This window comes from Argiope bruennichi, chromosome 9, assembly GCF_947563725.1.
Source record: "Argiope bruennichi chromosome 9, qqArgBrue1.1, whole genome shotgun sequence".
Lineage (NCBI taxonomy): Eukaryota > Metazoa > Arthropoda > Arachnida > Araneae > Araneidae > Argiope > Argiope bruennichi.
Genome location: NC_079159.1, coordinates 73,327,982 through 73,590,544, shown reverse-complemented (window position 1 = coordinate 73,590,544; position 262,563 = coordinate 73,327,982). Strand labels below are relative to the sequence as shown.

The window sequence follows — 262,563 nt, the reverse complement described above, 5'->3', positions numbered from 1 at the left end:
GAAAATACTAATGGATAATAGTAAAATAGTGGCGGTATGTATGTGTGTTGGCGCTGTGCAAGATCGGTTGCTTGCAACCATCTAATTTTGGACATATATACCTTAGAAAGTAAAAATGTGAAACTCGGAGCGATTTTTTTTTTAAATTTTAGAATGAATTAATGAAAAATGCTGGCCGAATTTTATTGTGTGACGTAATTATTCCCATATATGTTATCATACAAAAATAAATTTGCACCATTTAAAAATTTTAAAAAAATTAGCGATACTAATTTAACAGTTGTACATTTTCCCTAAATTTTGCCAGTTTTTTTTTTTTTTTTTACCTAACTTGCAAGCACAGATTACATTGTTGTTGCTCTGAAAGTGAAACCGTTTTTATTGTTTCATCAACTATCTAATCTATTCTAAAAAAGTATTTTGTATAATATTTGTGTAGTTTAAGGGACGGATAAAAGGTCTGTGTGTATGCGTGTGTGTGTTTTAGTGCTGTACAAGCCAGATCGTTTACTTATAATTACTTAATTTGGCACATATATATACCTTAGAGAGTAGGAATGTGCAGCTCTATGTTTTAAAAAATTAATATGAATTTTAAATAATAAAAATGTATGCAGAATTTTAGTCATTTGCTATAATAATTCTTGTAAATATTATTTCACAAAAATAAATCTACATCGTTCCAAATTTTAAAAAAATGATACCAGTTTAATAGTTATGCAAATCTTTCCTGAATTTTCCCAATTTTTAAAAATATTTTTTTGTCTACTTTCCAAATACATATTGCATTGTTGGCATGGAATTGAAGTCATTTTTATTGTTTCGTTAATTATCTGGTCACATGATTTTCTTCTGTTGTTGAAAGCTGAAAAAGGAAGAATTTTGTTTAATATTGGTGTAGTTTAGGGACCGATAAAAAAATTGAAGTTGCAATACCACAAAATTTAGAAGATAGATGAACCGGATATTAACATTTTAAGTAGTGCTAAGATGCCATTAAAAAAGTTTATGGACAAATTAAGCAAAACAAAATGTGATATAAACAAAGAAAAGCGTATTAAATAATATAATATCTGATAACTTCAGGGAATTAGGAAGTTATGTCTATACGGTTTAAATAAAATAAAATATAACAGTATTCCCAGCCAACTAGGAGTATTCCCAAGCGATTCCCAACGATCCTGGAAAACAGATTTTATTGTGCAACCTTTGCAGTCCCACAATGATTCACAAAAGGTTTCTTTTAATCTATTTTTAGCAAAATTACTCAAGTGATTAATGATGAGTTTGTTATTATCTCCAAACAGCATGAATTTATCTTATCTTTAGATAGTCACATTTTGCTTTTGCTGCTAAGCATTTCTTCTTAATTAGATTGCTCGTTACTGTTAGTTCATGTAATGACCTTGATCTCTCTACATTACATAATATCACACATATTTCTGCAATATCATGTATATTGTGTAAATAGCTACAGTCTACTAAAATTGAAAGTAAGATGCATGTCAGGCAGTGTCTGACCGTTTTTGAGTTAAGTGATTATTTTAGTAATGAACCTAATATTAAACACCCAGAAATTGTCTTGAAGTATCTCAATGAGTAATGTTGTCTACGAAAAAAAATTAGTTAAAATTTTATAAGGAACACTTGCCGTGATATGAAGGCAATCCAACTTCACAACACTGATTTCTATCATCAATATTGTCGGTGCTTAGTCCTATATGCTCAGTAATTTGGGCAAAAAATAATAGCATAGATTCTGAGAAAAATATTTACGAATCATTAGCCAATAGGCATACGCATCAGTATTTTGCAGAATTTATTCGCTATAGATATTTTCAATGAATGAATCCAAAACTAATTAAATATTTTAAGGGATGGCTTTTCTTTTAATGCACATTCACTTTTCAGAACTCAGAAAAACTATTTTGTTCCTTATGCTTTCATAGAAAAGTGTGCTAAAGTTATATTTGACATAGCTTTTACAAAAGCATGTTTCATTTTCTAGATAAGCAGTAGTTCAGTTACCGTTTTTTAGGAAGAAGAGATTTTTTTTATAGAAGAAAAGGCTGATGAATTCAATGAATTCAAGATTTAAAAGATTTATCTTTGTCATAAATCAGCACTTCTCAACTCCTTCCCTTGTATCCATATTAACCCCTTTATTTTTGACTACCCCAGATCTCTACAGAACTTGATAGCCTGGTTGGTAGGTAATTGTTCTCGCATCACTTGGGTATTGAGTTCGAAGCTCGCCGTCTGAAGATTCTCCGTGTATAAGGTGGCTGGTGCATGTAAAAATCTGCTGTGATCACGAAGTCCTGCAAGTTGAGACACCACCACTGGGGTTATTGGTTTAGAGGTGATTGTTCTCTGAATCATGTCTAAATTACAATCTATGAATGAAATGTTTGAATGACGTCCGCCCCCAGTAAAGGGTTGTGACCTATGAGTAGTTAAGTCGTAAGCACGTGACAGGAATTGATATAAACCTCGGCTTAAAATCGTTGATTTTATCAACGGGCTTGTCTATGACAAGTCCCATAAGAAACAAAAAGAACTACACTTTATTGTCAAATCATCTGTCCATGTATATCTTTACTAAAAAAGGCATTGATTAACTTGAAATTTAGGCTACTAATATTAATGAAACTTGAAGAAATTCTTTTACATTTTATTCCATTTATTATAATGATATTATTTCCACATCTTAAGAGATGAAAAAGCACTGAAATAATTCAAATAATTTACATATGATAAAATTTAACATTCTTTGTGATAATTAACAATTCAAATCGAAAATAACTACAATTTGAATGTTTAGTTTGTTTCTGAATTTTATAAAACTAAGTTCAAATAAAAACATACAGAAATTCATGCCTAGGTTTACTATTGTTGTTGTTACTAATATTCGCATTAATAAATTCTTTTAAAAGCTGGAATTTTATATTTTATTGCTTTAACGCTGACCTGATGGTATTTTTCTTCTATCGATATCGCGTAGACTTTATTTTTTCCATACAAACTTGAATCATTTCTATATATTGTGTTATTTTATTACCTTATGATTTCACATTTACATAACTTACCATCATCATTTCCCACCATTAACAACATTGCTTTCTTATGATAGCGTTATATAATGGAATTTCGGTGTGATTTATGCAACGAAAATCACCTTAACGACAAAATGTAAGTACGGAAAAATGTAACTAACGGACAACAATTAAGTGCGGGAAAATGTAAAAATCGAAGTCAACAATACTGTGTACAACTTGGAATATTGAAATAGGAGAATGCCTGAGCCATTGCTAGCTATACTGATGATTCAGATGAATCATTCAAAATTTCTGTAACTTTTCGGGATCGTATCGTAATTACAGGAGTTTAGGCCGGTTTAACTACCAATCATGGCAAACAAAAAAAGGTGATTGATTGTTTTCGAACCAATCAAGAGATTCTTAAAATAATAGATCGGATATTTTACGACTTTACTGGCAATAAATTGGACACAGCCTTGATAATTATATCTAAGCATTGTAAATGCTTTAAGCTAATAAATCGGTTTTGGCTGCAGTTGTAGGATTGTCATCATTAAATTTACGATATTCGCAAATATAAGTTTAATTCATATTTTAGTTTTATGAACTCTGCTAATACAAGAAAATGTGTATTAATTGGCATTCTGCAGAATAGATCGTCAGACCTAGATATTTGCAACCAAATTTGGCACAGATTTTTTCGCCACAAAGCGATTTTTTTTAATTATAATTAATTAAAATCGAAGTGAGATTTTACATCTTTCCGTATAAGTCTGTCAAATATTATTTTTCCAAAACTGATATATTACATCTTTCTAAAATTTAAAGATTACCTTTCTAATGGCATCAATTTATTTATCATGAAAATTTTTTCTGAATTTCAATAATTTCTAAAAAATTAATTTTAGGAAATTTGTCAACAACGGATTAAAATTTAAATCGTTTTCTTTAGGTTTTTCCCTCAAACATTTAATCACGTAATGTTCTTTCACTGGTGGAAGCGCAGAAAATGAAACTCTGTTTGATTCTTTGTTGTTTATACAAGAAATAAGGAAAAGAAATCACAATACTGGGGAAGTTAGAGATAGATTAACCGGAAGATAATACATCCTCTGACAACAAGACAAATTAGCAGAAGATAGGTAATTTTAAAGAGCATCATGATGTCATAACGCTTGACTCTGTTAGAATGATTCATATCTACAGTGAAAGGAGTCTGTACACTGCTAACAAAATAATACGGCTTTGATGTCTGTCAGAATTTGATGCTTAAAATTATTTTCTTGAAGGAATCATGAACATCAATTGTGCATAAGAAATTTGTTTGGAAGATAAAGACAATCAACAGTCCAGCAAACTATCTGGCCTACGGAGACAACAGGTCTATAATGCAATCAATACATAACATTATAACATTAAACGTGCGATTCTTGTACTTATAAATTTTATTATTTCGTGTTTCTCGGAAACGGTTCTAACAGTTTGGATCAAATTTTATATTTAGATAAGGTTTTGCTGTTTAAGTTTATCTATATAGGTGTCTTGCCTGAAGAAATACGATTTTTCACTCACACATACAAAAAAATTTTTTTAACTAAGTGTTAAAACCTTTGTCTATCTGCCCTCAATCTTACAATGTTATATAATGCCATCTCGTAATTTTTTGTGATATAGTTCAGCAACGTATTGCAAATCCCTCCGTGTTTTTGCGCATGCGTTAGGATGGGTTTAATTCTTCAAAATAGGGGTGAAAGGAAAGATACAAGGAGGAGATGTTTACATTTACTAGTATGTAATACAGAAAATCCAAGGTCAAAGGGAATACCGGACATGCACTCATCGTTCCGCCTCTCACCCCTTAATGAGATGGAGTCGCCGAAATGTGGTCGTCTCAGAATCCGTTGACGAACTATACTTGCATTGTCGCCTTAGGATGATAACCTACTGCTACTTCAAAATTACATGAGATGGCGCTGATGAATGTGAGACGAGGTAAGAATGAAAATTATTCATATGCAATCAGTACGAGATTGGTATCTAAATATTTTCTTCAAAAAAACACGATTTACAAAAAAAGAAAAAATAATTGCCCAGATATTTGAAATATATAAGAGCAAGAAATAAGGAAGTAAACTTTTCAGAGGAAATAAATTTTATATTCATCTGATCATCAACAAGAATCATTAGTTGGATATAATTTAAAATAAACTCAAAGGCTCATGATAAATAAATTCAAATACTAGAAATCTCTGCACAAATCAATAAATGATTGACATGTAAAGCAATCAAAGATTCGCTTTGAATAATCTCCAAATCAATATGAAATGACTTATTTCATCAATTTATTCTTGCAAATAACGAATGAAAATGGGATTCACGCGTTATGTTCTTATAAGATAATGAGCGAAGATGCAAATAAACGGCGTAAACAGTCACGTTTTAGGCGGATAAATAGAAATCGTGACGAAGTAATAAAAAAAAAAGATAAGATTAATGATATTCTTTTCGTCACTTCTCGACAGGAATAGAAAGTTCAAGGTGAAGATAAGTATTGGTTACAGTATGATAATGCAGTTTCCATCATGAAATGACGACTCAGTCTAATCATTCAGGATTCGCAGTTTCATTCAATGCTTTGCATTTAAAAAAAAAAGGCGGGAAAAAATGCTTCAAGGTTATTCTTGGGTAATCTTGGTTTGCTTTTACTCATGCTACGATGGAAATTGTGCTATATAGCAAATTAGTTCATTTTTTTTAAAAAAATAAAATTTATCTATTAAAATAATTTTCAATTATAAAACGAAAGTTAATAGCATTGGGATTATTCTTGTGTAATCTGAATTTGTTTATATTCAATATCACGATGGGTGAATACTTTTGAAATTAAAATTATTTATCAAAATTTCTTTCAAATGAATGAAATAAAAGCTTTAGAGTTATTTTTGCTTAATTTGAGCTTATTTATATACAACGTTAATATAAGAAGTATGCTGCAATAAAGATAAATTGCTCAATACTTTTTGAACTAAAAAAATTCCTGCATTAAAATGAATTCCGAATAAACGAAAATAGTAGAAACAAAATGAATATTCGATGCATTTTTGGCTAAATTTGTTTTATTTCATTAGATGTTGATATAAAATTTGCGCTTTAAAAAAGGGAGAATTAATACATTTTTTTAAATGACAAAATGTCGCTTCTCTTGGAAGTTGTGATTTTGAGGTGATTTACCTACATTCTGTTGACGGGACGTAACTCCTGTATTAATGGTTGGATAGTCGATGGTATCTCAGTTTCCATGTTGTTGTTGTAATGACTACTTTTCAGATGATAACGGTTGTTTAGGTCGGATGGAATGAGTTCTTGTGATATAATAAGCTTCAAAACCAATGAGATTAATTACAAAGATATGGTTTCGTACCACTAAAACAAATTTAATTGGAAATATATAAAATCATACATGAATTAAATTAAAATTATATCCTGATAATCTTTTAAAAATCAACCATATTTTCCATGAATTATTTACATCAGTATAGATAAATACCCAGCGCCGTCTGTAACGCTGGTTGGAATTAAAATATGTTCTCCGCAATTCGAAATTCCTTTTGTTCCTGTGTTCAACATTTTAAACAGGTTTGTATTTGTTTATTTATTTGTTTGGGCTGAGAGCAGATAAAAATTAGTTTCGTGATTGTAAACTTCGCATTTCATATAAATTTATGTAATGCTGGATTATAACAAGAACCAATGAGCTGAGGTCTGAAATTTTTCTTTTGGTGATTCATTATATTCTTACCTGATGAGGCAATTAAAAAATATTTCTACCTTTTATATCAGCAACTCCATATTTAACAACGCTTATTTTTCTGTTAGATCACTATTTGTTTTGATTCGTATATTACGAACAGTGTTGATTTGAATGTGCATTAACTTTAAATTACTTTACTTTTAAACTTACTATATATTTACATATGTATTATGCTGTAAACTATAACTTTTTTAGTTCTGAAACATTCTGCCAATGTGCATAAGATTTTCTATTACACCTTTCATTAGTTAATGTACGACTATAAGATCTAAGATTTTGTTAACAAGAAAACAACCATCAGGTACATCTTCTGGTTATTATATAAATTTCTAGTCAAAAACTGCAGTAAAATTTCCTTCCAAATTTATCAAAACCCCTTAAAGAAATTTTTTAATGCGGCCTCGAACCAGTAATGGCCTTACTTAATGAATAGGTAACTTTGTTGAAAGTAAGACAATAAATGAGAGCTGAAAATAAAGAATGGTCATAAATAGAAGCACTAAAAATGTTTTTTTTTTCATTTTATATATTTTGCATTCTTTAGAATTACCATTTTCTTTTCTCCTTTTTTTTGCATAGAATAAATTAGTTAAAGAAAACAATTTATCTTTTAGATCTAGAACACAATCGTAATGGAAGTAAATCTCTTAACGTAATGGGAGCAGATAAGAATCTCCCTGAATAATTAGGATTACTTTTTTTAAAAAAAAAATTCTGTTAGTTATCAGCAGATTTTATTCAGGGTTCACCTGAATGATTGGCAAGGGTATTATCATCATTTATATTTTACGCAATCCTGATATTTAACACCGAGAATTTTATTTTATTTTCTATAATTTGTATCATATTAAAAGTATTGAGATACTGCTCTCTATAATGATGTAGCATCGTCGCTATGATGTGTATTTATTACTAGTTGCATTTGGTGCCCATCTGGTTCGCGGTCATTACTGATTGCATTTAATTTCAATAAAAAAATGTAAATCATTTTTATATAATCTAATATCCATCATTTTCTGAAATCTTCAGCCTTTAAAGCCGTGTTATTTTAATTGTCTTACATATGTTGGGTTAAATGCGTATACGAACATTTCACACACACACACACACACACATATATATATATATATATATATATATATATATATATATATATATATATATATATATATATATATATATATATATATATATATATATATATATATATATATATATATATATATATATATATATATATATATATATATATATATATATATATCATTTGTCTAATATCAATACTTGTTATTGTATAATTGAAACAAAATATTTGTTCATGCAGTCATTGCAATAAAAAGTTGTTGATTTTAGTAGATTCCGCAAATTTTTTTATCGAATTATAAATCTAGAAATTATAAGTTCAATATTTTAATTTTGAAATGCGAAATGAGGTTATGGAAATCCATTTAACTCTAAAAATTCTAATTTTAAAATCTAAGGGGAAAGAGATTAACATTGAATGGATTATATCTTTAATAATAATTTGTCTGCGCGTATCGGCACTCTATAAGTCAGATCGTTTGATCTGCAGGAAATAAATTTGGCACATGTATTTCTTGGAAGAAGGAAATGCACCCTTTAGAACGATTTTTTTTAATTTTAATTAAATAAAAATTAAGTGAAGAATTTTGTTGATTGAAGTGTTGGTGATTTTTCAAGATAACTTCCGAAAATATTACAGTAAAATAGTTATTTTTATAGAGTCTTAAAATTTAAATTATTATCTTTTCAATGATTTTGCCAAACTATTGATAAATTTTTGCCATAATTTCCTAACAATATATTTTACTGCTAAAATTAAAATCAAATAGTTTGCACTGCTGCTATTACTTACCATGCGGTTTTTTTTTTCATTATTGTGATCAAGATTTGAAGATTCGGTTTGTTTTTCCATGTTGAACAGATTTCATTATATGACATGTTTTTAATAAATTTTTGGTATTGTGTAGTTATTAAAATGAAGCTTTAAGTTCAAAATTAAGTGATAGTGAAGAATTTTGAATTTATTTAAAGTCTAAAGTATGTTTAAACTACAATTTTTAAACACTGCTACTCCTTCCTGCGATATATTACGTTAAATAAAGATGCAGACAAAACAAAACTGTAGAAATGCAAAGCATTATGAAAAGAATAGTGCAAACCTTTTGAAATAATGCGAGTTATATATCTATAAAAATTCTAAATTTGAAAATATTTTACTGAAGAAACAATTGAAATTTTTGGTAACCATTAATCCTGGCTAGCCAAATTGTCGCCAAGGCGGCTAATGCTCGAATAAAGGAATCTATTTGTTATCTGCTAATAAGTACTTAATCTCCTCCACTTTAAAGAGACCGACTTTGGATTCTTTCATTGGCCATTTCAATAGGCATAATCTTTCACTAATTGATTCCAAGAACGGAAACAAGAATCTATGAAAAGAAAACGTGACAACCTTCTCCGTCCATCAAGATGTGAAGACAAAGCACAATCACGATTGTGTTTTTGATTTATATTTATTGAAAGCGTTTAATAACCACCGAAAACCGCCTCTTTAGTTTTAAGTCTGACGACTTTGTTGCAAAACACGATCTTCATCTTCTCTCGAAGTAGATTCGTGATTCACGATGTTTCAGATTGATAGGAGTTTTAAAAAAGTAGTACAGAATAAATGAATCTGCAAAAAATTCAGAACGTGGACTACATTGTTGTCAGTTTTTTTTTTTTTTTTTTTTTTTTTTTCTATTTCAGGTATGTCGTGGACCTTTATAGGATATACAGACAAGAGACACTCAAAATGCACTTGAATCGGTATTCAGCCATTTATCATTTATTTTTTTAATGTTTTTTTTTTTTAACTTTTTGCTTCTGTCGGTCATTTCTCTCTCGAGTTGACTGAATTGTAAAAGTAATCTCTCTCTGTTGACACCGCTGATAAAAAGCAAACGTTCGCTGCATTTGTGAGTGAAAGAGAATGTGTGGCCGAAATTTTAACCAAGTACTGAATAACAACGTCTTGTTTATTATAATAAGTGTAGGAAAACACACTGGATGCATGATATATCTTTTGCGAGTAGAGAAAATGTATGGCTATGTCATTTAGTTCAAGAGGTACAATGTTTTTTTTCAAAATGTATGTTCAGAATGACCTTATTTATATTAACAGAAGTGAACGACTTATTGGATATTCACTACTTTTGGACAATGAGACAAACTCGGACACCAAATGATTTTATTATAATAATAACATTAGATATATTTAATGTATCCAAAAATTATTTATTGGCAAAAATTTATTAATTAAGCTATTATAATGACACATTTGAAAGTTTGATAAATTTGAAATATCATAGCTGCCAAATGCTTTTATCGTAAAAATATATACCTAAAGGGTTGCTAAAATTGAAATTGTATCTGTCGACAAATTATTTTTACATAATTGTAAAAACAGATATGCCGATAAATTTGAAACTACCCCTGTTGGAAAAATTATTGCATTTTTGAGGGAAGGTTATTTTTGCTTATTTGTTTTCTATTAAGAAAAATTATTGGAAAGTAATTACGCAATTTTGTAATATTAAAATCTTTATCATACCTATATAAATGCTTTTTAATCTCTAAATATTGAAATTCTTTCGCCCACCAAAATTCTTACGATTTTCAAAGAAATATATATATATATATATATATATATATATATATATATATATATATATATATATATATATATATATATATATATATATTATTTTGGTTGAATCAGAGAGCAGGTTTGAAGGGAACATAGACGAGACGTTGTATTTTTAATTTCATTTTATTCTATTCCGAGTGGCAGGCATGATTTTTTACAAGAAGGCGCGGCGCGTCACAAAAGCAGAAGAAAGAAGGGAGGCAAAAGGGGTCGAAACAAAGGATTACTAGTCTTATATAAGATAGGATTTCCGGCCACGTGCAGATAAAAAATACATATTTTGACCTCTGATGAGGGCAAAAGTATCACTTTCAATTGATACGTAGCGCATTATTTTTACAAAGGGATTAATTCAACCGAAAGTGGAATTGGATCACGAAATAAGAGAATATTTTAGAATGAAGTTACAATGGGCTAAATTAAGATAAAGTTTTGGAAATTAATTTGGATTAAATCAAGAGTTTAAAATATCATTACATATATATGCACAAGATAACCAATTTTTCAAAATAGGATTTTTAAAGATGTTATTGTTATGAAAATTATTAAATTTGTTTGAAAAACATTTGAATCCAACATTAGTTGAAAACAATTTTCCATTAAATAGTCGTAATGTGTCTGTCAAGTATAAATTTTAGACTATGATTGATCATCTTTTTTGATACCTTTTTGCTTTAATCACTCTGCTGACAATAAGTATGAATGTGTGAATTTGTTTGTCTGTGGTTGTGTTTTTTCTCTACTGGCCAGACCGTTAGAAAAGAGTTTTTACATTTACAATACATATAGTTTGGAAAGTGAAATAAATGTTCACTTCTGATCGATTTTTTTATTTTAATTAATTGAAATTAAGAGAAATTTTATGGGTGTTTTTTTTAACATAATTTTCAACGTTATTAGAGTTAAAACCTTTTTTATATTTTAATATTTCAAAAAATTATACTTCCAATGATATAACATTTTTACTTTACAATATTTCCATTTTTAATTATTTAAAAAAAATGTTTTAAGCATTTTTATAACATTATATTTTATTCCTTAAGTGAAGCTCAAATAATTTTTCATTATTGATCATTTCATTACTACTATGTTACCCTGGCTTTTTTTTTTATTGTTGAAGATAAAGATTCAATATAAGGTATGCTTTTTAGCAAATTTATTGAAACATTGTTATATTTATAATTATGGTTTAGTTTTAGAATGAAATAATGCTGCAAAATTTTTAAGTTGCACCCATTTTAAAACACTGCTCCTCTTAACTGCAATATCTCTGCCCGAAAATGTGTAAACGTCTTGACAAAAAACTTCGGGAACTACGCTGCATAATCAGCAGAATGATGTAAATTTTTAAAAATATTATATGTCTGTCAAAATTCTAAATGTAGAAATATTTCGTTGGGGAAGCCCTTAAGACCAAGTTACATAAAATATTTAAATTAAATTTTAAATATTTTAGGCCGAAATTCTTATTTTCACATTTTCTCGCATGAGCTCTTTGTGATCCGTAGTATAGCGAAGAAAACCTAATATGCATTTAGGGTACAGATCAATACACTATAAACTCTTAACAGATTTGGTTCAAAGTTTGTTTTATTTAAATGCATAAAGAATGTATCAAATTTTCTCGATCTAGAGTTTTGTGTTTCGAAGTTACACTATTCACTTGTACTTGGTGACACAGACAGACAAATTTTTTCTGAATGGTTATCGTTTCAAATTTCTGTCTAGATCTGAAAATTTAGTATAAAGACTGCATACCAAATTTCATCTGTTTAGCCCAATGATTTTTTATGTTATCGTCTTCATAGATCGGCAGATATAATTCCAAAAATGGGTTTTTCGAATTCAGGGTTGTCAGAAACGTGGAGCTTTGTCAAAATAATGCATTCGAATTATCGACCTCGGATTATGAAGTTCGAAGAAACGAGTTCGTACGTGAAAATAGAAACTGGTATGTAATTATTCTTTTGCGGATTTTACGTAATCTTTATGTCTTAAGATTATTTTCTTACATAACGTTTTTATCTTTTTTCCTTTTTATATGCACGTTTTTTGCATACTTAAGCATAAAAAACTCGACCACAAATGCGTGAGAATGTTAATTATCTTTTATTTCACTTCTGCTTGCTCGTTTATATGTTGAACACGAATAATTGCTGATAACAGCATAATTCATTATAGTTATTTTTTTTAATTTCTTGCTTACAATTATAGGATGAAATTACGTTTTATCTTAACTTATCCTTATGATAGGGCAGAAATAGCTACTTGTTTTAAAATTTCAAAGAAAAAGGAAGCATTTTCTAAAAGGAGTGAATAAAGGAACCAATTAAAAAAAAAGAATAATTTGATTTGCATTAATATTTTTGTGCATTGAACTTTTTCTGAAAGGCATTATTACTTTTTTTTTTTTACTTTCTCGTGCACGATGTTGGAAAAATTATCGTAACCGTCAAAAAAGTTTGATTTTGACGAATATCCACGTTTTAGACCCTCCTTAGTTCGAAAAATGCATGTTTGGGAAATATCCTTCTGTCTATCTCTGACAAAGATAACTCAAACCGCGTTGAGCTAGACGGATGAAATTTAGTATGCAGCCTTCAAACCAAATTTGTAGTGCAAAATCCTTTCAGAAGATGTGTTTGTCCGTCTGGCTGTCCGAATATAAATTAGCACGATAAGTACAAAACGAAGAGAGCTAGATAAATAAAATTCGATATACAGAATTAACATCTTTTGTATAGACGCTTACCACATTTTGAGCAAATTCGAAAGAGGGAATGACTATCTGTCGGTTTGTAATTCAAAAAACATGTAAAGGTGTTAACTCGAAAATGCAGTGACTTAAATAGATCAAATTTGGTACATGATTTGGTGATTTTAAGTGTACTTTTATGTCAAATTTTTATTTCAAACGCTTGCGAAGAGCCTGTCTGCAACCCATATTCAATTTTTGGGGTGTTTTTAACTGCATGACACTTATTACTCGCCAAAACACTCTCCTGAGGATAGTACGATATATTTGAGAAGACCACCCCTGTTGGTTTTTAAATTCTAATCGCATTGTTATGATTTAAAAACATCCAATTTTTGTCGTTTAAAGATGAACAGAAACTAATTTTGAGAGAGAATTATTGAAATAAGATATTGGGAAGATCGGAACAAGACTGTGATGATAATAGATGATCAGTTTTAATAAATTCGCTTTTTTTAAGTAAATTGTTTTTCTTTGCATGTCTTTTTAGAATAGCTTTTCCTTATATTGTTGGTTAAATTTTTATCTTAATGTAATTAATATTTATTGATAATGCAAAAATATCATTTCGCCCCGGTATTGGCATATGATGGTTTTAACCTGGATAACTCTAACAAACAAGTAATATATATATAAAAAAATTTTAAGTCAATTCCTACTAAGGTCAAGATTTTTTTTTTTTTATTTTAGTTACTTTTTATTAAATAATTACAATTAATATAAATATATATATACATGTGAAAGAATTACAATATTAAGTGGCAAAGTTTTTAAATTGAATTCCTACTTATTTTATTATATTATTTATATATATCTTATATTATTTATAATCAGGTGCCGCGTCAGTAGTCTCAGGGCTTGGTGACAAACTTGAGGACCATTTGGCGACTTTAGAACTATTTGACTATTTGGCGACTAAATAGAAATTACTGCACAAATTTAATTAATTAATTTATATTTGGAAAAACATTAACATCGTCATCATAAAATATTTAACCATAGGGAATTCATTATAAGAAAGTAATTGCACATGTAAAACTAGAGTCTAATTAACATTTTTTTTAAAATTGAAATATGCGCCATTGATACCAAAATTAAATTAGGGTGAATCATTTAACGAGTATTACATGAGGAATTGACTACATTGAAATTTAAAGATAAGACAAAAGAATTACTCAATTTAATTAATGGTTTCATGATAAAATCGTTAATTAAATGGCGCCAATAATTAATAGTTTTATGATAAAAAAAATTACGCCAGTTAATTAATGGAACCTATGGACTTGCAACGAGCATGTCAAATGTTTATATTTAACATTGAAACATATTTAATATATAATTTTAATTCTATAATTTATTTACATAATTATTAATTTTAATTATATAATTTATCCATATATAATTTTGAAAATTTACTATTAAAATTAATTTATTTAAAAACTTTATTCGTTAAATTGGATTTTTTTTTGTTGTAAAAATAATTTTCTTCTTTTATTTCAATATTTAATCAGTAAATAAGCTAATAATAATCAATGATTAAATTATTCAAAAGTTAAATAAATGGAAGTGTATTACTACAAATATGAATCCATAAGCAGTATTAAATCATATTTGTACTGGAAGGATTTTCGAAGGTCGAATGGGGTTAAGACTAGAAAACTTACTGAATTGCCAAAAAATATATTTCGCTAAAAAAAACGCAACATATGAATGCGTTAAAAAAAAAAAAAAAAAAAAACCCTTACAGGTCAAGAAACTTTTATTATTCGCGCTACGCAGAATACTAAAGAAACTAAAAGAACAGGATCTTTTTTTTTATCGTGAAGTGTATGGAAATTATAGTGTTTTCGCTAATGTGAAAAGTATTCATTTATTTAGGACTGACAATTTGTCTCCATATATCTCAAATAAACAATGAAGATATCATCATTCCATAGATGCGTATCGTGCATTCTTCTTTTAAAAAAAACACTTGGACAAGATAAAAGTTTTTTTACATTATGTTACACAAAAGGAAATAAATATTTATGTTATTTTGTACTTATCTTCGAGCACAAATTTGAATTAAAAAATGGATTTTTGGCTGCTTCTATTCGTAGTGAATTAAAAACCAAAAAAGTTTGCAAATTAGCGCCATTTAATAAACAAATCGCGATGAACTGCTGTCACGACCTATTTTTTGTTATGTAAAGTAATAAAATATTATTTATAAAATAATAATTTTTTTTAATTTAAAGTGAAACAATAAAAAGTAAATTAGAAATAATGCAATGAAAATAATCTTAAAATTAATTTTTTTTAAAAGTCGTTTGGAAAAGATATAGGAGATAAAATTTATTTTTCAATGTCATGTACTGCTCTATCCAAAGTAGTTTTTATATCTCGTTCAAACCGGTTTGTTTTTTTAATTGAAGTGCATAACAAATCAATAGAACAAATATAAACAAGACATTAACTACAAAAAAATTCTTTTTTAAAGCAACAAAAAATAAGCTGAAGTGTTTCAACTTCGATAATCTGATATATGTTCACAATATAATGCGCTTTGTTTTTTAATTTTCTAGACTGTTCTGGTGTTACTCGGTTAACTTAGAATGGGTGATAATTGAGTACGTTTAGAATGAAATCGGCTGTGAAATAAAACCTTCAAAAAATTGCTTTTTTAAAATTTAACTTGATAAAATTAAAGATATTTAATTGATATATATATATATATATATATAATGTGAATAGGATTGAAAAAAGGCAAAAAAGTCCATAAGTTAATTTGAAACCTAGAGAAGTGGTTTTTCCACTCTAATATAAAATTGTTAGCTATCCTCGAATAAAATGGAAGCTATTAGGCAAGGTAATGAGCACCATTATGAGTGCTCAGTTTCTTATTATCACACGTGGAAGTTTTGAACCTCGTAGCACTATAAAGAAAATCAACGGAATTAAAAAAAATCAAAAGTGGTGGTTCTGAAATTTTTTTGTATATTCCCTAATAAAGGTGATATTTTCCCTTTAGAAGTCCTGCAAACGCAAATTGGATATGATTCAAAATATTATAAAGAAAATCGAGTAGACAGTTTTGACAGGTGTGTTTTTATACTAAATGGGACCAAACTTTGGCACAGAATCACAGTGTTAGTAATTTCGCATTTAAATACGATTATTTATGATTCATATACCAAATTTCACTTATCTTCATTGAATTTTTGAATTATCTTATGCTTGCGAATTGCAAACCGAAAAACGATCAGCTCACTGGCAGATGTGTGTGTGAGAGAGAGAGAGTTAGTGCGCGTGGGTGTGCGTGTGCATATGTGTGCATTTGAGGTGCTAAATATGTATGTCAAATTTTATGAATATGCCTCTTTACGTTTTGTAGCGTATTATGTGCAGCGTATTTTGTACGTATTATATTCACTTGCACTCTGACAAGCAGAAAGACAAATTACTTTTGAATGGATTTCTTTTAAAATTTGAAGCAACTCTACAAATTTGCTATCGTTTTGTACTTTTACATGCATGTAAATGTAATAATTCACAAACGGAATAGCTTAAATCAATGAAATTCGATGCGGATTTTTGTGACTCCAGTTGTAGTTCCCCGCCAAATTTTGGCTTCATTTGGCCGACAAAAGAGCGTTCAAAACGCACATTCAAGCGATCCATTCAGTAAAAATGTTTGATTCACGCCAAAAACTTATATTTCGCAACTATTGTTCAACAACCCTGAAAGACATTTGCAGCCTTATCCAAGGTCCATAATTTTATGCGTTGCGTTGGAGGAGGGGGGGGGGGATAAAATCTCGATTGGAGAAAGTTTCGGTAAGACTACTCCAGCTGGTTCAATGTTCCCTTATCTATAGATTATATCAACTTTTTGAAGAATTTAGTTCAAAATTAGAAATAAATTTCCAGTATTATTATAATAGAATAGGCAGTGATCAAATTGAAGCATTCATTCTTTTTTTTATATTATCATATTCAAATACACATTTATTGTTTTCAGAGCAGCTTAAAGCTCTTATCATAGCTCTTGTGCCATAAAAAACCCAACAAATTCTCATGAGTATTTGAAGATTGTATAAAATGTAGCTTTATTATCATCTTGATTAATAAAATCTATTTTATAAAACTGATGAATAATATTTGCGAATTGTAGTATTCATCTAAAATATAAATTGATACTGTTGCATTGAAAAGAAGTAGTCGACTCTCTATAACCGAATGGTCACCACACTGGTCTCGTAATCAAGATATCGTGAGTGCGAATCCTGCTGGCGACAATAAGATTCAACATTTGTGTAAATATTTATTTAATTCTTTGATTTATGTTCTCCTTTATTTCGTGTTCAAGAAGATTCTGGTCTTTTCTTTAGTTTACCAGATAAGTGCTCTGAACTTTTCTTACTGTCTCCAGAAAAGTATTCTAGAACTTTCCCTGCTGGTGTAAAAACCGAAAATCTCTCAGTCACGGGGTTCTGAGTTCAGAGTTGTGCAGAGCTTGTATTTGTACTTCGCTCTTTGAGTTGAGTTAAATTAATTTAGCTTTACTTCCTGTGTGTCATTGAGTTCCACGCTAAAGATTCTACGTAACAATACTAATAAATGCAATTACTATTCATTTAAAATTTTATGAATTGTTATTTCAGGATAGAAAACAAGCGTTCCGGGTTTAGTTTGAACATTCTGGCACGTTCTACGAAAAATTATCTGCTTCTTCCTCTCTAAAAATATTTTTAAAAAGACAATTTAACTCTTCCTTTTTAATTTTAAATATGAATATCCGCCTTTAATTTGCATAAAATGAAACTGTTTAGGACTTGTTTTTACTTGCCTTTGAGATTTTTCCTAAAGAAAACAGTTAGGCATGTTTCATAATGAAGCTTTTTACTGGACTTACAAACAACCGTTTTTTGTAAATGCTGGTTTAATTTTTAAAAAGAAATTATATGAAACTAAAACACATTATCATGTTAAGATCCAATCATAAAATTATTGTTTAAGGCAATGGCCGCCTAATCTAGAAAAGAAAGAGGAAAAAAAAAGATATAATTTATGTAATAGTTACTTTAAGATTCGAAGCATATGTTCAATGACTTTTCTCCTGTTTATTTCATAGTGCCTCCTGCAAGAGAAGTGTAAGCAAATAATTTCTTATCAGTTATTTTCTCTTGGGGTAAAATGACCCTGAAGATATTTCTCAGTAGTATAGAGGAGAAAAGAGCGGTGCCCCAATTAAAAATAAAAATTTCTAGGTCATCTGGGTCCATGCCTGTTTTCTAAATTGACTATAAACCAGCTTTCTTCTCCTTTGTTGAGGGGAAAAGATTCATCCATTCATATCACACCTCTCCGAATTGTGTCGCAACGGAAGGCTATTAAAGATAATGTGAGGTTTTGGTTCATGTTCAGAAAATGTTTTATCGCTAGATACTTCATATATTCAGGATATTCTTTGGTAGTTGCTGTCTGAAAAAAAAGATAGCACCTTAACAGAGAAAAGTTTAATATTTCTGTGTCATGAAAAAAGTTTTCTTTGTGAAATTTCACTCTTCAATTATATTGGACTTGCAGAAATTTTACAAACTGAGGAGGGCAGCAAAATTTACCTCTACATTTTTACCTACACTTGTATCTTTTCTGTTTTCCAAAGCTGCATCGCATTTATTTTGCCCACCAAAGTCCCATTATTTTACTGCACGGTTGTGAAAGCACTTTGAAGAAAAAATAGATTATGAACTCCTTGCAAGCTCATTTGGAGGAAATAAAGCTCCATCTTCTGGTTGCTTTTAACCAGTTATATTCAAAAGTTTATTGAACGATGTGCAATTTAGCCACGAATTATTTACTGAGTTTGGCGTGGCTTATGTAGTTTAGTTTAGTTATGTTGACCCCCGTTTAGAAGGAATAGTAGGACTGTTTTGAGACGTTTCTTGTAATTGAACGATGTGAATAATGAGCAATTTAGCAACGAATTATCTGCTGAGTTTGACATGGCTTCTGTAGTTTAGTTTTAGTTTAGTTAAATTATATTAACGTTCCGTTTAGAAGTAATATTTTGTCTATTTTTGGAGGGATCTCTCATTCTGAGTCGGTGAGAAGAAGATGCCTCGAAAATCGATACATCTCTTATGGCTTCTGCAATTTTTCTGGTATTTCTCCAAGTGGAGATCAACATTTTCGACAATTTTTTGCGAAAATATTGTAAAGAAGAATGTTTTCAGGAATCAGAATTCTACTTCAGGTATTATCTTCCTGTCTCTAGTTTATTTTCAAGAACAGAAGATAGCATATTTCTGCTTTATAATAAGTTTCTCCACATGGAAATGGATGAACCAGATTGTATTAAAACCATCATTTCATTTATCATTTCTCCATAATCATAAATAATTGGGATTCTTTTAATCATTTTATACTTCATGCATTGAAATATAACATCTTTATAATCACATTAGCTAGTATAAGATTTTATGCAGTTTTAACGTGATTACTAAGCGAACAATGTCTTCACTCGTTACCAAACGAGCGTTTGTGACAGAGGAGCCCACATTTCAATACCCAATTTCGAATGATATTGCACACGACGAAACCACTAGATATTTATTTTGGCACAGTTCGTATTTTAAACAACAATATTCTGAGAGATTTGAAAGAACATTTTGTATATTTCGTGAGTGAGAAAATAAAAGTTAACATTTTATATTTCTAATTTTTATGATAGTTGCAAAATTTCGTGGATGGAATAGGTTTCATAAAAATGATGGCGCAGGATCGGTGATCTAAAGATTATTGCTGGTAATATAAGTTTAATAACCACCCATCTTATAAACTTTCAAAAGCAACGAAAACTTGATAGATTGAGTAATTCTGTATAGCGCGACTTCTCGAAAACACCATTCCTTGAAATTATTAATGAAATACAGGTGGCAACCATGTAGCATATAAAACTATTGTTGATTATTACAAGACAAAAGAAAAAATCTTGAGAAAATGGATTCTTCAAACAATTCTGGTTCTTAGTCAAGCCTGGAGCCTTAATATGTCTAGCCATCTTGGAAAAGATAAAACCTCCTTCCATCGTAATTGGGTTTTGCACCTGAGAAAGCTGAATATAGTTTGAGGATTCTCAGAACTGAACGAATTTACCACGAATTTTGTGGTTTACTCCTGCGGCATTTCATTTACTGCTCTGATTACTAACTAACTAAACCAATTAAGTATCTTCCTCACGGGCGTCAAAAAAATAACTAGTTTTTACGTATTGAAATGTTATACACTTTCCTAAGAGATACACCAGATGTATTAATGAACTATTTGAATCTATAGTAAACACTAGTCGCCGGTTAACTGGAGATGTTATATTTCATTTTAGTTAAATCTTTTAGAAAAAATTTCATGTATTTAAAATTTATATTCAAATAGATTTTTTTTCCATTCAGTACCTCTAACCCATTTCAATTAAGTATCTGATCTAATCCATATATTGCATCTCAAAATCAAGGAGGGGAGGGAGTTTGAGTTTGAGTTTGATGCAGTTTACTGGCGCTAAAACCATTTCTGATTATGCAGCGCCAATCATAAGGTAAATGCATACATATGGTTCATTAAAAAGGGACATGGTCACATTTTAAAAGGTTTTTCTTCTCTAGAACAGAGGTTTTGAATAAATTGTTGTAAAGATTTGAAGCATTAAAAGAGAATGAACAATACTCATATAAAATAGAAGAAGCCTATCATTTTCAAAAAGGTAAAAAGATGAGGATGAGGCTCTTTGTAAAGGATGTCTTTTAAAACAAGGTGAGGCGAATGAAAACATTGAGCTCGTTGAGAGTTAAAACGTGGGCACTCTATAAGAATGTGTCGGACTGTCAAAAGGCATTGGCATATTGTACATCGAGGGGCGGGCTCCCCCAACAACAAATGTTTATGTGTAAGTCTCGTATGGCCCAACGAGGGGAGGGAACACCTCAGATTTGACGATGAGAAGTTTCCGAAATAGTGGTTGATTCTTATCACCTTTGTTGATATAGAAATGATGTGGGATCAGCTATATCTTACCGATGACAGTACATGCTTCCTACGGAAAGGACTATGCTGCAGCCGATAATGATCTTTAGGATTCAACCATGTTTCCCCTTTTGATGTCATGGCATTTCAAACATTAAAAATCTCTGTGTGATTTGAGTGAATTGGAGTAATCGTTTTTAATTGTCATATCTCAGCTTAATTTATATTTATAAAAGTCTCTGAAAATAGAAACTGTTATAAAAAGATAAAGAATAATTTTCTTATTTCGTGTTCTTTTATGATTTTGTTAGGTTTTTAATTCACTGAAAATATTCGAAATGATGCATTAATCATATTAACATTTTGCAACACAAAAAAAAAATCATTTTGATTTTTGAAAAAAAATAAATATTACAAACCATTAAAAAAAGAATTATTATTATAAAAAACGCATTTAAAAGATTTGTCGATACTTAATAATTTATAAATAACTAATAAGTTCGTCCGAGCATTATATGAAATTATCGTATTCTTAAATTAAGATTAAAAATTATAATTCGATGGAAAAATGACTTGACCCATTATGTCATAAACTTCCATACATAATCTTAACGAATCTCATTTGATAAATAGCTACGAATCACATCATTAAAAGTCGAAAAAAATGGAACTGTCTGGAGATTGATTATACTATAAAAACATTTATCTCCTTTTTTTTTTTAATCTTATTTCCCATTTCTTTCATCTCGGTTAGTTATTTCCTCCTATATTTAATGATCCATTTTTTTTTTTATTTCAAAAACTGTTCAAGTTTCTGTTTAGATTGTCGTTTTGATTCTTTTATCTGGAGTAAACTTGACTGACACTTAAAATTCTAACTACAACTATTCTGCTTGAATAGATAGTGATAAATCAATGTCTTCTCTTCGAATTATACTAAGCGAGGTTAAATGAGAGCAACAATATTTCTTTCACTTCCAATTTTAGTTGAAAAGTCTTGAAGATTGCTTTTCCCTTTTTATTTACGCAAATTTTTACATTTTTGCTGCATAACAATCATATCTAAATTAATATCCGGAATATTTTTCCTTAAGTTCATATTTGGTACCAAAATATTTTCTTTTTAGAGAACAGGAAATAATGTCTTCACACGATAAATTTGTATACTGCCATAATATAAACTTTTTTGTTTAATTTTGTAACAATTCAGATAATTTCATTTGGATTTTACCAATCATATCTAAATTAGTATTTGAATTTTTTTAAATACATATTTGGTATCAAAATATTTCTTTTTAGAACCGGAGATAAAGCCATTCCTTGACTAATATTGCCATAATATAGCGCTTTTATTTTCTTCTTCTTTTTTAACTTCGCAACTTGTTTGAATTTAAGCTATCATAATCTAAATTAATATCTGCAATCTTTTTAATACATATTTGGTATCAAAATATTATCTTTTAGAGAACGGGTGGATGCCTCTCATCGTCTAATTCATATACTGCCATAATATAGCGCTTTTTTGTTTAACTTTGTAAGAATTCAGAGAATTTTGTTTGAATTTTGGTTCAAGATTTCAAACAATTCTACAGTTTTAAACTTAAAATTACATAATAAATTTCATCATATAACTCTTTATGTTTCTAAATTAATGCAATCACGTATGCGAAGATAGACAATTTAAATTATTTGTCAAATTTATCCAAAAATTTGACATTATATTTCATAATCTGGAGTAAAAGTTTTCTTCTGAAATTCACCCTTTGAGGTATAAAATTTGATATATGGTTTTAAAATCAAATGTGTAGATTTTACTGAATTTTGAACGAAATTCAATGAAAAAAATCCTTCTGTCCGGCTGTTCGAATACAGGTGAAGACGTTAACTAGAAAACTTAAAAATCAATATATGTAAAATTTAGTGCGCAGGTTAAGCATTTAAAATATAAATCCACATCTATTTGGGAATCAAATCTATCGAGAGGCCGACTTTCTCTTACTTTATAAACATGTCTGTACTGTATAAACATGTACATGTAAACATGATAACTCAATCACTCAATGACTTAAATAAATGGAGCTTGAGCCGGCATCCTAGCATAGGGGTAGCGCGTGTTCTTCGGGAACTGGGCGCCCCTGGTTCGAGTACTGGTTCGGGCATGGTTCTTCTTCATCTGTGTTCTATCTGTGAGGTGTTGAATGTGCCCACTTGTGAAAATGATATACTCTTGGCCTTAGATGGCGGTACTGAAACAAGAGACGCTCTCCCGGCTTAAAATCGCTGAATTAGTTAGAGGGCTTGTCTATGATAAGTGCCATAAGAAACAACAATGAAATTTGATATGTGATTTTGTGACTACAGTCGTAGTTGTATTCCAAATTTCGTTTTCAATCGGAGGAAAAAAACACATTTGCTTTTCAAAATACTTATTCGTTTTTCTGGTACTTGTGTATTAATCTCATGCCAGCTATTAACTGTCAAATATCTCATGTTAATTTCAGTAAAATAATAGACTCTTGCAAAATGTCTATATCTCGTAACTATTTTACGCCTGTACCATGCAATTAATACATAAGTAAAAATTTCTTTACTGATTAGGCAGCACAAAATGATCACGTGTGGGACGTGTCAGTTTACATGAGGGTAAGAAGTGCGAGGAAGACACATCCCTTTATTAGGAAGTACTAGAATAAAATTTCAAGGTTCTCATTCTCGCAGACATTTATTGGAATTTAGCTTAAAAGTTTCGAAACACCCCTTGTGTTTCCTTTAGTCAGGTTTCTTAATTTATTAGAGTGACTGTGCTAATGGTTGGAAGATAATAATGTCTTATTTCTTAGGTTTAAGTGTGGCAACAAGTGATATGAAGAATATGTTGTGTTTCTCAGACAGAGATTTACGGAGATACCAGAGATATGAATTGGATGAGAGAGAGAAAAAGTTAACGTGTCATACGTGTTATGTAAAAATTATATAATTCGAGACGTTATGCAATTGTGATAAGCTGTTATTTTTAAATTTTATGGACACTTCTGAAAAAAAAATCTTGTGGTTGTGGAAACTATTTGGGGAAAAATAAAGGAATTATTGGAAAGGAAAGTATTTGAAATTTCAATAATGAATAATGCCCCTGAAGTTTATAGACCTGTTTAATATATTCAGGTTGTAGCAATATATATATATATATAGCTAATAATAACCTTCCTGCTTAACTATCCATTCCATTTCAAAGGATCCAGACTAGCATAATACAGGAGACATATTAAGAAAAGGATTTCAATCTATGACTGCCTAAGAATGAATTTTATCTCTCCTGTAGGAAGTTTAAATTATGATTGCGGATTTTGTGCTTTCTGTACTTAACTAATACTGCAATTATTTGTAATTGTATACCTTAAATATGCACAAAAATAATTTGAAATGGTTACTACATTTTCAGGCAGAGTATAAATTTATATATTATTATCACATCCATTATTCCTGAAGATAGATAGAAAGGTTTAATGTGCTCATGCGTCCACAATCATTCCGATGCGTTCATTTGCTGAGTCTTCTGTGTTTAAATCAAGTTCATATACATTCATATTAATCAGCCCAGTTTATATTTTTAATTGGCCTTAAATTTATTATTTTATATTTATAATTTTGAATTGAAAAAGGGGTGCGCTCCCAAAATTGGTGCGTGATTTTTAATTGTTTTGTAAGATCTTTGAATATTCCAATATGTTCCCGATTTCTTTTATATTTTGTCCCAATATATAAAGAGTATTTATAGACAATAAGGATTCAGATATCTATCTGTACAAAGAAAGACATGGTTACTGTAAACGAGAAAGTAATTTATTCTCTAAAAAAATTTTTATTCTCAAAAATATGCGCGCAGATTATCAACTATTCTGTACTAACATGGTATATAAAATGTCTTGTGAAATTATCATCTCCCCCCACAAAAAAAAAGCAGGTAGGCACGAAAAGGAGCAGAAAAACCCACACTTACGCAACACAAAAAATGCTTAATTTTTGTTTGGGGGGACAGGGGGGGGGGTGATCCAGACAAGTTCAAAAACCTGATTTAGTTGACGAAATGAAATACCAGAAGCAGTTGATTTCATTTGTATAAGTAATGCATATATCATAAGCATTTAATATAAGTAATGTATATATCAAATTGTATATGTAATAAATGATGTATTGTACATGAAAAAGTGATGTTTTTCATATTTCCTACATTTTAATATATTATAATAATTTCTATTATTTAAGATCCTTTTTTTGCACATTAAAAAATTTCTAAATTGCAAAAAGTTATCAAATTATCAAAAGTAGATACTTATAAAGTTAAATTATCAAAAGTAGATACTTATAAAGTTAAATTATCAAAAGTAGATACTTATAAAGTTAGATTATCAAAAGTAGATACTTATAAATTTTAAAGAAATACTTTAAGTCAACTTTACCCATTCTATAAACAACTGTTGAAGTATTTGATAGAAGAAAGTCATATAAAAGATTGCATAATGTCAGTGTTTTCCAATATGAGTTCATTTGGAATCGTAATGCTTTATATGATAACTCTCTGTCTTAAATATCAATTTTTGCATTTTGCTGTTTACCTTCTCTTCTTCCTTTATTTGGTTTGCTACTTCTGTATAATTCATAACTTCAATCTGTCCCTGGAATTCAAGGCAAAGTAATAATAATACCGAAATAAAATTTTATATAGTAGAGCTTGAATAATCAGAAGCTGACAATAAAAACAATGGGATGATAATAAAATTTCAAATTATACACAAAGTTGAATTAAGAAAAATTGGATCTAAAAATGAGTATAGCAAGGGAAAAAAAAGAATTAAATTAAAATTAATGGCAGCAATATGATATATAACAATCGCTGATCATCGATAGATCATACTAAATAAATAAAAATTAAATATTTATTACAAATAAAATAATGACAATTATAATTTAAACTATTTCATAATTTTTATAAAATAGTTTCACAAATAAGGAATTTAAAAAAAAAAACATTACGTAACGCTTTCAATGGAACAATTAAACATTAATGAACATTAAAATTCACAAGTGATGTATTCGTTTTTTTTTTTTTTTTTTTTTTTTTAAAGAAAGTGAGAATTCTTTATTGTTTTTTTTTTATTAAATATGTACAACATTCAAATTTTCGAAAGAAAAGTCTTCACTTTTAATAAGCGAAATCAATACTTAAAGTCGTGTTGTTGTTGTTTTGTGTGTGTGTTTTCTTTATTTAAAATCAATAAAATAAATTCGAACAATAGATAATTTTTTAATATTATGTTACCAGGAAATTCAAAAGACCACAAAAAAATTATTAACGTTAAAATCCGCGGCATATAAATTTTAAATCGAAAACGAAAACATATAGTTTTCTTATCTTTTCAGATTGTGGTATTATTTCATTCCTCTCATGAAACCAACCCTCAGTCGAGATAAGCCAGAATCTAAAATAATTCTTTCCCCAGGTGAGGCTCGAACTCACAACCCCGGCATCACTCACGAGTACTATCGTATAAGTACCGTGCGCTAACCAATTGCGCCACTGGGGAACCGCTTGTTTCTGTTTCCCAGTTACTTCTGTAATGTGAAACTTTGTGGGAGAACTAGTCAAAGTTTTCGCCACGGGCAAAATTTTCTTGCTCAATAAATATCACAGGACAGGATCGATTACGTTTTATTTCTCACTCCACTTCTTTTTCTTCTTCTTCTTTTTTTTTCTTTTGTTATTGAATTAATGACATAAATTCTGTATATCAATATAAAAAAACTTAGCTCTGTTTTTCACTTTCTTTAAATAAATAAATAATATATCTGGAAAACAAAACTTCACTCGTAGTTTCCCCCCCCCCAAAATTGTAAATGAAGTCATATCCTAAACTCCTCCTTTAAAACTATAAGAGAAATCGAATTGAATTGCAAATGCGGTGATAGCCGGAAGCCACAATATAAGCTTTTACTGGCTATGTATAGCCACATGTCAATATTTAGTTACAAAATGTGTGTGCGTGCGCGTGTGTGTAAAATTGCATTTTTTCAGGAAAGACACCTATACAGATAAACTTAAAAAGCAAAACCTTTTCTAAATATAAAATTTGATTCAAATCGTTAGAGCCGTTACCACATGAAATAAATTCATATATATAGGAATTGCTCTTTGTAAGTTATAAGATTAATAATAATACCATGAATAACATTACATCATTTTGAGAAAATTCTCACTTAGAGATTTTTCATCTTGTGAATATCATAAACAGCAACATTTTAATTTTCATAATATTTAAAAATATTAAAGACATTTCTTACAGCACAATAAAAAAAATTTCTCGATTTCGGATCAATAGTGACCTGAAATTCTAAAAAATACGAACTAAACGGAATCCTTAATTTTGAGATATATCATAAAATCCATTTGTGGAGGAAGGTAAAGTGCGTAGCTCTCTAAACATCAGATAAAGGTCAGGTCAATATCTCTCGAAAATAGATTCAAGATTTATTCCATATGAAACATAAAATGAAGTAGTATTTGTGACATTTCCATCAAAAATGAAGTTCGATGGAAGCAGGCTATCATCGGTACCCGGATTTAGGGTTTTAGATCTAGGTTCATGAGCTTTAGTATGAAACAAAAATTGTCGAAATCAGATCAGTAATTATACTGGGGGATTTAGTGAAACAGAATTTTTAAGATTTCTCTCAGAAATGAGAATTAAAGAGCCTAGGAAATAGCTGATAAAATTTCTAGAGGCTATAACTTTTCATGTAACTTAAAATTGACGAAATTGGATCGAAGAACAGGGAATGGAGAATTGGTTCCTCAGTTCTGTCAATAATTTTAAATATACAGACTATAATGATAACATACCCTCAAAATACTTATTTAATATCTTTGCAATATGCACATGTATAAGCATTGTTGTAAATATATTTTAAAATATTTTAAAAATTTATTAAAATTTGGTAAAAAATAAATTGCATGGAAAATAAAATTTATATAATTCAGAAGCTAATGTTACAAACTTTCAACTATTTTCAATTTTCAAAACATTTTTGTGTAATGATATTATTTGAAACGATAGTCAAAAAATTTTACATTTCGTTTAATTTTTAATTAGAAATCTGTTTCAAACTTTGAATTCCTTTATTAGTCAACCTACACGATTCAAAACTAATCTGTAGCTCTTGATATATTTCATCTTTAATCTCTCGTATCACACTTAACATATAGTATACTATAGTTGATATACTTTAAATGTTGTATTAATAACGTTTCATCATATCTGAAATTGAATTAATTTATTTCTTCAATTTTGCATTTCATCTACAGAAAGCAGATAAATATCTAAATTAAATATTAAATAATGAAAAAGAAAGACAAAAAATTTAGTGACAGTTTTATTACACTAAATAAACATAACATTCTATTACTTAAGTTTCCTTTAATCTGTTATTCTGTTTATTAATACACATTTTGCTTGCTTTGATGGCAACTAAGATAAATTCAACAATTTTCTATGTTCTAAAATATAGTTTCTTGAATGTCAGCTCGAAGCTATATTTTAGAATTACTTTGTTACACAATCCTTGTCACACACCAAAATCGAAATATAGGCTTCCTGTTTAGGTAAAAAAAATTGAGGAAAGCAACCTGCCATTACATCAACATCATCAAAAACAAAACGTGACATGTCAGCGTGGCTGCAGGGCAATACCACCTGCAATTTTCTCTTTATTCCTAAGAAGCGATCTCCATCTTTCAACTTAATTGTATTTAAATAGAACTAGTAGAATAAGTAACGGAATGAAAATTAAAAGGCTGTCACAGATTTAAACAAATACTTATTTTACTGAGGATAATAGTTCGATAAGCTGTTAGTATTTGTTGTATATAATCTGGATTAATTCTTCAGCTCAAACGATAAAATATTTCAGGAAATGATTTGTTTTTATTTGTATGAGTTGTAGAGAATGTTGTGGAATTAGAAATGTAAAATGGGAATAATTGAGGATTTGTCTAACATAATGTTGATAAAAAATAAATTAAGTAATGCCGATTATTTGTAACGGTGTTTTCTAATTAGTAGGTAAAAATCCATTGTTGATTAAAACTAGTTTAAATAAATAGAATTTGAAGGAAATGAGGTTTCCGCTAATATTTATTAACATATATATGAAAATAAGGTCATAAATTTTCGTAGAAGTTAAAAAAATAAAATTAAAAACTTTAATCGATTTCTGAGGTATTGAGTTAAACTGTTTAATTTGAAATTTTTACCTCTGAAATTTTTTATGTATTTATAAACCATTGAATATTTTTTTAAGGATCCCCTGTCGTTTTTTAAAAGATTTGAATTCTGTTATAAATTCTTTATAAACATCAAATTTTTTTTACCGTATTACACTCAAAAAGAGAAGATATTTTCCAACAAAAAGATAATTTTCCCCCAAATTTACTAGGGAATTTTTATTTATTTTCTAACCGCCTTTGGAAACCAGCTTGTTTTTCTAAAATGTTGGTTCTTCTGGTTAATAGAATATTAATATGGGTTGCATTTACTTAAAGCTGGACAACTTCGCGGTCAACAAGTTGCCGAGACAATTGGTTGTACTCAGTTTCAATTAAAACGCAATCCATGATTCCCTCAAATTGTCAGATATTAAACCATGTAAATTTAAGTCTTATAAATGTTTTGAATATTGGAGTCATGAATTTTCATGTTGTAGATTAGTCTCATGATTTCACAGAGCTATTGAAAACGCAATTGTTCAGTCAATTTTCATTTTTATAATAATTATTTAATTAATTAAAATTCTATCTAACATTTCAAAATATCGCTATGAAGTGCACATTCCCACTCTCCAAAGTATATTTGTGAATGTGGTAATTGTCGATAAACGATCGCCAACACAAATATACAGAAACACAGATGCACACATCTTCATCTTTATCATTAGTAGAGATTTCACCTCGCTATTTCACAAGAACAAGAATATATGAATTTAAGCTAATCAATCTATGACAATAAGTGAAAATTAAATAATATATCCTAATCGAACAAAAATATATTATTAATAATCTGTGTGGTTTAAATACGATGATTGATTATGCTATTTATTAGCTTTTATTTAACTTTCCGTTGAGCTTGTAACGAAAAAATTTTACAATCTTTTTTTTATACTTATTTCGTAGCGTATTAGAATTCTGAAACTTTGTAGTTGTGTATAATCTGGGTAACAATGGATTATTATTATGTTTATAATCTTAATTCAATTAATCGATTAACATAATTAAATTTAAATCCTCACAAGGTGGGGATTACCAAGCAGATAATCTAGGAAAAAGCATTTTTAACATCTTTACTAATAATAAAAATGCATGTGTATTTGTGCATGCACGTGTGTTTGTGTGTATGTCAGATCTCTAAAGCCAGAAAGTTACTAGAGCTATCAAATTTAGTGCATACAAACTTCGGAGGTTGGGAATGCACATCTCTAACAGGTATTTTCGAAATGTTAATTAAAACTTTAATTAATTAAAAATAAAGTCAAATTTTAGATATTTTATGCAATATTTTTCGAAAATATTATGGTACAAAAAAGATTGTTAAAAACCAGAGATTTTCTAGATTTATCGAAGTTAGTACGCACTCTCTGGAGGGTGAGAATGCACATATTTATTATAATCTTTTCTAATTATCTTATCAATGATACCAATATTCTTGCTGAAATTCTTTTTCAATTTTAAATTAATTTTTAAGAAATATTTTAAGCACATTTTGAATCAATATATTTTATGACTGAAGTGAAACTCAAATCACTTTCAATGTTGCTACAAATATTTCTTCCTAGCTTTTTTCCATTGCTTAGGATCAAGATATGAATATTTTGCTTATTTTTTCATGCTGGGTAAGTTTCAGTACCAAGCATGCTTTTAATAGATTTTTTAAAAAATTTTTTTGTTGTTTCAGAGTCAAATGATGGCGAAAAAATTCTTAAAATGTGCAACTACTCTAAACTTATGAAAATACAGATATAAAATAAGGAAATCGCATATAATAATGTATGAAATTAGATAGTGTAAGGTTTCTAAATTATTGGGAATTATTTCTATGAAAATATGAAGTTTAAAAATGTTTTTAAAATGCTAACCATTTCGATAAATAGCTAAATACCATGGTACAAAAACTGTTTAATTGTAATTTTTAGGTACTTTTAATTCCATCTAAGCAATTTCGTTAATATTCGTCATAAATTGAACAAAAACGAGCAGCTTTTAATAAATTAAACATGAAAAAAGCTGAAAGCAAAATAATATTTTCGGATTTTTAATACTCAAATAACAGTTTTCTAATTTGTTTTATATAACTATCTTAATTAAATATCCATTGTTCATACAATTTATTGTCGAAATTTGCTTTAATTCCATAGTTAATGACGGATTGCCAAACGTTTATACATCTTTACTTATTCGTTAAACCTGAATTTAAAACAAGGGGGAAACCGAGTGAAATCGTTACAAAGTGTTAAAACTTGAAAAGAACAAGTTCATATTCAAATTTCAAACTTCATTATCCAGTTTATATATTCTCTGCATTCGTTCCTGTAAACACCCTAACAATTATCCATCAGTGAAAGTATTCTAATAAAACAAAGGGACAAGCGAAGAAAAGAAGGAATGACAATATATTACACAATTTCCTCTTACAAAGTTTTAAAATCCTCCTCCTTTTATTTTTACCCACCTAATCTCTCACTTGCTATCAGAGGAGAATTTTAATTCCATCTTTGCTTTTTTTTTCTTCCCAACTTCCGAGATCTTGTGAATCTGATGTAACTCAGGCAGGAAGTCTTTCTTTTAAAGTAATTTCTTAAGACACAATTTGCTTTTATCCGAGTAAGTCATGGGATGGTTGATTTAACCTATTTCCGCTGTTTTGCCATTTGTACGTCTTTTATTGTCATTACTTGGTACACGCCCAATATCTGTTTAGTTTCTTGGTAGCAGTACAGTTCAAAGTAATTACTTCCAGTGTCTGAGTTACGGATTGTGTGTAATTGTTGCTCAAGCAAGACATTTTTGTCTAATTCGAAATACTTTTCTTTTTCAGCTTTATAATCGGATTCTCCATGACCTATTAGTATTAAATCAAAACCATTCTTCTCATTATATCGCTTTCAAAGTCAGACATTAATTGAATAATGTAACAACTGATCTCTTCTCTGTACTAATATATTTACTCCTTGGGAAACACCACTTGCCTCATATATCAAACAATTTTTATGGAAATTTTGACCATTGACTTGCTAACAGGTTAACAGGTGAATATTTAGGCGGCTATAGGAATAAGATGTAATCAGTTAACATTTTTATATCTTTTCATAGGTGTGCATAATAATTCAGGAGAATACACCTGCTTTTCTCATTAGATTCGCAGATTATTTTTGCTGAAGTAACAGATATCGGCTTCAATTTCAGTGAATGTGTCTAGTTTAAAACATCATTTTAAAATCAAAGAAATAAGAAATATTATTGAGAATACAGAACTAGTTAACATCTGTGTCTAACATTTAATAACACCATTTTATGGCATTGATGAGTGTATAAGATGTGAAGCTACACAGGAGACACTATTTGTCCTAGAGCTACGAAACTTGGTACAAATAGATTTTGGAGGATGAGAATGTGCACTTCGGAGTGATTATTTTGAATCAGAATTTTAATTAATCTGAAAATATGAAGTTGGGGCTTATTTTTCCATAATGAATAAATTCCTATCTAAAGCATCCTTTTAATATACTTCTTAAAATTTTTGCACTTGCAAATAAGATTTAATTTCAACAATAATACATTTTTTAAAGAGAATCCATTTTTTTCTCTGCTCTTTAATATAATATAATTAGATGAAATAAAAACTTACTTTTATTTTTATCCCTCGAAAATTTCTTTCTTACTTTAACGAGCTGAATCTGTTGTCGAATTTTCATTTAACTTTCTTTTGAGTTTTTAAACTAATTATATAAACAATATTATGTAGCGCGTCTGAAACATCAACGATTCTGCATTCACTTCTAGTATTTTAAATAAAACTGCTTAGCTTCATCAATAATATTTAGTTAAGTTTAAACAATTCCGTTCATATTTTAGGTGAGTTGACAGAAAATTGGCAACATGCTTTGGAAAATAAATGAATAAAAGAATGAAATATAAGAATATGAATGCTACCACCAAAGACAGGTAGCATTTTGCAAACCAGTATTTAAAAATTGATATAAATAATTTGAAATGGCAGTGAAAACCATTAAGAAAATCTTAATTTAATTCTATGTTTGAATTTGCTAAATAAAAATTGCAAATCTTGTAGCAAAGTTTGAGTTGCGGCACTATATTTAAAAAAAAAAAACTTGTTTATAAGGATGCTCAAACACGTGCGGAAAACTTTGACACCTATCTTCATCCTTCGGCGAAAACAAACCCTTTCTTAAATAAAAAGAAGAAAATACGGGACAAAGATCTATGTTAAGGAAATATTTGTTTACATCTTCACTTGCATTCATTAAAAGGACATTCGAATTAATAATGCTAAACAATAATATGAGAAATGATGAAGGAAGTGTGGTGTTACCAATTGAATATCAAGTATCATTATCAAATTACTTTATCCATTCAATCATCATTTCGAGATTGAAAGACAAGTTCACTAAGACATCTTCATGATAATCGGATGTTTATCTACATGTTCAAATTAACCAATTAATTTCTCATTAAACCTTTCTTGAAGGATTTAGCGGCAAAAAAAATTGACAATAATAAACAAGAAATGATTGATAATTGTCATAGTACTTGAAATTGTCTGTTACAAGAAATATAGCTGCGCAATGGGCTAAAGATAGAAACTTTTCACAATCGATGGCATTTAAGTATGGTTGTTAAGTGTAATGATGGAATTATAAAATTTATAAGTGTAATAATGGAATTGTTTATAAAATTTATAAGTATAATGATGGAATTGTTTATAAAATTTATAAATGTAATGATGGAATGATGGGAGGGTAATGTTGGAATGTTAAGTGTAATGATGGAATTATTTTTAAAATTTATAAGTGTAATGATGGAATTATCGGAGCGTAATGATGCAATGTTAGGTTTAATGATGGAATTATTTATAATTGTGGTCTCTTATTCTTTCCTAACACCAGTTGCTTTTCCTGAGAAAATATTAAATATATTTTAGATCTTTTTACCTGAAATATGAAAATAAAGATTAAATAACATGTAGAGGAGAAGATATGATAGCAAATCCTTATCAAATAAAGAAAATTTACGTTGAATATATGCGGAAGAACAGCGAGATGGTGATAAGTTTTTAAAAAATATTGTTCATAAATTATATAACTATTTACTACAAAAAATGCCTTGAATAAAGAGTTCATTCTCATAATAATAACATTTTTGCTATATTTAATGACTATCTTGATAAAATATTCCCAATATTACCTGAAGTGCAGTCTCTTTTACAAGAAAAAAAATTTCAACGCTTTTTTTTTCCAGAATAGTAAATGAAATAGTAATGCAAAAAACCAAAATATTTTTTTCTATTACATGTAATTATTTTATATCTTTCTTTATCTATCAGTTAGAAATCACAATAATAAAAGCGACCATAAAATGTAGACTATAAACGACCAAAAACAAAAACGAATATTTTATCAAAATAAAATTATTTTGAGCAACTTTAAAAATAAATACAAATTCAATCTGATGTAAAAAAATAAGGAGATGATTGATACTGACGGAATTTTAGCAAACTTCTTAATGTCGGGTTCCATTTTCCTTGACAGCAGTTGTAAATTGCAACGTTTGATAATGTGTTGTCTACGGCTTTTATTACACTAAATAAGTTTTTAAAAAGAATCCATGTTAATCCAAACGCAATAAAGGAAAAGCAATAAAAAATTTTGTACTTTAGCCTGCTATCCAGGGAAGAGAATGAATATATGATTTTTGAAACTGGACCTCTTAATATCCATTTTTACTTCCTCGTATTAGTAGTATAGAGAAAGTATAGTAATCTTCAAAAAATTCGAACTCAATGTTTTGACGCATTTCCATGTTTTAGACATCCCTGTTCGAAAAACGCATTCTTAGAAAATGCCCAACCGTTTCTCTGTCAAACCTGTTTGTCTGTGTCAAAGATAACTCAAAAAGCTGAGCTATATGGATGAAATTTGATATACGTTCTTTATACCAAATTTGCAGACTTCTATCATATTTTGAGTAAAATTCGTTCAAAGGAAGTCTGTCTGTCTGGTTTTTTTGAATATAAATTTACACAATAATTGAAAAACAAAAACATCTAGACAGATAAAATTCAATATACAGATTTAACATCCATAGTGAAGTCACCTGTCAAATTTTTAGCCAAATCTAAACACAGGTTGACTGTCTATCGGTCTGTACTTTCAGAAACATGTAAACGTGATCATTCAGAAACTCAGTGACTTAAATTTATAAAATATATATATCCGCAATCTCATACAATAACTCATTTATTTTCTCAAACAGTTTGTTTTTAGAGCAAAGTTATTGAGTCCTTTTCTATTTGAGTTCTATTTTTAACTCAAAAATATCCTTTCATATTATTTTCTTTCCAAAAATATTCATGTTGGATTAGTTTCGTGACTTTGAAGACACAAATGCCCAGGAATATAAATTAAGGAAATTTTCTGATTTAGTTCACTTATTCAGTAAATTTGAAAAGTAAAATTGACTTGTAAAGTAAAATAACTTCCTTGAACCTTTCAGAATTATGAAATTGAAAATTTAATTATAAAAAGTATTACTAAAACTGCCCAACTTTAAATTTCTTTATATTATATGGAAAATTTCTTGCAGAATTCATATTTACAAGCTAATAATTAATCAATCATGAATTAATGGATTTCTTTAATCAAATATTTTAAAAGACATCAATACTTGAGCATATTAATCAAATATTTGAGTCATTCCAAAATTATGCAACACTTTATCAATAATAGTGAAAACAATTTTCCAAGAGTTGTTTGGTTTAGTTTTTTTTCTGCAAGCGTAAATAATCAATTAGCTGGTAAAGTGTATTAATGTTGAAAATTTTATCAAAGGTATCCGTTTCCGAAACTCTCGGATCATTGAAAATTCTTTATATTGCATTATTGGGTGCTGCAGATCTATTCTGTTTCTTGTATTTCTTTGGTGTACGAAACTGATTGAATATCAAATGTAAAATAATATATTTCTGCTATCAAATAGTTTTAAAAAGTTGATGAATCATTCTAAAACTTTGCAATGTTTTATCGATAACAACAAAAATAACTTTTGAACCTACGTTGATTCAGTTTTTATATAATTCATTAATAAGAAACTCAAGTTTTATTACAAGAAGGTGAAGATACTGTTCGTTCACTTTCCAGTGAAAACAGCGCTATAATCTACACAGATGGTTCGTCTGATATTGACTGTAACAGAGGTGGTGCTGGTATCTCCATCATTTACCCCTCAGGATATAACGTCAAACTCAAAATACCCACTGGCCAAATTGCTTCGAACTTCACAAGCGAATTAATCGCTATTAAAGAGACTCTTACCCATTTTCGCTCTCATTCTCTAAACGACTCAATAAAAGAAATTGTCATTTTCTCAGTCTCAAAATCAGCACTCGAAACCATACATAACGGTAAAACAACAATAACGCAAGAAATTAATACCCTTCTCCATTTACTAAATATACCTTGCACTCTCCAGAGGATCCCAGCTGATGTTGGAATTGAGGGGAACGAATGTGCAAATGCCCTTGCAAAGGGAGCACGAGACGAAGACCAACCTCGAGTAGTCACCTGTGCAAATGCGAATGCTGCCGCCAGGCGAAGGATCTACAACCAGCATTTTAGCAAGGCAACAATCCTCGATCTGAACTTCCCAAGAAACCTTTCCTCTACAATAGCTAGGCTACGTACTGGACATTTCAAAGGCATGAAGATCTCACGAACCAATATAAAATCCGATCCCATCTGCAAGTACTGTCATCCCCCGATCCCATCTGCAACTAACTCCAGATCATGTTTTTGATTGCCAGGCCATTATCGGTTCCCCCTTTCAACTTGGAGCACCCGCAATCGAAATCCTCCATAGCCATCGGGCTCCAGAACTTCCGGATCTTGTTGCCAAGGCTTTTGGAGGATTCTAATCTTTTGCACTAGCACTGTATGCATAGACACGACAACAACAACAACAACATAAGAATTATAGAATAGTAATACAGAATTCATATAATTCGTTAATTTTATATAATTAATTCATTAATAATATATAGTTCATATAATTCATTAATTTGATATAATTAATGCATTAATAATAAAAAATTCATATAATTCATAATGTCCTTAATAGTATTGAAAATTGTCATCTAAACCAAAAATAAATTAACACTGAAATTTTTTTTCAATATAGCCTTTGCTGAATCTTTCTAATCCAATCCTTGAAAATTATTTATATTTAATTATTGTGTTGTTGATATTTCTTGATTTTCTTTAGTGTACTCACTGATTGATTAATTAATGCAATAGAAATTTTTTAATTCTAATGCTTCAATAAATATATATCAACAATTTTAAAGGTTGAAATAGTTTTACCAATAATGGTAAAAATAATTTTTCTGTCCTTTTATCCACATAAACTAAAAACAATATTAAAACTCTCTCATTCCATGAAACCTACATTTTCTACTTAAGTTCAAAAATCAGACCATTAAACCCACAGATATACAGAAATTGAAAAAAAAGGGCAAAAATAAAATAAAACTTACTTCCGTATTGCAAAATTCGGATCGAATTGCCATGATCATTTTTCTAGCTACTAAGATCTTATCATTATCAACTTATCCAATTAAATACACTGGGCTACAAGGGTCTTGGTATAGGGTCTCGTTTGATTTTCCTGCACTTGCGAAATTTCTGATGACCCAGAAAGACCAACCCTTTGCCCCTATTAATTGATCTCAAACACTTCCTCATCTGTTACGATTATCGCAGAAAAAAGTATAAACCTAAAGCAAAGAAATCAAAATGTTTCCTCACATATAGAAATAAAAAAAAATGTATCATATTTCCTAGAAGTTGTCAGTTATAGATAGATATTTTCAAAAGAAATGATAATTAAGTGTCATTTTCCTGTATTTTGTTGTCTTCATATCTTAGATTACGGTACATTTCAATAAACATAATATATCAGGTCTGTGAATATCCTGGAATACTCTAAATGCATCGTTGATAAATGTCAAATAGTGTTGAATGAAGAATATCATTTATTGATTTTAAAGTGTTTTTTCAGATTTTAAATATCCCATTTAACTAAGATTATGTTTTTTAAATATATAATAATTTTTGAACTGTTAATAGAAATATCTTTTCTTGCTTGATTTCTTACCAATAGCATCGCTCTTATACATGCGAAGGGTATTAAAAAAATTAACACAAGGTTTGAATTTGTCACCATTTGTGCAATAAAGTTTTAGTAACACATTTGACAACTGATAGTTTAGTGTTAATAAAAATGACATTAAATTGAAAAAGCAAACAGAGCAAATTACGATAGCATAATTTCCGTATCCAGTTGAAACAAATATGCGGTAAACATCAAGATTTCAAAGTGTTTTTTTGTTTTTTGTACTTTTACATTACTTCAAAGTAAGCGTAATATAAATGATTATAATGACAGATCCGTAATAATTAGTCACATGTGCTCATTATTTCAGACGCAATTCGTTCAATTATTACTACCCACACACTGCTGCCATTTCAAAGGTATCCAATTTGTCAAATTTTGGGTGGTACAAAGTCAACGATCAGCGTGTGGTTTTATTCATTTTCTTCCAGACTGTGTCAAAGGTCTAATAAGGTTCGGACATATGAGATCATGGAATAGTAATTCAGATTACGACCTCCTTGAATTGCTGGAATCGAATTGCAGATTTTCATGTTACGCCTTTACACATCAAATTATGTTGTAGGTGATAAATTATGCTTATGTTATATTTGTTTAGAAAGCAATGGAAAAATGAAATACTTTTTTTAAATTCAAAGAGGAAACTAAGTTTGATGACCTCAAGGCAGAAATGCATACAGTATAAGTGATAATATTATGCCCTGGATAATTGATTAAAAACTGTTTGAAATTTTGGTATACTGTCTAGAAAGTATTTGAAAAATGGGCACATTACATTAATATAACAAACATCCTCAAAATAAATATAAGAAGTAATGTTACTAATATAATTTTTGTACAGTTACTTCTAAGTGCCATGCGTTGGTGTCTTCATATAAAATATTAAAAAATGAGATTTGGATAAAGGAAAAAGATCAAAGGTTTTCAAGGTATAGCAGCGAACTTTCCAAGAGAACACAAGGGAAAGGAAACTGAAATCGAACATTAATATAACAAACATCCTCAAAATAAATATAATAAGTAATGTTACTAATATAATTTCTGTACTGTTACTTCTAAGTGCCATGCGTTGGTGTCTTCATATAAAATATTAAAAAATGAGATTTGGATAAAGGAAAAAGATCAAAGGTTTTCAAGGTATAGCAGCGAACTTTCCAAGAGAACACAAGGGAAAGGAAACTGAAATCGAACATTAATATAACAAACATCCTCAAAATAAATATAATAAGTAATGTTACTAATATAATTTTTGTACAGTTACTTCTAAGTGCCATGCGTTGGTGTCTTCATATAAAATATTAAAAAATGAGATTTGGATAAAGGAAAAAGATCAAAGGTTTTCAAGGTATAGCAGCGAACTTTCCAAGAGAACACAAGGGAAAGGAAACTGAAATCGAACATTAATATAACAAACATCCTCAAAATAAATATAATAAGTAATGTTACTAATATAATTTTTGTACAGTTACTTCTAAGTGCCATGCGTTGGTGTCTTCATATAAAATATTAAAAAATGAGATTTGGATAAAGGAAAAAGATCAAAGGTTTTCAAGGTATAGCAGCGAACTTTCCAAGAGAACACAAGGGAAAGGAAACTGAAATCGAACATTAATATAACAAACATCCTCAAAATAAATATAATAAGTAATGTTACTAATATAATTTCTGTACTGTTACTTCTAAGTGCCATGCGTTGGTGTCTTCATATAAAATATTAAAAAATGAGATTTGGATAAAGGAAAAAGATCAAAGGTTTTCAAGGTATAGCAACGAACTTTCCAAGAGAACACAAGGGAAAGGAAACTGAAATCGAACATTAATATAACAAACATCCTCAAAATAAATATAATAAGTAATGTTACTAATATAATTTTTGTACAGTTACTTCTAAGTGCCATGCGTTGGTGTCTTCATATAAAATATTAAAAAATGAGATTTGGATAAAGGAAAAAGATCAAAGGTTTTCAAGGTATAGCAGCGAACTTTCCAAGAGAACACAAGGGAAAGGAAACTGAAATCGAACATTAATATAACAAATATCCTCAAAATAAATATAATAAGTAATGTTACTAATATAATTTCTGTACTGTTACTTCTAAGTGCCATGCGTTGGTGTCTTCATATAAAATATTAAAAAATGAGATTTGGATAAAGGAAAAAGATCAAAGGTTTTCAAGGTATAGCAACGAACTTTCCAAGAGAACACAAGGGAAAGGATACTGAAATCGAACATTAATATAACAAACATCCTCAAAATAAATATAATAAGTAATGTTACTAATATAATTTTTGTACAGTTACTTCTAAGTGCCATGCGTTGGCGTCTTCATATAAAACATTAAAAAATGAGATTTGGATAAAGGAAAACGATCAAAGGTTTTCAAGGTATAGCAACGAACTTTCCAAGAGAACACAAGGGAAAGGAAATTGAAATCGAACATTAATATAACAAACATCCTCAAAATAAATATAATAAGTAATGTAACTAATATAATTTTTGTACAGTTACTTCTAAGTGCCATGTTTTGGCGTCTTCATATAAAACATTAAAAAATGAGATTTGGATAAAGGAAAACGATCAAAGGTTTTCAAGGTATAGCAACGAACTTTCCAAGAGAACACAAGGAAAAGGAAACTGAAATCGAGATGAGCAAACTTTCACGTTTCTATCAGCACATTTCTATCAGTTCGGGAAAATATGTTGATTTCATGAGATAATTTTGGAAAATATTGCAATGCAAAATTATATATCATCATAAAAATTCATAAAGCTGTCTTTTCAAAGATTTATTAATTTTGAATTGCTGAAACCGAGATGTGTAAACTTTTAAGTCTCTATCAGTAAGTTTCTGTGACAAGATTTCGATAATTATTCACAAGCCTTTTTATACTTCCCATGTTTATTTTAGAATTTTTAAAGACGCTTTTCTGAAACCTTTATATTTTAGAAGTTAGCTGCCTTCAGAGCCCTAAATTGTGATCGTACTACATCCACAACCATTGCTAGATTGAGGGCTAAACACTTCAGGGAAATGAAAATATCTTCCGATGGCCATCGAAGCTACAGAAGTTGTCCTCACTGTATTTGATACTGAACTCTCCCCCGACCATATCGTTGACTGCCCAGCCATTTTGGCGAAGTTCTTCGATCCATCTCGATTCACCGCATCAACTCCTCTACTCTACTGAGGTTATTGATGCGGCCAAAGCCGTTTTAGACACTTTTGGGCAGATCTAATCCTATTGCACTACTGGACAAGACAACAACAACAGCTGCCTTCAAAGGCCAACTGTTCATCAACAATATTTATATCATTATTTTAATAATATGGTCAACACTGATGAATTTTATCCTGTGATATCAAATGAAAAAACTGTTTAAAATTATATTTTATCAATGAGCATAAAGTATTCTTGTGTCAGCTATTCAAGCAAACTATTCAATTCTTGAATCTAGTTATTGTGTCAAGATTTTATTCCGAGATATTCTTCAAAAAAGGAGGATAAAAGAAGACAAGGATCATTGATGGTATATTTACATGCCATAGGATTTCAAATAAAAAAAATTATATAAAATTGATATTTCTCTTAGATTATGTACAATGAAGTCGTGTTTTTTAAATTTCTCTCAAACATGAAAAACGGTGAAGGACGTGTGATTGTTGATGTCGTATCTAGGAGTCATGAGCTTTCATAAGATTTGGTCAATGAACGTAAAGTATTCGTATGTGTTAGCTATGCAAGTAAAGAAATCATTCCAGATGTTGAAGCTGGATGTTATGTCAAAATTATTTTCTTCGATATCCTTCGAAGAAGGAGGATAGAAAAGGACAGGGATCATTGATGGCATACATAAATGTCATAAGCTTTTATAAATTTATATTTCACTTAGATTGTGTACAATGGAGTCGTGTTTTTTGAAATTTATCTTAAGAATAAAGGGTGAGGAAAAGCATTCGATCATTGATGGCGTATATAAGGTCATGAGTTTTTAAACGAAATAAAATAGTGCTTTGGGCTGAAAGGGAGAAAATTTTTTTGGATTTGCCATTTATTTTATAAATATCAATGCTACAATCTAAAAAAAAACGAATTGTTAAAACACTATGCTTATCATAGAACCTTAAACTGACTACTCTAATCCACCGGAGGGTATACAGAAAAATCTGAATGACCGGGCCGCTACAACAGTAACACTGGCGGGAACTGTAGTTGAGTTCTAAGGACCACCACCGGCCACGGTACAACTCTTAACTTGAGAAGTACGCCCCGTCACAGATGAGAGGAGCCAGACCCCACCACCACCTTTTTGTGTACTCACCAAAATGGTGAGAACCAACCACCATGCTGGAAGTTTCTAATCCTCAATTACGAGATGCCGCCCCCCCCCCCCACGTAGGAATGTGCTTACCGGAGAAATCAAATAAACGATATTCATTGCTGAAAATGGTAAATTAAATGGGAAATCTAACAATCATTACTCCGATTAAAGAAATCGTTTCTGCAACTATCCCCTTAGAACTTGATGAACAACTTTTCACTAACCCAAATTTTCAAGAAATATTTACTTTTAAAGTACTCCCACTGGAACTGAGGACATGCTGATAAATAGATAGGTCAAAGTAATTATTCTTAAAAAGATTATCTTTCCATTTGATGATCCGGAAGGATTTGATTGATTGTTTCGAGTTGGTTATTATTATTATCTGTTGTACACTGATATTGGATGGGACTGCTTTGTGAAAGCCTGTATTGACCATAGCGAGGCTTCGGCTGGAACGAAATAAGATTCTGCATATGTATTGTCGATATTGCTTATGAATTAATTAAAATTAACATTTAGAAAAATTAATATAATATTTTTCTCTGTTTACTTTTATTATAATAATAACGTCAAATAAAGATAATTTGTTTTCTTGTTAGTTTTCAAGCTTCTTGTTTCTTTTAGATAGTTTATGTGTGGGTTGTCTACGGGTCACACTCTTTGACCTAAAGGTACTAAAGTTGGCTTATATATACATTAGGTGATAAGATTGTGCATTTCTCATCGATTTTCAAGGATGCCAGCTTCTTTGCTACATAAGTTCTCATTTTTTTTAAAATTAATTTTCAAAAAATTTTAAAAATATTTTATTATGAAAGTATTTCATTTTCAAAGCGAAATTTAAATGGTTTGCATTGGTTATACTATTATTGCATCCTGGCTTCTTTCTATTCTTGATGATCAAGATATACATATTCGGCTTATTTTTCCATGTTGTGTAAGTGTCAGTATAAGGCATGTTTAAAAATAAAAAAAATTGTATATTTTTGTTCTTGCAATTAAGTTTTGATTTCAGATTTAAATATTGCCAAAACAATTTCAAAGCTTAATCAACACTGTGTTTTCAAACACTCATTCCTATGATACATTGTAGATATCGATATCAATTCGGAGATAAAGATATAGGCAAAAAACAGGATATGCTTAGAACAATGAGCGCGTTATGCTTTAAAAATTTTTTTCATTTGTTTGAAACTAAAATTTGTCTCAGCATTACAATTTTAATTTTAAAATACATACCAAATTTCATTTATCTACAATACTGCGTTTTTTATTTATCACGCTTACATGCATGTAAATTGGCAGAACAACAGGTGGTGAGCCACTGATAGGTTTAGTTCAAAATTTTGTATGGATCTACAATGATATAGATCTATGGATATAATGTACCGAATTTCATTCATCTAGATTTTTATGTTTTGTAATTATCGTACTCTCTTTTACTTGAACAGACAGATGGAGATTGGGTTTTGTTCAAAAACTGATGGTAATTTCAAATTTAAGTTCAAATTTGGATTGAAAACAACATATCTCATTTCATCTACCTAACTCAATTTATTTTTGAGCTATCGTATTCACAGACAGGCAGACAAAATACCAAAATTGGATTTTTAGGATCAAATACCAAAATGTATCAGGGAGATTTGAAATGTGAAGATTCATTAAAATGTCAAATTCTAATTTATGGATTATTTTTTTGATTTTTTCGAATATAAATTCCATTAAATCAAACGTCAGATTATTCAAGCCAATGATTTTTAAATCACAGTTTTTTATAACACTATATTAATTTAAATTACCCTAGTAATGATATTAGTTCTAGATATTATAATTTTTCTGTTTTGTATATATTTTCAAGTTTTTGAACAGAAGCATTAAAAATTCCTCATGAGATATTGACCAAATTGACATCAGATGCCAGCTAATTCAAACAACTGGAATTCTGTTGTTCGCAATTGTAATCATTTTCAACTAAAGAAATGGAAAACTTTCAGAATTAAAAAGTCGCATTGTTTCAAATGTAATTAAATTCTAATGTCAAGTATCTCTTACCAATGATTCTTAAATTACAGCGCATTAAAACACAATTTTAACGGTCTTGCGTATTGATACCTATTCAAGTTGCCATGATTTTTGTTTGTATACGTAATTTTCAGATATCGAAATGACACAAGCAAATTCCTGATGTAATTTTCATCATATTGACATTCCCAGTGACAGATTTCCGATCAGACAGTTTTGGCAGTTTTCTACGGCCTCTAGACAAGAGGATGCCACAGCCAGGTACATTAAAAAATCTAGTTTAAAAGCAAATTAACTCATTTAAAAATACGTTGTCTTAATTGTAAAATATTCGAATGTCATTGACATTTCGTCAAGTGTAAATAGACAGTCTAGTTTATTTAGTTATTACAGAACCAGCGTCTGTTTATAAAATATTGCGTACAAATATGGTTGCCATGCAGGCATATGTCGTAACAAACAAATAAATAATAAGATATGCCTTTTCATAAAATTGATAAAATAAAAAGTGGCCTAAAGTTAATCATTATCATGTTGATTAAGTTAAAAATGTCGTATTTTAAAACTAAATTGACGAATTTATTAAAAGAGGATCTTATAATAAGTACTTTCAGCAAACACATGTCGTAATAAACAAATAAATAATAAAATACACATTTGCATAAAATTAATAAATTAAAAAGTGACTTAAAATAAACCATTATCATATTGATTAAGCTAAGCAGGCCTTACTGATTGATTTTGATGCCTAACTTGATGAATTTATTAAAAGAGGACCTAATAATAAACACTTTCTAGGCACTCAAAATGGCTAAATCCGTCACCGATTCGATGCCAGCGAACTCGAAACATTGACAGTTCGTTGTCTTCTAACCATTACATTTCAAACTTGTGAAACAGAATTATTCGGAACTAAGAACATTCGAAGACATCCGAGTTTCTGATCTTGTCTTCAGCAAAAAATTTAAAGTGCTTTTCACGCAGATGCATAAAAAAAAATCTACCGTTCCGTGAGAAACATTTTATCTTGTTTTTTGAAGTATGCCGTCACCAATAGAACTTCTTGATGTTGTTGATGGCTAACGCATAAAAAAAACATTCGAATGAGTCGCACGTGGTTCCAAAACTTTTCTCGAATGATTAATTTTTTCTTAGCACGATACCGACTTTCTTCCATACACACCTTTTGTCAATGACGTTATCATTCATAAGAGCGAAAAAGAAGAAGAGCAAGCGCGATTATAATCGTGATATTTTTTTATATATGATTTTCATGAGTGCCCAACAGGTTTTTGATCTTTGACCAGGTGTTTTAAGAAGTGATGAGAATTAAATACTCAAAAAACCAGGTGAGGTTTAATTGTGGTTTGATTCACTGCTTTCGTCTCGTGAGTTATTTTAAGAGCAACATTTATTGATGCAATTGTTTCGTTCCCTAACAAGGTCGAGTCAAGCGTAATCAAAAACGTTGCTGAAGGGAGCAAAACACTTTACAAATTATTGCCATGTCAAAGAAGACTTTGTAAAACTGCACACGTCGGCGTATGACTGTAGATACTGCGTTATATTCAGGCGTTACTCTCGATTAAGAGAAAAGTAAATACCAATTTGTGATAAAAATTAGATTTTATAATTGCTAAGAAGAAATGTAAACTTTTTCGATTAAATATGTCTCTCTCTATATATAAAGCACTAAAGTAAGTATAGGATGAAAAAGAAGTTAATTTCTCTTTTGCCGGAGAAAAGGATCGTTTTCATTACAAAACAAAACTATTCGTTTTAAAGTAACCTTTTTCGAGGAAAAGTATGATATATTGAAATAGAGTTCACAAAATATCTAGCAATTCATGGAGAAATCTGTCTCTGTAAATAAAGTTTTGTCCAAGGATTGGTTGATTTCACTTGGGCTAAAAATCAAATTGTCATGTAGGTACTTTAGCGTGGAACTCAATGACACAGGAAGTAAAGCTAAATTAATTTAACTCAACTCAAGGAGCGAAGTATACATATAAGCTCTGCACAACTCTGAACTCAGAACACAGTGACTGAGAGATCTTCAGCTTTTATACCAGCAGGAAAAGTTCCAGAATACTTTTCTGGAGACAGTAACAAAAGTCCAGAGCACTTATCTGGTAAACTAAAGAAAGGTCCAGAATCTTCTGTAACACGAAATAAAGGAGAACATAAATCAAAAAATTAAATAAATATTTACATAATTGTTGAATCTTATTGCCACAAGCGTGATTTGAACTCACGATCTCCTGATTACGAGACCTGCATGACGACCATTCGGCTATGAAGAATTGACTGCTTCTTTTCAATGCGACAATATTGACGTTTCTAGCAACGTCTACATCTTGACTATCAATATTGCAAACAAGCTTTCACTAATAATTCATATGTGAGCTATAAAATATACAAACCTTAATCAGCTACACTAATCTGCCCGAAAGCACACGAAAAAAATCTGAATGACCGGATCGCCATGACAGCAACACTAGTAGGAACTGTGGTTGAATCCTAAGGTCCATCACCGGTCAAGGTACAATCCTTCCCGGGGGAGTACGTCCTGTCATTGATAGGAGATAGCCAACCCCCACCATTTCTGTTTCACCAGGCTGGCGAAAACCAACCACCACACCGAAAGCTTCATATTCTCATTTCTGAGGTGCCCTCGTGGAGTCTAAAATATACAACATATTACTAAAGGATTGGCAAGTAGGTTGGAGCAAATATGATTCATAATCTGGAACGATTGGATGGAGTTTCGTTCTCTAAGTGGAAAAAATAATTTTTAACATACAAAGTACATTTCTAATGTTCTTTTAATCATGAACTGGATTATTTCCCTATTATCTCATGATTACAAAAATCCAAAGTGTCTGCTTTGCATTTACAGGCCGATGATGTAGTTAATCGTTTTGTTTTTAGAAACTTCCAAGCAAAAAAATTTCGCCTTAAAGAATTTACAAGTAACCACCGTACTCATTTGGTTAAAAGAATGAATGTCGGTTCAAATTAGAAAAAAAATTAATTTTATGTGGACAAAATTGAGGAACTCTGAGAGTGAAACCAATTCTGTTATGACAAAATTTGAAATGGTATTTTATTTCTAATCAATTTTAAAATAAAATTTTTACTTGAATAAGTGAGGCTGATTTTTTTTACTGAATTTAATTTCATATGGATTTCATTCTGAATGCTGAATTTTATTTTTGTATTTTAGACATTCTAACTTCTCTCTTGCACCAACAGTGCTGGTGATTTTGTATTTGGGCCAAAGGCCTTCTGAACATTTTATTATTATTATTATTATTTTCGAGCTTGATAGTCTTCATATTTTGTTCGCTTATAAATATTGGCTTTCTTACTTTAAGGTTTTAAGCTAAAACTTTATTCTTATAAAAGATTATGAAATTATTTTATTCATAGGTGCCCTCTATCATTAAATCATAGCAATAGAATGTGATATTTAGTTTTTCTTTACTTTTAAAAAATGGAAGAAGATTGTACTGCCACAATGAAATCTATTGTTGAATACTATGTAAAATGTATTCCAAAAAAATTACCAAAATTTAGAAAAAAATTGTAGGGTAAATAACTCTATATTATTAAAAAGAAAATTTTCAAATTTTTAATAATGTAAAAATCTTTTTTGAAAGATAAAATATTTTCGATAGCTATCACAGTTAAAAAGTAAAAATCTTATTTAATATTTGATTTATTAAAATTCCAAAAATATAGTTCTGAGATTCCCATTCCCAGTTTCCAAAGCATATATGTACTTACTTTGGTCAGGTCAGATGGTTTGATCTATTGAACACTAAATACAATGACAGTTACAACTATGCAAAATAGGTAGTTGCCTAGAATCCTAGTTTGAGAAGGGGTCTATAAAAAAATTAATTTTCTTAGTTGCCGAATAAGCAAATTTCTAAAAAACATAAATTCTATTCATTAAAAAATATAATAAGATTAACATTACATTAAATATAATTGGTCGGTTTTGCTCAGATTATTATTATATTATTTATAAATATCTACATCATTGATATTTTGAGCAAATGTGACAGCCGTAGTCTAACGTCATAATAATCAAATAAAAACCATTTTAATTAGTGCATTAACTTTGCGAAATAATAATTTTTTCAAAATTAAAGTAATAAAAAATTAGTCCAAATCATTATTATGTTTATTAAGTTAAATATATGTTGAAATAAACAAAATTGACTAATTTATTAAAAATATAACTTCTTGATGTACACTGCCTAGGTTTGCAAATTCTCCAATACCACGATTGCATTAGCACAGATAGACATTTTACATTATTATTAGTAGTAGAAATAATACGTAATTTAACTTTAAAAATAATGCGAATACAATAAATTAGAATAAAATTTATATGTTTATAGAATAAGACAAAAGCATTTTAAAGAATTTTCTATATTGCATTTAATTTTATCTTATTAAGAACTATCGAAAAGAGGAAATTGCAGACTTCGTTTTAAAAAAAAATGAACATATAGCCAAAGTAATCTTCCATAGCAATTACTTTTTGCAAAAAAGTGTTTCTTTCTTTTATCCTGCATCCGGGTTATTTCAATTTCATTTCAGTTTAAAGAGAAAGAATCATCAATAAAATTCAGTCTTAAAGCCCTCATCTTTTCAGCATTTATTCATTCATTTGCTCACTTCATCAACATAAGTGAAACTGAATACGAAGACAGCTTTCTAAGATGAAAGTTTAACATCGGGATAATGGTTTCCACCCTAATTTTCTTTATTTCCTTCTTCGGGGTTTGTTACAGTATAAATCAGAAAATAATTTAACGCATGTCAGTATTAAAATTGGTTCTTTAAGCGAAATATCTTTGAAATGAATGATTGATTTTGAGAGAACTATTCGCAGCTGCATCTGGAGGTGGACTTCCTTTAAACTATTAAATAAGATTTCAATTAATTAAAACAAGTTCGTAATTTGACATTTAACCAATAAATCTATTTTTGTTTTTAACAGCCTATTTCATTTAAATAAAAATAGAAAAATATGGCATTTTTAACTGTTTTTACTATATATAATAGATTTAAAGACATAATTTGCATTGATTGTTATTAATTTAAAAAAAGGAAGAAGATAGAGCAATGAAATTTCATTTTTATTATATAAAATACTTAAAATCCCCCCAAAAAAGTTGTGAGAAAGATATTTTTTATTCTTTTGAATTTTTATATAAGTATGACATTTAATTAAAAAATATCTCTTAACTATCAGTAGACTTTATTAAAAAACTGATTATCGCATATTTTAGAATATTTTGCCTCTTAAGCAAATATCTTGAATGATCTTATATCTTGAAATGATGTCCTGAAAGAAAGATTCCTAAAATTCTTTTATATATCATTCTATAGCATATTTCATTCTATGTTGAAGTTAAGACCAGTAGAATGAATGTATTCTTCATACAAGACAATTAAGTGCATATATTTTTTTGTTGCAGTTAGAAAGAGTTTGTTGGACAACAACATTTAAATGTAAATTGTGATTTTCTATTTGAGAAATGGTAGCCCACATAAACACATTTATTTTTATTTAACATATTAAAAATATATTTATTTTTTATTTAAACCTTCTTATAGAGGTTGTGTTTTAAAATTTAATCTCCCCATTATTCATTCTTAAAAAATCTTTTAAATTATTTCAAGAAATCGATTTAAAATCTTCAGTTAAGTTTGGCTGTGTTTCTATTTAGCATGAATAAGAAAGTTATTACAAAAATTAAAACTCCATTTAAGTGTCGTAAGTTTTTACGATAATTAAATAAAAAGCAATAATTGTTAATGCAGTCAGTTTTTCTTTTTAACAGAAATAATTTTCCTAAAAAAATACAACAATTTCAATGTAAAAAAAATATTATAAATAATATTTTTTTTAAAAAAAATAGACAGAAATATGATTTTAATTTATTTATTTGCTAATAAAATTTATTTGTATAATTTACTAATTTATTTGTTTGTGAATTTTTTTAAATTATTTGTAATTTTATTTGTAAAGTTTATTCTTTAAAAAAAACACTTATTTATTCTCCTGCTTATCTTTTTCTACTTCCTTCACATCAGCACTAATACTAGTCATCTCAAAATCTGCATGCATTAAAAATTTATTTTAATATGAGCTATTTTCTAGGATGACAAAAAATACAAACTATATCTAATCCTTTCTCATTCATCTTTACAATGAATGTCTGCCTTCTGACCTCCTCACACCCCGTAAATCCAAAAAAATTTCCTCGAATGTCTCTTTAAGTAGTTCAGAAATCAGCAACGAAATTCTGAACCACTTCTTAAAAATATATTTAAAAAAGAAACAGCAGTAATCACGTAAAGACACGTCATCCTTTTCCAACTGACTGTTAAAAAGTGGACAATTGTCACTGAAAGTTCTCCACAAGCCATCAATCACTCTCTTCCAAAAAGGGAAAACACCCTCATTTGCATTTCTTTTGCAACCTTTTCCACTTTTTTTTCTCTTTCCCCAACTGGCATCGATCGTCTTAACATCCACCTCTTCGGAAGACACGATTTACTACCGGCTTGTCTAGAAGAAGAAGACAACACCGCAAGAAAGTGGCAGAGGGGAAAAAAATGCTCAAAGAACAAACTAATGCCGTCTTCTCTTTTTAATTCCTTTTGGTGGCACACCTGTTTGGTGTGATGCATGATCGTGGTCTTCCGACTTTCAAAAAGGGGGAGAGGGAGGCTCTAGCCCCGAGGGGCCCTGCCCAAGGATCTAGATCTCTTCTCATCTCTCTGAGAATGTAGGTGTTCCATTTTTTTATTGTACTTCTTGCACATTCAGTAAGCCACCCCTTTCGGCTATCACTTACGCTAAGACTTCCTCTTGAGATTTTTCTGCCCTGACCTATATGCGGGTGTGTTTGGTATATAAGACGGTTCACATCATGGCAGAATCATCCAGTTGGACTCATCCAGTCTTAGCTCTACCATCGTCTCTTCTTACGTTTCTCTCTCCTTGTTTCTCAAACAACAATGGGATTACTTAAAGTAAGTAGTGAATATCTTGTATAAAGATGAAACGATTGAAAGTGATTTGAAAGTAGTAACAGCAGCGAAAAGAAAGGAGCTTTCTTTGTCCTTGGTTGTTTTTTGCGAATCTAATAGATGCTCATTTATCTTGAGGAGATGGATTTAAGAATTATTTTCTCTATTCCTTTCAGTCAGTCAATTTGAAGATGCCTTTAATCCTAGAGTTAGGAGCAATTGTTAATGAAAATTATTATCAACTACTGCAATTGTGGTGGTTATATTGGCATGACCAATGCCGTATAACAAACTGTGTTATATATAGAATTTAAGATTGACAACGTTAACCTTAAGTAATTTTTTCTTTAAACTGCTACGTTATTCTGAACATGCTGGAAATATAAAATTTGAAAATAGTCTAAATTTATACTATCAAATTAGCTAGGCCCTATATCTGATGTATTACGTAAGCAGTTAAATTTTTTTTTTCATTGTAAACTGCTGAATTCTAACATGAAAAAGGCTAAAAGCTTATAGTTTTGCAAATTAAATTTCTTCCACATCTAAATTAAGTCTTAAATTGATAACAGTAGTATTTTGAAAATTAAAACGAAATTTGCTAGAAATTTTACTAAAACAGTTGATGAAAATTTAAATAAATGATACACAAATTAAAACCTGAGAGGAGACAAGTTTTTAAATACACAATAAATGAATAACAATGATTTTCCTTAAATGATGAGAAAATAATTGTAATAAGTTTATAAACATTTATGAATTATAGAAAGTATATTAAATAGCAAATTTGTTTTTTTATGATGGAGCATTTTCTGTAGGAATTCTTTATTAATATATATATAATTTCTCATTGCCTTTTCGGTAATCGATATCGGTAAGACATTTTATACTTGTTTTTCTCACAATTACAGAGCATATTTCATTTTTGCTATCCAAATTTTATAATTTTGTTGACATCCTCTGTACCTCTACAAGTATCAATCTTCAATTTAGTTGGGAAAAATGTTTCGTAAATTCTTCATCAATTATTCCAATTTTGTATCTTAGAAATTTGCATTGAAAATAATGAAATCACCCTAAATTTTCAGGGTAATTTCAAAATCCATAACCATAACCAAAAATCAATTTTGTCTCTAAAAATTTTATAATGCCATTTTATATTCAGAATGCTCAATTTTGAAGAGAAGTATTTTTTTGCTATTAAAACTCTTACAGAATTTAGTACTATAAATGTGGGTAAATTCTTTTGAGAAAAGCCAAAGCGACAAAATACAGCTTCTATGTACAAAAAGAAAGAGGTCTGAATATTAATTGCGTTAATAGAAGAAAACTTTTCTTTTAGAGGTAATATTTTTTGTAGATTTTTCTCAGTAAAAGTGGTTCACATTCTTTCTACAAACAAAGATGAAGTTTCACATGAGTGTTTTGGTAAGAAAATTAGAGAAACACTCGATTGGTATATCCATTTCAAATGGCAATAATTTCAAAAGTGTTAAAACCTACATCAAGAACTTCATCGTCAATGAAATCTTTAGAGCAGACAAACAGACAAGCTATTAAACCAGTATTAGTGGCATTTTCAGCAAAATTTTCCGCATATTCTATGAGAATATACGAAACCATAATAGCATTTACATAATGAATGAGAATATACGAAATATTCTATGAGAATATACGAAACCATAATAGCGTTTACATAATGAATGAGAATATACGAAATATTCTATGAGAATATACGAAACCATAATAGCATTTACATAACGAATGAGAATATACGAAACCATAATAGTATTTACATAATGAATACGAAATATTCTATGAGAATATACGAAACCATAATAGCATTCCCATAATGAAGCTCATTTTCATTAAATAAGGGTTTTTTCGCTTATTCTAATCTCACTACTTAACAAAAACAGGTAGCTTTCTACATGGCTTTCTGCCTTACATCTTGCCTTGCTACGTATGGACCAGATGCACATTACCGCAAGGACAAAGAAAGACATGAAAAGGTCATCCTCGATTCACCTAAGATCCATCTGGATAATCCACGAATTCATTTGGACTCAGCAAAGATTCTCGTCAACAAACCCAAGGTGATCGAGGAAGGTCATGGAAACTACGAAGAAGAAGGCTTGTACATCGAGAAGGGTCACTCTGTCCATTCCGGCCATGGAGCACCCATCCTGATCAACGGAGGTTATGGTGGATATGGCGGATATGGTGGAACTAAAGTCTTAAACCTTGGGGGTAAGACAAAGTCTTCTTGATACTTATGAATCCCATGGTCTCTTGTCAATCTTGTTAAATTCTATTACTACCCATTACTAACTATTCGTTAATAGATATAGAATATTGCTTATTAACAGATGTATTCATTAATAAATAAAGAATGCTGTATATTAAGAAATGTATTCAATAAGATATATAGAATAGGTTATACATAAGCAAGAAAAGTAATTAGCATAAATAGGTATTTATCCAACTTACCTTACGAATTGTATCAATCTGTTTTACTAAATGTTTAGGATTTCACTCTACAAGTTAAACTAATCTGTGTGCTCTCTAATCATCCTGTGTACCGTTTTGTTCCTTATAAAGTATTTTTACATTTGGTCGTTGAGTAAAAGTTTTATTCATAAAGGAAAAACAAGAATAGGTTACCCAATATGAAGAACAAGAGTTTTATTTAAATATAATTAATTAAAGTTTCGTTTGGAAGCAATATGTGTGAAATGAGAAACCACAAATCTGATCTTTTAACCTTTAATAACTTTAAAAGAAATTAAAGCATTTTCTCCGCACTATCTCCAATAAAATCTCTATTTCAAAAAAGAAAATTTCATTTTAAAAATTTTAAGTTGTTTCCTTTATGTAAACTAAAAGTTAAAATATAATTGAAATTATTTTAATTCCTATATGATTATCGTATTTCTCAAGGACTATTTTTAAGATAATTGAGATAAATTCATATATACTCCACTTATCTGAATCCCAATTATCTTCACTTCTTTAACTTAATAAGGGATAGAATTTCATCAAAAAGAATAATTCTAATTTTAACAATAAGCAGATTTTAATGCCTAAACTACTGTTTTCAGCTCATTTAAAATTTTAGAAATTTTTAATAGGCATTACATTTTGAATTCCTGTAGTAATAGTAATTTCCGTGTATATATGAGAATAAGTACAGTCTATATTTTCCAAATTCTTCTACTTTTTTTCTAACCATCACTTATCTGTCTTATCTTAATATAAATGCAATCCAGTAAATGCTAGCCATCATCCAGAATACGAACTCATCAAATAATATCAGAACTCATGTACCGAAAAGCAGCTCAAATTGCCACCAAAAATAGCACTTGTAGCAATTTTCCTGAGCACGAACGCGATCTGGAAAAGAAGATAAAAGAACTTTATCTTAGAAAAAAGCTGTTTTATTTAGTACAATCATTAAGATGCAAGGAAGATAAAATCGGAAAACATTTTTAAAAAGTAAAGTAAAATATTTAACATCAAATGGAACTTATTCCATCGCTTATTATGTTTGAAATAAACACTGGATAAAGTGGTCAAGGCTTTCAAATGATCAATCGTAATTAAAAAAACAAAAACAGTTAAAGGCTTTAAAAAAATACTTATTTTTTTTAATAATTAAAAAATGTCTAAAGCACTCTGATAAAATATAAAAAATATATTTATTAGTAATCTATAAAGTATGATCTTCCTTTTATGAAATGCAATCAAAGAATCACAATTTGAAAATTAAATGTGATAAATCTAATGCAGATTTTATTTATTGTAAACACGTTTTTGCAGATAAATCAGAAAATGTAATAAAATTTAATAGTTAAAAGAGATATTTTGATACTATTAAGGATTTTAAATTTTAAAAAATTCCAAATGTTTGCTTTTAAATAAGAATTTTATCCATTACTCTGTCTTCAAATAACATCAATTGATCTTGCGAATGATCTTTCACTTTTAAAATTTGAATATAACCAAAACGAATAATTTATGCAAAAACCTCAAGTTTTTTCACGTTTGCTTTAGCTACTAAAATGCTAATTGCATCGTCGAAAATTCGAGACGATTTTTTTTCAAATGATTTTGATTCGCCATTCTTCAGAAATTGGGTTGCTGCCCTTCGAACGATCTGAAGTCAGATTTTGAACTTGACCTTTGAGCAGCAAAAAATTGTTGCAGGGCTTACCCACGCACTTTTCTTCAAATGTTTCTAGGTCACAAACATCCGTTAAAAAAAATTATATCACGTAATGTTCTATAAATGAGTCAACTAAAAAAAACTTTACTTTGTTTCATAATACCTTTTGTCGGCTCTGAGTTTGATTATACATTCAAAGCACGAAGCCGCAGAATCAGAGATTGTGTTCTTAATGAGTTTGTGAGGAGAGCTGTTCAAACTTGAAATTTTCGAGATGCAACTTCTTTTTTTTTCCTCTCCCTCTCTCTTTCTCTCCTTTCTTCTAAAGTTCTAAATAAGTTACTTGAATCTACTTTCAGTGAAACAGTTTTTATTCGTTTTCCTTGAATATCATTAAAATGAGATATTTGTCGCGTAGGATAAGGACCTTATTGGATGCTATATCTTGTTCTAATTTAAGCTATGAAAAATTGCAAAAAAAAAAAAAAAATGTTTCAGTTTTTGGCATCATTTTGAAAATAGTATAGTCATCATCATACTAATAGTAGTTAAGTTTATCAAAGAATACAGACTATTTTTAACTATGTTTTGTTCTTACGTCTTATAATATATTTAAAAGATCAAAATAGGATATTTTATTGTTATCAAATTCAAACTATTGTTTCACTGTAAATCCTTATTTATGCCATAGCCTTAAGAACAAAATTAGATTGGTTTTATATTAACAATTTGCGTCATAAATACTTCGGCCATTGACTTATAAAAGGTATACATATATAAGAATCGAAAATAAATAGTAATAGATTTTAAAAATTGTTAAGTGTAATATTAAGATGTGCAATAAATAATTAAAATTTAAAGAAATAAAAAATGTGTTTCTAATAATAAATTGAAATGATGCATCATTTAGAGTTTCCAGTGCTTGGAGGTCAAATGGTAGGATTTAATAATATAATCGGAAATTTGGAGATTGATACTCTTTGTAATTTTGGAATATTGCATAAGAGACTATTGCAGAAAATAAAATATTTCTTATATAAATATTACTCAACATGGCACTAGTAAATATATGAAACTGCATTATTGTAATTCAGCAATTAAAAAATATATCATTTAAGATGTTGTATTCAATGAATTAATTGATTATTCTTATTATTGTTAATTGCGGTTGATATTAATATTGCCCTCTAAGAAGTCACACGAATTGGACTTTCAAATATTTTTTTTTTTTTACGAACATAACAACATTATAAAGAAATATCTCTGGTTATTATAATTACTATTCAAAATTATTACTTTAACCTTAACGCACACAACTTCATTTTCAGAAGATAAATTTTCCTATTCTATGCATAAAAGAATAAATAATGATTGCAAATTTAAAATCTCAGAAAGTTTGTTCCTAACTTCACAAAGATTCTCTATTCAAATAGAATTTATTGTAATTCTAAAAAATTCTTATGGACGACTTAAAGTATTATGTGTAATAAATTTATTCACAGAATTCATGCTGAATAATATAACAAAGTTTAGTGGTTCATGTAATTATTCTTAAATGGACTATTCGAAATCTCACTAAGAACCAGAAAGCAAGGATTCTGAAGAATAAAGTAAACATAATATCTCTTACCATGTGTATCATCAATTTGCAAATGTCCAGATTTTTCTAACATACCTCCAACAATTAATGATTCTAATTAAGTAATTAAATTTTTCGTGTTTCTATAATTAAACGTATTGCAATAAATTCCAACAATTAATTTTCTCTTCTCTCAACAGGACCTCTTCTTGTCGCTTCCTCTCCCATTTATCATCATGATGGCCCCATCCTTGTCCGTCGTCCAGTCATAGTTGCCAAGGAACTCGCTCCAACCCAAGATCACTTGGAAAAAATCCATTACGATCGCCTCACTCTTGGAAAGGGATACATCTCTGGAGGACACGGCATCGGCCTCGGTTATGGTCACGGTCCCATCCTCTCTGGCATTTCTCTGGGCGGCAAGGGTGGATATGGAGAGAAGGCCGTCGTCTACGGTAAGGGTGCCCCAGTCCACAGTTTAGGAAGCGGCCTTATCAGCTTCCAGGCTTACCAAACGCCTTACCTTATTGGTCAACCAAAAGCCATTTTGACCGCTGGACATGGACACATTGGTGGAGGACACGGCTATATTAGCGGAGGACATGGACTCATCAATGGAGGACATGGACTCATCAATGGAGGACATGGACTCATCAGTGGAGGACATGGTCTCATCAGTGGAGGACATGGCCACATCAGTGGAGGACATGGCCACATCAGTGGAGGACATGGCCACATTGGTGGAGGACATGGTCATATCGAAGAAATTCATGGAGGTGGTGGATACAAGAAATACTAAACTTATTTCAGGTGAGACTAATTTCTTATGTTAAATTGTAAATCAAATATAAATCAAATCGTACTGATGTTCCTAACTATCAGTAATATTTCTAGATTGATTCTGGCGTCTACACTCATTTATTTATTACTTTTCTTTTACTTATCATTCCAGCCTATTAATTACTTAAAAATTTTAATATAATAATGTTCATTCATTTCTTAGTAAAAGATAATTTTATAAAATAATTTTCTCAATGTTTTGAGCAAGAAATGCCAAGTTGAACCAAAAAGTAGGCTAATGATTTCATTCGACAATTTGAAAGATTTGTTTTTATTACCGGAAATTTTAAAAATAATTTAATAAATTTTGATAATAATTTTTTAATGAACATATCTCTAATGAGAAATAAGTCAATAAGAAGTCTGAAAGAGAAATACACTATTTCAAGATAGTAGGAGAGTAAAATAGCAAAAAAATTAAAGTTTTTATTTAGAATCATTCAAATCAAGAATAATACTTCTTATTGCATACTTCTCATGTTCTCTCATTCACTAAAATATTGATGTAAGTCATCAGTGTCTAAACTTAATAATCTTTACGAAACATTTACAATGCTTCTTATCATACGTTATAGTTAACAACGTGAATATAAAGTTACGATGTATATTTTCATGCAAATAATTTTTCAAAAAAATATTTCACTCTTTGCTTCTACTAAGAATAAAATAGAAAATCATGAAATATTATCAACAACCCCTCTTTAATGAAACTATAAATCGCATCGATAAAAAATTGAAACTTTATTATCAACTTCATCATGATTATCAATCATGCATTAGAACATGTATTTCTTTATCTCATAGTGGCTTACGTTTAATCTAAACGTATCTGAAATCAAAATGCATTAGACATTTGATATAAAGTACAATGTTATAAAAAAGGCTATTTAATTAATAGATAGAGAGCAACTCTTTTGTTATTTATCTTGATAACCACATTATATTCATATATTATAATTAATTTATATAAAAAAATCTTTCAGCCATGTCTACTCAATTTTGTTCATGAATAAAAGTTTCTATATATCTACTTTTAATAAAAGATAAAATGCATTTTTATTTAGTAAAACTGTTCATTCTTTTTTCAGATTACGATTATTTTTCTGAAGACCGAAAATTAATCAGTTGAGTCAACAATTCTTCCAATGAGCTTATTGTATATATTCATATACGACTCTAATATTTCACAGAAATGTAAATAGCTTGTTTTATACGGGCATTAGAAAAACGAAATAAATTTATTCTTCGCAAAATTTTGTCTTTGTCTTTTTCTGTCTTTTTTTTTCAAATGGAATAATACTTGTGATTAATATATACATGATCAAAGAACTCAGTTCCTTTTATTTCATTGTCAGATGACAAAGGCAGCATTAATGTAGCACTTAGAAAATGAAAATATTTTCCAGATAGAAGGTTTATTAATAAATAATCCGAATACAAAGAATAATGGAAATAGTAGAAAACGATGTATTAAAAAAGAATGAAAGGACATCCGCACTTCAATCCGAAATATATATATATATATATATATATACAGTCAATTTACAGAAAGAAAATACTAACAAAAATTATCATATTGTTTTAAAAATTCAATTTTATGAAGTATGCTAAAGCATAATTAATAATAAGCTGAAAAATCCAATATTTATTTTTGCTCTGTACCATCAGAATCATTCAAATATTCGTATTGGATATTCGCAATCTCGGTATCTTGCTGCACAAGGTTGTGAGTATATCTCTGAAAAACGAAATATCTCTGTCAAATTACATTAAAAATTAAATTTTAAAAATAATATTCTAATTAAAAGAAATAATATAGAGAAGAAAATTTATATCACTGATTAAATTTTAAATCATTGTAAGAGTATTTTCGCAAGTTCTTTAAAGCGATAATATGCTCGAATTGATTCATTGACCCTTTGATTATATTCTTAATAATTAAAAATTCTTATCAATATTTTCAAACTTCTTTATTATCGAGCATCCAAGAAATATCTACGTACCATATTTCATAGCTCTAGATCCAACGGCTTACTCTGTAAAGCATTTCTAACTATTTTTACATCACATATATACCAAAACGGAATTTACGAATAACGTACCATTCTACATTATTGTGTATTATCATGTAGGAATTAAAACTTATCATTATCATATAAATTGTGAAACTAGTTATTTTCTTTTATTCAAATGAACTTTTAATTTAGAGAAGTAGGATTCTACATTATATTTTATATTACTTTACAAATGATAACTTGCAAAGACAATTTTAATCCAATACTTCATTATGAGTTTTAATTTGTAATGAATATTTAAGATAATGAAATAGACTATTACCCATTTCTATCCAAACTGAGTGCCCACATCGATATTTAGGCCTAAATGTCCATTTAGTTTATTGCTTTCAATTTCAAGGGATTTTTTTAAAATTAGTTAGTGTAAATTTCAGGTTTGCATAAAACAATTTCAATTTAGAAAACTTTTCGTATTTATATACCTAATGATTTAGGAAATCAATAACAGATCTCCAACTATTGGGGAAAATTAATAAAACAGGAGAGGTTAAAAAATTATTTGTAAACTTTAATTAATTATATTTCAAAAGTGTTACAACTAAAAAATAAATAATACCTTATAATAAAAACTGAAATATAAATTTTTTTCGAATGGTTACACGTGTTCTAAATGTACCATGCTAAATGTTCACAAATGTGCAGAAGTCTTTCCGCGCATTCCAACGTTTTGGTACAGATGCCGAAAATCTTCGAAATTTCATGAAGGTTTGAATTAAACAAGTAACATATATAAAAAAGTTAAGTCAATTACTTATTCCGAAAGAATTGAGCTCGCATTCTTCACCTTCACGTGAAAAATACTGAAAACCTTGCATTTTACCGATTGAGCTACTGCCTGTTGATTTCATTTTTTATTCAAACCGCTAAAACTCTATTTAAAGTATTAAAAACTAATTAATGAATTAATATTTGAAAAAATTGTATTAACATCAAGCGTCATCCACTACAAGTTTTTATAAAAAATGTATTTGAACTTGAGTGGATGAATAAAAAGTATTTTATTAACTATTGAAAATTTGAACAAAATATATAAATATATATAGGGAGAGTGAGAACAAATAGTAGGAATTGAAAAATAAATTTATTTCAGCCATAAGAAATGATGAAAGTTAATCGTTTGACGTAAGGAAACTGATTTTTGTTATTTATAAAGTCCTCATTATGTATTTTTATTTTTAATAAAAATGATACCTGGTTCTTTTTTCTTTTGTTTACATTATGGCAATTCTAAATAATCGATTTACTTCTTGAGACTACTATTTTCTTCTTCTTCTTCTTTCCCTTTTATGTTGCCTAATAAGAATGTTCAATAAATAAAAATAATAGTATTTTTTGGACTTTATTTATTTATGATTTCTGTTTTCTTCTTATATTCTAAATTATAAGGAGGAAAATTTAGTTTTATTGAAAATATTTCTCGTTTGATTCACTACTCAGAAGAGATGTAAAGACTAAAGAAGAGAAGCTCATAAGTTATTTTTGTTAACTAAAAATTAAAAAGATTAAGAAGACTATCGTAAAAAACAAAGCTATAATTTCAGAGTCAGATATTGCAGCTTTACAAAAACTTTTAACCTAACACAATGTTTAATTGTACTATTGTCAAATCGATACACTCTAGAAATTTTAAAGACAAAAACATTTCATTCATTTTCAAAGGATCCTGATGTTATCAAAATTTGGATTTTCAAATGCTGAAGGAAAAGTACATTTAATTTTGCAAATTCCCCAATTTTTTTCTCTGCGTTATTCTTCTCATAAATTAAAAGTTATATTATTTATTACTCCGGCAAAAAAAATGAAACAAAAGGTTATACCAGCATTAAATTAATCGCCAGACGATAGATAATGTATCATCAACTGAAAAGAACAAACGACTGGTGTCTCATAAAGTTCAGAAACACGTTTTTTAAAATTCGGAATAAATTATAGATTTAGAAGAAAAAAAATTCAGAATAAAAGTGCAATATTTTCTGTTGAGTCTGAGTCTGGTTTACAAAAACAAGAAACGCAAATTGTTTCATTCAAGAAAGAAGTTGAATGTTTAAAATTATCAGATGCTTCAATGAAAATATATATAAAAAAATATCAGATGATCAATTCAAAAGAAAGTTTCAAAACGTATCAGCAGAATTATAAGAAAATTGTTTCTAAGAATCTAATAAAATGCTTATTGATGAGGTAAAATGGTGTATAAAATGGACAAAAGTTGATATATGTAAAGCCATTACTTTAAAAACCTGTTTCCAAAAGATGATACAAATTTTTAATACATACTTTCGTATTTCCTGTATCAAGTGTTTAACTTTGAATGAATGCATAAAAAAATTCACCACCTGATATATAATTTAATCTTTCAAGTATAGTGATTTATTTCTTGGGCCACTTCAATGTATTTAATATTTTGAGGTTCAGTTTTTAAACTACTAAATGAAGAAAAAATTTTTAAGCTTTAAGTGTGTGCTTTTTTTATTAAGGGGCTTACAAATTAATAAAAGTATTAATTTTAAAATTAATTATTACTTCGATATAAATAATTTAGGAAATGAACCACCATTCTTGAAATTTTAATGAAAACCCATGCTTCTAATTTTTTTTCATATCAACAAATCTATATACTTTGTTTTGATGAAATGAATTGTGATAGCAGAATTTTGTCCTATCGGAGAATTCGCATTTTTGGCCTTCATTCGAATGGTCAAATTATAAAATTTATAAATAAAATCTAATTGAGAACGCAAATGTTCATTCGACTTATATGATTAAGTGTGATATTCCAAATAAATAAAATTTAAAAAAAAACGATAGTTAAAAGAAAGAAGAAATGAAATGCATTATATTGTAAAACTTCTAAATTATTGAATTTTTCTCTAATTAAAGGTATATAAGGTTTTAAAGTTATTCCTTTACATTATTTTATATTTTGTTCAACAATGAAGTAAACATCTTTGAACCAACCATTTATATACAATGTGAATACTAGTCATCACATTTAGTCTGAAGTTTGGTAATTATATAAATATATGAGTGAAAATATAATATATATGCATGTATAATTCAATTGAGAATTGTGAGGTGAAAACAAATATGCAAAGTTAAACTGCTTTAGCTCATGTTTACTCAAAATTATGAATTAGTTTTAAGAAGGCTTTCAAAATAGTTGATTTTGTTTTTAGTTAGGTGAAATACTCTTATCTAAATGAATTTTAATTTTATTAATCACAAGTAAAATCATTCTCATTCATTCTGTTTTTTAATAATCGCCCAATTATTAAAGCATTACAGGGATAATTTTTACTCTTAAAAGTGAGAGTCTATAGGCATAATTATTTCTTCTTTTTTTACATAGATAACGCATCCGAGAGATAAATCATAGAGTTTTATTATATTTTTCTATTAAATAGACCAAATTTCTGTTATTTCATCATGAGTGACTCTTTAACAACATTTCCGCAACAACAAAAATTGATGTAAATAAAAAGTGAGTTTTTTTTTCTTTTTTTATTGTTAAAAGAACTTTCATACGATTCATTTATTTTGTAATATAACATTGGAATGAAGTAGCATGCTTCAAATATGAAATCATCAATGCATTTGCTTTGATTTGCTAACCTTTGTACCCTGCAAGAAACCTTATAATAATGTTCTTTCTTTTGTATAATACGTGTGCGTGTGATAATTTAACTCTCCCTAAACAAGTAGGAGTATATTTTAGTCACGGTATCTTTCTTGCAAAATATGACTTTCAAGAGTTGGCGAATGTGATACTGCATTTGTGTAATTTCAGACGAGTCAATTGTGATATGGATATAGCCTTGAAAAGAAGTTTTCCATTCTGTCCACGTTTTCATTTGACAAATTTTTAATAAGTGACTGAAGATATGGCAGTATTGTAAAGCAGTTGAAGGAAAATGTGCCGAATTCAATGCAATAAGTTATATTACTGCCCGATTTTCTTCAATACTTACCACCCTGTTTCTACCTTTTCTCCCCCTCCCATCAAATACACTCATATGTCTGAGGTCGAAAATGAACCACCAACTTACCAGAGCTTGTCCATAGTAAGCGTTACAGGATTCAAACGTAATCGACGTTGTAAAATATTTTTAACAGGTAATTGTCGAACATACAGTTTAATGTTCACTCAATGAATATTTATCTGTACGAGCGAAACACTCTTTAATTGTATCCAACATATCCTTTGAAACAATTCCGAGCTTATATCTTTAATTCTAACAATTAGAGTTAATAAAATGATGAAAACAACATTTAATTAAATAAAAAAACAGTTCTTTTATCTTTAAACTGTTATATTTTTATTAAATCGTTAAGTACAGAGGATAGGGTTATGTATGGAATAACACATAGAACAAATGACCTCCATGGCTTTGCAGGAGCATACGCACTCTTTTGTCGAAATTTTCTATGACCATTTTGCATAAATGTGGCTGAATTTCGTTGATGCAGCGATGAATTTTCTCTTTCAATGAACGCGTATTTGAGAACTTGTTGGCATAGATCTTTGACTACAAAACAACCTTATAAAAAGAAATTCAATGGTGTTAAATAACACGATCTAGGAAGCCAATTCTCAATTTTTCAAACTGTGGTCGCCAAACATTCATTATTTGTGAAATATTGTTCTACAATGAAAACACGTTGCTCTATCGTGTAACGCTCCATTTTTACTAACTCTAAACTATCAGCTGTCAAATCAGTTTTTTTAATAGGGTTGCCAACACTTTACTGCGCGAATGGTGGCACATTCAAATCTTGCGTTAATTCTTAGATACCCTTTACATATAAGATATCAACCTTTCTCAATGATTTTCTTCATTTCTGATTCAGAAAAGAAATTGCTTTGTGCAGTTTTCTGTTTAAAAAAAATTAACATTCGGCCATTGGAACTTACTTACTGTCATCATTTTAAGTGTATTTATTTTGAGATAACTACGATCCGAAGCGGAATCGGTTTGACATAAATTCAGTAAAGCTAGTGAAAAAAATTCCGAAATTCATATTTGACAAAGGTTATTTGTTAGTTGTTTATCAGGAGAGGACCGTATATACTTAATAGGTGAAGAAATGAATGAATCAAATGCAGATCATCAAAAGAAATGAATATCAATCCCTTCGATAAAGGTGCCTAAATATACAAAAAAATAATTGTTAATGGCCAGGAAATGACTCTTATCACTTTATTTATTTATATACCTTTCAATCAAATAACTGGAAATAAAAAAAGCGAATAGCTCGCAGATAAATTTAAAATAGAATAGAAATACATCACAGTCTGCAATATTTTTTCAGCTATCGAAATGACCGCAATCTGTCTTCCTTGGTATACGCCTTTATAGTGTCATTATAACGAACAAAAGCAAATACGTTTTTTTCTACACTTTCTTTTTGAGTAATTAGGAAATGTCAAACATTAAAATTGAAGAATAAACGAGGAAAATGGAAGTGTGAAATTCCTTTGCGGTCAAAATAGTCACTCCCTTTTCTTTTCTTTTTTTTTTCAATATATCGTGAAAATAAGTAACGTATCTAGCTAAAATCAGCGAACAGTTAATCATTATAACAATTTAACTATGTATTCTGGTCGATTCCAAAAAAATCCACATAAGCTGTTATATGTAATATCATTTTTAATTAAATTTAATAATGTTTATATGTTGAATTGCCTGTAAATTGCCCGGTGAAAAAAGTCATTCATAATGCTTTACAGGGTATAATATTGGATATCAGTCTATCATTCGGATAAGTTTAGAAAGGTTTTTAAATTTTAATTACATTACACTCTAGAGTATCCGGCCTAATATGGAGATAGGACAGGCCGTATAACAAAAAAGTCGGATAGGCCGGCATGAACTCATTTCTTTGCCCACCAATACCAGAAGGCAAAATTTTTATATCAAAACTCATAGTTATATTAATGTACTTTCTCACTTCTTATTGAATACTAGGCCCTCCATTTTTTTCAAGCCATTTAGAATGTGAGAAAGGCCCAGTAAATCATAGAAGAGTTGCCAGTAATGAGTTGAGTTAAAATAGAGGACTCTGTACTGGTAGTTTATATATGCTTATATACTGCCCTGCACGTTTCAAGAATTTATTAGAGAAAAGTAAGCTAAGAGAAATAAACCGATCACATTTTAGCATAAATTCTGCAATCTTCACGGTGGTACACCTACTAAAACATTAAACATACTCCACGAATAATTTACGAATACTTTACATACTGTGTAGTTATAATCTGAAACAGCAGCAATAATTAAGGTCCGTTACATATTTACGAAACAACGAGCAACTTTCAATTTGCACTCGATGCGTAGGAGGATCGTAAAAGACGTCCGCTTTTTGGCAATGCTGCAATGCAACGCCTTGCCTTCCTCAATTAATTACGATAAAAGAAAACTTGGCCGGATAGTTCCGAACCGGATACTAGATAGTGTACTGCAGATCTGTATTTAAAAATGAACAAAATCAATTTTATTTTATTTTTATGCAATAATAAATTTTTGATAATAATTTTTATAAATATTGAAAAAGATTTAATAACTTTAAAAAATTGTCTTAAGCATATTTCACAATATTTTAATGGAGATTTTTATGTTTTTTAAATATATATTTTTATTTTTATTAATGTTTTCATTACTAGGTTTATACATAAGAGCTTTGCAAACATATTAAATACAGAATTTTTGCTTGTATATTAATGCTGCTATTAAATTAAGAATAAATTTTTTAAAAAATATTGATAACCGAATCAAGTCAGAACACAAATATATCATAGTGTCTCAAGCTAGGTATTCATATCTTTTTTAAAAATTATTTTACATCCTTCCTTCTTGTCTTTCTCTTTCCAATTAATTTTTGTATTAAAAATAAAAAATAATAATAATCTCTTCCTGTTTTTACTTTATGTAAATAAATAAAGCATACATTAAATATATAATGCCTTGGTAGTCTGATACTTCGCTTCGATGCCCGATTCCACGAAATATTCTCAATTTGTATGGACCTGATGCTTACTAAAGATGATTTCGATGAGATATCATCTTAGCATCTTTTTTTCGATAAAGATGATTTTACTAAAGATGACAAATGACTTCCTGTTAATGGGTGTTAAAGTTTGAAAAGGAATGTGCAGACTCAGATGTCTTCCAATATTCAAATTTACGAAACCATCTTAAAACAGCCTTTCCATCTCTTCGAAACGTAGAAATAATATAACTGAACTAAAAAGAACCATTATGGTATTACATTTTTTCATTGTTTTAATTACTGTATTCATACTAAAACAAATGTTGGCAATATTAAATACATTTTTACGTGAATGATATCACTGCTATATAATTAACAAGAAAGTTTAAAAATAAAATAAGGATAGAAAAATTAAAACATTATGACATTTTACTTTTTCGGTCTTGTAGTTAAAAGCTGCCTTTTTTTTTTTTTTTTTCATGTATTCAATTTCAATCTAAGAAAAATTTCTGGAAGAATAATAATGGTTTTATTGACATCTTAATTAAATGAGAATGCTGCTATCCTCAGAGAAAAATGATATTCAAAATTATAAAATTTTAACTTTACGTTAAATAAGCAAAATTCTTAGTCGATCATGTCGCCATCTATTGTCGAAATGCTACACTTTTAATTTTTATTGTTGAATGTTATAAACTATTATAATATTAAGTAGTATTTTTTATTTTTATTTTTAGCCATATTAAACTATATATAAAATAACGAATTTATGTTATGGGAAATTTGTACCATTTCCCAGACATCTTTAAAATAAAAATTATTTCAGATTTCATTCAATTTTTAATCAAATAATGAATACTGAAATAAACATCAATGAAATCACGATGAAAATAATAATGTCTTTTTCCTAATAATTATTTCTAATTAAAATTTCTCATCTGAAATTTTGAATGAACTTTTAATGGTGTTTTTTTCACCCACGGATTCGGATTTAGTCTTCTGGATTTTAAAGGAGAAAGATAATTTAAACTATTTAATTAATTTAAAAAAAACTTTTATAGAATTCAGTGTTCAAATCTAATTTAATTATAAATTCTAGTATTCTTTGTTTATGAGTAGACTTATTCAGCGCTTTATTTTTCGAATGATTATGAATTTTATTAGTTGAAACGAAGTAGAATTTAAAGTAAACCATATTCGTCTATTATTTTTGAAACAAAGCATATACAAAATATTTTAATTACATTTCAAATGGCATAAATATTTTTAAAAAAACTATGAAGCAATCTAAAATTTTGCTTTTTTTTAATTATATACAAAGCATGATATAATTATGAAAAAAATTTAATAAATTTTATAAAAAGTAGAATAATGATATAGCAAAAAGGTAAATTTAATACAGATGAAGCTTCATATTTTTTTTAGATGCTTCATCTCTTTCGTGCCCGATTGGTTACCTTCAGCCCAATTATCACCTTGATGATCTTCAGGTTAGTTGGTTGCACGGGGTCGAATTATAAAGAAATCTACTACTAAGACAACTAAATCTTAAATTTGTATTAACAGAAAAAGTTTCTATGATGTCTTCACAATTTACTCACTGTTACCCTACTGTGCTATGGCATTACACCAATGTATACAAATACTCATCAGGGAAAAATAAAGGACCATAAGAGAATGATTGCGACTTTTATAAAATAAAAAATAGGTGATTTTTTTTTCATAATATTTACGTTAAGTGTTGTTAAATTAAATTATATCTCCGTTCCTTGAAAAGTAGCTTTCCTTCGGAAAATATTTTTCTGTTTACAGATTTGCCGGCTCAGCTTTTGTTATAAGATCACAAACCCGAGTCTCCATTCATAATAACTTACACAGCTCTATGACTTCTGAGGTGGATTTTGCCATTTTGTACTTATAGGCGATTTGCAGATAATTTATGAGGCCTTAATAAGATTGTCGATTTAGCTTCACATTTCGGCACATTTTCAACCAGATATTAATTTAATTTTTAATTAATATTTTTATTTCATTAACTTTGTAAATATGTATTTGTTTATATTTACCTATTATGATTCTTCTGTAAACTAATTTTGAAGCAAATGCTCGGATGTGTATTATATATATATATATATATATATATATATATATATATATATATATATACACAGTATATATATATATATATATATATATATATAGGCCTCTACTAATCGGATTATATATCAAATCAAATATCTCTCACGGGCCCTAGGGGAAAGCCCGGTTGAGATTAATGCGTAGAGATGGCTCATATTAAGAGAATCACGCACTAATTTAACATAAACAAATTTAATGAACTGGACGAACGGCTAGGCCGCTTTACATCGATGGACGCTTGTACAGTACCGAACACAGTTCTTAGAGCGGGAATCAGATAGCTTCTTATTGGCTGTTGAGAGACGACGCGAGCGCCGTTACAATGACAGTCCGTACCGCGAACGCCGCTAGGATGACGCTCCATACCGTTAACGCCGCCAGGGGGACGCTCCATACACTACATATATATATATATATATATATATATATATATATATATATATATATATATATATATATAAAAAAGTATTAGAATCAAGTTAATAGGAAAAACAAAAACCAAATAAAAATTAAACCAAAAAAATTATTAAAAATATTAAAAAAGAATCCGGCCTGAAGACTTTTTCAAGGGTCACCCTCAGGCAGGGATTCAAATAAAGGGATTTTTTCTGTGAGGACATACAGACATTAAGTCTAATAATGATTCCTCGTGACCCGAAAATCCCCCGAAATTATGCTCAAGAGATATACCATTTTAACAGAAAGGAAATACAAAATAACAAATTAGAAAAAAACCACAATGTAAAAATACAATAAAAACAATAACAATAAAAACAAAAACAGCATTACAATTAAAATTAAAATTAAAAACGAAAAGGCCAAGATATACCATCCAACAGTGAACGAAACTTTAAACAATCGATTGTGATTTCCTGTTTTTGAAAGTTAACGGTAAATTATGTAAACAGAGGTAGGCACCCAGCGCCATCTATTGAGTGATCCAATATGCAAGTAAATTTCTATTTTTATTTAAGCCAAAAGATTAATCCCAAACCATACCTTGTTTAATTAAAAAATTGACATTACAGTAATTTCTAGGAAAATCATTTTTAATTAAATTTTTAAGGAGGATATTTGATGCTTCAATATAAGAATTTTTATTATTGCAAACCCTTTTGATCCTGTTAACTTGTGAGAAAATAAGATTTTTGAAAATTTTAGAGTTTAGATTGGAATGGTAGTTACATAGTTTTGTTATTTTAAAGTTGAAATCATCCCTTTTATCGTATATACCAACTATTGTTTTATCATTAGCAATTTCGATTTTTAAATCTAGAAAGGTAGCCTCAAGTTGATTTATATTTGTATCTTTTAGAATTAAATCTTTTGGATAGCAATTAGTAATAATATTAGTATTGTCGAAGTTAATCAAAAGTAGGTCATCAATATATCTCCACCCGTTTATTAAATTATATTTAATTATTTTTTTCTCATAGTAATGCAGGAAAATATTAGCTAAAGCACTTGAGAAAGCTGTCCCCATTGGAATGCCCTTGACTTGTTTATAAAAATTAATACCATTAAACACTTATATATATATATATATATATATATATATATATATATATATATATATATATATATATATATATATATATATATATATATATATATATATATATATATATATATATATATATATATATATACTATAACTACACTATTTCACTAATGAAATACATTAATACATTCATACTATACACCTAGCGAAGATAAAATGTTAATAACATTTTATCAACAGTTTCAACATTTTATCGTTCATTTAATTTGCATTTTTTACAAACTTATTTATTTAGAAACTAAAAAATAAAATCTTTTTAATCAATTTGTTGCTCCTTCCTTTCATTTTATTGACCCTAGGCAGCTCCCTAGTTCATCTAGATGGAAATCCGCCATTGCTGTTCTTTGCTATCGTTATATTTATATAACTTTGTGGATTTCTTAATTTATATATATATATATATATATATATATGTGTGTGTGTGTGTGTGTGTGTGTGTGTAATGGTTATTTCGGATCCTGCCAGCTAAATAATATGTAACATATTTTGATGAAGCAGTGAAGAGACTATGTAGTTTTAATTTCGTTTTATTCTCTCTTTAATATCTATTTCGTGAAAGCATAATATTTAGAAGAAGACGCAGTGTGGCACAAAAGCAGAAGTAAGAAAAGAAGGTAAAAGGGACGAAACAAATGATCACTAGTCTTATATAACATAGGAATTCCGGCCACGTGCAGATGAAATACATATTTTGACCTCTGATAAGGGCAAAAGTATCACTTTCATTTGATACGTAGTACTGATGACCCATTATTTTTACAAAGGGATTAATTAAACCGAAAGTGGAATTGAATCACGAAATAAGAGAATATTTTAGAATGAAGTTACGATGAGCTAAATTAAGATAAAGTTTTGGAAGTTAATTTGGATTAAATTAAGACTTTAAAATATCATTACATAAATATATATAAGAATTCGCTGGATCGCTCTTTTGCGGGAATCAGCACAAATGATCATATTTAGTTTAATAATTACATCCATCAGTTGTATAAATTATACAGCTATTAATCGTGCTGCTCATAGTCGTATATTCGTATATATTCTATTAAAACCGAGTCACTTTAATTGCTTAAAGACAAGCATAAAATTTGCCATCGAAAAGATCTTGGGGGCATTATTCCTTTGGTTTTTATCTTAAATATTCTAAGTTTTCTTTTTTACAAAAAATTGCCTGAATTTACAGAAAAGAGTCAAATGCAAAAAATGAAAAGAACAATTAACTTTTCCAAAAAAAAAAAAAAAAAAAACTTATTTATATCTTTTCATACTTAGCAACCATTATGCAGTAGCATATATGAGGATATTTATTTTCATTCATTTTATTTATTTATTTTCAATTGCGTTCTAAAATTTCAACGATATTTTGTGTCATTTTTATCTGTGTAAGGTTGTTTATTTTTCAGCACACACCAGTTCAAACTGAAAATTTAGCTTTAAGCACAATGATAAGATTTTGTTGCTGGCTTATATTATTTATAATCGAAATATGATAATTTCTTAGTAATATTATTTTAGAAAAATTATTACAGATTTTTTTTATTTATTTATTTTCTTTGTTTCTTTTCTTTTTTTATGTTTCAGATAATAACGTAGTACAATGGAATAACTAGGGATTGCAATACCGGTATACCGGGATACCGAATACCGGTATTTTGAACCATTTGTGCAATTTTGTAATACCGGTATTCACAAGTTTAAATACCGGTTTTTCGGTATTTACTAGAAATTTTTAAAATTGTCTCCATTATATGTTCAGGGATCGCCAACATAGCAAAATAGTAGACGTTTTTGTGTTTATGTCTCCCTAACAGGCGAAATTAATTAGCTAATTAATGGCTTAATTAATTGCTTAAATCTAAATTCGCGAAACATGGATTTTCCCTGAAAGAAAATATTGTATCCATAACGACTGATGGAGCAACAATTATGAAAAAAGTTGGAAAGTTGATTGGTGCAAATCAGCAATTGTGCTATGCACATGGAATTCAATTAGGAGTAATAGATGTATTATACCAAAAAAAATAAAGAACAGAAGAATCCAAATACTGTGGATATAAAAACTTCGGATTCCAACTTTGAAAAGAGTAAGAGTGATATTGACAATGAAGATAATGACAATGTAATTGTTGAAGAAAATATTACTAATGAGGATAAAATATTAACCTATCAAGAATTGCTTCCTATAATTTATAATATTCGAAAAATTGTTAAGATATTCAAACGTTCCCCTATAAAAAGGATATATTACTTAAATATATACTAACTGAAAATAAAACAGAATATATGTTAATATTAGATTCTAAAACACGTTGGAACAGTTTACTCCTAATGATGGAACGATTTTTGAAACTGAGAAATCCAATCCAAAAAGCAATAATCGACATAAACCTGTAAATTAATTTTTCAGATAGTAAATTCGACTTAATATCCAGAACTGTATCGGCTCTATTTCCAATAAAACTGACTATTGAGGAATTATGTCGGAGAGATTCTAATTTATTAACAGCTAATGCAACAATAAATTTCATGGTGCAGTCACTGAAAGAACAGCACACATCACTATCTGAAGAATTATATATTACATTGAAAAACCGCACAGAAGAAAGGCATACCGAAATAGAAAATGTCTTATGGTATCTACATAATTATAGTGATTTTAAAAATGAAAATGAAAAAGAAGAAAAGAAAATAACCAATTCAAATCTGATTAAGTTTAGAGTAAATTTTCTTGAAATTTTTTACCCACAAACCTATTTACATTCAGAAGTATTCAGTTCAATTATCGAAGATTATGATGTCACTACTGTCGATAGTGAAAAGGAATTGTCTCTTGTACAAAAATTAGAATTAGCGATAAATAAAAAAATTCAAAAAACCAAAATACAATACAGAAATCAGCTATATCCAAAACCATCCGACGAGAAATCGATTTATTTGAAGATGAGGGATTTAGAGGTAAATACTTGGAAAAAGTATATCGCGCATTGCTAACAGTACCACCAACTAGCGTAGATGCCGAAAGAGCGTTTTTGACAGCTTGAAATTTTTACACAAAATTATTTTTCAGGCTTAATGACAGTACAATTGATTGCATTATGTTTTTTAAGATCACATTTCAAAAATTTGTAATAGTACCACAGAATGAATAGTGATATTTACACTTTTTTTTGTGATTTAAATAAATAAGAAGTTTCTTTACTTTTTTGTGATTATATACTGTTATAATTTATAAGTTACAAATTATTTTTTGTGATATTTACCCTCTCTAACAAAACTGGCAAATAAAACAAAGAAACAACTGTGTTTTCTTTCTTTTTATAAAATTTCTAATACCGGTATTAAAACCGGTATTCCGGTATTAAGATTTAAAAAATACCGAATACCGGTATTGAAATTTTGGTCCGGTATTGCAATCCCTAGGAATAACCAATAAGGAAATATCTAAATCAAATTTAAAAAAAAACTCTTCAGTTTTCGTGCTGCCATCTTGTGGTAAGATTGTCAGTTAAGCTGGAATCATGATTTTGACTCTTGTGCTAAAAATAGCCCTTTTGTTAGCATAATTCGGGAAAGCAAAAATTACACAAGAACAATTTTTATTTGTTAAAATACTTTCATGTAAGTTGTAATAGTATTTTTCATCAAAAAATTAGTACTAAATAGTTACTTGTCCTTTACAAGTTGCAACATAAAAAGAACGATTGTAAAAAAAAATGTCAAATATAAGACTTGTATTTAATTTTTTTTTTTTTTTATTGTTTCAACCAATTTGTACTTAAAAATAAACCTATCTTAGTGTCACTAGAGGATTCTGATCCTTTTCTTGCTGTTTAGATTGATTCATATGGGAATCAATGCAACTTATAGGGTTCAAAAACTGTCTTCTGAATTGAAGTAGGTAGATCTTATACTCTTGGGGCAATTAATCTTTAACTAGCTCCAGGTTAATTGATGGCATAGCAGTCAGAAAAAAAAAGTTTTTTTTTTCTTTCCCAAATTTATGATGGATCACACAATGAAATCATTATAAATTTGTTTTAAACGAATTTTCGTTTTATAAGTAAATCATTGCATTAGTTAATGTTCTAAACTACTGATCAAATGCATGAATAACTCTGGTCACATATATAGCATTTGTTAATGGGCAGTATTGCAGATTTCTCTTCACATTATTTGTCGCTGGCTATCGTTTAAAAATATTTTGTCACATTTTTCATATACAGTGTATCCCAAAAAGTCGTTTATAACCTTTAATATTAGGCTTATAAAAAAATGACATTTTTGCAATACAGTCTCGAAGGAAGAAGAGTGGGATGCCCCACTAAATAAAATGCACAACATTGGCTCAATGGGATCTAAATTTACAATAGCAGAACAACCCAGTTACATGGATAAACCTTGCACGTCGCACACAAGATGACAGTTATGGTAATGGCAAGTGGGACGCAATATCAACATCAATATTTTGGTACACTTAAACTGCATGTAGTCGTGTGTACGTTGTGTGATACAAGTTTCGTAATTTTTATTCACAAACGGGTTATTCTTTTATTGTAAACTTGAAAAAAACGTTAAATCTGTAATCTGTTAAATAATAATTATTTAGGAAAACCTTTTGTTTTACTTAATGCATTGACAAAGAGATTCCTTCAATAGTGACCTCCCTTTTGGATTCCGATTATACGCGATGATGCAAAAAACAATTTATTTTGATTTAACATAAACTTGAAAAGGGTCTTTCGGAGGAACAACCTACATATTACCCTAAATTATTTCTTTATCATTTTCATAAATTTCAAACATTGGTAAATGAGATTGAGAAACCAAGTAAAAAAAATCTAGCTTCCTTTTCCCATTTTATTCCAAGTTAGTGAAAGTTATGGAATTAGAATTTTCTTCTATTTTGCAGCACCATTATATTCCTATTTACATTCAGAAGTATTCAGTTCAATTATCGAAGATTATGATGTCACTACTGTCGATAGTGAAAAGGAATTGTCTCTTGTACAAAAATTAGAATTAGCGATAAATAAAAAAATTCAAAAAACCAAAATACAATACAGAAATCAGCTATATCCAAAACCATCCGACGAGAAATCGATTTATTTGAAGATGAGGGATTTAGAGGTAAATACTTGGAAAAAGTATATCGCGCATTGCTAACAGTACCACCAACTAGCGTAGATGCCGAAAGAGCGTTTTTGACAGCTTGAAATTTTTACACAAAATTATTTTTCAGGCTTAATGACAGTACAATTGATTGCATTATGTTTTTTAAGATCACATTTCAAAAATTTGTAATAGTACCACAGAATGAATAGTGATATTTACACTTTTTTTTGTGATTTAAATAAATAAGAAGTTTCTTTACTTTTTTGTGATTATATACTGTTATAATTTATAAGTTACAAATTATTTTTTGTGATATTTACCCTCTCTAACAAAACTGGCAAATAAAACAAAGAAACAACTGTGTTTTCTTTCTTTTTATAAAATTTCTAATACCGGTATTAAAACCGGTATTCCGGTATTAAGATTTAAAAAATACCGAATACCGGTATTGAAATTTTGGTCCGGTATTGCAATCCCTAGGAATAACCAATAAGGAAATATCTAAATCAAATTAAAAAAAAAAACTCTTCAGTTTTCGTGCTGCCATCTTGTGGTAAGATTGTCAGTTAAGCTGGAATCATGATTTTGACTCTTGTGCTAAAAATAGCCCTTTTGTTAGCATAATTCGGGAAAGCAAAAATTACACAAGAACAATTTTTATTTGTTAAAATACTTTCATGTAAGTTGTAATAGTATTTTTCATCAAAAAATTAGTACTAAATAGTTACTTGTCCTTTACAAGTTGCAACATAAAAAGAACGATTGTAAAAAAAAATGTCAAATATAAGACTTGTATTTAATTTTTTTTTTTTTTTTATTGTTTCAACCAATTTGTACTTAAAAATAAACCTATCTTAGTGTCACTAGAGGATTCTGATCCTTTTCTTGCTGTTTAGATTGATTCATATGGGAATCAATGCAACTTATAGGGTTCAAAAACTGTCTTCTGAATTGAAGTAGGTAGATCTTATACTCTTGGGGCAATTAATCTTTAACTAGCTCCAGGTTAATTGATGGCATAGCAGTCAGAAAAAAAAAAGTTTTTTTTTTCTTTCCCAAATTTATGATGGATCACACAATGAAATCATTATAAATTTGTTTTAAACGAATTTTCGTTTTATAAGTAAATCATTGCATTAGTTAATGTTCTAAACTACTGATCAAATGCATGAATAACTCTGGTCACATATATAGCATTTGTTAATGGGCAGTATTGCAGATTTCTCTTCACATTATTTGTCGCTGGCTATCGTTTAAAAATATTTTGTCACATTTTTCATATACAGTGTATCCCAAAAAGTCGTTTATAACCTTTAATATTAGGCTTATAAAAAAATGACATTTTTGCAATACAGTCTCGAAGGAAGAAGAGTGGGATGCCCCACTAAATAAAATGCACAACATTGGCTCAATGGGATCTAAATTTACAATAGCAGAACAACCCAGTTACATGGATAAACCTTGCACGTCGCACACAAGATGACAGTTATGGTAATGGCAAGTGGGACGCAATATCAACATCAATATTTTGGTACACTTAAACTGCATGTAGTCGTGTGTACGTTGTGTGATACAAGTTTCGTAATTTTTATTCACAAACGGGTTATTCTTTTATTGTAAACTTGAAAAAAACGTTAAATCTGTAATCTGTTAAATAATAATTATTTAGGAAAACCTTTTGTTTTACTTAATGCATTGACAAAGAGATTCCTTCAATAGTGACCTCCCTTTTGGATTCCGATTATACGCGATGATGCAAAAAACAATTTATTTTGATTTAACATAAACTTGAAAAGGGTCTTTCGGAGGAACAACCTACATATTACCCTAAATTATTTCTTTATCATTTTCATAAATTTCAAACATTGGTAAATGAGATTGAGAAACCAAGTAAAAAAAATCTAGCTTCCTTTTCCCATTTTATTCCAAGTTAGTGAAAGTTATGGAATTAGAATTTTCTTCTATTTTGCAGCACCATTATAAAAAGTATGAATATGCGATTACGAGAAACTTTTTACTTGTCCAAATAACAGATTTGTTGTGTTATATTTAAAATAATATTATCTTTCTCTATATAAAATCATGTCGTTGAAAGTGAATTTTTGCCTTTAAATTAATGGTAAATCTTGGCATTTTGATGTTGTAAGCATTACATACTTTGTGGCCTTTCTTTACGTAAACTGGTATGTTTAATCTACTACGTATTTAACATAGTTTTACAATTTAATTTAGTTTAATTCTTTTTTAGTAACTTTATAAAAAGTTACTCATTTTAATTATTTATTTTTTATGATTCATGCCAACGCGACATCCACATTAGTATACCATAAAATTTAAGCTAGCACTGAGTATTTAAAATTTTATAATAATTAAGGGAACGTATAACGTATGATTCTAAAACATACCAAACCTTACCAATTATGTTTGATAGAGCATTAATATTATCCTATATTCCGTAATTCATAGAATCTGCATTTTGTTCACAATTCATTTGGCAACTAGATTAATAACATTTATTTAATCGCCTATAACTCCCCTAGGCCCTGAGACTATGGGAAGTTTAAATAGTCTTTCTAATTTTAAATCTGCAGCTGTTTTAACTTGAATAAAATTTTAAGTCTTTTTCATGATATAGTTTGTAGCTATTGAAACAGCTTTGAAGCGAGTTGATCTAACTTCGGAAAGACTAATAAAAAAGAAAGATCTCTCAAATAGTTTCTGAAACTCTAGATAAGTCAATCAAATGAGAAAATTTATTAACTTTCATTGTGAACAAGTGCAGATCTTCAAACTAGTAATTACAAAAACATGACTCCAGCCAATTTTCATAGATGGCGTTAGTAGTATCACTTGCCTACAAAGAAATCGGAAAAACTTATATTTGAAAGATCATTAAAATTTCAAGTGTGACTTCTGGTTAGATAATATGTAATGCGTGTATGTATGTGTGTATGTGCATGCGTGCGTGTGTGCTTGTGTGTGTAAAATTAGTTTGAAAACACTTTCAATAAGAAAAACTAGTTATTTAAAAAGATAATTATAAATTAAATGTGTAAAAATAGTATATAAACTTAGATTATCAACAATAATAACAAATATATTGTTAAAATATGTAATGTAAAAAAAAATACATTTCCAGCAGAAACTCATATAAGAATCTTTACTTGATGAGAATTGTCTCCAAGGTGTGTTTGCATACAGTGTCTTTTAAAAGTAGGAAATTTGACTCTCCAAAATTATCTATTTAGAAATAAAATAGTGGACTAGTAAATTGAAGAAATATCAATAATAAAATATCAATATAATTCTGATTTTTCACAAAATGCTTTGATATGGAAATAATATACAAGAAATTAAAAACACACTAATACTAAATAAACATTAATGCTGAAATAAATTATATGAAAATGTAAAATGTTTGTGTAATTTGAACAGAAAAACCTTTGTCCCACTAGGTAGCTAACTGGCATTTTCAGTGGATTATATTTCAATGGCTTAAAATTTAGATATGAGGAATGTGATACTTGTTCTTTTTTTACTTCCATTCAAGAATATTCATTATCAAAGAAGAGGAGAGAATATCCGGATAAAAATAGAAAGAGATACAAATTAATCGGAATGAAGACCCTGGTATTCATGCTTCAATAAGTTTGTTATGTTTTAATACGTGTTATTACGGCATCTATCGCAATAACTTCATCATGAAGAAATAAAAAAGACGAACTCTTACGAATAGCTACAACGGACCAAACTAAATGAGATTTTATTGAAAATTTTTTTTTCATTGTTATTATTATTTACAGCTTTAGTTTAATTTTTCTAGGAAATATATTTTAAATTTTATAATTATTTATATTAAATTTTTATAATTATTTACGACTTAATTTTAATCATTATAATTAATGACTTAATTTTAATTTCTGGAAGGTGATCAGTTCTTAATTTTGACACATAGATAATATCAGTAGGTTTGGTTATTTCATAAGTAACATCTGAAGGTTTAGTTACTATTGCATAAGGACCTGAAAGATATGGTAGCAGCGAGATATATATATAGATATAAATAAAAATGTATTATCCTAAGATGTTTAAAAATTAAAATTGAATTAATTCTTTTCCCCTGTTTTGATAAGATATATTTCAACAAAATCTATCGACGTTGCGTTAACATTGAAATAATCGCGGAAGACGGGGAATATTAATAAGATTGATTTAATCATGCCAATCAAATTTGATGAGCTACATCCTATCAAGAAAATCACATAGAATCATATTATTTTTATCATATTTTTTTAATTATAATTAAGCAATAATTATTGAACATTTTGAGTGGTTAGCTATACTTCAAAGTGGCGAAATTAGTTGGCGACGGAAATTGGCGGTGATCCTGCAATTGAGTAACTTTCGTCTATGTACAAAAAAGCTTTACACCATTGTTTCGTTCATTACGATTGTTCCTAGATTGATTCTTTAACATTTTCATTTGTATTAAGCAACCGTTTTCCACAATTTCTATTTATAAAAATAGTGCCCGTTTTATTTATTTATTTTTGTATTATACAAAAAAAAAAAAAAAAAAAAAAAAAAAACGAGCGTTTTTTCAAATTTTTAGCCAGAACAAGCATGTAAACAATCTTAACATGTGAACTGTTGCCAAATGCCGATTAACAAATTCTTAATGATTTTGCATCCACCTAAGTGCTTTATATTTATAGATATTGTGTGGGAGTGCCTTTTCTACAAATTTACAATTTTTGTCCGATCTTATTGAAATTCGGCACATGTGCTGCTCAAGACAAACGAAAGATCACTGACAACTTTTTAAGATTAAAAATTAAGAAAATTTTGGATATATCCCTCTGTATATTTCACGAAATATTATCTCACAATAATAATAATAATAAAAAGACTTTTTTATCTTACCAAAAAAAACCTAATATCAAAAAATTACTTTTTAAATGATATCAGCTTCATTTCAACACAATTTGTTCTCTAAGTTTAATATTTTTTTTAAAAAATTTGATTTGATACACATTTTATAACAATATTTTTTTAGATGAAAATCGAGCCAATTCCAGTAGGCTCCAAATCATTCAATCGTGAACAATTACGTGTGAATCGTAAGGTTAAAAAAAATTGCTTCTTAAAAAAAAAAAAAAAACTACAAACTAGGATTTTCACTTCGACCTTAATTTGCATTTGTTCTAAAGTGATGTATTAAAATAATTTTTTTTTAGTTTTATCAGATAACAAGATGAAATTTTAAATAAATGCTTTCTGTATTAAAAGTTATCAATCAGAAAAACTAATTTTCCGTACATAAGCTGGCCGTCAAGGGTGGTTATCACATAAAAAATATTTAAATGTCATCATAAATGTTAAAATTTATTCTTACTATTTTATTTCTGAATCTTTTCATGACAAAAATGCATGCCATTAGTATTATATAAGATCATTTATAACTTTTTATGATTTTTTTTACCAAAGGTATTACTTTATTTGTCCAATATTACTTGTCCGAAAGGTATTACTTATTAAAGGTACTTTTTACCAAAGGTACCAAAGCAATTACTGAAAGTTTTGTTCAATTATCCAATAGCCTCAAGCGTTGAAATCAGCTTACCTTTAATTTAATGAACACCATATCATGTGCTTTTGTGGTTTCTAATTTTGTGTTTACATTTGCCAAAGAGAAGCATTAATAAAAATTTCTGAAATCGATAGATATGTGGAATAGCGTGGCTTGACAATAGCGGATATTTCGAAACGTGACAGGAATCGGCATGGAAATAAATTTGAAAACATTTAATTAATGGTAGGGTCCTAACGCATGTAATTCTGACTTGACAAACAGTAAATTTCTGTTCTTTTAAGTTTTATACAAATTTATTAATTATTATTTTATTATTTATTACCATTTTATTATTTTATTATTACTATAAATTTTACTAAATAAATACTTACTAAAAATATATCGAATTACAAACTATTTAGGAGTTACAATTTTGATTATATAGCTAAGTTATAATTATTATTCGCAATTATTTTTTTTTTTGTTTTCTTTCTACATTTTCCCTTTGGATCTATTTATTTTTGAAAACTTATTTTCACCTGAAATACTTTCGTACCACATTTTATTCACTAGATGGCGCAGTAAGGCTGTTTCTGAAATCTATACTTCGCATGGCGAATGTTTGCAACGTTACGATCTATTTTATTGCTCTTTCGATTCGTTTTAAAAAGTTGTTTACCTCTCCTAAAATATTTTAAAATCTCTTGTTTTTGAGTTTATACGACACAAGAGACTGTTTATTGCTCTAAGCAAGGTATGGTTGATATCTCACTGCTTGCCTGAAATCGGTTTTGTTAAGTAAACGCACGATTTTCAACTTGTTGAAATAACTTTATCGTTTGCTTAATCTCAAAAATATAAAAGCGCAAATAGAATTATTACCTATTCCCCTTGTTCAGACAGTGCAAAACCTATCCGTATAGTTATTTTTCGAACATAAAATAAAATAGCGGTTGTTTTCACTTTTATCTATTTTAAACTAGATTGTTTTCATTGCATTGTGTTATTTTAATTTTTAAAAAATAGTTATCAATGTGCACTACTTTTTATTCCTACCAATATTATATATATCATAAAAACAACTTTTTAGTAATAACCAACTCTAATATCACAAATAAAGAGTACATTATTTTTTGCAGACGTGAAGGAATATATAAATATATACAACTACAATTTATGTATAATTATTAACTAATGTAAAATGACAAAAAATAATTTTAAAAAATATCATATTTTCTTAAATCATTTTGAAAGTTCCTAAAAATTTATTGACTTATTAACTGTTATCAATGGAGATTTAGAGCTTTTTCGGCCACAGTCAGAATACAATATGATGAATTTAGTTTTACATTTTTTATTTAATCAACATACTAATGATTTATTATATAAATATATATATTTTTTTCATTTTAGTAACTTTGTAACAATGTTATTCATTATGGCTCAAGGTGCGGCACCCACTTTTGTGCATAATTTTATCTAAGCAGAAACGGTGTGTTTATATATATTTTAATAACAAAGGATATCCATTGAAACAAAACTGAACATGACCATTTATAGAGACTATTATCCTTGCATTTTATAATTCATAGAATTTGTATTCCTAAAAAAAAAAAAAAAAAAAAAAAAAAAACCCTTATTTGACAGTAAAGCTAATAATGTTTTTTAATCAAACAGTTTGCCGCCCTTCACAGCCCATCGTCCTAAACAGCTTTCTAGGTGTCTGTCTACTTACTGCCATTTCAAATTCAGTTATGTTTTATGCCTCTGAAAAAGATCTTTGTTCATATATATATATATATATATATATATATATATATATATATATAGCAGAAGTTTTATTTACGCTATATATATTCAAATTCATTGCTATACAAATTCTAGAATGTCATGTTTTTCAGAAGAGATTCGATATATAGAAATTTCAATATATGAAAATTCCAACATGCAGAAAAACACATTAAACCTTTTTTTTCATTTGTTTTACTAAATATAACTATACATAATTAATATTTTTAGGGCTAAAGAAGATCTTCAGAACTATCAAAATTATTGATAGTTGTGTATCAAACTTATTTATAACATATTTATCGTTTATCAATCAGAGCTTTCATACATAAAGATTTCGGTTTAGGAAGTTATTTAGAGGGTTTCGGTTAACTTTTTAATTTGTCCACTATAAAAATATTAAATTTTAGGGTTTTTTATTCAATTCATTTTAAATCAAAATACAAATTTCATTAAAAATTAAAAAAGAGAATAATTAAACAGAAGTTGCGAATGGAATGCAATTATTCATTGAAAAAATGTGAACGATTTTGATCTTCAATGGTTCTCTATTGCTGTAAAAATTGTGAAAGCATTTTTTTGTTTTTTTGTTTTTTCGTATTTATATTTCTTCTTTTAACAAAATCTGGGGCTTCTTTTTTGATTCTAACAAGGAAAATAATGGAATAAATTTTTTATGTGAAAAAATAGAATAGTGTATTGAAATTTTATTCGATATGAAGGAACTGTTTCATTGTTGAAAATTCAAAATGTCAACAAAAAAAAATCAATCAATACATGGAATTTTCGATGTTTAGTTTTGAATTACGATTTATGTGAAAAATGGACATTTCATTCTTGACTCATTGTGTTAACCAAAAATAAAGATCAAAAGTGTCTTCTCAATTTTTCAGCTGCCATAAAATCGCTAAAATAATTGAAAAATCGGCTATCTAAAATCCTGGCGAACTGTCACATGTATAGAATAATTGTCACATAGTTAATAATAATATACAAACCCTCAGATGGCAGAAAAATGAAATTATATCCCGGTTTTCATACATAAAACCAGAATATACTGTACAAATTCAAAGCAATATGTTTAAATTTATTGAAATGCTACGGGTTATATTTGGCCTGAAAATAAGCTGTATTTCCGAAAACTTATTTAAAGCTGTTGACCTGGTCAATAAATATGTAATGTATTTTTCTTGGACTAAAGCACTGGATGCTGGATGACAGAAAATAGTTACAAGACTCATGCATTTGACGAATTTTTAAGGAAAATAAATTTTAAAAATAAAATCAAGCAGTAATCGTTTGAAATATTCTGACAAAAAATGTTAAACACATTCGTATTTAAATTTGAAACGAAATTTTTTTGGGGGATAGGTAAGTTTAATATAAAATGTCCTCTTACTGGAAAGTCAATTCATACATCATTATTCTGACTTTCCTACATTGAGAAATATCATACCAAAAGCTACAAAAATATTTAAAAAATATTACAAAATAAGAGTGAACGATTCCACAGCATATTTATCTAAGTTTCAAAATCCAACAAATAATGCTGATCGATATAATCACGAAAACTTCCAGAACAAAATCCAGAAACGGAGACATTGCCAATAACCCGAGTTTCCCCATCGGTTCGGTGGTGTGGTGTGATGTGGAGAGAGGGGTGCCAGCTCAGGTGTCATCCTAGTCATCTGACCGTGGTTCAAAATGACGAGGTCCGTCCCAAAATAGCTCTAGTGTTGCTTCAAACGGGACGTTAATATAACCAAACCAAACGAAACCAAATCCCCATCGGTTCGGTCAGACTTGCTTAATATTTATTATCAAGTGAAACAATAGAATAAAGTGCAAAAAGTTCAAGTTTTTAAAAAAAGTATCTTTTAGTTATTACTAGCCGCCTTTGGCGACCAGCCAGTTCGCCAATCTTAATGTTCGTTAAAATTTTAATAATTAAATATTTTATGCAATTCCAACTTTAATAGATTCTTCAGCAAAATATTTTAAAACTTCAAATTTTGATAGTCATATAATTCACTCATAATATTATAAAGGCCTTCAGTCATAACGTGATATATATCTCTCTAATTTTCTGTTACCCCTCTTAGAATTTATGCTTTAAATTAAAGTGTAAATTATTAATCTGCAATTAATATAATAATATTTTTTACTAAAACAAAGCATTATTTTTAATAATATGATTACTGATAATAGAGTCACTCAGCGTTTAACCTTTATGGGCACTAAAGAATATCTTTCATAATTTATGTAATATCTCAAAAATATGTCAACAAAATTTTCTCAGATTCATCATGAACAGATCGAGTAATGAACAATGTTTCATTTTAAATGCATTAAACACTAAGAAAATAAAATGAATCGTTTAAAATAATCGGTCTAAAACAGGTTTAAAAAAACTACTTAAAAAACGATGTACTTAAAACTATAAGCATATACAAAAAAATATATAACTAACATAAATACAATTTAATTACAAAAGCATGCAACTAACCTAAAAATAATTTAAATCATTGAAAACAGGCTAAAAAAAACTACTTAAAAAACGATGTACTTAAAACTATAAGCATATACAAAAAATATATAACTAACATAAATACAATTTACTTACAAAAGCATGCAACTAACCTAAAAATAATTTAAATCATCCGTTGAAAGTGGTTGTCATGACAACAATCAGAACAATGCGCATGCGTGAATTTTCTTCGCCAGTTAGGTAACTTAAAAGCCTTAATTTTTCTACGCCAGTTGGGGTAACGCTATGCAGATTATACATTTTTAATTTCCTTTATTCTGTGTTATTTTAATTCAAAAGCACTTCAGAACGAATCTGAAACATGGATTAATTAACAATGTTTAATTTTAAATGCATCAAACATTAAGAAAATAAACAGAATCGTTTAAAATAATCCGCCGAAAAATATTAACCCTAGCCTCATTACTGTTGGGAGAAAAAAGAAACTGAAGCCTTACTCATTTGGCGGTGGGGAAAATGGAAGATTTTTTTTGGCGGAAAAGTTGGCGGTGGGGAAAATGGAATATTTTTTTGGCGGAAAAGTTAGTTTTTAATTAATAATTAAAATTCTAATTAAAATTTCAAAAAAGGGGACCCCAGGTGCACATTCCCGACCTCTAAGCTATACGTATACCAAATTTGATAGCTGTATGTCAAATGACCTGGCCTGTAGAGCGCCAACACACACACACATATTGAGCTTTATTATAAGTATAGATTACTCTTGCTATTCATTCTTTGTTAGCAAACAATATTGTAATTTTGGGGGGGGGGGGTTTCGTTGTGTTACTGCAATTTATAAAAATAATGAAAAAATGTTTTATACCTAAATAATCTTAAACTATGCATACACATCGGAACTTGTAATTTATCAACAAAATGGTGCGTGAAGCTTATAATAATGATTAGAAACTTGAAATTATATGCAGATGTAATTTTACGTATTTTTGCCTGCTTATCAAAAAATGAGCAACTGGAAGTTATAAACTGAATTTGATAAAATAAATTTTATTATTCTGAAGAAAGTTGTTATTAAGGCTATAAAAACAAACAAAGAAAATTTTTTTGAAATTAAAAAATGATAAAAAATAGCTCATTTTTGCCATTTTTACTATACGCGAAAGCGGAAGTTAGTTGTAAATTTTATTGATTATTTTCCTTCAGTATCTTTCGTACCATTTCGCAATTTTTTCATGGCATAATGAAATGGGAAAAGTTTTCTTTTAATCGATAACTAAACCAATTTTTCTTTACTCTATTTCAGAATTCAAATTAGTTTTAGCGACATTTTTAATCTTATAACAAGGCTATAAATGTATTCTTTTTTAATAAGTCAATCTTGGTTTTAATTTTTGTTCAACGCTCTATAGTTAATCTGAATCTTGCCTTATAAGATATGGCAACAACAACAACATCAGAAATAATTTAGCTTTTGAAATTTAACAACAAAATCACTCATGATATTTAAACTTCTTTTGTACTTTAAATATTCTTATTTAGGGATGTTGAAAGTAGCTTGCAGAATGCTACATATTTTAATTCAAACATTTATTAATATTTTTATTTTTATAATTCCTTACAAATAATTTATCTGGAAATCAATGAATATATTGGCAATTTTTTAATATAATTATTTCTGACTGAGTATAGTAAAAAAATCGTCTGCCATGCTAAAGATATTTTAACTTTAACTTTTTCTTACAGAATTCTTACGTTTACGTTTGTATTCTTGTTCATGGTGAAATATAATGTTAATTCTTAATTGCAGATATGATAATAATTGGTTATGAATTTAATGAAATTTTGTAATAAGAATCACTGTAATCTGAAGTAATTGATAGTATATTTTGGAACTGAAACACTTACTTTTGAAGTCAAATTATACTTTTAGAATTTTAAAAAAAAACTGAAAATAGGAAAACGAAAAATTAAAGAAGAAATATTCCAAGATAAAATCTGATTTAAGATTTATGGAATGTTTAATCATCATATCAAGGTAAGAAAATTTGAATTTCGAATTATTTACTTTTGGATTTAATTATTGTGAGAACTTCGATATTCAAAATTTTGTTAGATTTTTGAATTGTTTTTTTTTAAAAATATCTCTAGGTTTTATTTTATATGAATAACATCATTTTATAAACTTTATTTGAAAACTTGAAATGATATTTGATTTTAATTACTTCAAACTAAGATATTTTGAAATAATTTTTGATGATCTTTGTGTAGTTTGATTTGTTGTTATGTGAATATTTCGAAGATTTATCTAATTTGAATATAAAAAGTTCCATTTTATTTGAATATTTTTAAAAAAATTTATAAAACGGGTCAATTTTTAAAATCCAAAACGTTAAAAAAGTGTTTAAAAATTCTTTTATTAAATATAGAATAAAATAGAAACAGAATATGATGATAAATTAGTTTCGTAAATTATTACCATTTTTCAAAAATACTGATGTTCTAATAGCGAAATTCAAAAGCACATTAATGATAAAAAAAAAGAAATCCAATCTGTTGTCAAATATTGTCAAAAATTAGTAGAATAAATTATCTTTTTATTTGTAATTCTACATTCTCAGCAAAGATAGATTTTTTTTTTCCAAAATAGAAAAGACTGCCAGGTAATGTTATCAAACATTTCGTCATACGAATCCATGAAAATCAAGAAATAATGGACAAAATTTGGAAATTCAGCCTTTTAGTTAAACAAGTCTCGTGATGTGAATAATTCTTCAAACACTTTTAAACTGCCCAAACTTTCTGCAGAAAAATGTTTTGTTGATTTATATTTTCTACAATTCTGTATAAATCTTTTACAAAGATAAATAAGTTTTCATATTTAATGTCTTAGTTAGGATATGCTGCTAGAAATATGATTATAGATAGATAGAGAAAATTTTAAATTTTTGAAAAAGATATTTATTAATCAATAGAATAGTATATAAACTCGTATAACAAAATTATTGAGTTTTTTTTCCTGTGGAATGATTTTAATAAAATTTATGATATTAAAAATATTAATGATGCAGTTGAAGTAAGCATCAAAAGCTTAAAATCATTGAGTGCCTACTGGAATGTGTGGTCATTTTCATTTTCTAACTTAGTTAAATTAATATATACAAGTTTCTGATTTTAAATTTTAATAAAAAAAAACACGTGTAAATAAAGACAGGGAAAATTTCGAGTTATAGATTTCTGATTATTTTTGTTGTTGTGTTGTGACTTATGTCACTTTAAAAGCTCGCTGACAGTTATTTGTCAGCGATTTAAACCGAGTGAGCGTCTCTTGTTTTTTCAGCAGCGCCAACTAGGGCCAAGAGTAGGAGTTAGCTGCTTCATGATTCACATTCGTTTGCACCATAGAGCTGGCACAACCCCTTTTTACAAAGGGGCGCATTCACACAGCTCACAGATAGAGCACAGAAGAAGCACTAGGACTCGAACCCGAGACAGGGCAAACGCACTATCCTTATGCCAGGACGCCGGCTTAGAGTCTATTAGAAGAATATAGAAAATAGAATGTGGTGAACTATCAATTTTCGAACTAAATGCTTCTTCATAATTACTTCGTAGTTCGAAAGGAGAAAGGAAAGAGCAGGTGATTATCAAAATAATTTTTCGAAATCGAGATATTTCCGATCGAAACAATCAATCGAATCAACAGTGATCAAATTTAAAATAGCACATTTGATATATTTTAGTGATGAAGTCGATGAGAATGATCACAGACTATTTTCAACTTGCTGTTGAAAGAAGAGGTTAATATTATTTCAGGGTCCAAATGAGATGAATTAAATGTGATTAAATTTCTCTTTCTGTTTGTGTGAATCTGCATTTTCAACTGATAAATATAATTGTTGTTGTTTCTAATGGCACGTCATAAACAAGCCCACTGACTTTAGAAGTCAGTGATTTTAAGTCAAGGGTGCGTCTCTTGTTTTTTCAATAGCGCCTTCTAGGGCCAAGAGTAGGACATGAATGAATGTAATTAAAAAAACACATCGTTCCCGTCTCACAGACGACTACTTAGATCCAATGCAATATTAGCAGTTAGTAATTATATACCGAGATATTCAAGATGGCAGACAGTATGCAGACTAAGTACTCTACTAACTCTAACTACGAGATCTAACTTTAGATGAAAATGCTTTACTTTTTAATGTATCGTGAATTGTTTGATATTAAATGCATCATTTGATGTTATATTTATGACTATTATTATTACATTTGTAGTTATGTAGGTAAACACACATTCCGTATTTATTATTAAGTTATAATAAATATTGCAGACCATTTCTTTTTAGTTCACCACACCTACGCCGCTGGGTGAATCGTAACACTTTGGAAAAATTAGAAGTAGTTCTTACCCTAGAAAAATCTGCCTACCCCTGAGGAAGGGAATAATTTCGAACCAGTTCGAATTTTATTAGATAACGGCAACTTGAGAATATCCATGACGAAATTTGAAAAAATAATCAGAAAAAAACCCCACCTGTATTCTATTTATACTTTCGACTGTAAGAGATAAAAGAGGCATATTCTAAGAATAAAATTGAGGAAGCAGGAACGAATTTTCCCTATACAGTAGAATAGAAAAATTTAAAAACCGGACCAGATTTCGTACGTCTCGATCCATCTCTGTACCTAATATCAGTTAATCAAGCAATAAATTAAAAAAGTTCCCATCTAGTTGATTTCGCTTATTATGAAATTAAATAAAAATATATCATTATTGATTGGCGTAGTTTATTATTACGGAATTGTAAATGGCATATTAAAAAGGTTAAACGGTAAGTTTGTAGACACTGAAACAATATTAGGTTGGTGTTTGCAAGAATATATTTACTTAAGAAATGATTTATTCAGTTCGAAGATTGCTGTTAATGAAAGAAACATTCCAAACAAATGAGACAGTTTCAGAGAGTGGGAAACCTATGAAATAGAACCAGAATGAACTAAAATAGAACCAGAATATACTGAAATAGAACCAGATGTCCAAAGAAAACCTTCTCTTGATCAAGTAAACATGGAAGAATTCCAATGAGCTATTATATTTCATGACTAGAGATATGAAGTGAAATTATCTTAGAAGTCAAACAGGAAGCCTTCATTGTCTAACATTTCATATATTACAAATAAAAAGTTTTTTAATTTGAAATCAAACATTAAATTCTCCAAGGCTATAAAGTAGTTATGAATGAATACCATTTCAAGCACGTTAACGAACAAATAGCGGAAACTGACAAGACTTAAAAAAGCATGTTTTATCAGCCTCATAGAGCAGTGACAGACGTGATGATAAAGCTATAATTCAGTTGAGGACAATCCTTGATGCAATATTTTGTGCAGAAGGACAATTATCATTAAATGAACTATTTATATACTAAACTGAATTTAATTGATGATTTTTTTTTTATTTGTTCGATTAGATTTAAGACATTTCTTAAGCCCTCGCTTTAAATTTTTGCATTCATTTTTAAAAAACAAGGTTAAGGAAGACGATAGACATAATCAGGGTTTTTTTCCCCGGAAAAAAAAGAACCAGGTCTCGCTGAAACTTTCTCGCATGCTCTCAGATAAAGGTCTTGTCCCGTTTTCCCATCACCCCGCATAAAGTTATGAGAATTGGCTAATGCTGCTAATGTCTTGTCTAATGTTATAGATCAACAGTTACAAAATATAAATATTTGATAAGAATCTATTATTTTTACTGAATCTGCGGTGAAAATATGTATTTTGGACGCCTTTTTTTCCCCCGACCATTTGAAACCAATATTGAATATATGTAGTTTAATCGCAAGACCGTATGTCAAATTTTATAGATTTAAGTCATTGCTTTCAAAAGTTATTGCGCTTACATACCTGCAAAAGTATGCAGTACAGAATAAAAGTATTGCACTTTAGAAAAGTTTCAAAACAAATTAAGAAATTGATTGTCATTAGAGATGTGAATATGGATATCATAAAATAGAAAACTAATTCAAGAACTAATTAGACTGATTTAGAGAAGCAGGATTAGAAAGAGGAAAGTTCAAAATTTTCGCTGAATTATAGCTCAGTATTCCTTTCGAATAAAATTCTAGCAATTAATTACGATTGATTTAGCTAGTAATTACAATAGGAACATTTTCCACTTTGATAATAAGAATTCAGAATATTATTTTTTTTTAAAATTTAAAGATATTTTTTAAATTAATGGTCGTATTTTCGATTTTACAGAGTTCTTTATATCCTTTCTTAACAAAAAAGCAATTATTTTTTAAAGTATTTACCCTAATAATAATAGTTTGACGAAATAGTTTGTTAACAGTTTGACGAAACTTTAAAAAAATTGCTTCTCATAAATGTACCTCATTATTAGTAATTTCGCATTATATCCAAAGAAATGGATCATGGTTAATTACATTGTCTTTCTTACATTGGTTACTTACATTGTCTTACTTACATGGTTAATTACATTGTCTTATAGTTCATTACTGAGCGTAATGAACTGTAACATATATTCGAGCTCTAAGTTTTATTAAGAAAAATTCTCAAAATTTTCTCAGATTTTTTTTTTTTTTTTTTTTGAAAATGTTATTATAAAGTTTTCAACAACCTCTTGCTTATATCAACGAAAACGTATATGTGCTATATATTTCAAAATTTGCATTCAAGATATGGCAAAATATTATAAAGAATTCAAAATAAAATATATCAATCCATAAAAATTTTAGATGGACAATTGGTTTATATTGGCAAATGACAGAAGTACAGTATCTTGATTTGCATCAACAGGTATTTAAAAGTGAAAACGAATTAAAATTGCACAACAGTTTTAAAATTTGCTTGTCATGAATGGGTATGGGTATCCTGAAGTTTTAAAACCCTTGGATGATATGGAAAATAGATGAAAAAAAATGAAATGCAACTGTTCCATTTAAATTTTTATGTAACAATGCAATTTAGTTCTTGAATTGTGTTGTATATATTAGTTGCGACATCTTTTCATAAAAAATAATCTTTCGTAATAATCAAATGTTGATAGACTTCACACGGAAAGGACAAAATATAACAACTCTTTGTGACATCATAGAACTTTGGAGAGTCCTTGTAGATGAAGCGTGATTATGCACTGACTGTGTCGTAAAATCTTATTAATATATTTTTCCTCAATAACACGCCACCCATTATCTTTCCTTTTCTAAGATAACTTTAAAGTTTCATCCCAATTATAAATAACTCTTGGCTTGATTAGATATAGTATTTTTTTCCGAGAAATGCTCCACAACACATTGTATATTATTATTAAGTTGCAGTTATTGTCACAACGTGCAATTTTCATCTGATCTACTGTCGGCGATTTTGAAATATTTATGCTAATCATCGCTTATTTCAGAAAATGACAAATGAATTTTTAAAATTTCATGAAAAACACGGAGTATTTTTTCCTGATTTATTTTTTAGCTTTCGGTAACATCACCATGGGTGGTATCGCCATTATTATGGTTCTCTCATAATGAAGGCCCTGAGTGTGAATTGTTAGCTATTTCGTCTCTTCTGTGAATGTGTAAGAAACTTCATAGTCATTATGTAGGTATTTAGGTCTGTATTTTTATTTCTATGTCCCAACATATTTCTACATAGGAAGGAAATAAGAGAAAGCAAAGTGTATCACATCCGAGGACAAGGACATATTGTAAGATATTTAAATGAAGGAGAGGGGGGGGGTATCGATAGTCCTGATGTCAATCTGTCAATTTACTACATTCCTGATGTCAAAACGTTTTTGCATGCATCGAATCTAGGTGATGTAAACACTCATTTCGGATTAGACAGGGCAGTATTCAAATTTCAAACGCATGTCCCAAAATTGCTCCCTTATATTAATCAATTGTTAAGGAATTTTTTTAACTTCACTTATAAGTAAATTAAGAAAACTTGATTTTACTAGAGATTTCAATTTTTAAAAATTGGAAGAAAGTGTTTAAAATTTTCCAACTTTTGTTATAGGCATGAAGTGAAAAAATGACCCCGATTTGATTAAGCAGACCTTATTTTTGACTCTATGTCTGAAATAAAATCAGATCCTGGATTTGAACTAGGGATTGCAATACCGGACCAAAAGTTCAATACCGGTATTCGGTATTTTTTAAATCTTAATACCGGGATACCGGTTTTAATACCGGTATTAGAAATTTTAGAAAAAGAAAGAAAACACAGGTGTTTCTTTGTTTTATTTGCCAGTTTTGTTAGAGAGTGTAAATATCACAAAAGATAATTTGTAACCTATAAATTATAACAGCATATAATCACAAAAAAGTAAAGAAACATCTTATTTATTTAAATCACAAAAAAAGTGTTAATATCACTATTCGGTCTGTGATACTATTACAAATTTTTGAAATGTAATCTTAAAAAACATAATGCATCAATTGTACTGTCATTAAGCCTGAAAAGTAATTTTGTGTAAAAATTACCAGCTGTCGAAAACGCTCTTTCGGCATCTACACTAGTTGGTGGTACTGTCAGCAATGCGCGATATACTTTTTCTAAGTATTTACCTCTAAATCCCTCATCTTCAAATAAATCGATTTTTCGTCGGATGGTTTTGGATATAGCTGATTTCTGTATTGTATTTTTGTTCGTTGATATTTTTTTATTTATCGCTAATTCTAATTTTTGTTCAAGAGACAATTCCTTTTTACTATCGATAGTAGTGACATCATAATCTTCGATAATTGAACCGAATTCTTCTGAATGCGGGTAGGTTTATGGGTAAAAAATTTTAAGAAAATTTACTCTAAACTTAATCAGATTTGAATTGGTTATTTTCTTTTCTTCTTTTTCATTTTCATTTTTTAAAATCATTATAATTATGTAAATACCATAAGACATTTTTTTATTTCGGTATGCCTTTCTTCAGTGCGGTTTTTCAATGCATTATATAATTCTTCAGTTAGTGATGTGTGCTGTTCTTTCAGTGACTGCAACATGAAATTTAATTTATTGTTGCATTAGCTGTTAATAAATTAGAATCTCTCCGACATAATGCCTCAATAGTCAGTTTTATTGGAAGTAGAGCTGATATAGCTCTGGATATTATGTCGAATTCACTATCTGAAAAATTAATTTACAGGTTTAAGTCGATTATTGCTTTTTGGATTGGATTTATCAGTTTCAAAAATCGTTCCATCATTAGGAGTAAACTGTTCCAATGTGTTTTAGAATCTAATATTAACATATATTCTGTTTTATTTTCAGTTAGTATATATTTTAGTAATATATCCTTTTTATTGGGGAACGTTTAAATATCTCAACAATTTTTCAAACTTTATAAATTATAGGAAGCAATTCTTGATAGGTTAATATTTCATCCTCATTAGCAATATCTTCTTCAACAATTACATTGTCATTATCTTCAATGTCAATATCACTGTCACTCTTACTCTTTTCAAAGTTGAAATCCGAAGTTTCTATATCCACAATATTTGGATTCTTCCGTTCTTTATTTTTTTGGCATAATACATCTATTACTCCTAATTGAATTCCATGTGCATAGCACTGCTGATTTGCACCAATCAACTTACCAACTTTTTTCATAACTGTTGCTCCATCAGTCGTAATGGATACAATATTTTCTTTCAGGGATAATCCATGTGTCGCTAATTTAAATTTAAGCAATTAATTAAGCCATTAATTAGCTAATTAATTTCGCCCTTAGGGAGACATAAAAACAAAAATGTATATTATTTTGCTATGTTCGCGATACCGGAACATATAGTGGAGATAATTTTAAAAATTTCTGGTAAATACCGAAAAACCGGTATTTAAACTTGTGAATACCGGTATTACAAAATTGTACAAATGGCTCAAAATACCGGTATTCGGTATCCCGGTATACCGGTATTGCAATCCCTAATTTGAACAAAACGCTTCGCATTGACTCGTATTAAGTTCACAATACAGAAATATTAATTTGATTTGAATTTTTTTAACAGGCAGTTTCTAAAGAATTTATTTTCCTATCTTTTTCATACTAATGATATGGTCATTCTAGTATTGTGACTGTGAATCATCCTGCAGAAAAAAACGTAAAAACACAAATAAAATTATTATTTACACTTTTTATAGCCTGTTTTTTTTATTTTGAAATAATTTTTATATTACCACCTATTTTATTTGTTACTTATTTCCGTTTTTAAAATTGTTATTTTGCCACTGTCTCTTACAATTCTTTTCTTATCAGCTTTCAGAGTGGATAATACTGGGTGAGGAAAAAGGATAGGGTATGGTCATAAGTTTTACGTTCCCTACCTTAGACATTTTCCCTTGTCTAACCACTCTGTAAGATTGAATAAACCAAAAATAAAAATTAAAAAAATGATTCGGAATTCTTCTACGAAACACAATAATGCAATAATGTTTTAGGCTTGATTCGTTTATTTATTTTTACTTTTAAAAATCTTTTTTAAACATATAACGGCGGTAACGTCTATAAAAAATATACATATCTTAAAATAATATTTTCGCAACACTCATAAATACAAACCCAGCAAAAAAGCAATGAAAAATATGCATGCTATAAAATATACATAAAAATATTTTTGAAAACTAAATTAAATTAGAGAAAAAAATTTATGAGTCCTGAATTCATGCAATTGAAAAATTTATTTTTTAATTTTAAATTAGTCTAAAAGTATTATTTGTGCATTTTTAAGGCTCTGAAATTGTTAAGGAGAAAACTTTAAAATTTTGATTAATTCCCCCCCCCCAAGAAAAATCTTTTATTAAAATAATAAAAACTTATTCTTAAAGTAAAATTGCTATCAGGAAATTGCTATGCGTCAATTTTGGTGATTTGAAATATAATTGCATATTCTGTATTGGGCTTCGAAAGTTTTTCTCATAATGTGCGCCCTATTTTACAGATAGTATGGCTGTATGCAAACATTGTTCTATTAAAATGAAGCAAAATTTTTTTTGTTCAGAATTCTTCTTTAATAATTTTTATTCTTTCTTTTTTCTAATGACTACTTCAATGTAAAGTTCGTTTTCTTAAATATGATGATATTTTTTTTTATTTTTATATGATAAAGAAGAGGATAAAAAATAAAATCAGTATCTGTTTCCGATAATGAATTTTGCATATTTTTATACATCTCTACTAAGTGTTAAATCCTAATACCAATTTTCACCCATCAAGTGCATTGAATTTGAATTATCAGAATCATGCGCACACAAATGCCCAGAGCAACTGTAGACAACCGAAGACAGATATGATACAAAATGTATTACATTTTAACTATGTATGTTTTAAAAAGAATTAAATTGTTAAAAGAAGAAATATTGCTTTACTGTAGACAGATACGATACCATAGAAGAAATATTAACGTAGACTGAAGTGATACAAAACTTATTCCATTTTAGCTATGTATGTTTTAAAAATATTTAAATTGTTGAAGGAAGAAATATTGCATTCTAATATTCGCGAATATTATAAAATACAAATTATATTTTTTTAATTATTTATTAAACGAATAATGTAATAAAGTCTTCCAAAATTAGCGCATATAACCAATAATGTAGACTACTTTGATTGTTTTCTTTGTTTTAACTATATGCGAAAATTCTACTTTTTCAGGAATTGTGATACATCCCATTAGTGAATACATGAACTGAGCAGATTTAACTGAATAATGCATTCCATCAAAGTGGGAATCCCGCTTCTCCACTGTAATTTTTATTTTTAGTCAGGCTTTATAATAACAGAAATAACTACTATTAAATACTTAACAAAATATAATATATGCCAGAAGTTTTGGAAATATAAATAAATTACTATATTGTATTTTTTTCAGTTGAGAAATAATCAGCTTACACGTATATAATTTGTTTTCTTTTGTATCCGAGGATTTCTATATTAAGCGTAGTTTAAAAAAATTATATTACACTGTTTGTGTTTTGTATTATATAATTCAACTAGCATGTTAGTATCTAAAAAATATTTTCGTTCGCCATATTAATTTTTTTATATACATATGTGTTCGGTTCTTTTGGTTAAAGAAAACACATTAAGGCTTGGTAACTAGTCAACATTTTTCAACCTTCCATATTAAGATTAGTATTGAAAATTAGCTTCGGAAAGCACAAACCATTAGCTTTAATTTTTCTTACAGAATTCAAAAACTTCCAGCGCCATTTGCATAATTAAAATTTATAGCTTCTTAGAAAAAGTTTTTAAAAAAAGTGAAGATCCCTAAAACAACGAAAAAAATCAAGATTCTTACTTTGAAATAAACTGCAATAAGAAAAAATCTCGAAGAAGGATATAAATTTGACTTTACACAATTAGAAGTTTTGATGTGTAAATCATAAATACTTTCTCCATATTGGAAACTTCCTTTGTCGATGTTATGAAAATTAATGGCTTAATTTTTCCCGCCAGTGTGTTACATTTTCTTTTCTTTTTTTCTTTTTTTTTTACTTCCCTACCCTACCATTTTTTCATATTTATTTTTTCTCGTATCATTCTACATTAAGAAGCGTGACTATGAAAAGTTCCAATAGGAACCACGAAAAAATCTTAATTCTATTATTTTCAATCAAATAGGCGCGGCTATGAAGATAGGAAAAATAATAATAAAAAAAAAGAACGTATTATTTATTAAAAAGCTGGAAGTCCGAAAAACTTGCGCTCGGTTATGTGAATCGTAAGTAAAAAAAAAAAAGAAAAGAAAAACTGAGGGGAGAGGGGAAATATGACATAGAGGTAAGGATAAGGCGCCGTATTAGAAATTAAGATTAAAAAAATGGCTAAAAGTAAGAACATAAAAAAGTTCTTTGCTCCATAAAAAACAATCTTGCGGTTGTCTTCCGAGTATTAATTTTGAATGATTTTACGTGTTAAATTGAGGGAGAAACGTTTTTTCTCCCTCTACTTTATTTTTTTATTAAATTTTTTTTCTTCTTTTTTTGCTTTCTACTTTGCCTCATTTTTTACGATTAGTCTGATTCTTAATTTAGTAAAGGAAAAGCTCTTTTATATAGATGTATAAAAAATCGTCTGCGATCCGAAAATAAAATAAAAAATAACAGAACAGAATTAGAAAAAATCGTTTGTGCCGGTTGGTGCCATTAGCAATAGCATTTGAAAGCCATATCACCTCAAACGGTTTTTTTCATGTACTTAACAAGTTTTGACGCCATTTTTTTTTCATTCGTTATTTTTTCCCCCTTTTTTCCAGTGCGGATTCATCAATTAGAGCTTTGGATGGAGTCATCAATTATTTAAAAGCACCCGCGAATGGGTATTGGGGTGTAAAATATAGATGGGTTATAAGTGCATAATTAACGATGGATTGGTTGGCAACGACAATTGAATCTGGAAGTTGTGAGATGAACTCCTAGAGGGCGCTTTTTCTTATTTGGTGCAGTTTTTTTTTTTTTTTTTTCGGTTCTTTTTCTTTTTAGAAGTCAATAATAAATCTTGCTCCGTCTGATTAAGCATGTGGAGTAAATTGTTCATCATCGGGGCTCAATGACTCTATCTGGGGAATTATAAAGATGGGGAGAAAATAACATTAAAACGCCATCTCTGGATATAAAAAGAAATTAAAAAGAAGTTAGAAATGCATAAAAGCGCGGAATATTTTCGTGAAGGTATTAAGCCAGAAGCTTTTTCGCCAAATTTCTCTTCGTGCTTTTTATTATTGATGATATGAGATGTTTTCTTTTTTCTCCCCCTTTTTTCTTTTTTCTTATTTTATGCATGAAGTGTGGTCAACGAAAGGCATTTTAATTCTGTTTTATTGCCATTCCATTTCCTTTTAAAAACTGCATTTGTTAATTCATAAAGTATGTGAAGTTTAGGTGCTTTTAAAAGCAACTTATAATTAAATCATTATTACTTTGCTTCATATTTTCATTAATAATAAATTAATCGAATTTTTTAAAAATGGAGTTTTAAAAGAATTCAAATTTTATTTAGTTGGATGAGAAGTAAAAATAAAAAATTAATGGGTGGAAGTGGATGAATGGAAAGATGGAAATACCCAATTTAAATAGCTTAAAAAGGACAAGAAAATACTGCTCATTTTGCCTCAAAGCTTGTGCTTCATTTACGTATTATTTCGTTAACAGAGTGAAATTGTTTCTTTAAATCCTGTTAGCATCTGTACGATGTAATACATATTATATAAAAAATACATGGAATTTTTCCATTCATTCAGTGAAATCTACATAGTACATCACTCTGCCTTTATTCCTATTCTTTTGAACTCTGAAAAATTTTAATGTGATTAATTTTCGATATTACGTCATCTGCTCTGAAATTTTAGCGCATTGATATGTTTCTCTTCAGAATATTATTTTTTAAATAAATTTAACTAAAAGGATTTTAATTAGAAACCAAACTCAAGTGCAAAATAATAAAAACTAACAATTCGAAAACAGGCTAAAAAATTTTTTACCATTTTTTAAAGCTTTAAAAAAAACCGTCTTGAAAACAGTGACGGATTTCCAACTAGCTTCGGATAGCTGTGTAAAGTTTCTAAACTGTGTAAAGTTTCTAGAAGGGATCACATTCAGATCTATTTTGAAAATTTAATTATTAAATCCATCTTATGCGTTTTATGTATTACATTAGTCAATATTTTCTTCATGTTTGCATATCATACTTTTGTGATTTCATACAATATAATTTGAAATTATTAAAATAGGTTACAATGAAATCTGTTCTTTCGTCTTTAGTTATCTCTTTAGAACATGTAACACTGATGTTCTATGTAGCTTACAATATACTTATTTTATAATGGAAGATGGGGTCAAATACAAAGAACAGGCGATCTATTACTAAAATTAATTTTGTTAATCTTACAGTATCTTTTCTGAGCATGCGCGACGTTAGTCGTCCAAAGTTTCTCAACTGTCTAATTGATGGATTCCCAACAAAAGCCGGTTTAATTACTCTAAAATTTATTAACGACAGAGAAGGAGAGTTGGGTGGCAGTTAATTTGTGCAAGGTGAAGTTGTTCCAGAATATCGTTTATTTCATTAACACTCAAAACTTCATTATTAGCTCATGCTATAACCCTCAAACTTGTGGTTTTAAAAAATAAAAATGATTTAAATCTGATTCTGATACTAAAAATGAAGAATAATCATCAACATCAAAATAATATGACATAATAATAAAATCAGGAAATCTTTGAAAAAAATCTATTCTTTGCATTATTATAATAAGAAAAAAAAATCTGTTTCCATTATGAATTCAGATCAATTCAGGATTACCTGATGAATGCAAAGTTTCCCGAAGGTATACAAAATTAGATGAGAAATGATTAGAGATTTTTTCATATTTCACATTTTATCTAGAAAATTCAAGAGTTTGGAAGCATTCTGAAAATAAACTATCGAAAGGTCTTATTCAAGATGAATACAATATTTTTTATTAACATTATTTTTTAACGACTGCAAAATATTAAGGAAATTACTGAAATAATTTTTTTCACTACCCTCTCGTATACAAAGTAAAAAACATTGTCGTCTCCTTGTTTTAACACTTTCTGAATCAAAGAAAATCATTTTTGGAATTATATCTGTCTTTCTGAGTTCACCTTTTGTGTGTTCATTCAAAAACAGAAGATGAAATTTAATGTGTGATATCTACAACATTTTTTTTAAATCTGCATCAAGTTTGGGATCATATCTTGTAAGAAAAACATTGCTTATCTTCCGTTGCAGGTGAAATTGGTTTCTTAAAATTGCACGCAAAATTTGCATAAATTTTCATAAAATTTCAGATTTTACCAAATTATAAATTTGTATCAAATTTAAACCTAATTATATTCCAAAAATATTATATAAAAAGACATTTTCGATATCTTTTTCACTTAACGATGGAGCTTTGTACAAGAGGCACCAAATGTGGGAGTCGAGAGAAGAATGTTCCCTAATTTTTTTGTAATACCGCTTTCTTCTTGAGGAAATACCATTCACAAGATTTGCTTAATGACTTTCATTAATCGATTCCTCTATTGATGGCTCAAATGCATCGTTTGAATTTAATTTTGGATTCTATTGCACTCATAAGAGGGAAAGCTCTTGACTTCACAAAGCAGCATAACGTTATGTTAGATGTAACATAACATATACTTCGTTTGTCATGTGAATGTGGTATCACTTGTATTAGAATCAGAACTGATAGACTGATAAAAACTTGACATTAAAAGATGCTTATAGTGCACAAGTTGTATGATATTCCATTGAAAAATTTTACTGAAAGAGGTTTTGAACTGAAACAAGTTAATCTGAACAGTTCCCTTTGCAACAATATCGGCCTTGGCTGAATCTTTTCTAGAAATGCAATTGAACTTTTTATGAAACACATATCCTTAGATTCGCATAAACGGTTAACTGTGAATCTGCTCCAACGCATAGTAATTAAAGTGACGAAAGACCGATTCTGAGAAAAAGGTTAGGTTTTCTGTCTGCCATTTTATGAGCCCAATTACGAAACTGTCATACAATGCGGACAAAAGTACTGTCATTAACCAGGGCTTCAATTTGCCTATTCAGAGCCCAGCACGGAGGATTCTTCTACTAGGAAATCGAATGACAAATTTGACCAGACCTCTTATTAGCGCGCGCTCGAAAACTGCTGTTGCCAACTTGCCCGATCAAACTCTTTTAACAAGCGCAGGCGATCATTAGACGAGTAATAATTCAGACGCTAATTGTAGCTTATAAATCACGCGTTCACAGTTCTCCCTTTTACGTGTTGATTCTGGCAACGGAAACGAAAATAATAATAATAATAAACGAATAAAAAACAAAATGGCGCGCAATAGATCGAACAATAGTTGGTGGAAAAAGAGAGAGAGAGAGAGAACAGAAAACTCGTATTTTAGCTTGTGGTGTTGTAATGAGAATGAGATAACAATCAAAAACATGGCGACCGAGGCCAAGTGATGAGGAGGAAGAAGGAAAAATAAATAAAATAACCCATCCAGGAAGTGTTGAAGCAGAAGAATATTCAGCGAATTAGTTCCAAAATGTCTGTCAAGGGCTGAACAGAGATCCAATGTCTAGATTGCAATACAGTAAAGGAATACTAAGAATGAAATCTTTCTTTTTGGCTTTCAAACGTCAGTATGAGATCTTTGAAATAAGATAAATTGAATAATTAATCTTATTTAAACATGTTTGACACACCCGGAAATAAACTGTTACTCTCGCATAGCCAGAAAATCGAAAGAAACACTTGTATAAATACGTTTATTATTATTTCTGTAATTGATCGATTATTTGAACAGTGACAGCAAATGTATGAAATTGAAGCTTCACATTCACAAGTATCATACTGTTAAGGCAAAATTTGGTTTTTCATATGTTAATTTCCTTATTTGTTGAGATTTAAGTTTTGAAATGTGATGAGTTATAATTTGGACTCAATCAACGTACCATCTGACTTTTGAAGAATATAGGAAATGAAATTTATAAAAGGTAAACCAATAAATAAGAAAACCCATCAGAAAAATCGATTAAACTTTTTTGATAAAATCTTTTATGGTCTTTTGGAAGATTTGACATCTATTTTCTATTAAAAAACTGTTTTAATGAAAAGTTTCACCTGCATTTTTTTATACAAAATCATGATCGGATTATTAATTAGGCGAAATAGGTAATTGCCTAGAGGCTCCATAACTTTAACAGGCCCCGAGTCCTCAAGAGTTTTGACGATATTTTATTAATTCTGTGCTCTTATGAAACAATACAGGTCATGCAAGAGAGCTTATTTAAATTAAAATCAAATATTGTTTCAATTAATTATGGTACATTATTCTTATATTAATTACCAGCTGTAAGTTTTATATTATGTTATTTTATAATTTTAAAAAAGTGGATAATTATAATTAAAAAATATCCGTTTCTAAATTAAATATTAATAAGATTGAATTTTTTTAAAAAAAGTTGACGTTTTTTTTTTTTTTAAATTGCTTTTAAACCTACCTTAGTTGTGCATTTTTTTATACACTATACTGATTAAAAAATGATCTGTGCTTTGCTATTTCAATCTATCAAAATTTTTTAAGTAAAACTACTTATATAAAGATTAAATTAAAATTGATTAAAAATATCAGGTTTTAAAATTTTGATGAGGAAAAGGTCCATGAGATTCGCATTGTTCAAGGGCCTCTAGAAGATTTAGTATGACCTTGTATAATATGCATGCATTTTTGAGGTTTAGTTCAAATTATTTATAAGGAATAATTTTTGACTTATTAACGCCGTTAACTTTTCGGAATTTGTTATCATAAGTATCCTGGTAACGAAGAAGCATCTAATTTGTTATATTTGTTGTAATTTTAGCCATCAAACAAGGATTGTATATCGCATAATTTGAGGGCAGGAAAAGGTTTTACCGTTACAGTAAATATCAGACAACTTGCATGTCGGTGTGTTTAAAAGTTTAAAAACTCCTGTATTAGAGAATTAGGTTACGTTTAAAATGTTTTATAATTATTTGAAATTAAATTTTTTTTTCACGCGCAAGTGAACAAAAGTAACTTTCATCCAAATCACGTTAAAAACGTTTTACAATTATTTGACATTAATTTTTAAATTAAATCTTTTCAAACGCAAGTCAGGGAAACGAGCTTTCATTAAGTTTTTCTGAAATTGAAAATATTCTTATTTAAATTTGTTATTGTTTGTTGCATTTTGCAATAGTTTATATAGAAACTATGTTAAAATTAATAAAAAAAAGGGTTAAAATTGTGGAAGAAAAAAGTGCATCTCGAATCTTGCATTATCAAAGGTCCCACTACAGAGCCTAAAAATAGGTTTTGTAATGTTTGATAATCGATGGCCTTTGTAATGTTTGAGCGTTGTGATCCAAACTGCTTTTGCATGTTTGAATGCATTATCTACATCAATGAGTTGAGAGTGTATGAATGAGTGCAGATATAATTATTAACTCCCAGTTAGATATATTCATTACTTAGTTATCCAAAAAGCTTCTAAAATGTAAAGGAATTCATTGTGGCTATATAGTAGAGTTTACATTTGAATGATCACTGTAGAATTTTCCAGGTTCATTTAAAATCACTTTAAAGGATTCCCGGTCTTCTTTAGTTGATTGATTGGTTGGTTAGTTAGGGTTTTCAGGCGCAAGAACCATGCTTGATCATGCTGCGCCAAGCAAATGGTAAAGCCATAGAACAAACTAAAAAACAACACATGATAAAATATAAAAGAAAAAGTTACTTCTTTAATTGAAGATTCCTAAATGTAGGTAGGATTCGTAACATTTTCACAACAAACCATCATGTCTATCGGTAGATAAGTACGTATTTAAATATGCAATACCTGCGAATTAAAAAGCTGAAACCAAAAAATTATTATTAAATTATTATGCCTCACTTTGTTATCCTAATTATTATTTTGTTAAAAAAAATTATGTTCCCATTTACCAATATTTGAATATTTACTAGCCTGATACAGAACAAATCGTTTATAATTATTAGTAAAATTGTATATTATTATTATTATGCTATAATTAACTATTTAGTATTACATTTATTTATTAGATAATTAAATTTAAACTTATTTAATCTCGTTTTAATTAAAAAGATAATTTACAAAATATATGTAAATTTGCTAGAATGAGCCTAAGTGTCTTTTGCTAATTATGCGCGATTATTGCTATTATTTACTAATTATTTTGCTAATTATTCTAATGCGCTTGAGAATAATTGGTATTTTAATTATCATTTATTTAAATGTTATGCAATAAAATTCTTTATTTAAAATGAACGTTGTTTAATTTTACGAATTTCTGACCATAGTCCTATTAAGCACAAAAACTTAATGGGTACAATGGGTACAAATATTTTTCTTACAAGATTAACTTGAGTGGCCAATTAAAGTATGGTGACTCAAGTATAATTTGATTAAAGTATGAAAAAATTTCACAATACTTTAATTGCCAACGAAACATAATAAGGTCAATTCTTATTATTTATTTCAGATTTAGGTTTCTAAATGTATATCTATTTTAAATTTTGATTTGTGCTTTCTAAGTCTTGATAAAATTTTTTATAACTAATAGTCTATTTATATTGGAACTCCGCAAATTTCATCATTTTCAATTAGATATTTTTTCTGGTTTTTAAAAATTTTCTTTAAATGTAATTATAAAACACCGTCTATAACACGAATTTAAATTAACTCATTTGAGTTGTTTTTATTAATTAAAGAATCCATCAATTATATTCAGATTCGCCATTTTCTTATTTTAAATAACAATGGTTTCAATCGAATACACACACACACACACACACATACATATATATATATATATATATATATATATATATATATATATATATATATATATATATATATATATATATATATATATATATATATATATATATATTCATTTTGAACATGCTAACTATGAATTGCATTGTTTATTAAGAATTTTACTAGTAGATTTACATTATTCAATTTTATGCTGTTTATTTAATATAATAACTTACTTATTAGTTATAATTGTTTTATTTAAATTATTTTCGTATAATTATTATTACTTTAAATATTAAGGTTTTTTATTGCTTTCTGATTTAATAGATATTTATATGAACTGTTAAGTAATAAATTAAGTTACCATTAATTATTACCATTTTTAGGTTAAAAAAAATTGTTTTTTCCTGCTCTTTTTTGCTTATGTTCAGATCAAGTTTTTTTCCCCCCCCAATTAAAATTTTTGTATAAATTGACTTTTCTTTACGGTTTCCCCATTATTGAATTAGTCAAGTTACGATGTGATTTCATTACTTTGCTTCAAAATCAGACAAAGCAAGGAATTTTTGATACCTTAATACTGAAATTCTAAAATGATTTCTTATCGTGGAAACATTTTCGAATTCTTAAATTTTATGCTGAAATAACTTTTGTTAAATCCTTTCATTTTTCTTTATAGCTACTTATAATTTACTGCAGATTTTAAATTTTGAAATTTCTAATAATTTAAGGTTAGAAAGTCTGTGATGTGTCACAATTTTTGGAAAACATTGCAAAATGCTCATAATTCGATTTTTTTAAAAAGCAATTAGAAAGTAGAAAATGCCGAAAACAAAGCTGAAGTAAATAATAAATATAAAAAATTCTGCGGATGCAGAATACATCTGTTATCAATAAAATTAATCACGTTATTTTTTTATTTTTTTTTTTCCTACCGACAAAAATACAAAAGATAGAATTTCCGCCGAATTCCATCTGTAAGTGCAGATTCGAATGAAATAAATCTGGCTGAAGACCGCACGAGTCGATGGGTACCGCCCTCTGGCGACGTCTCTTGCAATCGCTAACGAACGTTTTTAACAAATAACTTACCTCTTAATGTTGTGTTTCTACGACGGAACAGACATTAGGACCTGTATTCGCCAATCTAAATGGGCACTTAGGCTGCAAGGTCAATGACAATATTATGTTAACTGGAAAAAACTAAGAAATACGACACTCTTTCACGAACACCTAATCCTGTTGATTATGGTCTCTTTTTTTTTTCGGCGTTTTTTTCGACAAATTGGTAAAAATATTTTCAAGTCACGTGTGTTTGAGAGTTGTAACAGGATGTAACTTGAATTGCTGAATACATAAAAAAGGAATAATAAAGATTACCCTTCTTAATTGCATGATATTTGTGGATGGTTTCGTGGAATTCTTATTTTAAGAGAATTTAGCAATTTCATACTTTTTGGCAACATTTGGTCCGGTGGCGCGTGTTGCTTTAAAATGAAATTTAATCTCACAAATCAAGATGAATAATTTTCTAAAAACTAAAAGAAACTACTTTAAAAAGAATCAAAATATGCAATACGTATATTTTTATTTTATTTTACATAATGTTTGTTCAGCCTTCTTCCATTTAATGTCCGAATTCAAAATATGTTGCTCTGTGAAGTAAGCAGGCCGCGATGTTTCTCTTTTTGTTTTAAGCTGCAACGCATGAAATTAAATATTTCTATGTATCAACTGCTTAATTTTTTTATATACAATTTTAATACATAGCAGCATTGCTATAGTATTAAAATTGAAATATTGAGATCTTTAGTTTCAAATAATGTTATTTCTGAACTAATTATTAGTTCTATGGTGCAAAATTTTGTTAATTGTTAAGGGGTGCTTTTTTTTTTTACTTTTTTGTATATAAAACACTACAGGATTTTGAAGAATCTTTGCTATTTAGCTGTTCTTGAACCCCCACCCCCACCCCTGAAAAAAAGATACGGTTTTGGAATATTGTGTGTCTATCTGTGAATGTGATTATTTTAAAATTTTGAGCTATCAAATCAAGTGAAAATTGAAAACTATTATTCCATACCAAAATTATAGATCTTCATCAAATTTTGGATAAAATCCTCTACTGGAAAGTTTATCTTCCCATCCGCCTGAATGAAAGAGAACAAGTTAATTCAAGAATAATGAACATTTTGAATACAATTTGAACAATGATTTATTACCAGAATTATTATAGAACATCGTTAGAAAACGTACATGTGATTCGTATTCGTATTCAGATTGTTTATCGTAAATGTATGAACGCGAGCAGTAAGTCAGAAATGCAACACAGTTTAAAATATAGAGATTTCCACTAAAAATGCAAATCCACATGAAATGTTGAAACCAATTATTAAAATGTTAACTAAATTGTGATTAAAGAATCATATTCACTTCTTTTTACATATTACGAAGTTAAACACAAAAGACGCTGTGCCATATAAATATATGATAAAACGAATTGAGAACATTTCCATTGGTAGTTTTCTGTTAGCACAGTACCAGAGCTTACGTGCCTAGGTTTGATGCCAATAGTTGGCGAAATTGGTGCCCAGTATTTTAGTTTAACGACAACTCAATAGTTCTTTGTTCCAACGGTAACACGCCAATATTTGGCTTCTATGTATATTTATGTTCCTCTAGTGTCGTCAATATTTGATGACTATTAGTGCCGTACAAATGAGAAAAATGCCTATGATTCTTAGAATTTTTATCATCATTTCATAGAATAACATTGATCATAAAAAGGAAAGAAACTTTCAAACTAATTTCGAATTAAATGATGCAACAGATTGGAGCTAGTTAAATGCAACATAACAATTTTTTTTTTAAAAAATCAACGCCATTTTCGTCAAGAGTGGATTTCCGAATAGATAGTTTCCTATATGCACTGACTAGAAAGAAATCGCAATAATGCTGTTTTAAAATATTAGTATCATAATTTATTAGCTTAGCTGCTAAATAAACAAATTTCTAACAAGCACCAATTCTATGAAATATTAAATATTAGGACATTATATTAGGAATTATTAAATAAGCTAACGTTTAATTAATTATTTATTTTCAATGCATTGAGTTATTAATTATTCAATTAATCGGTTAGATTATATTTTATTTGAATGGTCCTGAAAAGTAATAATTCTTGATGATATATTTGTTTGTAGTTTATCATTTCTTTATAACCTGGCCTAGCTGATATAATTCAATATTCAGTGCTTTTATATATAAAGAAATCTTTAACTTTGGATATTGTTTCAAAAATATTATTATTATTTTTCATGATATATGTATTAAATTCTAAATAAATAAAAGTATATATGTACTTTTAAAAAACTACCGAAATGAAATATTAAAAAAATCATTAATATGTGAATTAACTTAAAAATTTGTTAAAACATAAAATTAAATTGATCAGTTATTGGTGCCAAAAATATGAAATTTTTTTAAAGTGATTTACTACTCGATTGACTAAATAAATAGTATTATAAAAAATTGCGTTAGCTCCAATTTATTTCTTGCCATTATTCCTTCGAGATATTTAACCTATGATTATGGAATCCTATATTTTCATCGGTATTAGCATCAATTATGATTGGCCCATAATTAGCTAATCGCAGAACTTTAATTACCAAAATGCAACATATTATGGATACAGCGATGGTACAAAATTAAGTCACATGGAGTAGTTAGCATGTATTTGTACTATGTTCCATCAGTTAGGGTAAAACAAGCAAGTGAAAGGGTGAAAACGCTAAGAGATTTGGTTTTGAATTGATGAATATTATTGGTAATTTATGTATTCCTATCGATAAAAAAGTATTAGAAATCTAAAATTATTCCGTTATCCTAAAAAGCTAAAAGCTTTTTTTAGATTTCGAAATACAAATCGAAAATATTTTGGTTCTTTGTAATAAATTTTAAATTATCTTTTTTATTAATTTTCTTGGATTGCAACACATATAATGGAAGCTTTTACAAGACATTTGATAAGAAACTAATTTTACCGCTATGTTATCAGCAATTCAGTCTTCTACTTTCGTAGCAGACCGGCATATTTATGGATTATTTAACACAATTATAATATTATAACAATTAACCCCTTGATCTTAGAAATTTATTTAATCTATAAAATTTACGACACACCCTATTAGGGACATTTATTGTTACTTCAATCTGTATCAGAACATTAACGGCATTTACAGTGTCTAGGTTATTTTTGTACTTTGATTTAATTGTTATTTCTATTTCATTATGGATTTAAATATCATTCCTTCTCAATATCAAATAAATAAATTTGAAATATCAGTCTTGTAATTTGAACGGTCCATTTAGTTGTTATGATTATATTTGCATTCCTTGTGCAACGCGAATAGTTTTCGCCATATAGCTTTCGTGTAAGCAACATGAAGGATATTGCGTAACAGTAACCTAGTAATTTTGAATAGTTGTTATATGATGGTACGAGAGAGACCTATTATTGTAAGCGAAAATTTGATATATTATCAGACACATAACCGACACTTCCTTAAGAGTTTGAGACAGCTTACTTGAATATATTTATATTATATATAATACTAGCTGATTTTCACGCCATTGCCCGGAAATATAATCCTTATCAATCTTATGTTTTTAACGTGAAGAGCAATGTTTGCATAAACTATTATTAAACACAAAATGTTTTAATTAAAATGAAACAGTCAATAGAATCAATAAATTTTTATAAACCACCGATAATTCATCGTTTATATAAATAATGAAGAATAAAAAAAATATTTAATTAATGTTTTGAAGCAATTAATTAAATAGTTATTTTTTCATTAATAAATGACATGAAAATAAACCAGATCAATAGTAAATCCTAATATATTGTAAATTTTGAATCTCCTGCTTTTAAACTTTTCTCTTAGTATTCTTAGGCTGTCTACAGTTAGGCTTCAATAGGCTGTCTACAGTTACCAAATCTGGCACATATGTATCTTAGTGGGGGAGAATGTGCGCCTGAAAGCGTGCTTTTGAAGTTTTAATTATAATTTTTCAGCGATAATCTCCGAAAACACTATAGCACAAATATAAATTTTACATTGTCATAATTTTTTAAATTTTTTTTAATTATATAAATTTAATAAGTATTCAAATTTTTTTCAGGATTTTGGCATTGTTTTTGGAAATATCTTTTCTTCATTTCCAACAATAAACTGCATTGTTGATCTGAAATTCGAATCGTTTGCATTGCTTCTTCAAATACTTAATCTCATGATTTTCATCTATTGTTGAAAGGTAAAAATGAAGGATTATGTTTTATATTTTTGTAATTTGCTACTTTTTTAATATATTAAAAAATGTGAAGTTATTGCACAGTGAAATTTAGAAAAAAGAACAAATGAACTGCACATTTGTGTTTTTAATAGCAAGATTAGTCTCCATTAGAAAAGTCTACATGTACAATGAAAAAAACATATGTAAGACAATAAAATAACGAATTTTAATGCCCGACTATTTAACGGAATCATGAAAACGAAATTATGTTCTAAATGATTTAAAGGAAATTGTACATAACTATATTTCCAGCAATGCAACTAGTAAGGAATAAGAAAGTGAAGTCACAGTATCGCTAAAGTTAGAAGATAGAGGAACTTACAATTTCATCTTTATTATTAATAGAAATAGTGAAAGATTTCGTAATATTAAATTTATGCGAAATAATTTTCTTCTAAAATTCTTTTAGTTTCTGGGATCTTCTATTTAATCGTCAATGTTGACAATGGATCGCCAAATTTGTCGACATTGATTGATCATCTATTCAGCATTCATCTTTAAAACTGTCTTCCTTACAAGGAACTTACTGCACAAGAAAACAATATTACAAATTCATGACAATATAATTAAGGTTTTTTAGTACTATCCAGATATCAGATGAATGACTGTTTAAATGACTGTTCATTTGAGTATTATGAAATAGAAAGCAATTTTTTAATAGAAAATATGCATATCAAAATAAAAATAATAAAACCGTGGAACATTGAAAGAAGTACTATAAGAATCTAAACAATAGTAATTATCATTAAATAGGTAGTTCAAAAATATTCATTAAAAATTAACTATTTTATAAATGTGATTAAAATTCTAATGTACTTAAAACATTTCTAATCATGCACAGCTCTTACGCGTTCATGATTTTATTTAGTTCACCACATCCTTATTTCAAAATAACTAGTTTCTTTTCCACACTAATAAAAGCAAATTTTTATGCTCTTCTATATTTTTATCATTTTCTGCATTTCTGTTCCTCCTATATTTATTAACATTTACTAATTCTATAAATGCCTAAGTATTTCTTATTGTTAAGTTTGACGATAAATTTGTATTTTCATAGCTTTAACTCTATGCACTCAAATCGTAGAAAATGTACGTTTTTAAACAAATCTTCAAATTATATACATTAAGCAAAAAATAATGAAAATCTCATTTAATTCGATGAGAGAAAACAGGGAGAGAGAGGTTACAAAATTGCTGCCTGGTGTGCAATGAATATTAATACCAATAGCCAAAATATGCAATCCTATCAGTAAAAAATAGCAATAAAAATTCATTTTCCAGCTAAAAGGATTTTTTTTTAAACAAGCTTAAATCTTTTTCTTAAGTTACGAAATGCAGATCAAAAACATTCTAGACTTTTCAAAACGGTTTTTCCCCGCTGTTTTTCTAATGCCTTTAATTTTGAACACATGCTGTGGAATCTCGCTAATTGTGAAATTATACAAGTATTTTGATAAGAATTGGATTTCGCCACAATGTTATCAGCCATTCACATTTTTTCCAGTTATTTCTCTGACATAATTTTTTAATGAAGCATTTACTTATTATTATTACATTAAAACCATTATAAAGATAATTTTATATAGATATCATTTTTAATACGTGACTGTCTTCGTCACAGTATTCGTTTTAAAATGTATGCTGTAAAATTTTGATCCAATTTATGTGTGTGTGTGTGTTTTGCTATAAGAAAAATATTTTTCGGTTAACATGAAGTAATAAATATTGAAAATTTTAAAATTGGATGTCAAAATGATACGCCTCTGGCTCTATCTACAAATTATAGAAAAAATTGTGTGTATTTATCTATTGATTCTCTACAGATTACAGCGTTAAACTTGGAGTGCAAAACTTATCATAAATAGACAAAAGAGAGTTGGTATGTGTACTTCAGATCGATTCTTTTGAATTTTCACTTAATTCAAAGTCGAACGAGAATTTTATATTTTACATCGATATCTTCAAAATTGTTACTGCAAAAAAAAAAAAAAATTACATCCTTTTAAAATTTAGATATTTTCTTTTTAATAAACTCAATTTAGTCGCGCCTGTTTTTCCAGAATGTTGATAAGTTTTAAAGATTATTTGCATAGTTGCATTGAAATGTAAACAATTTTCATGGCTTCCTCCAGTACTTAATTGTGCGTTTGTTCTTTTGTTTAAAGCTAAGAAAAAAATTCTGGAGTGGCTCGAAGAATAATAAAACAAAGTTACATACCTGCGATTATTTGTATATTTACTTTTTTCAGTGAGGCTGTAATGCCATGGAACTCGATTCCATTTGAAAAATTCATATGCACTATGAATACAATAGGAGTAAGCTATTAAAGTAGTGAGACTTTAATATATATCACAATTTGATGTTTAAAAATATTTTGTTGTGAGAATCGTGAATTACAAATTAAGCATAAGATTTAATTGAAATTGTACAACCAACGTTTTCAGTGAATACAAAAATATTCTTGGTGAACTATCTTGTCCCTTAAGACAGCCAAGAGAAAAAAAAGATTAAGCCGAGAGAAAGGAATAAGATCTTAAATTCAAGAATATGATGCTTTCTATATTTCTTCTGATTTATCAGAAATGTTTGCAAATTTCCCACGATTATCTCATTCAAAAGTTTCAACAAATTAAATATTTCTGCAACATTTTCAATGACGGTTCAGTTTCCTGCTATTATCAGCAAGAAATTTAAAATAATCGTTTAATCTTTGTGTTGAAACATTTCTATTTTAAATGCTAAATCCTTTCTGCCGAAATTCTTTTTTTATACATTGCATCGCATTCTTACAAAAAGACTCGTTCAAAAAACTTCTGAATGTTCTTTCTTGACTGTCTCGGAAATTTTCGAATAATGATATTAATTATTATAAGTTTTGAAAAAAGATTCTGCTAATATGAATTGATATCCAACTAAAAATATTATTTGTCAAACTTTCTTCAATTTTTAATACGAAAAATAATAATGCTAGCGTTATACCTATTATAACTTGTTCAAAAAAGATTTAAGATTATCATTGTACAAATAAAATCAGTATCACTCTCAATGAATTGCTTGAATAAATATATTACAATATTTTTTATTGGGAATGCTGTGAATAAAGTCTATTAAAAGTTTTAAAAATGTTTATCTTTCCATTGATGCATTCCGTTCAAAATTTAATTCAAATGAGGAATTTCCGTATAAGCAGCACCAAACGCTTCATTTTGTCTGCGCATTGAAACTGAGATAGTAGCATATACATAAACATAACTTCAAAAATAATTTTATCGAACTCGAAGAGGTCTAATACGATTAAATTCATCCAAATCTTGAAAGCTTAAATACTATTAAAAAAAGGAAATGCATTTTTCCGAATCTTTTATTTAGAAACCATTGACATGATATTCTTTAAGAAATTGAAGTAAATGTATAAATCCAAAAATGCTTATTTTAATAGATGAATTTCTTCTCTTCCTAAAAACATCTGATGACAAAAAAAAGCATATTTTTTTCCCTAAACAATTTATTTACGAGCCATGCAAATGATACACTTAATGAATTCATAACTTGATGCTCTCATACAAAAGAATATGACAGACATAATCTTCGTGACACGACAGTCTTTTCACAATATAATAGTCGGTTTGGCATCGTCAAAACATGTCTGGATTAAACAGACAAGTCAGAGAGTTTGTTAATCCAAAAATAACAAACAATATCTAATTAAGAAGCTCTCTATGTCCGAGGCTCACAAACGGAAGCAACAAAAACGAAGCAAACCGGAAACACTACACAATGCTAATTATTCGGGATTTAACGGGAGTCGCAAGATCAGACTCATCTTTTGAAGGATGCATTGTATTACCTCGCGATTGCGTCATTTTTATGGCAGGGGATTGTCAGAACTTCCGGATATTTCAGTCACTGAGTTAATTTCATTGGGCAATTAATACAAATTCGAGTAATAGCCAACGTGGCTCCTCTTATTAAAGGCTGGTTTTGAGTTGCTGCTATTTTCTTTCCCACGATTATTTGCTATGTTATGGTTTGGTGTTAAGAAATGTAGCGTTCTCTCAAAACTGAGACGTGTATGTAATAATTTTTTGAAACTTTTTTTATCAATTTTGCTTTTCTAAAAATGGAATTCTGTAATCTATTGATAGGCACTTCTTTGTACGTTAGAGGACTGAAATTTTGTACTCTCTCATACCCTCGATTGCTACACATTATTTTTGTTATTTTCGTAATTCAATTATCAATTAATGATTAAATTTTGATTAGTCTGGTATTTAGTCACCTGGTATTTAGTTTTTGAAACAATAAGCTTCAAGATCAAGTTATAGAAAATTAAATAAAGAAGGATTATCTTATTTAGTACACGAACAAAAATATAATTTTAGTTTATAATTTTTAAAATCTTTTTAACTTGAATTTATTCCGAAAAGAGTCGCATGGTATCTTATTTTCATACGTGGCAATTTGTATTGATTTAATTAGGCATAAAAAATCTAAAATGGTATACATTTATATAATTAAGTACAAAAAAAGTTACTTTGCAATAAATTATTTTCATCGCATATTGCATTGGACGAATTAAGTATATTTAGCTGATTCGCAGTATATTCAAGAAAAAAATTTATTTTTAAAAAATGTATCAGTTCGAATAAGTTCTAATTTCTTAGAGAAATACGGAAAAGGATGAAATAATTTTAAATCACGATATTTAAAAAATTCTATAACTTCTTTACTGTTTATGCCTTATTTAAAATTCTCATTTAAAACCTCTTCCGCAGATTCATTAAGCAAACCCTGCGTTAAATTTTTTTTGTAGTTAAGTTCGCATTCTGAAAGATATTAAATTTAAGGAACAACAGATATCTCGATTTTAGAACTTAAAACCCTTTGTTCAAATGTCAGAGTTTCAATTTACTTACAGAGTTTCAATTTTTGATTTCACTTGAATTTAAGAGATATTTAAAAAGTTTCCAGGTATGCCAAATGGTAAATAACTGTAGATGTATATTTATCTTAAAAAATTATTTGCATATTATCTGAAACAAATTTTGAAAGATCCAAAAGATGTGAATAAAGTTTTTATACGTCTTAGCTTCTCTCTTTTCAACAACTGAAAAATTCATTTTACTAAGAGAATACTGATTTGAAATATTTCATTCAGAAGTTCTGAGCAGATGTTTGAAATTGAATTTTTCTTTCTCTTATTTAATAAATTTATTTATTTATTTGCACATTTGAAATTTTTAAAATTTTGAACAAAAATTTTAATTTTATTAAAAATTTTAAAAATTTGGATAAAAATTTTGTTACCTGATAATTCCGAAATAAATAATCTAAATTAATGAAGTTTAGTTTTCGAAAATAACTTTTGATATATAAAGTTTGAATATAAGTTTTATAATATTTGAAAATAAGTTTTGAAATTTGACGAGGAAAATTAGCACTTCTCTTCGAAATTTTGAAATCGTTTTATTTCGATGTATAGATGATTATGAAATTTTCACTTCTGAAATCTTTAACAGTACCTTAATTGCTTTCAAATGATTAGTAGGAACTATGCCACAATAAAAATAGATGAATTCATTTTTATTTCCTCGACTGTACATTCAAAATAATGGACAAAATGTTTTTGGTAAAAATCTGTTAGATGGAATTGCTAAATATTTTTGCAAACGCATAATTGCTGTAATCTCTGTCCTAATTATTTTAAAGCTTCCTCTTATTTCAGGAAATTACATTCAAACTTGATATCATAAAATATAAAGTTTGAGTATCCGAAAAAACCAATTGTTTTACACATTTTGAGCCAAAAATAATCATTCAGTAAGTGACAAGTTCAGACATTCAAATTATTTTCCCAAATCATGAGTCACGAAATTCGAAATAAGTGGTGAAAAGTTTTCCTGAATTAATTAAACAATTAAAATTAGATAAATGGATTAAAAGTTTCAAAGCAGATGCGAGGATATTCATCAATATTATATGCAAAAATATATTTGAAGTTTCGAAAATTTCTCATCTTTACGCCTTATAAACAATGTGTTTGGATCAATATTTGTTAATAATTAGTTGTATTATTAATTGTTGATTTTTAAAAGAAATAATCTTTATTAAATTCCATATTTAAAGAAATGCCAAATGTAAAATTCAGTTTTGTTCATTTTATGAAAATAAAGGATATATCAACCTAAAATTTTGATTCTACAGTTGAAATAATAAAATCCATGTGTAAAAAAATTTAATATAGAAAATATATTTAATATAGAAAAATTTAATATATTTAATAAGAACAAATGTTAGTGTTAATGAGTTTAAATGTGACCAGTTAAAATGTTAAATATATGGCAATTTGTAATTGTAAGAAATAATAAAAATACTAGCAAAAAAGAAATAAAAATTTCGAGTCGTATATAACAAATTATATTCAATGAGGCAGCATATTTAACTGAATAAAAACTAACACACATATTTTATTTTTATAATTATTTTTATTTATAATTACTTACTATAGTAATAAATATAATAAATTATAATTTTTCACAAGAATTTCTCAATAAATTTCTGCCTTGGCATATTTTGAAGGTACTATTAAATAATAAAGATTTTGCATTTACAAAATGTATTATTTCAGGTGAATACATATCAATATACAAAATTGTTGTTCATTATTTATTGACAGCATCATTCTATTTATTTCTCCAGAACGAGACAGACGATTCATTTTCGTCGGAGTCTAAATCATGTCTTCTAATTTAGAAAGTCACCTACAGAAAAAAAAGAAAATAATTATTGTTTTTCAAATAAAAATAGCATCATAAAAATATTATAAAAACCAGTGAAAGCAAACAAAACTTGGAACGTAGTAGTCATATTAAAAATCAAACAAAAATTTCATCCAAGTTGTATTTTCTGTTAGCTGACAATGAATCAATCTAATAAGAAAATTGTGAATAGTTAAGTTGGCAACGCAATGAATCGTTTTCTCTGTAAAGATCGCTATTTAACTCTATAAGGGTACAGTTGACTTAAGATCATTTTTTATTTACTAAGAAAAATAACTCAACTGTTGGTTTTAAACAAGATGTTGATATAATTAAACTAAACTAAATTACTAACTGCGACCTTTAATCAAAACTACTGTTCATATGTGTGAAATTTATATTCAGAAGTTTTTAATACAAATTTGCAATACCGCTTAATAAAATTTGAAATTTTAAAATTTACATTTAATTCTGCTTTGACAAAAAGAAAGTTTTAGTGTAAATTTTTCGAGAATCGTCGAGTTTACAAGAAAAGTCAGAGTTGACTTTTTTAATCACGGGACGCTAAAGAAACCACTTATTTGTTTTAACTAAATGCAGCTAGTAGACCAATATAACTCTGACTTTTACTATGATAATGACATTTTTCAGTTATTTTTAGTCCATTTTCCAATAGGCTTTATAAAAATGAAGAATTTACAAAATTATGCTTCTCAAATAAATTTTTAAAATTCCTTAAAATGATTCTCAAATTTAGCAGTATGTTTTCTTTTACTTTCCTCCTTTTTATTTTAAAATAAAAACTGAAGAAAATATTTTGTTTTAGTTCAAAATTCCTTCGATAGTTTTTATAATTTTTATTTTCTGTATTAAAAGCATTTTTATTCAGTAATATTTTTTTTACAAGTTAAAATGGTACTGGCAATTTTTTCAGAAACGAGCTTTAAATAATCTAGTTTCGATTGTCATTGTTACAGTAGAAGTGAATAAATATATATTTCACCTCAGGCTGAAATCCTTGGGAATAGTGTTCATATTTCAGTTAAATAAAAGAACTCTCAATCCATGTAAAATTTTATTTTCAGATTCGAATTCAAATTATACCCCGCATTATCAATTGAAATTATTTTGATAAACTAAAATTAATAATAATAATAGCTAATAAAATTGTTTCAATAGCTTAAATTTGTCTATCTTTTAAAAACAGCATTAAATACAACTTTTCGTGTAGAAAAAAAAATTCAGAATTTAACTTTAACTTTCGAGAAGATAAGAATTTTGTGATTTTGAAACTGCTATAATGGTGAATGCATTGACCTAACAGAAAAAACTCGATCTTTGAAATAGAGGAATATAAGTTTGAACTAAGATCAAATTGAAATTTCTTCTTGCATTTGGATCCTGGAGCTCATTTAATTTGCCAGCATAGCCTTAAGTTTTCATTTGTTGTGGCTTGGTTGTTTGGAACAGAGCATACTAGCTCATGAGTCACCCTGATCATCTGGTTACGTTTTGTATTTTGATAATATTCTTATCATAATCCCCCGTCCCACGGTGGGGGGACACCTCGCAATTGGGGATTAGGAGCTTCCGTTATGGTGGTTGGTTATCGCCACCCTTATGGCTGCACGAAAAGGTGGGGGCTGGCTCCTGCCATTGATGACAGGATTTTCTTCCGTTGGGAAGGATTGCACCGTAGCCGGTGATGGCCCTTAGGACTCAACCACAGTTCCAGGCAGTGTTGCTGTTGTGTCGGTCCGATCATTCATGTTTTTTCGTGTGCCTTCGGGTGGGTCGGAATAGTCAGTTTGTAATTATCATCATCCCCATACTTATTTTTTATTGTCTGAAATAAAGCATGCGATGTCTTACAAATACGTATTATACAACTAATAGTATGTGTCAAAGTTTTATAACTTAGATTGTTAATTTGAGATGCAAATTCTTATTGGTAATTGAAAATTATAAATTTAATTAAGTAATATTGTAATATTTTAACTTTTGCTGTTACAGCATTTTTCGTAGAAACATTACTCTTCATGATTTTTCAATCACTCCTAACAGTAACGGCTGCATATCATCTTCATTTGATAGACTGAACATTATTCCATACACCCTGTGCCCATAACTATCTTCTCATCTAACAAATGACCATCAGATGCTAAGTGAATAGTTAATAAATTTACCGACCTGTCGATTACATGGAGCTTTCTTTAAGAATATTTTGATTTGATAATTATCCGAAATTATAGCATGGATGCATGCTTTGTGCCTTGTATTAAAAGTTTATTTAAGAAAAAAAGGATAGAACATTTTTGCTTTTCAATCGCAACTTGATCAAATTATAAAAAACAGATAATTATTTACATAATTAAGACGAAGAGGTAGTATCAAGTTTCCCCAACATCAATAAATGAGTTTGTGTGCACGTATTTGTGTATGTGGATGCACAGTATTTAGAATTCAGATCTATAGGTTGAAAAATAAATTTTCAAACGTTAATTGGGATGCGCAGAGCCATTTGCAATCCCATCAGTCCATTTAATCTGCCTGAACAACTGAGGGAAACAATTTAAATGTTTCTTCTCACCAATCCTATAAATTCGTTTGAGCTATGTGACTTAAAAATATGCTATTGGTTATGTAATTATTATTTTAAGATTTTTTTTTAAATACTCTGAGAAAAAAGGTTTAGACTTTAAATGAGAAACTGATTGTATTTAATTTTTTTTAATTAAAATTTCATGAGGGTTTTTTTTTCTTTTTTAAAATAAAGCTATAATTGTTATAATATTCTTTTTTCAAAACTTATAAAGTTATCATTTCTATCCTTAGCTATCTTCGTAAATATATGTGAATTCTATACACAGACTTTTCTTTTCTGTTCTATAATTTATTCTCTGAAAGTTAATATAATGTAAATTATTCACATATGAAGCATTATACCGAAAAAAGTATTGGTAAAATGATTCTCTTTCTGATTTATGTTTTGATTTCATGTCTTCATGCTGATTTTGGTTTGCTATTTTATTAATTTATTTTTTAAAAAATATTTTGTAGCACTGAAAAAGTAAAATAAAGATATTTTCCCCTTTCCTTCTTTTGATGAGTTTGATATGAGCTTTTATTCTATCAATTTTTTTTTTTTTTGAAATGTCAACTTTTAATGCTTGTAAAATAATTAATAATTAAATACAGATGAAAAAAAAGTTAAATTCATTGCGGAATTCAACTGGGATATGAATTAGTAAACTTCTATAATACTTTTAATATAGAGCAATTTGAAAAAAATATTTTGCAATTTTAAATAAAATAAAAATGCTGGTTTTTTTTTTTTTTTTATCTATCTTGATATCAAAAAATGAAACTAGATTCGTCTTGGTGTTTTAAAAATCGACTTTCAAAATTTTACAATTGTATAAACACTAGAATTTCCCTTAAAAAGATTTTTTTTCCAATAGATTTCCTCTAAAATTTATTCACGAATATTATGAAACATAAAAAAAGGTTTTAGTGAAAATTAAATGATGATCTACAGAATATTTTATTTTTTATAAATTAAAAACTATTGTTCTATTCATAAAAACGAATGTTTTTATCTGTAAGGTTGTTATATTCATTAAATCACTGCATAGATACTTAAACCATTTCATTTATTTACCACCGAGTTCGCAATTGCAATGTCAAATTCTATTTTATATCACTAAATATTATTAATAACTTACAGAAAGAAAGCAACTTTTAGTGGCTTTTAAGAATTAGGATTTTGTGGATTTTAATATTTCATGTAAATGTATTAGGGTGCCCCAAAAGTTTCTTTATCATCGCGCTATGAATGGCCTTATATGGCTCTGCTTGGCAAGCATGCCAAGCATGAGCTCTTTTACAGTACGTTTGTACACCCCCCAAAAAAAGTTCTTTTGTCCATTTGATAGCATTGAAAAGGCGTAATTTTCTACGAGCACCTTCCTCAAGGTGAAACAATAAAATCCACGAAATACTGTCATCAATTGGATCGATTAAAAGCTGCCATAGCAAAAAAAAAAAAGGTCACAATCAATGAACCTACGAGCTGTTGTTTTTCATCATGACAACGCGAGACCACATATTGCATTAGTCGTAAGAGAGAAGCTCTTACAGTTTCAGATGTTTTACCGCATCCTGCATACTTTCCATATCTTGCACCATCTGATTATTACTTCATTCTGTCCTTAAAAAATTCTCTTCGCAATAAGCGTTTTAAATCCATCAGCGAAATAAATGCGCATCTCGAGGATTATTTCTTGTCCAAAACACAACAATTTTGGAAAGATGGCATTATGAGGCTTCCTGAGAGATGAAAGAAGGTAATAGAGCAAAAGGGTTCTTATATCATAAAATAAATAATATCTTAAACAGTAATTACTGTATATTCATTTCATATTAGAAATATTAAAGAAACTTATGGGACTCCCTAATATGAAAAAGTATTATTTCAATAAAATATATTTTTACCCCTAGCAACATTAGGTGCAACAGAAGTTTTAAATTATTCTAAACTTCAAAGTTTTTAATTCTCTACCATCCAATTCAAATGAACTAATAATCCAGAAAGTGTCTGCTTTGAAATCATTCATTTAACCTCAAACAAAAATTTAAAAACGTATCCGTTAAAAAAAATATTAAAAACCTCTCAGACTTAAAATTCAAAAACCCCTTTTTTCCCATCTTGTTCTTTTACTTCTTTTTAATTTCTTAACAGAAGCAAGGAAGAGGGGGGTGGGGGGCTCCATGCTTCTTCTCGGAAGTAAGCATTATAAATCTGTCGGATTCTTCTGATCTCCCCTCTCCTGCTTCCGGTCTCAGAGAGGAAATTACTTTTCATTGACAACTGTTGATGAAGTGTTCAAATTTTTCATGTCGGTTTGGTACGTGGTCTCCAGCCTGTATTCGTTTCTTATCTCTGTCGGCAGATGGCGTGCTTTGGAACAAAACCTCTAATGCCTTTTCACTACATCTTCTTAATTGGTTGTTCTGTTAATGGATTTCTCCAGCAATGGACGCGATGTGAATTTAAATGGCGTCATTTCATTTGTTAAAACTCAGAAGAGAGGGGGAGAAAAAACGCACTTGAATTAAAAGTAAAACATTTCACAAAACACGTTCTTTTTTCCTTCTTCTTCTTTTTTTTTTGGGGGGGGGACACTCAAAAATGGTTAATGAGATTTTATTCAAATAATAACGTGTTCTAAAATGGAATAATATAAGTTTGTATTTAATAACAAAGTATTACTTTAAGATTTTAATTGCATGAACGGCGGTAAAAGTTTTGATTCATGTTTTTCTTCTATTTCAGACTTAGGGTGTGATTCTAAATTTTATTGGCATTTTTTAACACACGCACGCACGCACGCACGCGCACACACACACACACACACACACACAAAATAAAAAAAAATTGTTTTTAGCACTTCCTTTTGAAGCAATTCCTTTTTTTGATTGAAGACAAACAGAAAAACTTTCAAGCATTTGATATTGAACCATATTGTTAAGCTATTTTTGAAATAAAATTAATTTCGAGATGCACTTTGAAACCAACAAAATTTTGCTTAGGAAAATGCCGATCCTTACAGTTTGTTACTATAAATTTAATAAAATATTTTATACTTCATCCCAGAAGTCTTACTTTTAAATATCCATCCAGAAAGTTTCAGTCGGAATGAACAACAAAGAACGAAGACCGTCCGATTAATCTGTGCCAATTGGTCTCGAAGACCAACCACCTCCATGAAGGAACCTAGGTGCAAAAAAAAAAAATCTTTAGGAGTCTCAAAATATATTTTTAAAGATAAAAATAAAAGGGCTCAAAATAAATAGTAAATGAATTTGAGGAAAAGTATGTTTATGTCATGCTGGATGGCTTTTGTAACACAGGATGTATAATTTTTGTAGGCACTTATGGTGCTCAGTATATAATTGGAAAAAACAATTTAATGCTTTTGAATAGAGACCTCCAATAGTATGCATATTGCCTTTAAACCGTTCTAAAAATGTAATAAAAAAGCACACATTTTTGAGTAATTCGATTTTTGGTCGCCTTGAGAGACACTCAGATAGCAAGAACTCTATTGCATTGTATTCGCTACACATCCGTTGGCCTTATTAATTATCTTTTCATTAAAACTATTGATAAGACAACCTCCCTCATGAGAGAATTTAATATATTCAAATTACTCTGAATTTTTATTATCCACTGAAATAAAGTAATTTTAATGCTAAAAAAGTTCGTGAATGTGTCATTTAAAAGACATATATACTTGTAACTGTTAACAAACATACATTATATATTTTCACTTATATAAATATTTGGCAGCTCTCAGTATTTGACTTATATTATTGTTTCCAAATAAATTTGCATTTGATAAGGTAAAAATTTCGATTTTTTCCAAAATGATGATTGTAATTCAGAAAAGAATCTGTATTAAAATTCGATTTTGAATTGTCTAATTCTACAAAAAATTTAAAATGTCACAAGGAGACATAGAAGAAGAGATAACTCTTAAGTTTTGTGTCATAATAATACGCATTCTCAAAATGCCATTATTATTTATGAATTTCGCTTCACAAATTCCATATTCCCCAGAAATGTCACCATGGGAATTTTTCGTAATTCCATGGTTGAAGATGTGTTTTCGTTGTCATCGTTTTGATTTTGTTGTTGCAATAACAGAAAGATCGCTGTGAACCATAAAAATATTTTGCTAATGTGAGCTTTAGATCATGTTTTGAATATCTGAAAAATGTTGGCAGAAGTAGAATACTATCGGTGAAAACTACTCTGGAGGAGATGTAATAAATACGTATTTTTTTATGTTTTTATATACTTCACTTCCCGGTGAACCAATTAATATTCTGAAAACAAAAAGTTGAGCTGGCTGTTTTGGGTATTGAATGACTAAATGAATATACATATATTTTTTTTGGTAAAAAAAAAATAACTGAAATCATTTTATTGCAAATAAAGACTAATTCGGTATTATTTTAAGATAAAAAAAAGTCAGAAACCAAGAAACAATTTTCTATATCGAAATAAGAGAGGCCCTGATACGAGATTTAATTCAATCAAAGATTCCTTTCGTTACTGGACCTGGCCCATGTTAGTTCTATCAATATCTGTCATCACTAGTGTGGTTTGAAAATTTGGTGAGACAACTGCTTATTCCCAACTTCGGCATCTGAACATGATTCAAAAATTTCATATATCTTTCGGTTATAACATTAATCTTGTTAAATTGAATTAAATTTCAAATTTTAGTTTTAGAAAATTGCATCCAATTTTTTCCAGAAATTACAACCCGGAGAAAACTTTTTTCTCCATCGTAACATCCACTAAATTGTAAATGTTATCCTTTCAACTCTCTATATTACTTTCAATTTACGAATAAACAGGCCGACAAACAGTTTCTCTTCAGAAAGATTTACTTCAAAATTTCTTATAAGAATCATATACTTAATTTTATCACTCTAGATTTTGGCATATTTCATTCATCTGATCACATATCCATTAATAAACATTTAGTTCACAATTTGATACAGATGAATAATTTTGTACAAAGAACCCTTGCAACTTTTATTCATCTATTTTTATTGCATTTGGGGGTTATTATCTTCATAAATACAAAGGCAAAACAGATTTATCTTTGAAACTGTAGTTTTCGGTTTCAGAGATGTTTAAAACGAAGGGATTCATCAAGATCTCAAGGTTCTATTTCCCACAATTTTTTAAAAACTTTTAAATTTTTAGTATGGTCACAACTTGCGCGCAAATTTATATATTTAACAAGCACAAATTTACCAAAATATTGAAGTTGAAGCATCAGAAATTATAAATATTTATTTCCCTTGTGTCTCGTATACCAGAAAGAGAAGGAGCAACAGGTAATTCTAAAGATATATATCTGGTACTTTACTTTAATGTTGGGGGTACCATGAACTCGGGGGCATGTGAACAAGTGGAAGGTCTCCCATAACATTGATTTATGTCTATACCATCACAATAGATATCCATGATGAAAGCACCTTGTATCCTAGATGTCAGCAGCGCTACCCACAAGGTATAAAGATAGCCTACACAGTTTTCAAAATAACTTCCGGAAATTCACTTGCTACTCGTTTTACATTGTAGAAAAAAATGTCTTTTATTTTTCGGTGTCTACGATTTATGATTCTTCATAAAATTAAGACAATTTCTGCGTTTTATTACTTTATCCGTACTTAAAGATTCAATTTCATCATATTTAAAATTTCTGTTATCTCAATTTTTAAAACGACTGCAGCTTTTTGTACAAGTTAGCTTAATTTTATTTCATAAAAATTTTTTTAAAAAATCTTTTTTTTTTTATTTCAAAAGACTGAGTAACTGATTTTTGGGGGTCGAATTGCAATTAATTTAATATTGAAATGATAAACAGTTTATTTATGCAGTTAATCAAACTTATTAACAGTTATTCAAATTTTTCTGGATTAATCTTTTGACTGATTTTGTTATTTTTACTTTCCCGTATACGAAGTAAAGAAAAAGCATAGTAATCGTCAAAAAATTCGAACTCGAGATTTTGACGAATTTGCACGTTTTAGGCTTCCCTGAGTTAGAAAAACACATTTTCGGAAAACATCCGTCTGTCTGTAACAGGGATAACTCAAAAAACGTTTTGAGCTAGATGACTGAAATTTGGTATACGATCTTAACACCAAATTCTCAAATTTCTGTTAAATTTTGAATAAAAAAAATCTGTTCGGAGGAAATTCGTCGGTCCGGATGTTCGAATATAAGTTAACACGATTATTTCATAAACAGAGCTAGATAGATAAAATTCTGTACACAGATTTAACATCTATAGTGGGGACACCTGTCAAATTTTGAGCTAAATCCAATAATGGGTTGACAGTTGGTCTGTACTATCAGAAATAAGTAAACACGATAATTCAAAAACACAATGACTTAAATATATCAAATTTGGTATAGAAATTTTTGACTACAAGAGCAATTTTGTGTCAAATTTGTGTTTCAATCGGTTGAGAAAAACGTGTCTAAATCACGAATTCGAATTTTGGGTACTATTAACGAATGGCCAGTTTTAATCGCCAAAACTTTCTCCAAGAATAAAATGGTGGATTCAGTAAAATTACTAAATTCATGCCAAAGATTCGTATTTCTTAACTATTGGTTACCAATGCCATGTAAGGTGCTCTCTGGCATGACAAGTCTATTGGGCAATATGTAAGAAAATTTTAAGGAGACCACTCCCACTTATTCAATTATTTAACTGCTTGGTGATATTCGAATTAAAATAAATTTTATATATATAACATTTTAAACATAGAATCTAAATTTCCATAAATTATTGTAACGCATCCTATTATTCCATTACATCATTTGATTCACTGCCAATGGGCCATAGTCATTTGTAATCGCTTGAAGCAGAAGGGTATATTAATTCCTCATTTCTTTTTTCAGTCCTTTTATGCATTGCTAAATAATTGCTTTATTTAGCAATATCTGGAATAAAAAATTTCAGATATGAAAATTAAGTTTAAAAAATAGCATTAGAAAAGACAGGAGTCTTGATGTTACCGAAGAATCTTGAATTTTAAGGTGATATTAAAATATTTCGTTAGAATAATTTTCTCTACAATTACTAATAAAAAGCAACCTTCGATTAATTTCTGAAATATTATTCTTTATTAATTGTATATTATTGATATTATAATATTGAATATTTAATTAAATTTTGCTTTTTGAAAAGTTGCTTGCATTCTTTCTTTTGTTCTAAAGAAAGTTCTAAAATGTGCAATATTGGGTTTAAATCTGCCCAATCGCTTATGAGAAGATGTGGAATATGCATGCATATATAGCCACGGCCACTTTATGTTAAAATTAGATGACGCTTTCTGTTTCTGAAATGTTCTGTTCTATTGATTCATTTGAGATGCCATGAAATACTTGAGGTACTAGTGGAATCATTTTAGCGTAATTTTATGTCGAATTGTAATGCCGTTGAACCATTAAATTTTATCTTTTAAGTTTCAGAAACAACGTTTCGATGTCCGTATGACGCAAATGCATGATGATTAAAAGGGTTGGGGGATGTTTGAGAATATATATATTTGAAGACACATTGAAAGACAGCTATATACTTCTGAATAAGACGAATAAGATAAATCTGAATTCTTTTTATTTCTTTCTTTATAGTGTACTTTTATTTGACTTAATTTTAAAAATTTAAATTTTATAGTCCTTTTTTCGTTTATTTCATAAAATACTAGAGTTCTTAATTTTGTACATTTTTTTATTTAAAGAATGGATTAGGATAATAAAGAATTTTTTTAATTAATGGATTTGAGTAATATTTTCAGTATTGAATTATGAGTTAAGCGATTAATGTAATTAGATTTTAAATTTATGCTCATAAAGTCACTTTGCACTAAATTTGAGAAACCAATTAATTTTAAGATTCAATAAAATTTACAATATTTACGCATTATAGTTGTGAATGAATTTCATTCAAAATTTGATAGAATTCTATAAATTTGATGTCATATGTATCATACATATTCACAAATCATATTTGATCCGTCAAGCTCAAAACGTTTCATCGTGGCCAAGCCAAACGTTCATGGCAGTCGTTCTTTCAAAAATAAATAAATAAAATAAAATAAAAAATGTAATAAAATTCGGACACTAGTGAAATACTTTCTTTTGAAATATTTTATGTACTAGAAAGTAAAAATTGAGAACTGGAATGAAGAAATGAAATTGGACGGAAAGTTATCCGCACTTTAAATACATAAATTAATCATCATTTATTATCTTTTCAATCTAATCAATATTTTTTTTAAATCTTTCAGAAATGTTAACAAAACTATTCTGGATTTCCTTCTAGAATCATGTTCAGCCAATCGACACTAAAAGAACTATCATCTCCAAAATGTCTAGCGCATTATTCATAAATAAAAGTATTTTACTTTAATATGAAATTATATAAATTCAATATTGATTTTATTCTATGAATATTTTACAAATTTGGGACCAATTTTAACATAACCAGTTAAGATTATATACATTTTTCTGATAGTTTTAGAAAAAATTGATCACATCTTTTGATGGATCATAATAACCACTCAATTTTTGCAATATTTTGAATAGAATTTGCAATAATGTTGATGGATTTGATCATTTTTGATCAATTTTAATATAAAAATTAATTTAATGCATAACATCGAAATATGGGGAAGGTGGGGAAATGTAGGGAAGATGGACAAATTTTCAACATTATTTCTTATAACTTATTCATTTTCGCAAAACTCATCAATTGGAAACTTAAAAGCCTCATATTCGACCAACTTTACAAACTGTTTTTTTTTTTTTTTGGGGGGGGGGGAAATTTGTTGTTTTATTTATTGTAGTTATCCCGAACTTCCATACACCATTTATTGAGTTCTACTTCTATAATGGAGCTCTTGAAATTTTCAACCTTCAGAAAATAATAATTGGTATTTAATTTTTTTAATGATGAAATTATGAAATTCAATGTTTTTATTTCTGCATATATGAAATACTAGCCTCTGTTTACTGAATTAATACCATACCATAATTTTTCTGTCGTTGCTCTTTCCGGTGATGCAAAAAGCTATGCTAAAAATAACTAATTACACTCTTATTCAATCAGACTTTATATTTATTTAATATTTAGTAATCAAGTGTTATTTTTAATTTATAACTGAAAGGAAGTAATAAACAAAAATAATCTCTGCTACTAGCGATAATGAAAACAAATATATGCCTAAGAAAATGTTCCACAAATAGACAGTTTAACCTAGAGCTACAAAATTCGGCACAAATAAAATTGATGCATGGAAATATGGGCTTCGAAGTGATTTATGAAAAGTTTTTATCGATAGCCTCAAAAAATATTACAAAAGCACAAAATTTAATTTTTACATCAACTTAAAATTCAAAGAATTTTTTTTTCAATAATATCAGTTTTTTTTTATTTTTAATTGCTTTTTAATGCAAATTCACTTAAGTATGTTTTACAACAACATATTTCATTGTTGAAATGAAGTTCAAATGGTTTTTATTGTTGGGACTAATATTTCATCCTGGATTATCTTTCTATCATTAAAGATCAAGGTGAGAAGATTTGGCTTATTTTTCTGTGCATAGTAGGTTTCAGTATAAGGCTTATTTTTAATAAAAAATTTTTAAATGCTATTGTATTTGTATATAATTAAGATTTAACTTTCGAACAAAGCAACAGCGAAAATAGTTTTGAAATTCCTTCAATTTTAAACATGATTGCTGTTTCCCATGATTTAATTGTATTTAAAAATTTTGACAGAAGGTTAGGGAAATGCACAACGCGATGCACTGAATGGCGTAAAGCTTTTAAGATTGGCGTATTTTTGGCGTAAAGGCTTAGATGTTTATTAACATTTGAAGCTTAAAAATATTTATCTCAGACAGTCATTAAGATGAAATTACACAAAATATTTAATTGAAATTTTTAGAAACTATCAATCCCAACAAACCAAATATTGCTAGTTAAAAAAAAAGCGCAAAGAATATGATGCTTTGGGCATAAGAGCTAGAGTTGATTTGTACTTGGCTGTAAAATTAGAAGTCAGAGATTTGGCGATTACTTAAATTAGAAACTAACATCGTTTTATGAAATTTTGTAAATAGTTTTTGCAATAAAATTAAACTTGGCTGCAAAAATTGTGTCCTAAACATATATGATAAATGAATTTAGACGATGTTTTTTTCTTTACCAAATATCTCGTTTATATATATTCGCAAGCAGTTTACTGTAATAACCTTTTTGACCTAAAACGTGAAAGTAAATAGGAATTTGACGAATACAAATAAGAATTCAAATTTATTTAAACTACTTCCACAAAAACTTGAAAAACTTGGTCCTTATCCATCAATTTAATGATTTAAAAATCCTCCCAAGAGCGGTGCCCCTAAACAAATCCAGCTAATCGCTGTTCATTCCTCCCAAGAAAAGCTAATTCGTGATTGAGTGACCAAAAAGAAAATCAGCAGGAATCACAAAAAAAAGGTGAAAAAAAGCAGGAAGCAAGATCCTGTTCTCTGAGATGATAAATTGGTGAGATTCGGTTCTCAGAGTTTTTGAATTCAGAAAAATCCTAAGCTTAAGAATTGTTTGGTCGATGGAAAAAAAAGAAGCTATATAAGATTTTAAAACATCGCTCACCTTTTTCAAGAAGTTTTTTTTTTATATAATTTCAATTAAATATTCTACGAAGATTTAAAATTACGAAAGAGATTGGCACAACTATAATGTTACAATCCAACTTATTGATACAAAAGCCTATGTAGATGAAATACATATGGTTACAAAATAATATTCCAGTTAAAATTCCTCAATAAAATTCATTAATAAAATTAATGTAATTTAAAACTATGAAAGCAAAAAATGACTCTTAAAAAGCAATTCATTTGTTTCTCTCCGAATAAGCAACGCATATATCTGCGGTGCACATTTCTCCTCAAACACGACTAAGCATATCATAATTTGCGTTCTTAAAACGTATCTATTGTTGTTCTGGATCTGATACAGCATAACTAGCAATGTCTGCAGATACTCATTTGCAACCCCATATCTAGATATCGCACACCTTAAAAATCTGGAGATTTGCAGAGGAACCAAAAAAAAGTCCAGTGCCGTTATCAGCATCACATCAATCCATCCACAGACTATTGATACAATAAACTTCTACTTTCAATTTATTCCTAACGCTAGAATGAGATTGTATTGCCCATAGTAGCTCAGTTGAAAAACAAAATTTGGAAATAAAAAAATTAGTATTTTCCTTCTTCCCAGATTAATATGAAGAAGTCAGTTAATATTTTTAAGGTTATGTCACTTTAAAGTCAAAGATTATTTGTCAATAACTTAAATAATAGCATTTTTACAATAGTACATAAAATCATTATCATGGCGGCATACCATTAAGTTGCTTTTTAGCGTCACATACAAGCGCCATACTACACCACATCTAGTAATGACGGAATAAAAAATATAATTGGTCAAGAACATTTAATCAATAAAATACTAAGCCGGCAGCAATAGATGGTTTTTTTTCACTCATTTTTTTTAGCAATTGAAACCAAAATTTGACACAAAACTACAATTGAAGTGACAAAGCCACATGCCAAATATGATATATTTAAATCATTATGCTTTTGAATAATCACATTTACATGCTCCTGAAAATACAGACGGACAGATGGTAAATCCATTGAAGGATTTGGTTTCTGATACACCTCTGCCCTTTTGATACAATTTGATACACCTTTGATACAATCTGATACACCTCTGCCCTTTAGATAATAAATCTTTGAAACAAATTTTAATAATTTTCTTTAGAAAATGAGCGCCTTGCCAATTTGTATTTTGCACAGATACCTTGATTTCATAGCTAATTCTAAATAAAATTATTTAAAATCTATGCTATAATTGGAAAATTGTTAGTTATTTATAGTACAACAGAAATTAGAAGATAATTGCAATAATAGTAGACTCTATGTATAATCATATAGAAATGGAAGAACAATTGGATTTCGATTTAAAATTTGAAATTTTGTGAAGTGGGGAAGTACTAGAATTGTATAAATATTTAACAATAAAAATATTTAAAAGCTCATTAAATTAAGGATTATACTTAATTTAATGATTATCAAGAGAAAATATGAATTACACCTTTTGTGATTTAAGCAAGACTTGGAGATTTTATGCATGCCAATGAAGGGATATGTTAGCTAAACGAATTGTTAGTTTAATGGCTTCTTGAATGTTTGGGATCAAAATGTAATGTTACTAACTGTCAGATGTCATGTAATTGCACGTAATGGACATCTATCCTAGTGGTAAGAAACAGAAGGGATTAGATAATGTGTGGATAATATGGTGATATAAAAATCAAAAGACAGTTTTTCAACGAAATCCGTTTGCTATATGCTACTCATTAGGTTACAGTACTTCAGCGGATAAATCATAAAATAGCAATTTTTTAAATTTCAACAAACATATCTGTGTTATCTATCTTTATAAATCCTAAGCACGCTAGAAAAATTCCATGCCCAAAGAATACAAATAAGAATTCAAATTTGTTGAAACAGCATGAACCAAAACTGGAATAATGTTGTCCCCATCCGGCTGCCCAATGATTTACAGTCGCGCAAGAACAATGTCTCCTAACAAACCGAGTTAATCGCTGTCCATCCCTTTCGAGAAAAGCAAATTCGTGATTGGAATGACCAACATGGAAATCAGCGGGAGTCACAAAGAAAGGTGGGGGACAGGATCCTGTTCTTTAAGGTGATGTATTATGAGATCTGGTTCTCGGTCGCCACAGAGAAATACTGCGGTCGTTTTAGTTCATTGCTACTACTGCTCTCGAAAAAGATGAATTGCAGGCATTTAAGAAGTCGTTAATAATTTTAAAACGTGCTGTAAAAACAAAGGGAGAGTGCGGTGCCACTGAATTAGTCATCGTTTGAAAAATTTTGAAATGAAGCTATTTATTTCTCGGTTAGTTGCGTGAGAGAAGATCGTCATGGAAATTAAAATGTTTGCACTATATATATGACACTACTGTCCACGGGAAAAATGATTATGTTCGGTTTCAAAAAGGGGCAAAAAGTTGCGTTGATCTCTGAAATCTGCAGCAAATATGTTAAATGCGATGATTAACATGGATCAAATAGGCAAGATCTATGTTTCAGCTGAAAGCTGATAGCAAAAACATCTGTTTTGAATAGAACGTTTTAAAATGCCTTGTAGTCAACGAAAGTAATCTCCTCAAAATTTCACATATACTTTCTAATAAATATGCTTGTCGCCACAAACTTTTGAAGAACTACGGCAAACGTAAATAAATATCTAACTATGACAAAGCTCATTTGCAAGAAGTCTATGAGGATTAATCGCTGGAATGCAGTTAATATGTAAGCAACGAAAGACCAAATGTGTGTTTTGGATGTCTTTTTTGCCGAATTGAAACCAAAATTTGCTCTAAAATTACAGTTGTATTCACAAAAATCACATACCGAATTTGATATCTTTAAATCATTGCACTTTTGTATTATCGCGTTAACATCTTGTGAAATGTACAGAGCAACAGACAATCAGCCTCGATGAATTTGGTTCCAAATTTCAGGCACATCTATACTTTAGATGATAAATCTATGTAGCAAATTCTCTCCATCTAGTTCTCTTCTATTTGTAGTTATAATGTTAACTTATAATCGGACAGACACACTTCTTCTGAGTGGTTTTTGTTCAAGATTTGATAGCTTGATATTTGAATTTTTGTTCAAAATTTGATAGCTTGATATTTGAATTTTTGTTCAAAATTTGATAGCTTGATATTTGAATTTTTGTTCAAAATTTGATAGTTTGATATTTGAATTTCCGTTCAAAATTTGATAGTTCGAAATTTGAATTTTCGTTCAAAATTTCATTTTTACACCAAATCTACATATTTGATATAAAGACCATATACAGAATTTCATTCATGACATTCGAAGCATTTTTGTGTTATCGTGTTCACAGATTGACATAATTCTAAAAATCTGAAAGGAGGAGTTTCCTCATAATCCCCAAGGCGAAATTTTTAGCGAATACATTGCTTTCTCTTTGTTTATGATAACGTAAAAAGAGACAAAAAAGATTCTTTTCTGCAACCGTAACAATATTGTTTTCATCCATTAGTATTTTTTTTTTTACCACTGCTTTTCAAGTTTCAGAAAAGGCTTCTCAAAGAGAGATTGTTTTCAAAATATACAAAATTTAATGGGTAAAATCAGAGATTTTTCAAATTTTCAAATATTATGGCCTACATTTTAGAAAACGAATTTATAGCGATCCCCTACCTATATCGGCGTTGAAAGATGACAAAATGTTCTAAAAGTAGTTTTATGGAGAAAAAGGAAATGTTGGGAAAAAAACTGTTTTTATTTATAATTAACTATTAAGATAGTTTTACAAAAAACAGATCTAAGTGGGATAATAGATAAAGTATGAGATAGACAAAGTGTTACTTGAAAAAGATTTTAAGCTCAACATTTTTGCAAATTGTGAGAGGATATATACACATTCAGGATCTTATTTCGATGCCCTGGGTAGTGCCAATCACACTGGATTTCTTTTTTTTACAGAATGGTTATATCTAGTTTCAGTTAGTTTCTTCTATTTCTAGCTAATTTCGCTTTATAATTGCAAATTTCATAGATACAATTCCAAAAAGTGAATTTGGCGTTCAAGAAGATTAAAATGAAAGAAATTTATAAAATCTCAAATTCAATTTTTTTTTTCATATTACAACAGTTTTTTCGAGTTAAAAATAAAATATATATAAATCTGTAATTTATTTTTTTATTTCCTTATCCAACTATTTTGTTCTAATTTTATTTCAATATATTATATTTTGGAACCAAAGAAAGTAAATTTCAGCAACAAAATAATGTTCAGTTTAAAATCTACATCTGAAAAATGTCATTTGATTATCCACATTTAATATCAATTTCAATTTTTCCCAGAATTTTAATCATATTTTTTTTCTTTTGATGTTTCTTCGTAATTAAGTTCTTTTCTATAATAAACTTTGAAAAATTCTTCTCTCCTTAAACACCATTTCAAATTTTAAATAGAAGCAATGCTTTTAAATATTTCAAAAGAGCGCTTATCTTTTAAGGATTGGCCTGGATTCTTTGAATTTATATGCAAAAGAGCCGTATTTGTTTCAACTGTGCCAAAAGTCCCTTTATAATTTGCCAGTTGCCAATATTTGTGTCCACAGTGTCTTTCATAATCAAATGTTCAATCCAAAAAACAATAAGTTCTACTCGCTTTTTTTTTTCGTCTAATAGTAGCCAAGAAGTCAGATAAAATATATTCCATAATTTTAGAAATCGATTTTAATTGATATGTTAATATACATATTTTAAACTAATTAACTGGATTTTTGGAATTATTTGTTGTGAAGAATTCTAAATGAATTCTTAGATGTTACTAAGTTTTAATAGCTTCCTCAACTAAGCATTTCGAAATACTAAACTTTGATAAACATGTAATTCTTACAATCTTTTAAAGCTTTATACTACTTTTTGTTATGAGTTTCTTTAGTTTTTCTTATCATTTCTCAAATTTGAAGTAATAATCTAATTACCAAACAACTAATTCTATAATGTATATGGTAAGTTCATAAAAAAGAATTATTAGACATTGAAGTTTTGCATTAACTACAATTAAATAAAAAAAAGTTAATGTAATACAACAAAAAGAAAAACTTTGTTAAAATTTCAATGACATTTTTTTATCCAATTATAAGATCAATAGTGCTTAAAAATATTCGAACTGTAGCCATTTTTCGTCATTGCTTGCTTGTGTAGTAAGCCTTAATTGTAAACGCTACAATGAAAAAAATTAATAAAAACCTATTATGTATGAAAAAGTAAGTCGAATCTTCCTACCTCTATTATCAATAAAGGAAAAATATCCAATATGAAACATTAATAGAAACAACAATTAGAGTTCTTTTAAATATTAAAAAACAGAGATAATTCTCTTATAATTTAACCTTTTATCAGATCTAAAGAGGTCCAATAGTTAAAGTACTTTGTAAGAGATCAGAATACCTACTGAGCGTCCCGTATCAAATTCTTTCTCCAGTTGCTGACCGGTTCAGAAGTATCAAAACAATAACACTTCAAAAGATTTAGAATTTAACCGGAGGGTAATATCTGCAACAGAGAAGAAAATAAATATTAAACAAGTTTCCAGTTTGGCATTGTCATATGCATACCTTTTATTAATTTTGGTAGATAGTTTTATTTGAACATACATTCTATTTATAAGGAAGCAATATATCAATCTCTTTTTATGAATTTATAATGAATCGGTAACCAGAAGAATTAATTTAGATAAATACATATTTGTTGAGTAAATATATATTTGGAATCTCGTTTTAACAAATCTAGGAAAATCTATACTTTCGCATGATTTTTAAAGTTTAAAAAAAAATTTTCATGATATGTAAAATTTTGTCAGTATTTATAACAAAATCGTAAGCATTTAAGCAAAATTTTACATTTTTAAAATTATTACACATACCCAATTTGTCTTGTTTCATATGACAATCAAATAATTTAAATATAATATCAAATGTTCCACCTACACAGGATAATATGGTTCTGTAATTGGAAAACGAGCATCTGCAGAATCGTGGTATTGTTAGTGTTAAAAATACAAGTAACAAGCATTGTAAGCTACAATTTTTACAACAATAACAAAAAATCATCAAAATCAGTTATCGAAGACAGATTTGTATTCTTGGCAGAAAGCGTATTCAATAATCGCACAAGTTTCTTTGAAGAACTGTCAAATTCCTTCAGATCAAAATAAGTAAGATTCAAATAAGAAATGTAATTAGTGTCAACTAATGATTTACTTTGTGAAGACAATTTTTGAGCTACGATTCATTTTTAATGAATTATTTTGCAGAATTTTTATAAAACAATTCCGTAATTTAGCTCTTTGAGTAACCTCTGAAACTAGGAATTACAATAAATTGTAATAAAGAAAAACAGCAGATAAAATAAAATAAATGGCTTTATAGTTTCATACTTTGTATGAAGTTTCTCAGTTTTATATATTGATTGTTTTTATTTTTATTCTTAGTTTTTTTATTAATTCAACAAATTTAATTTAATTATTTCAGCGAATTTTAATTAATTCAATACGAAAAACGTTGTATGTCCATGGAAGTTCTAGAATAATAAATTAAGTCACTCTCAACATTTTGGAATCTACTCAGTTTTCAGAATCTGCTTCCATTCATGTTAAAACTAATTCGAATTCAAATAATGCAATGACATCACAATAAATAATGACGCTATCAACACACCATCTCCAGACCACAATGACATTCTGCATCACTTAATAATATTACAACAAAAGAAAAATTAATATTGTTTCCTCTTCAAATGAATCTGGCACTCAAATTAGCATTGCAAGTTCATCGAAAAATGGCATTTTAAGATGCAATTTAAATGAAATTTTAAAAGGCTCGACTAAGAACGCATAAAAATCATCTGCGGTTTTTATATACGTTGAAATCAAAATATAAAAAGAAAGAAAGAAAGCAAAACTTAAGCAATCATTTTTCTTTTTATTGGTTTTTTTTTTTTTTTTTTTTTGCTTTTTCTCTATTGTTTGGTGGATTCTTCTTTGCATTCATCAAAATGCACTGATTATTTATTTCTAAACTTTTGTTGATATTTCAGTATTTCTTTCGGGTTCCAGTATGTCTCATATCTCTGTTACGTTATCGTTATTAATATTATATCTATACCATTTTTTAAATGTTAAGATTCTTAAATGTAGTTTTAGTTTTATCTTTGTTTAGTCCACAAACCATATCTGGCTATCTTGCTATAAAAGCATGACAAACGAAACAACTTGGTATCTTGACTCGCGCTTTGGGTCGACCCACTTACAACAAAACTTAACAAACAAACAAAAAGGAAAAATACTGACTAACAAGGTAAAAGAATTTTTGAAGATTGTTTAAAATCAAATTCTTATAGATTTTATTTATAAATAAGTCCTTTTCGTTAACTTTACGGCTTATAGTGAGTATTTTTTTATGCATAAGAAGAAGTGATAAGAAATATATGTATTTATATATATATATATATAAACTCCATCATTTGAACTCCGAATTAACAAAATTAGAATTTAACAGATAGAATTTCTATAATGTAGCAAATTAATTCATTAAAAATCAACAAAAACACAATTACATTTTAAGCTTTTTAATCTTCTTAAAACGCAATTATAAAAAGTGAATTTGTTGCTATTATTGTTTGTATAGTAAATATTTTATATTTACATTATATAATTTTATATCGGGTATGCTATTTTGAATCTTTTTCACAATTTAATTCATGATTTCATGTGTAATATTTGCATGAAATTTTGAATTCCCTTTTCTTTAATGAATCATAAATTCTCTTTTCCTTAATCTCCAAATATTTTGCTAAATGGAGAATTTATTATATGCAGAGATTTTAAATTAAAATAAATACTAGTCAGTTTAATAATTCTGTTTCGTGCATTGAAAATTGTCTATGAATGTTTTTTATTGTCACAAAAATAACAAAGAAAAAGGATTAAAAGCAGGTTCGGAAAGACAATACCCACCTAATTCTATTTAATTTTACATTCTTCGCATCAAAATATTATACTTTTATTAAAATGAATCTCTGTTTAAAACCTTAATGGAGAATTCAGAAATACATATCATACAAAAATTTATAATTTGATCCAAGATTTTACCAATGATTTCATTATTAATTAAAATATTCTGTAGAAGTAACGTATAAAACTATAGCACTAAAAGGTAATATTAACAATAAACCGCATTCGAGAAAAAAATATTTTTCAAATTTTTTCCTTAATTTTCGATTAATTTTTAATATATATTATTCCTAGCAAAAAATTATATTCATTTTTACAAAATAAAAATATCTTTTAAATAACTGACTGTGATAGTCCCAAATATATTTTCTTCAAAATTCATACATAAGTTTTGTATGTGAGTATTGTATTAAAATATCATAATTGCTATTAAAATTAAGGAAACAACTTGTTGCTTTTGATATTTGCTTTTCAATATATCCATCATGCTTTTGTTTATGTAAAGAAATCGAATAGTTTTTTAACAAATATAGAAGTTATCGAATATAGGCAATCCATATTACCTCCTGTAACAAAAAAAAAAAAAAATTCTAAGTTCAATAACTTATGTATGCAACTCCGGAGTTTTTTTTATTATTATTATTAGATGCATACGATAAAATCCTTTTCTTTTCTTTTTATCTTTGGAGTAAAAACACCATTCCTTAATGAAGTTGATTCATAACACGGTGACTTTTTAACACAACAGCTTGTTTCAAAGCTGCGATTAATAGTTACCATTTGAAACTAGAAAAAATTACCTTGTATAACTGGAATGTAAATTAAAAATTTAAAACCAGATAGCAAAGCTAATGGCTTTTTCTTCTATTTGTTTGTAAATGATTTTTTCTTTAGTTTTAACTTGAATCGTCTACTTAAGCAAATAGAAAAACATCTGCCCTTGACATGTGTGGCAACAGTAGCTTAAATGATTAATAGGTTCTGATTTACAGATAAACATTTCAGTAGAAGATGTATGGAATAGATAACAAGTCTGCTTGCAGAGAATTTGTCAACCTTTCCAATTGAATTCATTACTAACAAAATAAGACATAATTTTCTATTTATATGCTAAGAAAATACATGCTATAGTTTAAGTGAAAACAAGTTCGTTTTTTTATGTTATTTGTTACTATATATATTTGAAGGTGCAACGCACTTTTTAAAATCATTAGTAAAATACTTTGTTAAAGAAATAGAATCGCTAATATTATGACTAGAAAATTAATTTTGTACACATAATATAATATATTAACTCAGGTTCGGGAAATGATAGAAGCCTGTTATCGGCTTCTATTAATTGAATTGTGCACTTCAGCACTTTCATTACTTCGTTTAATTTCCTTTTGTATAGGGATTAGATTCTTTATAACTTCATTATGAAGTGAATGATAATAATAGACGAGTTTAGGAACAGTTCTTTATTATTTCCTAATTTCCACATTTCACAAGACAAAACAAACACGAGTACGAAAATAATACGACATTCGCTTGAATACTAAGGCTCATAAGATAACGCCATCTGCTGTATCAAAAGAGAAGGTAGTAGAGTTATGAAACCACTACACTTCTTTATTTCATTCAGATTTTTTGTAGCATTAACTGCATATAATGATCAACTAATTTACAGGAACTATTAATTCTGTAGCAACTTCATTTATCTATACTATACTTAATTTTATGTTTATAATTCTCATGTTAAAGTACTTTTTGAACATCGAATTATAACAGACATCAAGGTTGTACTATTTGTATAACCTTATAACCGTTTTTTATTACATCACTGCATCTTCTTAATGAAGTCAAGTCCTATGATATCACAGTTTCCTTAAAAAGTGAAATGTGCTGAAAATCTATTACATGCCGCCTTTAGCGTAACTATAACTTTACTTTCTTATTCCTGGAATATATCTTCCTTAATCATCAAATAATAGATTTGATAAAACAATTAAAATTGTCTGAATTTCAATGCAACAGTAAAATTATTAATGAAAATTAGACAAAAAAAAATTTTTGAAAAATTATCAAATTTTAGGTAAAAATGCACGACAGTTTGATAGGTATTATTAAAAATATATTTCTTTCGATTTCAAAATGGGTTACAAATCCGTTTTGTCCAATAACATTTTCGGAAGTTATAACAGAAAAAATGCCAAAATCTCGTTTGGGTTTTTATTAATTAAAATTAAAATTAACAACAGGCCCCGTAAATAAACATTTTCACCCTCCAAAGTGTAATTGAGATAAATTTAGTAACTCTAGGTAAAAAATATGACCTTTAGAATGCCAACAGACAGAGATACACATAAATTTTCATAGCAATCTAATACTAATCAATCAATGCTGTCAAATCAATGCTCAATCTAATGTTGAAAAAAACTTTTGGCCAAAATTCACTGATAATTTTTTTGTTGATTTTTTAAGAAAAAAAACTCGTTTTGAAATTTAATAAAACTTCCATGCGCATTAAAATAGGTCATAAATTAGATTTTTTTAGTATATACTTTATTTCTAGACAGTATTTCGTATGCTTTACTTTATTTGAAAATGAAATTCTTACTTTAAAACTTGAATTATGTGATATTTTGAGACATTAAAAAATTATTAATGTAATATTGCTCGAGGTCTTCAATAAATGATTTAAAATTATTTATTTATGAAAAATTATATCATTATGAGTTTATACAGCATAACAAAAAGTTTCAGGATTGAAACTAAAATTAAATACTCATGAAGTGCTTTAAAACCAGTTTCAGACTGCAGCTGTCTAAATGTAAAAAAGTAGAAGTAGCATTCTAATATCAATAAAAGAAATCTAATATCGTGCAAACGAATAAGACATCAAAATAATTCTTTTTTGCAAACGATTACTAGCAATCTAACTATTCATAAAAGGTCAAAATAAAAAAAACAAAAGTTTTAGTCAATTTTTCACATTTTCATAGAACATTGTATCCATAAAGTACAGAATTTACCAGTTAAATTTTTTAATACAATATATTCTAAATGTTTAGAATTATCCTTTTCACCTTCTTTCAACTTTATCAACTTACGTATTTCTTCTAGCAACTCAAAATGTCTTGTTGAGGAAGCTTTATGACAAATTTAATATAAATAAAATATTTAATTTAAATTTTAATTATTAATCACCAATTAATCATAAGGATTAATAGATTTTAAAGTAATATATATATATATATATATAGAGAGAGAGAGAGAGAGAGAGAGAAAACATTTCTTAGTATGTATTCTGGAGTTAGTTCCCGGTGACCTAACCATCATCATATTTTCAGATTTCCATGTTTTTTCAAAGAAAAATATAGATGTTTGCAACAAGACTCAAAATTTTAAAATCGAAAGCAAATATGTTATTCTGTACCACTTCCTTGTATATTTTTCATCAATACAACCAGAACAATCCATATACCATCGACATTTGAATTCGATAGCAGATATAAGCATCATATTTTTATTTTTTTGGTTTTAACATTATTAAAATTATTTTTGTTATATATTCAAATGATTTCTTTTTACTGATTTTGGATAATTTGATAGACTTGCAGACTTTACACTTCCTTTTCATTTTTATTTATTTTTGTAATATCAGAGTATGTGGTCCTTCCCATTGAAACGACGAAATAACTGACTATTTGCTAGATCGTTTTTTAAACTTGTTTTATTTATTTACTATTTTTATCAAGAATTTAGCTTAAGTTGAGAGAAAATAGTTCAAATATCATTTCGGTCACAATTAAAAGTTTTCTTTTCATTGACAAACATATATAAAAAGGTATTATTTAGAAATATTTTTTTTCCTAGATCTCATATGAAGTGCAAATTATCTTAAATATGTCCTTGGAAAAGGGCTTCTTTTTCTTACACCATTGTAGCTTTGGAAAGAAAATTTGATGCGGGTGAGGTAAAGGAAATAAAAATACGAAATTCATTACATAAAAACATTTATATAACTAATATTTATATAACATTATTGTTTACTAGTACAAAATATGGATAATAATATTAAAATATTGCATAGTCTAATTATTGAAAAGAATAACTGCTTGGTTTATCTTAGATTTTCCTATTAATACTTCATTTCTAAAGTATTTTTTGCGATTTGTGTACGGAGTAAATAATATAATTAAGGCGAATAAATCGTTGCACAAATTGATAATATAAAATTAAACTTCATCTTCATGGATTAGAAAATCTACTAACAGAAGGTTTACAATAATTCATATTCGATATTTTAATAAAAAAGGAATCTTGATTTCAGTCTGTTTCTCAAAGAAAAGTAATGCATTTAACTAATATGCTCATAAAGTTTTTCCGCTTGTTTGAATAAAAATTCTTTCAACTGATTCCATTTTGCACAAACTTTTCTTAGTAAATGCTGAAATGTGAAGTAAGATAAAACGGGAAATGGCAGGAAACAAAATAAAAAACAACATACAGTTCGAAATGACGGAATTTTGTTTTTCAAATCAGCTTCTTGTCGTTTAACGGAATTCCGAAAGTGTCTAGTACACTACTTTTCTATCAAGTTAAACACATGAAAAAACATTTTAAAAAGATATCTGAATGTACAGCGAATTTTAGAAATAGCAATAACCAGAAATGTACAGCACGTTGTATAGTCTTATACACACTCAAATAAAACTAAAATTTGATTTTCACCATAGTTCTTAGTTTTTTTAAATAAACAAAATTCTTATCTAATTTTTTGTAAGAAATTTTTATCGAAATTCATCTTTATGCATCAGAGAATAATTTGCGAATTACATATAATATTTCAAATTAAAATAATATGTACTTTTCTGTGAAAATCTTTTCATTTCAAGGAATTCAAACACAAATTAATATTCAAATTAAATAGACTCTCAGTAAGGTGATAGATATTACATCAGAGGACCTCCGAATTAATCAAAATGCAAGAACAAGTGAGAATAAACAAAGTGCAGAATCACTAAAAGATGCATAATAAAGTTGAATATGGATGTGTATCAGTGTGTGTGTGCGTGTGTATTGTGTGTGAGTGTGTGTATGTACATGCTTATGTGTAAGCACGTTGTTTCTCTACAAGCCTACCCGCTTCATAAAATTTGGACCTTATATACCTTGCAAGGTAAAAATGTGCACTTGGGAGCGATTTTTAAAAAATTTCAATTAGAATTTTAGTTAAATAAAAAATAATCTATATTTTTTTAATAATAATCTATATCATTCTCAATAATTTCACACCTTTCTGAGTTTACCCTAGTTTTTACAAGGTTTTAAGGTTTGAAAATTTCTTCAATGATGTCAATTTAGTTGATTTATAATATTTAATCCAAATTAAATTAACTTTTAAACATATTTGTAAGCATTTTTACAAAAAATATTTTCATTTTGTGAATATAACCGAAATCCTTTTCATTGTTCCATAAAATATTTGCATTGGTGTAAGCTAAAAAAGGATTCTGCTTAATATCTACTGCGTTTACAGAATGGTTAAAGACTAATTAATTACCGACACCATTAAAGTTAAAGAGATAGAAGAAACGGACATACAGCACAATGATATTACAGAAACTGATCGACATTAGAAAAGTTTATAGATACAATGAGTACAGCACATGCAAAATTATTAAAATAATACGGTTTTAATGTCTAAAAATTTGGCAGAATTAGAGACATGAAGTTTTTATCTAGACGATTGATTGCACTGAAATCTAATATAACCAATATTTCCCCTAAAACCACTAGTCGCCAGAAGTGACTATTTTTATAAAAGATTGTATTATATAATTAATTAGATATTATAAAATATAATTTTAAATTTGAGCAACAGACTTATTGTATATATATGGCGCCAAGTTTTCTGACATCCGAATGCAAGGAGTTGTTTTCTCGCTTCTACGTTTCCAATTCATCTTACTGAAAATGAAGGACTAGAGAGGTCGAATCTGTGCAACGCCGGATAACTGAGAATTATAATCAGCAATTTTAATAACCTATAAGCTCCTTCAGTACGACAAATCTTTGAAGTTAAGATCATATAGATTTTAAAAAAATTAGATTCTACAAATGTCTATAATACTAGAATTAATATTTGATAGAGATAATGCTTGTACTTGTGCACTGTGCATTAGAGTATTTGTCAATGCAGCAAAAAATGCTAAAAATTTTATTTTTTAGATTGAAATTTCATAATGTTAGCAAATATTACCTATTAATTTAGCAATACCAATTTTTTTTCTTTAAATATTAATGTTTTTATAATGAGATTTCTAAAACGGTTTTTAGAAAAAATCGTTTGCCTAATTTGCATTATATTAAAATATAAAAGGAAACACATTAAATGCGATACTTTTATAGTGAATTTTCAATAAATATTAGATTCTATTTTGAAATTTTATGACAAAAAATCCCCACACAACTTTTTTAGAGTTAAAATAATTTTATTGATATTGGATTACTGTTAAAAAATTTACATGTGAATCTTTTTTTTTTAAGAATTCATAAATAATATATTTCTCTTGTTTGTATTGGCCACCAAGGATTTTATTCGCTTGAATAATATGTTTGCTTGTAAAAAATATTGTTATTTTTAGTTCCACCGAATACTTAAAACAAAACTATTCTTTACGTAAGATATTTAACTTTTACATTAAGGATCATCCATACGTACATGCATTGGCAATTTTTTTAAATTTTATTTTAATGGCCAAGCCTTTCTGCGCCAACTTAGACATTTTCAATGAAAATATCTTCAAAATAATATAAAAGCAGTACTAAAATACTTAGGAAAACGTACTTAGTATAAATCACGAAGAGTTTGTTCAAAAATTATGAAGAATTGAATTGTATAAAAATTTTCAAAGAGTGTAATATTCACCGATGTCTTTTTTTTTATTACATATTTTTTTACGTTTTTTTTTTTCCTTTTAAATTTTTGTTTTTTTTAAAAAGTGAATTTTAATAATATTTCGTACAATTTTTTTTCTTACATTAATTACGTAATTCGAGTATAATGAATGCATTTGAAATTATTTTTGAACAATAAATAATAGTTGCATAGTTTTCAATATTTGTGTAATTGACTTTACCTTACCTTTTTTTTAAGCTTAATTTTTATTTAAAAAATTAAAGTTCGAAATATTTATTTCAAAAAATTGAGTAGCATAATTTTATAATAAATATTTTTTTATATATTTATTACATATAATATTATTGTATTTTCTCTAACAGAAGTTCAATAAACTATTTATAAAATGCAAGAGAATAAAATATTGAAATAAACGTAGTAAATTATCAAGTGTTGAATTGCACTTATTTGTGTTCGAATAGTTGCATGCCAATCATCTATGAATCATATCGCACAAAACGTTCCCAAAACTGGTGTTTTAAAATGGGAGTGCCGAGCGAATAGGCGGGAAAATAGATATGGAATAATGGCCCAAAAATAATCATTGCGTGATAATGTGCCGCCCCTGTGGGTGGCGCGATTGTCGCTCCCATCCATCTGATGCCACCGCACATAAACAAAAGGTCACATTTCATTCGTTGCCAAATACGAGTAGCGTAATTTATTCACCTGGTAGCACTGAAGCCTCCACGCACGAGAGCTTCAGGCCAATGGGGATCCACCGAAGAAAACAGAAACAAAAGAAAACTTTTCTACTAACAGGGGAAAAGTTTCGTCATTTGGTAAATGATGGCGTGCGTGGTGGAACAAATTAAGAGATTTCTAGCAGGGTTTCCTTTTGCTTTGGTAATTAACGAACGGAATTATATTCTTCTAAGATGTACTCACGCAAATATGTACTCACATTTTCATGCGATATGCATGCGCTACAGGATCGAATTTCCAGAGAATTCTTTATTCTCTTTTTCCCGCGCTTTAATTGTTCTTTCGAACATTTCTTTCTTTTTTTTATGTGTTTTTACCGAAATTCGAAAGTAACCGGTGGCAACGACAGCTATAAGTAGTCGAGATATGCATGTACATGGCTGAATTTCCGAATTTTTCTTTATTTATTCTTTCATTCTTTTTACTTTCTTTCTTTTTTCGTCGCACTTTTAATGTTCTTCGAACACTTCTTTTTTAATTTGTTTTACCGAAATTGGGAAGTAACCGATGGCAACGACAGCTATAAGTAGTCACGTGAATTGGGAAAGGGATTGAAAGAAACTAATCGTAAATCAGTGTAGTAGCAGTAAAAGTCTCGTAAAAACCCACGTTAAACTACACCCAGCGCCAAACGAATGGGAATTAATTGTCACGAGAGCGTTCGAAATGGGTCCTCATGTTGCTGTTGGACAAGTTATTAATAACTTGCCATTTTTTTCATGACAAATTAAAAGACTCGCTCATTTTTACTTTAGGTGTATCTCTTTCTCATCGCTTAGACACCTCAGAGAGAAATGAATTATTTTTCAAAACAGACGTTTAATTTATGACCTATCGAGTCTTCGTTTTGTATAGAATATTAGTTCATCATTAATAAAAGAGCCAATGGTGGCGAAAGAGAAAAGAGTTATGCACGATTTGCTAAACGAAGCGAGGGAAATGATGCATCTTTCAGAACAATGAATCTGAAATCAGTGAAATTGATTCCATAAAATGAGTAATTACAGAATCGCATTCGATTGCTTTGATAAACATTATTAGTTATTTTAGTTGAATTATAAGGGAAAGTTAGGTTTTAAATGTAGTGCTTTTGGCTTAGCACAAAAAAAAAAATCACTGAATGAAAATATAATTTTTTTCAATAATTATTTTTATTTTTATTTTAAAAGTCGATGACTGTTTCCATTTCTGTGAGAAACGTAATGGAATATTTTATTTCTTTGAGAAATTTTATTAGCTATTTAAATTGCATTTTGAGGAGAGGCATAGTTTAAATTGTGGTATATTCGCATGATACAAAAATTCATTGAAACTTTGCAGGATTTTTTTAAAACTAATATGCACTTAAAATGTTAATAATTGTCTTTATTTTATTTTTTAGAATTCTAAAAATTGATAGCCGTTCAATTTGTTTGAAAGATTTGATATATAAGATTCCTAATACACTTTTTTTTGTGAGAAAATTTCTTATACATTCAATATTAAATCATTTAATCATACTTTAACTCTAGGAAATGATTTCTTATTTATATTGATGTAATAAAAATAATATTTAAAAATAACTCGAATTTCCGAAATTTCTAAATACATTTACCATTCATATCAAATATGAATTATTATATTTAAATAATATATTGAATGGATAATTATTTTAAATAATTTCACACCCTTTGAATGAGAAATCTACAATATAAATGTTGAAAACGTGCAAAATATCGACTTTAATATTGATTTTTTAAAAACTTAAACAAGAAAAAGAAAGAAAGAAAAATGGCATTAAAATGACATTAGTATCTAATTAATAAATTTGAGAATGCACAAAAGGATTTTTTTGACATTTTTTTCAATAACGTTTGCTCTAAAAGGTCTATATTAAAAAATAAATATATAAATGAAATATACATTCGTCCAAGAAAAGGGGATTTTGGATAAGTTCAGAATTTTGCACTGATGATAATGAGAAATATATACATAGCATATAAGCACTAATATCTTTGACCAAACTTTGTAATTTATTTACTTATGGAGATATGTCAAAAAACTAAGAGGGAAATACTTCTTCTTTTTTAATTAGTATTTTTAAATTATTTTTTATATATGCCCATTTTTCAAAAATAAACGCCTAAAAAATACTAATGAAAATCAATTTGGTCTTCTAGATGGTAATACTAATATTTCCTGTTGGTAACATTTAACAACGGAAGTTTTAAACAAATTATGGTGATATCTTCAAGAGTTTTACACCACTCTCTCCTATGTAGAAGTATTCTTGATCTACAATTTCACATTTCGGGTTTCAGCATGAAAATAAATCCATTTGACTGAGATTCAATACTACCACTTGTCTCAAAATATTTGCTTTCCAAAATTCCATCAAGACGTACTCGTGCTGTGCATCGTTTAATAATAAATGCATTAAAAAGTTTGAACAATGTAACTCGGTTTCCTTGGATGTTTTTTATCTCGCATTCAATCGAAATATGCTTGCATTTCCGACTCATCCTGCAATTTTCAAGTTTTATATCAGTTATTAATTAAGTTGCCTTCAACAATGCAAATGCTACCAATGTATTTATGTTGATGGGGAAACAATTATATTATGTTTAAGTCAAATTTAATAGAAAGTATTTGGATACCTTCTTTGCTAAAAGTTTCTCCGTTTTTGTCCTATCTTGAATTGCCGCCACCATTTAAATACTCTAACCCCCTTGGTTTAAGATATTTGTTCAACACTAGTCGCCTTTGGAGACTAACTGGTTTGCTGTAAATATTGATTATACTTGATTTCATTTAAATAGTTTAGATATAACTTAATATTCAACATTCCATTAGATTTAAAATCGCTTTATTTTAATAATCTTACATGCTCTATTCATTGTGCATATGAACGTTTCTAATAAAAACTAGTCGCATGACATCAGAGCACTACTGAAAATGTAATTGTTCTGTTCACCTATCTTCTGATCTGGGGGGAACTGTAATTTCACTTTCTCATTTGTCGTATAAACTGCACAAATATTAAAAAGAATCATTCCTCTTATTATTCGGAAGTTAAGTTCTGGTATTATTTCTGAAGCTATGGTGGGAAAGCAAAAAAATAGCTTAAATTTTAATTAATTAGCGGATTAATTAAAAATTAATTAATCAGCAATATAGAAGTACTCAATTTGATAGTTCTGGGCCAGTTTGCCTGGCTTGTAGAAAGTCAATACACATGCACATATTTGTTTTTATTATTAGTTGAGATAGAGACTTAACCATCTTGTCACAATGGTGCTGAATTCCTTAGTTTCAAATTTAAATTTATCAAATTAAGTTAATATTAAGTAATTAGAAGCCTCGGAAGAGTAGGAAAGTGTGTGTTTTTGCACTTTATCGTGACTCGAATCCTCACCACTGTCCAATACTTAGACTTTCGAGGTTTATGATATTAAAAATCTGGTCACTTTAATTTTATAGTTTGAAATAATATCCTGGATTCAAATGCAAGCTCATCAGTTAAATCAATCGCAAATAATTGTAAGTCTAGGATTTGTCGGTACAGTCTTAGGGTTTTTTTTTTTTTTTTTTTCCTATTTATATTTCAGCTTGTGCTGACACCTCGACCTCAATGTCCAGATTGTCCCGAACTGAAGGCCAGAAAATGTGATCATTATTTTGAACGAAAAGCCTGACTTCTGAATGAACCTCATTAGATTTGGAGAAGCCATTAGCGTATCTGCTGAATTTATCGCTCACATGAGCCTTATGGACAGATGGAAGAACAAATCTGATTTAGAGGAAGAAACACTCGATGAATACTCAAACATAATAACAGGGGAGGGAAGTAACGTCTCCTTTTTCCTCCGAGTCGAGGAAATCTCTGTTTCTGTTCTTGCGCATCGAAGCGAGTGAAAGATGGCAATTATTATACAATAAAACCATCTTACCACCATACCATACACAGACCTCCCCGAAAGGCCTTTTTGTTTTGATATCTTGTTTCCATGGTTACATGCAAAACTTATTCTGCATTCACAATTTGGAATGATTCCCTCTCTCACACACATAGATGTGCGTAGCACGCATACTTATTTCTATCCTCACCTTCGAGTTTCCTGTCCAAAATATCATGAATAACAGATGACCAAGGAAAAATAAGAGGGTGGCAGGCGGGGACCAGAAACAACTAAATAAAAAAAAGAGCGAAAAAGTAACCTTCTAATCAGTTCACTTGTCAAAAACGTAATTTATTTGAGCCATAAGCCGTCTCTTGTTGGGAAGACGGGTACTGGTTTGTAATTGTACGTGAGTGGGTTTTGGGTTTGTGGAAGTTTAATTTAATGTTGGACGAGCGACGAATTCTGAAGACGGGAAAGTCCTGCGGTTGGACCAATGGGAATGGCGGATTAAAGGAACGTTTTATGGCGTGTTAGCCTGTCAGGTGCTGTGGTGTGAGCGGAATAGCAACCGAAAAAACGAGACGCATTTCGATGGACGGGCCTTAAAATGAAGAGACATATTTTTCCACACATTTCGACACTTCGTTACTCATACCAAAGTTAAAGGGTATATTGAAGACGCCATAGCTTCTGGCGGACCAGGTTTTTTTTTCTCCCCATCATCCCATGCAGACATCGTACTTTGTATGTCTTGCCAACGGAATTTTAAAAAAATAACGCAAATAACAGACAAGCCTTTAAAAAAAAAAAGAAAGACAGAAAGCTTGTTAGATTATTCAAATAGCGTGTTAACTCAGTTTTTTTTAACCACAGAATTTTGATGAGAAATATGTTAACTCGCAATTTTTTTCTTTAAGAAAAGGTAGTATTTAACATTGAATTTCTTGACATTTAACATATATTTAATTAGTCTTTTTAGCGCATCAAACTGAAGTTGTTGTTTTTTTGTTGTTGTTAATCGCTTCCATCTTGTGGTAAAGAAAAGGGATATTGAAATTCTTAGTTTGAGGTATAATTACTAAGTGAATTGATTTATAGGATAAAAAAACAGCTTCACATTACAACCTTCCATCAAGTGCCAAATTTAAATTTACGATATAAGTTGCATTTCATTACTGTACAATTGTACAAAATCACTGCTTTTACGTAAAAATAATAATAATAAATAAATAAAACTGAATAATAGCAATAAAAAATTTTAAAAAATGACTCTTCAATTTCCTACTCCAGCTCATTCCTATGCCACGAATATTGCTGATACAAAACTCGAAAACAAACCTTAATTTTTTTTTTTTTAATCGGTCAAAAAGCATATCAGTCTATTGGTTTTAATATTTCTTAAACAAATTTCTATATAACTTTATGAGTGAAAAATATTTGAAAAAAAAAATGTTTTTGTCTTCTTATACATCTATACCCATTTTTAAAAATTCTTATATCACATATATTTAATTGAATTATGATGATTAGAGACATTATGTACTGTTCTAAAACCTGATATTTAATATAATTAGATATTTAAAAGTTTCAATTAAAGTAAATTAACTAACTAAACAAGTTTAGTTTAGTTAGTTAATTTTGTAATTTTAACTACCTTCAATTAAAGTTAGATAAAGATAAAAGTTATTCAAAATCTTCAATTAAAATGTTTGACGTTAGTAAAAATTAGTTATTTGCCAATAAAATATTTGTTATAACACTTATACCAAATTATAAATAAAAATTTCTAATTCTAATATATGTTATTTTCCTGGGATATCACTTTCTATTTATAGCGAAATTTTAACGCAATCTTTTAAACTAGGATTAAATTTTTTAGATCTATTGGCGTTAAAAATCTTGGGATCATTTAAAATTCTAAAGTCATGCTATATGAAACTATGACGTTTTAAAACGTAACGATGACAAGCCAAAGTACTTTCATACATATATGTGACGTTTAAAATGTACAAGATCTCATTTCAATTTGTCATGATTACATTTCAAAATTCCATATTTTTGCATATTTACATCATTCTTATATGCTTTTATCAATTTAAACTACGTTCTATAAATACTATATCATTTCAATTTCATAATCAGTTTATTAAATTGTTTTTATTATTAATGCGACCTTGAATTTAGTAAATACAGATTTTTTTTTTCTGGAAGTAATCTGCATAAATGTTAAGATTAGCACTGCTGATAGGACTTAAGAATTCTTTGTATAAAATAATTAACAAATTTATTTTAGATATTACCAATGAATAAATAATAATTGTTTTTTACCCATTTCTTTTTTTCTTTTATTTTGAGGATATCAGAGTTAAAAAAATATCGAAATATGACAACATTTGAATAAAAAGCATACAAAATGCTATATTTAGCATTAAATATTCATACCAACTTAACCTACACATCTTATCATTTTTTTTCTAGTCTTCTTTTGAAAAATTATTGTCTGCTGTGAACTATTTTGAACCGTACCTGTTTCCTTAAGAGTAATAAAATATCATTGTTAATTATATAAAAAATTAAAATAAATGTTGCGATTAGAGATATAATGGAGTTTTTCCTTTTAAAATATATTAGTAATATGTCAACTTAATCTTTGTAAGGATCTAAATATGTGTAATGATCAATCGTTTACATTAAATGCCACAAAAAATAGGAAATGAATGCTTTATATGTATATTTTAAAAATGAAAATCAAATAATAATAATAATAAATTTAAATAAATACATTTTTAAAAATACATACATTTCTATAATAAAAGTAAATACATTTCTAAAAATAAAATACATTTCTAAAAATAATCCCTTTTATAATGATAATTTTCGGGGAAATTTAATAAGTAAAAATTATTTTTCTAAATAAAAACTTTTATTTATGCTTAATTGGTATTCTTAAACGCAGTTGAGTTCATCAGAATATTAAAATAATTTTGATACTATAATAATAGAAAACACTTTCATTTCGAAAGGATATTTCAAGAGTATTTCCAAAGTCATGCCCATATAGTTGTTATCAGTTAAAGTTCGCTAAAAATTATTTTAATCAGAATAGTTTCGAATGTGTTTTAAAACTGTATTATTTATTTACGATATAAATTTTATTCTGCTATATTTGTAAGAAAATAAAAATTATTATTGTTTCTGCTTTAAAAAGAATAGAATAGCATTTAAATATATCAAGTCTTTTTATGAAATCCTTAAAAATCTGATTTTCTAAGGCACATCATACGAAAGGCACAATGGAAATAAAACATGTTTATTATAGATGTTTCGCACGACTCCAACCTTAATCAACTAGAGCGAAATAAAAATAATGTTCAAAACTGGGTTTAAAATATTTAATGAGATGTTAATTTAAATAGTAAACGTTATATACTAAAGTTTATTAAAAAATACTACATAAAAAATTTAATGTTTTAAATATATTTTTATATTATGAGAGAACGCAAGGAAAGAATTTATATAGAAAACTTTATAAAATAACGAGCTATTATGCATCAATTGACTGTTATTTCTACTATATATGTAGTTTAGGAAACGTATTATTCAAAAAGATTATAAATGACGAATATAAGCATAATTATTATAATAATTAGTGTATCTGTAGATTGTTGATTGTTTTTAGTGAAATTTTCTGGAGAAAAAATAAGTTTTTCATAGAACTACAGATCAAGTGTATCTCTTCACTTCATAACATATTTTTAATGACATGCATTTCTATATCTATCCATATATGTAAACAATAATAGAAATTCTTTTTTTTTTCGATTAACTGCTATTTCGACTTAATTACGGATGTAATTCGATTCAGAATTCTGATGGCATTGTATGCGAGAAGATTAAGCAACAGAAAATTATGGAAGCTAATTCATAAATTACTGTGTAATCTCTACCTCTACTAATAATAAAGGAGTATGTGTGCCTCTATGTATGTATGTGTATGCCATTGGATAAAAAAATTTGACGACTTCATGAAGAGCTGCTAAATCTGGCATTTATATACTTTGGAAGATGATAATATGAATCTCGAAACGATTTTTTAAAATTTCAGTCAGAACTTTAACTAATTTGATAATAAGCAAAATTCAGTAAGATTTTAAGTAACTTTTTCCGGGGTAAGTTTTGAAAATTTACCATTTACACCATTTTAAAATCTTTTAATAATATCGATTTATTTATAGTGTAAATTATTCCATAATTATGGTTCTTTTTTTAAAATATATATAAAAAAAATTAGTATTTTTCAGCAACATTTTTTATCGCTGCAATAGAATTTATACTGTTTTCATTGCTTCATTAAATATTTAATTGCACAGATTCCATTGTGTTCCATTGTTGAAAAAAAGATAAAGAAGAAATATTTTGCTGATTATTTGCATAATTTGCTTAAGGAATTTGAAGTTGAAATTACATTGCAGCAAAAGCGCAGTTTGAAATAGATTATCAAGACGCTATGATGTTATAAGACTCAATTTCATTTAGAGAGTCATGTTCACAATAAACAGAATAAGTGTAAAGTTATTAATATAATACTTTATTGTTTGAAAAAAAAGTTCAACCTCAAAAATAATTGTAGAAGGAATTATGCATAAAATCATACATAAGCATCAAAGTATGCACTAAAGATTTAATTGAAATTAAACATCACTAATATATTCTTATTAAGACAGTCAATCAACAAAGGCGATTGGTTTAACACAAAGAGGTTCTTATAGCAGATACCGCTTTAAATTGCTTTCTTGTAAAAGTAATTCAAAACTATTCATTGTTCCGCCATTTAAAAAGTCCATATATTAATACAACGCTCTTTTATTCAGTATATTTCAAATAAATGTTGAAGGTTTCAAGAAAATTTACCCTGAATCTTAAATTTCTGTCAGAAATAAAACGGATGAAAAATGACTTCAATTTATTAAGATTCTTGTCATATAATTTTTGTTGGTACACGAAGGCATAAAGCCAAGACCAATGAAGACTTAAACAACTTAACAGCCAGAAGAAATACATAGTTCAATTTTGAACCTCATGTGGTGTTTTATGGCAGAATTTGGCTACTTAACTTCACATCCTGTCAAGGCCAGCCTTGATTTAGCAAGCGGCTTCAATATTTTAACATTCTTATGATGCACTATTGGCTATTCGTCTTACCTTTATTGGAACCACACGCAACCAGCATGTTTAAAAAGATGTCCAGAATTATACATGAGAAGCACGGTCTATTAAACCTCAGAAAAGGATGCCGGGATACCTCCCCCCCCCCTTGAAACAACAATGAGAAATTCATCAGGATGTGCCTCAATCGCAGCAGGGTAGTTTGGGCTCTAGTGACGATTTTCAATTATTCATGAAGCTAGTGTGGCTAGTAAAATTTCGAAGGCAATAAAAAAAATTTACAACAAAAATTTTGATTTATGGCTAATCCTGCAATAAATCCTAGTAATCATAACCGTTTAATGGAGGAAAATGTTTCCGTTATAGTTAATTTAAAAGCTACTGTCTGGAAATAGTAGCCGCCATATTTATCTTAAATCAAATGAACGAAATCCGGTCAGGAGAAATAAACTTTGTTTTTACTATTAGCATAATTTTTTTCCTATAATGCGTGATAAGACTCAGTGTTTGGAATATCCAATTTACTTTTCAATATAAGTTATAAATTATACAGTTTTTCATCAGCGATTTTTAAGTGATAAATACTTTGGATTATTGGTAATTCAAACATTTTTCATTGATCATCGAATATTTTTTAATTGATGATTAATATCAGATAATTGATAATTCGAATTTCCGTCTTGTGTTCTTCGAATTTCCTTTTGTTTAAAAATGCCATCTCTAAAATGTCACCTTGTTGAATATGACCTCAAAACAAGAAAGCATTTTTACAACTGAAATGTTTTAATTTGCAAATATTTCCTAATTTTGGTTGTGTTCAATTATTATAATTAAATATTTTTTATCGCACTGATTTTAATTCAGAAAACTTTACTGTTATCTAGTGTTTTCAATAAAGCAAAAGCAACCACCAAATTTTCATTTTTTTGGAGGGGGGGGTGAAGACGAGTTACACAAAGGAGCTTCATTAGATATGTATATGCGTAGAGATGCATTATATTCAAAATTCTGTTTAAAAATCACTTGCATATTTATTAAAAATATTGTTCTTAGAATTATATAAAAAAATTTATTACTACTTTTATTATTTTATTTATTAAAATTACTCACTGTTTATTTATTTATTACTAAAGTATTGTTTATTATAAATCTGATATATACTAAAAATAAAGCTTAATATTCAGTTTTAATTCAAAAATTCTTCTTTCCTTTCCCTACTCATTTTTAAATAAATTGACTCTAAATTCAAATTATCTTTCTGATTGGGATAACTGACTAAAGTTAATGCGAGAATATTTCTTGAGTACCATTATTTCTTCCTTTCTTGAATTTTCTCAAATAACATGTTCAGTAACCGAGTAGTTAAAGGTTTCAGTTAGAGCATTGTTATACCATCAGATTCGAGTTAAACAAGGTCTACTTTATTTCCTTTTAAGCAAGATGCATATACTTTTGGCTCATTTGTAGTATTGTGACCTTCACAAGCTGTCCATGAATTTTTATATTAATTATTTCCAACTAATATAATTTAATTATAAAATATAGCATGATTAAAATTAAATATAAATTTCCTTTATATTTCAGAATTTTTTTTCAACTTTTTTACTGTGCTGAAAAATAATTAAAAAAATTTAAAAGAGTTAGCTGATTAGCATGATTAAATTGGATTCATCATGACCTGTTTAGAAGCTCTACGAAGGGTATTTTTTAAATTTTGATCATATAATAAGGAAAGACATTTTTTAACCCATGATTTCCAGTTTCAACTCTCACTAAGCTTGTATATACAATGAATATTCAACAGAATCAGATCATGAAGTTAAGATCTTATCAGCAGACTTGATGTTAAAAAAAAAAGATAAGATAAGATAAAGAACTTAAAAAACGAGCTTTCTTTTTATAATATAATTAAGATGTGCTCCATTATATTATAATGGAGCACATCTGCCTTTCAAAATATATGATTCCTTTGCATATAATACAATTTTTTTGTATCCGTTTTATGCAAAAATACATATACTTTTTAAGGAAAAAAGTAATTAAATTCTATTTCTCTTTCATTCAAGTTGAGTGTTAGATTTTTTTATTCATATAGACAACAAGTGGATTTAAAAACAGAAGAAACTCTTTATAAAGAAATAACTTTTCTCAATGTCTTTTCAAAAATCAATATTAAAGGATAATTATCTTTATAGAGAAGTTTTATTTTAAATAAATCTATTGAAATCATAATGTGCAAGTACATTAAAAGTAATGAATAAAGTATTTAAAAATAATATTTTTGCTGAAATTTTCTCAAATGATTACAGTTCAATTTCCTTGAAGAGATTGAGAGCATTTCATGAAACAGAAGTATTCTATACTTTACAAATGTATTTTAATTTTTGATAAATAATTTTTAATTTCTTTATTTCTTAAGAAACTTTTTTTAACCTCAAAATGATAATTGCTTAATTTCGTCTCGATTCGACTTTAAAAAACCATTGCATGCATTAAGATTTCAAAATGATCCAGTTTTAAGCAAAATTCTATTCACTTTTTCACACTTAATCAAAATCAGCAAAATAATTATTGATCATAACTAGAATTCATAGGGATTTAGAATTTGTGCAAAGCAAAATCTAATTTATCTTTTAATTAAACTATAATAAACAGGAAATTTTCATGATGGGAATATGAAAACACAATTAAACTTAGTTAAAAAAACAATGATTATCAGAGAAATAAATGACTGAAAAATAATTAACAAATACATCGCAGATGTTTCAAAATACTAACAAACTTAACTAATTAGCGATTCTAATTATTTTACAAGTTTTGTTACTCAAATAATATTAAATTAAAAGACTTCTTTAAGCTAAAAACATCTTTTCGTTCTCTTTTACGTATTTTTTATACTGTTTAGTTTATTTTCCTTTTTGCATCCAGCTGTATTTCCAACTCTTCATGAAGTGTTGATCTTTTGGCACGACGGCCCACCCTATTGAAACATCTGGTCCCGCCACATTGCGTCAAAGCTATTCCTATCAGTCTTTTGTCTGTGATTTCTATGGGGGATTGAAAGATTTCATCCCCCTCCAGCCTTTTCGAATAAAGAGGTTTATAGCCGCTTTAGTTTTCCTATTGAAGACAGCTAACGGCGTTTTGTAATTCAGTAAAGAGACGATTCATTAAATTGTAGTTGAGCTTTACGAGATCTTTTCAAACGTTGAGTCAATATTTAAGAGGTTTCTGAACAACAACGATGTTTTGAAGTATCTTTTTAACTTCTTTATCTTGTCTATTCATCTTATTAGATAACATTTTTGAGTTAATTTAAAAGAGAAAGTTCTATAGAAAAAAAGTATTTTAATGGTTTATTGATTTGATTATTTGAAAGATTAATTGTGTGAAATTAGATCATATAATTTTAGGTAAAATGTCAACCTATATTTTTGAATAATATTCGTACTTTTGGTTAAATAATCGAAATATAAATTTTTTAGAAAGCAAAATTACACTTTTCTGTATTTTATAACATTGATTTGAAAAATTGTTTTTTTTCTTGAAGTTTTATGCTTTTTCTATGATTTCTTTTCTTAATTTTCGTGCATTTAATTATTTAAGTATTATTTATTATTAAGGATATAATTTCATATATTCATTTTATTGCAAAAACAATGCTTAGAAAACAATTATTCTCAGATAAGAATAGATTTATTAAATACTAATTAAGAGAACTTTTTGTGGCTCAGAAATTGGAGTTAAAATTGTTACTTTTGAACTAAAATTCGTTAAAAGTAAAACCCATAAACGATAGAAAGATAAATACTAAAAGATAGAAAATTTTCCTTAAATAATTTTTTTTTATGTGATAGAATTTGTCGTACATCATAATAGCAAAATGCAATGATCAGAGCAATGATATAAGAAAATAGAGATAAAAAATATAAATGTTTTTAGAATATATATATATATACATCTTTTTATTTAGATTTATTTCAGCCTTTATAAGAAAGAAAAAAAAGCGACTTTTAATCTGGAAGATATTTAGCCCATCACTTATTTAAAAGAAATATTTATGAATAAAGTTTAATTATGTTTTCAAAATAAAATAGTAAGGAAAATCACTATGTCTTGGTTAGAAATCTGATAAATTAAATAAATATCCCACTCACATTATAACATAAAAGCGATTAATAAAATTTGCTATTTATTACTAACAATCTCTTTCTGTGTCAAATTTCACTGTCAGCAGGTTTTGAAAGTTTGAATTGAGAAATTAGCTTTCAAAAGTGCGATAGCTAATTTAAATGAACAAAACTTTTATTTTATAGGTAATAATTCATGACATTTGACCCTGCTTACTAAATACAAGGTTCAATATTCACTATATGCAAGCTGTTTAATTAATTCAAACATAATTCTCAAGTTTAAATTTTACTGTTGTCGAAATTTTTGGAAATTTATTGTATGTTGAAGTGACTATCTTTCTGCATAATTTGTACAAATTCATCTATAGATACAAGCGTTTATTCAAGAAATTTCAGATCATAATTCTGCACCTCAGTACAGTAGAGGCCAATCTCCAATTTACATGTTTTTCCTATATATTTAGAAATTTTTTCCCACTAGAATTTTAACCGCAATATCTGTGTGTTTTAATTGTACCAGTCCATTTGTTGGGAAAGGGAGAGATGATTTCTTCTGCATCATCTGTAACATTGGTGAAATAAAGGATCTGGATTCATAAAATATGATAAAAAGAAAAAGAATCTTTCTAAAAAGACTTAAAAATAGTTTCAAAATTTTAAGATAAACCATAGGCAGTGGTCTTCCAAAAACTTCCTCGCATACACTCTAATAAAAGTGTTATTCCAAAAAATGCCTCCCGTGGAATTGGCGTACAATACTTATGAAATATTAATTTTGGAAGTCAATTTAGCATTTTTATTGCATCTATGGTGTACTACTTGGCGAGTGTTTCGGTGATTATTCTCTGGTATAACGTAACAGTATCCAAAAATCGAATTCGTGTTTTTGGCACGTTTTTCCCCACCTATTGAAACAAAGCTTTGCTTCAAAACTGTGCTTGCAGTCATAAAATCTCATATCCAATTTCTTTTATTTAAATCATTGCATTTTTGAGTTATCGCTTTTACATGTTTCTGAGAACACAAATAGACAGAGGTCAAATCGTTGTTGGATTTGGCTCAAAGTTTAATACATGTCTACAACGTTGATTTTAAATTTGTGTACTCAATTTTATCTATCTAGCTCTCTTCTTTTTGTAGTTATCGCATTAACTTATATTTGAAGACCCGGACAGACAGACTTCCTCTGAACGGATTTAGTTCAAAATTTGATAGAAATCTGTAAATTTGGATTAAAAACCATATATCAAATTTCATCCGTCTAGCTCAAAGCGTTTCTGAGTTTTCTTTGTCTCAGACAGACGGACGGACATTTTCCAAAAATGTGTTTTTCGAACTCAAAGAGATCTGAAACGGGGAGATTCGTCAAAATCTCTAGTTTGAATTTCTTGACGATTACTATACTTTCTCCATTCTACGTATACAAGAAAATAAAAATTGATAGTAGTAATCATTTTGCGCCAAATGTTTGACATATCTTTTTAGAATGATAATCAAATCAAATTACCATTAATAATTTAAAAAAAAGAGAAGAAGAAGAATGAAGCTGTTCCAATATTTACTATGCTTTTTATGTAGAAGTACCGCAATGGAATAAACAAAAACTTCATATACTTTAATGATGTCATTCAACGCTTTCAGAAAATTGCTCTTTTATTCATTTAATTTCTAATCGTTTTCTGTTTACATAGAAAACACTTCCTAGGCTTATCACTTTGATTACAGAAGCATTTAAATCTTTATGATATTCTAACTCTCAAAATTTATCCCTGTTGTGACATTCATATCTATATTTTGAATAATTAATTGCATTGCACACTTCTGGCCATAAAAACACGACCCACTTATGATGTTTTATTTGGACAGCGGTCAGTAAGGGAAAATAACTGCCTTCACTGTAACTGTTCTCTCAATTTGTAGACGCTGAAATAATAAACAGGGGGGAGAAAGGTTGTATCAACTTGATTGGCAACCAAAGCCACGCCCTCCATTGTTTCACTTTTAACTCCAGTTTTCCTACCCCCTCTGACCCCTTTCTTTCCTCCCCTCCTGTTTGTTATCTTTTTGCTGTATTTATTATTATAATCTTTGTTGGGATTGCATGCGGTCGCAGTTGTTTCTACAAAAATAATAGAACAAAAAAATATCGATGTGATGAGTGCTATTAATTGAAGTAAAATTTTTGTCTATTTTCACTACAGATAAAAATATAATGAACCTGGCTATAACAATAACAAGGTTACTGACTTCTCAAAAATTAGCATTGTTCGTCGTAAACATTTATCTAGTAATACTTTAAGCTAATGTTGCTTTTAATAAGTTTTTTTAAAACTATTAAATGAAAATTCTTTCTTTTTCCATATTATCCATATTTAATTTTTTCTTTTTATAAATATATAATATATATATATATTTACGTTTGCTATATATTTTTGTTACTAACCACTGTACATACAACATATAATTCTATCAGAAAATTGAAATTATTTCATATCTCCAAATAAAATTTAAGTTCAGGAAATAAATAAAACTAGCTACCTTTGGTTTGTTGCCTAGATTATTTACCTTTTAGACTGTTAAATGATTAATATGGAATGTTTTTGATACAACTAAAAAATGTGAATTTAATATAATCTATAACTATTAAGGGTACAAATTAAAAAGTGTTATACACTAAGAAATAAAAGCGGAAGTGTAAATCGTATACTCCAGATTTAATGTGCAAAGAAATCAATTTTTTATAAATCTCAGCTCTAACACTGGCAAAGGCACATGATTGAATTCTTTACTGGCGATTTAAATTTCATCATTATATTAAAAACATTGGTACAGAATATATAAATTAAATGTTAAAACATTATTAAAAATAAAGAAAAAATTTATGTGGAAATAAAGCTGATATCATTTAAAAAGTATTTTTATGATATTTAAAATATTACAAAAAAAAACCCCGCTTTTTGTGAGAAAATAGTTTTGGGAAAATATCAATTTACACATACTACGAGTCATTTCGTTTATCCATCTTGCTATAATTAAGCCTATTTTCGATTAAACTTTCTGTTGATGTGTGTTTCTATATTTCTTTTATTTCTTTTTCTGATGGAAGTTTTTGGAGACACGTCGAACATTTATTTCCTCTCAAAAGCATTTATTATTTCATTTTGTAGCTCCAATAATTAGATAAACGAAGCATTGAATTAAATATAGGTGTAAAATCCTTCATTATTTAATAGTGTAAGTTAAAATTTACTCGTTTCTGCTGCTTCAAGAACAAGGCTTTGTAAATTAGGACTTTGAAATTGAGTACTGAATCGACACCATAGTTCCTTACTCAAATACATTCAATGTAGCAGTCTGCAATGTTCAGACAAAAGTTTGTTAGTATTTTCTCTGTTGCCATTCGATAATGAACAATAAGATTATTTCTGCACCAGGTACGGTGGCATTATATATAATATAACATGAAGATCTTCGTATTTGGTATATCTTCATATATATATATATATATATATATATATATATATATATATATATATATATATATATATATATATATATATATATATATATATATATATATATATATATATATATATATATATATATATATATATATATATATGAAATGCTTTTCAATTCCTGTCGGCTAAATAATATGTAATATTATTTTAGTTGAAGCAAAGTGCAGGTTCGAAGCAGTGAAGAGACTTGATATTTTTAATTTCGTTTTATTCTCTCTTTAATATCCATCCAGGAAAGCATAATATATACAAGCAGTTGCAGCACGACACAAAAGCAGAAGTATGAAAGAAAAAAGGCCGAAACAAATGATCACTAGTCTTATATAACATAGGATCTCGGGCCACGTACAGATGAAATACATATTTTGACCTCTGATAAGAGCAAAAGTATCACTTTCATTTGATACGTAGTACTGATGGCGCATTATTTTTACAAAGGGATTCATTAAACCGAAAGTGGAATTGGATCATGAAATAAGAGAATATTTTAGAATGAAGTTACGATGGACTAAGTTAAGATAAAGTTTTGGAAATTAATTTGGATTAAATTAAGAGTTTAAAATATCATTACACACACACACACACACACACACACACACACATATATATATATATATATATATATATATATATATATATATATATATATATATATATATATATATATATATATATATATATATATATATATATATATATATATATATATATATATATATATATATATATATATATATATATATATATATATATATATATATATATATATATATATAAATTATTAAAGACCTTTATATTTTGAAGAACTTCAATAATTTACGTGAAATAGAAAATTATATAAATTTAAATTAATAACTAAATTACTTAGAGAAATGCTAAAATATTGAAATTAGAATGGGATTGGTCAAAAACAGAATTTTCGTCACTCTCAACTCCAAGTAGTAATGGACAAGAAAAAAAATGCTTTTATTTAAAACGATAATCGAACAAAATAATTTTAGTTCTCCTATATTAGACAGCAGAATAATCAATTTCAAATGTTAACGAAATGTGATACCTCGTTCACTTCTGCGCAAATAATGGGCCTATCTCCATTCTAATTGCTAAGACTTCTTTTCGAATCATATTTTATTCATATAAAATATCATCAACTGTTAATGATAGATTTTTTCTTATGAAAAGAAAAGTTTCACTGGAGTACAACATATAATTTATGAAATTCAATATACTATATCTTTAAACATTGTATAGCAAGTTGAAATTTCTCACACCGCGCTTTCTTAATTAATTGAGCGCGGTTATGAAACGTCAAAAATTGCGCTGTTTGAATAATAGCTGTTGCCACAAAATGTAAAAATAAATTCTCAAGTAATGTTTATCCAGAATTAATTATTGTTATGATTAAATAACTTGGAATTTAGCTCAGTTTAGCACATAATAGATTCTATTTATAATAGTGAATCTAAATTCCATAATATGATACTTGTCTTCTGACTGTGTAACGTCATTTGATAGTTTGCTTGATTTAAATTTGACCAAAGAGAATTTTGATTTAAATCTATATTAAAAATGTTAGCTCAAATACTTTAAAAACTACTGAAATTCGACACAATATAAAAAAATAAGTATTCTTTTTTTTTTTTTCTGTAGTGAGATAAAATATTTTTATTATTTGGCTTTTAACTTAGAATAGATAGAAATATGTAGTTAAGTATAAAATATCTTTTTAGGAATCAAAATTAATATAGGCTATAAAAATTGATCTTAAAATTTTCAGCGCCTTGATGATTAATTAATAACATTTTGAATGGAAGCAATATAGAATGCAATTAGACCTAGAAGTGCAACTATAAATTTCCGCGTAACAAAGATTATATCTTTCATCTTTCATTAAGTTTTGAAAAATATAATAAAACACATCATGTATTATTTAGTCGTTTCAGAAGACTGAAAGATTTTCTCGCTGCTTAATAAAGTTATCTTCAATTACTATCTCCCATACCTCTATTTTTGATTAAAAATAATTTAATTATCAGTCGCGAAATTTGAAAATTTCCCCAATTACGTTTCCCTTATTGGTTAGGGGAAAAAATGTGACGTAAAAAAACCGTTGCGAGAGAAACGTGCAATCAGGATGCGAACAATCAGGATAATACCAAGTTCAGAAAAAAGAACCGGATTAATCAGATTAATTATTCAGTATGAATGGAGGTTTCGAAGTACTTTTTTACTCTTTGTGCAGGGAAAAAGTATCTTGAAGGCACGTAAGTTACCCCAGCACTTAAAGCACCTCATAATTGAGTTCATTAAAGGTGTGAAGCAGCATTGACGCTTAAATTAAAAACTTCCACAACTCAAACGTGTGGAAGGACTTTTTTTTTTTTCACCCTCTTTACTTCTTAATGGAAATCTTGCTTTTTTTTACACCATCGCCATTTTTTTTATATGTTTCTGGTAATTTCGCAGATTCTACTTGGCGCACATAACGACTGAATACTTAAAAAAAAAAGTGAAGTTAAATGGTGTTCTTTTTATTTCTTTTGTTTAGAACTTTTTTTCTTTTCTTCTTCTTGGTACTTGTCTTTATAGTTATTACTTGAATTGAGGCTCATGAAAAATTGAAATGAAAAGTAAGATCAATTAAAAGTCGACATTGTTTCGCTCTACCGATGAATACAAAACAGCGAAAGAGAGGGATCTTTTTTTTTCGTTGGGGGGGGGGGGAAGGATAAGATGAATTTTGGAATAGAGGAAATAGTTGATAGACCTGAATTAATTTTTTAAATATATGCGTTTCTTTTTTGTGGTCTAAAAGAATCCAATTTATGCTTCTTGCAGCCTGAAACTTAAACTTTTACAAATAAGATTTATTAATCACTAGTCACAGAGATTCACGTAACATGTATAAACACGTTGAATAGCTGTTACTTATGCAATTAATAAAATGCATCCGACTTTAAGAATTTGCGTTAATTAATGCAGAAGTTATCCATTAATATTGATATATTAATTAATAAATCTGAATCATGATTGAGTTGAAGTTTTGTTTTGCTACAATTCTTTGAAAACATGGTTAATATAAAAAGCAGTCATTTAGTATTGTCAAACAGAATCCAGTGATTTTTTTTTTACTACAATCATAACATCTAAGATTGAATTTTTTTATCAGAATTCATTAATTAGTAGCTGCATAGTATCTTCCTAAAACTAATACGTACTTCGAATAACTATTTCATATAATTAATAATTATAAATTAAATAATAATCATAATTATAAATTAAACTAAGATTTTTCTTTTTTCTGCCATAACTTAAAAAAAATATTAATTTTAAATTTTGAAAATATTAATTTTGAACCATTTCAAAAATTAAAAATGTCTTTTTAAGTATACAATTTAATAATTTTGAGAATTTTTGTTGAATTTTGGCAATTTTTTAAAAATATTTTCTTACCTAATTTCCAATAATCAATTACTTTGTTTCCCCGAAGTTCAAATCGTTTTCGTCAGTTCATTAATTATATGACTGCGTGATTTTCTTCCACAGTTGAAAATTAAAGAAGAAAGATTTTGTTTAATGTCTGTCTAATTTACGAAAATGATAAATGAGTGAATTTACAAGCGAAATTCATAAGATAGATGAACCACACATTTTCATTATTATACAGAGCCATGATGTCATGGGTCTGGTCTTCATTAGAAAGTTCCATGTACACAAAGAGTCTAGAATATATAAGAAAATAAAAGTAACACAACTTTAATGTCTGGTATTTTGTCTGTGTCATGAATAGGAAGTTGAATCGAAACGATTTAACTGAGATTAAAGGTAACCAATATCCCCCGGGAAATTGTTGTTAGCCAAAGGTGTCTAGCATCTATTTAAGTTTCAAAGAACTCGGATTAATTAATAGATTAATTATAATCTGTATTAAATCATTAATTAAATTGATTTATGAATGAATTTAAGACTTATTTTTATGGAATTCTAAGAGAAACAATATTAATGAAAACAGGGAAAAAAACTACTAAGATTAATTATTCACGTATTATATTTATCTTACAACAGGTTTCATTTTGAGAAGATACTTGAAATATAATACAATTCTGTTGGTCGGTATTAACAACAATGTCTTTCCTTAGAAATCAATATTTTTATAATTTTACAAGATTTTCTGTAAGCAGTTTTCATTTATGAAGTTTCGGTATTTGTTAATTATTCCCAAATGATAGTCACTCAAAATGCAGATATGTTAACATTAAACCAGAAATCATTTTTTTTATAACACTTACCTTTTTTATGTGATAATTAATGTAGAATATATTTGTGTTCTATTATCTAATTAATTATTTCATAAAATAATTATTTACTCGTCCATAAACATATGGTAAAAAAAAATTAGTTTCATATGCTTAATCGTTTCTGCTTAATTAAGTATTGACGTTAATTAAACTTTTAAATTATGTAAATTCATTTTCTTACTTTAAAATGATAGATGACATTTTTTTGTTTCATTTACTTAAGATTGTTAAACCCTGGGGAATAAGAAAGATAAATTCAAAGTAAGTAATTGGTGAAATTCAGGTTATTCTTTTAGGCTTATAACTATTTTCGGAATATTTAGAACTATTCGGAACCATTTAGAAGCGCTTTCGAGCAAACAAAAATGCATAGAATATACTTCAACATATATTTCTCTTTCAATAACCATAGCCATATAATGCTCGAAAATGGTGCGAATCATAATTAGAAATCAGCAACCTACATCTTCGACATTATGTACAAAGGCACAAGTTGCATATCCCTGTATCCAATCCTAAAAATATAATTAAAAAAAAAGTGTTTTTTTTTCTCTCACACGTGTAAAAAGCTTCTAATATTAGTAAATTCATAGAAAAACCTATTTTTATAAAATAACTTGTTAATGAACTAATTACTTTACTATGATTATTAATTTATTACGTCGCTTGAATTATTTATTTATTACATACTTTAAGTAACTACACTAATGCTTATTGAGCATAATTCGTAATGAAATCTTGCTCGTAATGCTAAGTACTCGGTAAGAGAAAATATTTTTTTTTTCTATAGGAATCCATGAAAAGTAGGACAATGCGTTCCATTCCGAAAAAAAAAAATATAATAATGTAATTTATTACTTATAATGCATGAGTTTTTTATCAGAAAATTGTCTAAAGATATTTGTCTTTGGTTATACTTCAAAATTTGGCGAAAATGACACACTGTATCATCTTTAAATGAATTTGTAGCCTCATAGCTACTGCCTTATCAGAGTGATGTTTCTCAACATGCAATGCAACAGCTTCTCATGCTTCTTCTGGTGTGCAGGCGACCACCCCTTCGCCACTGAACGAAGCAGTATCCACAGAGCTCACGTTTTCACCATCTCCTTTATTTCTCTGGCAGGTTTCTGCTCTCTGCTACATCTATTTTTCCTTCCTTTCCTATCCAAATCTTCTCGGCCGCTTTTTGCTGTGATACTGAAATTCACATATTCTCCATAAATTCTGGCTGTGTTCTTCCAGCAGACCATTCATATCGTTGCTATCCATCTCTATCCCCTTAATCTTTCTAGAGGCAAAATCTCGTCGATTAAGGCTCCACAGGTACTTGCTCAAATTCCTCAGAGCCGCATTCAACAATGCTATCTGGCCCAAAACTTTTTCCATATAGATATAAGGTCTGTCTTCAAACAAACACTCAATACAAAGTGAGACAAGCCAATATGTCTTCTTGCCACTCGTTTTGCAAAACATTGCTCCTTAAGCGAGTCACTTTTTTTACATTTTGCTTCTCTCGTTAAGCGAATCACTCGTTATGCAAACTGCTCTTTATGCGAATCACTCGTTAAACGAGCTTTGAGTGTATATCCATTTTTTTCGATAAGTATATATTTTATGCAGTAATTGAATTTATATTTAAACGGATGCTAACATATACATGATTTGGAACAATTTGTTTTTTGTCGGGGAATATTTAAAATTTTAAATGTATGCAATTATTTGAATTCTTGTCAATTTTTTTCATTGATTTTAAAAGCGTACATAAATATCTTTCCTTCAAAACTTTGTATCCAGAGGGATCCCCAAATGCATGTCGATAAATTCTATCTAAAATTTTTCTTATTAGGGAGGGACATGCATCTGGTTTGCAAATCACACAATGAATTTATAAGAATTTATTTTGAACTCATTTTTTTAAGGATTTTTTTTATATGTGACTTGCTAATATTTCATGAAGCTAAGCCTTAACACTTTGCATTTTCTGCATTTAAAATTAGGCCATTATATTAATAAAGTTAATAATAAATAAAAGTTAAATAAACTTTATTAATTATGTCTCAAAAAATTCATCTTTTAACTACATGAAAAAAAACTTTAAATTTTGAGACATATTAGATTCTTCTTCAAGTCAATTCAAGATAAATTCAAGAATTTTTTTTCATGGAGGAAAATATTGATATTCAATTTCCGATTTAATTAAATTAACAGTATTCTTAATCAAATAATAAAAATTTATTCTATATTTTAAGACTAACTTCATAATTTTGAATCTTAAAGATCGTATTGAATCAATCTTAAGATTGTTTTCAATTCTTAAATCCCTACATAATTAAAAATTTGGGAAACAGTATTTTTCACAATAAAATTGTAAACTAGAGTCATAAAGAATACAAATGAATGCCAGTATTAAAATGCAGATGATATAAAAGAATTCGAATGAAAAAAAAAGCTTCTTTATCAGAATTTTCATTCGAATTTACATGCCCAATGAAAGGATATAATTTGAAAAATAGCAGCATATTTTGACCCCCCCCCCCGTGCACTAGCTTAGTTCATTCTGGACATTGGAGAACTGACGAATATGAACTTTGATTCGATATCAATTTTATTACATATCGAGTAATAAAATAAGAAAATTATGTTTTAACGCTGCAAATGTATGCCTAAATCATTTTTAAAAGAAAACGTTTGCATGGTTACAGTTAAAAACCAGTATTTAGATTTTGTAATGAGTTTATGAGTTTTAAAGAATCTATTAGAGGTTGGCGTTATCCAATTTTTCAGTATCTCGGCATTAAAAAAGTGAATCATAAATTCGTTATAAATGAATATAAATTAATAAATTTTAATGCTCATAACTAGTTATTTATTAATTAATTTTACTTATTGAAAAGCTGTCTGAACTTGATATTATACTAGCTAAACACACCTCATAATCATTCTAATGAATTATCAGTCTGTAATAAATTAAAATAAAATTACAAAATTCAGATTGGTAATGTTTTAATGAAATTTCTTGGCCAAAATCTGATACTACCAACTTTTATTAATCGATATTCATGAATTTATCAGAAGAAACAGGTGCTGTGAAATTTATCGGGAATTCGGAATTACATTTCGCAACTTTTTAGATCACAGTTTAAAAAAACCCATGTCTTAAGCAATTAAGAGAGTAGGCCATTTATATTAAATAGGCAAGGACTAAATTAGAAATTATTCCAATCACAAGATTTCAAAAATGGATGGCTTCCTCTTTTCTATAGTAAAAACTGCTTAACGCCGTTCATTCATCAAACCACCTTTATACCAACCGCACCCCCCTCCTTCCAACATCACCACCTCCTCTTCCTTTATGGCCGCGCATATAACCACAAGATAACGAACCTGATAGACTCTCTTACATTGAATCATAATCGGTTGCTTTTAAAGCTCTCGGTGAAGGCCACAAAACAACCTCTTGCCGTGACTGTGTTCATTAGCAAGATTCAGTGCCCACAAGAGCCTGATTAATAACTTATCGAACGAGAGGAAAAACAACCAAAAAATAAAGGTAAAAATTAAAAAGCTGGCTGGGGGAATCACCTCTGCGATTCAATCTTTGCTAATGATCATTTTTCCTTGCGTAAAAATCTTCATTCCCCATTGGGCCGTCGGAGGGGGGAGGAAAGGTTTTTATTGTGTTTTATAGCGTGCTTTCTTAATTTCCTATCTATTACTCTAAGAGGAATTGACATTAGTTCTGATGACCGCACGCAACCGCTCTAATGGTTCGATTCCATTTTCCCATTCCGGCTGCTTTTGGCGTACAGTTCGGATGATTTTTTTTTTCTTTTGGGGCATCAGTGACACATTTTAGTCGAGGTAAAAAAAGAAGGTTGAATGAGTACTTGGGGGATAAAGCATGCACATGTCTCCATGTAGCGGCAGCTTCAAAGATGTGTGTGAATTTTTGTTTAATTAGCTGAAGCAATTGCTTTTGACTGCTCGAAAAATAAAGTCTTATTACTAGACAAGCTTATTTAACAAGCTATATCAGTTGTCTGTATTCATTTTGCAACTGATTTGTGTGTAAAGTCAGGGGCAGATTATAAAATAGACAAAGTAAACAATTATCTAGGAGCTTCGGAAAGTGAGAGTCCTGAATCCTGGAACTTTTATTGCGGGATTTTCAAAGCAATTTAACTTTTTAAAAAACATTTGAAATAAACGTGAATATGCATTTATTCAAACTCAACTAAAGTATCTTTTAAAGATTGAAACATCATTCTAGTAGCATTCCTAATTCATTTACTGCATGTATTATACTTTAAGTGAATTGCTTTATAATTCCAAAAAGATAAAGTTGCTTCATAATTTAAAAAAGATGTCCAATCCTATATGTAAACGTACATAGATTTGGTTACAAATTTATATTATTTTGTTTAATTATTTCCGGGTAACTGTAAAGTGACTGGGGAATATTTGTATTAATTTTCAGCTTATCAATTTGAAATATTTTTCACATTAAGAAAAAAATATTGTAACAGATGCATACAAAATTTAATTTCATGATGTTTGTTGATTTCTGTACTATTGGTATAGATGCAATATTTAATAAATAATTAATATCTTTTATTATAAATGCCCCATGCGCTCTAAAATTTTAAAAATGTTTAATTTTTTTATAAGTTATGTTAATCATTAACAAAAAAAAAGTTTTGATTAATATTTTAGAAGGAAACTTCTAACTGAAACATTTAAATTCCAGAAATAATTTATATATACTGAATTGCTTGAATAATAATTATTTTATATCTATAATTAATCTTTATGTACTTCTATAAAATCTACTATAATTTCAAAAAAAAATTTTAAGAGCATGCACATTTGGAAATTTCGATAATCTTAGTTCCTTCTGTTTTTAGAAAACATCCATTTTAATAAATAAAGTCCTATAAGTTTGTAATTTCTATAAATGTAATTTCATCAGAAATTATTTAAATGCAAGATGTTATTTTTTTAATAATTAGCAACTAATATTACATAATCTTTTAAGAAAAAAATAAAAAAAAAATATTTTTTGCGTCCACGAATAGTTTGATTTTTGGTTTGCTTGTGTTTATTGGCGCAAAAGCCATATATGGCCATATTGCGCCATAAATATGGTTACTATTTAGAACATGGATGGAGTCTTGGGAACTACTAGCCCAAGAGTCCACTAGTCTTTGGGAATGTAAAAAATAGAACTAGGAAATAATATTATTACGAAAAACTAAACTAAATGGAAAAAAACCAGTAGCCCCTAAAAATCTAAAATATTTGGATGGGGTTGCTCCCTTACGAGGTTCTGTATATTTAAAATTTATGAATTAAAGAAATGTATGCGATGGTAATTAAAATATAGACATTCAATTAAAATATGTGAAACACTGAAATTAACATGGCATGTTGAACAGGTAGGACAATGTTCTCCAAGTAAAAGGTGTTTATGTGTAAAACGTGTATGATCAATGTGGAATCTTACCAACTTGACATCAAAATTACGCACTGAAATACCAGGCCAAACTGAAATGGATGGCTTAATCGAATGTAATTTATTAAGTATTTGCTGATTCTAAGTTACATGCCATACTGAATGTATATGTTGTGCGAAATATATTTTTGCATCACAATATGGAAGATCCCTGTGCAGGACAGTATATATTGTTTTAGCAGCAATGTTCGCCTGCTCATTCTCCGCAATGCCAACATGGCTTGGAACCCAACAAAATAAAATTTTAAAATCTTTCTTTTTTTGGGGGGGGGAGTTCTCGTAGGAGATATAGAATTTTAGAATTTCCATAGTAACAGAATGTATAAGATTATGAAAATTAGAAAATGTTTCCAAGGATCCTATGCTGTCTGTAGATATGCAAAATTGGCGCTGAGTAGAAAGCGATATTGTTTGAAGGTGCGAAAGCGATATTGTTGGAAAATATCGCTTTCGTATTGTATTGGAAAATGTGCTCATTGCTTTAAAAAGCTTTAAAAATTTGTTATAAACGAGTTATAATTTCTCATTCTTTCCATTTCTTGTAATTCTTCATTATTGCAAGGAACTTTTCCAATGAGTTTCGAGCAGTCCAGTTCTTCAATTAATAGTCTATCTAATGATTTCACACGACTCAAGGTGACATATGCTTGAGCTGCTGCGAAAAGTTTTCGTCCTAGACATATTAATTTATAATCTACAGTGCTACCTTGCATCTTATGTAATGTTCATGTTCATGATAATATTAATGGTAGCATTCTTCGTTCAGCAGTACCGTAGCTGCGTTTGGAGGGAAATTGCACTAATATTGGCTCCCATATAAAAGTAAAGTTAATTAATTAAATTAAATTAATGAATTAATATTTGAAAAAAACTGTATTAACATCAAGTTTCATCCACTACAAATTTAAAAAAATGTGTTTGAATTTGAGTAGATGAATAAAAAGTATTTTATTAACGATCTAAAATTTGAACAAGATATATAAATATATATAGGGAGAGTGTGAACTAATAGTAGGGATTGTAAAACACTAGAAGTGTAGATTTTTTGTATTATTATTATGCAAAACGTATTTCAATAAACATTCAAAATCTGAAAAATTAACCTAAAATTTTGAAGTAAATTGCATTTAATATTTATTTAATTGATTATTGATCAATGATATAACCAACATTTTTATTTTTTTAAATTCTATTACATTTCAATTTTATTAAGCATTTTTTGTTCGTAAATAAGGTCGTGGAATGCATCTGCAGCTGAAATGTTGTCTTTAAGAAATATTTTCTCAAATCAATAAAAGAATTAATTATTTTAATCAAACAAAAAAATTATACAAAAATATTTTCTAAGTCATAAAACTGCATTTTACAAATTATTTTGAATTTAAATCAAATATTATAGTAATTTTATTGTAATCAATTAATTTTTATTATCATAAATGTTTCTACAATACAATCTCAGGGGAAGTTAATACACAAAAAAAAGAGCAGCGTTCAGTTTTTTACATTTCGTGTAGAATTCCACCAGTATTTAATAAAACAATAAGATAAATATTTTCATCTTGAATCAAAAAGGATTATCCATTTAAATGATGCAATATTCATTTATCACTTTGCAGCTTATAGAATAATTTTATAGCTTATACAAATTTATTATTTAAAAAGTATTTTAATATAATCTTTAAAAGATAATTAGCTAGCTATTTACCAATTAGAAATGAAATCGATGAGAGTATCTGGGGATTTTTATTAAATTATTTCGCTCGGATAGATTAAAAACTCATAAAGAATTCATGCATATTCGTAATGGAAAATCTTCCTATTAGATGGAATAGATATCCAGGGTAGAATTCTACCAACAATGATATGTATCAATTTAATATGATAAAAAGAAATGATTAAAACTTGGCAAAAGTTTGAAAACTTTCCTTAATATTGATTAAATTGTTTTGAATTTGATGTAGATTATAAAAGTATCGCCTGTTTCTTTCATAATAGTTCCTTTGTGCAACTAATAAAAATTTAAACTGTTTATATATTATTATTACTATACAATTCTCTTTTGAAAATCAAAAATATTTTTGAAATATTTGATTTTTTTTAAATAAAAATTCATTTTGCTTTCTTCTTAATGAAATACAGCACAAGTTGTTGACCCAAATGAAATTAAGCGGCAAAAATTGGACCCTTTTTAGAGTCTCTTCGGTAATAATGCTATTTCAGAGACATTTTAGATTTCTGTTTATTAGCTTGATAATTTATATAATATCAAATATTTTCTCCCCTTAACGGTTTTTTATCATCATCTGAAGTAGTTAAGGTTAAAAATAATGTCTTTGAATTATTACCAAAATTTCAATTCAATGAACATTTCCTTAGCTTGATTAGATAAAGTATTTAAAAACGACGAATTTTTTTAAAATACTCTAAAATGAATGTAATGAAATCTTATTTTTAGACTAATATGTTTGAATAGATTAATTTTTGTTTGGAGTTTACATTTTTGCATTCACTTCTAATAATTCAACATTTACCCATGCCATTTACACTCTTCTTTTTATATAGATATTTATATAAATTATAATTGATGTTGCTGACAAAAATTGTTAATAGTCTGATTTTGAAATTCCCTTTTAAAGTTTTTCCAAAATTTGTTAATGTGATCTGGCAACTGTGTCTTAGTCTGTATTCTTATTCGTATTGCGTTTAACGCTCATGTGTATATGTAAGCCAGATATTGATGGTTTTGCGTGCGAAGGAATGGGAATTATCATCGAACTCGGTTTAAACATGACAGAATTGAAACTTTCCATCCAGGAAATATAATTTTCCACTTTATTTTTCTTGTTTCAAGTTTTAAAAGTTTTATTTACTATCTCCTAGATAGTCTCTTGTTCTTGTTCAAATATATCTTGTTCAAATTTTCAATCGTTAATGAGTACTTTTTATTCATCCACTCAAGTTGAAACACATTTTTTTAAACTTGCAGTGGATAACACTTGATGTTAATACAATTTTTTCAAATATTAATTCATTAATTAAATTTAATTAATTTTTAATACTTTAAATAGAGTTTTTGTAGTTTGAAATGAAAATTGAATTCAACAGACAGTAGCTCAATCGGTAAAAGGCAAGGATTTCAGTATTTTTCACGTGAAGGTGAAGAACGCGAGTTCATTCTTTCGAAAATCAATAATTTTTTGATAATAATTTTTTTATAATTATTAAAAAGTAACTAAAATAAAATTTTTCTTTGTGGATCTAAGTAGTAATTGAATTTTAAAATTTTTTTATATTACTTGTTTATTGAGATTCAAAATTTTAATAAAAGAAATGCAATGACTCAATATAAGCTAACTTATTTTTATCAGTAAAAATGAGCAAATTTCTTTTCATCAAAAGTACGAACGTATACTTTTTATTTCTGTAAATTAATTCAATTTCTTGAATTTTTATATTTGTTTTTATACATTTTTCGTACTCTTATTTGTTTATTTTTACTTCCTATTATAAAAATAAAACTAAAATGTATAAACAGTTTTGATAAACTATTTTAATGTGGATTTATTTTACCACTGATATCTTATTTAGACAAAACTAGACACAAAATTAAATACAAGAATAAATAACAATAAAGTAAACTTCTTTTAATGCATTTTCCTTACAAATATTCCTCGGTAATAGTCAAAGAAATATATTCATATTAAGCAGAGCAGACTTAAATGAAGAAAATAATGAATTCTTATTAATTTAAATATTAATGAGTTTTTATGTTTGTGTTGGCAGCATCCATGGATTGAATTTGAAAAACATTACTAACCATTATGTATTAACCATTATTTAATTTGTATAAAACTCTCACATACGATGCATTTAAGGAGAAAAAAAAGTGCTAGGTATTTATAAATGATAGATCCATTTTTCAAACGAAATGCTGCCGTCTCTCCAAGGAAACTTATGTTACGGAAAAAAGTAATTTTTCAAGGAATGGATGGACATAGAGTCTACTGAAGACTGCTGTAATAAGAGATGAAAAATTTTAGACAGAAGAAAATCATTCAAATTCTAATAAAAATTTCGCCATCCGTCTTTTATTATTAGTTTAAATTAAGAAATATAAAAATGTATTGATGTAATTTGTTAAAGTTTATTAATTTCGTCTTTCACTTAGTAGTATTCTGATTATTCATTCCATGATATTATTTTTTCTTACTAATTTTATCTGTTTATGCTTACTGTTATTTTCTTACCACTTTAAACTTCTTTTATCAAATTTGAAATATTAAAATTTAACAATATTACATTATAATTGCATACAGATATAATTTTTTTGAGTTATTGACAACTTTTGAATGTCGGAAATACCGTTAGGTATGATTTCGATATCAGCTAAATTTGTTAAATTCCACCTAGTATATCATAAAATGTTTATTTTCAATGAAAAAATATAAATATTTATAAAAATAATGAGATATTACATGTGTTTGAATGCTAAATTTCATTCTTTTTTCAGATTTCAGCTTCGCATATAACATTCTAAGAATTGAAATTATTTTTAATCAAATAATATGCAATAGTATGTTATTTGGCACTAGAAGCGTTCGGAAACCAGCGGGTTGCCAAATGATTCTTTAAAAAAATGTTGTTAAAAACAGATTAATGATTGTTAAAAAATACAATTAAATATTTCATGTAATTTTTTCTTAATGACTTCACCAGAAAAGTATTTTTAAACCTCACATTTGGATGGATTCGTACTGTTTTAGAAAGCTCATACTGTCTTGTTCTTTTTGCTATTCATCTCTCTAATTTTCTGTTATCTCATTTAAAATTTGAACTTTAATTTGAAACAGAAGTGATTAAATTTCAACCAATACATTAACTTTCTTATTCAATTTAAATACAATTGCTAAAAACATAAGAAAGGAAATAGAAGGGCTAGAAACGAAGTACTGTAGTGTATTGATTAATCAGTACAGTACAATAAGAAAGGAACTTACAAATTAGAAGAACGATAGTATAAAGCTAGAAAAAAAAGCAGCCCATTAGAAGATTGCACTTTAAAAATGTATTATCATTCCTTTCTTATGATGTTAAATCTCAAGCACAGCAATATTTCACAAATTTTATTAAAAGTATACTTTCAACAGATACTTACTTACCCAATATAGAAAAACAAACCTTTCTTTATATCTTGATCATCGACAAAGGGAAAAATACAGGATAAAATATAAATAATTACAAAGAAAACTGAGTTTCATTTCAAAAATAAAATATATTGTAAAATTAACTTTCAAAATTTTTAAGTTAATGAAAAAACGATAAAAAAATTATATGGCAATTAAATTAGTATCACTAAAAAGAAAATTTGTGAATTGTTTGGAAACTTAGACATTTTTTTTTATTTCCCACTCCAGTCTACCTTACCCAAAAGGTGTAAAGCCGACAAGATTCAATAAATAAAAATTTCCTGTAATATAATGTACAATGAAAAAGGTATAGTGAAAACATAAAAGGAATATGAATAATATTTATATAAAGCAATTAATAAGCAAGGTATCAATAAATAACATATAAGCAAACAAAATTTATAAATACATGTATATTATATAAGTACATTTAGTAAAACTTTTTATATGCACATGCAAAAATTCAAAGCCTCACCCAAAAGGCTGATGAACAAAAGATACCATCTTCAAAATGACTTTTGTAAAATAAGTTAGAGAAAGAAAAAAAAACATGTTGGTAATTTTGATTTAAAAAAAGAGAGAAAATATATATCTACAATAAAAAAGGAGTAAAATGATGAAAATGAAAGTTATGTGTGTGAAATGATACATAAAAGTTGTCTAAATTGCTATTATAGGCTAAGGTATATGGAATCATACATTTTCGAGTATTTCCCCAATTTTAAAAGCATCTTTATTAATGAGTGAATTTTCGAGCCATTTTTTTAAAACTATCTGAAGGCTTATTTCAATGAAATTCTCCCTTGCAAACACAGTCAAAAACATTATTTTTTTTACATCTCCTATTTGTATGCAGATACATAGCGGCAAATCAAAGATTTTACGAGTAAAACACTTCAGATAGTAAGGAAATGAACAATGTCCATTTAAGAAGTATGCTAAAAATTTATTTTTAACTAAAAATTTTACATCAACACACTCAACGAATTTTCCTCCCTCCCCCGCTGGTAAATGGGCCTGGAAAATTGAATTGAAATGGTTTTTCTTAAACCAATCTTCTTATAAGATATATATTTTTTTAATTCATTCAGCGAAAACATCATTTTATATGATCTTAGATCCGATTGTGCATACAGTATTGACAGCAGATATGGGATTAAGACTCAACAAGCTAAAGCACCATTTGTTTCTCATAAAATCCTGATTCACTGGTAGCCAGTGTTATGATAAAGTACCTTTTTTATACAACGTAAAATTATAAAAACAATACTTGTGAAAATTCTTATATCACTACAAATTAGAAAAATTCCCATTCCAAATGAAGGGAAGGAAAAAAAATACTTACAGAATCAAAGATTTAAATGGTATCCTTTATCGAGTCTTTTATTTCTGAAATATAAAAGAAAAATTACTATTACATTTTTTTTTCCTGATTTATATTTAGAAAATGAAAGCAATAAAGGAATAAAATGCAAATTTTAACTATCACAATATTTGTATTTCCACATTGATATATCATCAGTATATGCATCAGTGTAATTAAATAATTACTTTTTTCAGATTATTGAAAAAACATTACGTTTATGATAATAAATATTTCTTGAAGAGCAAATGTTGATAAAGTTCGGATCTTTACAGTAAACAACACAATCAGTAATTCAGGAATTAACTATTAATAATAAAGGAGAATCCCTCTCTATCTCTTTACGTGAATTTTGAAATTTGTCTTTTTTAATGATGCCAATTCAACTATCGTACAATTTTTCCATGCATTTTGAAACAATTTTAAATTAAGGAAATATTATTTTCAAAATATATTTTATTGTTGTAAAAAATTCAAACCTTTTCCATTATTCATAATTTCTTTAATCGATTTATTATCTTCTGTTGTTTAAAACTAAGAAAGAAAGATTCTGCTAATCGTTTGTGCAGTTTGCATGAAAAATTAGAGTGTGAAATTACATCACTCTAAAAGACAACGTGCAACTTAATATAACTTACCCAATTATTTGAAATTTACAGGCATTATGATGTCATGGAGCTCGATATTATTAAAAAAGTTCTTATACTCAAGATATAGAATAAAAGTAAAACTACTAAAGTAACACGAATTTTATACATGTTATTTTAATAGAATTTGGTCCTTTAAAAATGATTAAATCTTGAACAACGAATTAAACATAGGATTTTTTTTTTTTTTTGAAATTAAATGTAACAAATATTTTCAGTAAATCAGATGGAAATGATCAGTAGTGATTTTTTTAATTATTGTTGCGTAGCATGCTCGGTTAATATATATGCTCGGTAACTTAAAATAAAAATAATAATACAATTTAAAAAAAAATCCTAGCCTTTCCCCCCTTCCCCCCCAAAAAAAAAGAAATGAATTTTGAAGTATTAAATCCTTCCTTTAAATCATTGTTTCTTGGTCTATATGTCCTAAGTACAAATAGATCCCCGAAACAAAGTTTTTTTTTATATATATATATATTGTAAGAGCTTCTCAATATGTAATTAAAGCTTTCCAATATGTTTCATTCAATAATGATAAGCAAAAATAATTCTGAGGCCATATTGATTTTAAATATTTTAGTAAAATTAATATATTTTACAAACTTTATTCTCTGTATATCATTGATTAATGCGTCGGTTTGGGGGTTTTTCATTTTAGAGTTCACATCTTATGTTCACAAACGGAGTAACGATATATTTTAGTTGCAACAATATAAGATTTTAAAAGTTTTAAGATGCATCGGTTTAAATCACAATTATGCAACTGTGGGGGAAAAAAAGACATCTGAAGTAAAACCAAACGGCACAATCAGATATGATTCAAGAATTGATTGCATATTAAGAAATCTAAAGCGTGAAAATTTTTAAAGAAAAAAATTTGCCATCAGTTTCCATAGATAAAATCTAAGTTACTTATTCTACAGTTTTGCAATCCTGAGAAAATAGGAGAATTATCAGCAATTCGTATTTACTGTTTGAAAGAATTGTTTATGGTTTTACTTCGTAATTACAGAATATGAAATACTTCTAAAAAGGGGGTCATTTTTCTATTATTCTGTCTTCCTGCTTAAATTATCCACTGCAAACATTAACATGTTTGTCAAAACCTTGAAATACCTTGAAGACCAAATAGAAGTATTTAATCTGGAAACATATACCAATAAAATCACTGGGAATCATTTTTTAATAACAAATATAATAGTTCGGTGGTTAAAAAAAACAAGAAATATTTTTTTTATTTAAACTCGTATTATCAATGAATGAAGAGTGTAATGATAAAAAAAATAAACATTTACTAACTGCATAGTTATTGCAATTTCCCGTTTTTTACTCTCGAGAGAATACAAAAATAATTTTGTTTTTACGGTATGACATTCGTACCAGTTCTTGTACAAAGGAGGAAAAAAAAATGATAGTTTAAAACCGGTATTTCAACTGTCAGCCCACATCTAATTCAAAAGGCCACAGACTAAACCTAAAGTGGCAATTTGTAGACGTTTTTGTGATATTAACTGTTACTGATGGTACTGAATAAATGAGGCATCGTCTTCTACATCTGCAAAGATTTAATACAGGCTAAGCTACCAATTAATAAATTGATACCAAACGATGCTCTTTCTTTTCTTTAAAATTTTTGAAATTAATTATGTAAACTCGCCCATGTATAAAGTAACCCTAATGAATAATTGTTACACTAATTGGCTATTTAATGAATCCTAAGAAACCATCTTTACACAACACTTTATTCACTTATAATAAATAGATTAAAAATTACAGTTTGATTTCAGTTGAAGTCCAGAAAAACAAATTTTCATACAATACGAGCAAAATTACTGATTTTTTATTCCCAACAAAAAAATTACTGATTTTTTTCAAACTTAAATTAAAGCCATAAAATGGACCTTAAAACCTAAATTTCAATTGTGCATTTTATTCAACAAACATAATCAGCAAATCTGTAGCAAATAACTGCCCTAATAAATGCTTCGTGAAAAAAAAAATTTAGCTGTCGAAATAAATTATGCTACCAATATTTAGTTTTTAATTAAGTTAAATTAAAAACTAAATCTTCCTAAACCAGAAAGTATCGAAACAAGTATATAACGAACCATTTACTCATTTTATTAAATACTAATCTACTTTGACAACTAGCTGTTTCGCAGGGAATTATGGTCATTAAGTTACATATAATATTTTAACTAAATTTTATATGTAACTTGCTCTTAATAATTTTTTCAGCAAAATATTTTTAAATTTCAAATTTTGATAGATACATAATCCTTATTATTTTAGAGGACTAATACCATTCTTTTCATTTTACTACGCATTTCTCTTATTTCATCATTTAAAGCCGGCGTCCTGGCATAGGGGTAGCGCGTCTTCCCCGTGATCTGGGCGTCCCGGGTTCGAGTCCCGGTTTGGGCATGGTTGTTCTTCTGTTGTTCTATCTGTGAGATGTGTGAATGTGCCCTCCTGTAAAAAGGGGTTGTGTAAGCGAATGAGTGATGCGTGAGTGGCAAAGTCGTACTCTTGGCCCTAGTTGGCGCTGCTATAAAAAATAAGAGAAGTCCCCCTCAGGCTTAAATCGCTGTCTTTGTAACAGTGGGCTTGTCAGTGGCAAGTGCCATAAGAAACAACAACAACAACCTCATTTAAAAAATGAAATTAAATCCGCGATTCGTCCAGATATTAAATAATTATATATCCCTTGTTTTCCTAAAATACATATACTTTTACCTATAATGAATTCTGTTAAAGTCAAGTAATTATTTCGGGGTGTAAAATAAAATCGAAAAAATGTCTGCAACTTTAATAGAGACTTTTGTCAATATCTTTGGCATTCTCCCAAAATTCTTATGTTTTTGTATTATCGTTCGTGGTACGTTTGATATTCGTTTAGAATTCTCACGATTCTTATTGTCTTATTAATCTTTATTTGAAATTTATTAAACGTATTGAAAAAACTTATAATGTAAAAACGGAAGACGGAATTTCAATACTGTATAACTGAAAAGATAATTTTTTAAATTTAAAGATAATATAAAAATCCGTTTTACATTGTAATATTTTCGGAAGTTATCTCAAAAAAACGCCAAAATTTTGCTTGATTTTTTTTAATTATAAAAAATTGCAATGAAGTGTATATTCTCATTTTTCAATGTATAAATGCGCCAGTTTTATCAATACGGAATGAAAAGAACTGGCCTATAGAGCGCCAACTCATAAGCATTCATTTTTTTATAAGTAAATATCTAAAGTCTGTATTCTATCTTTTCATTTTTGGCATTCTGTTAATTCTTTCTCTGCTTAGATATGAAACAGAACGCTTGAATATTATTTAGACTGACTGTATAGATTTCTCTTTGGGCAATTTATTGAATGTCTTGGGAAAAATCTAAATGGTTCATACATTTTTCCAGAAATACCAAGTATTGTAGAGAAAATATATTTTTCACAATTAACTGCTATTAAGAAAATAGTTTTATTTTATTTTTCTAGTGATCTAGGATCTAGATGTTTCTGTGATTTTAAAATGATAAACTGTCTGCATATAAGATTTCAGTTACCAGGAAATATTATGTAAGAAAAATGAATTAACAAATAGCAACAGTAGAAGTGGTCAACCCGAAGCTTTCTCGCATACATCCTAAAAAAAATGCTGGCTTTCCTCTTTCATAAAATTGCAAGCTTGATAAAGGTCATGAATGCCATGAGTACTCAGATTTTTATTTTTAGAGTCCCACACATAAGCACTTTGTGCTATGTAGTTTTGTGAAAGATAACGACGTATATATTTTAAATGCTTGTTTTTTCAATCGATTGATTGAAAAATTTAACACAGAGCTACAAGTTTAGTAAAAGATTAAAACAAATTTTATTCCTTTAAATCGTTACGTTTTTGAGATATTGCTTTTTATATGCAAGCGAAAGTGCCGCCATACGACCAGTCGTTGGGCAGATTTGATTCGGAATTTGGTAAAAATCCTCACTTTAGATGCTAAATCTACATTTCATTTCGTAATTACACATTCTCCCTTTACTCGGAAAGCCAGATAGATTAACTTCTTCAAAATGGATTTCTTTCAAAATTTGATAAAAATCTAGGAATTCTGTATATATAGGTCACCTTCTAAATTTCATCTCTAGTTCAAAGTATTTTCAAGTTATCGTGTTTACGAACACAAATATAAAAATGCGTTGTTTTTTTTTGTTTGTTTGTTTTTTTTTAACTCAGAGAGGTCTGATACATGAAGATTCCTCAAAATCTCCAATCCAAATTTTTTTTATCATTATAATATTTTTGCTTCATATACGAAGAAGTATAAAAAATCATATACTTTCATTTTATCCTCGTTCTATACTCATTGTTGATTTCAAATACATGAATTCTAATAGATAATTAAAGAATATCTATTCTAAAAGAATCAACACTTGACGTCTCATATTAATCAAAGCTTCAAAAACAACGAAATCTAACTAGTTTACAAACCAAGTCATAAATTTCTCGCAACAAAGAAATGCAATATTTTATTAACTAAGCACATTAAAAAAAAAACAAATAAAATTCATTTCTCAACATGCAGTTAACAAATCTTTGTCTTGTATTAATTAAATAGTAAATAAAGGGACACGTCAAACACAAATTTCAGGTCTTGAGTTTAACACCTCTTACAACTAATGTCGACAGCGCTAAGACGCTTAATAAATAATTGACCAAATACACGCGCAGTGGGGAAAAAAATTGACAATCCTCGATAACTTATGCTGTAACCGTTTAGTCTTTAATTTAACCATTTCTCCGTACCGAAGGCTGAGATGTTGTTAGAAGAAGAGTTCGTGTACATACATCTCACCCATTTTTGATTAGACAGATAAACATCTTGTAAACCATTAAAACACTAGTCATTTCCACACAGAGACGAAGGCTAACAACCCTCATTAAAATTAAAATATCTCACCTGGGGCTACAAAACACTTAATAAGTCATCAATTATTACCCCAGAATTATTCCTCTTCTTGCCTTCCCCCCAATTTCATTTCCCTCCTGGGAATAATAATAATGAAAAAAATAAATCGTAATTACCATTTCCTGCTGTCAAAAAACCGATGAAGAAATTAATCTTCATCGATTACTTTTCAATCGATGCTTACGATCGGCCTTATTCTGGCTACGAGGAAGCCTTGTTAACGGCTTAATCAGTGTAATTTCCTTCACTAAAGGCACTTATTATCATTTTTCTCGTCCACTCTTATTTTTCAGGAGAGCGTCGTATTATCGCTGAAAAAGAGAAAATTGAGCGGTTTAAAAGGAGAGTTTTATTGATTTCAGTTTAAGTGGGAAACGTTATCTCCGGGCATGGTATATTGGTGAAGAAGATAACTTCATACGGAGATAATGATTATTAAGTCGGTGAAAGGTGTTATTTAAACCTTCATTCACTGATTATACTCTTTTTTTTATCTCCGGTAATATAAACAGTGCTTATGAGAGGGGATTCACACTTAAGTGATTAATGCTGTCCGACTGCAAAGCCATTAAACAAATTCTGATTTCACACTCAATATGATTTAATAGGTTTGGCATAAGCCATTAGTTGAATGCTATGATAAATATCAGTCCTTAAGACATTTTGAACTATTTTGTGATGCTGAATGCATTATATAGGCATTACTAAAGGCATTTCTTCTTTAATTATGTCGATTAAAATTGTAAAATTGAAAATTTAGTACCTCAAAGCTTGATTATAATATATACAGAATGTTTTTCCGCCCTTGTCGAAGCTTTGCTGACGTCACTGCAAGATCCCACGTAAGCAGACCCACCAAATACCAGGCTATAATAGTATCCCACTACTATTTCATCAAAATATGAATAAAAAATTTAAAATAATGGATATCATTGTATAAAACACATTATTATTGTTTATTGAAAGGGCAGGCTGGTCTGAAGACTGAAATCACTCTCGTCTGAGGGTACTGAAATTGGTTTTGGCGTATTTGTCATTATAGGGTTGAAAGGCATTTCTTTCATATGCATTTGTTTTATATATATGAAACAGACTGCATCATATTTGAAATAACAATGTTTTGTTTTTCAGCAACTTCTACAATGCATGTATATATGCTTAGACCGTTGGTTTTAATCTGCAGTTTATATATAATTAGCTACTTTTTTTAATACATTTTCGGTGTAATCAAATTGTAATGCTTTTAGCTATTTCAATCTTCTTGGAACACTGTCAAAGAAGTATAGGGTGTTCCAAATAACCATTTACGAAGTTTAAGGAGTCAGGAATGCAGAAATAAGTACATTTACAGTAAAGTATAGAATCACAAACGTAAAGAAGAGCGCTGCAGAAGGTTTGATAACAGAAAATAACGCAAAAGAAATTATATATCAGATCAGGATACAAAGATGACACGGTATTTAACGGAATGCCAATTTACAATAGCACACCATAATTTAATGAATAATGACATTGCAAATCGTAATAATCATGATGGATGTCAAGGAGGACAAGAAGATGGAGGACAAGAAGAACGCAGTGTAAATATTATATCTTTGTGGTATTTAAAATAATTGTTCAAAAAAGGTACTGTTCAAATATTCACGTTGGCTTCGCATGTTTTTATTTATTTAATTGAATTAATTAATTTGAATTGTTGAATAATTATATTGTTACGAAAATTGACTGGTAAACATACGGTGAAAAAGTCCGGTACGATGTATAATAGAAAACGACGCTCCCCCTCCCTCCCCCCAAAAAAGAAAAAAAGACGAAGAAAAAAAAGGAAAGAAAAAGAAAAGAAAAAAAGGGGGGGGCAACAAAAAAGCAATGAATGTTTAAGCACGAATGCAACTTGAAAAAATGAATATCCCAGAAATAGACAGTAAATCACTAACAGTATCAACTGCAGCACAACAACGCGTGGCGTCAACAAATAAAAACTCACTTTGTATTTAATACTCCAGAAAAGTAACTTTCGTCCTTGCATGACCGCTTTTGCTTTTTATAATCTTCTAATAGGGTAATGAATTTTCTAAAAAAAAAATCATTAGATGTCGGCTCCTAACACAGATAGCGCCATAACTCTAGTACTTTCCAAGACCTTCCCTTTTGTCTACGAAGTCTTAAAATACGCCCAAAGGATTGGCAAGTTAATTAAACTGGCCTATATTCCATATCCAATCAGAATATTTTTAAATCTCTTACTTCAATAAAAAGACTAACACTGCAAGAAAGCAATATTAAATTTGGTAACAACACATTTCCATTCCTTTAAACTTGTGTTTTACACTTTATTTTGTGAATATTTTTTATAACATAATTTACTATCAAAAAACTTCTTGCGGTCGGTCTTTGCATTTGTGACCCCCATTATCTATTGTAAAAATGATTTATTTCTGTGTGCTTGAAAAATTTTTAAGTTTGTAACCGACATTTTGAAGCTTTCTGTATATGCGTTATGGAATCAAAATATTTTTTTTTTTTTTTTTTTTTTGCAATATACATTATCTTAACAACTACGATAAGGAGAATAAATTCGTATTCAATGAGAAAAAGCTCCAGTTAGAACATTGGCAGACTCACAAGCTATTGGTCTAACTTTTACCAAAGACCGATTGTGTCACTTAATTGTGGCACTTAATTAAGGCGTTAATTCATTTAATTAGCAGCCACAAATTAATTGTCAACGCAAATAGAAGATTTTGGTATGTTATTTTATAAAATCAAAATAAATTTGCTAATAGCAATTGTTTTCAGGGTTTTTTTTATCCAAGTTATTGAGATTTGTTTATTAAATAAATTTTACTTACCCATTATTTTATCTTATAACTTCATTACTATTATTTGTATAAATTAAACTGCTGGCAGTTAATAATTGTTTCTCTTACCGTAAAATTCACAATTTGTTACATTATCATTTGCATCGGCGTAATTTTTAAATGCAATAAATTTCTATATTATGACATAACTGAAGTACGATCAAATATTGGTATGTATGAAGAACAATATTTAAAATGGAAAAGTACGATTGAAATTATAACAAATAATATATATGTAAAACATTTAACATATATCAGTATTAATAATAATAAAAATCTCTTTACATTTGCTTATTAGAAAGTAATTAATGCTTTCAGACTTTAATCACTTTCATGTAAACAATGGTAGTATTGTTTTGCTGTATTAAAAGCACATCAGAAACGTATCTTGCATCTTCCAGAAACTGATCGAAATTTTTTTCCCGACAACGCTTTTCTGATAAATGTATTTGATACGTTCATCAAATCCTATATAATAGATCCAAAATCTGTTGATTTTTTAAAAATCTTAAATGAATTAAACTAAAGAAAAAATTCTTAAAATCTAAATATCTTTAAAAAATAACAAACATTTCATATTTCGATTTTTCAAAATTTTGATCTATTTACACAAAAAAATTAAATTTTAAATCATTTATTTCCTTTTTCACCAAATTCATTTCTTTTTGCAACATACAAATAAATAATAAAAGTCACGCAGTGTTATTTGTCAGAAATTCATAAAGTGGCAGTGAATTTCAATTTCAACTTAATCAAAATTCTGTTACATGCCTAAGTAAAACATTCACGATCTTTCTAGTGCTTTTAATTTTTTGTATTATCATATTTCTCTTTTAAAATGGATTGTTTAAAAAGTAATGATCATAAGTCAAAAAATTTGCAACCCGTTCACGAAACTTAGTTTGAGCCTTATGTAATTCCATACTAGGAAGAACAAAATAAAGTAATAATAAATTAAAAAACACATTGTGTGCCATCCCTTGAACCACTTTAATTTCCCATAGGTACCAAACTCATAAAAATTCTTAATCTTTTTTTTTTTACTTTTTTTTATAAACCCCCGGGGGGGGCACCTCGAAATGAGGATGAGATGCTTCCGGCATGGTGGTTGGATCTCGCCACCCTGGAGGGTACACTAATAGGTGGGGGATCTGACACCTCCCATCGATGACGGGACGTACTTCCTTCGGGGAAGGTTGTACCGTGGCCGGTGACGACCCTTAGGACTCACCCACAGTTCCTGCCAATGTTGCTGTTGCGGCGGTCCGGTCATTCAGTTTTTTGGTTTAAATCCGTGTGCCTTCGTGGTGGGTCGGAGAGTTAGATGATTGACTTACTTTTTTTTTATACAAAGTAGAGTGGAAGTATTGTTATCGTCAAAAAATGTAACTCGTGATTTTGAGGAATCTCCACATTTCAGAGTTCATAAAACAAATCTCTTGTATTACGTGAATCTGTATTTTTGTGAACACGATAACTCCAAAACAATTAAAACTAGAGGGCTCAAACTTTGTATACAGAGTTACGACAGTATCTGTAGATTTCTATCAAATTTTTAACAAAATCCATTCATAGGATATCTGTCTGTCAGGCTTTTCGAGTACAAATGAGATTAATTTCATCAAAATGCAAAGAGCAAGACAAATAAGATTTTCTACATAGGTTTAGCATCTAAAATATAGATACAAATTTTGAAATGGTTGCCGTCTATTGGTCTGTATTTTTGCAGGCATGTATACGCAGTAACTCATAAACGCAGCTACTTAAATCGATGAAATTCTGCATGTTGTAACTACAACTGTAGATTTGTGTCATATTTTGATGTCAGTCGGTTGGCAAAATGACACCCGAAATATATTATCACAATCGACTCAGTAAAAATGCTAGACTCACACCAAAAAATCTATATTTCTTAACTATAGTTCACCAATGCCATGCAAAGTTTTCTCAAATCCTTACCCACAATGTCATGCAGATTTAGAGGGATTAAGACTTTTATTAAAGAGTATACGAGAAAGTTTCGAAAAAACTAGCCCATCTGTTTTTTACTCTCTTGCATACTTAGTATAGAGGAAGTACAGTATTCGTTAGAATATTCGAACTCGAAATTTTGTTGAATCTCTGTTTTAGACCTTTTTGAGATCAAAAGAACACATTTTTAGAAAATGTCCGTATGTCTATCTGTGACAAAAACGCTTTGAGCTAGACGGTTGAAATTTGGTATATGATCTGTGCTGCTAATTTGCAGATTTCCATCAAATTTTTAGTAGAAGTCTGTTCAGAGGATGTTCGTCTGTCCTGCAGTTTGAATGTAAGTTAACACCATAACTGCAAAGCAAAAAAAAAGCCAGATAAGATTTGGTACACAGATTTAACATTTGTAGTGTAGCCACTTCTCAAATTTTGGGCCACATCCAATAACGGTTGATTGTCTGTCGGTCTGTACATTCAGAAACATGTAAATGCGATAGCTCAAAAACGAGATACCATAAATATATCTCATATGGTATGGGATTTTGTGACTACAAGTGTAGCTTTGTATCAAATTTTGTTTCAATTAGTTGAGAAAAACGAGTCTAAAACACAAATTCGATTTCGTGATACTATTATCTGCATACCAAGGATTTATCACCAAAAAACTCACTAAGAATGATGCGATAGATTCAGTAAAAATGCTAAATTCAAGCCAAAAGTTAATATTTCGTAACTATCGTTTCCCAATGACAGACAAGGTGTTTTAGGACAAGTTTATAAGGAGTATGCTAGAAAGCTTTCGGGAGACAATTCCCGCTGTTTTAAATTTAAATAATGTTTTTTTTTTTTTTTTCAAAATGTAAAAATACTATTAACAAGAATAATGGGGGATATTATTTGATTATGTGTCAATATTACATTATTTCCAGTATGTTTAGGAACTTTTAATTTCAGACCGAGAAGATACTACTTCACTCAAGGAGAACTGAGTGAAAGCCCAACCATTCCATTAGCCGATTCTGACTTTCACTGAATGTATCCGATCATCATCCTATACGTCATCCTTCCTTATCTCGCATCCCGATACCTGCATACGTAAATCGTCATTCTAAGTCAATTCAGGTGTTCTCTAATCGCTTTTAGATTAGTCATTCCGCCAATGCTGCCTTATTGTTCGCTATCATCATCACTAATCTCGTGATGTACTGCGTAGATATAAGAGACAGTTCCTGCGAATGTGATCTCTTGGTCTGCATGAAGAATACACGATGGCACCACCTGCTGTGACACTGAGGACGCATGACGTGCAGAAGTGTAAATCTCTGCTTTTTAGGGATGTCTCACATCCGATGCACCTGATGTTGTTCATCAGTAAATGTAAATGGCTGGGGTATTCTAATATGCATCTTAACGACCCGGATGTGTGTAAAAATATGCATAAGTGACGTTTTCATGATGGATGAGATGTTTTTGCATATAAACCATGTATAACATATATAATTAATGGAACAGACTTGTAGAAGGAAAACCCTTTCATTCTATGAAGCGATGTTGCAACAACAAATATGATGAAATTTTCCTTGTTGATGTTATGTTGAAAGTAATTTGAAGTTGCGATTTTTTTATAGATATTTTTAAGAAACTCTCCAAGTTTTTGTTATAAATGATGACAAAAAAATATCATTAAAAGTAATGCATAAAAATGACAATAAATTGAAATATATTATTGATATCAATTTTTGTAATCGAAAGTATACTTTCTTAGAGCAAAAGTTAATCGCATTTGAAATTTCAATTTTTGGAAGACCCTGTTCATTTATTTATCTTTGTTCAAAATCATGATCAATTGAATAAGAATAATCAGAAAAATCTAGTAACTGATTTTTACTATTTGTCTTCGGAAATGTACATCGTTGTATTTCTGAATCTTCGAAAATAATGTTGAATATAATTTATAAAGATAATATTTTAATCATTATTGATAATAATATTTTAGAGATTTGGTTTTATAAAAATCTCAGGCATACCGAAAATTAAAAATATTTAAAAAAAACATTCATCGTGTCGTGTTCCTATACAAAATTTTTTCGCTTTATGTTCATTTAAAATAGCATTTTAAATACAATGTCTTTTCAAAAGTTAATCATCTTATGCTTTTTATTATGACAAGTGTTTTAAAGTATTGAAAACTGAAACTTTTTTTCATCTTTATTTGATGCGAAGTAACATACTAATAACTCATAAAGTGAGCCTCACCACAGTTTCTAATTTTTCCTCAAAAAATGCAGTTAAATAAAAAATACTTTTATTCGGTTTTAAAAAATTGAAATACGGGATTATACAAAAAAAGAATGAGCAAATTTAGAATATTTATTTCTAATGAGCGACTGTAAATAGAGATATTAAATAGATAGATAGAGGAAAGTTCAAAGTTTTATTTTTTGCATTTTGATAATTTCCGGTAAAATCAGTGTTGTTGTTTGCTTACTAGAAAATGGCAATGTCCAAGGAAAAGTCGTTTTGATTACTACAACTTATTACAAATAAATTCATTGTTACATTGTAGCTTACAATTCTTTATAAGTTTAACAAAAAGTCACCTCCCCTTAAATATATTTACAGTCGGTACCAGAAATTTGTAGAAGAGGGTTATATTCAAAAGGTTAAAAAATCTGGTCCTTCATACCTCAGATGAAGATGCTGAGCACCAACGAACTGCTTTCGAACGTAACCATAGAAAGTTCGCAAGCAGATAATCAGACCTAGGAATTTCTGAACCAACGATGTGGCTTCATTCCATCTGCTACTCTTCAAAATGTGCAAAATCGAATTGTTGCAACAGTGAATTCACTAATCAGGGACCAGTTACGTCACGTATAATAAGAAAAGGGTTAGCGGTACGATATTTGCCACACAAAACTTGAAACTCTTGCTGTATCATTGAATAAAAATTTGAATTTTATTCAATTTCATTTAATTCAGCAATGCCTACGATGCATTTATATGTATCTCTATCTATTGTCGTTCATTAGAAATAAATATTTTAATTATTTTTTTTTTTTGAATAATCCTATATATCATTGCTATTATGCGAAAACGTCGTATATCAAAAACCACAAATATAGCAAATGTTGGTGAAGTAAGAGCTAGAAACATTAGCGATATGTGGCATGCTGTACCAAAATATAACAATTTGAGAACAGATTATCTATACAAGTGTTTTGCATCAGTAAAATGTTTTCGCAAATCTGACATACGAAATTTTGATATAATAATGCCGATATGATTTTCTTAAATTTCGGATTCAAAATTTTTTGCTAGCACAAAAAAAGCCCTTTTTAGACCAGCTTTAACTAATCATAAGGAAATAATTCTGTGAAAGCAATCTAAAGTTCATTTTTATAACAATATCAATGAATACTTATTGTAATTAAATATTTTGAATATTGTGTATAAATATCCAGACTATTTGTCTGAAATTTCAGAATATAATGTGTCAAAATGAATTTTAGCTGCCACGCACTTTAATAGAGATATTTACAATTTTTTTGGTGATTTTTTCCCTTTATTAAAAAAAATTACTTCATTATTATATAATTAATTTATGGCTTCCAAATAATCGAATTAAAACTTTTTAACGTAATTTTCGTTTTGTTAGCCCCACCTCTGCCCCCAAATACTACCAAAAAGATTCTCCTACTCTGATTCTACAAGAAGCCAGGAAAGGTTTTTCGTAAACTTTAACAGTAGGTTAGAAATATAACCGCAATTATTGTTTTTTTAGCAATATAATATGAGATCAAGATACAAAGCATGGATCTCTTTAACAATAGAAAAGAAATACTACCAAAAAGATTCTCTTACTCTGATTCTACAAGGAGCCAGGAAAGGTTTTTCTTAAACTTTAACAGTAGGTTAGAAGTATAACAGCAATTATTATTATTATTATTATTATTTTTGCAATATAATGTGAGATCAATATAAAAAGGTTATCTTTATCAAGATAAAATTTCTTTTTAACAATAGAAAAGAAAAGAATATACTTAAAAATATATGCAAAACAGATTAACTGGAATGCAAATTTGCTATATCAAATAATCTAGTTACATGAATGATAGCGTACTGTTTAGGAAAGTCCAGCAAGATCGATAACGAAATACAATGTTTTATTCAATAGCAAAACACAAAACACAGCAAAAAGAAACGCAAAGACAACACATTTAAAGCTCAACAACACACAAGCAACAATTCATTATAAGACAATTGCAGCATCACAAAGAAAATTTTCTTGACAACAGCACTCCAAGAACAGAATTTTTCCTATTATTAGTTATGTTACTATAAATATAGTTCGCTGATATGCTGAAAAACGTCTGGATTGTTATGATGTTGTTACGTAAATATTAATTTAATATATTCAGAGCAAAAACGAGAGTTTCTAAAAAAATGAGAATATATCCTCGAATTCGTCTTAAAATGGCATCATTTTAAAAAAGTGCAGAATGAGAATGAAATAACTTATCCTCTTTGGAGGTGGCATCTGAAATTAAAACTAATGAACGGAATAAAACCTATTTTCATATTTAGATGTAAGGAAGGGAGAGGGGAGAATTCCTCAAAAATGCATAAATATATAGAAATATACTAAAAAAAAAAAAAAGACATTCCCACAGTCGCCGAGGCATTATTTTGTACGAAGGGAAGGTCAGCACATTGAGAATGGTAAACATTGGCCAAAGGTTATAATATTGATTAATGAAAAATTATTTTCTTAACTCTTCATTCGTCACTTAAAGCTAAAGCTTATTCATTTTTACTCATTTTTACTTAATTTTACTTATTTTTACTCATTTTTTATTCATTTTTACTTAATAAAATTTTGCATAATTCATTTTCTACATGTTTATTGTGATTTTTTTGCCCCTTTTTTTTTCTTGAAGTTCCACAATCTTACCAATCTTTTTTTTTTTTTTTTGAGGAATTTATTTTTTTAATGTTTTTTTAGTGTATGAAATTCAATTTCGTTTCTTCCCATGGAAAGTTACTTCATAGCCACCCTGTATATTATTGTTTTCAATAATGTGTCAAAAACTAACATAAAAAAAATGGAAATTTTCAACAGTTTTTAGCCCTTTATCTATTTTAAGAAAAAAAAAAAATTCTCTGATTAGTTACCCCTCCCTCCCTTTTCCCCTCGAGTCGAAATAATTTACTGACCATTAAAATGTCTCTGAATGTGTTTAATGGCATCTAAATGGATTTTACGCCTTAAAAAGGAGTTTTCTCCAATTCCTATTTTAATAAAAGTCACCTGTTCTATCATAAGCAATACTTTATAGATAACGAAGAAATGTGCTAGAAATGGCTAATGAGACCACCCAATGAGGAAATGGTTAAAAGGACGTGACGAAAAAGCAGTCGAAGCGTCTTGTAACTTTTTTGGTAGAAGCACGGTCGGATGACCTAAATTGGTGACTTTATTTGAAAATCAATTAGAATTATTTGCCACTGCTTAATTCTTGCATTGAAAATAGATCAAAATTAAATATCTGACAATAGTCCAAGACAAGATGTTAATTATTATAAGCTACCGTTAAAAGTTGATTTTATTAACTGCAGTGTAAATTATCAGTTATATATTTTCTGGTAAATCTCGATATGATAATTTTATTATTAACGAATCAAATTATCATATATTATACGAATTATCATCAAATAATGTATCAAAAAAGCGTGATGATTGGCTCTTATAATTGCCAATATTTTCTGTGTTCTATTGGTAATTTGACTATACTAATCAATGAAATGTATTTACAAACTTTGCATATTTCGTTATCTTTCAATATGCATTAGAATGCACAAATTATCAAAAAAAAATGCAGTTCATTTTTAAAAATAAGTTTAAGAAATAAAAAGAGAAATAAGAAAGTTTCTTTTTTAATTAATAAAACAAACAGAAATGAAGCCGTGCAATATAAATTTGCTTTCCTTCATATAATGTTGAAAAACGCAAGTAGCAATTACTATACCGTACAAATTTATTAAAAATAATGAATTGCTAATACAATTAAAATTTTTCTTTTTACTGAAATACTTTGTTAGAATTCCTCATATATCACCATTTTTTTTAATAAAAATTCTGTTTATAAACATCTTTCCCTTTTTTTAATGAATTTTTTTTAACAAATACAGCAACATTTAGAATTGTAAGCAACTCTTTTATTCAGAATTTGAAGTAATTATTAGATTAATCATAATTATGTACTCTACGAATCTTAAACGAATATATAAATAATTGATTCCCTTTAATTTTCTTATATAGAATATTCTGATTATAAAATGAATATATGTAAAATTGTCGCTAAAATATGAATTTGCTGAAGTAAGTACTATTATAGTAAAATTTCACTGTACCAAGCTCAGAAGTCAAAAGCTTTAATTGTATAAAAACGCGAGAACTCCCTATGCAGTTACAATGAATGAACTATTTTTATTAGGAAATTAATATTAAGAAATTATAGCAACTAAAAATAAAACAGAATTCCGTTTCTGTAGAATTTAGTGCATTAAAAGATAATCTTGAATATCAGAATTTCGGTAAAAATTGTTTTGCAACACGAAAATTATTATTAAAAATAATTCTTTATTCAATAATTTTGATCATCATATACAACGTGCTATGCCTTCATAACATATATTCATTTTCTGAAGTAAAACAAACCTAATTGTCGAAATGACATTTTAAAAAATCATTCAGACGCTTATGAAAATTAAGAAATTTCGATTGCAAAGATTAATGTGAGCTCCTTTTTTATTATTATTATTATTTGCTTATAAACTCCGTGAGAAATTGCTACTTAAAGCAGCCAGGCATCAATCATTACTCAGCGCATTATACGCGGCGAATCTAAAAGCGAGTTTTTCCAGCCGCTTGAAACCATGTGTCATTCGAAAACAATGTCTTCGAAAATCTCTAATCAAAAATTCAAGAGCTCGTGTAAGCTTCTTCTTTTAAAAGACAATTTCCACTCGCCAATATTTCACTCCGTGTTACGGGCAAGAAACGAGACCGCGGAGCATAAAAAGACAAAAACCACACGGATTCCTTCTTCGAGGCACGACCGGTTTAAGTCTCTGGGGGTATTTCGTTCGACATTGCACAAATGAACTTTATGGGAAATAAAATCTGGTGTATTTTTAAGAGCCATTGCATAGAATGTTTTTTGCTTCTAACTACTTTTTTTTAAAGAATTAAGACATATATTCATAGATATCATGCTATTATTCTTTTGTCTGACTCTTTCTAGTTATGCATTGATATATAGATTTTTTCATTAGAACTTTGATTGACTTAACTGAAAAAATAAATCCACATATTAAGATTCAACCAGGAGAAAAACAGACAATAAAGTAATAGTGTTTTGTATAGTTGAAACAAAGCATGTATAAGATAGTAACGATTTTTCTTTGATTTTTATTTTATGAAACATTACTTAAAAAAAAAAAAAACAGATACCTCTCAACAAGTTGGATGGCGAAGAAAGATATATTCTTCATCATTTAAGTTAATGTTTTCAATTCCCTTCCATTTCTTAGGTAAAAGAAAAAAAGAAAGGAAATATTGCATATTGTAGCGATCAAAGATGATGACTTTATTAATATCGTATGATTCAAAGTTCATTGTAAAAGAAATGTTTAACATGATTTGCATTGCCACATTTAAATAAGCAAATAATTATAATCAAATATATTCAAAAGAATTAAAACACACCCAGCTTTTGAGGGTTTTTTTTAAGCTGACCATTTTTATATAAGGTTGTTCATATATAATTCTTCAACTTTATTTTTATTTAATTTGTCGGCATTTTTCAAGCTATTAAATTGTAGTTCCCGTGCATTTAAACAATTTCAAGATTTTTAGCTATTTATTTAAACTACAGATTACGATAAAAAATAGTTTCGATGGTAGGGTTTGAAAATCTCTTTTCAAATTCTAAGGTGCTTCGAATAAGGATGTGTTCATAAACCATCGTGCAAAGATTTGTTGATGGACTGCTATGTCAGGAAACACATTAGGATCAGGCATCTAGTTTTAAGTGTTATTTTCAGTTTTTATAAACCATGATATATATATATATATATATATATATATATATATATATATATATATATAAAGATAATAGTGCTTTCCTATCAATAAATTTATCTTACCTTTCTAGAGCCATGGGAAGTATGCTTCCCACCAAATTTATCAATCTTTGTATCAAATTATGTAGGTTGGCATAAGTTCTGACAAATTTTTTTAGTATGTCAGAAACTTAGATGCTTCAGTTCTTTATCTCAGACAAAATGATGTGTCTTGATTTGTTATTTAATTATTAATTAATCAAATTAAATTTATCTAATAAGCTAAATGAATCCCTTTTCTTATTCTAATTTCAAGACTAAAAATATTTTAACATAATATGACTAGAAAAAAATGGCCCTTTAAAGGGTTAAATTAATTAACTATCTTTTACAGAAACAAAGTTCACTGACTGTCTTCACAAAAACATTTAACTTTATTTTTAAATGAATTTCGCATTTTGAAGTAACATAAGTGATTAACAGAGAGAAACCCATAATTTTCAACCACTGCCGATTGATAAATATACTCAGGCTTTAAAATTCTCGCAATATATTACTTGAAAAATCATTTGACTTCGTTGAAACTGAAAGTCGGCTCCCACTACCTCATAAGTAGAAAGTTTAGTTTTTCTCGTCGTTATTTCATGTGTAAAAAAATATATTCGATTTTCTAATGAAGGTTCTTATTATAATACAGAATTCTTTTTGTAAGCAAAGGTTTCCAAAAAATTTGTTAAAAAGTCACGTTAAAAATTGATTTTAGGAGAAAAATATCACATATTTTTATATTCACTATTCTAAATTTCGGGAAATTTTTCTTTGTAAAACCATTTGAAGTTTTTAGCTATGTTCATTTTTTTAGAAAGTTGCATTAATTTTTTGTATTTGGACAATTTATATCTTATTGCTATTTCACATTTTTAAATGCTACTTTCTGAAGTTAAAAATTTTGGTAAAATCTTCTCACGAACAACCTCATTAATTAAGATTGAATGAATATTTTTTACTCAAATTTGGTGTAATAATTTCTCAATATATTCTGCAATTCATGAACTGCAAAATAAACGATATGCTCATTTAGAAAGATTTTATAATTATTTTAATGCTTCACAATGGAAAACTAAAATTTAAAATTTCATGCTATTAATGAGTAAAAATTCAACATTTAAAGACTGGATAAGGCGAATAATATAAGCTTAATTCTAAGTTCAGGACCTTGATAATACATTTCTTAAGTTATCAACATAATTTTGGATAAATCATTTGATAATTTTCTAAACTATTGTGCTATTGCTTCAAACTTCTTTTTAAGTGGACAAAATCCTATTTCCTCCAATAAAAGAACACTTTCTTTTAATTGATATATTTTTGTTTCATTGTTGGTTTTTCAAGATATTTGATGCAAAAATGTATAAATATTATTATTACATTTTTCAAAAAAAATTGTTCCTGCTTGTAGTCACTTTACTAACCATCTTATCTTTCTAACCGTGGATTTAATTAACTTAAAACTTTTTATTTGTTATGAAACAATATCTTCTAAAACAATAAATTTCTTTTAGAATCTCTTCTAAAAAAAAGATTTCCTTTTTCTTCTAATCATCTTGTGTCCCAAGATGATTAGAAGGCGAAAATAATGGAAAGATACAAAGAAGATTAACAATTTCTGGAAAACTGCACTCCAGACCAATCAATTTCAAAATCCTCAGACCAGAAACCACTGTAATATCTAATCTGCCGGAACTTGAAACAATGACCGTGACTCGAAACCAGCCACCATAGCAAAACCGCATTTCAAAACCACCTCCTTTCGCCGCATCTTTTGCATGTATATCTCAAGTGTTGCAACTTCTCCTTACAAAGAAAATTTTCATCGACTTTATCAATAGATGCGATTATCTAGGGTTTATGATTGGAAATTTATCATCGAATGTCATGTCGATCCGCATATTTCGACATCCCGTTCATCACATCCAGCAGTTTGCAGGAGACCGACACCAATAAGCGTTTCCACTCACGTCTGCATAATGTTGTCAGATTTTTGCAGATAAAGCGCCGCTCTATAGGAGGTTTTCCTAATCGAAATGCTTTTCTGCAAATTCGTGAGTCGACTGCAGAGGGGGACGTTAGGTGTTTAATGTCCCATTTCGAGATCGTGAGTATTGCAGTTAGGCTCTTAAAACAGGTGATATCAACAGATCCAATGTCACTCATCAGTCCTTGTAGATTTGAAAAGGAAGTTTAGTGGAGAGAATTTTGCCAGCGGATAATCAAGAATTGGACACTTTACTTTGTCACAGATAGGGAGAGAAAACAATCAGTGTTTTTTTTTTATTTTTTTTTTATCTAGGAACATGCATTTTTTGCATGTAGTTAATAGGTTTGGCAGTCTGTGGACTTTTATGGTCTGAATGAGTGCAAAGTAATGGCATATTTAAATAATGCCATATGTGATAAGTTTACAAGAAGTGGGTTTTGTGTCAAGTTGATATTATCAAGAACACGTGAAGTAGGAAGATTTATTTTTGTATTTAATGCTTAAAATTGTCGCTAACTAGAAGTCAGTTACCGACTAGTTAACATGATATATCGGCAGTTTTGTTGTCAGTCAAGCATTTTCATACACATACATATTTCATTTCTTTCATACTCTTCGCCTTTGGCGACCAGCTGCCTCGCCAAGAATACTGGTTAAATTTAATTTCAGTTAAATCTTTTTAGGAATTACATCTACTTTATGTCCACCATTCCACCAAATAATCAGACATTAAAGCAGTGCTATTTTAATTATCTTATAAAGGCTTTGTATATTATGCATAGGAGCGGATCCCGTGACACTATGTTGCTATTAAAAACATAAATGTCCGTTCATCTATATTCCTTCAATATATCCTAACTATTCTTACTTATTCGTCTTGTAAATTCATATTACAGATATTTATTTATTTATTTATTATTTTATTTTATTTATTTATTTATTTTTGCTTGCAAAAATGGACAAAAATTACAAAATTAAAAGTTTGATGAAACAATGATCAATTTGTTTGGCAATTTTTGGAAATTTTCATAAAAATATTATTGCCACATGTAAAAAAATGTACATTCAGTGCTTTCAAACTAATTAATTTATTGATGTGATTTCCTGGATAAATGATTCATTAACCACTTAACTGTTTTATTTTCTTTACTATCTAGTAAGACGACACTTTCTATTTTGGGAATATTTTCTTATTTCTAATTAAATGGAAATCCATTGAATACTTGACATCTATGTATTTGAAGTAATTTTAATATTCAATTATAATGTTACGAATAGTTTATTTTTTGTATTACAAATATCGAAATTCGATAAATCGATGCACGTATGGCATTCGGGCAAAACAGTTAAGCAGTTAAACAATTTCAAGAAATACCCATCGTATATTTCTCGAAGATTATTCTCACCAATATATTATTATTATTATATTATTTATCTCTATTATTATTATCATTTATTTCTATTATTATTTCCCGCCAGATTCTCTGGTGTGGTGTGGAAGTTTGAAGAGTATCGTCCTCCCATCTTATTTAGTTTAAAATTATGTGGTCCATCCCAGAACACACCTCATGTAGCTGAAAAATGAGGGATAATAGTTAAATTTTTAATAATTCAATAATTTAATAAAATTATTTTTTAATTTTTATATTTACCACTACTTAAGCCTTTGCTTTAGGTGAGGATTCAGGACAAAAATGACATTTCAGCATACGAGATCCTTCTCAGAATAATTTTTGTGCGCTTTTATAATTGTTGATGTTTTTGTTAACTAACAAAATTTCTATCTCTCTCCCTCTTTAGTAAAGCTAATTAAATTAAACAAAACCCTTAGATTCTCCATTCATAGCTTAAGCCTTTATTTTAGATAAAATTTCAAGACTTTTCCAAAATAATTCTGGGATAATTTCAAAGTAGCACACAACACTTAAGTTGAACAAGCTAAACTCTTATATTTATCATTTACAGCAAGTACCATCCTTTTCTTCTGACTGGGGTTCGAAATTGCGAAAAAAATCCCTCCTGGAAAGCTTAGTGCTTCTTCCAAGCGGGTCATTAACTAAGTATTGACATTTATAGCTTACATCTTTTCTTTAGATGACGAAAGGGCAAAGATGGTATACTAGGAAATATGGTTCATTCCTGGCTAATCCTCGTATAGTTTCAAAAATTGGTATTAATAATTTAGTTAATCAAACTTAAGAGTTTAAGTCATTAATTAAAGTTTAATTTTTTATATAAGATTTTAGGTCCATAAAAATTTATGGAGAGTGTTGAAAGCTACTTTATTTAACTTATAAATTTATACAGGTGACTTAAAAACTCAAACACCCTGAATAATTTTCATGAAGAATATTGAAATTATTTTTCAAAATTTGATTTATTTATTTGATAGATCCAAAGATGAGGCTATACACTCAATCCCTCCATACCTATGTATAATAACTACCTTAATCAATCGAAAAAGAGAGTTTCTGAACAAAATCATCTTACACCAGTGTGCCCGGGATCGTGCAGCGAACTGTGACAGTTCAAAATAAAGCACTGTATCCGTAACGACACCGAATATTTGTCGCCGCAAATGCGATTTGGGCCGCATCCCACTAATCACAAAAGTTTTCCGCAAACTGAAATCTATCTCTGGCAACACAATGGGGAGGGGGGAGGAGTTTAAAAGAGTTCAATAACTAATAAGGCCGAGACGTGCGCTGCAATGGGTATTTTATCATAATTATCAGCAACGGTAAACTCTGAGTATCATTCCGTATTAAGGTTAGCGACGCGGTTTGGACATAAAGATGAAATGACAGTATTTCTCATACTGAAACACCGACTATCAGGGGCTGTATAGTATAGCGCTCGAAACCCGACTGCCCTTTATTTACATAACGTGCACGAGTAGTGCTTCAGCATGCTATTGTCTAACGACAATAAATGATATGGAATAATTTTCAGTCATTTCACACAAGTATTCTAATTTGGTATCTAACTGTAATTAAACTAGTTGTTCTCGTATTAATGATTATCTTCATCAATGTTCGATATTCTGTTATGTATTAATATGTTAATGCATGTTTATTTAGAAACCTTACCGATTCGATTCTATATAGAGAGTAGATATTCTTTTATTCGATTAATTTTTAAAACTTTAACTTTTTTATTGTATTTATTTTGTAAAATATGATTGTGAAGTTTCAAAGCGCAGATCTACAAACAAAATTTTGAAATCAGAGACATAACTTAATCAGAAAATGACTCTTTTTTTTTTTTTATTGTACTGTGTTCTATGTTTTGGAACTATAGTTAAATTAATATCACTCATTTTTATAACCATTTTTCTCAGTATTAAAATTACAATTTACAACATTTGCTCAATATGGAGCAATAGATTAATGGGTAATTCTGTCTTTAATTATAATCCTTTTGTCAAACAGATTATTCGATGCTAGTGGATAGTAGATATTTTAGTATCTAATTAAATTTTAAAACATTAGCTTTGCCTTGTAGTTATTTCGTAAAATACAAATGTAAAGTTTCAAGACGCAAACGTGCAAGCTAATTTTCGAGATCAGGAGAGATAGAAAATGGGTTTTTTTTCTTTGTACATATCCATGTATATATAAGTTTCGTTTGTAATTTCATTTGAAGCTGGCAATCTATATGTAAATCAATCAAACTAACGAATGGAAAAATTGTAATGTTGCATGTTCAAGTTTGACATCGCATAAGATTCATGTTATCATTTTTGACTTCAAAAACATTTCAATTTTTTGTCTGTGATATCATTCATTTTGGATAATACTTTCAGCAATTCAATTGCTAATTTTAATTGCATCTTCATCAGAAATTGTTTGCGAAATTCTTCATGAAAAGTGAAAAAAAAAATGTTATAATTAAATCTGGTTTTTCTCACAATGTGTGTTGAATTCAACTGATTTTGTTTAAACAGACATAAAAACTGGATTAAAAACATTAAAAATCTAGAGATTCTCTTATCCTCTACTAACTTCAAAATTTTTCCGTTTTAAAATATAAGGGGAAAAAAGTACACAAGAATATTTAGTGTTATATGATTATAATTTTATCGTATATTTAAAGACTGGCATGCTTTAAATATTATGCAACATTCCTATACTCTTTAAATATAATTTTCATACCGTTGTTTGCCCGCCGTTTTCAGATTCCAACACTGTCAACTGATTCCATAATAAAATTGAAATAAATAGGAAGAACTAAATTGCCAAAATTTATTTACATTTAATAAAAATTTAACCCTTTCTAGGGCCGTGGGAAGTATGCTTCCCACCAAATTTATCAATCTTTGTATGAAATTATGTAGGTTGGCATAAGTTCTCACAAATTTTTTTAGTAAGTCAGAAACTTAGATGCTTCAGTTCTTTATCTCACACAAAATGATGTGTTTTGGTTTGTCACTTAATTATTAATTAACCAAAGTAAAGTATATTCCTGTTGATAGAATATAGAATTCAAGAAAAGACAGCAACGTTTTTGCTATTCCAAGGCATCTGATCAGAGTAAGAGTTAGAAGATCCCTCTTCTAATACCCATAATGCAACTTCAGGGGCAGTATCGTAATCTTTTTAATGAAATCTAAAGGATATAGCGTTTTTCCTGTTTATTTTATTATATTTATTATCAAATAGATTTCTTTGAACCTTAAAATTCAGTTATAACTTAGTATGTAGGATAAATTCCAGTTTTTCTCATATTTACAATCACTTTCAATGAAAATTATCATCAATATTTAATAAACTTCATTGTTAAAACAAAAATGGGTTAATATCAAATAGAAAATTTAAAAGTAAATAAATAAATGAAACCAAACAGGAAAACGAAATAAGATTGACAATGGAAATGCCACTGAGAATGAAACTATTAATTAATAATTTTTTACGATAACTTTTGAACGATAAATTTTTTGTTTAAGGATAAAGTAACTAACCAACTAGTTGCTGATGTATTAGATACTATTCTTTAACCAGCTCTTTAATCCTACAGTCATCCATCTTCCTTAGTTTAGGTCTGTTTAATCTGTGAGTCAAAATTCTAAGTAAGATAAGGTAGAAAAACGAGTCAATGAACCCGTGTTATTTTTCTTCCATCAGATTGTTCAACAATTGAAAGTAAGCATTTAGAAATCCTCTGAAATCCTATAAATTAATTTTTTTTCAGCATCCCTTTTTCCCAACTAATAAAAATTCTATAGCGATGAATAATGTACCAATGAATCAGATTCTTTAACAGTTTCAAATGATCGTAAATACAATTCACATTAAAATGCGCATATGTGAGGAGGAAAAAACTGAATAAGTAAAAATTTGTAAGACTTAGCTGATTTTATTCAATTTTTTAATTATTTTAATTACGTACCATTTAGTTTTTGTAAGTTAATATCTTCTGTTCTCATTCCTTTCTCTGAGATACACATAAATTTTTTGTGCCAAAAATCGGAGTTCCCTTTTCTAAATATCTTAAATTCATTTTAATTATCATTAATTAATATTTTATTTTTTCCTCTATTTTTCAACTTTGTGACCAACCCAGTTTTTTTACTAAACATTAAAAGGAATTAAAACATTTTTTCTAAAATATCCAAATTTCCTTTTAGTTGTCAATAATTAATAACTCATTTTCTTGTCTACCTCGACTTCGTATTGGTCAAACTATCTTCAGCTCCAAGCACCTCTTATTTAATTAATCATGTTCAACATATGCGACATATCATAGCATTTTAAGAGTATTTTATGTTTTAATTGAGTGCCCTATTTTTAATAATCTTCGCCTACGATATTTTAATATTGTAACCATAAACATGAGTGAAGTTAGTGACAATTCTCACCCCAATATTTTTAAATTTTTATAGACCATTGAATCGTTGCCATTGCATTTTATTTAGTTTTTTTTTTTTTTTTTTTCATCCATTTCAAAATTTTATTTAAATGACAGTACAGTACTTTAACTTTTTTCTTGAATGTTTTTAAAGTGCCAATTTCTTGAGTTTTGAATTTTACCCTTTACTTAATTTAAAGAATCTTTAAATATTATTGGAATTTCTTTTTTACAATTTGATAGGCTCAACATGGTCATATCTATCTTTTGTGCCAAAGAACCTAACCAACCAACCAACCATTTTCTTATCTTTTTTCCAGCTTTGAGGTCTTTCCGCTTTGAGGATCAGAAAAAATGTTTAAAAAAGATCCTTAATTCCTTTTAAATTTCAATAATTAATATTCTATATTCGAACATTTTTATCACCAAAAATTGTTCTCTAAAAAAACCAAATTATGAATAGAAAAAATATAGAATTTTTGTCTTAGCAACATCTTAGATTCGATCGCGGCAAGCAACAGAAGAAATTTAAACCAAAAAATGTGATCTTTATTTCGTTAAATCCTAGATTCCTTTAAAATTTTATTAATTAATATTCCATTTTCCAACATTATTGTCGCCAAACATTTTTTCTCTAAAAAATTAGATCGCTAACGGAAAAAATATAGAAATTCTATCTTATCTACTTCTTTGATTCGATCACTGCAAACTACAAAAATTTATTTTTCCATCACCCCTTCTATAACCTTTACAAAATCATCCCGACTACCAAATACTGATGGATGATGTCAGAGAACGGTACTCTCTCCCTCCTTCAACATTCCTCCCCCCCCACACACTCCTTTCCATCTCAGCACTCGGCTAAATTATAAATCTCCCCACTCCAACTACACCCCCCTGATGAAGCAAGCACACTGTTGCATCTCTCTCGTCCCCCGAATTAACACGTACTTTCCGAAAAGAAGCAATTAAGGACACCCCTAAGAATGCTTTGTCTATTTCAGAGGGATCCATAATTTTCCATTAAAAATTCTAACCAACTTTCCATTGTTCTCCGTTAGTGAGGAAGGCCATTTGGAAATTGCTATTATCGCTTATGTGCGGATTTTAAAATATGAGGTTGTCGTATAAAAGGAGATCTTTTTTTTTTCCCTCATTGGCTGAGTTCTCGAGGTTGGCTGTCTTTGTTTTTAGTTAGAATATATTGGAAACTTTGGGTGATATTGTTATCGTATGGAAATGTTATGAAGTGATATTTATCATTAAATTTCTGTGACTTGTTGGTTGGTTATTTTGTGTAGGATATCGCTGTTGTTTTCTTCTTTTAAGATGATCACTCCATATTTTACGAAGAGGATGAATGTCTTTTAAGATTTAGAGCGCCATATCCCCAGAATGGTTTTTAATTGTAATTCAGTTTGATTGATTTTGATGCCTTATTCAAAATTTACGAAATACATAAGAAGTAAACAACAATTTTGTCAGCCAAAAACAAAAAGGAAATACAGGTTATTCATTTTGAATTATATTTTCAAACTAAGAAAACATTTTTCTTCACTAAATTGGGGATTTTTAAGTTACATTGTGAGAATTCACATTGAAATACTCAGAAGGCTACTAATTAAGATAAATAAAATATTTTTGCATACATTTTAGCACATTATTAACAATAATAATCATGTTGCTACTATTCCTACATGCATTTTTTTTTCTTTTTTTGCATACGAAGTATAAATAAGGTATTGACGGATCTTCACGTTTCAAGACCTCTCTAAGTCCAAAAAAAAAAAAAAAAAAAAAAAAAAAAAAAAAAAAAAAACAGTCTGTCGATCTGTCTTTAAATATGATAGCTCAAAACCCTTTTGAGTTAGCCGGAGGAAATTAGATATAGACTTTATATCAAGTATATATATAAGAAAATTATCAAAATTATATACATTATGAAATTTCAATTTCAATTTATTTCTGAAAACAAACTAAAAAAATTAAAGATTATTTCTGAATAAAACTAAAAAAAGATACAATTGTATTTAGAGAGCTCTAATGCTGCTACTACTAAAACATAGAGGAACTTAACAAAATCAGTAAAAATACCAAGTCAACGCTAGCGAAAAGAATAAATATAGAATCAAAAAGGAAGAAATTAAGAATCCTGCCTGAAGTCTTTCTCAAGGGTCACCTTCAGGCAGGGATTCAAACAAGGGATTTTTTCTGTGAGGGGTCTGACTTAGTCCAACAATATTGACCTTTCGTGACCCGAAAATCCCCCTATTGTTGGACTAAGTCACACCCCTCAGAGAAAAAAAATCCCTTGTTTGAATTCCTGCCTGAGGGTGACCCTTGAGAAAGTCTTCAGGCCGGATTCTTAATTTCTTCCTTTTTGATTCTATATTTATTCTATTCGCTAATATTGACTTTGCATTTTTACTGATTACTATATTACTATATATATACTTTAGATAAAATTATTAGATTTTCTTTCAAATTACTACTATTTCTATTAAATTATTACTATATTACTATATATACTTTAGATAAAATTATTAGATTTTCTTTTAAATTTTGAAGGAAATCCATTCTTATGTATTCGATATGTTTGGACAACTTCAAAACATAAACAAAAAGGTAGCTAGTTAACTTCAAAATATAAAAAGCTAGATAGATGAAATTTGGTATACTGGTGTAGCATCTAAATTTTAGATTGTTATCAGCCAAATCCGACAAGTAGTTGATAATTTGTCTGTTTGCGCTTTTGCATAAATGTGAACGCAAATACCGAATTTCATTAATGAAATTCGGTATGTTATCATGTGACTACAACTGTAGTTCTTTATCGAAATTTTGTTTTAGACAGACTGTAAAAAGGCATCCGAAATATATATTCACTCGAAAGTTTCAGTAGTAATGCCAAATAACTATATTTCGTAATATTGTTCGTCTATGCCATGCAAAATAATGTCGGCCATAATAGCAAGGATATAATTTTAAGCGAGGGGTGAAGGGGGACATAAGACTTTTTTTTGAAGAATACACGAGAAAGCTTCGGGGAGACAGACCACTTTCGCAGCTTTAAGTCATGCATTAAACAGTATCATTAATGTTGTGCTACAATTCTGGATGAAACCGATGCATTCAAATATCAACATACAATCCATTGTATTACTATCCACAACGAGATCATAAAGATTGTTGCTGTGTAACCAGCGAGGATGATTTTCAGATACTTCCTCCCATACTTTCTAATAAAGATGTTATAGCCTCTCTCCTAGCATAAAATTGAGGACCTTAACTAAATTGGGTTACTTAACGAATGGGTGCATAATAGTTTCGAAAGATACTTTATTAGCGAGAATCTAACATTTTCTAGAATCTAGCATGCAGTCTTTGGCTATTTTTTTATCGATTAATTACTACATGAAATTTGACACAAAACTACAATTTTAGTCAAAAAATCACATACCAAAGTAAGCGCACGCAAATGTATATAATCGTCTGACAGACCGTCAGACGATTACCCGCGTGAGGGATATCGTTTCAATATTGATATAGACTTCTATTATAGATGCCAAAATCTGTGTACAGAATTTTATCCATTTAATCGTCTACTTTTTGCAGTTAGCATGTTCACTTATATTGGAAAACTGGACTGATAGATTTTCTTTGATTGGATTTCGTACAAAATCTGACATACATTTACGAATTTAATTGGGCCGGATGGCCTGGTGGTAAGATCTCGGCTTCGGAACCGGAGGGTTTCAGGTTCGTGACCCGATTCCACCCAAGAACCGTCGTGTAAGAGGGTCAGTTGCACGTTAAATCCGTCATGACCAAACGTCCTCCCGCTGGTGTGGTGTGGTGTGGTGTGGAGAGGAGGGTGCCAGCTCAGGTGTCTTCCTCGTCATCTGACCGCGGTTCAAAATTACGAGGTCCGTCCCAAAATAGCCCTTGTGTTGCTTCAAACGGAACGTTAATATAACCAAACCAAACCAAACTTACGAATTTAATTCGAAGATTATTTATTAAATTTCAACTGCTTGGATTAAAGCGTTTTTGTGCTGCCGTATATTCCAATGTAGAAATACAGAATGCTTCTTGAAATTTGTCTTTCTGCCTACAAAAGGTCTAAAAAGTAAAATTCGTCAAAATTCCGTTTTTGAATATTATAATTTCCATTTGTATGCCTCGTTATGAGAAAGTAACAGTTCTAAGCCCACATTAAAATTGCGATTAGACGTGACAATACTAATACCAACACTAGGGGCCGTAATAGCCTGGTTGGTAGGGTGTTGGACTCGCATCCCTTAGGTTGGGAGCTTGAGTTACGCCGGCCGAAGACTCTCCGTGTGTGTGTGTGTGGTGGCTGGCGCATGCATAAATCTGTCGTGGTCACAAAGTCCTCCATGTCAAGAGTAATACCATTAGGGGAACTGGTTCAGAGCTGATCGTTCTCTGATTCAGGTCTAAATTACGATTTGTGGTTGAGTGAATGAAATGCATGAAATGAAGTCCGCCCCGTAAAAAGGTAAGTCGTAGTCGTAGTAAGTAACTTGGTTCTAGTTGCCTCTACTGAAAAAACAAGAGACGCTCACTCGGCTTAAATTGTCACAGATAACTATCAACGGGCTTGTAAAGTGTCATAAGTCACAATAACACAACACAATACCAACACTTTATAGTAGCAACCATAATCAACAAACCTATTACCATTTCATCATGAAACAATTATTTCTTTCCTTAGTAACAAGGATGCATCAACAGATCTATCTAGTTATGCATCTGTAAAACTTTTTGTGTTTTATTTATCTGGCTATTCTCCTTTTTCTGTTATTATTAGTTCCAAAATAAGTATTTTATTAAGATTATTACCTATATGTATAATTTATAGAATTAACCCAAATTTTTCTGTAAAAGTATATGTGCATAGGAAGTCTGTAAAATAACCTTCCCATTTGAAGACAACTACTGTTAAAAGGAAATATAAATGGAATTATACGATACTAGCCGCCTTTGGCGACCAGCCGGTTCGCCAATTTTAATGCTCGTTAAAATTTTAATAATTAAATATTTTATGTAATTCCTACTTTAATAGCTTCTCCATCAAATATTTTAAAGCTTCAAATTTTGATAGTCATGTAATTAATAATATAAAGTCCTTCAGCCATAACATAATATGTATCTCTCTAATTTTCTGTTAGTTCCGGTAGAATTTATGCTTAAAATTAAAATTGAATTTTTTTTTAATATGATTACTGATAATAGAGTCACTGAGCGTTTAAACTTTATGGGCACTAAAGAATATCTCTCTTAAGTTATGTAATATCTCAAGAATTTGTCAACAAAATTTTCTCAGATTCATCATGAACAGATCGATTAATTAACAATGTTTCATTTTAAATGCATCAAACTTTAAGAAAATGTATCATTTAAAATAATCGGTCGAAAACAGGTTAAAAAAACTACTTAAAAAACGATGTACTTAAAACTATAAGCATATACAAAAAGCTTGCTTTTGTAATAAATACAATTTACTTACAAAAGCATGCAACTAACCTAAAAATAATTTAAATCATCCGTTGATAACGATTGTCATGGCAACAATCAGAACATAATGCGCATGCGTGAATTTTCTTCGCCAGTTACGGCAGCGCAAATGCGTGAATTTTTCTACGCCAGTTGGGTTAACGCTATGCAGATTATACATTTTTAATTTCCTTTATTCTGTGTTATTTTAATTCAAAAGTACTTCAGAATGATTCTGAAACATGGATTAATAAACAATGTTTAATTTTAAATGCATAAAACATTAAGAAAATAAACAGAATTGTTTGAAATAATCCGCCGAAAAATGTTAACCCTGGCCTCATTACTGTTGGGAGAAAAAAAGACTGAAGCTTTACTCATTTGGCGGTGGGGAAAATGGAAGATTTTTTTGGCGGAAAAGTTAGTTTTTAATTAATAATTAAAATTCTAGTTAAAATTTCAAAAAAAGGGACCCCAGGTGCACATTCCCGACCTCTAAGGTATACATGTACCAAATTTGATAGCTGTATGTCAAATGACCTGGCCTGTAGAGCGCCAACACACACACACACACACACACATTGAGCTTTATTATAAGTATAGATAAAGAAAATGAAACAAAATGTCTTACAAGGATTGTAGAATTTGCAAGCAGATGAAGTGTGAAGAAAAATAATTTTTAAAAAATATTTAAAGTCGCAGATAGGTGACTGTCAAAACGGAAATACTGAAATCTTGAATTGCAGCTAATGCATGAAAATGGATTATGCAAAATTTCATTAATGCTCCACTGAGAAAAAAAAATATAAGAATTAATTGGCATAAAATAAAAATATTTTTCTTAATCAATATTATTGATAAATTTTTTGATGTGTTGATCTTACCATTGCCTATAAGATATGGCAATGGAATGTTTGTTTATTTATTGCAGAATTCATCGCCCCTGCGTTGGAAATTTGATGTCATTCCATTCATTAGTTTTAGCTACAAAGACCCCGAACAGAAAAAAATTATTTTATGTCACCCTGTTTGAACATTTTTATCACGTTTCACTACAGAATCCAAAATATTTATTTAATTTTTGTTTCTTTAAAAATTACTACATAAAAATGTCAAAAGGCTCGAATTAACATCTCAACATCTCCCTTCACAAACAATTGAATAAGAAAAGAAGTTAACTAATTTTCTCCTTCCAATAAAGTGTAAAAGCTTCTGGAATCATGAAAATAATTCAAGAAAAGAATACACAAAAATAAACTATTTTTACTTGAGGATTCAGAGTATTTATTGTTGTTTTTAAAATAAAAATATCACCCAATTTTATGCTTATTGTAATCGCATCTTAGCTATATTTTAAAAGGAGAAAATATGCATTTGAAGGTATTTTTCATAATTTTAATAAATTAAAAATTAAGCTAGAGAAATTTTGATATTTTCCCATCATAACTTTGGAAAATATTTTGGCATAAAAACTAATTTTTGCACCGTTTAAAAATTAAAAATAAAAAACTTTTTTTAATTGTTCCAATTTAATTGTCATGCAATTTTTTTTCTCTGAATTTGGGGACTTAAAAAATAACTTTGAAGGATTTACAACAATAAATCTCATTATTGTAATGAAATAAATTATTTCCATTGTCCCTTCACATATTAAATTGCTTGCTTTTCTTCTCTTATTGAAAGATAAGGAATACAGATTTCACAGATTATCTAAACAGTTTGCGTGAGGAAAAAGAACGTGAAATTACTTTACTGCGAAAAAAAAAAATGTACACATTTTAAAATGGAGATTAGATTTTTAATGTCAATATAACTTCATGGAACTCTACTTTATTATGCAAACCCCACCTCTCTTGAAGGAATCATAAGCATCAAATTATACTTAAGATTCCTTCAAGAGGTAATATTTGTAGGTAATTTAAATGTAACGGTAATTTATATAGATAATTATATAGGTAATTTAAATTTAACGCAATCAATCTATCCGGTATACCTGTTTATCAACAAAAGCGGTTAGATTGAAATAATCTTTTCAACAACAACAAAAAAAAAGCATAAACTATTTAAAAATTTGAAACAAACAATGAAATTTCATTTTTATGATGATATTTTCAGAAGTTATCGTTAAAAAAGCATCGAAATCACTCCAACTTTTTCATTAATTGAAATTGTAGTGTACATTAATTGAAATGTTTTTAAAAAAAGTTTTGAAGTACTTATTATCCCTCCCAAAAGTATACAAGTCCCAAATTTGATGATTTTAAATGAAAGGGGGTGCCTAAACATACCAAGAAATGCGCCCAAAACCGTGAGACACTGAAAACATCATTATAAAATAATTAAGCCACAATAAATATTCATTTTGGCTTCAATTCATACATTCTCATTAAAAAATTCATATACTGCAATCATTAAAATTAAACGATATCTGTGTGATTAAAAGTCCTTTTGCCGTAGAGTATTTCAATCAATTTTCATCCTTTCGCAATTTTGTTTTGTCTATATATATGATAAAAGTAAATATTCTTTTCTTTTAAGTATGAAAACAAAATTGTATTTTAAAAACCCCGTGTTACTTTTAATACTTCGTTTCAAAGATATTTTCAGATTTCTTGGAATGACTTCACTACTTTTGCCTGAAAAATCTATTTAATAAAATTGAAATAATTCAAAGCTAAAATAAAATTTTAGACTATATTAATTATAATCATATTTGGCTAAGTCAAGAATAATGGGAAGAAGTAGTAAGTAAGATGTAGATATTTTGAATTTTTCGCAGAAAACAACCATTAGATAACGAAGAACGTTTCATTTCACTAGACAGAAAACGTTTTTTTTATATAACAATCACATGATTTATTATAGCTGATGATTTAGCGGAACGAAATGAACGAAAAATAATTTTTCTTATTACATCTGATAAAATTCAAAGGACTGTTATGCTATGATAAATAGATAAATGAATGCTTTGATGAATGTTGCATGTTTATCTGCATTTAAAAAGGCTGAAGTAGTATATAATATATAAACAGGAAAAGAATACACTTACACACATATACATTAACAAGTAAAAATAAGACTGTCAACCGTTCAGGTTTTTGAATTTTTTAGAGAGTTTAAAATAAATTAGGTATGAAAAAATACTCCCAAATATTGTTTGATGTATATAGCAGAACTGACAAAATTAAAACTAAAAGATTAAATTGTTCATTATTATTATTATTGTGGGCGATGCTAGTTCATTGAAAAAGAAGAAGAGAATGATTGATAGAAAGATGTCAAGATCAAATCGTTCTTTCAGTCTTTATTATTTAATACTGTTTATTACTTTTTAGTTTTATAATTTCGAAGGAAAATATTTAATCGTTTATTTTCAACTTTAATTTTGATTGATCGATGGTTTTAATCCTTTTGCGTCTGTTTTCCATGTTCATTTTTATCCATTTACGTATTTTTTTTCTTTTTTAAATCTAAGCTCTTCTTTAAATATGTTGTTTGGCTTGAAATGAGCCATAAAACATTTTTTTTTTTGGTAATAACATATTACAGACTACAGCATCCGCTCTGGACAAAATTGTTCGTATAATAATAATAATAATAAAGAATATACTATTTCTTCACATATTTTTAATACTTAAAAAAAAGAAAGAAAAAAAAAGGGAGAAGAAAGAAAGAAGGAAGCAAAAAAGAAAAAGGAAAGAATTATACACTTCAGCAGAAAATGTGCATTCTTATAATTCTCGAATCACAAATTTAAAAAAAAAAATAAATAAATAAATGAAATTAAAAAAAAACACCAAAGTAGTTACAAATCCAATCGAATTCAATACATACGAAACAAACAAGGAAAAATTATTATTAAGGTAAATTTCCTAAAAGCTTCACATTTTCAAAAGACCTTCTGAAATTCTTTCTTTCTCTCTTTCTTTTTTCTTTTTTTACAATATTTATTGGGTAATTTATTTTTGTGTTTTGAAAGGATTTGCAAAAGTCATTATTCTGGTTAAGTTAAATTAAAATTAAATTTCAAACATTACTCTTGAGTCTATTTCATATTCATAAATCCATTTCCCGATTACTGCAATCCTCTTCTTCTTATTATTATTGGCAGCAAAGTGACTGATTTAAGCTTCAACAAACCTTGGGCATTTGAATTAGAATATTTAGATTGCCTCAAAAAGGTTTTGAATAGCTTTCGTATGTTTGCATTATTAATATTTTATTCAAAATTTATTTATTTAAAGTATTTATTGAATTGTCTAATTTTTGATATATAATTTATTTTATTACATGTATTATGAAAATGTCAAATGGCATTCTAATAATTTTTCAGTAAGAAATTTTCAATTTTGAAAAATCGAAAGAGAGATTAACTCATTGTTATTACATTACCAAAAAATTCTTAATTGTAAATATTTAGTAGCAATTCCAATTTTATTTATCGAATACTGCATATATTTCAAGAAAATCTTAACAGAAATTTTCAAATTCGAATTTCCATCTACCTATTTTGTCCATTTAATGATTATCAATTTGAATTTCCGGGCAGCAGAAATCACTTTCACATTAGAAAGTACTAAATGCGCACATACATTAAAAGAGAGCAAACTTTCCGCGGTGCACTCCCATGGGCGATCGGGACCTGCGCCTGTCAGGAGGGAGGGGGCACCCGATCCCCTGTTGCCAGGTCCCCTGTTCCTTCATGGGTCATAAATCTTGTCGCCGGGCTTTAACGAGAGAATATTGCTTTCTTGAGAAGGGGGCTGTCATAAAATTATCGCTTACGAGTGATTGCCCGGCTATTGGCTCTGTCAATGAAGCGCCGATTAAGCTACTGTGTGGTAAATGAGAATTGCGTGAGAACTCGTGAGGGAAATTCTAGTAGATTAAGGATAAATTGTTATGAAATATGATGCCTTATTTGAAATTTTATTTATACGAGAATCCATCCTGCATTATATATATGCATTATAAGAATTAGATTCCTTTAATTTGGTGTTTATATACCGGTAAATCGTTCACTTGAACAGGCAGAATCAACGAAAATTGAAACTATAAAGAAATGGTAGAACTAAATCTTTTAGAAAATTGGTCTTCTTTATACTGTTATACTCACTGAAACATTTAAAATATCTTCTAAATGTAAATAAATTATGCCTTTTCTTGCAGAACAGGTAGAAGAAGAATCATAAAGAATTTGCCCGAATGGTAATGATTCTCAAGTTCCGAAATAGTGCAGCGAAGAAGACAAGCATTGCTTTTCTAGAGGTTGTTATATGCATTTTAAACTTGATATCAATATTGGCAAAATGCATAATTGTACAAAAAAATTTACTTTGAAAAAATCACCAATTAAATGTGTTGTTTTTGTTTTAATTCTTCCGTAATAAAATAAATTCTGGAACTTTTAAATGTGCTAATACAACCGAAAAAAAATGATCATTTTTTTAAGTAATTTTAATAATATAATTACAATTCCCAATGTAAATATAATATTTACATTGGGAATTGGGCATACGATATTTATACGCCGATAATCATTAGTTGCAGAAACGCGAATGTGTTCACATTGCACTTGTGGCATAATATTTATCAGATTCTGATTGAATATTCATATTTTCAAGCACAATTCTTCTTTTATTCTTCTAAATAACTACAATGACATTACTAATGTTGCTTATCCATTCATCCATCTTTTATCGCTCTTAAAATCCACTGAAATTTCTTTTTCCATCTAATATGTTCAGATTTAATATCAATTTTGATGGTCTTGTAAATTCTTAAGTTTTATTGAGTTTTGTCAAAATTGAATTTATTTTACTTTAATGAAAAATAAATGTATGCATGATATGTACAATGTGGCACCACATGGTCAACATTTTTGCTCAAAAATGGTAATATGCCAAACCAATCTAGGCCACAGAATATAATTATTATATAATTTTAACACAATCATACTATATTTTTTGCAACATCAGACCATCTTGTTCTTTTTAAAGTAAACTCATTCTTCTTATTATTTGATAGATTGTTAGAAATTCTCATAACAAGAGCAAAGGAATGAAAATATATGTGAGTAAACGCGAATTTTCTGAAAGAAGATTTAGATGTAGTGGTTAAACAAGTACGCCTTTATTTGTGATTTGCATCAAACAGTGTTTTTTGTTAGGGAGCAAGACATTCATTTCCAAACAAACGAGGCTAAGTTAGGTATGTTTGTGATTCGAGAGCATCTAAAAATTTACTAAACTGACTTCACTTTAATTTTGAACTAAAAATTATTTTGCTATAATCTAAAATGTTAAATAAAATACAATGTCTTTATATATGTTTATTTATCCACATATTAAAGGCAATGCATTTTTTAAATAAGTAAAGGGAATTTAAAAAAATTGTTAATGTAATCATTAATGATATATGATTCTAATGGTATATCATTCTGTTTTTGAAAGGGTTCCGATTTGGGTAAATGTAAGGCACTAATCAAAGGACTGAATACTCTTTTCTTTTGTGTATTCCTGATTTATTTTGTTAGATGGGGCATTTTTTTATTACTCAGATTCATGGGTATTCAAATCCCTAATTACAATTTTGATGATATCCAATTACTCCAGGCTAGGGCATACAATTTTTTAAAGACTTCTATGTAAAAGCATTCATACGTTGTTCGAAAATTTTATTCAAAAGTGACAAGAGCATTAATAAAACAAATTCATCATGATATAAATCAGAACTTTTAAACAAAGTTTACAGGCTCTAATTGGGATAATTTTTTAGAAAGTACATTTTTTTAATTTGATATTAAAATATCACACAACACAAATTACAAGTAATATACATGTATATAGATTTGAATTAAGTAACTGGACATACATGTTCCAAAGTTCATATGCAATAATTTTAATTTATCCACCATCTAAAACTAATTGTTTTCTAATCATACGAATTCAGGCTGTACTTTAACTTCTGAGTTGCACAGTTTTCCCAAACTGCTTCTTAACGGGCTGAAATCTGAACTATTTTCTTTGCAAAATTCAATTCCAATGATATAAGCATTCAAAATACTTTCCCGCTGACTCTTTTTACTTTCTCGTATACGAAGTACAGTAATTCCCAAACAATTCTTACTCCAAATTTTGACGAATATCGACGTTTTATACCTAACTGAGTTCGAAGAACACATTTTTGGGAGTCTATTTGTCATTCTGTTTGTGAACACCGTAACTCAAAAAACCCTTGAAATAGACGGATGAAATTCAGTATATGGACTTATGACCAAATTTGTAGATTTCGCTCAAAATTTGAATGAAATATCCAATTTACAGGAAGTCTTCTGTCTGACTATTAAAGTATAAAGGGTTCCGATAACTACAAAAGGCAAAAAATTAGGTTGATAAAATTTAGTGCATAGGTTAGGCATCGAATATATAGATTCTTATCAAATTTCGAACAAAATTTGCCAAACGATGAACCATTTGTCGGTCTGTACTTTTGTATGCATACAAACGCAATTATTTAATTCAATGAAGTTCGACATGTGATCTTGTGACTACAACTGTTGTCGAAATTTTATTTTAATCGGTCAATAGAGAGGCGTTCAAATGCACATCTACATAATAGATCTAATGAAAATTCTAGATTCAAGTTAAAAACCTATATTTCGAAGCTATCGTTCATCAATGCCGTCCAAGGTACTCACGCGGCCATAGCCATGATTCAAAATTTAATGCGGGTGGGGGAGGGGAGATAGAAATTTATTGGTGAATATAGGAGAAAATTTCGAGGAGATCACTCAAGCTGCTTTTCCTGGTTTTCTGTCTTCAGATTGTATCTCTAGCTGGTTATGATTCTTTCAAACAAATCTTATTAATGGAAAAATATTGAACTTTTTCTGTAATATCATAAAGAATATGTAGACTAAATACCAATGTTTAAAAACTTCACGCTTACTTGTCTTTAAATTAAGACATTTTACTCGTATATACAAATATATAAAACTTTTATTAAATTCTAACACTTAGAATTAATTGTCAACAAGAAAAAAATATCCTCGCAAAAAAAACGAACTTGACATAACTTTTCTTAAATAATAAATTTACATTCGTTGCGTCACAAATCATCTTGATAATTTTAGAATATGAAAGGCTGATTAAAGAAATAGAATATTGTTAAAGAAATAGAATATTCTGATCAGTTTTTATCAGTAATAATAAGATAGATAAAATTTAAAATATATTTTTCGAAACAGACTATTTTAACAAAATTTCAATTTAAAAATAAAAAATGTGCCGAAAAACTGAAAATAATTTTTTCAAGTTAAATTCAGCAGTTAAAAAAAGGGAAAAATAGATAAATAAAACTAAAAGGAGACTTTTCGAATTGAAGGAAATTTTCCAATCAAAATAACATTTTTATGAATTGGATCATGCACAGAACTTTTATAACAAATCAACTTCATAAAAAAATTTAGTGTGGGACTGCTTAACTTCTATTAAATGCTAGAGAATTGAATTCAAACGAGTTCTAAGTACTGAAAGAGAAACTATCAAAAACGCTTTTGTCAAGGACATGATTTTGCTGTTAGAATTTTGATGTCAAGGAAAACTGAATAATTCATTTGATGACTTTTCAAAAACTACAAGGAAACAGGTGTCGAATGAAACTTTGAAAAGGACTGAATACGAATGAAATAAGGAAATTCCTGTTGAATAAACACCATATCCTTCAAACACTTTTGACTTTTTTTTAATACAATTCCTTTTTTAAATCGCAGGCAATTTATATTCTCTTGTTTCCATTTTCCTTTTTTACATATGTCTAGATTTTATCATCCAGTAATATCATTTCTATTCAACGATCAAAAACTATCGAAATGTTAAATTTCAAAGCTTTTCTTTTTTTCAGAAAGATTATTTTGATATAATAAACAGCTTGTATTAAATTAGCAAATGAGTTAAAAGTTAAGGAAAAGATAAGGAAATGGGAAAAAATAATAAAAAACATTGGCCACAGAACGAATGATGTAGAAAATAAGTTAATAAATCTTGGCAAATAAAACTTTGTGTAAAAAAAATTACGTAACATTTTATCTCATCTGTATTTCGTACAAAGCTACAATACTTTATCTTATTATATTTGCAGCATAATTTTCGACAAAATATTTAGAAACGGCTGTTGGGGGAAATACACTGCAATTCAAATGATGACAAAAGTAAACTTGTTTTATATTAGTTTTAAATTTATAGGTGAGTTTATTATTATTAAAACTTAAATATGAAAATTAAAAATGATAAAATGATAAAATTTTGGAAAGTATTCGACTTTGTTTCGACAAAACTTTATTTCAGAGTCATATTAACTGACTTTTGAGATCATATTATGTTTAATAAAATGTACAAATAGATTAAGTTCATAACCAATATTTTTCATAATTTAGCCTTGAAAATCAAACAAAATTGTTACAATCAAACATTTTATCCTTTAATGCTTCCAGATTTTTTTAAAAGCTGTTTTTCCCCCTTTCTTTGAAAAAAAAATGCAATGCACTTAGAAACGACAGAATTTAAAAACTAAAAAGAAGTGTGGGGGGGGGGAATGTTCATAGCGGAAACATTTCCTCACTAAAAGATAATTTTAAAAAAAAAATACTCTTTAATGCTAAAAAATTTCAGTTACATCATTGATAATATCTGGTAAAATATTTGCTTTACCCATAAATTCAGATAAATAACTAATCAAGTTGAATTTCGAAAAAAAAAAAAAAAAATCCTACAGTTAACGCTTTGCAAAATGAATGTCCTCCATATATAGGACATTCATTTTGTATAGAATTGGATAGCTTAAATCTAAAAATTAGTAGATTTTTAATCACAATCCATAAAGTCAAATATTTGACATAAAAGAGCGATTTATTTATGAAGATAACATAGTAATATTCTTTCGAAGATATCAATGCTATACGGCAATTTCAATGAAATGTATCGGTCATTTTACTCCTGCGTTTAACGGTTTGACTGTCATGGGTCACCGGTGCCGGGCGGATTCATATAAACTACATTGTAAGAAATACATCACGGCAATCAATGTACAATCTACAACAAAGTTCTTAGCTGTAGAATGCTTTTCTTCAATGTTATACAAGACAATAATGCGGCATTTAAGAAAATTAATTATTATAACCAAAATAAGAAACAGGAGCTTTATCATTACTGAAATAAAATATCATTCTTAAGAATTAATAAGGGGAAAAAAATTCTCTTAAATAGCATAAATCCGTACTTGAAGCATCTGAAATTAATATTAAAAAGGGTAGAGTTCGAAAAAATCATGCTCGAAATCACAACCAATAAAAAATAAAATTAGGATTACAACTATTAAAACATAGAGAACCGCTGTTTTAAGTTAAAATCCAAGCTTTACATCAAGAAAATCTCCGACATAAACACAGAAGCAACTTCCCAATGACCATAAACAATGAATAATGACACATCTTAGTTAAAACTCTCCCAACCAAATCCCATAATCGCCAAGGACTGCAACTTCCAGAGCATCCACGGTCAATCTAACAACTGCTGGAATAATTCGAAAAGGGAATCCCAGATAGAATCCTCCTCTCTCTCGCCAAGAAAGAACTCCCAGACCACATTCCGGGCATTCTTGCTCACTTGACACATTTCACAGCTGTGCCTTTTCCCGTAACGCTGAGATTACTTCAAGCTGATACAAACTGCCCTCCCCTCCCCCTCACAAGGTGAATTAAGGTGACCCTCCCCTCTCCTAGGTACGAGTGATCGAGAGGGGACAATTTATTACCCCGGGCGACTGTCAAGGAGATCTGTTAATCCGTGTTTTACAACCGAAAATCGCCGCCTGAGCTCTGATATGGGCTCTCCCGCTTATTTGCCGTGAAGATTTCATCTTCAGATTGCAAGTTATTTCATGGCACCGAAGCAAAAGACAGGTTTGGAGATTTCGCTTTATTTTTTTTTTTTTTTCTCCGTCTCGATTTGGAGACATTAATTAGACAAGAGAGAAAATAACTCTGAAGTTAAAAGGACACGAAATGTCTATGATTTTATACTTGGCATATGAAACATTTAATTTTTTGAAGACAAGGACCTTTCATACATTAACAAAAATGGTAAGACGTTTGGATGAGACAATGTAAGACAAATAGAAAATACATGAAATAATATTTTTAAAAAATCAAGAGACAAATCATTAGAACAATTAACAAAAGTTACAAAAAGATGATGCTAAAATTAAATTTTGGTTTTATTGTTTTCTCCATCACGATTAGGAGACATTAATTTGGCAAGAGAGGAGATAACTCTTAAGTTAGTTTTGAAGACAAGGCCTCTCATATTTTAATAAAAATGGTAAGAAATTTAGATGAGACGATTGTAGGCAAATAGAAAATACACGGTTTAAGAGAAAAAAAATTCAAAAAGACAAATTATTAGAACAATTAACAAAAATTACAAATTGGTAATATTAAAGTTAAATTCTATTTTAACAAAACTGGTAAGAAATTTGGATGAGACAATATTAGACAATTAGCAAATACAAGAAACAAAGAGGGGGATGAATCAAGATGACGCATCATTAGCTAGACAAGTAGCAAAATTCAAGAAATAAGACAAAAGAAAATGAAGAAGACAAATCGTTAGAGCAATTAACAAACGAGAAAAACTATTAATGCTAAAATTGAATTCTATTTTACCAAAAATGGTAAAGAATTTGAATGAGACAATGTTAGATAAATTGCAAATGCAAGAAATAAGGCAAAAAAAAAAAAAAAAAAAATCAAGAGGGCAAATCATTAGAACAATTTACAAAAGATTCAAACAGGTAATATTAAAATTAAATTCTATTTCAACAAAAATGTCAAGAAATTTGCATGAGACAACTGTAGACAAATAGTAGATACAGGAAATAAGACAAAAAAAATCAAACAGACAAATCAGTAGAACAATTAAAAGATATAAACTATTAATGCTAAAATTAAATTATGTTTTAACAAAAATAGTAAGGAATTTGGATGAGACAATGCTAGACAAATAGTAAATATACTAAATAAGACAAAAAAATCAAGAAGACAGTTCATTAGAACAATTAAAAGATATAAACTTATTAATGCTAAAATTAAATTATGTTTTAACAAAAATAGTAAGGAATTTGGATGAGACAATGCTAGACAAATAGTAAATATACTAAATAAGACAAAAAAAATCAAGAAGACAGTTCATTAGAACAATTAAAAGATATAAACTTATTAATGCTAAAATTAAATTATGTTTTAACAAAAATAGTAAGGAATTTGGATGAGACAATGCTAGACAAATAGTAAATATACTAAATATGACAAAAAAAAAATCAAGAAGACAATTCATTAGAACAATTAAAAGATATAAACTATTAATGCTCAAATTAAATTATGTTTCAACAAAAACAGTAAGGAATTTGGATGAGACAATGCTAGGCAAATAGTAAATATACTAAATAAGACAAAAAAAAAATCAAGAAGACAATTCATTAGAATGATTAACAAAAGATGCAAACTGTTAATGCTAAAATTAAACTCTAATTTTTAAAGTATGCATAAATATATAATAAATTAATTGTAATGTAATATAATTACTGTAATCTTTTATTTCCGATCCTTAAATAAACAAATCGCTCAAATAAAATAAATCGTTATCTGTCAATATAAAAATAAATTCAACCGTTAGAATATCAACTTGTAAACGCAATAGATTATTTTCAATGTAATGTGAGTAATGAAGTCTGTACGATCCATTTCCGCCTTGTGTTTTGTATTGCCAATAATGCTAAACCCGTAATCGAAGTTTGAATTTCTTTCTTTCTTTCTTCCTTTTTCTTTTCTTCCCCCCTAATGATTCGTATAATACTGATATTGCTGTTTTCCTTACCACTACTCATACATTTCAGTTATTTTCTTTCTCTTTCAGTCTAATATTAACACCTTTAACTAATAGTAAAACAGAAAATCTGAACATCGCTTCCTACTTTAATCTCGCACCCATTAATACCACGAATACATTTTGAAATGAATTGTTTAAATATAATAATCTCATGTTCAAGTGACTTTTTATTTAATACGTAGTGTATATTAAATAGTCACCAATGCATAATTTAGAAATTTCAACTCATGAAGCTGTTCAGATTTAATTTCTTTTAAAGTGAAAGATTCATTTGCTTTCAATTTTTAAGCTTAAGTAAATAATAGAATAAATTATTTTTCTGAAAAAATGCTTTCCAAAATTGAAATTTTAAAATGAAATAATGAATGAAATTATGAAAATCTTTTTTTTAAACAAAATGAAAAGAAGATTAAAACAAAAATGTCTTACAAAAACAAAAATATAAATATAAATATTCTTTGAAAAATTAAAAAAAAAAAAATTACAATTTTAAATGAAATTTAGAAAGTTTGAAAACTTCTAAGCAACACGTAAATAACTTGGTTTATTTACTGCCTTTCTTTAAACAGAAATCAATCTCGATAAAAAACGGCAGACTCCTTAACAAACTAAACAATAAAATCATATTGTTAATTAAGTAAGCAGCAATTTATATATCATTTCCATTTTAATTAGGTAATTAAAGTGTGATTGATAGCTTATTAATCTGACGTTAATTATAAAAAAGATAAATTGGAAATATTTAATGATAAAACAATGAAAAGGAAGAAATGAATGGATAACCCAAATAAACAATGAATTAGATAATCAAAAACCAGTATTTTTTCAGGAAGTTTATTTAGATATTTAATTCAACTTATAAACTTTATTAAAATAAAATATTATATTATACTATAACATAACAATAATATTTACTATATCGTTTATTGAAATTTTAAAAAATTCGCTGTATTTTCTCAAAACCGGAATTTTTAATTCAACTGCAAAAATATCAAAAAAGAACTTTAATATTTTGTAATTGCTTTATTTCTTTTTTTTTATAATAAGATGCAGCATGATTTAATTATTTATTAAATCAATTGAATAATATTACCTTGTCACTTTATTAAAATCTTTAATGGTATATTTATCTGCACAAAAATATATTTGAATTTTAATTAGAAACTTTTTTTAGAATTAAATCGTTTTTTAGAGCTAAAAATACATTGTGATACAATTTATTCAATTTTATTAATATGAAAAAATTTGTATTAAAACATTTATTTAAAGTTTTGTTTAATTTTAAAAGTACTTATTTCGAGAATTTTATTATTTTGAGTCTCAGATAGAAATTTTCATTTATTTAAAGAAATGTATGTGTTTAAATCGTATTTTAAAGTAAAAACTGTGTCATGAAATAAATATGCTTTCTCTCTCTCTCTCTCTCAAATGGAGGAAATGTTTCAATGAAATATTTCAATAGATATAAAAGTGATTTATTCTAGCAGTATTAACCATTAAATATTTTGGTTCAAATTTTCATAACAATTTTAATAGACTCGCCTTTCTATTGTATTCTGAAATTTTAATAATTAATGACTATGTCAATTATATTATACAAAGTTTCCTTTCTTTACGATGTCAGTTTATTTTTCAGTTCCAAAATATATTTTTCCGTTCTCCATTGAATAATTAGTTTTTGAAATTCTTCTCATGCCTTGGTTAGCTATTTTGTGCTATTCCCTGTACCCCCACCACCTACCCACCAATTCAAAGAGACATGGTACAGACTAGAGATTCACTAGGTTGTGCACCTTCTCATGTGTATATTATTACAGACGATGCTTCCATTCCCTCTTAAGAAAATGAAAGATACAATTCAAGGTCGGAATACTTCAATAAGCAGGCAATTCAGTGAAGCAAGGCAAATTATTCTAACTGCTTCCCATATGAGTGGAATGATCCTCTTAAATCTTAACGGAAACTTAAACGAAAACCACCCAAAGCCCCACGAATTGCAGACGGGGTGCTTTTTCTTTCCTTTTGTGTTTGCGAGTTTAAGCAACAGTAGCAACTGTCAGAGCCGATGCCTTGAGTGACAGGCCAATTTCCTACCTCTACCATAGTTATTACGCTTTGACAACGTCATCCAGGAGTCACGGCTTCATGCCTCTGTCAGCCCCTCCTTCCACTAATGAAGCCCCCGTGTATTCAACCGCCATTGGAGCAGGTGGCAATCGCAGGGCAGGTTGTTTGCAAGTCCCAACTTACCTGAGACTCGTTTGGCGATAGGTTCTTGGCTTGTTTATGCATTTGCTACTCCCTACCAGAGGATGGGTGGGAACAGTAAGCGAGGTTCTTTTTTCACTTGATTCACCCCCTCCCTAGCTTTTCGTCGGCTTCTAGAAAATATGGTAGTGAATATCAAATCAGCAAATATAAAGATTTCATATCATAGTTTTGGGAATGAGCCTACATAAAATCAACAATAAACTGAAATGGCAGGATGAAAGCTAAATTATGGTTTCATAGTAGTACTAACATTTATCCTAAATAGACGAGTATCCTAAATAAAAATTATGGAACTGATATTTCACTATACTCTACTCCCCCTTTTGTAATCTTTTTTTAAACTTACTTTTAAATTTAAAAAAAAAAAGATTAAAATTCGTGAAAAATAATTAAAATATATTCAAAGATTTTTTTTTTCTTCCTCTTTTTGAAAGTTTAACCTCCTTCTATAGCTTTTTCATAACTAAGAAGAATTCAACGTTAATTAACGTTCAGCCTTTTTTTCCATTATGACACATGCTATATATGATTAAAAAAAATATTATTAAAATATCTCAGTCATTTTTTTGAAAGCCATAATGACTTGGACGACGAAAAAGTTTAATTTAATTTTAATTTTAGTTATATTAAATTCCTTTTTTTGAAGTTATACGAAGGGTAATTTGAAATGGACCAAAAATTTTGAACCGTGATCAAATGGTGATTGACATAGCTAAAAATGGGGGGGAAATTTTTTTTGGAAAAGATATGCATAAAACTTTTTGAATTTATAATTAATTATTTATGGAACATAATTTTCTCGTGAAATCGTCTTGAAAGTTCTTTTGTTTCTTTGAAATGTTCCCTTCAGTGTATTGCCTTTATTTCGTACTCCACAATAATCTTTTATATACCCAATACAATAGATTCATTAATATTAGAAGATATTGCGTTATCAGCTGTGCTTTTCCTTCTTAATTAATTGTTATTATTTCTCATCAGAAAGTCTCCAAAAAAGTTTCCCAGAGGAAAACATTATTTTTTTAAAATTTAAAACAACTAAATCTTATAGAACAATTTTATCAAAACATAATGTCTTCTACAAAAGTGTGCAAACACTGAAAGCAATATACAATTCAAAGTTATAATATTCTAATGATAATAATGTTCTTGCAAAATATTTCGAAATAGATGTATCACTTAATAAATATAATATGAGAATAAAGCATGCATCTTTTACAAATAGTATTGTAGGAAAATATATGCGAAGAAGTATGTAAATAATATTTTATTAATTTAGAATAAGTTAAAAAATCTTTTCAAAACATTAATTACTAATGTGAATTTTTGACTTATCAAAATTAAGAAGACAGAATTGCATTAAAATTTTAAAATTCAAGGATGTAATGAATGTAAAATCTAATACGATGTTGGAAAATTACAGACAAGCCTTTTTTTATGTCTATGAAAATGAGATTCATAATTCATATGCAACTTTTATAATCATTTGCATTTACTGGAATCTTGTATCTGTCTTTAAAATCGTTACCTTTCCTTTACTTAAAATTTTATTTTTAATTTTCCTACGGACAATAAGCATAATTCTTTAGATAATATTCAGATGCGAATATGCAAGAAATTTTTTTTAGCAATCATTTAATTATTTTTAACATTTGCTGCATATATATATATATATATATATATATATATATATATATATATGCTTGTGTGGAATAAGAGATTGCGAATGAATATTTTTTGAATAATTTTTTGAAAAAATAGGAGTAACGCCAATTTATCAAAGCTATTTATAAATTATTAAAGTTATCGGTCTGGAACTTTCGAAATTATTCTTGAAATCTTCATTAGAATTCATAAAACGTTTTGCAATCATTTAAAAAAAACTGCGATTTTTTTATTTTTATTTGATGTTTTTCATATGATAAATCATGTACTAAGTTTATCTAATACTTGATTCGCACAACAAATTTTATTTCTAGTCTCGTAACTTATTCCACACAAGCAAATAAAGTGATTATTTTCCTTAAATGCAAATATTTAACATTTTAATCCTAATACAGTATACAGGTATTTACATTACATATTCATGCCTCTTTGTTTCCAAAAGGACTTATTCATAACAAACTGAACGCCTATAAATGATAACTGAACAGTCTCAGCAGAGCTATTTAATTAATTTTAAATGAAAATTCCAAAATTAGAAGCAGATTATTTAATTATCTTCTTTTTGCTCATATTTTTATTTGCTTATTTTCTCTTCCTAACATTGATATACCTGACAGAAATAATAACCGTCATTTAAAAATCTTTTATCTAACTCAGATATATTTTTCCTTTTAGCATATGAAATCTAAATTAACAATTCTATTTTGAGAGGTCCTATCCTCCACATAAAACAGAATAACTTCTTGGTTATTTATAAGCAATTATATGTTGTTGTTGTTACTTATGGCATTTTACAAGCCCGCTGACAGATCTGTCATCAATTTAAGCCGAGTGAGCGTCTCTTGTTTTTCCAATAGAGCCAACTAGGGCCGAGAGTATGACTACTTCATGCGTCACATTCGCATGCACAACCCCTTTTTACAGGGGGGCGCATTCACACACCTCATAGATAGAATATAAAAGAAGAACAACCATACCCGAAACGGGACTCGAACCCGGGGAAGACGCGCTACCCCTATGAAAGGACGTCGGCTATGTTTTTAAGTATAATAAACTATTTTTATACTGAGAGAAAGTGTCGCTCATCTATGTTTTTTTTTAACTTTATTTTCCAGTTGATTTTTTATTGTATTTTCCACGTTTGATTACCTATAAATTATAAATACCTGATTTATTTCATAAATTGGGAATGTTCAGAAATAGCATGATATACACCTTCAAACTATATTATTATTTGCAATATTTATAAAATCAATTATATTTGTTCCTGAATTCGGTACGATACAACGAATTCTCGGAACAGTATTGTTCCTATTCTATCGTAATTGAAGTCATTATCTATTAATGGTCTTTCACTAAAACAATTCCGCAAAATTTATCTATCAAATAATGACGTGTCGCGAAACGTATAAATTCAGCTAATTGTATGCACTCAAGCGTAATAAAAATGAAACACCGCCAAAAATGGCACTCCATCAATTGCAATCTTTGTTAGGAAGGCGTGGTACTTGGCTGTCAGAATCATCCGAACATACTATCTAACCAAATGACCACCTGTCGACGAATGAGGGGGGAGGAATACCCATCAAAAATATTAGTTACCCCTCTCCCCACAGACGAAACATTGACGAAACCGAATTTGGCGTGAACATGCATCTAGCCAATTGAGTCGCCTGCGGTCACAGCATTGTCAATTTACTTTTAACGTAGTACTTTCCTTGTCTAATTTTTTTTATGATTATTATCTCTCCTCGGTATGACTTTGGTTACTACTTCGATGAGTTTGTGTGTTCACACGACGCGCGAGATTCTACGAGGTCCGAATATGTAATGATGTCTAGCATTCACCTCCTCTTTCTTTTAAATTACATCCTGAGAAATCTATGATTTTCTCCCTCTCAGAATGATTGGTTGTTTTCGTTCTTGATTTGTCTACCGCAACGAGACAGATTTAATATTTTATGGGTGATTTGCATAAACTTGGGAAATATTTTTCTAGAGATTAAAAAAAAAATGATGTGAAATCTAAATAAGTAAAATTTGGTTAAGTGAGGAAAATAATAAATTATCTTTATTTGAGGTATATAGTCTTTGTACATACTATGAAACAAATTATGAAAAGTAGAATACAAAAGCATTTCAAAAAATTCAAAACATCTCTAACATGCATAATAGCATTTTCTTATTTATTAAAATATATTCTGTTAGGAATCTCAATCAAATATAAAATATTTTGTTTTGCATTAATCCTTATATTCTGTTTTTTGGGTACATATTTCTTGCGTAGAGATAAATCTATTTCAAGCTATATATTCAGCAAAGAAACATTCTTTTTAAAAAATATATCATAGAATACTTTCATTCAAATACTTCATAGAATATTTTCATTTAAATATTTCATTCAAATACTTGAACGTATTCCATATGTAGTATATTTGTACATATACTATAATTCTACATAGAATACTTTCATTCAAATACTTGAACGTATTCCATATATAGTATATTTGTACATATACTATCATTCTACATAGAATACTTTCATTCAAATACTTCATAGAATATTTTCATTCAAATACTTTATAGAATATTTTCATTTAAATATTTCATAGAATGCTTTCATTCAAATACTTGAACGTAATCCATATAAAGTATATTTGTACATTTACCATAATTGCACATAGAATACTTTCATTCATTTCATTTATAATTCATAGTACATTTGGATTCAAATACTTCATAGAATATTTTCATTAAAATGCTTCATAGAATGCTTTCATTCAAATCTTTTAATTCATATATTTGTACATATACTCTATATGGAATTGTATACCATACTATATATGTATTCTATGTACTTTAATTGTACATAGAAAATTTTCATTCAAAAATATTCTATATAGAGTAGACAGGGGCAAGATGGTAATGTTAAGAGTAGAGCATTTTTAATAAATTCAATTTTTGAAGTGAATAATTTTTCTTTCTATATATTATGAGACTGGCCTTTTCATCCACTGTACCCAGTTGCATAATTTTTTAAATTTTATACAATAATAAAAAAAAACTGTTAACATAAAATAATAAACATAAAATATAACATCTTTTTATTATTGCTCTATCTTAAAAAGATAATATAAAAATGTCATCTTGCCCGATACTGGGACTATATGAAACTCATCATCGGGCAAAATGACAATCTTGATAAAAATTGAATATATTTTTATTCTCAAAAGATAGTGCAATAACTAATTAAGAATTTTAAGTTTATGGAATAGTATGTAATGAAAGGACTATAAAATAAAAAATTTTAACTAATAAAAGCAAATAAATATAACTCAAAATCGATGTATTTTTTTATATTCAAAAATTGAATACAAATTTTCCTCCGAAGTTTGAGTATCGTATGCGCTATCATGTGCAGCTTTTGTGCCATTCTATCTTAGTTTCCTAATAAATAGACACTCAGGAATTCCACAGTACTTTTTTAGGAAATTTCAGCTCATGTCATAAGTGTCGGTAAATATTTCAGTTTCTTTTTCTTCAGTTATTACTCTTATTATTGCATTCCGATTCTCTAGCTTTTATTGCTTTAAAAGCTCTGTTTGTTTGTTTGTTTGTTTGTATGTTTCTTATGGCACTTGCCACTGACAAGCCCGCTGTTACGAAGACAGCGATTTAAGCCTGAGGGGGACGTCTCTTATTTTTTATAGCAGCGCCAACTAGGGCCAAGAGTACGACTTTGCCACTCACGCATCACTCATTCGCTTGCACAACCCCTTTTTACAGGAGGGCACATTCACACATCTCACAGATAGAACAACAGAAGAACAACCATGCCCAAACCGGGACTCGAAGCCGGGACGCCCAGATCACGGGGAAGACGCGCTAACCCTATGCCAGGACGCCGGCTTAAAAGCTCTTGTGGTGCCTTATGTGTTTCTTTTGGAACTGGTATATCTTCTAAAGGGGATTTTAAAAGTAATACCTGCAATTTTATGAGATATACAGTACGGTTTGAAACAATTTTGTGAATCATGTTGATCAAGAAAATCCCACGAAACAACTAATAAACGCATATGAATGCCAAACTGAAAACAACAAGATGGCGAGGTCGCCAATTTTGCCCGATCATCTTGCTCTGAATGGAAAGATTAAACGACTGATTTTTTTTGGTAGGATTAATAATAATACTATATAGATAAATAATGATTATAAAAAGTATATTATCTAAGTTAATCATGTATAACCAAGAATAACCAAATATACTCCTTGCTAGTCAACGGGATCTTATATTTCAGGTCTCGAAAATTACAGCACGTCAGACAAAATATATGAATATATTCTAAAAAATAACGAAAAGACTGCAGTGATTTTACTGAGAGATTTTTTAATATCTAGTAATAGTAGTTTAGAATGCTAATGGTATCCATAAAGTTATGAAGTTTGTGTAATATGAACATAAAACTAAGTCCTTCTTTCTCTTTCTCTATTCGCCAATTTACCCCGGTTTCCCCTGCATTTAACTTGCAAAATGAAACTTTCTACATTGGAAAACGTCACAGACTTAATATAATTTTGATCCAAGGCAATAATAAGTTTTAATACGGTGGAAAATATAATTATACGTGCATTAATAATGCTATGAAATGAACAAAAAGTCTTTTAATTTTTGATATATTTTCGCATTTATATTTTTATAGGATGAGGAATTCACTATTTTCTGCTACCTCTCGTGCAATTTAGTTTATACCATTATTCTATTTACATCATTTCATCAATTCGAGGCCTATCGACAAATATTCAATCAAATAAAATCGGTTCATTTTTATAAAACCAAAAATCAACAAAGTATTCTCTGTAATATATTTTTTGTGCTGTAGAAATATGCATCACTTTGTACTTCTAAATTAAACTTTTAGCCAAATGTGCTTTCAGGGAATTAAAAAGGCAATTTTATAGTCAAATTTTGTTCATGTATTATATCATCTTAACTTTTTTATAAATACTTATCGCACGTAACTGAGTGAAAAACAGATCGAAACGGCTTAATGATTTATTTATTTATTTATTGTACAAAAATCACTCTAAATAAGGATTTCTTAAACATTTAAAATTCGGCTGGATGAAAATTTCGTCATACTATTTACCCGACATTTTTTTGAATCCCCTAAGTTATCTATATAAATTTGAGATTAAAATATGCCAAAGAAGCATTAATTATATATAAAATTAAAGTAAATTGATTTAATTGGAAAATTTGAAAATTTTAACGAAATCCGTCAGAAAGGAAAGGATTTCTATACCATTTCAATGTATTTATCACACAAAATTTGAAAAAAGGCTTAAATTTCCGTGATCTTTCTAGGGGTTATGATTCACAGAAGCTCATCTAGAAACTAATGTCATTCAAGGTCGATAATATTCTATTTTTTTTTTTTTTTTATGTATTGCTATTGACATATAACGAATTAGTTTTAGCCCGTATTTTTGTTAGACTGGCAGGTGAAAACAATTTATTTACCTTCTTTTGGATGTGTCTGCAATGAAATCGAAATTAATTGTAAGAAATCATTTTTAGTGTTTCTTAAGATAAAAATTTTATTTCAAAAACTTATTGAACATACTTTTTTTTCATACCAAAAACAAAAGTTTTGAAGTAATCGGAAACAATTTTCAACCAACCAATTCAACTAATTTCAAGTTAATTCTACCTTATGTTATGATTTAGAAGAAAGTAGCATCAATAAATGGATGTATACAATTAAATTTTAAATTTCATTTTTAAATAAATTACTATTTTATTAAAAATCACATTATTTTTTGTATTTCAAAAATGTTTAATAGCAGATATAAATTATTGATAATTCAATCTCTAGTTAAATTTTGAATTCATTATTATATGTTTTCAATATATTATTCGAATTTTGAATTTAAAACATACACTTGATAATTTCATGTTTGTCAACTAAATGAGGAACTGATATCATAGCCAACAAATAGAATAATATTGTTTAGAATTACAACCAAACAAATTCTCATCTCACATCTGAATATTATTATAATCTGAGATATGCGTGCTACTGTTTAACCCTTTATTTATCGACAGTATTTTATAGTGCCGTTTAAAACCAGCTGATATCTTCACTGTGAAATTATTTTTTGTAATAATATTTGAAAGAACACGAAGAATGCATTTCCAATAGAAAGTAACAGATATCAACTGAAAATAACTTTTAAAATCTTGTATTATAAATTCAATTATTTTAATTAATTAAAAAATCTTCTTCGAGGTTTATTATGTACCAAAACTTAACTAATGAGTCAAAAATAAATTTGAAAAATTGATGCTAAAATAATTCGTTAAATAAGGGGTTAAATCAGATTTACTTGTATTGCTTATTGAATTATCTTTACTGAAAGAATTTCAATTTAAAATGTAAACATCTTCTTTAATGCAAAAGCGATAGTCATTTTTTCAGTTTTAGGTAAAATCATCCATGTGCTGTATTTTCGAATCAATGAGAGATTTGAATGATAATAAATGAAAATTATAACATTTTTTTTTTATGAAATTCATTCTTAATATTTCTTTTTTTGTATAGTTGAATATCTATTCTTTTTTTTTTTGCCTAAAAGTTGCTTATTTTTTATATTCTCTTTTATAAACGAAGTAGCCATTAGTGTTCTGAAAATGTCAGAAATTACATTGAATTATTTGAGTAAAATGATTACAGAAACTTCTTGTAAATCTTAATTTATTGATTTGCTTTTTTCTTTAAATAAATGGCTCTGAAACTAACTTCAATTGAGATCAAACTTCAGTCTTAAAAATATTCATCTGCTCTGTGATCGCATTTTTAAGTTAGAATTTTTGAGTCTCCCATTGCATGTATAGCTAGGAAACTACTAATAAAATTTGAAGAATAAATTAACAATAAACAAGAGAACAAAATTTAAATGTATTATTAGTTAGTTTTTAATGATAGCTTTCAGTTTAGTCTGACTTTCCGAAATAATTATGCTTTTTAATTTTCACATCTTTACAGGGTCACTTTCTATGAATATTTTTACGAGTGAAATCTGACTAAATAATTAGCATAGAACTGATCAAAATAAATTACTAGCAAATAAAATTACTGTTTACAAAGTTTTTCTGTAATGATATAAATTTATTACAGAAAAACTTTCGTTAAAATTTTCGTTATGATTTATTTCGTCAACAGAATATTTGAGAAATGACTTTGCATTTAAAAAGAAAATCGCAAGAAAGAGGACAATGGTATGTATTTGCGGTTTTCTGCACTCAATAAAAGTGTCTATAAAGAATCAAAGTCTTTTAAAGCAATGTTTAGAGTATTTCGGTGTGTGCACTAGGTCCATGAAATACACGAATATGGTAACAGATTTGCTATCAGGTTCTTGTAAAACATGGGAGAATTGAAATATCATCACAAATCTTCTGTGTCTTTCATGAATTGACGGTCTTGATGAACTTCAATTTAAGTCGACAAAAAAATGGCAATGTTTTTGCGTTACAGATTTAAATTAGATACACTCGCAGAGAAGTTATAATGAAACGAGAATATCAAAAGAAATGAATTATTGTCTGCGATTCAACGTTTAATTTATTTTAAAAATTTGGTAATGATTTCATTGAATGGTTACATGTAATTATATTTTATTTAAACTATTCATCTATTTCGAACGATATAAAAACAATTTTCTAATATAAATTTTGTGAAGATACCGTGTATATTTCAAAACATCAAACTATCAGATCTCATGCATTTCTTACAAAACTGTACAAGACCTGTTATCCGTCAATTTCTGTTATCAAGAACTAATAAAAAAATGTATTATTTTACACAATCAATTCGAAAGAATTCTTTCAAAATTAATTTCCCTTTGATGAACGTTATTCTTTTACTTAAACTTTACTTAATGAAGGGAATATTCTCTTATGCTATTTCCGCAATACAAGATTGTTCCTTCAATTTTTCCCGCCAAATACACTTTTTTGCAAAAAGTAGAGCTTAAATAGGAAGGCCCCACTTTGCGTTGTTTGCTTTCGTAAAAGATGGTTGCGCGCCTGTCATAGGTTGTCACAAAAGCAGGAAACATCTGTGGTTGATCGTCCGCCCAGGAACAGCTGATCAAACTTAACACCCAAACTTGCAGCAGACTTCCTTTTGATCCTGGTTTGAGGAGGATTTCATTTTGAAAAAAAAATCCTAAATGAGGTATCCTAATCCGGACGGGATTAAGAAAGAAAAAAAAAAGTCCCCCCCCCCTCAATCTAACAGAAACATGAAAATGGAATATGTTTCTTTCGGGATTTAAAATTTTTACTTCACTGGTCTTTAAATGGTTTGCAATAACATTGCCTTGGAAATTCTACTTTATCGTCTTATTCTTTCTTCAATTACTAAACAAGTTTCGACGTTAAGTATTACTTGATGTCTAAACAATAATAATTCTCTGAGGGATTTTACAATTGCATTTGTCATCGTATAATCCAGTATTGGTTCCGATTCCAATAGTGATAGTATATAAGAGTTTTACTGTTCTAAAAAGCAATAGCTGAAATTCTTCAGCTAGATTTATCTACTTTAGTGGGGGGAAATAGTTTAACGCTTCTAATTCTTTGAAACATTTGGCTGAATTTGACAAGAACAGAATAACGCATTTAACAGGAATTCTTTATTTATCGTTGATCATTACTTCATATTCCTATTTGGTTTTCTTGTTTGTATGAAAATTTGGGGAGAAAAAAAAATTTTTTTTAACTCTTTAATAAAGAAGCAGAACTTTTATGCAATCAAAGCCGAAATGAAATATTCTAGAAGGCATATTATGAATTAGTTGATTTTCAAAAATTGATTGAACAGGCTCGTACTGAAGCAAACATGGTTCACGAAATAATCAGGCATTTGTTATTTATAACTTAAACGATATTTAGGAATCTTCAGCAAAGTAAAATTATTTCTTAAACTATAACATAAAAAACAAATTTACATTGCCAACTTAAAATTATTGATATCATAATTCATTGAGAATCTTCTTTCCAGAGACTAGTCTCAAAATCAATTAAAAAGAAGAATTTTTTTAATAATTTGCGATTTTATATAATTTTTTTCGTAATTGTAAATAATTATTGACCTAACAAATCACCTAAAGCAGAAAAATTATTTTATATATCAGTATTGAACATTCCCGGAACATGTTGACATTTATTTGTAAAATTCAAGCACTTATCAACATAACATTTCAACTTCGAATCAGAAGTACCTAATAATATGTTGCATTATTATGTATTGTACGAGCGAAAAAAAATTACGTATTATAAGAACAGAGAAGTACTTTGCAACATAAGAACGAAAAAAATCACGTTTTGAGAAGAATGGAATAATATAATGTAACAAAGAATTGAAAAAACCACAACATGTATTTAAGAAAGGAAAAAGTATCAGAAATTTTCTCTTAAACATCTAAAATGTGTGTTAATAGCACAACGGAGTACAACAATGATTTTTGTTATGATTTCGAAGTTTTTCATTTAGTATCGTCCTTAAAATGCACTATATAGCTTAGATTTCATTTACTAAATCGATACATTTTTTAACAGAAGAATTTATATTTAAGTATTTTGTTTCCTGATAACTTAATCCATTTTACATAATAAATATTTTTTCATAAAATTTTATGTAAGAATCCGATTATACAATATAAACAATATAAAGAGAAAAAAAAAGTGAACATTACATCATTCAGTACTTCCACGACTTCACTTGAAATTATTTGCTGCTTCAGAATAATAAAAAAAAAACTAAGTTCCCCTGATTCGATACAACAAAATTATTTGTTTTAATGCAACATTAAAAATAGAATTAATTTAAATGAAATATGAAACAGAAAAACTATTTTATATATTAATATCGAATATTTCAGAAGCTTATTAACAATTATTTGTAAAGTCCAGGCACTTATCATCATTATATCTCAATTTCAACTGCGAAGTAATTACATTTTCTTGCTCATTATTCATTGAAATAATCTTAACTCAGTCATGACATTTGGAAAATACAGAATTTTTCTTTTACTTTTAATTGCATATTATATCATAAACAAAAAATCATGTACATCAAATATGTGTGACCATACCTATATTGCAAAGAACATCTAAAAACTGCAAGAGTTTATATATATATATATATATATATATATATATATATATATAAGCTATAGGACTTATTTTTATTTAACACAGTGTTTTAAGAGGCATGTTATTTGTAAATTACTTGAAGTGAAAATTGTTCAAAACGCTCTATAGAATATTTGGAATCTAAGCTACTAAATTTTGTTCTAAACTAATTCTTAAGTATTAAGTACTCTCTGAAAAAAGAGTTTTCAAAAATTTAATCCCCATTTCAATTAATGAAGAATTAAATGAGATTTTTACCTTTTTTGTCAATAATTTCAGTGTAATTGTACAAAAGCTTTCTTCATTATCGCTTCAAAATTCAAAAGAAAATTACATTTTCTGCAATGTATACCAGATTTATTTTTGCACAATTTTTCCTTTATTGTTGATTTAAAATATAGATTTAATTACGGCAATAGATTTATGCTATTCATTCGCTATTAAAATGCTCAACAGCTTGCTTAATAGTAAAGTTGAGTTTCTCAGTATAAGATTTAATTGAAAGGAGAGAGAGAGAAAAAGAAAAAAAATTATATCTAAAGAGAGAGAGAGAGAGAAATTCAAGATATCTAGACTGAAAGTAAAGTGTTAGCATCTTCTATCGTTATATTAATTTAAAAAATTTACTCTAAATTATATAAACAGCAAAAAATATGCTTGGTATTATTGCGCGTATAATTCCAGTAACTAAAACAATTAAAAGTACGGTTGTAAAATATATTTAAAATATTTTTTAAAATTTATTTAAATTATTCAAAAAAAAGTACGGAAATAAAATTTATATCACTAAACTTTTTTTTGAAACTTAAAACGGTGGAAAAGTTTACTTTCGTCCAATAAAATGATCCGAAGTTATAAAGATAAACATGGAAATTTGGATTGATTTTGAAATTTAAATCATTTTAGGAATTATGAAAACATCTTTCTTGATGAGCGTCTACTATCTATTTTGAAATTTTAAGTCTGAAATTTTCTTTATAGAGCATTTGGAACCTTTTTTGTAAGATACAAATTTCAATTTACAAATAGTATGCAGTTTAAGCTAAACATTAGCATACCAATGTATAATTTTCAAAAATGGCTACTTATTCTTCCTTCAACTTTAATGGAATTATTTCTTAATTTGTATCATTTTGATATAATTTTATGAATTTCTAAATTGGATTTAAAAACAACGAAATAGTATCATAAAAGCGCCGAAGGAAAAAATGAGCAATCTTTTTAAAACAACGTTATATTATTTCGATCTTTCTAACTCAAAATTCGATTTTCTTTTAGGGTCATTTTTCCTTTATAGTTTTAATAACATTTAATTTTATCAATTTTCAATGTTCTATTTAATGTCGGTTTATAAATACACAATAATTCAAAATCTGAAGTTTATGATATTGCTATTCACATAAAGTCTTCGTTTAAACAATGATACATTATAAACAAAATTTTAGACAAAAATAACCTATTAACTAGATTAGATTAATAACAGCATTTGTTAATGCTTTTATATTGTAAGTTTGCAGTTAAAAGTCATCTCCTCAAAAAAATGGGATAAAAGTTAGGTAATGCATCCTAATTGTTTAAAATATCATTTATATGATAAGAAAAATCACACAAAACTATATATTGTCAATATAATGTTGTACATATGTTGATAAACACAATTGTTTTTATTACAAATTGATATCTTAAAATTAAGAATATAATGACTCAATTTTTTTATTTCACATTTGGCTCTATACAAACGATATATTTTACCATTTGTTTTTATTATTTCTTTTTAAAATAAACAGAAAACGATGAAAAATAATCGAGATTCTTGCTTTTTTTTTTTTCACCATACTTTATATAGTAAAATAAATTGTACTTTTTTTTTATGTGAAGAAACTTTCTGTTTATTTATATAATCATAGTTGAAATAGAAAACTATTTTGATGGGATGGTTTAAAATATATGAATCGTATTATACTTTGAAGATATTTAAGGAAAAGTAAAGTATATTTAATCTCAGATAAACCTGTAATGATGAAGTATATATTCATTCTCAGCTTGAAAAGGAAGATTCCAGTTTAACAATTTCATGCAAAACTTTAATTCCAAAACACACAGGATTACAAATATTTTGTAACCAGCCATATGGAAATTCATTAAAGGTTTCCTTTATTTAATTAATTTGTTAATGGATATTAGTTGGTTTAATTTATCTTATATTTAATGTACACGCTCTAAAAATCTGTATTTTTGTTTTTAATTTCAAATACATGTTTTATTTAAATATGTTCAAGTATTAAGTTACTTCAAGTTTTATGAAGTATTTTTTATTAAACTTATATTCGTTGGCATTAAGTAAGTACATTATCTTGCCAATGATAAAACAAAAAACTAAAATAAATATGCATATAAAATGGCATTCGCGCATCGCAAACAGTCAATTCGAATCTGACGCAATATCGATTTACCTTTTATAAAATTGATTGAGAATTTTCAAACAATAAATTCAAAAAATTTCTGCTGATTTTGAATATAGAAAAGCATTTGAAAATTTAATGATATTCTCTAAGATTTCTTTAGATTCATCAAGAATTTTTTGGCTATAACACATTTCTAATTCTGCATGTAAATCTAATTTAAACGACTGACTAAGTAAAATATTTTTAGATACTGCATATTGTTATTTATAAATCTAAATATTATCATTTTAAAGAACTTCTATAGTATGGCCGATAATGATGCAAATAATGAAGTTATTATCAAAATGTTGGATCAGTGAATGATTGATGCAAGCGTTTGTTCAGCGAGATACTTTAAAAAAAGAAAACAAACTCTTGGTATTTTATCGTTCTTGAGGATTTAAGTAGCTCATAAGATGTTCTAGAACAATATAATGCAAAAAAAGTGAAATGTAAGCAACAGGAGACATCTCAGATTTTTTTAAAATCGTGTTAGTTTATAATAAGATTTTAATGTTTGAATAAAATGGATTTATTTGCTTGGAATGCTTTTATAGTTTGCTGGATATAAATGGAAATAGTCCAACTCCTCTTTTTAATAACATTTTCTTGCACTTGTTTTTAAATCAATTAATTTCTTATATAAGATCTTAATTAATTTCTTCTATTAAATCTTATATAAGATCACAGTCTATTTCACTGTATAATAAACTTAACTTATGTATCCAAAAAGTGTATGTATTCAAATGTTTTATATATATGTTGTATATATAACAACATATAAATTGATTTTAGAACATTTGCCTTTTCCCTTGATTATGAATCAAATGATTTTCCGGAATCATTAAAATCTACATAGACATGCCTCCATAATATTCAATTTTGTACCTTTTTTATCGTGTTTATTTGTAACCATGGTTTCTATTCTCAATATATTTTATCGAATATAATCTGAACAAAATTTAGGTCAAATGATATTTTTATCTGTCTGTTATTCTTTTAGAACTATTTTTAAAGCAAAAGCTGAGGCATAAAATAAAGGGTTTTTTTCCAAAATTCATAAAAGAAATTTTCATGGCAGCAGCAAAGTGATTTATTTTAGTTTACTATGTCATAGAACAACTAATATAATTCGAAATTATACATATGAGAATTATGGGCTTGAATATTGTTTGCATTTATTGATTTCCTATACTTCTGAAAATTAGCATTGACCTCGTTATTTAAAAATATTTGATATGAAAAATATGAAAATTGATTTACTAAGAAAATCTGTTAATATTAGTAAAAATAGATTGTGCAAAATATGTTTTGCTTACTAAAAGAAATTTCCATTTTAACGATACAAATATTGCATACATAAAATGCATTTACCTGTGAATTTCGATATTTATACGTAGTATAATTCTGGAAGCATCTCTATGTATTAAAAATTACTATGATCTGCATTAATACATATTTTATCTACAAAATTTATGAGATATGATCCAACCTTTATGAATTTAATGTAATGTTAAAATGCTGATTATCTGTAATAAATAAGCTGACGATAGGAAGCAAGATTTACTTCCTTTAATGAATCGCATGCATAATTTATGCTTTGTATTTTCTTGTATACAAGAAATATATAAACTGAAATTATTATAAATATCAAAGAATTCAATAAAATTTCGAAAAATATAGACTTTTTGACTTCACTCATCTCGAAAGATAAACTTTTCCAATTGATGTGTCTGTTTGTATTGTAATATTTCAGTTGTAAAAAGCCAGTTCAGCTAAAATTAATTCGGCTAAAAATTTCTGTGATTTTCATTCTTTGGGATATTTCAGTTGTAAAAAGCGAGTTCAGATAAAATTAATTCAGCTAAAAATTTCTGGGATTTTTATTCTTTGGGATATTTCAGTTGTAAAAAGCCAGTTCAGATAAAATTAATTCAGCTAAAAAATTCTGTGATTTTCATTCTTTGGGATATTTCAGTTGTAAAAAGCGAGTTCAGATAAAATTAATTCAGCTAAAAATTTCTGGGATTTTTATTCTTTGGGATATTTCAGTTGTAAAAAATGTAAATTGCGTGAAATTATTGGGATATCTGAAGGAAAAGAAAGAAAGTTTTGCAAACGGGCTGAGCGTAAATGTGATTTAATATTGTATCTTGGAAAATATATTTCCTCGATTACTTGTATTTATAGAAAATCCAGATGAGTTGACTGATTTCTTCCAAAATTTGATATAGATCTTCCATTTTAATCCCAAAAACGTATATCAAAATTTCAGTTATGTGGTTTGCAGTTTTTGAACTTTCATATATATAAAAAATACAAAAAAAAAAAGGATGATGAAAAATTCTACCCAAAAATTTCTTGGAACTAAACATGTTAAATCTCACTTTTGAAAAATACTTCTTTTGGTTTGACATACATCTGCGATCATTCTCTAATTGTAAATAATTGTCAAATTTTGATTAAATCGTTAACAAATAGACAACTTTCATGCTTTTTAACAAATATAAAGGAACACAAATTTCAAACTTGTTTATCATTTATAATGATATACACAAAATTCAGAAAGCGAGAGGTTTCAGACAAGATTTCTAATCTGCACTCCAAAGTTATGCATTAGTATGCCGTTGCCGTTGTGCGCATAATTCGGCAATGGGAATACATACATACATATATATATTATTTCTCTAAAATATATCTGTTTTCATGTCATAAAGCTAACAAACAATGTTCGATAGTTCGGAAATATATAAAAAATTCAAGGGGAGATATTTTAAATTATTTTTATATAATTTCTCATATCATAAAAAATTTTGACATCTAAAATTAACAAAATAATGAATAAAGGAATGATATATTTAAAAATTTTCTAGAGTAATAAAAAGCTAGATGATATGAAAAATCAATGTGCAAGATTTTTAAGTTAATTTTAATTTCCAAAAATTGGATGAAAGGTGAATAATGTTTTCAACGTAGCATATCTTTTTTTTCAGAATTAAATCATTTATTTTGAAAAAAAAATTACCAAATAAAAATCTCCATTAATCAATAAATTACTAACAGTCAGAAATTGGGAAATTTGACGAAGCTCATCTGCAAGAATAAAAGCTATTTCATTTCAATAATTTGATCTTTACTTTTTCCTTCCTTTTATTAATGAGCAAAAAATTTGAATGAATCAAAAAATAAGGGCTAAGAAAGTACATAAAATTATTATATATAGAAACAATCATTGAACGATCAAATATATATCAATAAAAGAATCAATCCTTCATTTGCAAAAATCACGGCATACAAAATTTGTAGAACAATTAATATGTGCCGAAAAAAAAAGCAGTTTATTCACTGAAAACTCTTAAAATTGGATCACGTCAATTCAAGCAATATGTTTATCTTTTTACTCTTTACAATATTTTTATTAGTTATTCTTAATCTTTTAATAACAATGATAAAATTTCTCATAGCATATCTGATTATTTAATTCAGTATAATCTATTAGATTTTTGTCACGACTAGTTCTTTTTAAACTGATATAGAGTGCACCTAGATCATTTAAAAATAATTTTAAGATTTTTTCTTTAATTTTTTTTTTCTCATAAGGAAGCACATGGCTTTTTTTCACAAGCTCGTAGTTTCCAATTTCAATTTTATAATAATTGTGGACAATTATTTTCAATAACAATTTCAAAGTTTAGTTTTTAGTATTTAAATATTTATTTATATATTTTCAACAGGTACTAATTTCATACAGATATTTTTATCACTTAGTTTAAGTGGAGTCTCCAACATTCGTAAAGTTTTTATCAAGAAGCTATCACATATTATTTTATGTATATTTCATGTTACAATAATTTTTTAAACTTTCGCAGATTTAAAATTTCAACATTTGATTAGGAAATTATTATATAGATTTCGTATTTTAAAAAACAACTACAAATTTTTAGAATATGTTTTAAATTTTTAACAGTTTTTATTCACAATAACAAATATAAAATTCCTGATGGCAAATCCCTTTTAATGAAAGTTTTAACACTATTATGCTTATAAGTTGCTATACTATTTGTAAATTGTATCATGAGATACCCATGGTCAAAATATTGCTCAAAACGTTCTTTAAAAAAGATCGCGAAATTTTAAATTGACAAATATGGCATATAGTTACTTCTCAAGTTTTAGAGCTCATTAATATAGCAGTTTTCAATGTTTTAATTAAAAAATTAAATAAAGTTTTTGCTTTCTAAAACGAATTCATTACACTAAAACCCGTTTTTAAGCCGTTTAAAGAATCAAAAGGTAATATGATACCAATTTTTTTCTCATATAATTATTTTCTCTAATTTCAAATGATTTAAAAAGTATTCTTATGCACATTTCAAAATGCTTTTGATTGCTCTAATTGCCGTATTTATACTCAAGCGCGTTATGAAGATGTGAAATACAATTTTCAGCATATGTGTTTATACAATATTAATATTATGCAATGAAAAGAAAACTAAAAATAAATTGAGGATGGAATATTTAATCTAATATCTTATCATGCTATAAGGTTTCGAATTGAAAATTCGAATTTTATTAATTCTTTTCATGAGAAGAAATTTTATTTTTTTACAGTTTTCTCCTTTTTAATTCAATGGATCAAAATAGAATTTTTCGTCAAATTTTTTGGCAATTGTATTAATGCCAATTTAAGTTTTACAATTAGGTATTTACTCCTTTTTACCAAAAAAAAAAATTAAAAAAGTTTGGAATAAAAAATATTCTATTCTTTTCTGAAAACAGTTTTTTTTTTTTAATTTTTTATTTATTTATTTGAACAATACATTCTGAATCACATTCTTAGTTGCTATCTTCGAAATGTCGCCAAAATAAGTGGGAAAAAAATTTGGTTTTGTCTTATTTCGTATAGCCTGTAGTTTATATAGCTAAGTAATACTGTCTACAGGACAGTATATCTTGATTAGAGATAGTGACCAACTACTACAACTGAGGTTGAGGGATGACCGGTCACACTTATTTATCTATTTTTTCTGTTTTCCAGATTCCTTCGTTCCCCTCCTTAGTGTAGAAGATATATATCGTGAAGTTCATTTAATCAGCCCTAAAGATCTTCTAGAAACAAAGCCGTTTTTATCAAAACTTGTCAATTAGGGATTACAACTGCCCGGCGACATGTCTTTATAATGGAAGATAGGGTACAGCGATAAAACGTGTGTTCGGAGCCACCTTCTTCCTGATTCACCTGGCACTAAAGACAAAATGGAGAAGAAATAATAAGAAATCAGCAGTGTTTTAAAAGATGATAAATTAACTGATGAACTGATGCTGAATTCTTAATTGAGAAAAAGGTTTCACACGATTTTTCAATCTGTACTTCGGCTTTCTGTACGACAGGATGCGTGTATCAGACAATTTTTTTTCTGTCTTGTTTAACGCTTATTTCAATTTATAATATTTACCATGTTAAAATTTAGCAGTTGTAAAACAGGAAATCATCCTTCATAGTTGGACAATATATGTGATTTTTTTTTCTTTTTGTTAAGCGATTTCGTTCCATTGTGTGGTTTTATTTGCATATCAAATTTTAGATAGTTTTTTTTTTCTCTCTTATACAAATTATATAAATAAAAATGATCATAAAAAGAATTTAATGTATCTCTTTTAATATTGAGAAACATATTTTTGGATTTTTGAAATAATATTTGTTTATTTTTGGTGTAAGTGAATTCAATAAATAAATTCATTAAATAGATGAAATTTGGCATGAAATTCCTTATACCAAAATTGAAGGTTGATGCCAAATATTGATAAAAAAATTCCATCTTTTTCTTACATATTCTATTTTTTTCACTTAACGATGAAAGTAACAAAAGAATGCGATATTGAAAAATCATTTTTTTCTAAGATTTTGCCACTTACATTTAATAAAAGTATTGCAGGTTGTATAAGCTAAAATTAAAAATAAAGTTTTTAAAATTTACCCAAATTAAAATGGAAAAAAATGCTCGATAGTCAAATTGATACATATAAAAGATGACTCAGCTGACTCTTAAAAAATAGTTTCTAAAATTTTATCGCTTGAGACTCCAAAATTATATAAACAACCAAAAAAAATGATAAAAGTTCATGCGTGAAGACGAGAAAAAGATAATTTTAAGAATTTTTAGAGCACCGGTTTTTTTCATAAGACCGTAAAAATAATGTTCATTATGAGTTTGGTACCAAGCTGTAAATACCATGCAAATTTGTATTAGCAATATCAAAATTCTTTAATTTAGCTGCAATTGCTTGAACATTTTGCATTATATTAAACAGAAAAATACAGTCTATAATTATTTTATGACTGATTTATCATTTTAACGCATAATATTTTCTTTTCAAGTAAATAAATATTTTATCTTCGAATCTTTAGAAAAGCATCTTGTATAATAGAACTGTTCAATTTTTCATTTCTCATCGTTTAGTCCATCATTTTACTATCAAACTTTTTTCTTTTGAGTTTCTATTTTTTTTAAATACCAGAAAAATGTAAAATATGTAAGAAAATAATGTTTCATAACGATAAATAAAGCTAAATTTGTTAAATTTTGAAATATTTAGCGTTTATATTGAAATATTTAGCGTAAATATTTAAAATTTTTGTTGAAAATATATTGACATTGGAAAAATCGGAAAAAGAAGGCACGGCAAAAATTTTCGAATTTTTTTTTAGTCCACGATTTACATGTAAAGATGCCCTGTTTTATACAAACAGAATTGAACATAGAATAATTTAAAAAGTTTCACCTTTCTTCCTCAATTAATAATATTTTTCTTCGAAGAAATGTATCAAATTTTAATATTAAAACTGCATTTGTTAATACTTATGTGAGTAATTCTTATGTGGATTTTTATGCTAGCATGTGTTAAATTTACCGCACTCTAACCTTTATACATTATTTTCACTAAATTACAGTGAGAATTTGATGATTTTTGCAGAATTCTGATAATTTTCTTTTGTTACTAAAGAATTAACAAAAGAACACCAATTTAATTCTGTTTAAACGTTTTCGATGAATGTTAAAAGATATGCAAATTTAGAGAATAAAAATTTATTTTTTGGCAAAGATAAACGCCACTAATTTTATATCAAGTATTTTAATAATAAGTTGAAAAAAATTATTCATTCTTTTATTGATCTATCAATTCGGTTTGAAACAAGAAAGTTCTATATTAAAAATTTATTGCCATCTCTTTTATATAAAATAAGAAACATTCAAAATGAGTTCTTTGACATTTTGATGCTTTGAATTTTTAAATACTAATTCTTCCATGATTATTTTCCTCTATTTTGATAAATAAAATTCTTGAAGACAATTTTTTTCTATATATTTCAAATATTGCTAGAATGTTTATATATATATATATATATATATAATATGCTATATTCCAGTATTATATCTATTTTGCTAACTCAAGAGCTATTTATTATACATTAGCTATTTATTTAACATTATCTAAAAGTGTATAAACTTTTGAAGTAAATTAATAAAAATGTTAAAAAATATCGAAAATTACACCTTTGCACGTGTTTAATAATTCATTACAATTAGTAAAAATAACGATGTTTTTTCCCCCTTTCCTTATCATTTTCCTTGATCATAAACGCTCATTTCTTATTTTGATTGGTTTTAAAATTGTCAGTCCTTGTCAATGTTATATACTGAAGAATAAGCACTCAAATTAGTATATTATTATTTTTTTGACTAGATGGCTTTCAAATGTTCAATTATAGGACTTATTTATATTTTTATTATTTGGAATTACATAATATTATATTTAAATCCCACTCAAAGCATTTATTATGACATGTAGATGCTCTTTCCCGGAAAAAGTACATATCGGAAAGTTTGTTTAAATTCAAGAATATTCTTTGCTATAAAATTAGAAAATTAGTTGTGCATGTTTCCTCTTTCTTGAAAATTTAATTTGATTTTTCATTAAGATAGTAAGCAATTATTGGAACATATTATATATTCATAAGACTTAAACGTGATGACAATTCATTTCTTCCAAAATAAGCAATTTTTTCCTTTCTTTTTATGTAGCTTTCGTTACACTCAGCGAAATCGTTATCTTTGCTAAATCTTTCGAATGAATTATTTTCATGCTGAAATGCGTATTTTTTGTAACTGACTTCCTTTTACATAAATTTGACATTTATAAAAAATATTCAGTAGGCTATACTACGTTGAAAACACTACATTCAGATTGATAAGATATTAACAGATTGTAAAATATAAGGAAAAGAAAAGGAAAAAGGTTAAATTTAAGATCCTATAAACTGTGTTGTCGTGTAATTTGAGATAGAAGTTATTTCATATTTTTGACTATTTTCTATGAATATGAAGAATGAATATGAATAGAATATGAAGGCGAAAATAATGAAAACGCGAGTTAATTCGTGACCTGATTATAACATATTCGGTAGTAGTTAAACATAAAAAATATATAAATTTATTGATAAGGCAAAACATAATTATTCCTGCATGAATAAAGATATTCTGTTGCAAATACATAAATACTAATCAATAAATAAATCTACATTATTAAAAAATGAAATATTTCTAATGTTAAAAATATTAGTTAATAAATCAACATAATTTAGAATTCCATATATTTCTATCGATTATTATCCATATATCAATATAAAAAATTTCATATTTTCATCAATAATATTTTAACGGAAGAATTATCACTATCAATTGTTAAGCTTATATTTCTACAGTATTTATACTATATACAAATAACCACATAAAAATTTACTGTAAATCTCAAAATAATCACGTTATGTAATAAAATGAACTTACCAGAGAACGAATTTTATGTTTCAAAACTTAAATTATTCTTAAATTATTCTTTTGTTAAAACTATTTGGTTTAACATTTTGGAAATCATCCTTTGAAATTATAAGACAAAAATCAAAAATGCTGGATCAAACTATATGTGTTATAACGAAGCAAAAATTTATCTCTTCATTTTTAAAACAGAATGTACTGAGAATTTTCAGTAATTACTGAAAATACTGAATTAAGAATTTCTTCTAAAATTACTTCTTAAAATTTGAGTTATTCTTAATTACGTTGTTCTATAAGAATAGTAAAATAATACTTACTATGAGAACTAAAAAATATTATGTATAATACGAGCGGAAAAATATTATAATATTATAAGAACAGAAAAGTGCTTTGCACAATAAGAATGGAAAAATATTATATACACAAAGAATTGAAAATATATATATATATATTTAAAAAGGCAAAATGTAAAAATATAATACATTTTCTCTTAAACATTTAAAATGCGTTATTAATAGCACAACTAAGAATAATAATGTTATGATTTCAAAGTTTCATTTATTATCGTTCTTAAAATGAACTGCATAAGCTTAGATTTCATCTACTAAATCGATAAATTTTTCAGTACAGGAATTTCTACTTAAATATTCTGTTTCCTGATTATTTAAATCTCTATAACTCCAATTTTCAAAATCAATATTCCCTGTTAAAACTTTTTATGAGAATACAATTTGCAATATAAAGAAAAAAATTGAAAGTGAACATATCTTTCAGTACTTCTACAGATATTATTGATATTTATATATGAGATTTTTGAAGTAAACAAATATTAATTTTTTTTCTCAAACTGTATACAAATATCTTTAGGGTATTTTTAAACTTCAGATAATTTTAAAGTTTGGATAAATTAATTTAAATATAAATTTATTTTTCGGTGAAGAGTTTCAATCCGTTTGATAGCTAGTGCTAAATATATTTTTAAGATCTGATGATCCTTCTAAATAAAACTTAATATTTGTAAATATTTAATACTTTTATAATATGTTTGTGCGAAATTATTAAAACTTCATTTGAAATTATTTGTAATTTCAGAATGAAAAAACAGAATTTTGGTGATTTCATACAATAAAATTATTTGTTTTAATGTAACATTAAAAAAAGAAATAATTTAAATGAGCCATGAAAATATTTTTTTAAAAAATTTAACAAATTTCAAAAAAATGATTTTTGATACAGAGAAACGATCAGTTTTTTTAATGCATCCGCCACTTAATATATTAAATTTAAATTTAAAAGCAAATTTAATGATATTGGGATGAATTCTTCTACGTCTGAAATACAATTTGATTCAGTTTTGAAAAATGGTTAAACGATCTTTATATTCTAAAACAGAAGTGGAAACACTGTCTGCAAGGTATAAAATACTTTAAGTTTAATTTTGCGATGTATTTTCTTTTTTTTATACCTCATTGGATGCAAAAATATTCAAAGAAAAATGCACTTTACATTTCTTTACATTGGATGCAAAAACATTCGTATTCGATTAAGGAAAAAATTTGAAGAATATTTTATACTAATTCTAGGATTATATAAAAACTATTTCCGAATATTTCTTTATCCAATTCTTAATGATATCCGAATATTAATGACTATCATCAATTATTAATGGCTAAACAATAAAGATAAAATCGCATTACATTCATTTACAAATATCCTTCTAATTAATTACATAAAAAAACTATAAATATGACACTTTGTTTCTAAATTGATTGTAAATGATTTAAATGCACTTTCCATAGTATTTACTTGCTTCTGAATATTAATTAATTCAATATATCTGTGCCCCTTGGAGCTCTTAAAAATGTATTTTTATTTTTGCTATTCAATGACATGATACATTTATCTTTCATTAAAAAGTTATTTGCATTTGTTAGCATTAAGTATGTATTTTTCAATTTAGATTGACAATGATTTAAATAATTTATTCTTTTAATTATAAATTTTAGCAGTAATTGATTCTTTAGTTTTCACGACATCAATTCTGTCATTAATAATATAAAAATATTAATAGGAATACATATAAAAAAGGAAATTGAAATGCAATGCAGAAGGAATGAAAAATTAATGATTATTTTCAGACCAGCAATTTAAGTGAAAAAGTTTCGCAATAAGTAAAATAGAGAAATATTTTTACAAAGACTATAAAGAATGTATGAATATATTTTTCTATTTGCGTAAATTATTCATTCTTTTTTGCTTATTTTAGCATGGTCTTTAACAGAATATTTTTCGAATATTAAATTACATTTTCACATAACTAAATAATATGTCCTCATGTTAGGTTCATACAAATTATTGCTCTAACGTATAATGTGTTTAGCAAATAAAATTAAACTATTGAATAGAAATATTTTTCTGGATAAAATTCAACTTAAATCATATATAAATTTAATCATTATTATTATTTGTTTAGCTTAATTTTGGAACAATAAAAGCATTTAAAGTAATAAAAATTATTACCATTCATAATTTTTATATATTTTTCAATCATTTCACTGCATTAAAAAATAAGATTTATTTATTCCTTATATATAAAATACGTATCATTTCAAACCAGTGAAATTACTTCACTACGAATTCTACTGTAATTTTATTTTAAAAACACTTTCTGCAAGCTAAATTTTATTATAATAAAAAATACCATTATTTATATTCATCAATTTAAAATTGCATAAAGTATTAAAAAAATATCATTGAAAATTACCTTGCACTTCTCACTTTTAAACTAAACCTATATTATTTTAGAAACTATTCTATTACATTATGTTTAAAATAAAGCGAAAGACAATTTTTGATCTAAATAACGAAGAAAATTGAAAATAAAAGATATATTACAAAGGTAATTAATTTTGATAAGTTAATTCTGATATCCATATACTTTGTCTTGTATCCTATTATATGTTTAGAACGCAAAATGAAAAAAAAAATATTAATTAAGAAATCTAAATTTTCAGTATCTCATCAACTACCTTTTATATACATTTCATTATATATTTACTAATTGATATTTTGCAAAAGAATATTGCATCGTCACTCTTTTATATTTTAAAAATCTTTAATATAAATATATTTGAGTTACTTAAATATATGCTATTTAGCGAAAAAAAAAAGGCATTGAAATTTTTTTTTTTAAAAAATTATTGCGGTTAAGAAATTTTACAACATGAATGGGTTTTTATTAGATTAGAGGACTATTTAAATTATAAAGAGCGATTCAGGTTGCTCAGAAAAATACTTCAGAATCTGGTAACTTAATTTTAAAAAAAATGTTTGACTAAAACACTTTATTCAAAAGTACTGCTCGTAATCTTTTGAAATGAAATATGGATAATCAATGAGTTTTTAATTTTTTTTTTTTTTTTCCTGTTTGGGGATCAACAAAAATTATCAGATGAAAATAAATTAGAAGTTGACAACAGTTTTTTTCTCAATCAGAATGAGAGTCACGAATAAGAAAACGTTTTAAAGTTTGAGCGAAATGTGCAGCGAATCATCTGTAACTTTTTCGCGGAACAAGACAATAATTTTTCCGCAGAATAATGCAATCGACTTTTTTTTTTTAATTTACAAGTTTTCGTTTATTAATTAGGTCGTTTTCGACATCTTCTAAAAAAATCTTTTTTAAAAAAATCTCTATTTTTTTTTTAAATTTATTTATTTGATTTTGCATCAATTTCACTTTTAAATATAATTATAAAAATTTATTATCGTGGATTAAAGATGAAAGAATAAAGTTTCATCTTTTAATGTTTTTCAGATGTATTTTTTTAAAAATTTAACAAGGAATTAAAAAAAGGTATTAAACGTTACAAATTCCTGTCTTTTAATAAATTTGTAATGTTTCAAATGAATGAGGACATGAATTTGTAATAGGTTTGTAACACGAATAAATCAATCAGAAGTTAAATTCATTTATTCCTTAAATAAGAAGAAATAACTTCTTTTATTGAAAAAGAAATAAGTTCCTTAATTAAATCTATAATTTAAGAAATAAGTGTGTATAATTTTTTGGTATTTTTTAACTAATAGTTTATAATTCTAGTATAATATAATATAATAAGTCTTCTTTAATCTAAAATAAATTCATGGTTGAAAATTGGAGATTTCATAGAACGAAAAAAATAAATTTCTTGCGAAAATTCTGAATATTTTTATTTTAAAAAATCATGTTTTGTAATCTTTAGATTCAATATCTAAACAACAGTACTTCGATGAAAGTAATAATAATTTTTTTCGTTCATTTGCATGGTATTAATTTCTGAATTTAAAAGGGGTTTTTTATTGGTTTAAATTTAAATGGCATAACAATAAGGTTTATTCTTTACTGAAATATAATTTTGATGCCTTAAAAGATTAAGATTTATAAATTCCAATAATTGATAACATATTTCTTTGTTCTGAATGTTTCATATCCTAATTTACCAGTTTATGAAACAAACAGGATAGCAATTTAATTTGATGCAGTTGCAAGAAACAAATTCTATCAAATGTTATACAATATTACACAATATTGTTCTTCTGATCATTCCATGATAACATTTATTTTAAAATTTTTTTGAAAACTGAAACATACACTGTTTTACAAACCTTATTTATTAACGATACTGATTGTTTTTTAGCAATCTATTTTCTATAATTTTCACTGAGTTTCAGTGCTAATTATAATGGAGTATTTTAACATAATGTAATTAGTAAATACAAGAACAATTTTTAATGTTTAAAAACTAGAATGGCAATAAATAGCATTATGAGAAAATATTCCAACAAGTTTTTTAAACTACTTAAAAATTACGGAAATTCTGAATCCATAGTAAATGCATGCCAAAAAAATATAAAATAAAAAATTCAGTAATTTATAATGAATATTATCAACAATTATTTGTTATTTTAAAGTCATAAATAATAATATTTAATTACAAAATAAAAGGAAATAACATTGTATTAAAAATAATTAACTGCTATGTAAATTAGTTAACCATAATAAATAATGTACAGAAACTTTATTAGAATTTTTTTAAAATTTCATTATATTCGGAAATTTAAATATAGAAAGATGATAGATAAAAGAAAGAAATTTGAAAACATTTGAACAGTCGGAATGATAAAGAGAAAGAAAATATAAAAAGTTCACAGAATTCACTATCAGTCTTTAAAGGAAACGAAAGCGTGATGATATTTTAGGATACATTTTTACTATTGTAAAAAATAAATTTTTTGAAACTTACTTTTAGTCTAAATAAAATGGTCCGTTACTGCTGTTTTTTTTGGGTATCTAAATTTTCATGAAGTAATACTAAATAATTCATTCTGCATTGAGATAGTTGGTTCTTTATTATATTTCGCTACAAACTCTTGATTATATACCATACAATGATTAAAATTTTAATGCATTGTGAATTTAGTTCATAAAGTGAACCATTTATAGATACTTCAAAATGGAAATAGTACAAAAAAAAATAGCACAAATAACTTTTACATTTTTCTCTCTTATTCTAAACTGATTTCCTTAGAAAATCGTCTGCTGTTTTAATATTACCATAGCAATAATTTTTATTTTAAAAAACTGCTCTTGCCAGAAAATAATATCAAGATCAGTTATCTTTTGCAGATATTAATTATATAATAACAGATTTTTTTAAAAAAAATTGCTCTAATAAATTTAATTTATAATTAAAATTATTTAAATATGTTTTAAAAATGAAATTAACAAAAAAAAGCATTTTTTATATTTATATCTTTCTATTCTTATTCTGTGGCAATCCGTTGAATAATCTTTTCTTAATAATAGTTTTGGATTCATCAAAATAGTTTTTGCTAAAAAAAATCGAGATATTTTTTTTTATTTATTTCACATATTTATTATTTTTATTCTTAAAAAATGTAAGAAAATTTGCTATGAAGATAAAAGAAGTTGGATTCCTCAAATTTGCACTAAAATCTTTCATTTGATGAGATGACAAGGCTGCTTTATCTCATATCAGCCTCAATTTATCACGTGACTTCAAGGAAATATGGAATTCTGAATTTTTGCTTTTCCCATCATTAATACTCCTCGTAAATGCGGAAGTCTTTACTGTGAAAATCTGAAACTTTTCAACATGTTTCAATCTATGCTTACATATCAGAATATTTTTGTCTCAAATACATGATACTTGTACAATGCCGTAAAAGATAAATAAATAAGTGTCGTATGCCGAATACTTACTTAGATTTGAAGCGAACGGCAATTATTCCTTTGCCACTTCTAAATGATGCATGTATTCCAAATTTACTCTACTAGTTATTATTGAGATCCTATAACTTTCTGCCATGGCACGCACACTAATGAAAAATTAAATGAAAAATAATCTGAGAAGTGTGATTGGGGCACACATAAAACCGCGAAAAACTTTAACACTATTGGCACTTGCTTTCCAAAGCCAGCACATGTACGTAGTAAGTTGTATTCCAGCTCGCTATCTGAAGCCTGTAAAATCCCACTGACAGCAGAAACACATAAAAATAAATTACATTACTCTGTCACATCTCACACCTCATCAGGACGTGATCGGAACAGAACTATGCATGCTAAAGTAGGAGCACCAACAGCACCCAATGCCTTCCAAAACCCAAAGTGTGTTTTGATCATGTAAAAACCGAAAAGGAACTGCCCTCTTTATTATATTTCTAATATTTTTTCCCCCTGTCTCTTTTCTTTCTTTCTGTCTTTTGGAGGCAGGAGCAATTTATTTTTTTATGTGTGTGTGTGCGAGTTTTGTTTCTTGTTGTTCACTTTTGTAACCTTCGGTCCGACGGTTAAGGGAGATGCCCGGTTGTTGATGAAGTGTCGGACCAACCCCACCTACGTTATATGTCTTCTGCAGGAGTCACGATTTTGAGTCCACCCCCCTTCCACAATCTGCTCTACCCTCCATCTTGTGCTGTCTAGCAATTTCTTTTTCTCTATTTCTGAGCCTTTCCCTGATTGTCAATCAATCTGCTGGATAGGTTGTCTGTTATGCTTCCGACATTCGAAAGGAACAGAGGTAGATTGAGAAATGGCCGCCTGTTGTCAGTCGCGAAAGCTCCGGATGATACCAGTTCCTCTTTATCTTTTTTTTATATTTTTTTCCTTCTGTGTGTCTTCTTTATTAATGTTGCTTCGGTTCCTTTTTATCTTTGCGTGTCTATCCAGGATTCGTGCACATAGAGACTAATATCAGATGCTCACAATGGAGTAGATTTTTTTTCTTCTTTTTATTCCTTTTCGCTATGCGATCTACGACTCCTTCCAGAAAGTGATATGGATTTGTAGCAAATATTTACCCTGGATGTATTACAGGAAGGATCACTGTAAAAGATAAGACAAGCTCCAAGAGTTCATGGAAAAAACGATAATTTGAAATCTGAGTTGAAATTAAAAAATAAATTTATAATGTTGCTGCATTCATAATGCTTTATGTAATTTTAATGCTTAAAATGTAATTCAATATTTTGTTCCAAAATAATTAATCAATGGATAATCCCTAGAGATCTTTTTTTCAATATGCAATAGTATTTCCGCAATTTGAAAAACGTTTTACTGAGAAATTTTTTTTAGAAAATATGCGAATAGATATGAAATACTCCAAAATTGCAACAAAAAATATACTTTACTACTGTTATTTCTATTTCTTTCAGAAGTTAATAAACATTGAACACAAATACATACATACATATAAATCAAGAATAATCACTCTAAAGGAAAAGATGAAGAAAGGCTTGCAGAATGTTAATTAAATAAACGAAAGTTTGAAATCTTAGGGTTAGATTAAAACTTCCAAATGGATAAATATTTTGATATGACAAATATGAGCACTCATAATGAGATTTCAAGTTGGATACACTTCATTTTCCGACATGAAATAGAATCTTTACTATCGGAAGTATTTTTTTATTCAGAAAATTTCCAAAAACTGTACGTATCGACGTAAGAACAATGCTTCAGAATGATTCAATTTGGATTGAAGAATAAAAAAAAATATATTCGAAAAAGAATTATTTTTAATTTATTTCCTGAGCACTGTTACGTGCTCTGCAAAAAGGCGCAGTCTTATTTCTTACATCTTCCTATTTCAAGCAAGACAAATTTTAAATCTTCATTTTTGCGGATACATTTTGACTTCTTGAGTTGCGAATATTCAAAAATATTTCGAGAGATATATTGACGTAGATAGATAAACTAGATTCTAACAAATAAATGAAATCATGAAAGAATTGGATCCTACCAATTTCTTACTTGCCATGCATGGTTTCTTTATAACGTTGCTTCGGTTCAATTTTATCTTTGTCTATCCGAAATATATGCGCATATACGTGTGTAAAATATGTATCTATCCGAAATATGGGCATATAAAGACTAGTATAAAGTTTATCACAATGGTGAAGACATTTTTTTTTATCAACAATAAGATAGATGACTTCTACCAAAAGGAGATATGGGTTTGATACAACATTTACACTTATTATAAAATAATAAAATACTCACTAAAGAATGCTAAATACCTGTGAGATTTAAAAAATAAAATTGATTCAACATTTTAAATAAGAAAGCTTGCATTTGGCTCAAATTTAAACTTGTAATAGAATATTTTTCTTCCCTTTTTAAAATTCCATTTGTAATGAATTTTTTTTTAAATTCCTGTTTCGATGAAGAAAATGTTTCAAATCCCTTAATTTTTGCATCTATTTTTTTTTTTTCGATATCTTAGACTAGACATATCGATAATGAAGAAGAAATCATATTTCGTAGCAAAATTATGAAGACTTCTAATGACGTAAATTCATCATATTCTTTTTATGTACATTTTCTTATTATCTTGTGCTTATATAAAAGATTTGTGCTTACAGACTTATATGTTAGATGCTGTTATTGTCTTAGATGTAACTATCACACTGCTTGCCTTTATTATATGTACTATTCAAAGCATTTTCTTAAAAAATGATGAGGACCCCAAGCAAAATTTATGAGGTTTAAAGAATTGAAAGTTTTTGTGTAAAAGATAAAATAAATTATCCAGACATACAGATTAAAATGTATAACGAATCTCTTGAACAATAATTTAAATTTTGAACATTTTGAATATCTTTGCTACTTTCTTTCTTTAAAATTCTGTTATAAATACGAACTTTTAGGGAGATCCGTTTCGATTTTAACATATTTTAATGTTTCTAAATTTCGCAGGAAATTCTTTTCACAATGTCTAATCATCAATTTAAAGCATTGCTACATTTTTAAGCCAATTTTCATCAATTTTTTAAAAAAAATCATGCGTAAATAAAAAATGTGAATGATTCTAGTAGAAATGAAAGAAACATGACCAATCGCTATAGGAAGCCAAATTTTTATTCAGGTTTTTTGATGGTTGGATAAGATTTGAAAGAATATTTTAATGCATGAACTGAGGAACAAATATTAATTTTTATGTTATTTCTGTACGATATATCCTGATTTTTAATAAAAAGGTTTTATATAAATCAAAATGTTTTAGTGGTTAATTTTTTAACTCATTACATAAAATGACCCGTAAAGATTCAAGCAAGCTATAGAAATTTATTTGTCTATTGACTAAAGAACTAAATAACGAGCAAGCTTTAGAAATAGAGGATCCAAGTTATTTTTCCATGATTTTAACAATTACTCGAACGGCATAAAATTAATATTAATACATGTTATAACGTACAGTTTATTATAACAAGCATTCATATTAATTGCATATACCGTTACTCTGTTTTTTATATTCCCATTTTTTCGTGTTTTCTTAATGTTTAAATCTAATAATTTTAACTCTTTTAATGTTTTAACACTTTTTTTTTGTTATTATCAATATATCAAGTTTAAATGGTATTCATTATAAAGGATATCTTTCCATTTACACTTCCCTCTACTATTCATTCCTCCATTTCCTAAAAAAATGCAAAGGCAAAATGATTTTAACACAATTTTATGCTTAATATTTTTTAAATAAGAAAACATCACGCATAAAATTGCTTTTGTTACTTTTGATCCGTATGAGCAATGAGATTACATGTCATCTTTGATAAATGGAATTAATACTAAATGAGCATTTTCATGTTGTTATTACAAGAAAAATACACAAAGTTGACAAATACGCAAAATTTCAAGAAAATTTTAAAAGTGGATATGATTTTTAAATTAATTAGTTGAAGAAATACTGGATCGAACGCTCTTTACAATTTTAAAAAATATTTTAACAGGAAACATATGCAATGGGTCCAAAAACATTCTTTTAAAGTGCAAATTGCTTTAAAAAAAGATAGATTTTTTTCAGAAATTTGATCATTTTATTTGGTTAAAACTGGTTTTGAAACCAAAATTATATTAAAATTATTGATTTTTTCATTTAATACTTATTATGAACTTTAGAAGAGTAAAAATTTCTGTGTTGATTCCATTAACTGCATTTATTTTACTGCGCTTCCCAGAACTTTCAGAGACAAGAGTCCGTTTGTTAAATTTAATTACATTGATAATTTCTTTTTACATGAATACTATTTAAATTTTTGCAAATTATTCCAAGAACTGGAAATTTTCAATACTTTGGACGGGTCACATTCATCTAATTATAGCCTGTATTTTTAAATAAATAAAATATTTGTTGTATTTTAAAAACAATTCAAGAAATTGCTAAGGTAAAAAATCGTAAGACAGCGAATGCATTTTTAGTAGATATATACATTTTTAGTAGACACAAAAGCTACTTATTTTTTAAATCTTTATTATCTTTAAAAATAAATAAAAGTTAATAAAAAAAGAATTTTGCGCTCATATTTATGCTATAAATCTATAGTATACTACCATACATAAGTTATGGATACGCTTTAAAAAATATCGGAAGGTTTTAATAATAGATTTTTACGGAAGATTTAAAAAAATAGGTTAAAAGAAAAGCTATTACTTAAAATTAATATATTCTTGAGCATGACACAAAGTTTCTTAAGACGAAACTGGCAACTCAAATTCTTTTCACATACCTTCTCTGTACCTAGAAAGCACGATTAGTAATAGTGGTGTAGATTTGTGCAAGATTATAGTTTAAAAATCTCTAGAATTTTATGAATTTGGTGAGCGTTTTGAAGTAGGTAAAAATCACATATAAAATTTTCTATTAAAAAAAGTAATAGTATCAAAAAATTTAAAACAGTGAAAGTACTATTT

General features: G+C 28.1%; 1 protein-coding gene, 2 long non-coding RNA genes and 1 other non-coding gene across 5 annotated transcripts; 1 reads left to right on the top strand and 3 right to left on the bottom strand.

The window, feature by feature from the left end:
• Positions 1-26,810: 26,810 nt before the first annotated feature.
• Positions 26,811-26,902, bottom strand: Trnai-uau (transfer RNA isoleucine (anticodon UAU)). Its single transcript is given in 2 exon segments — positions 26,811-26,846; positions 26,865-26,902. It is a non-coding gene; the product is annotated as a tRNA-Ile (tRNA).
• Positions 26,903-52,149: 25,247 nt separating this feature from the next.
• Positions 52,150-60,068, top strand: LOC129984419 (uncharacterized). Its single transcript, XM_056094295.1, has 4 exons — positions 52,150-52,234; positions 54,151-54,481; positions 58,176-58,785; positions 59,904-60,068. The coding sequence occupies exons 1-3, from the start codon at positions 52,220-52,222 to the stop codon at positions 58,772-58,774; spliced, it is 945 nt and encodes a 314-aa protein (XP_055950270.1). The 5' UTR covers positions 52,150-52,219; the 3' UTR covers positions 58,775-58,785; positions 59,904-60,068.
• Positions 60,069-118,765: 58,697 nt separating this feature from the next.
• LOC129983555 (uncharacterized) lies at positions 118,766-124,759 on the bottom strand. Its single transcript, XR_008785417.1, has 3 exons — positions 124,646-124,759; positions 123,050-123,309; positions 118,766-118,983 (listed from the first exon to the last, which is right to left on the bottom strand). It is a non-coding gene; the product is annotated as an uncharacterized LOC129983555 (long non-coding RNA).
• Positions 124,760-133,884: 9,125 nt separating this feature from the next.
• On the bottom strand, positions 133,885-258,327 carry LOC129983556 (uncharacterized). 2 transcript variants are annotated; one of them, XR_008785418.1, is made up of 4 exons: positions 257,572-258,326; positions 180,946-180,989; positions 137,691-137,791; positions 133,885-133,909 (listed from the first exon to the last, which is right to left on the bottom strand). It is a non-coding gene; the product is annotated as an uncharacterized LOC129983556 (long non-coding RNA). The 2 variants fall into 2 exon arrangements; XR_008785419.1 differs by having other exon boundaries at positions 133,894-133,909; positions 137,687-137,791; positions 257,572-258,327.
• Positions 258,328-262,563: the final 4,236 nt, after the last annotated feature.

Coding starts and splice junctions, on each gene's coding strand:
- LOC129984419 (XM_056094295.1), top strand. Junction 54,482..58,175: donor TAAAGTCTTAAACCTTGGGG/GTAAGACAAAGT, acceptor TTCTCTCAACAG/GACCTCTTCTTGTCGCTTCC.